The sequence below is a fragment of the Xenopus laevis genome, chromosome 9_10S (genome assembly GCF_017654675.1).
Source record: "Xenopus laevis strain J_2021 chromosome 9_10S, Xenopus_laevis_v10.1, whole genome shotgun sequence".
NCBI lineage: Eukaryota > Metazoa > Chordata > Amphibia > Anura > Pipidae > Xenopus > Xenopus laevis.
The window spans coordinates 86,189,716-86,460,827 of NC_054388.1; the positions used below are offsets into that span (position 1 = coordinate 86,189,716).

The window sequence follows — 271,112 nt, forward strand, 5'->3', positions numbered from 1 at the left end:
AATTCTCAGAGAATTAATTTTGCTACACTTATAATTAGGGATGCACAGAATCCACTATTTGGGATTCGGCTGAATCCCCGAATCCTTCGTGAAAGATTTGGCCGAATACCACACCGAATCCGAACCCTAATTTGCATATGTAAATTAGGGATAGGAAAGGAAAAAGTGGAAAAAATTATTTTGTGACGAAAAGTCATGTGATTTCCCTACCGCCCCTAATTTACATATGCAAATTAGGATTCAGTTCGACCAGGCACAAGGATTCGGCCGAAACCGAATCCTGCTGAAAAAGGCTGAATTCTTGCCGAATCCCGAACTGAATCCTGGATTCGGTGCATCCCTACTTATAATGGAGACCCCAAGTCTATGAATAAGTAAAGCTAGAAAAAGGGAGGGAAAATCTTTGATAACCATAATAATAGAAGTGTATTTATCTAAGTGGTGAACTTTAACTTTCACGCACTGATAAATATGTTTCTAAAAATCCCAGTAAGTATTTCTGTTGTGAGCTCTAATCTCACATTTTAATAAATCTGCCAATGAAGCTTAAAGGACAAGTAAACCCCTTAATAAAAAAAACCCCTATCTCCCTACCCTATATAGACCCCCCTCCCTCCTCCCCCAAGCCTAACTGCTACCCGGGGCAAATGCCCCTAACTTTTTACTTACCCCTCCGTACAGATTCACGGCAGCCATCTTCTTCTCTTCGGTCTTCATCGGGAATAAGTTCTGTATCATCGCAGTTGGAGCAGTCTTCGGGCATTCGCCGAAAGTCACGAAAATTGCCAAAGTGGCAGAGGGGTAAGTAAAAAGTTAGGGGCATTTGCCCGGGGTAGCAGCTAGGCTGGGGGGGAGGAGGGAGGGGGTCTATGTAGGGTAGGAGTGTAGGGTTTTTTTAATAAGGGGTTTACTTCACCTTTAATTATTTTTTCACTAACGAAAAAGGGTGTTGCTAGTAAGATAAATAAAAGCAATACAAACAATTGTACAGTGAGTATATAATGAGACATTTCAGACTCTGCACCACAAGATGGCACCATGGTATACAAGTTTTTTTAACACTAGCACTATGTAAAATGGCTTTACCTGAGTGTTTCAATATATCATATGGATGTGATTAATATGATGAGATGAGATGTGTTCTTTTAACTGGCTTCTATATAATTAATGATATACTCTAAAGCTGGCAACACAAGCATCTATCAACATTTAATGCCATTTTCAGTATGTGTATGGCGGCTTGATGATCAAGGTTGTATTTATACATAGCCTATATATTGTCTTCCTCTGGTGATAGCCTACTTATACTACTTGTATAATATATTATAGGTATTTCTTGGTCTGTTGATGGAGCAAGCTTGAAAATATATGTGTATGTTGCATCAGCAGATGATATGATGAGTACTGTGCAAGGTCATATGTCCCAGTGTAAGGTGACAGTGTCACATGTGACCATAGCTTTATGTGTATATAGTGCATCCCAATGGCTCTAGCTTGTTGGATTTATACCTTCTACATGCATATTTAACCAGAGAAGTGTCCTATACTGCACACAGAGATGGGTTGAAAGAAATTACTCCTAGCTGATAAATCCCTTATTTTAGTAGAGCAGTAAGTATTTCACACACACACATAAATCATTCAGCCTCTTCAAAGCAAAAAGCAAGCTTAGTGTTGGAGTATGACGTTTCTACCTGTGGTGCATTGAAATAAGTAACAGTTGCTTGATGATTTGGTATAATCAATATCCCTTTACTCAGCTCTGTGCAGTTATTTGTGAGGTGAAGAACATTACCATTTGGTTACCATTATGTTAGCAACCAAAAAAGTGTGTCCAAAGATTATGACAACTGCAGTGAAGGCCATAACAACAGGATTTTGACAGAGGACTCAAAGCAGCATTACTTTGAGGGTTACTGGTGTATTTTTATAGACCTTTCTGATAAAGCTTACTTAATTATAGCCTTTCCTTCTCCTTTAAATATATTCATATTTTGGTTTCCATTTTCCTTATTTTACCTGTGTTTGTTTTCAGCCTATGCACATTCAATTGTACTATGTTTGAAATCGGATAGATCCATGGGAGGATTTGATATAACCAGTACTGTGCACTACAATTGCTATACAACAATCATCTACAGAAGGGAATTCCAGTTTCAGTTTCTCTTTACTGCTGTGTGTTGGTTTCTGAGAAAGCTCTAAATCGTACATTTGGCATTAATCCAATTTGCTTTAGTCCATGGTTAGCAACGGCTTATTTAATTAGAAATGGTAACAGTAGGGGATTTTCTAGACTATGAAAAGGATATAACATTTACCAAATTGTAAGCCAATTGGTGAGTTATATAAGGCTCTGCCTAGAGGTGTGGTGCTGAGTGATTAAATGATGTTCCCCAGATGAACAGCTTAGAGTAGCTTCATCAGTACAGTCAAAGAGAAAATAAAATAAAGTGCCGTGACTCAACATATCGGTAAGTGTGCTAAAACTCTGTGCTTGCATGTACTAGTAGCATGGTGGAGTCAATATTTTCCCCATGCGTGTGGCATTATTTCTGTTGCTTATTTGTCCTACCCCCTGCTGGTTAATAATGAAAAAGAGCAAACATTTTATATATGTTTTTTTTTAATATAGGGTAAGTTGTAAGACTGCATTTTTCATATAGGAAGCTATGTTGGCTCAAAAATTGACTATAAGTGTGCATAATTCTGTGTTGTGTATTGTGTACAATCTATAGGACAATAGAGACATAAAGAACTCATTATGTAGGGGGTTATTTACTAAACCTAGAATGCAAAAATCCTGAAAAATGTGTGTTTTTTTAGTATAAAAGGCTGCAAACAACTCCAAATGTATCCCATAGGCTAAAACAATAATTCAGCAGGTTTAAGGGGGGCAGATAGACAAATTCAAGTTCTTAAAAGGACAGTGTATAATAAATCTCAGAAATCAAATTAGAATTTTTTAAAAAAATCTTGAATTGAATTTTAACAATTCCCTAGTCGAATTTCACAGTGTTGGACATAAAAAAAACTCTAAAAATTTGAATTAAAAATTTTGCACTTGGACCCTTGGTAAACCTGCCCATAAATGTCTGTACATCTTCCATCTACTAAGTTATTGTTCACAAACGTCATATTTCTCAGAAATGGGTGAGGCCATGATTTACTTACAGTGAAAAGAATGAAAGTAGATTTTCATTGTTATCCACAGCTGTAGCTGATCAGTATAATCTTCCTTTTCTGCTCTTCCGCATTCATTCCAAAGGCTATTTATCACTCTCAAACACTGTGCAGATGTACAGTATAGGGCAGCTCCATAAAATGCTGCAATGCCATGTTATAGAGATTTATCATCTAATGGAGGTCTACTACTATCCAGTATACCTAAATTGTCTAGAAAACAAATATTTAAGGGAGCCTCTATTTTATTAATAACACCAACTAAACCCAGTTTCAGTTCAGTTGTTTTCAGATTGTTCCCGGGAAATAAAGACTTTTTTCAACTACTTTCCATTATTTATTTTTTAATGTTTTTCCGAAATCTAAGTTTAAAGTTGAATGTTCGCGTCTCTGGTGTTTGAATCTGGCAGTTCAGTAATTCAGGTGCAGACTCTAAACTGTTACAATTTTGCAACATTTAGGGGCATATTTATCAAGGGTCGAATTTCGAAGTGAAAAAACGTTGAAATTCGAATTCAAAAAGACCATCCGAAATTAAGTCCAAGTTTTTTTGGTCAAATAGGTCAGTTTTCGATTGAATAGATCCGTATTCAGACGAATTCGAATCGTGCGAATCAAAGGAATAGCGCATCCGATCGAATTCGATTCTGAACGTCCATTTTTCAGAGTCCACCAATTGACTCCAAATGGGTTCTAGGAGGTCCTCCATAGGCTAAAACAGCAATTTGGCAGGTTTTAGATGGCGAATGGTTGAAGTCAAATTTTTAAAGAGTCATTACGATTTTGATATTCAAATTTTTTAATTTTTTTCAAATTCATATAGAATTTGGACTATTCCCTAGTCGAAGTACACAAAAAATAGCTTGAAATTCAAATTTTTTTTCATTCGAAAATTCACCTCGACCGTTGATAAATCTGCCCCTAAATTGATACATTTTTTAGCAGCATCTCTGGAGTATTAACAACTATTGTATCGATTCTGACAGCTGCCTGTAATGAAATCCAGGGATTCTGCTCAGCAGAGACAAAGATAAGAAATGTATCCATTAAATGTATCAATTTAGAAAAGTTTGGGGGGTCGGCGACCCCCCTGCCAGAGCTGCTTTAGAAGGTGGAAAATGACACTTTGCACTTCAATATAAGAAAAACGGCCAGATCTATCTGAAAACAACTAGCTGCTTGAAGGTGAACAACCCCTTTAACATATTTGTTGATCTGTGTTTGCAGGAAGTAGTCTGTTTAGGAATTTGCCAAACAAATTCAACACATACTGTAATAAAATCCTGCTCTCTGCCAGCCTGACTGTCTTAAAAGACTAAACAAATCTGGAAATCCAAAAAAATGATCAGACAGGAGAAGAAAAATCATAATTTTGTAGAATATCTGCATATACAAAATTATGTGTATGGCTATATATCAGGCAATGTGTTCTTAAAAATATTTAACAAGTGGACACTAAGTATTATCTCTATTTAATAATGATGAATTTCATTGAAGGCTTTATTCAAACATAATCTTGTGAAAAATAGCAGGAAGATTTTTCCTTTATATGCTAATTTTGCTGTGTTCGTGTGCCTTTTGCTTCCTTGAGCCATGGCCCTATAAATCTGATTGCCTGCTTAGCCTTATACATAAGATCTGCTTTGTACATGTACTGTATAAATAAATGTTGCACTGGAAGGAGAAAAGGGTACTGTTGCCCTGCACTTGTAAAACTGATCTGTTTGCTTCAGAAACACTACTATAGTTCATATAAACAAGCTGTTGTTTAGCAATGGCAGAAATTGAAAAAAGGCTATAGGCACAGGTTAAATAGTGGATAACAGATAACACCATTATGTTCTACAGAGCTTATCTGCTCTCTGCAGTGTAACCTGAGCCTTTTCTTCTTTGAATGGCTGCCCCCATTGTTGCACAGCAGCTTATTTAAATAAACAATAGTAATGTTTCTGAAGCAAACACAGCAGTTTTAGCACTGCATTATATTTTTATTACTTAATAACACTTGTATTTTGGATTGGACTTGGATTCTTTTATATCAGACAGACCTGGGTACATATGAAAACATAATACTGATAACCTTTTTGAGATAAACTGCAACTTGTGGATGATCTGTTGCTGTAGCCAGTAGTAGGAGATCTAGAGCAACTCAGAAAATCTTCCAAATGTTAAAGGGACATCTACCATTTACTGTTCTCGGCAGGTCTGAGTTGGAGTACTATTTTCATCTGACTTTTAACATCATTGGACTTTAATAAATTCCGAAAAAAATCCTCCAACAAATGATATTTTCCCCTTTATAAGTCCACCCAGAAAAATTCTGAGCATAATAAATTACCCCCTTAATGTAACCATAATGTAGGTAATCAAAATATCCAACAATTTTTTGTACAGTATGTATTTTTATCTTTTTTCCCCTAATCCTAAAAACATTCATACATAGGTGCCTATAGAGCCGTTTTTTGTTGCTGATGCTGATATTTAGGATTCTTAATCTTTTAAGGACCAAATCAGGATAGATACAAATTTTATGATGGCAGCCTTGAGGTATGCCACTCATCTAGAGCTTAGAAAGAGCATGTGATGATGGCACACACATATGGATGAATCTGATCATTTCTCACCAAACAGTAAGTCCATCACCATCAGTCTTTTTTATAGCCTACTTTGGAGGCAGTTATTTTGTCACTTTTGGGCATGAGTTGGCTTTTTGGCCTAGCTAGGCTTTTTGTGGTTCTTTACCCCTATCAGTGTTTCCTTAGCTTCTTTAACACAAACTACCCCTCATGTGCACCTTTTTTATTTGTGGGCAATATAATTATATTTTATTATAGTTACAACTACAGTAGCATTCAGTCAGTGTGGTCTTTGTAACCTATAGTATACTTGAATACAGCAATACACTTGTGGCATTGTTGTTTTTGTTATTACTTTGTTATTACTAGAGCAATCCATTTAAAACAGACAGGTACTTTCTTTAGACTGGAAAACACATACACATACCTATATACAGTATATGGTGCTATGCTGCCTGCACATGCATACTGTAGATACAGCCATTTGATATGTTTCAGGGTGGTAGACCACATTCTTCCTGGGTACCACATGCAACGACAAGTATGTGATTTCTAAATTTTTACAGGGGAGTTCCCATGTTTACACTTTTCTTATTGACCCTACACATGTATATGCTACAATCTTCCACTGCCCTTGAAAAGGCAACTCACCAGTAGTGCTATAATAATTGTAAAAGCTTATTTTTGCTATTTTAAACACTACATTCTGTAGTCATGATCTGAAGGAGCATTTCCAACAACTGTAATTTCCACCCCCATTTGCCTATGATGTTGCAAATTGCTGCTGTATTGAAGCTACAACGTTTAAACATCAAGTTGAGTTATGTGATCAGACACCAAAGTCACACACACATTGGGCAGAATCCTGGATTCCAAGCAGTTTAATCTGTTTTATATTCCTGACATTGGGGAAAGCTTTAGGAAATTAACACATTCATTGAAGATGATACATGTGTCAGTTTGGCAGAATGTGCTTTACTGCTTTGAGCAGTCATACACCATTCTGCATTTTATAGTAGTAGGAGTGGGCAGGAGCACTATCACTTCTCTGATTCCTTGTATCCTAATAAATATCACGTGCAAAGAACAAACATTCAGTTGTTTGCTCAATTAATGTATTCAGTTCAATCAGACTCCACTTCTGATTCTCTCACTTTTATTGCATTCACATTTTTTTTTATCTACACATGCAAGCAGTGTACATCTTATTAGAATACTTCTTTTGTGTGATTTATTTAAAGGGGAACTCCACAAAAACATAAGTTAAGCTTTTTGAAAAGTAAATATAATTTCAAGCAACTTTGCATTATACATCAGTTAAAAAATATGCAGACCATGATTTTAAATGATTCGGAACATTTCTCTAAAGTTAAACTCCTAGCTAGCCCCTTGCTCTCCTGCTGATCTGTCTGACTTCTTTACAGAGTTGGCTGACTACTGTTACTTTGTATCAACAGCCATATGTCCTCAGCCTGCATCCTCCAAACCCCACAATTCCCTGCACATGTGATTTCAGTAAGGAAAGGATTGTGGGTTATGTAGTTCCTGCATGCTGCATGTAAGCTTTTGTACAATTTGTAACATAAGTGTTTAGTCCTCCTTCCTTGCCAGGATTTCAAATGATGCAGAAAGAGAAGATCTTTTCAACAGCTTGATTTCAGCATAGAAAATGGCATTTATTCATACTTTTTGAAGAAACTGATAACTGAGATCGGTATATTAGGGGTTTCTGTGTTATGTGGCCTCTTTATCAAACTTTGGTTTGGAACCTGGAGTTCCCTTTAATACTCAGACCCAGATTTTAGCCTTAGGCACCCCTTGGCCACAGGGTCCTAGCGCCCCAAGCGTGTACATGCTCCAGAGCAATGGGCATTACATGTACAAGAGGACGTGTCCTCAGTGCTCCTTGGATTGCTGCTGGGTTGCATGCCGTCCTTGGCCCGGGCCTTTTCGGCCTTGCCAAATCTGGGCCTGATAATAAAAGAGGTTCTGTATAATATCCCCATATTTTGACAAAATCACAATGAAATCAGAGCTTTCTGCAAGTACAATGCAATTACAATTAAAAATGAAATAGATATATGAGAAGTCTTAAAATGGCAGTGAACAATAACTGCACGGCGCATGCTCTGGTGAAACAATTTTCTCTCCTTGAAAATCCTTTCTATTAAAAGATGGTTTTTACCCTAAAGTGAGAGTTTGGGTGTATCTGTGTTTACAGTCTGAGGTAATAATCATGTTGTTAGGGGAATACCTGGTCATCATTTTCCTCGAATATGTCAACATTACCTGGAAATCCCCTGCTAAAACCAGCAATAAAAAACTTTCGGTTGAACCATTGTTTCAAAACTTGTGCCTAATGCATCATTACATTGCTATTTATGATAATATTGCTTTGATTAGTGCAATACTTCTGCAACCTTTGTACGTTAGCTACATTATATTGATACAATATTGATACAGGGGAACTGTGACTACTAATGCTATCAGGTGTAGCTCTATATAAATGTAAAACTATAAATAATGAGCAACCACATGTTTATCAAACCAATACAATTTTTTTGCATTATGTATTTGGAAAAACATTTAATACACTTAAAACATAAGCAAAGTGGATTCCACAAGTATAAATCCAACATCAAAATAGTAGAATGGAGGCAGCGCACTCCTGGGTATCAGACAATAATCTCTTTTCTCCAGATCAGTAAAAAAATATATACTTTATTTCAACATAGTATTAATCAAATAAACTTAGCATCTGAGGTCTGACACATTTCGTGATACAACACTTCACGAGAGGTCTCTGACGAAGTGTTGTATCACGAAACAAGTCATTTACCAACCGACATTTACGGTGAGCGAGGTTTGGTCTGTAATTAATTAACAGCTGTTATTGGAACCCGCAAAGTACTTTACTTAAAAAGGAGATTTAAGCCAATTACGGAGCCAGAGTTCTTTCTTTTCTATAAAGTCAACATGCTGCTTCAGTTTACACTTCTTTTGTTGGTTCCCAGGAGAGGACATTTGAGTTTTCTTGTGCCTGGTATTGGCATCCCAATATTTTATTTCCAGATTACTCCCTGACTTTCTCAAAGCTAAAAAATATAAAGGTGTCTATGCCAAGGAACCCCATCTACTCCTTAATATATAGTAAAGGCTCCTAAACTGTAGTGCCAGCCCTGCTTGGAGGACCCAAAACATTTGCTGGGGGGGGGGCTTGAGCAAGAAGGTCAGTTTGAGTGAGACTTGTGAATAACACCAATATTCCTCCAAGATACTACTGGAAAGCATCCTGAAAAGTTATTGAGAGGAAGATTTGAGGAGGAGGATTATTTTATGCCCAAGATATTTTTGGAACTATGTTGCTGTAATCATTCATTAATGCATCCGTGCATGCCCATTTGTCCATCAACACCAACATGCATAGGGTACACAGTCACAACCAGAGACTCCTGTTGATTTTCACCTATTAACCCATCCCCATTTTGCATACTAGCTACTGTCCTGACTAAGCCTGGATGATTTCTGAATAATCGATTCCAGAAGATGTCAAGTTCTCTGTTTTGCCAACACCTCTGCTATTGTGTAACTGAGCTTCCTTCAGGTTTTGGGTTCTTATTGGGAGCAGCAGAAGAGGCTTTTCCTCTGTTGGGCTCAGCTATGGTTCCTGACATTATGGTTGACAACAATGCTTTCATATATAATTGTTATAGCTAAGGGGGTTGGGATCAAATGTTAAACATCAAATGTGGGCTTACTGGCCAGTTGCTATGGTTCACTGCAATCCAGGCCATTATTAGGGGGGGGGGATAGGGGGCATTGTTGTCCTATGCCCTCCAAACTCTTCATCTAAGGGGTCCTGGCACATTGTGAGACTTGTGCAAATTATGTAAGTTATGTATAAAGTCACGGCAAAATTTCTGTAAAAACTGCTCTGACTGGAATAAAAACTTATGTAATTTACATAGGAGCCACCATAACTTATGTATCCAGTTATGACCAAATCAATTATGGATGATAGACAGTTAATTACTGTAACACTAGTCATCGAAGACATTAAACTAATGTTGTATTATAAGCACTGGATGAGGATTGTAAACGGTTGCACTGCTCTCTAGAGACAAATTAAAACACAAGGATCCCAAAACGTTTGTTTATTGGTTATATTTAATAAAAATGCGACAATCTTGTTTACAAAAAGCACTGTAAACTGTAACAGAAATGTCATTTGGATGACTGATTGTACAATAAGAATTGTTAAAAAAAAAAAAGTTATGACCAAAGAATTTTAAAAACTTAGATAAATTCCACTGACCCCTGAACTAAATGTCTTAGTAGCATATTAATTAATGGAATTATTTATATGAGAACAAACCCTAAGGTTTAACAAGCAAAGCACACCAGTAATGTACAAAGCCGGGTTGAAATATGGAGTGCCCTCCAAAAATACTATGAATATACTAAATGCCCAAGTAGGACTAAACCTCCAAATATTTCTACTCGTGGATCCTAAGATACCAAAATTAGTCCACACCAGATCTATATAAAAAGGCAATATTTATTCACAACCATGCCCTCAAGTGTTAATTAAAACAGTTAAAAACAAGGTGCTATGTAAGGGGGGCGGGAATACCTAACCACACCGTCCGATTTAAGCAAATCAGATGGATGGAAGGCAAAGCTAATTATTATTGTTATTATTATTTAGCTGATCCATTGCATAGCACACACAATGGGTGTTGGCGAAAATATTGTTACTGCACAATTATCTTCATGGAGGGGGCTCCAAAGTTTCTAACTACAGTGGTGCAAATTATTACCACTCACAATGACTGGTCTTTATCTATAGTAATAATGATTGCTTAAAAGCCTGGGAAAATAACAGAAGGGTAAAGGATACTTTAATCATGTAATCAAAGAAAGGATGACATGCCGTCATCCAAACGTTCACCCTTTCATTGTGCTAACTTCTTATTTTGCAAGCAACTTCCACAAACTAGTCAATGTTATATTCTCAGGGTTTAGTAGGTTAGGAAAGCGTCCCACAGGCAGAAGTTAAAATCAAAAAACTTTATTTTGAGCTATTTAAAACAACAGACATTAGATTACAGATGTACTTCATACTCTATGACATGTATAGTCACCTGACGCTTTTCATGCCTCCTTCTGGCACTTCATCAGAGGTGAGGTCACAGGATATCTTATATACCAGTATCCATTAAAACTGTCAATCATTCAAAAGAACAGCAAAAGAGAAAAAATTTTTTGTATGTTACACATCATATCAGTTAAATTAGCTCTTATAGTAAAATTGTTGACACATTTGGGATATAGTAAAAATGAGAAGTAAGTATATAAATGTAAATTTATAAAAAAAAACAGGTTACTTCCCAATCATTATTCAGACCACGTGGGTACAGGGTTTTCAAAGTAAATATCCAATATACTTTCCTTTGATCTAACACCTTTTGATATCTCCTTCCCTTTCTCCTAATTTAACACTCTATATTCCTTGGAATTTGATCTGATCAAAGTCACCTCCATGCTTATGCAGCACCATGCTTCAGCGCCCCGGTCACTGAAGTTCCAGGCTTAATGATTAATGACTGTATTCATTTTATTTGGATTTATAGGGCAGAGAGTCGGGGTATGTGATATTGGAGTGGAGCACGGAGTCATTACGGAACGCCAGAGACTAGTGGTCCACATACTGGAGTAGAGAGCAGACACCACTGAAGCGCGGTTAAGGATTACAGTGCATAGCTGCTCAAGTTGAAAGTGAAGGTGCCATTTTATATATCTTTTTCATGCGCCATTTTGGAGCACTTATTGATCAAAGTTGGTTGCCAGTTTGGTACACTTTTAATAGATTTGTTTAGTAAGATACATTTCTAATGATTACCATTATGATGTACCTTAAAGGATGCCAATTATGTACAATCCAGTTAGATTGTAAGTAAGGTAAAGATAGATAGAAAGAAATTCCGTTGAGAATAAAAGCCAAGTTACACCTTGATAGATGAGAGGTTTGTAGGAGCCATGTGAATACTCCTAAATGTAAAAAAGTGAAATACAGCTTAATCATGACAAATACAAAAAACTAGAAAACATATAAATAATAAATGACCTAAAGTCACTATAAAGTTGACCTCAATAAAGTACTATTAAGTAACATAATTAAAATTCTCAATTATTAAACTAGGATATGGACCCACTATCTTGTGTAACACATAAAGGTACAATGCATATAGGTACAATAGTGTGGTCCACATCGTAGAAAGCAAAAGTCAAACAATGAGTAGTAAATCAAAAATAGTATGTCACATCATATTCATTATTTAAACCATTGAAAATCCATTTGGTTCCCAGGTAAAGTAACTTTTTGGTATTATCCCCACCTCTTTGTTCTGGCATAAATCTTTGGATACCTTGTATGGAAAAGTAATGAAGGTCTCCAGAGACACAGTTACTAAACAAATCTATTAAAAGTGTAATAAAATGTCACCCAACTCTGATCAATAGGTCCTCCAAAATGGCACTTGAAAAAGGTAAGAGAACAACATCATGCAAACTAAACAACAGAAATGTAATCATGACAAACTTGATTTTGATAATGATAATGTGTATTCATGGTACAGGGACAGATTAAACAAATCCCCAAAATCAGTTATCAAACAAAGGACATTTGGGTCTGGGAGAAAATAATCCAAATCACGATCTTCATGGACTAACATGACATCTAACATGGTTTCTTTCTCAGACACCATCAACACAAGTGATGAGGACTCAGAGCCTCCCTTAAAGGAGAAGCCAAGGTTTTTTCAGAAAGCCAAAAGGAATAGAATTTTGGATGGGGGCCATAATACAGGAGAAAAAAACTAGAAAAGCCCAAAATAGATGTAGATGTAATAGTAACATTATAAATGTATCTTCTTATACCTTAACTGATGCACAACACAACAATTTAAATAAGGGTTTGAACTTTGTACCTGATAATGATTGTTTCACTTTTTTCCCACTATGTTAGATCTAAATAAGTTCACAAGTAAACTCACATTGAAACATTTTTTCACAAGCACCCTGGGGAACAACCCAGTATTACACAAGAGGACACACTTAAAAAGTAACATATACTGATGAACAATTTGCTACTAAAGGTGCATGCACAAGTTGCTTAATTTTCACGAATGTTGTAACACTATAGATATGAATCTAGAAAGGGCCACATACCTAGATTTCTTCCCTGTCAGCCCTGGACTGGGATTCAAAACAGGCCCTGGAATTTTAAGTTCACAGAGGCTCAAACAGCCCCCCACCAGCCCACTAAATACTGACTTTCTATGGCACCTTATAGCAGCCCCTCTGGCATTTGCCAGAACCCACAGATTGCCAGTCCGGGCTTGTTCCCTGTGATGGCAAAAGTACCAAACCCCTCCTCCTTTTATCCAATTTCACATAGGGGGCAATATATTGAGTTATTTCAGAAAGTGGTGGAACAGGATCTTGATATATTGGCTCAAGGCAAGTCCAAAGCCAATAGGAGAAACAAAAATTGAAATAGAGAACGCATGCCCTTAAACCAATTGAAAGAAAATTTTGATATTACCATTAAAGACTTGGATAAGGGAGGTTCCGTAGTTGTAATGGATAAATTAGATTACTTTAAGGAGTGCTCCAGACAATTAGATAATGGTGAAACATACGAACCTTTACAGCATAATCCTACTGAAGAATATAGATCCCTGTTAGAACACATCTTCCATTATGGAGTGACAGCCAAAATCTTTACTGCAGATCAAATTGATGATATAGTAGTCAGCACTCCTAAGGTACCCATCTTTCATATATTACCCAAGGTTCATAAGGGGTTGGACAACATTAAAGGTATAGATAGATATCATCTCAGGCATAGATAGTCTCAATGAAATTTTTTTTATGTGATTGACAGAGCCGGGCCAACCCAGCCAGGCGCCCTAGGCAACCTTGCCGGGTACGGCGCCGGCTGAGCGCAGTTTCTGGCGCGCATGTGCGAAAGTGCGCTCTGGCGTGCATGCACGAAAGTGCGCTCTGGCGCGCATGCGCGAAAGTGCGCATTAGTGCACATGCGTGTAAGTGCGCATTAGTGCGCATGCGCGAAACTTTGTGCGCAAAAAATATACGCGTGCAAGTCAGGGAGAGACGGGACCGGACAATGGGGTAGGCGTCAGAGCAGGTACGTGCCTGGCGCCCCCCCAGATTTGCGCCCTAGGCACGTGCCTACTCTGCCTACCCCTAGTTCCGGCCCTGGTGATTGATACTTTACTACAGCCCAATGTAAAAGCTTTACCTTCATATATAAGAAACACAGGACACTACTTACAAATAGTACAAGACATTAGATGGAAAGAGAGTTATAGCTGGTTGACACTAGATGTCACCTCACTATACACAAGCATTGAGCATGAAGTTGGATTGCATGAAGATGGATGTTGAAACCCCTTCAGACATATTATAGTATCATATTCTCATTTTATAGATGATTTGATATTTATTTGGGAAGGCACTCTATTGGAAGTTGTATAGTTCTTGGAGTATTGCAATTTGAATGATTGTAATCTACACTTTACTCATGCTGTACATAGCACTAAGATCGATTTCCTAAACATCACTTTCAAAGGGACAATAAATGGTGAGGTGAAATGTGACTTATATCTGAAACCGATATACATCGCTGAGAGCAGATACAGTAGTTGCCATCCTCGCTCATTTCTGGGGGGCATCCCTGTTGGCCAGTTTCTTAGGCTCAGACGCATTTGCACCATGTGGGATGCCTTCCAGAATCAGGCAATGATACTATTGCCAAGTTAGGGACCGCCATATGGGGTTTACCTTGACGTGGTATGGTGGCTTTTCAACTTTATGATCATAACTTTGTAACTAAAAACCCCTGTTTTGTAAACATATGCATTTGCATTTATATGGAATTACTTATGAGACAGGGGCCCAGGGAAGTGCATTGTAAGTAGCACTTCCCTTATACTTAAAAATTTTTTATTAGCCTTAAGAGTGCTTCCACCGTCCCCCCTAGATTTTTGTATGTTCGCCTGAAGCTGTGGCTCAGCTTAGTGTGGTTTTTTAATAGCACCCCATACCCACCCCTTTATACTAATGGTGGTCCTATGCTTTTAAATATGGGCGTTGGTTTAAGCAATCGCTCTCTCTTAAAAGCCCTTGCTGGCGGAGGAGGATTTAGCTTTCAGATTGAAACCAATGCACAACACACATTGTGTACAGGTAATGCTTTTATGCAGAGAAGTATCTTTTTATATTGTGACCTGAGTTAAGTAAGTTAGGGACCGCCATATGGGGTTTACCTTGACGTGGTATGGTGGCTTTTCAACTTTATGATCATAACTTTGTAACTAAAAACCCCTGTTTTGTAAACATATGCATTTGCATTTATATTGAATTACTTATGAGACAGGGGCCCAGGGAAGTGCATTGTAAGTGGCACTTCCATTATACTTAAATTGGCCTTAAGAGTGCTTCCACCGTCCCCCCTAGATTTTAGTAGGGACCTCTAGACAAGAATTATTAAATATGGCTAATCAAAGGGACAAAAAGAAAAGTTAAATCACAAGATACAGGAAATATGCTGTTTATTACAAAATACAGTAATCAATCTAAACAGATAAGAAAAATAATTAATAAACTTCCTTAAAATTGATCCTCTATTGGATCATATAATGTTGGAAAATATAAAATATATTTTCAAACGGGGAAGAACTATTTCCAATGACGTATCTCCTAGCCAATATTGACCTAAAACTCAAAGAGATGCAACAAATTGGTTAGTGAAGAAAGGATCTTATAGATGTGGGAAAAATACGTGCACCTTTAAAAGTAACACAACAGGAGAGATATTTTCCATTGACAACTATATTAATTGTGACTCAAGAGGAATTATATATGTAGCCACCTGTAGCTGTGGTAAACAATATGTGGGTAGAACATACAGGTCCCTCAAAGAATGAGCTAGAGAGCACCTTTTACCCATAAAATAGAGGACAAAAACTCCCATAATAGAATTTCAGACATAGGTAGACATATTATGCATAAGCATGGAGGTGACTTTGATCAGATCAAATCCCAAGGAATAGAGAGTGTTAAATTAGGAGAAAGGGGATGAGATATCAAAAGGATGATAGATCAATTGGATATTTACTTTGAAAACACGGTACCCACATGGTCTGACTAATGATTGGGAAGTAACCAGTTTTTTTTTATAAATCTATATTTATATACCTCATTATACCTCATCTCATGTTTACTATATCCCAAATGTGTCAACAATTTTACTATAAGAGCTGATGTAACTGATATGATGTGTAACATGCAAAATGCTTTTTTCTCTTTTGCTGTTCTTATAAATGATTGACAGTTTTAATGGATACTGGTATATAAGACACAGAATATCCTGTGACCTTACCTCTGATGAAGTGCCAGAAGGAGGCATGAAATGCATCAGGTGACTATACATGTCAAAGAGTAGAAAGTACATCTGTAATTTGATGCCTGTTGTTGTTTTAAGTAGCTCAAAATAAAGTTTTTTAATTTTAACTTCTGCCTGCGGGACACTTTTCTAACCTACTAAACCCTGTAAAGGATACTTTAATCATATCACTTTGTATATTTTTATCCCTGTTTGTATCGTGTAGAGAAATTATTGGGTTGATGTTTTGTGTCTATTGAAAGGAGGATCTATCTGCAAGTATAATGAGTAAATTGATTAAAAAAAGGGATCTGGCTTGCGTCAGTGTGTTAAAAATTATTAATTAACAAGTTGACTTAATACGTACAGAAATAAACCTGTTATTCACTGAACGGGATGTCAGGAAAATGCAATGGGTGAAGCAGAAATTTTTCCATAAGGCCAACAAGGCTGATACCATGCTAGCTCGTAGGTTGTCCAATAAGTTCCTACAATCCCCTTTTACCCAGATTAGAAATAGCAAGGGCCTGCTAACGGCCAACCCGGTCAAAATAGTTGAAGAATTTAGCTCCTTTTACCAATCTCTTTACCAAACGCAACCCTTGCAGGAAGCGACTATAGACTCTTTTTTGGAGAATCTGGCTATCCCCTCTCTCTCTCACACCCAGAAGGAGTCCCTAATATCCCCAATTGATCCACAGGAGATTCTGGAGGCAATTAAAGCGCTGAAATTAAAAAAATCCCCGGGTCCAGATGGTCTCACCGGGAAATATTATAAGACATTTGGCCCCCTTTTGATCCCAAGATTGCTTAAATTATTCAATGATATTCAACTTGGCCTCCACAAATTCCATCCCGAATCTCTGGCCTCGCACATTGCAGTAATTCCTAAACCCGATAAAGACCACTCTGTTTGCAAAAATTTTCGGCCCATCTCCGTTTTGAACCTAGACATTAAATTACTAGCAAAGATTATGGCTACGAGATTGAATGTTTTTCTAGGCCAGCTGATTCACAAAGACCAATCGGGCTTTATTCCGAAACGACAGGTGACTGATAATACCCGCAGATTAATTAATCTTCTACACATAGCTAAATCTACTGCGATCCCCTCCATGCTTCTCTCGTTAGATCTGGAGAAAGCTTTTGATACGGTCTCATGGCTATATTTGCGTAAAACCCTTTCGCAGTATGGCTTTCCCGAGCCCTTTCTCAATGTAATTTTGGCTCTCTATGATACTCCTACGGCACAAGTTCAGCATATGGGCTTCCTCTCCTCTAAATTTTTGATAGGCCGGGGCACACGGCAGGGGTGCCCTTTGTCCCCCCTCCTGTTTGCCCTCGCCATCGAACCCCTTGCAATTTCGATTCGATCCCATCCCCGAATTTCCGGAGTCAGAGTGGGTGATATTGATTATAAATGTGTACTGTATGCTGATGATATCTTGCTTTCCATTTCTAAACCAATGACTTCTCTCCCGTTCCTGTACGATTTGCTGCAGTCATTTGAGGCAGTCTCTGGACTCAAGGTGAATGCCAACAAAACAGAAGCCTTAAATATCAATCTTCCCCCCAGTTTACTAAAGCTACTTGAAATTAACTTCCAACTCCAATGGCAGCCACATAAGCTAAAATATCTTGGAGTGGAATTACACCGGGACTATGATTCGCTCTCACGGGCTAATTATAACGCAATTTTCTATAGGATATTACGCTCACTGCGGTCATGGGGCAATCTCAAGCTTTCCTGGATGGGCAGGATCAATGCCCTCAAAATGTCGGCTTTACCTCACCTACTGTACCTATTTCGGACCCTTCCGGTCTCCCCCCCTACGGGGATGTTGAACTCTCTACAAAAGCATATGAATAAATTTGTGTGGGACGGTAAAAGGGCACGGTTAAAATTTTCAACGGCTGCCAGACACCGCTCCAAAGGGGGGTTGGGTATCCCTGATCTGCGGAAATATTATACTGCTGCCCAAGTTGGTCAGTTGCTCCATTGGCATGACTCCCCAGACAATCCGATCTGGGCCACTATTGAGCAGGATACCCTCCCTGTGGGATCTTTACATAACTTACTGTGGACTACTCCTCCCCCACAGCGAGGCAGCTACAGTCCGGTAGTCTCACACTCCTTGAGAGTTTGGAAGTCTGTTCCCCTTTCACACAAGTTATTTTCCCCCCATAAACCGGTGGCCAGCTTTAGCCTCAACACGGAGTTCTTACCGGGGGCTGGGACGGGGTCTTTTCAGTGGTGGAAACTGAACAACCTCCTCAGCATACATGCTTTGACCAAAACCGGCCAACTACTGTCATGGCAACAGTTGCAGGACTCTTACCAAGCCCCTCAGTCTGAATATTTCCGATACCTACAAATCAGAAGTTATATACTTTCCCTCTGGCCTGACAAAAAATTTCCTACTCCCACCTTGTTTGAGAAAATGTGTTTACAAATACTCCCACGGGAGAAGGCTCTTTCTGCGCTCTATGACCACTTGGTTCATCTGGTTCCTCTTAAGGACCTCCGTTTTATTCAACTGTGGGAAAAGGATTTGCGTATCTGCATGGAGACTGATCAATGGCTTGATATCATTAACGACAACATACATTGTTCCGTGAACATTTCCATTCAGGAAACCTCCCAAAAGGTTCTTCACCAATGGTATTTGGTCCCCTCTACATTGGCCAGGTGGTACCCTGCTTGCTCCCCCCTGTGCTTTCGGAACTGTGGCCGCCATGGTTCGTTTCTCCATGTGTGGTGGGAATGCCCTAAGGCGGTCCGATTCTGGATTCGAATATACACGATGATTACAAATGTGACAGGACTTTCGCTTAAAAAAGACCCGGGGGAAGCATTGATCAATAAGAGAATCCCAAGGACTAACAAGTTCACCAGGAAATTATTAACACATATTTTCTCTGCCTCCAAGCAGGTCATTGCTGCAGCTTGGAAGTCTCCTATCCTGGACTTTCCTGAGGTTAAAAGGAGGCTGGACAACGTCCTAATCCTTGAGAAATTGACTAGCTACACGAACGGTTCACAGAAGTCTTTTCACAAAATTTGGTCCCCCTGGTTATCTTACCGAAATATTTCCTCAACCTAATTGCTTTTGCATGTCCTCCCACTCTGACTCCGGGGAATCCCTAAATTTCTTTGTCCTATGCTGTCCCAGTTAGTGCAGAGATATTGACAGTACTCACAAGTGTTATAGGCAACTGTTTACTCAGTTCTTGGTTTATTTTTGCTTATTTCCTTTCTTTTCCTCCTTTTTCTGTTTCTTTTCCTTTTCTTTTTGTTTAATTTTCTTGTCAGCTACTTGGGCTACTTTGCTATACTACTCAGGAATAACGGTTTTGTGCTTATGTGTCGTGATATTACTGCAGCCTGGGGATTGTCCAGTACCTGCAGTTTCTGAGTTTGACTATGTGCCATTTATTGCTACCTGCTGATATTTGAAAATAAAAATTTTAAATACAAAAAAAAAAAAAAAAATTATTAATTAGAAAAAAAGATACCCCTTCTAGAGAGAGTAGGCTTCTCTAAATAAGTGTTTTTCAAGAGACCTTTTGAAAGCAGAAAGGTTTGGAGAATGTCGGACAGACCATGGGAGAGCTCAAGAGGAGGGGTGCAGACTTGCAATGTCTTGAATGTGAGCATGTTAGGAGGTAATGAGAGAAGAGTTGAGTAGCAGGTCAGAAGAGGAGCGTGGTAAGTGGTTTGGCTATTATTTAGAGATAAGTATATAAATGTAGTGTGGGGCAGAGTTATGATCTGCTTTGAATGTCAGTGTCTTAAGTTTGAATTTTATTCTGTAACAGTAGTGGAATCCAGTATAGGGATTGTCAGAGTGGTACTGCAGAGGAGCGGTTACTGAGGTGTATAAGCCTGGCAGCAGTATTCATTATGGACTGGAGAGGTGAAAGTCCCTGGCAGGGAAGACCAATTAATAGAGAGTTACAATAGTTTAGACATGAGAGAGTACATAAGGATATTGGCAGCATCTTGGGTGATAAATGACCGTATTTTGGATATGTTCCTTACGTGAAAGTGACATGATTTAAAAAGTGACTGGATATGAGGAGTGATGCATAGGGCAGAATCTAGGATAACCCCAATGCACCGAGCCTGGGGAAAGAGGGTGATAATGGAATTGTTAACTATGATAGATACTTCTGGGATTTTACAGGTGTTAGTTGACAGGAAGAGAACCATTTCTAAGAGAGGAGCGATAGATCTGAATATCATCAGCATAGAGGTTGTAGTGGAAACCATATGAGTTGATGTAGTTTACAGAGGGAGGAAGTACAGAGAGAGAATAATTTTAATAAGGGACCCAGAACAGAGCCTCAAGGAACCCCAACAGAAAGAGGCAGGGGAGAAGAAAATACTCCAATGTAAGAAACACTGAATGAACGATTAGTGAGGTAAGAAGAGAACTAGGGCTGTGTTGCAAAGGCCATGTGAATGAAGGGACTGGAGGAGGAGCGGGTGATCCACAGTGTCAAATGAAGTGGAGAGATCAAGCAGTATTAGTAATAAGAAGTGGTTGTTGGCGTTAGCTGTTAAAAGGTCATTGATTAGTCGAGTTAGGGCAGTTTCAATGGAATGATGTTGTCTAAAACCAGATTGCAAATTGAACAGGATCTGGTAAGATCTAGAGAGTTACCACTGGAGTGTGAGGGGGAGAAATACATCTAGAGAGGAGATTAGTGAAATAAGTTTAGCGACAGCAGGGTTGTTAAGATTGTTAACAGGTTTATTTAAGTCACCTGATGGATGGGGCGTCAGAAGAAAGGAGATAAGAAAGCCAAGCAAAAAATTGTGAGTTTGGTCCAGGAGGTTCATAAATCACAGTAACGTGAAGTGAAACACAAGAAAAGAGCCTAATGCAGTCAGCCTCAAATGAGGAAAAGGAAAAAGAAGGAACAGGTGGAAGAACTTTAAAAGTACAGCGGAGAGAGAGAGGTAATCCTGCTCTGTTTCCTAGTGCCATCCCCTATGCTGGTCCTGAATTTATATGTAGCTGATTGGGAGGACCATAGCCTGATTGAATAATTAATCCATTAATTAGTGATCAAAGTAGGCAGGCTGTGTGGGAAAGGACAGGGTTTTACAGACACCATGTATCCCTTCAAGACAAATTTTGCCCTTTTTTGGCCCTAGGGACATAAAATTGTAGTAGAGTAGCAGATTGCTCATGAGACCTACTCCAAACCATTCATACCAGTATAGCAGTGATTCTTAATCACAATGTTAATAGCACTGATTTACCTTATTTAAGACCAGGCATGCAAAGAAACCCACATTTTAAAGGACTTAAAATTAAATAGTATGACAGCTATAGTCTGTGTATAACAAAGGGTAGAAAGAGCAGATGGGAACCATGGAGAGGCTGAAAACGAGGGGTGATATGAATGAAATATAAATATTTATGCAGTGGGCAGATGCACTGGCACCTATCGCGGCTACGTAGGCAATTATAGGGCAGTGCAAATAATTTCTTCGGAAGAAAGTATTAACATTTTGAGTTACAGGAGACTTGCATTGTGAAAAGATTTTAATTCAGAGCAGACTTTGACCCATAGGACAGAATGTTTTTCACTGGTAAAGTTTTTTTTGGTGAAAGCATGCCAATAAATCATTGGTAAAACACCACCCAAAACTGCAGAGCAGTGAGAAGTTTTTATCACCAGAGCATGAGGGTGCAAGATTTAGTTATAGGCAATTCACACAAATTTTAGAGGACAAAAGTTATGGAATTTGCCTCCGTTGTAGGATAGCCCTGGACTTTACACACCTCCAAAGATCATAATATAATGTGAATAATTTTTTTTCTTTTGCATTGTTGGCTCTTTTTTAATCAGAATGGAATTTGGGTTCTTTTTAGTATGAATAGGGAAGTGAGTATTTTTCCTTGTAATGCAAAACTTCTCTATTCTCAACATGTTTATATTTGCTGTGCATGTCAGCAAGGCCATGCAGGACTGAAACATTGTTTTGTCTGAGATCTGAGCCAGGATTCCAATAAAAGCTTTTTATATTACAAAACATGGATGGTGCTGTGACTTCACTATTTTAATATAGTTAGTTGGAAAAAAATTGAATCTCTAAAGGCTGGAGTGAGCGGTTGTATAACAGAACAGAACTCAAATCGCTGAGTTAGTCAGTGACTTTAAGCGGGGGCACATGGGTCATATTTGTTCAGTAAGTTTGCAATTGATCCTCAGCATTTAGCTCAGATTCAAAAGCAAACAATTATGACCCATGTGCCCCCCTCAAGTCACTGATTGGTTACTGCCTGGTAACCAATCAGTGGAAAGCAGGTAGTAGTGTTCTGGCTATTATGTTAGACATCCAGTCATTCCAGCCTTTATACTTTAAATTTTTGGCTAACTAACTATATTATAAACATTTTTTATTTTGCACAGCCTATCTATTTACACTGGTTTTTTTATACATTAAAAGTTACCTATAGGTCATGTTCTACTTTTGTAAGTCATTGTTACTTGAAGTTCTAAACCTGTCAGTTAAGAGTTTCTAATGCTAACAGACTCCTGCTGCACAAACATGGCAGCCCCCTCATAGAGGAACATGGGGTAAGAAAGGTCATGTAAAAGCATAAGACAAATACTTTTACAGTATGTAAAAATTATAAATAGCATTCAAAGATAATGTTATGAAATATGTAAAAAAGGCTATTTTCTCATGTCAGCATCTCTTTAAAGTAAACTAATCCCCCCAACAAGAAAAGCCCATCTACTACCCTAGATAGTCCCCTCTCCCTGCTTCATACTTGCATAGTGCATTATTCTAGAAAGGGTGCCTGGACAGCATGTTCACTTATTTATGCAGAGTAGCGCAGCAGCAATCATGGGCGCCATCTTCCGGGTCTTCAGTCTTTTTTGGATCCTCTTCCTTAGTGATGGGCGAATTTGCGGCGTTTCGCTTCGCCGAAAAATTCGCGAATTTCGACGCCGGTGCCCGGTTTTCCGACGCCGGCGCCCGTTTTTGACGCCGGCGTCCGTTTTTTCGAAAAAAAATTTTGACGCCGGCGAATTTTTGCGGGCGTTTCGCGAATTTATTCGCCTGCCGCGAATCGCGCAAATTCGCCGCGAATTCGCGCCTGGCGAATAAATTCGCCCATCACTACTCTTCCTTCCTTTCATCAATTCACAGAACTTTTTGGCACAGGCGCAGTTTTTACGAATACTGAACTTCTCCAACTGCGCCAAATATGACGTTCCCTTACAGAAGAAGTCTATTCAGTATATAACTGATATATATGTACTCATTTTTAGGGTTTAGTTATCCTTTAAAGTGATTTGTAACTGCAATTGCTATTGCAAGCAATGCAAGTATAAGATCTTTTATGTGGAATCTTTCTATAATTTGGATCTTCATGCCAGATATCAGGTAGGCCTATTGGAGTACCCTTAATTTCCAGCAGATTATGGAACAAGTTTTCCAAAACAGAACAGTTGGCAGAGGAGTATATGAAAGAAGATAGCATGAGAATACTCATTATACAACAACTCACAGAATACTCATCATACAACAAACAAATAAAGCAGTATCAGTTTACACACAGTGAGCTTTCTGCATTCCTGACTATACACGTGATTTGCCTTCCTGACAAACAAACCATGAAATCATAATACAAGGTGTTATATTTGTTACTGTTTCCAGTTACATTAAAGTCACATGAAAATGCAGTATATATATATATATATATATATATATATATATATATATATAGAGCAGGAGATCCGGCACTCACGAAATGGAGGTCAAGCGTGCCTGGTTGCAGTCCAGGAGCCATAGCATCAAATAGGTATAGAAAAGATCGCACCCGCAGGACTTATTCTTAAACAAAGAAAATTTATTGTGAATAGATGCTGACGTTTCGGCTGAGAAAGGCTGTTGTCTCAGCCGAAACGTCAGCATCTATTCACAATAAATTTTCTTTGTTTAAGAATAAGTCCTGCGGGTGCGATCTTTTCTATACCTATATATATATATATATATATATATATATATATATATATATAATCCTTTCCATACCTTGCACAGAAATTAGACGTGTGACATTATTCAGGATTTTTTCAGAACGAGAATCCAGTTCCTGCATTGTAATTTGTAATTTGATCCATAACCTGATAAAGTACAAAGGAGTTTATGTTGATAGTACGCTACATTGATTAGCAACTACACTAGACCAATAACAACTAACTGCTAACTGGTTTCCCTGGGTTTCTGGACCAGGGCATCCGTTCTCTAAATTACTGCTTACTCCATTTATTATGGTTCAGTTCCTACTGAAGTTTCTGTGTGGTTCCGTTTTATGGCTTCACTCTATGGCAACAAAAAAGAGTTGATTGGTATTCATCAATTATTTCAGATGCAGTTTCATAAAGGTACTTGCACCCAAAGGGCCTTTCTTATAGTTGTATTTAGAGCCAGTGCATCTGTCCAAATTCCTGTTCTGAATTGTGCCAAAATACACCTATTGGCACATAGAAACCCTGGAGCACTGCTACCATCAGTCTGGCAGTAATTCTATTGTTCCCAATATGGGATACATCAATATATGTAGTATATACAAAGAGTATGCCTAAAGAATCATGCACAGACATAATTTTGATGGAACTTTTAAAGCTATTCTATCAGATTCAAGTCTAATTGCATTGCTTTAATGCATCAGGCACAATTGCATTAGACAACTCTCCCTCATGGCCACAATTACACTTTTTTTTATTGAACTTTACAGTACCGTTCTTTGGAAAATGAATCTGGCCGGGTGAAGTTTTTATTTGTTTGTTTGTTTGCTCAATTACAAAAATACAGACATTTAATTTTTTTAAATATTTCAGCAGGAGCCTGGTCTATGCAGGCTTGAAATCTGTCTGTATGTTTTATATGATTTTAAGAGACTTTACAGCACGTTGCAAAAACTTTTTTTTAGTGGTTGTTAGAAAATACATAGGAAATAAAAGATCAACTGTAGTCCTGTAACAGGTTTCTGTTTGTTTTGATACAGTTATGCAGAATAGATATAAAACAGTAAAAGATGACTCAGACTACATTATGACTAGAAGCTCAGGCATTGCCTTACTTCGTTTTGGTGCTTTAGGGGCATATTTATTAACACTGGAGGTTAATAAATATTCACCCTATGTGTAATCTTTAGTCGCAGATGGCTGCAAAGTGTTAGTCTATATGATAAATAACATTTCTGTACAGGACAGAACATGTAATTAATTAATTGCCCATTTGGGAGTTATTTTTTAATGATGAATCCCTATTTGATTTGTTGATTGAGCCTTTATCCTATATTTTGTAAGCAGAATGGCATCTATTATCCTAATATTAATTACGTTCTAAAATTAATAATCTTGTCCTAATAAAATAGTGGAGCTAATTTATTATAGATGGCTTAGAGTGCAATCCCGCTGCCATGCTGTGCCCTGCTAAAACTTTACAACCAACTTACCTTGCAATTGTCCAGTGCCTAGTCAATGATGATTCCATATTTATATAACTCTCACACATTCTTCATCGATTTACCAGGATTATACATCACTCTCTGTCCCAGTGGAGGTTACAATCTAAGGTCCCACAGTATGGCTCTATAGTCAGTTTTATCCAGCACCAGAGTGCGAAGAAAATCACTCCAAGCGTGCTACAGAGTGCAAGAAGGGGCCTCTAACTACGAAACTTTTGATGATTACAGTAACAACAACCTCTACATTGGTTTTAGGCAAAAAGCCAGAGGGGCAGACCAGGTACCGCACACAAAATGCATCTGGCGAGTGCCACTTTGTGGCTATGTAATGGAAAGAATGAAGACTAACTAGCTTTGCAGGTAGGCCCTCTATGCCTTGTACCTTGTATTGGTTACTGGCTGCCTTGTATGTATATCTGTATGTTTAATGTACATAATAATATGTACAAGTTAATTCCTCCTTCAGTTTTCAGCCTGTGCTCTCTGGAGAGCTACCGTATAGTTAATGTAGGAACATTTCAGTGCAGCAATGCTAAACTACATTGATGCAGAAAGCTTTGCCAGTGATTATCACTGGAATGGGTTGGTGCCACCCATAGCAGGAAATTTCCATTGTGTCCAAAATAACACATCCAAGTAAAGATAACAAAGAATGGTAATAAAAAATATCCAATACACCATACCCAGGATGCCCACATACTGTAATTAACTCTGAAAAAATTCCAACTTATTAAATGGTATAATGCTAAGATTTCTATATCTTCATTTTTTAACTGACTAGCACGCAGTCATTTTTTGTTAATGAAAATTAGTTAGGTAACCAGAATATAGTCATACAGTGCACTGATCTTACGTTTAATACACACAATACCAAGTTTTTATTTTCTTGTAATAAATCTCAGATATTCACATTCAGAAAAATTAACTTGAAAATAAATTGTAACTTTGTTTTATTTTGCTGCTAAAAATTCAAATTACAGTAAAAATCTGATCTTGAATGTTGATATATCGGCCCCCTAAGTGCGATGTTTGTGTTTTGGAAGGACATTATTCATTTTTGCACAGGCAGGTATGATTCTGATTCAGATGACTGACCCAAAAAAGAAGGAGGCCCTTTAATGCTCTGACATTTGAATGTTATGTTTGATTGGGGAAAAACCTTAGGAGTACTTCCTGTAATTTTATTTACCTTGGATGAATGCCAAACAATGAGTTCAGCCTATATCAAAGGTGTGTTTATTTTACTTCTAGTTTCTATGTAGCCAGACTGATTGTTAATGTTAGGTAACTGCACTAACCAAGGGCATTTCATTATCAAAGTCACCATATCGTGGGATTAATAAACTACTCAAGCACTTGCCTGTTCAGAGTCCACAAAATAACAACAAAACACAAATTCCGCCACATTTCTGCATGCATTCAGTCTGTCCTTGCCACATACACATACAGTGTGCTCCATTCTCATAACATTCTCTGATTAAAGCATTAGGGGCTGATTCACTAAGGGTCGAATATCGAGGGTTAATTAACCATCGATATTCGACTGGGAATTGAAATCCTTCGACTTCGAATATCGAAGTCGAAGGATTTAGCGCTAATAGTGCGATCGTACAATCGAAGGATTATTCCTTCGATCGAACGATTAAATCCTTCGAATCGAACGATTCGAAGGATTTAAATCCAACGATCGAAGGAATATCCTTCGATCAAAAAAAGTTAGCCAAGCCTATGGGGACCTTCCCCATAGGCTAACATTGACTTCGGTAGCTTTTAGATGGCGAACTAGGGGGTCGAAGTTTTTTTTAAAGAGACAGTACTTCGACTATCGAATGGTCGAATAGTCGAACGATTTTTACTTCGAATCATTCGATTCGAAGTCGTAGTCGTAGTCGAAGGTCGAAGTAGCCCATTCGATGGTCGAAGTAGCCTAAAAAATACTTCGAGTTTTTTTACTTCGAATCCTTCACTCGAAGTTAGTGAATCGGCCCCTAAGTCTTTAGGTGGGGTGCAGTTATTTGAAGTTTTCAATAGCCCTCTCACAGCTGTTCAACATTTTCATTTTAATAATATAATCAAATCACTACTGTAAAAACGTATTCTCCTAAAGACATAATCATCAGGACAATGGAGACACTAGAACCTACAACTAGTGAAGAGGCACATTAGGCACTAGGGGGCACATTTACTATCGGTCGAATATCGAGGGTTAATTTACCCTCGATATTCGACCATCGAAGTTAAATCCTTCGACTTCGAATATCGAAGTCGAAGGATTTACCGCATTTCGTTCCATCGAACGATCGAAGGGAAAAACGTTCGATTGAACGATTAAATCCTTCGAATCGAACGATTCAAAGGATTTTAATTCATCGATCGAACGATTTTCCTTCGATCATAAAATGCTTAGAAAGCTTCCCCATAGGCTAACATTGGTGCTCGGTAGGTTTTAGGTGGCGAAGTAGGTAGTCAAAGCTTTTTTTAAAGAGACAGTACTTTGACTATCGAATGGTCGAATAGTCGAACGATTTTAGTTCGAATCGTTCGTTTCAAAGTCGTAGTCAAAGGTCGAAGTAGCCAATTCGATGGTCGAAGTAGCCAAAAAAAAACTTTGAAATTCAAAGTTTTTTTCCTTCTAATCCTTCACTCGAGCTAAGTAAATGTGCCCCATGGCGACTGACATACAGTATACAGTATATTAAACTACTAAATAATGCCCCTTTTTAAAACACTATCTGAAATTACAAAAATAAATATGAATGTATTTTATTTTAAATACACGTCTTTTTAGTTGTTTACACCACCAATATCAACGTTTCGAGGGGTACAACCTCCCTTCATCCCCAATGGTCACTTCAAAGATTCCTGATGAAGGGAAGGTGTACCCCCGCCCCCCGAAACATTGATGCACATGTGGTTAAAATAAAAGGGGCAAGCTCCCCACCAGCAACAAATATGGAGTCTGTGTGACTCTCTCCAAAAATTCTACTTGCACTTCAAAGAAGGTATTGCCAGAAAAGAATATTGACATTCAGGAACTTGTTTTACAAATCAACAAATTCATAAAAGTGTCAGTTTGTTCAATGATTAGTTCCAGTGTGGAAAAGAGGTTATTATCTGGTAACCATTGCTTTCTCTCGGTAATAAATGTTGTTCATTTGCAAATCAGCCTTTAGTGTGGGAAGTATCCAGGCTCCTCCCCTAGTCGAGTGAAGAAATGCAGGTGCTACAGATGCTGTGCTATAGTCTGCATTTAGACAGACAACGCTACGTTTTTCTGAGACAAGGGCCTGACAAGTCACAACTTTCTGAAAATCCCAGTAGAGAATGTGGTATGTGGGACTCTCTCAAGTATAATCTGGAGGAAGAGTTATATTACACACATCTAGGTAGATCATAGGCACCAGCAACAACAGTTAACTGTTCTTTTGCTGGATCACAGACTTTTTGATGTTACTTCAAATACTGTAGTACAAATACAATCACTTTACAGTATTTTTCCGGTTACTTCTCTGGATGGTATTAGTTACATTCAGCAGTAGTACTCTCTTACAGGCAAACAAGTGCTCAGCTTGAAGGGAACTATTTAGTGGATCTCTATATCCCCTGAGCCTGACCAACCCTTTCTGCTGTCCTAATTTGAGCCTCTGGCTGCTCTACTCCTCAGCCTAAAGGTGGCAATACACAAGCAGACCTAAACTGCCACTTAAATTGGCAGTTTATCTGCCCATATTTATGCTCTCCTCATCACCTTATCCAATATATACAGTATATGGAAGCCACTCAGCAAGATATTAATCTGGCAGGTTTAAAATTCCTTTTGACCAGGAACCAGCCCTCTCCAAACCAGCCTGCATAGCTGCCCATTCTGATTCAATAGTTTTTTATTTATTTTGGATTTCTGATAGTATTCCCCTGACACAAACTATATAAACAATTAGTTGCCAATAACTATAAGTCTGTTGACCATCTGATATTAACATAAATCGCTTGCTCATGTTAATGAAGCAAATTATTACAGCACTGTACATTCAGAATCTATATGTTCTTAAGAGACATTAAGATAAGTTCTTATCAATCACTACCTATTATATCAGTAGTACATGAATAGAGTAGTGATTTAATTATCTGTTTCCTGAGAATGCTTTGCAACAACTTTCAGTTCTGCAGCTAGTGTTGGGCTGGCACGCTTTTGGGCTTTTTGTACTATTAATATAAGCACAAACATGGTCAGGATTCTCACTGATGACTTTGCCTGTGTATATCTGCAACAGCAAGAGTCATCAGATGTCCCTTGACAAAGGGCTCCGCCTCCTGTCCTTGCCTAACAAGAGATTTGTTTCTCCTCCTATCAAGATTTCTTTAGATCTATCTGTCTATCTACCTATCTATCATCTATTTATTTAATTTGGTGGGTATTCAACTAAAAAAAGAATAAATACCACAGTTCTCAGGATGTGTACTCAAGGAAATATTTCATGTACCTCCTGATGCCATGGAGCAATCCATATCTAATAATCAAAATTCCTTTGAATTGGAAATTAAGTACTGATGGCAAATGTCATGTTGCCTGTTGTGGTATTTTTTTAGAGTAATGGCACACGGGACGTTTTAACATTGTGACAAATCCTCGCTACTGCGAGTGAAAAAAAATCCCTTGTTTCCTTCCCATTGGTTAAAATTCAAATTGATGGGAAGTTTCCAGAGGTTTCGTTTGCGAGGAAACTTCAGCCATCTTCAGAAAGCTGGTGTGTCTTGTATGTTTCATTACTGGCGATTTCAATGTTAGCTGGTGGGAAGAAGACAAGGGATATTTTATTGCCTAAGGTAGCAAAGATTTATCGCAGGCGGCAAAATATCCCATGTGCCATTAACTTTACAGACTTGATATAGCGCCCAGTGGAGGCCCGAAACGTTGCCGTTTTGTTTATGAGATGAATAAATACTAATCACTTAATCAATTGCAACAGTTGTGCCGCAGGTCTCTTGCTTTGTGATATTAACTTTACAGACAACAGCAGTCAAATCATGCCATGTGCCATAGCCCTAAATGATTAGCTAGCATACAGGGGCAGATTTATTAAGGGTCGAATTGAAAATTCAAATTTTCCAATTTTTTTTATGGTCAAAACTGTCAAATTCGAATTGTGAATTATCCAAACTGAATTCGAATTTTAATTCAATTTTAATTTGACTATTCACCACCTAAAACCTGCCGAATTCATGTATATGTCAATGGGAGAAGTCCAGGGACCAATTTGGACATGTTACTTGCCTTCCTGATATTCGAGTTTTTTTCGATGCAAAAACTCAAATCGAGTTTAGTCGAGTTCTATTTGAGTTGTCGAGTCTGTAAAATTTGTGTGAGTTTTAGTGTGAGTTTTAGATATTCGATTTTTTGAATAAATAAACGCCCCAATCGAATTTCGAGGATCAAAATTCGAGCTTTGATAAATGTGCCTCACAGTATGGGGCCCATTCACTAAGTTCGAGTGAAGGAATAGAGGGAAAAATAGTTCGATTTTCGAATGTTTTTTTTGGCTACTTCGAACATCGAATTGGCTACTTCGACCTTCGACTACTAAAAAACTGTCTCTTTAAGAAAAAACTTCGACCTCCTAGTTCGCCACATAAAAGCTACCGAAATCAATGTTAGCCTATGGGGAAGGTCCCCATAGGCTTTCCAAGTTTTTTCTGATCGAAGGATAATCCTTTGATCTGCCCCTATGTGTCCCTAGCAATTTGCAGCTTCTGAAATTTCGACAGGATGCAAGGTAGTGCTTAGCCAGAAATCCATGGGAACTACATATGTGCAACGTTAATCAATTTAACGTGAACACATTTTGGGAAGCATATAGTTCTCTAAGTGGTTTCGAATCATATAATCAGAAGTTTAATAATTAAAATGCGTTGGTTTCTGCAAAGAAAATGAGGAAACTAGTTTTTCTAGTACAAAAAAAGCTGTACTTCTCATTACTCCTCATTACTCCTCCTCAAGAGACAACAAGCTGGTGCTGGTTAAAATGACACCTTGAATTCACAGTCTTTCCCTTTATATGCAGCCATGAATTTCTTTAAGGAGATCCTGCCTTTTGCAACACGAATTGTCTCCAACTCCACTTCTGATGACATAAGAACATTTCTCAATCAGCTTGTTGAAACCCAGATCATATCCTTGGAATATTATGTTAGTCTGATAAGTGAAAATGATGCAGATGATCTTGCCCGGAAAATTGCTTTGATCGCTGTAGAAAAACCTGAAATTCACAATACATTCCAATCACTTCTCTGTGGACATGGGAGAGAAGAGTTTCCACCAGAGCCTCCTGCAATTAGTAAGTGTACCTAATAGCTTGGACATGCCTGTTGTTATTAGTGATATTCAATGTGAGTAAAAATGAAGCAATATATATTTTGTGTACATTTTTTTTTTACAATACAATAATATAAGAAACAAATAGGTCCAAAATAGAAGTAAAATATTTGGGAAGTTTGGCTTCATATTTCTTCTTGTTGCATACTTTATTGCAGTTCAGAGATACCCATATAAAGACAATATTGTCTGAAGGTATAGCTCACTCAACATGGACACGAGTTGTTTATGCAATATTGCTTGACTTGTTTGATTGTATAGACAAATATGGTCTTCTGCCTATTTCTCTTTGCAGGTATTGGTTCATGGCAGGGGGACCTACCATTACCCCAAAAGACGGTCTCCTCATTCTCCAATGACATAACTGAATTTCCTAATAATTCTGTAGAAACACAGCCCACGCCACTGGAGTATTTTCTTAATACACTCAGTGAAAACAATACGGATGATCTTGCATTGGATATTTCTTTAGAATTTGCAGAAAAACCTGAACTCCTCCAAACATCTTTGCCATTTATGGGTGAACTAGAAGAAGAATATATTTTCACTGCTGTACCTTCCGTTAGTAAGTACAACACCCAGGTGAAACAGATCTTGTGTTATCAGTCATATTTTAAATGTTTACAAAGCATGATTGCAGTGGTCTAAATTAATGCCAATAGATACTAATACAAATTGGGCCACGTCATTACATAATCATACTATTTGCAGCCTTTTGCATTGAAATGTTTCAGACTTCTCTATCAGGGGTGATTCTTGTGTTAAAGCTGCCTCAGGCAGCGTTCGCGATGCCGCACCCCCTTGCCATCCTCACTTACCTAAACATAGCTGTGGGGGTCCAGGGGGGGTGCATCACTAGCGCAGAGAGAGAGCAAATGCTCTTTCTGCACTAGAAAAGCAGAATTTCTGTAATTACCGGAAATTCAATATTCAATATTTTAGCGACATTTTCAGGGCTATTGAAGTATGTGGGGGGGAGCAGGGAGGGTGGACTATCTAGCTTAGTAGGTAGGTGTTTTTCTTAATTGGGGGGGTTGAGTTCTCCTTTAAAGTTACTAGGAGTGGCTTGTTGCAGCCTATTGTAACTTGTGGGTTCTCACCTTGCTCCATGGCAAAAATGCCCCTGTTCTCTATCCTGTTTGCTCTTTACTATACAAGCAATTCATATCCAGCATGATGAAAGGTCTACAACAGTCTAAAGGCCCCCATACATGGGCCGATAAAAACTGCTTATTGGCCTGTGTGTGTGGCCATCTAAAGGGCGCCCCCGATCGATATCTAGCAGAAAGTCAGCCAGATGGCGATTGAGCAGTGTAAAAAATCCCGTCGGTTTGCGGCCACATCTTTTCGTTGATGCGGTCCCGCGATCTGAATGCCCGTATGGCTTCCATTCTGATCCAACCTCAATGTGGGCACATCGGGGAGAGATCCAATCGTTTGCCGATGCCACCTTAAACAATGCTTTACCATGCTTCTTCAGTGGACATCTTTTTATCTTGACTCAGGTCTGCTAAAGTTGTTTCAGTTCACCAATTATTTGAGTAAGAAAAGAAATCTTGGTGGATATCTTTGACAAGAAATAACAGAAACCTTTGTTTAACTCTGTTATAGTAAACATTTAGTAAACTTTGTAGCAATATAATAAACATAAGAAGCACTGAATCCAGGATTTACTTCAGCCTTTGGACTTATTCAAAGACTTTTTGCTGGATTCAAATTCATCCGAATCTCAAGTGTTTAGCCAAATCCAAACCTTTAAAATTTCAACAATTGAACTGGACACCAACATTCAGCTGAATTATAACAATATGGAGTTGGTGTATCCATAGAAAGAAATCACAATTTACACAAATTGTGGCAAAATGTTACATCCCAAAAATTAATACAACAGCTCGTTTTGAGTAGTGCGCCATTGAATGAAATAAAGCTGTTTGGTCTGGTCTATGGCACTAATATTGTAGTTGCTTTTTTCATAGATCTTAATGGTTGCAGTGTTTCTTCTTCACTCAAGCTTATACAGTGTATATTTCTATAGCGTTACTGAAGAGTATACCAGGAAATTTCTACTGTGTACAAAAGATAGCGAAATTTGGCATTGTGAGTATATAGGGAAAATAAATATTGAACACGTCAACATTTTTCTCAGTAAATATATTTCTAATGGGGCTGTCTACACAATCAAAAAACTCAAAACAAATAAGTCCTTAAATTAAGTTATGTGTAATAGTGCAAGTGCAAAGAAACATGGAATGAGTATTGAACACGCTTACTTAGATTTATATTATATTATTATTTATTATACTAGTAGAAAAGTCTTTATTGGTAATTGCAACTTCAAGAGGCCTCCTGTATGGAGAAACTAGTCGCATGTATCACTCAGGTGTGTTTTTGGCCCATTTTTCCACACAAACTGTCTTCAAATTTTGAAGGTTACAGGGGCTTCTTATATGAACTCTGATCTTCAGTTCTTTCCATAGATTTTTAATTGGATTCAAGGCGGGTGATTGACTGGGCCATTCTAGCAGCTTTATTTTCTTTCTTTGAAACCAATTAAGAGTTTCCTTGGCTGTGTGTTTGGGATCATTGTCTTGCTGAAATGTCCACCCTTGTTTCATCTTCAGCGTCCTGGTAGATGGCAGCAGATTCTTATCATGAATGTCCTGGTACATTTCTCCATTTCTCCTTCCTTCAATTATATGAAGTCTGCCAGTACCATATGCTGAAAAACAGCCCCAAACCATGATGTTCCCACCTCCAAACTTCACTGTTGGTATGGTGTTTTTGGTGTAATGTGCAGTGAAATTTCACCTTCAAACATGACAAATAAAAAAAAACAAACAAATACAAAAAGTATTATAGAAGTGATACCTATATTGGCTAACAATAAAAATAAATACATTGCAAGCTTTCAGAGCACCAAGGCCCCTTCGTCAGGCAAAATATAAATGAAAGCTAGAAAGGCACAGCATATATTCTGTTAGATCAGTGAAAGGTATTCATGGGCAATAAGTGAACTATGTGGGATCTGTAACTATGTGGGACTACTGGCTTCAACAACGGTCCATGAAAATCCATAAACTGTAGAATTATATATATTTATATAGAACCTACACTCCAAATTGGGCCATTTTGTTGGTTATATACCTAAATGGTAACTCTAGTTTTGCATGATTCTGCATTTAGTATCACTTTTCCATCAAAATGAACCATGATGTATTTATGGTTTTTACATCCAGGTGCTTCCTAAGGGGCTTACCAACTGCTAGATTCTAGAAGTTTTACTAAGGACCAGGAAGACGCAGCAGACAGATGTGTGGTTAGATAAGGCATGGCCATGGTGGTAATAAAATCTGACCAGGACCTATTTTCAATGCACAGAGAACATGTAAATGTAATTTTTATTATTTTCGGCTTTTTTCAGCAGCTCTCTAGTTTCAGCAATCCAGTTGCTAGGGTCCAGATTACCCTAGCAACCATGCACTGATTTGAATAAAAGGCTGGAATATAAATAGAGGAGGGCCTGAATAGAAAGATGAATAATAAAAGCAATAACAATAACCGTGTAACCTTACAGAGCATTTGTTTTTTTTAAATGGTCAAAAAAAAATTTTTTTTATTTTTAAATGGTCAGTGACCCCCATTTAAAAGCTGGAAAGAGTCAGAAGAAGAAGGCAAATAATAAAAAAAAAATGATATAAAAAATTAAAAATGTCAATTGAAAAACTTAGAATGAGCCATTCTATAAAATACTAAATGTAGAACCACCCCTTAAAATATGCCTTAAATCAGTACTGGAAATGTTTAGCAGTAATACCATACCTCCCAACATTTTAGAAATAGAAAGAGGGATAAAAAGATTTGCAGCGCGTAATTTTTTTTGACCACGTCCATGTGTACTGTATATTGTGCGTTGATCCCTAAGCTCAGTAAGTGACAGCAGCACAGAGCATGTGCAGTGAATCAGCAGAAAAGAAGATGGGGAGCTACTGGGGCATCTTTGGAAACAAAGATCTTCCCTGCTAAAGGGCTGTGGTTGCCTTGGGCTGGTACAGAAGCCCAAAACATAATGTACAACATTTCTAGCTACTTCTTTAGTTTAACTTTCCTTATCCTGTAAAGTTACCAGTTACCTCCCCTGTTAACCAGTGGAACGAGGCACCTGAGCAAATTTCTCAACTTCATTGCTGCTACATATACGTCCATTGTACTTTAACTTGGTGCTGTATGCAAATTAGGCATCGCTAGCGTAACTTTGCTTTGCTTGACGAATTTATGCTAGCGCAACTTCGCTACCTTTCGCCTCCCTGAGCGCAACTTCTGATTTTAGTGAATTAGCAGCGCCCTGGCGAAGTGTGACGAAGCCAACTCGAAGGGAAGTAAATTTGCCCCTTTGTGTCAGCTTCTCCTTCCCATATGCTAGTGTCAATTTTTTGCAAAAAAATGGTAACTTTAGGAGATGAAATTCCGATTTTTAAATCGGAATTTCATCTCTGCTAGTGCAGAGAGCACAATTGCGATCTCCACACTAGTGATGCAGCACCTCTTACACCCGCTCCACAGCTGGAAATGGTATGTGCTGGGTGTGAGGGGGCATCATAAAGCTGCATCAGGGTGTCAAGGAGTCCCCAAACGCTCATACCTAACTCCACTCTCTGTTCCCTATATATTCTAAATTTGACCAGAAGCAATAACCTATAACAACCAATAAGATGTTTACATTGAAAAAAGTGACCAGTAAATTCTGCTTACTGATTGATTGCTATGGGTTACTGCTCCTGGCAAACTTAGTGTCATTTATTACGTAACTCCTATAGTCTCTTCCCTGTCTCTGCGCATGTGCCAGTCTCCACCCCCCATATAATGCCAGTCTTTTAACCCATGTGCCATTCCCCGACCTGGACTGACAATCTATCTATACGGGCAAATGCCCGGTGGGCCTCTCTATTTTTAGGTAAGTGGGCTGGGGAAGCAGGGACCAGAAGTGCAGCCGCGGAATGGGAGCCTGAAGCTTCTGGAAAAAGAGTAAGCCACAGATGAGAATGAAGAAGACAAGAAGGACGAAGGTTGTCTGACAATTTTTAAAGATACATTTTATGGTGGGAGAGCCTTGACTACCATTTTTTTTTAACTTTTATGGGGGTATCCTTGTCACCAGTTTTTTTTAAGGGGGGACTGGCCACCAATGTAATTTTTTAACATCTATGTAGGGTCCCTGACCACGTGTTTTTTTTTAACTTGGGGGCTGGCCACCAGTGTCACATGTTTATACATGGGCTGCTCTTTTCACCCAGTGTCAGTGTTGGGGGGATCACCATTGCCCAGCTCTCAAGCTTCCTCCGTCCCACACAAAACCCATCCAAAAGTAGAAAGATTATCTTGCCTTTAAAGGGGTTGTTCACCTTTGAGTTTACTGTTAGTATGATGTAGAGAATGATATTCGGAGACAATTTGCAATTGGTTTTAATTTTTTATTATTTCTGGTTTTTATTCAGCAGCTCTCCAGATTGCAATGTCAGCAATCTGGTTGCTAGGGCCCATATTAGCCTAGCAACCATTCACTGATGTGAACAAGAGACTGGAATATGAATAGGAGAGGGCCTTACTAGAAAGTTGAGAAATACAAATCAGCAATAACAATACATTTGTAGCCTTACAGAGCATTTGCTTTTTAGATGGGGGTCAGCGTCGCCCATTTGAAAGCTGGAAAGAGTCAGAAGCAAAAAGGCAAATAATCATAAAACTATAAAAAATAAATAATGAAAACCAATGGAAACGTTTCTTAGAATCGGCCATCCTGTAACATACTAAAGGTTTACTTAAAGGTGAATCACTCGTTTAATTGTCCGGAGTCTGTGTTGTACCCGCCGCTAATATCAGACCCTCAGTGTGCACCTGCCCCCCTGTTTATTGACACACGTGCTGGAGCAGTCCGCTTTGAGCATGCGCACTGCATCCTCCTCGCTCTATTGTTGCTCGTTGTCAGATTGGTTCCAATGAGCGCTGCAGCCGGACCGCCGAGCTCCCTTTCCGCTGCTTTCTGACAGGTGAGTCCGTGACTCTGGCGGATTAATATGTTCTTTATTGGCACTGGGAGAAATGTCTGTAAGAGAACTATGTGCAGGGCTGGAGAGGGATATTTCACTGTGTGGGGGTAATGGGACGGAACCCTCATAACTTTCCCGGGCAGCTTTATTGTGCAGCGATGAAGGGGAGATATTGTGACTAGCGCTAACCATCTCGGCAATATGGGGGTGTCTCGATGTTGCACGTGTCTGGGCCACAGTGGAGGGACAGTTGTGTTGGTGCTACTGAACCCTGTGTGCCAGTGATGAGTGTGTAGGAGACAGGTGGGTTACATGATGGAGCCCTAATAATCGTGTTCTGCCGTCCCCTAACTTCTTAGAAAGTGCGTGTATGGGAGTTATAGTTCATATAGTCAGGAGCTGTGTTTGTTGTCACAGGAGGGCACTGCCAGGGCTACACACACCCAATGGCCAAACAGGTTCATGTGTGACGTGCCTAGTCCTGGGGTGTAAGTTGTGCTGGTTGGGTGCTGGGCAGTGGCGTAACTACGTATAATGGCCCCACAGCAAAGTATTTTTCAGGCCCCCAAAATGTCTAGAGGTTGACTTATTTTACCAATATTTATTGAAACTGTATATGAATTAGGGTCTCATGGGGCCCCTATACCTCCTGGGCCCCCCTGCAGCCGCAGGGTCTGCTTCCTCTTTTATTACACTCCCAGCAACTTTACTAGCCCGCCCCCCTCCGTACGCCCGGAATCACCCGAAGCCAGTGGCGCGCGAGCGGCAGGGGGGCCCTGAGGGGGTGCGGGCCCTGGCCCAATCGTACCCCCTGCTCCCCCGTTAGTTACGCAACTGTACACCCCTGGTGCTGGCACATTGTCTCTGCCGTGCAGTGCGGGGAGCTTGCGGAGAAGCTGAGAGATGCTGGTCGGGGTCCAAGTGAAAGCGAAAGCTCTCGTGTGTGTGAGTGTGTGTGAGCGCGCGCTGGCAGCTGTTCAAGAGTCTTTCAAACAGGGACTTTTTCAGGGAGGGAGCGTTCAGCACTGCTGTAATTGCTTTCCCAGAAACGGCACAGCTTCCCAGCACAGGGACAGGGCAGCTTGCTGATGTGCCTAGGGATCGTGTCCCTATTACTGCCATCCTCATAACCATCAACCGACAGCATTCACACACACTCACTGCAAATAAATCTGTCTCTCAGACTCCTTGTTACTCACACGGCTTGACTCATGGGATGCTGTGTTTTCCTTTTATATATGCAGAAATAAGCTTCTGTGTAACTTACTTTTACTTTAGTTTTTTTACTTTTCCATTTAAAGGGGTGCTTCGCCTTTAAGTATAATGCAGAGAGCAGTATTCTGGGATAATTTGAAATTGGTCTTCCTTTTTTAAATTGTTTGTAGTTTTCCTAATTATGCCACTTTTTGTGAACATTGTTTTGAATTTCAGCAGCTATCTGGTTGCTAGGATCCAAATTACCTTAGCAACGTGGGAATGGTTTAAATAAGAGACTGGTACAGGTATGGGACCTGTTATCCAAAATGCTTGGTACCAGGGGTTTTCCTGGATAATGAATCTTTCTGTAATTTGGATCTTCATATATTAAGTCAACTAGAAAATCATGTAAACATTAAATGAACCCAATAGGCTGGCTTGGCTACCAATAAGGATTAATTACAGTAGAACCCCCATTTTATGTTTTCAGTGACCATAAAAATTGTGTAAAATTCAGGAAAATGAAAAATGAGGGAAATGTATTATGCAAAATATATAGGTGGGACCACAAAACAACAATATAAAATGAGGGAAGACTTAAAATCAGGGGATGTAAAAATTGGGGTTCTACTAAATTTGGATCAAGTACCAGTTACTGTTTTATTGTTATAAAGAAAGAGGAAATCATTTTTAAAAATTCGGATTACTTGATTATAATGGAATCTATGTGAGATGGCCTTTCCGTATTTCTGAGCTTTCTGGATAATAGGTTTCTGGATAACGGATCCCCTACCTGTATATGACTAGGAGATGAACTGAGTAAAGAATATGTTATAAAAAGTAACAATAACAATTGTACCCTTACAGAACATTTGTTTTTAGATATCAGGGTCAGTGACCCCTGTTTGAAAGCTGTTAAGAGTCAGAAGAAAGGAAAATAATTTAAAAAAGTTGTTAGAATTTTAGAACATACAAAAATTTTATACAAAGGTGAATTTGGATTATCTGATTACAATGGAGTCCATGGGAGATGGCCTTTCCATAATTCGGAGCATTCTGGTTAATGGGTTTCCGGATAAAGGATCCCCTCTACCTGTATAAGAATAGGAGAAGAACTGATTAAAGCATTATAAAAAGTAACAATAACAATTGTACCCTTACAGAACATTTGTTTTTAGATATCAGGGTCAGTGACCCCTGTTTGAAAGCTGTTAAGAATCAGAAAAAGAAGGAAAATAAATAAAAAAAACTATAAAAAAGAAAGAAAGGCCAATTGGAAAATTGTTAGAATTTTAAAACAAACTAAATTTTTATTTAAAAGTGAACCACCTCTTTTAACCTTTTTAACCACTTAACTCCTGGACTCTACAGTACCCTCAGTAAAGGACCATAGCACCACCTCCATGGATTTTATATTTCTGTTTGGATCTTTGATCTATGCCAATGTTTACCTGGCGACAGCCAGCACAGAAGATGGTTATGTGATGCATAGTTGTTGATGTTATTTAACGTTTTATGTCATGAATTTGGCTGTTCCCATCAGTGAGAAGAACCCCAGGTGGCTTTGGGTGGGTGACTCTCCACCTGAAACACACCAACAGAGTCCCAAGCCTTCAAGCTTCTTTGATTTCCATGGAAAACATAATTCCATGGATGACAGCCCAAAAATGCTCCCTTCTCTTCCTGGGCTGGTCTTTTTATACCTAGATATGCCACTGCCCATAATACAACATGATGCAGTTATCCAGTATAATCATGCTCACTGCCAGTTTTGCATGACACTTTTGCCCTAGATTTGTCAATAAAAATAACTTTTGCACTTGGTTCATAAATCTCACACACGTTGCCATTGCCTTAATGTGGGAAGCGGTAGAAACCAAATGGAAACAATTTGCAGACATCTAGGGTTGTATTTACAAGCAGCCATTTTGTGATAACTGTATATGAAAAAGAAATGAAGGGGGCAGGGCGCTGTGACAGGTACAAGGAGTTGCTTCAAGTAGAGTACTGCACAGAACCAATTTATAAGACCTGGACCGACCCAAACCTGCAACCTGAACCTCAACCCCCCATATTTACCCACTTTGATCCGCTACCCGACCCTGATCTGCAACCCGCTGACTACCAATAAACAGGAAGTGATGTTGCTGCAAACCGGAAGTGACATCATCAAAAGTGTGCGAAGCAGAAAAAAGTTTTGTAAAATACAGACAATTTAACATAATATAAGAACTTTAGGTGAGACCCGTAACCCCACCCACAACCCGCAGACCCGCGACTATATCCGCACCAGTAAATCCTACCATCATCCCGCAGCTTTTTTTGCCGGTAACCCGCAGGTACCCGACCCGCTGCAGGACTCTAGCTTCAACTATATTATTCTTTTATTAGCGGTTTATGGTCGCTTAATACTGTGGTTAGTATATGGCAATAACTATATTTTCTAATAAGTTTCATTAATGAACTTATTACAACAAAAAGTATAAATCAAAACAAATTAATTCTATTGTTTCTAATGTGGTTTATTTTATTTGTGATTTTTTCAACGAATATATTAATAAAATTCATAGTTTGTATACAATGTTTGCTTGAGTGTATGGAATGAATTATAGAACAATAGGTACCCCCTACCCTACATAGACCCCCCTCCCTCCTTCCCTCAGCCTAGCAGCTACCCCGGGCAAATGCTCCAAACTCTTTACTTACCCCTCGGTGCAGATTCTGTCCAGCAGAGTTCACAGCAGCCATCTTCCTGCTCTTTGGTAATCTTCGGAATGAGAACGTTGCTTCTGCAATTTCCGTGGCTTTGGGCGCATGCAGAGTTGTTGCGAAACAGAAAATTGCTCCAACTGCACATGTGCCAATATGGCACTTACTTCCTGAAGATTACCGAAAAGAAGAAAATGGATGCCGTGAACTCCGCTGGACAGAATCTGCACCAAGGGGTAAGTCAAGAGTTAGGGGCATTTGCCTGAGGTAGCAGCTAGGCTGGGGGGAGGAGGGAGGGGGTCTATGTAGAGTAGGGGGGTAGGGTTTTTTTTTTTACTTTAGGGTTGAATTCTACTTTAAATGGCTAAAATGCTGAAATCTTATTAGAAAGCTGTTTTTCTTTCTACCTAACAAGCAACCAGATTTTCTTGCATGGCAAGATAAAATGCTAAACAAAACACAACTTGTTAGTTATGCGGAAAGGAATTTCATAGCATAATACATAGTGCCCTCATCATTATATCATTGTTTTGTTTTTTCTTGATTTCAGAGATGGTGGGTTTTTTAGTTTTTGGTGTATTTATTTTTAACATCTTTAAATGCAAAAAAGGGATTAAAAAAGTATTACCTCATTGGCCCCTTATATCATATTGTATAAGGTAAAGTTGAGCTGCTTACCCAGGTCTAGTAACCCATAGATGTTTTTTACTAACCAATAGATGTGTATGCTAATGGTTGCTATGAGTTACTCGACCAGTGGCAAACTTTGCAACTGTTATTACTTTATTCCTAAAGACACTGTATAGTGCTCCTCATTACTCCGCACCTGTTGCATTAACAAAAGCTCCTCTCCTGGACCATTGTATAATGGAAATCTTTAGAAAGTGTTTTTGGTATCTCCTAATAAATATATGTATCCTGTTCAGACAATGTGGGAGTGGAGCTACTTTTTAGTGAAACAGCCGGACCGTGTTTTTTAGCTCTCTGTTACTGCATGATAAGAGACAAATTAAATATAACGACTTATAATCAGACTGAACATCTGCTCCAAATGCCTCCCTGGAGGTGGTGAAAACAAACAGTTCAACTGATCAGACTTTATTCCTAAACATTAAAAAAATCTCAAGGGACCCTAACATGAAGCTGTGGTTTATGCTGCTTTTTATAAAGACACTTCCTTCAAAAGAGAGAAGTAGCTACTAGTTTTGTAGCTGCAAATACCTGTTTCTTTGCAACAACATCTTAAAGGAATTGTTCAGTATAAAAATATAACTGGGTAAATAGATAGGCTGTGCAAATTAAAAAATGTTTTGGTTGTTTTGGGTAGCCAAGAATGAGTAGAGTATAACAGTGCTTTATTAGCAGAGTCATGCAGGCATTACACAACAGTAAGCTTTCACTTTCACTTTTAAGCTACCAGGAAGAATGCACAGTATAAGTCTGAGCACAATGACATCTACAGGCCATTTGTATAAACACCACATATTCACCCTATAGTAGGAAAGCATTTGGGCAAATGTAATAAACAACAACAATGCATCTTAAAGCAGTAATATATGTTATTCACATCACATAGTCCTGGGTCCATGCAGGTAGTTTTCTGATTCTCTCAGTACGCCTTATAGGTTAACTTTCTTCAGGCCTATTGCAGTTGACATCAGGAGTAGGAAAATGTCCTTCATCAAATGGAGCTTCTCCAAAGTCATATCTAACAGGAGCAAGACGACTTGCATCTCATATGCGTCCATCAGACAGTTCATATGTGTATGGTTCTCGCTGGTGTCTCACTTCAAGTGGTGTAGTAAATTTAGATTGTCCTTGTTTCAGTATTCCTGGTTTCTTAATTCTGACTAAAGATTCAGGCTGAAAGTGTACTTCTCTTGCACCACGTTTTCTGTCAGTATAAGCCTTGTATTTGGCTTGTTGACATTTCACAATGTCAGCAGTAGATGATTTTGTAGGCACCGTATTTTGTGGAAGTTTGATGTCTGCAACATATAACTTAGTGCGCATCTGTCTGCCATGTAATAATTCAGCAGGAGATGATTGGGTTGTTGCATGGCACATTGCTCTGTAGTTATGTAGGAACTCTGTTGTAAATACTTTCCAAGATTTCCCAGTTAGATTTGCTGTCTGTAGTGCTTCTTTCAGCTCGATTTCTCCCATTTGCTTGTGGGTAATACACTGAAGATTTGCTATGCACAATATTCCTCTCTCTCAGAAAGGATTCAAACTCATATGAGACAAACTGTGGTATGTTGTCTGATATTAACTCCTTTGGATTACCTTCTCTGCTGAAGACTATAGACAGAAATGTTATTACCGATTTCAGGCCATTTACTGTAATAGTCTATCAAGGTTATAGCAAATCTATAGGAGCATCTGTAAAAGGACCGACAATATCAATAGCAAGTTTTTCCCATGCTGATCAGGGGATGGTACTGGTTTTACATCTGGTCTCAACTTAACTTTGTTAACACTGGCTGTGTGGCAGGCACTGGTGCTGTAGTAATGAGACCAACAACTAATTGTAGGTTTAATGCAGCAAAGAGATCCCTTCCAAGTATAGCAGTACCCTTATTCACAATGTAAAAGTGACATTTTGCAGTATTTGATGCAAATTGTACAGTCACTGGCAAGCAACTAAGCATAGGGATTGGATCCTTTAAGTAACTTTAAGAAAATATCCTTTGGTAGTATAGAAACACCTGAACCTGTATCAAGCATCAGGCTAATGGAGTGTCCCTTGTCAGCAGAAGCAGTACTGACACTGACAGTTCATATAAACTTGTCTGGAATAAATGTACCAGCTTTATCCACACTGTAACATTTGCAGTAGTGACTTCATGAACGTCTTTATTAGAACTACGGCAGATCTTAGCAAAATGTCCTACTTTTGTGCATTTGCGACACCGTATAGCTTTTGCAGGACATGTAACATGATTTGCAGTGTGTTGTGTTGAACCACAGCGAAAGCAGTATTTTCTATTTGTATTTGCTGCACAGTTTTGCAGTGTAGGTGAATCCATTTCCATAGCCCTGTATTTTGCCTGTGACTGTGCATTATTAGGCCACAGTGCTGAATTCACAATCTGTACATTCCCAGCAGTTCCCTGACTGAGAGTTTTAGCCTCTGCCACTGCTGTTTCAATTTGGCTAGCATCTGTAATAGCCTTTGCAAGGGTTAAATCCTGCTCTAGGAGCAGTCTCTCTCTAATGGGAGGTGAGTTTGTTTTTTCCACTATTTGGTCTCTTAGATTTCCAAACTCACAGATGACAACCAGCTCTCTCAAAGCTGCTACAAATTATTCTGTGGATTCGCCATTACGTTGTCCACGTTGGCGGAATTTATATCTTTCATTTACTCTTGGCACAAAAAAGTTCTTTATAGCAGTAAGAGCAGTTTCATAAGTAATGGTAATGTATAGACTATACGCTGTCCCTCTGCTCCCAGGCAGTGAATAAGAAAAGCATGCTTTCTAGCAGCAGAAATCGCCCCTTGGTCAGCAGCAATAATGTAATTTTCAAACATACGGATCCAAGCAGTAAAAGGTATGGTAAGCTCACCAGGGTTTGGAAGAAAAGGTACAGGCTGCTGCAGAGGTAGAAAAGCCATCCTGTCGCCAATTGTTATGTTTTTGGTAGCCGAGGATGAGTAGAGTATAACAGTGCTTTATTAGCAGAGTCATGCAGGCATTACACAACAGTAAGCTTTCACTTTTAAGCTACCAAGTATGCACAGTATAAGTCTGAGCCCATTGACATCTACAGGCCATTTGTATAAACACCACAGTTTCTAATATAGTTAGCCAAAAATGTAATGTATAAAGGCTGGAGTGACTGGATTCTAATATAATAGCCAGTGAAGCAGAGCTCACGGGAGCCATCTTCAGGCGCTTTGTTAATCTTCGAGTCTTCATCCGGTGCTTCGGTAATTTTCTTCACTTACAGCACAGTTGTAGCGAGCCGGGAAAATGCTCCCACTGCGCATGCGCCGATACGGAACTTCCTTACTGAGATTACTGAAGCAGCTACAGTTGCCTTTGTAAGCCCTTGAGTTCTATAATAGAGGCAATATCCTGTGCATGATATGCGGGGGCAGGCCCGGACTGGCAATCTGTGAGTTCTGGCAAATGCAAGAGGGGCTACTATAAGGTGCCATAGAAAGTCAGTATTTAGTGGGCTGTTTGGGCCTCTGTGTGGGCGGATTGGGCCTCTGTGTACCTGAAATGCCAGGGCCTATTTTAATTCTCAGTCCGGACCTGTGCGGGGGTTGTTCCTTTCGGTGCTTTCAAACTCCAAAAACACACAGGTAGGGTACTTGACTTAAAATTAAGCTAATGTGTTTGGCGACTTAATGTGAATAGGCATTTAGTGGGTAATGTAATAAAAATGCTAAGTTCGCTTTTCCTGCATCAATGGGGTCTCGGATTAGGGCACATCTATAATGCAGACAGCACTCTCTGCACTAGAAGAGACAAATTTCTAGTTTAAATACCGTCATAAAATTGGCATTTTGCTGCCCCATATAACCTGTGTCTTGATGCTGCCTGAGGTGAGTTCCTAAGCTTACCCCAATGGCACAGCACCCCTGTTTAAAAGAGTATAATGCATTGACACGTTCTTGTTTTTCATGCAATATGCCCCCTTTAATCAACCAGACCATTGCTATATACCAGTCTTGAATTTACATGTCTATTATAATGCTGGCCTTGTATAGAAATCATGTTTTTCATACAGGGAAGTTACTACTTAATCCAAACCACAGTATACAGCTGTCATGCAGGTCAGAGCCTGTGCACATGTCTTCCGGCACTAATTCATAATCCTTTCCAGTTAAATGGGTTTGTTCACCTTCAAACACTTTTCAGTTCAGTTGGTTTTAGATACATCACCAGAAATGAAGACTTTTTTCAATTACTTTCGGTTTTCTATTTTTGACTGTTTTTCTAATATTGAAGTGTAACGTTTCATTTTTCACCTTCACGTTTTTCACCTTCTAAGATTCGGGGGAGATTAGTCGCCCAGTGATAAATCTCCTCTTCTTCAGGCGACTAATCTCCCCAAAATGAAATTTGAATTCTTGCCGGAGGGATGGAATACATAGTGCTTAGTTTTCCGAAGTCGCCCAAAGTTGCCTTTACAAGGAAACTTCAGGTGACTTTGGAAATCCAAAGCGATTCGTATGCCATTCGAATTGCGGCAGGAAGGCTGTTCGGGCAGATTAGTCACCCGAAGAAGAGGAGATTTGTCTCTGGGCGATTTATGTCTCATGTCTGTCACCAGCTACATTTAGTTCATAAATTTATCTTTGTCCCTGCTGAGCAGAATCCCTGTCATTAAAAGCAGCTGTTAGAACTTATACAATAGTTGCTAATATTCCACAGATACTGCTGAGAAATATATTAACTAATTATATCAACTAAATGTAGCAAATTGTAATAGTTCAGAATCTGCTCCTGGATCACTGAGCTGCCAGACTGAAACCCCAGAGACACGACCATTAAACTGGGAAAAGGGCAAAAAAAGAAAAAAAAAAAGATGGAAAGCAATTGAAAAAAGTCTTTGTTTGTGGTGAATAATCTGAAAACAACTCAGCTGAAAAAAGTGTTTAGAAGGTGAACAACCCCCTTTAATATAAAACTGCTAAAAGCATTGGCCTGCGATTTTGCACCTGATCAATTGTGAGGCAGATTTATTAACAAAGGTATATTCACCCCAATGGAAGAATCTATAGCAACCAATCAGTAAATACCTTTGAACTGTATGTTGTATAAATATACGATTGGTTTTGAGGCAGATTTATGAACAAAGGCATATTCACCCCAATGGAAGAACCTATAGCAACCAATCAGTAAATACCTTTGAACTGTATGTTGTATAAATATACGATTGGTTTTGAGGCAGATTTATTAACAAAGGCATATTCACCCCAATGGAAGAACCTATAGCAACCAATCAGTAAATACCTTTGAACTGTATGTTGTATAAATATACGATTGGTTTTGAGGCAGATTTATGAACAAAGGCATATTCACCCCAATGGAAGAACCTATAGCAACCAATCAGTAAATACCTTTGAACTGTATGTTGTATAAATATACGATTGGTTTTGAGGCAGATTTATTAAAAAAGGCATATTCACCCCAATGGAAGAACCTATAGCAACCAATCAGTAAATACCTTTGAACTGTATGTTGTATAAATATACGATTGGTTTTGAGGCAGATTTATTAACAAAGGCATATTCACCCCAATGGAAGAACCTATAGCAACCAATCAGTATATACCTTTGAACTGTATGTTGTATAAATATACGATTGGTTTTGAGGCAGATTTATTAACAAAGGCATATTCACCCCAATGGAAGAACCTATAGCAACCAATCAGTAAATACCTTTGAACTGTATGTTGTATAAATATACGATTGGTTTTGAGGCAGATTTATTAACAAAGGCATATTCACCCCAATGGAACCAATCAGTAAATACCTTTGAACTGTCTGTTGTATAAATATATGATTGGTTACTATGGTTTATTGCATAGGTACAAATCTGCCCAGTGTTTGTGTTTAAATTTCAGTAGGAATCTGGCAGTTTAATGTTTATTCTCCATGAAGAACAAAAAGGCAGACAAGAAAAAAATTTAAAAGTGGGAAACTATGAAAAGTTAAAAAAAAAAAAAGCAAAACAAATAATATATAGTAGTATAGTGTTTTATGTGCCTTTAACATTGGTGGGGAAGAAATGTCCAGATCAAATGGACACGCTACACCCTTGTTCATATGAGAAGCTGTCCATAGAATATTTTAACCTGCTGTATCTGGCACCAGGCACAGGCTCTGATGATACTTTGCAGTTAGAGACGTACTTGTTGTTGTAGAAACAGTTTCTATCAATAAATGAATTAAACATTGTCAATATCTCAAAGTTGAATTAAGGGCTCTTACTGACGAGCGCAGGAATAGACGCATTACATTTTTTCCAATGGGGCTGTACTCACACAGGTGCGTGTAGGCGCCAAACTCAGGAAAAATGCAGCATGTTGCGTCTCAACCTGCGTTCGGCACCTACACGCGCCTGTGTGAGTACAGCCCCATTGGAAAAAATGTAATGCGTCTATTCCTGCGCTCCCCTGCGGCTGAACGCAGAAAAACGGAAAGCAGGGGAGCACAGGTAAAAACGCTCGTCAGTAAGAGCCCTTAAAGGAGAAGGAAAGCTACAGAGGCATTTTATTGCCAATAGATTAGCTGCAATAGTGCAAGCTAGAATGCTATATTTATTCTGTAGAATGTTTTACCATACCTGAGTAAAAAGCTCTACAAGCTCTCTGTTTGTTTAGGATAGCAGCTGCAGTATTAATGTGGTGTGACATCACTTCCTGCCTGAGTCTCTCCCTGCTCTGGGCTCAGATTACAGTAGAGAAGGGAGGGGGGGGGGAGAGGAGCAAACTGAGCATGCTCTTGCCCAGGGCAATGAGGTTTAAGCTGAAGGCAGGAAGTCTGATACAGAAGCCCATGAGTACACAATAGAAGGAAAGAAACGCAGTGTTTCTTTTGACAGGGGACTCAGAGCAGCACTACTTTGGGGGTTTACTGGTATATTTACATGGACCTTTCTGATAAGGCTTTCTTAGTTTTTACCTTTCCTTCTCCTTTAATGTAATCAGTCTATATTGAGAGGCTGCTTCCATTATTCCAAAAACACATTTTGACCGGTGATCTCCTTTAAGAATAAATAATAATTCTTGGGGGCAACTAACCTGTTATACAGTGGTTTTGGAACCACTTCAAGGAATATTCCTATTTCCCAATCTGTTTGTAGTCTTGTTTAAGAAACTTTCATTTTGCTCAGAAGAGGAATCGTGAACAGGAAGTATAGTAGAGCAGAAATATCTAATTGTGCTGTTTACTTTAGTTCATGCTTGCAGGCTTGTCAAAACCATAGCTAAACATAGGCGCCATTTGCATAGTATTTTCACTGAATGACTTGCATCACAGGCTAGTAGTTTCCATCTGACTTTTTTTTTTTTAACCTGACATGGAGATAAGGGGCTGAGGAGCAATAGTGTATTCGAGCAGGTAAAGAATTAGAGCATATTGGAGTAGATGGTCTAGGGAGCTGAGATCTGTAACACAATCGATCTTTGCCTTTTGCAGACTGCTTTGTCCTCATAATTCAGAATGATTTGAGATATGATAGGCAGGTTACAAAAGGGGTGTCATTTTAACAAAATAATCATATGGGTAACTGGCTGACATCTTGATGGGGAATGATCTCTAAACAAATTACCCAAGGGCCAAACATAAAGCAACAACTGTTATCCAAAATGCTCGAGGTTTTCCAGATTTGGGATCTTTCCGTAATTTGGATCTTCATACCTTAAGTCTACTAGAAAATCATGTAAACATTAAACAAACCCAATAGGCTGGTTTTGCTTCCAATAAGGATTAATTGTATCTTAGTTTGGATCAAGTACAAGCTACTGTTTTATTATTGCAGAGAAAAAGGAAATCTGTTTCAAAAATTTTGATTATTTGGATATAATGGAGTCTATGGGAGATTTCCATAATTTGGAGCTTTCTGGATAACTGATCCCAGATACAGTTTTCAGACCTGCCCATTTTCTGAACTGACCATTACACTATAGATGTATTCAAAATCATAAGAGACAGTTTCATACAATAATTGATTCCGACTGATGTACATTGTTGTTATGTGTATAGTTAAGACTACTAAGAGGTATAGGTGTGTCTCAGTCCCCTACACTTTCCAAAACGAAACATGGCTTCATGCGACTGTCAGATTCATTGGGATTTGTAGTTTTTATGTATTCTTATAGTATGCCTTATAGTCTTGCACTCCTCCTGTGTTTAATTGTTTCTGACTTACAATCAAATTCCAGCAGCAAGGGTCAATAAATCTATCATCTAAATAGCAGACCAAATGCCAGCTGAAAACGCTGCTGGACAAGTGCCCATGAAGCAGTTATCAATCTGAACTATGAACTATTCACTGCAAGTCACCATTTTTATCATTAATAAAACATTACTTCATTAGTTCAGAAGTCTGTATTCTGTAATGCTGATGAGTCACAGTATAAGAAAAGCAAGACACAGGGCTGAATACGATTCAGCATAATCTAATTGCAGTTCATTTGCAATATTATGCAATGCACCCATAACATATTATAACATTATATAATGCCTATATTTGTTTTATTACACAGTAGCAGAGTGCCATTCAAAAGGAACCCTGTATTTATTAGTTGAATCCATCTCCATCTCTTTTTTGATTTGCAGGGGAAAATATGTCTACGATGGATCTGAGCACTATAGACATGAGTGCGCTGAACTGGAGTTTAGAGTCGGAATTGGACTTAGAAACACTGTTAACTTTGGATTTATCAGGTGAGTTGCCTTCGAACATTTATTACACCTACGTACAGTATTGTCACTTTGGTGTTACTGCTTTACAAAGAGATGAATCCATGCTTTTATAACCGAGTTCTCGCTATGAATGCACTACATCCATAATGTTTGGATTAGACTGAAAAGCAAATTCTCTTTAAAAGTATGAAACCAAACCAAACAAACTCTATTATCGAAGTGCCAGAGAACACAGACTCTAAGATTCTTTTATGCCAGGCAATAGATTTGACCATTCCTTGCACTTAAAAGGTTAAATTAGCGGTAACATGCAAATAATTACTTTGACTTAACATAGTAACATAGCAAGTTAGGTTTAAAAAAGACAAACCTCCATCAAGTTCAACCTTTTAACTTTTTTAACCTGCCTAACTGCTAGTTGATCCAGAGGAAGGCAAAAAACCCCATCTGAAGTCTCTCCAATTTGCCTCAGAGCGGGGAAAAATTCCTTCCTGACTCCAAAATGGCAATCGGATTAGTCCCTGGCTCAACATGTACTATGAGCTATCTTCCATAACCCTGTATTCCTTCACTTACTAAAAAGCCTTCCAACCCCTTCTTAAAGGAACAGTTCAGTGTGAAAATAAAAACTGTGCAAAATAAAAAATGTTTCTAATATTGTTAGTTAGCCAAAAATTTAATATATAAAGGCTGGAGTGAACAGATGTCTAATGAAACAGCCAGAATCCAACTTCCTGCTTTTCAGCTCTCTAACTCTGAGTTAGTCAGCGACTTGAAGGGGGGCCACATGGTACATTTCTGTTCCGTGAGTTTGCAATTGATCCTCAGCATTCAGCTCAGATTCAAAATCAACAGATATGAACCATCTAATGTATCAGCCAGTACAACTGATTCAGGGAGAGAATTCCACATCTTTACAGCTCTCACTGTAAAAAAACCCCTTCTGAATATTTAGGCGGAACCTCTTTTCTTCTAATAGGAATGGGTGACCTTGTGTCAGCTGGAAAGACCTACTGGTAAATAAAGCATTAGAGAGATTATTATATGATCTCCTTATATATTTATACATACAGATGCAGCCACTTTAGTTTGTCTGTTTGACACAGAATAACTAAACACAGATATCCCATTTATCTCATTTAACACAGAAAACTGTGTCACAACATCCCTTCTAATTAAAGCATTCACCATTGTGAACAATGGTGCTTTGGTATGCTAATGAAAAGGTTAAATGCATTAAATGAGTTAAGATGACTTTAGATAGCACAGGTTCTTCAATTAACCCTGAGTCATGACGCATTTAACTCACAAATGCAAGTGGCTTCATCTGTAGTCATCATATCACCCCTTAAGCTCCTCTTCTCCAGCGTAAACATCTCCAATTTGGCCAGTCTTTCCTCATAGCTAAGATTTTCAATACCTTTTACCAGCTTAGTTGCCCTTCTCTGGACCCTCTCTAATACAATAATGTCCTGTTTGTGCACTGGAGACAAAAACTGTACGGCTTATTCTAAATGGGGCCTTACCAGTACTCTATAAAGTGTAAGAATGACCCCCTCCTCCCTTGAATCTATGCCCTTTTAATACAGCTCAAGACCTTATTTGCCCTTGATGCTGCCGACTGGCATTGCTTGCTACAGCCAAGTTTATCATCTACAAGGACTCCAAGTTCCTTTTCCATAATGGATTTGCCTAGTGCAGTCCCATTAAGGGTACAAGTGGCTTGGATATTTTTATATCGCAGGTGCATGACTTTACATTTATCGATATTGAATCTCATTTGCAACTTAGCTGCCCAGATTGCCAGTTTGTCAAGATCATGTTGCAAGGATGCCACATCCTGAATGGAATTAATTGGGTTGGATAGTTTTTTGTCATCTGCAAACACTGATACATTACTTACAATACCCTCCCCTAAGTCATTAAAGAACAAGTTAAATAAAAGTGGACCCAATACCAAGCCCGGTGGGACCAAGCAGAGAATGTACCATTAACAACCACCCTCTGTACACTATCCTGTAGCCAGTTTCCTATCCATGTGCAAACGACTTCATTAAGCCCAACAGACCTTAGTTTAGTCGTTTGTGGGGCACGGTATCAAATGCTTTGGCAAAATCCAAATAGATCACATCTACTGCCCCCCCACTGTCCATCATCTTACTTATCTCATCATAAAAAGCAATCAAATTTGTCTGACAAGACCTATCCTTCATAAAGCCATGCTGATTGTTGCTCATAATGCCATTCACTAGGACAAAATTTTGAATGTGATCCCTTAGCAAGCCTTCAAATAATTTGCCAAATTTATAATTTATATAATTGCCAGGCTTAGAACGGAATCCCTTTTTAAATATTGGAATGACATCAGCTTTTCTCCAATCCATAGGTACCATAACAGATGAAAGCGAATCTGAGAAAATCAGAAATAGGAGCTGGTCTAAAACTGAACTAAGCTCTCTTAGAACCCAGGGGTGTATACCACCAGGCCCTGAAACCTGGTTTACATTAATTTTTATTAAAGCTTTATGAATCATATCCTGAGTCAGCCACTGACTGAGTTGAGCCATCAGTGCGGCTATGAAGTGAGTCTAGGAACTCAGACTCCTCTATTGTATACACTGAAGAAAAGAACTGATTTAACACATTTGCCTTTTCTGTATCTATTACAACCATACTGGTACCATTATTTAAGGGAGCAACATTCTCAACCCGCATCTTTTTACTATTAATATACTTAAAAAACTTTTTGGGGTTAGTCTTAGCCTCTGCCGCAATGCACTTCATTTCCGTTCTTTGCCTTCCAGATTGCTGATTTACAACATTTATTATAGTGTTTATATTCATTAAATGCAGCTTCTGTCCCAACAGACTTTTTAAATGCTTTTCTCTTCTTTCCTATTAACTTCTTTACTTCTATATTAAGCCACATAGGGTAATTCTTATTGCTTTAACATACTGGTTATATCTATTATGTACACATAAACTCATTTATTTTAGGCAGGTGTACCTGTTCTTTCTGCAGTATGTTTGTTATGAGATTTTCTGTCTTTAACTTTTGTCTGAGCAAAGCCCTATCCACTGTGTTGTGTTCACTGGGACATTTACTTGCACTAATACGCATGTTGCTATGTGGGTGTATATTGTCCCTTTAATCTACTCTGGACTAGGGTTGTGGGGGGCATGCATCCCTGCATTGTTAGAGATAGTGACAATTTTCTGTGGATCATAGGAACCTGCCAGTATCACTTTAATGAAATCTGACTTATGATACTGCAGAAATGGCTTTCTAGCTGCTAGCAAGCCAAAAGAAAACGATAAGGCCACATTAAACTACTTACTTTCACTTTCTGAAAAGCAGCTGCAATGCACTCATTAAGATAAGGAAGCCTCTTAATTTATAAAGGAATGTATGTCTGCCATTTCCTATATGGTCAACTTGCTTAATAATGATTTCATTTGTTTTGTTTAGATATTGAACAACATTTGAATGATGACCCTTTGGATTTTGAACTTGAAGATAATAACTGCAACAATATTATTGATTATGATGAAGAATACGACAAGATTGGTGAGATTCTCCATTATTGCCATCTGAAGCTTAAGTTTACTTTTAGAACTGAATTTGAGGGAATTTTCGAAGTAAAACAAATCGAAATTCAAAGTAATTTTTTTGATATTTCGACCATCAAATAGGATAGTATGACTTCGAATTTACTTAGACTTCGATTTGAAGTAAAAATAGTTTGACTATTCGACCATTCGATAATCGATGTACTGTCTCTTTAAAAAAACTTAGACTTCAATACTTCGCCAACTTAAACCTGCCGAAGTGCTATGTTAGCCTATGGGGACCTGCCTGAGCATATTTCTAAGTAACGTAAATACGATCGTTTGATGTATACGACCATTCTATTCGATGGTCGAATTTCGAAGTATTTTCCACTTGAAATCCGACCCTTGATAAATCTGCCCCTTAGTGTTATAGGATGTCCTATTCTTAGCAGCTTTTCTGCTGGTTTTCGTTCTTTATTATTTATAGTTTTGAAATATTTGCCTTCCTCTTCTGCCTCTTTGCAGCTTGCAATATAAATTGCTATGTGGTTGTTGGGGAATTTTATAAGGATGCACCGAATCCACTATTTTGGATTCGCCCAAACCCCCGAATCCTTTGTGAAAGATTCAGCCGAATACCGAACCGAATCCAAAACCTAATTTGCATATTCAAATTAGGGGTGGGAAGGGTTATAAAAATATTACTTCCTTGATTTATGACAAAAAAGTCAGCGATTTCCCTCCCCATCCCTAATTTGTGTATGTAAATTAGGATTCGGATTCGGTTCGGCTAGCCAGAAGGATTCGGCCAAATCCTGCTGAAAAACGCAGAACCCTGGCTGAATTCCGAACCGAATCCTGGATTCGGTGCATCCCTAGAATTTTACCACTGGCTGAAATACACAGACACTGTCCTGTGCAGCCGTCAACTGTTGTTCTGTGAGGCAAGAAATGAATTGTTACAGTTGCTTTTCATCACTTGTCTTTCTATTAAGGCCTCTCCTGTACATCGTTTAGCTTGTCATTCAAACCACTGCCTGAGACCCTAACGACCACATAGTTTAAAAGATTTCAAACAGGAGAGCTGGTGAGCAAAACGCTAATTAATTTAAAATCACAGAAAATTAAAAATAAAGACTAGTTTAAATTGTCTTAAAATATCACTACATCATACTAAAAGTTAAATACCCATTTGAATGGCTGCCATTCCTGAGCAGGAAGTAAAACAATAAAGTTGACCTGCTAGTTATCAGGGGGTTTGCATGGAAATCTTAAAGTAAAAGATATTCAAAATATATGTAACTTCATTTTAAAGAAAAGGGACTGAGATGTTCTTAATTGCAGCTAAAGCTTGAGTGAGGATGTTGCATAGAATTCTAGTCTGACCTCTTTATTGCTTGTGGCTTATTAAAAAAAACTACTTCAAAAAGAATCTTGTCGGCTAGCAGTGGTATAAACATAAAATATCTCTGAATTCCTATTGACTGTTTCTGTTTGGACATAGGTGAGTTATAGCAAAGTCATTGTTATCCCTCCATCCTGACAAGTCTTTTTCTAATGTTTTAGAAAGAACATTAGAATGAATGTAAATTACAAAAGTGCTTAGAATAGCACCCTCATCAATTTTACATTTACTTATTTTAAAGGTTTACTTATTTAATTACAGCTAAAGCTTGAGGGAGGATGCTGCATAGAATTCTAGTCTGACCTCTTTATTGCTTGTGGCTCATTGAAAATCCTGCTTGAACAAAGAATCTTGTTGGCTAGCAGTGGTATAAAATATCTCTGTTTCTGTTTGGACATAGGTGAGTTATAGCAAAGTCATTGTTCCTCCATCCTGACAATTTTTTTTTTAATGTTTTAGAAAGAATATGCAATTATATTTGTGATGAAGATCATTTGATGGAAAGTTTTTTGGGTAAGTGTCCACAAAACACACCTGATTTAGCCTTGGCCTCTCTGCACTCCATCTTTAGTATTCGGACGAGAGTGTGCAATAAAACCTGAGCTTGGAGGTCTGTACAAACCTTGCAGAAGGTGGCTTGTAAGGGACAGGAGATACAGTTTGTTACAAAACATATATTTTAGGTAACTACACAGCTCTCCTTTCCATTTTTGTTCATAAGCATGCCATATAGCCATATGTACATGCACAGTGTACCCACATTAATGTAAACCAGGGTTCCCTAACCTTTTGACCCCGTGAGCAATATTCAGAAGTAAAAGGAGTTGGGGAGCAACACAAGCATGAAAAATGTTCTTGGGGTGCCAAATAAGTGCTATGATTGGCCATTTGGTAGCCCCTATGTGGATTGTCAACCTACACCGAGGCTCTGTTTGGCAGTGCAGCTGGTTTTTATACAACCAAAACTTGCCTACAAGCCTGGAATTCAAAACTAAGCCCCTGCTTTGAGGCCACTGGGAGCAACATCCAAGGGGTTGGAGAGCAATATGTTGCTCACGAGCTACTGGTTGGGGATCACTGATGTACACCATGGGTGACTAGCATATCCTAGTCACTGGCACAGATGAGGAGGCAAGCCAGTGGAGTAAGGAAATGTGGGTTCTTCAGCTATATAGCTGGCGTTTCTCCATCTACGTGTGGCACCCCAATGACGGTAATAGAAAATTAAAATGAAAATTCCTCTTGTGAGGAGCAGGAAATATTTTGACCTCTTAAAATCGGCTGTTTATTTATTCTCTTGGCGTTTTGTGTCTTGAGCTCAAAATCCGTCGTGCTCCTCACAAGTGGAAGTTTGAAGAGGGATTTCCAAAGAGATTTCTGTACAACAGAGAAAACAACCACATTCAGAGACCCAAACATTGGTTCATAGTGACGTCATCCTTGCCTGGGAATTTGAAAATTTTTGGGATTCTAAATATAAACGACATGAAACAACAATATTGCTATAAGGAAAGGTTACTAAACACGTGTGCTTCTGTCTGGACCAACGCCCAGAAAGCATGTTTATTACAAAGTTGATTAAAGTTGGTATTTATCCAAGCGGAAAAGGTGGGGTTATTTATGCCATTTCCTCCTCTCATCGTGATTAGGGAAATAATCAACACGTTTCAATTATTTATGTGTCACATGTTGTATCTGAATCTTAGAGATAGTCTGCCTCCCTACCCAAATGGATTAACCAAAGATTTGCAAAAGCCATTTTATACCGTGGAAGAAATGAAGCACTTGTTTTGTTAAATATTTACAGTTTATTAATGTTTTATGTCCCTTTAAACATGACTGTTGGAGGGGTTCTATTAAAAAATAAACTTTATATTAGTGACAGAATGTATAGTAATGCTAAAGAGAAGTTTTTGGGGCAAAATTTGCTACAGAAATGTTACTTGCACAAAGTAGTATAATCGTTTATTTTGTCTCCAAACATTTAGTGGTACATATTGCATATATTCGACTGTGCAGCTTTAAAAACCCATCAGTATCCGGAAGTTCAAATCTTTTTTTATAGCTGTTAATCTACTCCTGTTCAGCCCAGTGCCCATTATACCCAATATGATGCAAAATTAATAAACTGTAAATCTGGAATAAACAACAGATTTTCATAACTGCATCAGAATTTAAAGATATTATGATATTATGCCCATGATAAAAGATTGTGGCATGAGGTCTTTTATTTTGACTTTTATGGTCATAGCAGGAATTCTTCTGCGACTTAGATCGTTTTTACAGTCTGCAGTAACCATTTATGAGCAGTATTCTTCTGTGTACAGGTATGGGATCCATTATCCGTAAACCCGTTATCCAAATGCTCTGAATTATGGAAAGGCTGTCTCCCATAGACTCCATTTTATCCAAATAATCAATATAATAATAAAACAGCTCATTGTACTTGATCAAAATTAAGATATAATTAATCACTATTGGAAGCAGAACCAGCCTATTGGGTTTACTTAATGTTTACATGATTTTCTAGTAGACTTAAGGTATGAAGATCCAAATTACAGAAAGATCCTTTCCAGGTCCCGAGCATTATGGATACCCGTACTGTTTTTAATCATTAGAGAATTTGCTATCAGTTTGTAGAATTTAAAAAATAACTTACATACTGGCATTTGTTTTACGTATTATGGATTATCTGAGTAATTCATATTTCTTACGTTTGAAGAAGGAGATGTGTCCTCAGGGAATCCTCTCGAAGCTCCAACCAATGGAACTGAACATTCATCAAAGGAATCAAAAAGAAAAAGAAGTGAGTAATTGTCTTTACCTTAAATACTTTTTGGATGAAATCCATGTGGCAAAGGAAGCATTCTGTAATTACCCATAATTCATCTTGTATGACAGACTCCACAAGGTGTTGAAATAATTCAGGTGCAGGCATCTAGGCCTCTTATGACACTAAAACCAAAAAAGTTATCCCAAAACTCTATATTATATTAAAATATGTCTTTATTCGAAAATCATGTTTGATTAAGTACCAGGGGGTATGAAACGCATAAGGCGGAATACCATGTAGTCTGTATGCCTGTCTTTTTAACATGATTTTTGAATAAAGACATATTTTAATATAATATAGTGTTTTGGGATAACTTTTTAGGTTTTGGACTTTTGAACTGGGGGCTTTATCCTAGAAACCATTGGCCCTTTTTGACAAGCCCCTTCAGAGACTAGCATCCTATTATATATTTTTTCTATGAAACTCTTATGACACTAGTCACAAATGTAACTTGATTTATTTGGCTTTAACATGTATCAGTTAATGGGAAAAATGCAGGCTTTCATTTTTGAAGTTTTGAGCAATAATTGCTTACGTGTGCCATAAACCCTGGGATTGGAGCAGTTCATGTCCCATTGTGCTTTTCTTTTCTGGAAAAAAGCCATTTGTGTCATTTAAGCTTACTATAAGTTAACTGTACAACAGTAGTATAGAGTGGAGAACTTTAATTAACGCTTTACATTTACAATTATAGAAGTCAAGCCAGTGACATCAAAGCGAAAAAGGATAAAAAGTAAGTTCTTGAGTACTGATAACAGTGACACGTATCATTTGAGCAAATATGATATGCTTTCTTGTCTTTTGCTGCTTTTTAGAAGACTGCTTCACTCCTTACACCTATTGCTTTGCTGCACACTACGGACACATATTTTGCCAAATATTGAAAGTTACTGCAGCAAACAGTAACTTTCATTAAGAAAACAAAGACGCCAGGCTAGGTGTGAAGTATTTCAGACGCGTAAACCCTTAATTACAGGCACATATTTTGATATATTTGCAAATGTTTAACTTTTCTAGGAGTCATAAACATAGTCTGAAAATGGCTCAACTGACATAGTTAATGATCCACAAAATGAAGGATATAACATTTGGAGGCCCATTTTTAGAGGTTTTTTTTTTAAACCATGTTTAAAGGACCAGTAACATCAAAAAAAATTAAAACTAAATTAAACTTTAAAATCGCAAAGTCTTTATTAAGAAAAAACTTACCGAAACTCCGCTTGCGCTCCTCTTCAGAAAGCGATTGGGCAATCCATCATGCGGTGCTAGATTTCTCCTCCCTGCCCCATCAAGCGCCGCACCATGGATCTCCACCCTGTCGCCTTTTCTGAAGAGGAGTGGAAGTGGAGTTTTGGTAAGCTATTTCTTAATAACGGCTTTGCGATTTTATAGTTTAATTTGTCTTAGGGGCACATTTACATAGCTCGAGTGAAGGATTAGAATAAAAAATACATCGAAATTTGAAGTATTTTTTTGGCTACTTCGACAATCGAATTGGCTACTTCGACATTCGACTACGACTTCGAATCAAACGATTCAAACTAAAAATCGTTCGACTATTCGACCATTCGATAGTCGAAGTACTGTCGAAATACTTCGACCACCTACTTCTCCATCTAAAACCTACCGAGCACCAATGTTAGCCTATGGGGAAGGTCCCCATAGGCTTTCCTAGCTTTTTTTGATCGAAGGAAAATCGTTCGACCGATGGATTAAAATCCTTCGATCGATGGATTAAAATCCTTCGAATCGTTTGATTAGAAGGATTTAATCGTTCGATCGAAAGATTTTTCCTACGATCGTTCGATTGAACGAATTGCGGTAAATCCTTCGACTCCGATATTCGACGGTCGAATATCGAGGGTTAATTAACCCCTAGATATTCGACCCATAGAAAATGTGCCCCTATGTGTTTTTTTTAATGTATACTAACGAATTTTTTGATGTTACTAGTGTTTTAAACTCATTTATTCTAAAACCTCGAATGCCGTGTAATTTATTAAAAGATCCGAATATAAAAAGTACGAACAAAAAAAAAACGCTGAGTGATGCAAGTAGTATGAAAGACTTTAAAACCTCAAAATATTTTAGTTTTTAAGACAAATCCAAAAATCTCCAAAAACCTTAAAGGCTAAAAAGAAGATCCAATAGGATTAGCTCAGCTCCCATTGACTTCTATGGGACCTTTCTTGGGGAAGTCTTGTATCAGAATTTTTCTTGGTTTTTACACTTTAGAAATATCAAATTACTAGAGTTATAGAGAAATAAAAAAAAAAAATGATTTCAGAGAAAACATACGATTCAGGAAATAATACAATTTTGAATGTTAGTAAATTGTTATCTTTCACAGAAACACCAACAGTCCTTCAGTGTATGGATGCAACAGGAGTACAGCACAGCCCAGATGGTCAGCTAGTATCTCAAAGTCTCAGTGCACCCGGAGGATCAATATTATCTTCAGGTATGTACAAATGTACATTCTATATTAGCAGTCAAGGAATTGTATCTTTAAAAGAAGGCAACATTGAGATCTGTTATTGGAGGTTTAAAAGCCAAGTCATAGGATTGCTGTGCCATTTCCAAATGCCAGCAGCCATATTCCATGTAAGAAATAGCCCCTAAACAGCTTTATTTATTTTTTAGGGATCTGCATCTCAAAACCCAGGTTAATGTAAAGAATGGCAGGCCCACTAGATGACTGATGGGACAACCACTTTAATTTTCATGATGTCTGTCATGTCTACCAAAATGCCAGAAATCGATATGTTGAGCATCCTAGTACTAATGGCACACAGGGCATTTTTATGTACACAGTCACCTCAGGGAGAAATTCTGCAATAAACATAGGTTTCTCTTCACACACACCTGCTTTCCAATGGGAAATACATTGATAAGCACTTTTGAAGATAAGCAGGTCCTTTGTTCTCCAAGACAAACTCAAGGGATTTCTACATATGGGGAAGGTCATGTGTGCCACAGCTTGCACATTACCCCTTTAAGTGAATCTGAAGCAGCTGCCAACAATAAAGGGTGTGTGAAACTGTCAGGTTCAAAATGTTATGTTTGTAGTGAGCCTAACCAAGAGATTTGTACAGTACTTCAGCCTTGAGGCTCCAAATATTTATATATATATATATATACACATATCTATCTATCTATCTATCTATCTATCTATCTATCTATCTATCTATCTATCTATCTATCTATCTATCTATCTATCTATCTATCTATCTATCTATCTATCTATCTATAGATATATATATATATAGATAGATATATATATATACCAAATTATGAAGACACAAATATGTTTACTTCATCCAATTGTTATAAAATTGTGACACTTTCCTTTAACTCCCTGTAGTACCTCTAATCAAGGTTGGAAACTGTGTGAACATGGAACCTGGTACAATCCTCGGTAAATTACTACCTGGATTCACACCCCAGCACATCATCAGTTTGCCTCCTGGAACAAATATCATTTTCTACACAGGTTGGTAGAGCCCTCCATTTTGAAAAAACACAATAATATGAAGTAATGGCTCACAACGCTGAGTTCTGTTAACAACATTATAATAGATGTCACAACACTGATATTGCTTTTAATCCAATCTGTGATATCAGATCAAGTTGCATTTAATTGGACAATGTAATCTAAAGAACAGGAGTGATATACCTGATTAGCCAGCACAATCTGGCTACTTCTTTGGATTCATATTGCAACCACATATGAAACTAAATCTTTTTGATGTATGGCAATAAATAATGGTATTTTGCTTTCCAGCACCTACAGCACTGTCCCCACCATTGCAAGCACAACCTGTAACTCCAGTATCAACAGTTACCATTTCAGGTAAGTATTATAAGGACATGTATTGTTGTTGTTCATGCTCATGATTAAGCCCTTCCTTAAAATATGGAAGCACTGCTAATCCATGGTTAACTGTGTTTTGTTATAGAAATCCCAACAGTTCCTACAAGCATCCCATGCTCCCCTGACAAAAACTGTTCCTTTAGTCCATTTACTCCTGCAGCAACTGATTTACCAAATTCGCCTGAAGCAACTGTCATGAGTCAGTACCCTCTGAAAGGTAACTACTCCTTTCTAATAATGTTTTTTTTTTGGGAAAGGGAAAACTTTTACAAAACAAAAGTTATGATCTGCTGTAAGATTTCAGAATTTTAGCACATTGGGTTCTGGTTGAATTCCTAAAGTTAAGGAAATATGACTATAAAAGCAGTAATGTTTCTTCTCCACCTCCATTCATTTTTACTTGGTGAGTTTAAAGGCAGGAGAATAAAAATAGCCTACTGGGAATAGTATTAATAGAACATTGCTGAAAATACCCCACTGTGTGGGATATGTGAGCTTGTCTTTCTTGTCCTCAGCATCTAACTGCGTTCTTCAGAGTAATTACTACAGTATTCTAAAAGATTAAAGTCTTCTTCAGCTCTCTTTGCCTTAGTTTAAATCTTTGCATTTGTAATTGTGATTGCATTTTATTACAAGCTTATTAGAAATGTGCTGGGGATTTGTAAATCAGTTCTTTTTCTGCTTTTCTTTTTCAAGAAAATGAAACCGTTACCCCACAATCACTAGCACCTACGGAGAATTCTTATGCAGACAAAGAAAAAAATAGTAAATTGTAATCTGCTGGTTACTTCCCAAACACTCTTCATAAAAACTACAGTATACCTTGAGGACTGTGTTAATTAAGAGGAAAAGAAATACTGTAATTAATGCAATTTGTATTGATTTTGTATTATTTCTAACCTGAATGTTAAAATATATATTAATACACTTGTATGCATGTATATACTACAATACATGCATGTATTATATGAAAACAGGTATCTTCCTTATGAAAAAACATTTTTCAGATTTTAAGAAAATACTTTTCTTATGAATTATTATTTTTTTTATAATTAGTAAAATTGATAAACAATTAATAGCACCTTCTCCAACATTAACATTTACATGGAATCGGTTTAATATATGAACATTTAGGAAGAATTGGGAGCAAGAGGGCCTCTGCACTCACACATTATGAATATAGAGACATTTTGTGCATTAAGCCCTTTTTATCCTCCATAGGACATGAAGACATTTTGTACCCTCACCTTTAAACAAAACAATACCTACATAGTCTGATCATCTGACCTTCGGTCATATAGGTGGCTGGACATATTGCACAAAAAATCCAAATGTCAGTCAATACTGTATTATGTGTGATCAGGAAAAAAATATCCCTAAAGCTTTTAGCCTGGCAATGGTTAAATGAAGGCCACACATGGTGGTTGTCTAATTCAGTAACATCAAAACTATCTTGATCTAAGCACCTGACAATATCCGGAAATTTCAGTTCTAGTGTTTTGTAATATATTTCTCCTATTTCAGAATATGTGGACATGTTTAGAACTGCTTTGACAGAGAAGTACAAGAACTGCTTGGCCTTGGAAAAAGATTTACTCTACACTGACATTGCACTTGTAAAAACCAAAATTGGCCCCAAAGTTGGGAAAGGTACCTGTAAAACAGTAGAGAAGGAACTTGTGATTTATGATTTCGATGAGCGGGAAAAAGAAACAGTGGACCCTTCCAGTCTTTTTGCCGATAAAGAAAGGAAAGAGATGGAGACAAATATAATTGCACTGATAGGACAATCAGGAATGGGGAAAAGTGTCCTTGTTAAAAAAATTTGCCAAGACTGGTCCAATGGGAAATATTCACAGTTCAGTTTAGTGTTCTTTTTTGAGTGGAGTGTGCTTGCTTCTTGTAAAAAGCAGTGCAGCTTGAAAGACTTGCTTTTTGAATTGTCTTCCTGCCCACAAGCGAGGAATGTTGAAATCTATCAGTATGTTCTGAGAAACCCGGAGAAAGTCCTGCTTATCTTTGATAGTGTTGATGAGTTTCAAGACTCAGAAGGTCTGCTGCAGGCTTCTTTTACTGCATCCCCTACAAAAACCTATAAAATAAAGGAATTATTCACTGGCCTTTTCCAAAAGAAGCTGCTGCGAGGGTGCACCATGCTAATCACTGCAAGACCAAGAGATAAATTTAACCAGTACTTAACAAAGGTGGATCAGATTGTAGAAATGGCTGGATTTTCTCAGCAACAGGTGGAATGGTACATCAAGGAATATTTTAAGAGTCTTCCAGATTTTACTAATATGCTAATATGGATAAAAGAACATGAATATCTATTCAGATATTGTTATATCCCCTTTTTGTGTAGGATAATGTGTCTTTTTGCTGAAGCTAATTTTAAGGTTGAGAAAGTGGAATGTCACTCTTCTTTAGCAGAATTTATGTTGACTATACTGCAGAAAAACCAAGAGACTGCAGGCTCAGGTTCCTCCGGCTTTTCATCTAGTGAGCACTCCAACATAAAAGATGAAATCAATTTGGCTAACAGAGTTAATTGCAAACATGAACTTCAAGTAAAAAAACAACATATAAACAATGGAAACTCACTGGTTCAGCACTTTCAAACAGCCGAGTGTCTCATGGAACATATAACAGATAAGCATTTTGTCAGGTATGCGTCACTGGAGCCCAAAAAGAAACGAAATCACGAAAATTGCAGTGATATGGCACGAAGGTGCTTGGTTGGCCTTTTATTTCGCAAAGATACAAGAACAGATTTGCTGAAAGTCATTCTAAAAAAACAAACGAAAATGACTGACTACTTCAAGACTATACGGCCTGAAACACTTTGTCCACAAAGACTACTTGAACTTTGTCACTGTGTCTATGAGACACGTGACATTAGTCTCAGTCAACACACGGCTGAAAAATTTAGCGATGAACTTTCATTTGCGGGTACCAGACTTACACCCCCAGATGTATATGTGTTAAAATGCATCTTGAAACATGCACACAGAAAAATATCCCTGGATCTGAGGAGAACAGGAATTGATCAACAAGGATTGAAGGAGTTGGTGAAACTGAAAAACATCAAGTCATTCAGGTTAGTTTAATACCAGCAATAATATCTATTACGTAAGGTTAGCTGTTGATTTGCATCTTTGTCTTGTCACATTTAGAGTATAATATTCATTTAAAAACTGCTTCTTGGAGAGAGTTGATATTAAATCCATTAAAAGAGAGAGTAATCGTTGTTGTGGGAGGGGGACGTGCTTCACATTTTACACCAAAACTTTTCCTTTGTCCCCTTGTCTCCCAGTTCCAACACCTATGGTAATATCAAATAAATATATATCCCACTTACCTTGAGATTTTTATTTATATTTATGAACAGGCTTTATAGGACAATGAAAGGGTAATACACTGGGGGGTACAAATATGTTAGGCAGCCCCAGTATTTTTTATCACTAACTTTATTCACCAATATGCTTCTCCTGTTTGGCAAAGACATGCATCAGTATCATTTTATTAAGCTCAATACTACCATCTTCCCAGTGGTGTAACTAGATGGTACTGGGCCCCACGGCACATTGCTAAGTTGACCAATAGTGATGAGTGAAATTTTTAATCAAGACTCGCAGTTAAAATGACGGCAATAGACTAAGGGGGGAGAGGAATTGTTGCGTGTGCCCATAGACTTCAATGCATTTCGGTGAATTTTTGGCAAAGCAACATGGGTCAGATTCGCCCATCATTATTGAAGGATTCTACCGAGATACATTGTAATTGATTGTTAATTATGGCCTTCCTGGGCTTTCTACACTGCAAAAACAGGGTCTCATTCCTCTGTAGTTACACCTCTCCATCTTGACCTTGTGCTTACAAACTCAAGTAAAGTCTTCTGATTTTACAATAGCTTAGCTACCCAAGTGAGCCTTGGGAAATAAGTAAAATATGGTGGTGTGGTGCTTAGTTAGAAAGAAGGCTGCATTTTTTTCTGAACTGTGGTATGGCCCTGGCTCTGAGAAAATAATGTAGCTTATAATCTAACAGATCTATATTTCTGTAACTTTTGAACAAACCATCATGTAGAAAAGGCAGGCCTTTCACCATCAGCAGAAATAGTTCTGCAGTATATCCATGTTAAGGGAAGAAAATAACCTTATATTGCAGGCAAGATGACTCATTTTAATGTATATCACTCTTAAGGCTCTTAAACACGGGTTGTTTTTCCTGCACTCCCCTGCATTCCGATTTCTTCCGTTCAGCTGCAGGGGAGCGCAGGAGTAGACGCACTCAATTATTGTGAAAGGGGCTGTACTCACACAGACGCATGTAAGCGCCAAATGCAGGTGGGACACAGCATGTTGCATTTCACCTGCGTTCTGCACATACATGCGTCTGTGTGAGTACAGCCCCCTTCACAATAATTGAGTGCGTCTACTCCTGCGATCCTCTGCAGCTCAACGGAAGAAAGGGAGCAGGGGAGCACAGGAAAAACCACCCGTGTGTAAGAGCCCTTAGATCTGGCAGGATCTGGTTAGCCAATGACACTAATCGGCAAGTGTGGTAATTATTTGTTTTGAAAATGTTAGAAGTGCAGTCTCAATAATCCATTTTCAGTCAGTTCATTCTGCCTTGTGTGACAGGTTAGAAAATAAAAGTCATATCATCTGCAACTGGTCTAGTAACCCATAACAACCAGTCATGTTTGCTTTCAACTTGGTCACTTGTAATTCCTGATTTTCTTGTTCTATAACCAGAGCAAAGCTTATTTGTGTTTTTACATGCAGTCTCCAGTTATGTACCAATACCCCCTGGTTTTCCCCTTATCCTAATCTTCATTCAAAATCTCTTGCCAAGATCAGGTACAACATTTTATAATAGTATGGTGAACAAGTAGTTTTAAAAAAAACTACAAGTTTTCAATAACATAATCTTACTATATTGCAGTTTTCATATTATTTGTGTTTCTCTGTACAAACTGAAACAGGAAGGAAGCTGCTGTATATATTTTATTTGTCTGCGCTGGAGATTAGAATCTTGCCAGATTACATAAAGAACAAAAAAACAGGAAATACGTAAGAATAAAACACCTTCAAATCTAACCACCCAAAGCAAGCTCCAGAACCAGACCCCTCAACTCTTTAAAATGCAATTTTATGATTTCTAACTAATAGTAATAAATGATGTCAGATGGTAACAGTGCACAACCACGGCACTTATAACAGTTGGGTTGTTAAAGATAATATGCCTACAAAGCAGCAAATCCATCAGGTTATCATAGTCAGCTGGATAAATTAGCCAGTTAATAGAGCAGGTGCATTTAGGTTAAACCCTGGAAATACAATGGTGCTTGAAAGTTTGTGAACCCTTTAAAATTTTCTTTATATAAGAACCTTATTCCATCCAGGGTCAGACTGGGAGACTGCCCCTTCGGCGAAGACGTGTTGAACAGGCCCTCCCCTCCTCCGCAGATGCAACCTCCCTCCGGCCCCCCGCACTTAACTTTTTCCTTTTCGCGGCTGCAACGGGAGGGCGATGGAACAGCACCAATAGCGGGACTGGGCTGGCACACAAGGTCCCGCCAGCCCAGTCCGACCCTGATCCCATCTGTGAAACATGGTGGTGGGAGTGTTCAGGTTTGGGCCTGTTTTACTGCGCATGAGTCTGCCCCGGGAAATTTGAAGAACGAAGAAGCAAAGAAGATGATCGCTTGCTGGCAGAACCCCTGGTCAGTGCAGTTTTCTGCTGATAGAAGCTCTGGCCCCAGGTGTTAACTTTTTAACTTCTGGCACCCCCCCCAAGTTAAAAAGACTTTTCTTCTCCTATGATTAAAGGGATACTGTCATGACTTGGGGCAGCTGGGAAATTGGCAATATGTCTAGCCCCATGTCAGATTTCAAAATTGAATATAAAAAAATCTGTTTGCTCTTTTGAGAAATGGATTTCAGTGCAGAATTCTGCTGGAGCAGCACTATTAACTGATTCATTTTGAAAAAATTTTTTTTTCCCATGACAGTATCCCTTTAAGTCTTTATCACGAAACGCTTAAGGCTGTGGACGCAATAAACTCCTCACTTTGAATTTATTTGCCTGGTGGAAGATTGCCTTCATTGAGTGTCTGCTCCAAAGGTTATATTTTCGGTTTATCTGCTCACCATGCTGAGGGCTCAGGGCAGTGCACCCTCCTGTGGTGTGTCATCAATTTCTACTACAGATTTATTATTTTTCCTTCTCCTTTAACCGGGTTTTCTTCATCTTCTTTTGAGGAAAATCAGATGATGGTTTAGATCACAAAATATAGAAAATTTTGAAGGGTTTCACAAACTTTCACGCACAACTGTAAGAACTTAAGATAACATTTATAACACAATAGTAGATGCAATATTATAACAATTAACTGGTCATAAAAGAACCCTGCCCAGTTAGCATGCAACTACTTGCATTTAACCATTTACCATTTAAGTATATATATATATATATATATATATATATATATATATATATATATATATATATATATATATATATATATATATTATATTAGTTTTCTAATAAGCTTTCTTTTCTTGTTCCAGGGCATCTCTCAGTGACACAGTCAGACTCTGGAAGACCTTACAAACCGAAAATAACCTCAGCCTCTTAAACGTGTCTGTTATGAAGTTCAGAATTGATCCATTCACAGCAGAAAGCATGAAAGATATAGTCGATCTCACTGCCGTTGTCAACATCCAGAATGAAATTTGCAGTTGGTGGGTAACTTAGCAATATTCCTGCTTAAATATGTTACATTTCCAATATCACATGGTCCCATGGTGTATTATTGGTACATGCCACATACTGTTAATTCCTCCTGATTCACCTACTGTTTATTACTATCAGGGGTCTGTTTGTTATATTTGTATATGTAAAGCTGTATGTTTAATGTATACCCCAATGTATTGTACAGTGCTTTTTTATAAATACTTGTTTATAATAATATTTATAATAATAATATATTACCTTTTTAAGGCTAATTTACAGTTTTACTGTTTTAAAGGGTTGCTTGATGCAGTAACATGTAGGATTGAGGTTGACTTTGAACATAGTTTGGTGTTGATATAAAGGCTTTTGATATTCAGCCCCTTATGGTGTCATTTATTTGCAGGACCAGGCACTAATACTGTGAAGGACACCAAAAACTTTAAATTGAACTATCACCTATAGATTCTGTGTTCTGTATGGAAAAGGTTGCATTCAGCATTAGATGTGTTAAAGCAGGGCTGTCCAACTGGAGGCCTCTGGGCCAGATGTGGCCCTCAAAATAATTTTTATGGCCCTGTGTCTGCTCTAGGGCTCCGTAGACTTCATTTCATCACATGATTTTAATATAATCTCTCCCTCAAACACACTGCCGGGGAATGAATCAGCCCACTATATGTTAGAAGTTGGACATCACTGTGTTAGGGCAAGGCCAGACGTGGCGTTTTTACGTTGCGTTTTTACGTTACGTTTTTAAAAAAGAACAGCCAACTATGGAAAACGCACTATGGCAATTCAAACAGGACGCTTGCAAGCTGAAATCCACCACAGGACGCCGGTATTGGCGTTTTTTAGCAGAAACGCCAATACGTCAAGAAACTACCAATACAATAGACTCTATGGGATCTGCACGTTTGAAACCACATACGTAAATACGCAGCGTATTTTAAATATGACGTCCAAATTCAATGAGAACAATGAGAAGTGCATGTTGGGAAAAGAATCCTACGTGCTGAAAAACGCATGTTGACGGTCGCATGTGGTTTCAGCGGTGTATTTATGCCTGGCTGTTCTTTTTTAAAACCGCAACGTAAAAACGCCACGTCTGGCCTTCCCTTGATGTCAATCTGTGTTATCCAACCTTTTAGGCAATAATATATAGTTGCACTTTGTGTTATAGTGCTAAACATATGACCACAAAATACCCTCTAAACATCACCCACAGCAAGGACCACCGTTTTTTTATTCAGGCCCTACATAAATGAATCCCTGCTGTTGCATAAATATATATATACAGTGTTTATACTCTGGGTAGGTACAGCAGCATCAAATATTTATGTAGGGACAGTTAGAATCACAAGCCCCCTAAACTTCTCTTCTGCTGTTTATTATTGTTCTTCCACCTTTCCTATTTATTTTTATTTGTCTCTTGTTTTATTTTCTTTCTCTTGTTTTATTTTCTTTCCCTCCATCCCACCTCTCACCTTCTGCCCTTTGCCTCCCCTTCTTTGACCTCCCTGTTTTCTTCACCCCTTTTATTTTATGATCCCATTTTATGTTCATTACCTTCCCCTGTTTAGCTTCCACTTTCTTACAGCCTGCAAATTTTCCATCACCCTGTACTCTTCTGATATCCCATGTCTCCTGTTTCTAGCACAAATTCAGAGCCCGATTTGTCGAATATAAGACTGGGTACCCCTGAATTATTTCCAGCAGTTTGGTATTTTGTCCCATCGATATAGTGCCCATCAATAAATTATTGCTCCGCATTGCATACTGCATGCAGGGAGAGATTATTCAGACAAAGATTTGGGATTTCCGTTCTGAAAACCTTGATAAAGTAATAGTTACTTTACTTTCACCCATTTCTTTGACTAACAGAAGAAATTTTAAATATTTGTATAATTCTTTTAGGAACATTGTTTATCTTAACAAAACACCATGGCAGTTCATGGGAAAGTTTGTAATTGAATTAGGAGATACATTTCTAAGTGAATTTTACCTGCCCCCTGACAAGTAGAAGTTGTCATTTATCACTTTCACCTTTAGTTGTTTGTAGATCTTCTGTTATTATTTGTAATAGCCCCTAATTATGTATAGGACAACCAACACAATTATTAGTGTGCATGGTAGGGCAGTACTTTTATTGTTTTGCTCTTCTTGCAGCCTTCAAGAATCAGCAGATGGGGTCACTGAAATTCCAGCCATCAAAACACTTAAGAAGATCATATTTAGGTAAGACTAGATTCACCACCCTCGCTTTATTTTTGAAAAATCTGCATAGTGACAACAAAGAAACTCTTCCTCATCTCATACATTAGGCATACATTTTAGAAATATATTTATTCAGGAACCCGTTATCCAGAAAGCCCTGAAATTACAGAAAGGTTATCTCCATCAGTGTCAGTTATAAGCAAACAATTCTAATTTTCAAAAAGCATTTCCTTTTCTCTCTGTAATAATAATATAATTAATAATAACCTTGTACTTGATCGTAACTCAGCTGCACGAATCCATATTGGCAGCACAACATGTATTTAATGTTGAAATGATTTTCAGCAGCCTTAAGGTATGGTGATGATCCAATTTATGGAAACATCTCTTATGGGGAGAACCCCAGGTTCTGTGCATTCTGGATAAAAGATCCCATACCTGTACTGTTAACCTTTTGATAGTTGGGGCACCTTTATTCACTTGTTTCCTGAAACACTAGACTTATGTTCCCTTGCACCATTACCAGTACTTGCTATGGCTCTTGTTTGAGCTATTCTATATGAGCTATATCTATTGAACAAAATGTGGGTGATGGGTCAGTGAGGGGACTTGCAGTGCAGTTGGCTAATTATATTACATAAGCAGAGGGATCTGAAGCCCCCTTCCCCCAGACCCACAGGTTGTGCAGAAAAATATTCTGATCTCTAACATTTGGGTTCTAGACTTGGGAAGAATCAAGGACAAAATGGGTTCATGAAGCTTGTTGACATTCTTCCACAGCTTCCATCTCTCCAACACTTAGAGTAAGTAATGCTCGTAATTTCACAGTATCCAATTTCACAACTAATAAATAATGATTTTCCTATTATCCACCAGGCAATTTTTATAATTAAGGCTCAAGACACTCAGTAAGCCAAGCCTGTACATTGACTGCATTACAATATCTAGTGGTTATGAAGTTTAAAGAAACTGGGTTTGAGTAATCTTGAAATAGTTTCACTACTAATTTGATCACATTTTCAGTTAATCTAACTGATTGGGAATTCCCTGTCACTACATTTGAACTGTAGAAGAGCTTGGATGGGCGGTGAAAAAGAATACTTAGACTTATCATCACTAGAAAATGTAAATTGTGACCTAAACGAATGAAAACCTGTATAGGCATGTCTGCATTGGTGAATTGTCTAGTGCTTTAGGTTTGATTCATGTACCTCTATGTAACAGCAAAGTCTATGTGAGAATACAATTTGCCTATTTATATGACACATTATTTGTCCTTTTTCTGTGAACCCTGCAGTTTGCATTCTCTTATTGAGAATCATATCGGTGATAAAGCGGTTGCAAAGCTGGCTGAGAAATTTCCCGAAATGCTGTCTCTTGAAACACTGGAGTAAGTGTCTAGAAATAAGCCATAATGCTAAACCAATGAGTGCTGTACTGGGTATCACTATTATGGTGCTCTTTGCAAATTCATTTAGATTTGTGAATCAGAAGATGGAATTTGTGAAACTAAGCACCTTTTTTTCATCACTCATTTGAGGTTAACTGTTAGTATACGTTTAACTTCGCCTTCATTAAACAACATATACCTATGGAAAACAGATTACCCTGTGGCTGTTACAAATAAACAAATAGAATGCTTTATGCGCTCTGCAGAAAACAATTTGTAAACTCAAGTTAAATATGTTAATTTTTTTGTTTGCTTTTCCTACAGCTTATCACAAAACAAGATAACTGACGTAGGAGCAGCACAACTAGCCGCAGCTCTCCCTTCCTTGAGCTCTCTACGCACATTTAGGTAAGTCAGTGGGGTACATTTGATAAAGGGCCGGCGCTAGCGAAAATTTGCCAAAACGACACTTCACAGGGACATTGCCAATTTACTAACAGGCATAGAGGACAATTCGCTAGCGAAAGAGTTCTGTGCTAACTAAGTTTCGCTCCCTTAAGCCAGGGGAATTGTCACTTAGCCGAACGATCGTTACTCCAAAGTGCGAATTTTCCACTACGTTTTTCCATCCAACACTTTTTTTCAGTTCAAATAGGTCACCAGAAATAAAGACTTTCTATTTGTGACTACTAAATTTATACATTTAATTGTCATTAAAGGCAAAAGTGACACAATAGTTGCTAATATTAAACAGATTCTGCTAAGATATGTATCAACTAATGTAGCAAATTGTAACAGTTCACATTCTGCACCTGAATTACTGAGCTGCCAGACTGAATCACCAGAGGGAGAAACATTAAAGGGGTTGTTTATCAATATTTTCTGCTACAAACTCCGATCAAATCCGCTCGGGGTTTTTACGCTTATTTATTATTACATTTTCCCAAAAATTTGCTTTGCGGGGAAAAAAAAAAACAGATTTTCACTTTTTTTCCATCTGAAAACTCAGATTTTTGCCCAAAAACTCCCATTGACTTATATGCAACCTCGACAGGTCTGAGATGCCGGATTTTTTGATTTGTACTTTTCCATCCTTGGGGTTCAATAAATTGTGAAAAATTAGTGATCCAAAGTACAATTTTATAAATAAAAAAAAGGAAACATTTTTTGTGATTTTTGCATTTGGAGTTTAGTAAATAACCCCCTAAACGTCAAACTTACATTTATGGAAAAGCAATGAAAAATAAAAATAATTGAAAGCAGTTGATAAAAGTCTTTATTTCTGGTGTACAATATGAAGAAAACGGAACTAAAAAAAAGTGTTTGTAAGATGAATGAACGACCGCATTAAACATGAGGGAAGTACGTATTTCACTGGTAATTTTTATGAATGATATATTTAGTCAAATACATTGTTTAAATGAAACTTCATTTTATTTTTCAGTTTATTCAACAACTTCATCCAGGATGAAGGTGCCAAGAAATTTGCTGAGATACTTCCTGAAATGTCTTCCCTGGAAAAGTTACAGTAAGTATGGCATGGCCTTAATATTATTACTGTTACTCTGAGGCCAATGACACACCAGGAGATTAATCAACAGCGATAATTTTCCTCTTCTACGGGCGACTAATCTCCTGTAAATACTTTCCCACCTGAGATAAAGTGAAGCGCTAGTGGTAGAACCCATGTGTCGCTTTAGTCTTCCAAATTCACTTGAAGTTTCCTCTTCCTGTGTGTGCACGTATATATAGGTTTATGCTTATTCATACGAGTGGTCATATCACATTTGCAAGCGTTTATATCATTTTAAGGATTTTCCAACTGTATTAATGTTACTTTTTGTGATTTCCTAATCTTTCTTATTAGATTCTCTCATGCATAAATCACTTAGAGTTCTAATTCGTATTTTATTTTTTTCATTTCCAGTTTAGCATACAACAAGATTAGTGATGTTGGGGCTCGCAATCTTACAGCGAGCCTTAGGAAATGTCCCAAAATGAAGAGTTTGATGTACGTATGAGTTTTATATATGCGCTCTTATGTAGTAAACACATCTGCATGTAGAAAGTGGATAAATATAAACGATTTGCTGCCGTCAGGAATCAGCTTTGACTGATTGAATATGGATAGAACAATGAAAGAAGTGTCTGCATGATAGAGGTAGGGGGAATGGGATCACAGAACCAACCAATGTCCCGGACGTACAGCTAATGAAATTTCTCATAGCTGTCTCCCTGCCTTTTTCATTAGGTGTGGGATGCAATCACATAAATGTAATGGGACCTGATTTCTCACCACCTCTGTTTCAGCTGGATAGCAAGCCTGAGATTAGATTCCTTACTGTGCTTTTAGTACTCCATCCTCATTGAAAGTGTAACCCTTAAATGCTTTCCGAAAGCATGTGCCTCACAAATTCCATGAGAGCTTTTTCGTGAATGGTACCACAATGGTGACCTCATGGTAATTTTATAGTTCCCTTAGCAGGTTGTGTTCATAGCCACAACTCAAAGGCATCAAGTTGATTGGTAGCTAATGCTGTTAGTAAAGACATGTGCCAGAATGGGTGGCTTTCACATGTAAATCCAGTAAGAAACATGTGACTGCCGTGTGCAGTGGCAAAACTGGATGCCAATATGTCTCCATAAATTGGTGTGTTGCAACACAGTGTGCTAAATTCATGGGGTATTTCCGACTGCAGTTGGTCTCATTTTGATTATAACTTTTGCAAGTTAAACTTTACATAAATAATGCAGATGTTGCCCTCTAGTGTTCAAGCTGCAGGTTAATAATAGCATATAGTCTGTGTTTTGCTGTTTGCTGTATATTTGTGTCACCAAAGGCAACAATACTGATTTGTAAAATGAAAGGGATATAAAAAGTTGCAAAAAGCTGCCTGAAGCAACAATTTCCTGTGAATAAAAACGTTGGTGCTGATCTTAGACAGCAGCCTATGGGTCTGTAAACACCAGCCAAGCCTCTTGTACTTTCACTCCCGCTGTAGCCTCACTCAGGTCATTCTTTTACATACTGTATGATCATTTGGGCATACCTCCCAACATTTTGGAAATAAAAAGAGGGACAAAAAACGTTGCCGCTCATAGCGCGATTAAATTATTTTGACCATACCATTTTGTGGCCACACACAAAATTAGGCAGATTATGAAAGTTTGAACATATTTCTGTGTTTTTTTTTTCCAGTTATTACAGTTTTGCTAATGAAGGTGAGGAGAACTAAACCCCCCATTAATCAAAAATCCCCACCCCCTTCCGTCCATTGGCCCCCTCAATTCTTTCTCCCTCCTTAGTAACTCAGTGGAAAAAAGTGTCCCTGTCATGTACCTTCATATTCATGTAGAGTCGCGCAGCGGAGCTCTCCGGCGCCATCTTCTGTATCTTCTGGGTCCTTGCAGAAGTTTGTGCCGGCTCAAAGCTTTTTTGCGCATGCTCAGTTGGGACCATTCTGGTATTTGTGCCTACTGCGCATGCGCGGAAAGCTCAGAAGATTGTAGAAGGAAAAGAAGAGTATCCGAAGATAAAAAAGATGGCGCTAAAGAGCTCTGCTGCGCTAATCTGTATAATTATCCCAAGGTTCATGACAGGGGTACTTTTTCCACTGAGTTACTAAGGAGGGAGAAAGCATTGACGGAAGGGGATAGGGATTTTTGATTAACGGGGAGTTTAGTTCTCCTTTAAGCTGAGTCTAACTTTTTCCAAGGGACCTCCTTATCTAAATTGTTACAGTTACTTATTTGCTTATCTCAAAATTGTTACATAGTATCTTTGTTGCACCTGGTGGCTGTTCTGGACTCTCTGCCAAAAGCCAATTAAGTTAGAAACTTTGTTTCTTTTTCTGGCTGTTCAGTGCAGAGAAAGTCGGACTTTTCAGTACAAACATGGGACTGCAGGTTGAGCTGTCAAAAGCGGGACTGTCCCGCTGAAACGGGACAGTTGGGAGGTATGATTTGGGTATGTGGGAGAGACCCTTTAGACAGATAATCCTGGTGTCCTGATTTAAAATTTTTGTTGGTCAACCAAACGGAAGTGAAGTGCACTACAGCTTCCTGCTCCGCCAATCAAATGCAGTGGTGTAACTAGAGATGGTTGCCCCCCCAACTCCAGATTTACCCTCCCCCAGTCCCCACATGTACAGGAAAAACCCTCTCCCATTCTGCCTGCAGTATGTTTTATCACAGCTCCGGCTGGCCCCAGAGAGGTGTGGGCCTGGATTCTGAACAACCCCCCAGTAGTTACTACTGATCAGGAGAAGAGAAAAGTGTCTAAACATGTGTATGGCCCCTCATATGGTATCTCTCTGTTCAGCCCACAAGCTGATATGTTGGATTCCCATATCGGTCAGCCCATGTATTACCACTTTCAGACTCATGGCACAAGTTGCCCCTTGCAAATTATTTGAATGGGAAACCCATGACAACAGTGGAATTGGTTCAAGTGAATTGGAGCTGGAATTGGGACCCTTCATTTCAATATAAATATAATAGTGAATTACTAATATCAAATACATTCCAATATTTAATGCTTGCTGTGCTAGTGGAGTTAGAGGCATGTTAAGATCTGTGCTAAACACATTTCAATCTCTCACCTTTTAATCATGTTTTATAAATATTTTGTAGGATATACAGTTCAGCGATTCCTCATAATATTTTGCATCATCTGCAACAGCAGGACCCAAGGATCAGTTGCCAGTCGTTTGGCTGAAGGTAATAATCGTATATTTCAAGCATGTGCAGTTAGCAACATTTGCAAATGGTATTGCTTATATATCCAGAAAATACTATCTATCTATCTATCATATATATATATATATATGTAACACCTATTTGGGCTGCATAACACACAAATAGTTAAACTGTCCAGCTAGCAGTAGAAGCATGGGTTACACGCGACTTCACACAACAGGGTCAGGGCCTTCGCCATGTGGAAGTGTTCCCTCTATGGTGTAGCGCAACTACATCCCCCAGGCTACTGTGCAGACAACAAAAGATGGGCGCCAGGAGGTTCTTGCAGTAAAACAGAAAACGGTTTATTTAACTATGCACGAGGCAAGTGACCACAGGTTTAGTAGTCACACAGGAGCTTGAGGAAAACAGCATATTGAGAGTTCACACAGAACAAGGCAGGCTCACACAGAGAGTACACAGGCAAATGCAGTACAACCTTTCCCTCCTGGAAGTTGTCAGGAAGCAGCTTCTACCCTACAGTCCCTCTTCACTGAGGTCCCTGACTGGAGGCAACACACAGAGCCTCTGGGAAGCTCCTCCCTTTCTGCAAATCCTTGTTGGAGCTTCAGCTGCTCTTTCTCTCTCACCTCTCTGCCTTTCTCTCCTAGAGAGACTATAACAAGTCTGCCCTAGTGTAACTATTCCTCATTCACAGGGTTTCCTGGTCCCCGACTTCTTCTTCCAAAGCACATGGGCCTTTCTGGGCCTAGCTGTGCCCAGGCTCCCCTGAGCACACCCAGCTGGATCACCATCCACAGGCCAAAGAGGAAGTGGCCACTCCCTACACACACTATATAGCAGTGTAGCAGGGGAGTGTCATTCTCTCCTGGCAGATCACTCTAAGAAAAAGGTGGGGGCCTTAAAGCTGCAGGGCAGATTACCCAGTAGGGGTCCCTACATACACCCGGGGGAAAAACCCATTTCGTCCCGACAATGGTTTAAACATCCCCAACATATATCAATTTACAGTACCATCACATCCACTTCTGGTATCCTCTCCTAAGGCATACCTGGTAACAATGGTCACTGTAAAGGAAACAGCATGCACAATACTGTATCAAACATTTTCAATTGCATAATAAACATTGCAGTTGGTCAACTTTATTACACCATCAGCAAAAATACTTCTCCCCCTCCCAAGGGTCCACACAGGCCAGTCCTTGGGTGCAGAAACACTACTCAGCGAGTAGGTGAAAGCAGAAGAAATGGTGGTGGGGATCAATAGTCCTGAATTAGAACCCACTTAGTCCAGCAGTCCTTCCAGCCACAAAAAAACAAGCAAGCAGCACTCTAGGCATCTCACTCTGCAGGAGTCCATAGAAGAGCTGTAGCAAACATCAGAAGAATCCATCCTCCAGGTTCTCCTCTTCCAGATCCATGATCCGGGATCACACATGAGCAGGAAATGGCTCCATCCGGGACATCCATCTTCCTCCCATCCAACTGACATCCGCAGGCCTTCGTGAAATTCGGGGCGAACCTCCAAGCCCGAACCCACGGCCAAATACTTTGAAGGAAATCCATACGATTCGAAGAATTCGTACGTTCCGTTTATCCACTTCGAAAAATTCGTACGATCCATTCGTACACTCCGACAAATTCGTACATCCATTCGTACGATTCGAACAAAACAATGCACAGCCTGGTTTTAGGGAATCGAGCCCCACGTTGGGCAGCCAAATGTAACACCTATTTGGGCTGCATAGCACACAAATAGTTAAACTGTCCAGCTAGCAGTAGAAGCATGGGTTACACGCGACTTCACACAACAGGGTCAGGGCCTTCGCCATGTGGAAGTGTTCCCTCTATGGTGTAGTGCAACTACATCCCCCAGGCTACTGTGCATACAACAAAAGATGGGCGCCAGGAGGTTCTTGCAGTAAAACAGAAAACGGTTTATTTAACTATGCACGAGGCAAGTGACCACAGGTTTAGTAGTCACACAGGAGCTTGAGGAAAACAGCATATTGAGAGTTCACACAGAACAAGGCAGGCTCACACAGAGAGTACACAGGCAAATGCAGTACAACCTTTCCCTCCTGGAAGTTGTCAGGAAGCAGCTTCTACCCTACAGTCCCTCTTCACTGAGGTCCCTGACTGGAGGCAACACACAGCCTCTGGGAAGCTCCTCCCTTTCTGCAAATCCTTGTTGGAGCTTCAGCTGCTCTTTCTCTCTCACCTCTCTGCCTTTCTCTCCTAGAGAGACTATAACAAGTCTGCCCTAGTGTAACTATTCCTCATTCACGGGGTTACCTGGTCCCCGACTTCTTCTTCCAAAGCACATGGGCCTTTCTGGGCCTAGCTGTGCCCAGGCTCCCCTGAGCACACCCAGCTGGATCACCATCCACAGGCCAAAGAGGAAGTGGCCACTCCCTACACACACTATATAGCAGTGTAGCAGGGGAGTGTCATTCTCTCCTGGCAGATCACTCTAAGAAAAAAGGTGGGGGCCTTAAAGCTGCAGGGCAGATTACCCAGTAGGGGTCCCTACATATATATATATATATATATATATATATATATATATATATATATATATATATATATCACAAACAACACAGTAGTGAATAGAAAGATATTAAAAATAAACAACAGACACAGAATCTATATGGCTAGTTAGTAGTTAAAAGGAGAACTAAAGCTTAGGCTTGAAATGCTTTACATTATTTTTTTCTTTTAACTTTGTACCAGCCAAAGGCAACCACAGCCCTTTAGCAGTAAAGATCTGTGCCTCTGAAGATTCCCCAGTAGCTCCCCATCTTCTTTTCTGCTGATTCACTGCACATGTATATATATAAGACCTGAGAGTGCGGATCTTCTTTGGTGGATATATATATATATATATATATATATATATATATATATATATATATATATATATATATATATATATATATATATATATATATAATATAAAAGTCACAATACAAGGCTGATTAGTCATTAATTCAAATTCTCATTATATGGCAGCTCAGACTCCTCAGAATACATTCATGCTACAACAGCAGATTTTGTTCATGTCCTGTAACCTTGAGAAAGGTCTCTGCTGAAACCTAAACTTCTGTTAAATAAATTATCACTTTTTCAATTTGCAAAGACCTGTAAGTGCAGTTTCATATGATGTTATATAGTTTTTTTAATTCTGGCACCCAGGCAATTAGCTTATACAAACAGAGTGCAAGCTTCATGCTGGTATATATAAAAATATACTGTATGTGTGTGTATATATATATTTTATATATATATATATATATATATATATATATATATATATAAACAAGGGAAAGTTGTGCTCACCACTAATTTTTAAAACCATTAGGCGGGGGTGCAATGAGGCTGTGACCACAAAATACATATAGACAAATACAAGAGTCCTCTGCACTCAACCCATTATCAATATATTTAAGACAGAGACATTTTGTGCATACTGCTACTGAAAAATGCCTTACCCTTTAAACAAAACAGGGATTGTTTGTCCATATATTGCAATATATTTAAGCTGGCCAACTACGTCAAAGTCATCCCATATCTGGCCAGTCCTATGCTTAATTTTCAACTGATTCATTAAGAATTCTATTGTTTCATTATACATTTTACAAAGGGACTAAGTTTTACCTGCAACTTACTAGCTGCTTTCAAAGTAAAACTCCCAAACTTGGCTGCCCACTGGTGTCTAATAAAAGGGCAGCCAAGTTTGGGAGTTTTACTTTGAAAGCAGCTGTTTTGTTTAAAGGGTAAGGCATTTTTCAGTAGCAGTATGCACAAAATGTCTCTGTCTTAAATATATTGATAATGGGTTGAGTGCAGAGGACCTCTTGTATTTGTCTATATATATATATATTATAATATTATATATATATATATATATTATATTATAAACAAGAAATTATGTCTCAATTAAGTCAGGATAACGTTTACAGCAGTCTTACCACAGACCCGGTAATGGGTTTTAAAAAGCGGATTGATGACATCATTAGCGAGGCTTTTGAGATGAAGTGGATTACAGGGGGTGAAAAAGCTTTCCTAACACAACAATATCCCAAATGCCCTATATTATATACTCTCCCCAAGGTGCATAAGGGCCTTAATCCCCCTCCTGGGAGGCCCATTGTATCGGCTCGTGATAGCCTGCTACATCCCCTGGGCGTTTATATAGATAGACTGCTGCAACCCGTTGTCCAAAAAACTGACTCTTATCTTAGGGATACTCCTCATTTCCTTGAATGTATTCGCCACTTGAAATTGCCCACTAATAGAGCCATTTGCTTGGCTACAATTGATGTAGCAAGCCTCTATACTAGTATTCCTCATTCAGAAGGAATTGCGTCAGTAGGGTTGTCTATGGAACAGAGTGATTCTTATAAAGGCCCTCCCATACCATTTGTACTATCTTTGTTGGAGGTGTGTTTGAAATTCAATTATTTCCGATTCGAGAAACAATTTTATTTACAGAAGACTGGAACGGCAATGGGTGCTTCAATGGCTCCGTCTTACGCTAATCTTTATATGCACCAGTACGAGACGAGCAATATCATTTCGAGGTTTGGTGAACACCTGTTGTGTTATAAAAGATTTATCGATGATGTCTTTCTGGTGTGGGACGGTGATCAATCCTCATTTTTGGAAATGATTGAATATCTAAACACCTTACCAACCCCGATAAAATTTACAGCCACCTGCAGCGATCAGATTGTACAATTCCTTGATGTTGAGGTATGGAGGGATTTAGATTCACTGCAGTATTCTTTGTACCGGAAGGCCACTGACAGGAATACTTTGCTTCATATGTCCAGCTGTCACTCTACTACCCTTAAAAAATCTCTCCCAGTTTCTCAGTTCTGTCGTGTTCTACGCAACAATTCAAGCAGTGAGCGCAGAGAAGAGCAAGTGAAGGAGATGTGGAAACGATTTCGAGTTAGGGGATATGATGCCAAAACACTCAAGAGAGCTTTAATTATAGCTCGAGAGAGAGCCCACAGGCCCCAAAAGAACTTCAACAGTGATCATATGACTTTTGTTACTAGATACAACACTTCTTCTGAGAAAGTAAGACACATAGTTCAAAGTAATTGGCCAATTATTAGAGCCGATAAAAATTTGGCTAAGTTATGTCCCAATACTCCTATGATGGCTTACACTAGGGGACATAATCTTCGCGACTTGCTGGTACAAACTGACCCGGTTAAATGTTACCAAAAACAACAGCAGATGTGGCTGATGTCAGGTAAACCGGGATGTTTCAGATGCCCCAGTTGTACGTCGTGCAGATATATGTCTCCAGGTGCAACTTTTCATCACCCACATACAGGACAAAGTATCAAAATTAAACACCGGATCACATGTACCACCACACATGTCGTATATATGATTATTTGCCCCTGCGGCTTAGCTTACATAGGGAAGACAGATTTGACTCTGAGGATCCGGATGGACGGACATAGATCGGCCATCAGTACAGCATTTAGAGATAGCCAGACAGTTAAGCCAGTAGCTAAACATTATCTAGAGATGGGCCATCGGTTGCCCACATTTAGATATATTGGCATAGATCATGTCCCTGAGCCTAGGAGAGGGGGCGACAGATCTCAGCTGCTGCTACAGCGCGAAACTTATTGGATTAAGCGGTTGGATACTATGTCTCCTAAGGGACTCAATGAACAATGTTTCTTTAATTGCTTCCTCAACACCAGATAAGCTGAGTAACATATAAGTTTGACTTGATTATAACTCTGAACCTGCATTTATCCATTTACTATATGCATTTCTTTTTATACAAATATTGGATGTAAACAAGCTATATTGTTATTTTGCATTTATGCATGAGTGATTTTATTGAGGGTTAATCTATGTGACACCTGTGGGGGTTGTAGAGAGGTGTGTCTATGATGATGGGTTGGTGACATGGTTGAGGGTAACACCCAGGGTGGGCCTTTAAATTGGGCATGTTTAATTGATTTTATTAATCTTGACAAAGGCTTCAGACAGTAGCCGAAACGTTGATTCATTTTACAAGCATGGAATAAACTTAAAAAATTTTAAAATAAATCCCAGGAGTGCTATATCCTATCTTATGTTTTTGTTTTTATATATATATATATATATATATATATATATATATATATATATATATATATATATATACACTGTATATTAGAGAACACCCGAATCCTTCGGAAAAGATTTGGCCGAATACTGAACCGAATACTAATTTGAATATGCGGGGTGGGAAGGGGAAAACATTTTTCACTTCCTTGTTTTGTGATTAAAAAGTCACAAGATTTCCCTCCCCGCTCCTACTTTGCATATGCAAATTAGGATTCAGTTCGGCCGGGCAGAAGGATTCGGCCGAATCTGAATCCTGCTGAAAAGGGCTGAATCCTGGCAAAATCCCCAACCGAATCGGTGCATCCCTTCTATATATATACTGTATATACATTTTGTTATGGATTATAGATATTGCACTAATGGACTTGGCAGAGTCACTAAAATACTTTGTTTGTTTTTGTTTTCTTAAATAGGCCAAAAGAAGGGAGAACGAGTACAGTATGGAGAAAGCCAGTATGAAAATCACTTATCTGACAGCAGTTTGCATAATAGTAATTGCACTACGAAAAGAATGGCTACGATATTGTGAGAATGATGCACTAGAAGCCATATGCCAATGCCAAGACAACAAGAAGAGTTTTTGTCTTCCAACGGGAAATGAGCTCCACTGAATAGACTAGAATTGCATTTATAATGGCACCTTAGCCACTCTGCATTTTATTGCACTTACACTTATTTTGCCTTGTAACCATAGTCTGATGCCTGCCTCTAATCACTGCCCGAGCACACCAGCGCACAAACTAAATTATGAAGCACAAAAACAAATATTGCATGCAAACTCTCCATATCAGGCAGGAGAGTCCAGTTTCAATTCTGTGTTAAGAATGAGATGCACTGATAAAGCATGTGTATGCACAATTAGGAGTTTATTTAATGTATTTCAATGCACTATGAATATTTTAAATGATAGCTTTTGGTTTTACCCTACTATGCACAGAGGTCCTTCTGCGAAACTTGCTCCAACAGCCTAGGTTACCGGGGGCAGCAAAAAGGCACTCCTACTAACTTAAAGAAGAACTAAACCCTAAAAATGAATGTGGCTAAAAATGCCATATTTTATTTACTGAACTTGTTGCACCAGCCTAAAGTTTCAGCTTGTCAATAGCAGCAATGATCCAGGACTTCCAACTTATCACAGGAGGTCACCATCTTGGAAAGTGTCTGTGACACTCACATGCTCAGTGGGCTCTGAGCAGCTGTTGAGAAGCTAAGTTTAGGGGTTGTTGCAAATTATCAAACAGAAAATGAGGATGGCCTGTAATATAAGTTGATGCTACAGGGCTGATTATTAAATTCTGATGCTAATTGGTTTCTGTGCTGCCATGTAGTAATTATCTGTATTAATTACAAATCAGCAGAAAAGAAGACAGGGAGCTACTGGGGCATCTTTGGATACACAGATCTTTACTGCTAAATGCCTGTGGTTGCCTTGGGCTGGTACAGAAGCCCAAAACAGAATGTACAACATTTCTAGCCTTCTTCTTTAGCTAAGCCTTAGTTCTCCTTTAAAAAGTTGAAATTCAGATTTTTAAATCGTTATTTCGACTCTTCTAATGCAGAGAGTGCTAAAGCTATGCATTGTCTTGTCCTCCACAGGGCGGCACAGGGTCCTAAAACACCCTTAACTATGCCCTATATGGTCTCCTCCTTTAGTCAGACATCAATATAATAATGATTGACCATAACTTATTAATGGGAGCTACGACTACTTTAAGCATTATTAACTTATAAATATTTGTAAATGTGTTTAATATTAATGTAAAGATGTCTCCCGTTGTGAAACTCCCTCCAAAAAATGTAAATATGTCAGAATTGTAATTTTTTTGTTGTTTTGGGCATTGCTAAATGTGATAATGTTTTATGCTGTAAACATGTAAATAAGTGAGTTTATTTTAGTGAGGATGTTAGGTCTGGCTTGAAAGGCCAATTTGTTTCAGTTATAATGTGACTTATAAGATATCTCAATGTTGTATAAAACCAAATTCTCTTGCACTAGAACTTGTGAATTCTTATGATTTCATGTTTTTTTTTTGTAAAATACTGGAGATCCAGATAGAGCAGGAATCTTCTGTCTGCTGCTAAACCCCCAGCATTTTCACACCAACCCTTAGCAGCATAATCACGTATTAATGCAGTGGGAAATAGCTAATGAAACCCAAGTGTAGTCCATTTCCCACCATTTGTCTCATTAGCATTTGTTCATAGTCACAAGTAGCCAACTAATGAGCGAGTAAAACCATGGGTGAAAGAAATATAATCACACAACCTCTTTTTTATTTCGGGGTGCCTTGGGTCTCCCAGCTGCTTCATGCGCTTAGTTACTCCTGTCTAGAAATAGATTTTTCTAAAATGGTGTTTACGGGTTTTTATAAATAATAAAAACAAAAACAAGAAAACAAGCATGTCCTGCTTCATTATTTACAATAAATCATGCAATAAGATACATCACACAAACTGTTAGTACAGGTATAGGATCCCTTATCTGGAAACCCGATATCCAGAAAGCTCCGAATTACAGAATGGCTGTCTCCCATAGACTCCATTTTATACAAATAATCTAAATTTTTAAATATGATTTCCTTTTTCTCTGTAATAATAAAACAGTAGCTTTTACTTGATCCCAAGTAAGATATAAGTAATCCTTGTTGGAAGCAAAACCAGCCTATTAGGTTTATTTAATGTTTAAATGAATTTCTAGTAGACTTAAGGCATGAAGACCCAAATTATGGAAAGATCCGTTATCCGGAAAACCCCAGGTCCCGAGCATTCTGGATAACAGGTCCCATACCTGTAGTTCACGTAAAGTAGTATCAACTTTAGAGTTGTGTGGGGATAGTTAACAAGAAATCCATATACACGTTTCCATTACTTATATCCAGCCTCACTATGCTTTTTCATATTTCTCTAAAAGAAAACTACTGTTATTCCCAACCGGAATGTGGGCTCTATTAGCCTGCACCTTTGGTTGGGGATACAATTTCAACCCAACAGGTGCCCTTTAAATAAGCTAGCATTCAAAAAAGTTCAGTGTGTTTTGTTGCAGTTTTTTTTTTACGCTCAATTTTTTCTCAACCTTAAAAGATAGAAAATAGGCCTCAGTGTTTTTCCATATCTGCTTCTGCTTTTAGTAAAAATAAGGCACTGGCCTCTAACAGAGTTTAAAGTCACCATTGTACTTACCTTTTCTCTATATGCAGTCCAGTAAAATTTGAACGTTTCACATGTGCAAACCACAAGACATGATTCAAATACTAGAAATTAAGCTCAAGAACTTTTTATCTCTCATCAAAATCCTCTCCATTAATTTCTTATATTTATTATGTATAATAAATTAGACTTTTCTAGAAATTCATTGTCTAAAGTCAGGAGCTATTCATTTTGAATTTCCATTTTTTTCAAGGCTAGAAACGAAAGAATCAAACACTGTGTGCGGTTTTGAGAGCTGGTAAATTCAAGATGTTTTTTGTTCCATCTATGAAGAACACGTTTTCTTCAATCCCAGGGACTTTTTCTATTTTTCACAGAACAGGTTCCAAATTTTCCGTAAGCTCCAATATATTTGTATCAAGGACATTTATAAGAGGACATTAATGATCTAATATTGATGAGTTGTATTGGTCTTGAGTGTAGAAATTGCACATATTTGTGATCTTTGGTCGTTGTAATAATTTTATCTGGAATTTGAGTAAATTTGTCATTTTGAAGTATGAAAAAGTCTCAGGTTTTGGGCATCAAATCCGCAAAAGTCACAGTTTTCTGAGACAGATTTGAAAAAAATCGTAAGATTCAGATTTTTTTTTACGATTTTATTGAATCTATTCCAGCACAAGAAAATGTATTGATAAATAGAGGGGGAAAGTATGTGTGGATTTGGTGAGTGGTTTTCACAGAATAGTGAGGAAATTTCAAATTTTTATAAATAACCCCCTAAAAGTCACTGTTGGTTAATTCTTTGGTAGACGTCTGCTGTTGGTAAACTGTTTTTTTTTTTTTCACATATAACAGATTTAAATCCAAGGACATGTCATATAAACCTATGGGCGCTTTGGGTGAATTCCGACAGATTTTCTCTACTTGTACTTCTATCTATTGACTGCTCAAAGTTGCCTACATACTGAGTGACCATACTTTCTATAGACATGGTAGATGTGTGTGACAAATCAATATCATGCTCAGTAAACTTTCAGTTGCTTTTTGTTTTGTTCAACCTTGTTACATTTCAGAATTTTAAATTTCTAAAAATGTCAAAAAATAAACATCAGAAGAAATTAAGTAACACAACACATGACATTCTTGATAATGAACTTATTATGAACTGAATTTACTGTAATTTAATTATATTATTAACTTGTATAAGTAAATCAGTATTAAAACCACCCACTTTCAATGTGTAACGAAGTCTCACCCTGGTGGTCTAGTGGGGGGACTGCAGGGACGCCCGCGGCGCCGCGCCGATCCTCTTCTTGTGCCGGTTCTCTCCCCGTGCGCGCGCATGCGCACTTCCGGATTTAAAGGCGCATGCGCGCTGACGTAATGACGTCAGCGCGCAATGGCGCCAAATTCAAAAGTATTAAAGGGGCATTCCCACAGTTGTCATTGCCCGTGATAGGATTCGTTCCTGGTGCTTCTGAGCTTAAGCTATTTCTGTCTGAACCTGTTTGTGATTCCTGTTGTGACCCTTGCCTGGCTTTTGACTATTCTGACTTCTGGATCCTGACCCTTGCCTGATTACCGACTACCTCTCTTGATTAAACCTTTTTGATTGACAACCCAGTTTGACCCTTGCCTGCCTGACGATTCTTGATATCTGCCTGCCTCGACCCAGCCTGTCTGACGATTCTCTTGCCTGCTCCATTTGTACCGTGACCTTCGGCCCAAAAAACTCTGCTACCTGCCGTGCCCCTCTGCTAACCAGAACATCTTGCCTTGTACCCCTCGTTAAGTCCAGGTGGCACCCAAGTAAGCTGAGGGCTCCTCCCGAAGCCCAACGGTGGTCACACTACTGGTGAAGCCGAGCCAAGACCAGGGTACTTGCCACCTGTTCTGGTATTAGGTGCCGGCCGTGACCAGTGGCGTAACTAGTTGTTACTGGGCCCCATAGCAAATTCATTTTAGGGCCCCAAAATATTTATAAGTTGGCCTATTTTACCAAGATATATTAAAATTGCTAATTAATTAGAGTCTCACTGGGCCCTCTACACTCCTGGGCCCCCCTGCAACCGCAGGGTCTGCTTCCTCTATAGTTACGCCCCTGGCCGTGACACAATGATACTGAGAGGTGGGGTTTGTCTTCTGATACCTTCAAAACCTTGCACTATGTCTCACTTTGGAACCTGACGAAGGGAAGACTGTACCCCCTTAAACATTGTATCATTGACGTGGATGTACCACCAGAAGCAAAACCTATCCAACATATAAGCAGGGTGTGCTCCCATCTTCAGATTGTCAGATATGAAAATTGCAATTCCTTTTCAAGAATGCAGTGTAACACAACTTGCATTTCATATTTTGTTAATCGTTTGTTTGTTTTTTTCCTGAGCCATAACACTATGGGGCAGATTTACTAAAGGGCGAAGTGACTAACGTTGGCGAAGATTCGCCAGCTTTACCGCTTTCAGGGACTTTGCAGATTTACTAAGGGGCGCAGGCGTCACTTCGCTAGTGAAGGAGATAGACGCTAGCGGTGATTCTCACTCTATCGCCAGGTGAATTTTCGCTCTGGCAAATGGACGTTACTTCGCAAATTCAATAAAATGCGAATTTTAATAAACGTTACCTCTTTTGCCAGGCGCCTTCGCCAGCTCAGACCAGGTGAAGTGCAATGGAGTGCATAGATTATCCTCATTCTTCTGTTACATCATATTTTTAGTGGAAAAAGTCCAAATAAATGCTGGCGTCTTTTCCTTTTTACAGAGTGATAGCCTGCAAAAGTACTTCAAATTTCTTTTTGGGTACCCGGCTTCCCCCATACATTTTCTAACATATGGAACATTAAGGGGCAGATTTACATAGGGTCGAATATCGAGGGTTAATTACTTCGAATATCGAAGGATTTAGCGCAAATAGTAGATTGAACGAAAAATGATTTTTCTTCTAAAAAACATTAAAAAGCCTATGGGGACCTTCCCCATAGGCTAACATTGCACTTCGGTAGGTTTAGGTGGCGAAGTAGGTGGTCAAAGTTTTTTTTAAAGAGACAGTACTTCGACTATCGTATGGTCTAATAGTCTAACGATTTTTAGTTCGAATCGTTTGATTCGAAGTCGTAGTCGAAGGTCGAAGTAGCCAATTCGATGGTCGAAGTAGCCAAAAAAATCATTCGAAATTCGAAGTATTTTTTATTCTATTCCTTCTCTCGAGCTAAGTAAATGGGCCCCTAACTATATAGTGGGCTGATGTGTAGGGCAATATAACAACTCAGTTTGTTGCATTCATTGTTCTACTTGCAACTAGATTTAAAAAGCTATTCACTGATTGGTTGCTGTGTTTAACTGCCCATGGGAAAATTTGCCCAGTGTTGATAAATGAGCCTGACTGAGTTTATACAAGAGTGAAATAGAGCACAGTTATAATGTCAATGTTCTCTATCGAGTATGGCATTTTTAGGGTCATACAGTACTCTCGCTTTCATTCACTGATACATATGCCAAGTAAATGAAAAGTTATGGCATTTTTCTCTTGAAAAGGGTGACATGCTCGAATTTAACTTTTGATAAATAAGTCATAGGGTGGCGTTGGATCATTAATACATAAACCATAAAGTTGGGTTAGAGCAGGGATCCCCAACCTTTTTTAACCTGTGAGCCACATTTAAAAATAAAAAGAGTTGGGGAGCAACACAGGCATGCAAAAAGTTACTGGGTTGCCAAATAAGGGCTGTGATTGCTTATTTGGTGGCCCCTATGTGGACTGGCAGCCTACAGGAGGTTCTATTTGGCAGTACACCTGGTTTTTATGCAACCAAAAGTTGATTCCATACCAGGAATTCTAAAATAAGTACCTGCTTTGAGGCCACTGGGAGTTGGAGAGCAATATGTTGCTCGCGAGCTACTGGTTGGGGACCACTGGGTTAGAGCATTATGGAAAATGATAACCACCATCTCTGTTCCATGCCTGCTCTAGAATCAATGGGTATTAAAGTGATGCATGAATTGGGGGGAGAGTAATATGTAGAAGTGGAGGAAGACTGCATTAGGAAGGAACTGAACAGGTACTTTGCATGTCCTATTTGCTCTGCCTCATTTGCTAATCTTTGATATGATTTGGCTGGTCGGCTTAATGAAATGTAAATGGTGCCTGAGAGAAAAGGCATGTGCAATACCGGTTCAGAACTGATGTTCTTTATATGTCATAGTCAGTGGTGTCTGTGATCCCCTGTTTGAGGAGAGAGCAGCCGCAAGTTTTAGCATCGCTGATGCACAGCTTATTTGGTGTGTATTTTCAAAATTATACATTTAAAATAAAGAGACAAAATAAAAGATTAACCTCCATTTGTAGTAAAAAGCACTAGGTTTGTACAGGGGCAGTTACCCATAGGAACCAATTTGTACAGGGGCAGTAACCCATAGGAACCAATAAGATTTTTGCTTTTAAACAGGTGGTAGCTGGACTGGGGGTTGTTGGGAGGGGGGTCTATGTGGGGTGGGGGGGTACAAGTTTTTGTTGAATTCTTTAAAACCTTGTACAATGTTGTACAAAACCTTTTTTTTCCACTCTACTGTGCATGGGCTAACCCAGGGCAACAGAAGAAGAAAGAAGCAGAATAACATGCTTGTGGTGCCTGGATAGAAGTAGCCTGGACCGGTGCAATTTTTAACAAACTGCAGCACCGGCCCAGGGTTTCAGGGAAGCATTTATAACTGCGTGTGGGGGATAATATTTGGCTCCCCCCAATAATTTTGACGTCAATAGTTTTGTCACTGTGACTTTTACGGTCTAAAAAAATACAGTGAAAACTCCACTTTTACAACCCCTTAAAAAATTACTGTTTTCTGGATATGACGTCATTTCTTCAAGGTCCAGGCGCAGTTATGTAGCGTTTTTTTTCCCCCCTGGATTTTATGTTTTCTCGAATTTGATGCTGATTTTTTTGTTTTTTAAGTTCCCAGGAAAAGGTAAGTGGGGTTCAACTGTATATTACATTCTGAATGGAATAGCAAAGTGTGATCTCAGAAATAGCAATAACCTCATTTTCTCCATTTCAAACGTATTTTGTAGTAATCAATTTATTGAAGAGCAGTTTGTAAGTTATTTAAAAATAGTGCAAATGGTTAGGGGCAGATTTATCAAAGGTCGAGGTGAATTGTCAAATTTAAAAAATTTAAATTTAGAGTTATCTTTTGTGTACTTCGACTAGGGAATAATCCAAAGTCGATTCAAATTTGAAAAAAAATTGAATATCAAAATTCTTTAAAAAGTCTCTTTAAAAATTCGACTTCGACCATTTGCCATCTAAAACCTGCCGAATTGCTGTTTTAGCCTATGGGGTACCTCCTAGAACCTATTTGGAGTCAATTGTTGAACTCTGAAAAATCGAAGTTTTTTTGGGAAAAACTTTGGTTAGAATTCGATTGAATGCGCTATTACTTCGATTACAGTGGATCACTGTGTTCACCAAGGTCTGTTTTGGTCATGGATTAGGCCTTCGGCCTTGTGTTTTTATATGGTCATGAAACTCCTCTGTAACTTATAATATCCTTATATTTTACAAAAGGGGGTACTTTATTCACTATATATTTTACAAAAGGGGGTACTTTATTCACTATATAATACCCAAAAGCCATGAATATCCTGTAAATGATATACTTATAAACGGTACTTAGTGATGTCATCGATTATAAACGGGGAGTAGTGATGTAATTTCTGTCACATGACTCACTGGAACTTGTGTATTATAATAAAGTACCCCCTGTTGCAAAATATGAGGATATTAAAAGCCATCTCGGATTTTGAAATCAGACATGGGGCTAAACATATTGTCAGTTTCCCAGCTGCCCCCAGTCATGTGACTTGTGCAAAGATAAACTTTAGTCACTCTTTACTGCTGTACTGCAAGGTGGAGCAATATCACCCCCCCCCCCAGCAGCCTAACAACCAGGGCTGGATTTACATAGTGGGCGCCCCTAGGCCCACTGCCGTTTGTCCGTGGGGACAGGAGCAATGGGGATTGGCGCACGGGAAATTTAAAAAATGATTATATCACCAGTGCATCCCCAGTGTTTCTGAACCAATGTGGGTGTGGTTGGGCAGCATGCCGCCCCCTAAAATCCTGCCGCCCTAGGCCTTTCCACAAATCCGGGCCTGCTAACAACAGAACAATGGGAAGGTAGCCAGATAACAGCTCCCTAACACAAGATACAGTAACAGCTGCCTGACAGATCTAAAAACAGCACTCAGTAGTAAAATCTAGGTCCCAATGAGACACATTCAGTTACATTGAGTAGGAGAAACAACAGCCTGCCAGAAAGCAGTTCCATCCTAAAGTGCTGGCTCTTTCTGAAAGCACATGACCAGGCAAAATGACCTGAGATGACACACCAATATTACAACTTAAACAAATATACACTTGCTGGTTCAGGAATTAAATTTTATATTGTAGAGTGAATTATTTGCAGTGTAAACAATGTAATTTAGAAATAAAAACTTTACCATAAAAATCATGACAGAAATTTAAAATTAACTTTTAGTATGATGTAGAGAGTGATAGTCTGAAACAATTTGCAATTGGTTTCATTTTTTATTATTCAAGGTGTTGAGTTATTTAGCTTTTTATTCAGCAGCTCTCCAGTATGCATTTTCAGCAATCTGGTTGCTAGGGTCCAAATTACCCTAGCAACTATGCAATGGTTTTGAATAAGAGGCTGGAATATGAATAGGAGAGGCTTGGATAGAAAGATGAGTAATACAAAGCAGCAATAATAATACATTTGTAGCCTTACAGAGTATTTGTTATTTACATAGGGTCAGTGACCCCCATTAGAAATCTAGTCAGAAGAAAAAAAGGCAAATATTAAAAAAACGATGGAAACCATCTCAGGACAGAATAAAAAAAAAAGCAAAAAAATGCAAGATTACGTCTTGTTAATTGTTTTGTCACTAAGGGCAGAGACACACGCTGCAATTTGGGGAGATTCGTAGCCAGGCGACGAATCTCCTCTTCTTCGGGGCGACTAATCTCCCCGAACTGCCTCCCCGCCGGCTAGAATGAGAATCGCCAGCGGGATGGCACTCGAAGCGATTCGTTTTCCGAAGTTGCCTCATGAGGAAACTTTAGGCGACTTCAGAAAACGAATTGCTCCGTGTGCCATCCTGCCGGTGATTTACATTCTAGCCGGCGGGGAGGCAGTTCGAGGAGATTAGTCGATCTGAAGAAGAGATTTGTCGCGGACGACTAATCTCCCCGAATCTGAGCGTGTGCCCTGACCCAAAACTGCAAAAACCTAAAACATATCTGGCTCTTGTTATGCAAAACCACTGAGACCCTTACAAACACTAAAAAAGTTACTTCATTGAACCTGGCCCTGGTTTATATGAAACAACTTTGCTTTTTTGGTCACATTGGGAGAAAGTGGTTTGGTTAGAAAACAAGAAACGTGATTTTTTTCATATGTTCTGACGAAGTATTGACAGCAAAGGCTAAGGACAATGGAAGCCGCACCAGAAACAACAACAGCGCTTCCCTGACAGAATAATGATTCTAGTCAGCAAATAAAATAACGAGCTTTTTAGTTTTGGACAAATATTTTATTTATTTAAACGAACGAACGCCCACAGCCTACTCTGCCTACACCACAGTAGTGAGTGAGTTTATGTTTGTGTAACGCTGAAGTACTCGTCCTGTCACTACGTAAAGCGTCACTGCGTTTACGTGCCGGTAGTAGTGACGTCACGGTCTCGCAAGATGAGACTTGTGACGTTGCGCTTATATGTCTGCCAGAAGCCAAGGAGCTGGGCATTAAAGTGGTTGCGGGACTTTTAAGCAAACGACCCTGGACTGTGGCTCTGTTAAGAAAACCGTGACTGTCTGGCGCTATGGAGGCCGGTTTTACAAAGCAGACGACGAGCTGGCAGTCCCAAAGCATGAGCTAACTGGGAAGGAACATTAGAAAAAGCAATGTTCGGGAGGTCGAAAAGCTGGGTGAGCGGTGGCTCTAGTCGCTCGTCTAGTCTCCACTCATTGGAAAGGCTCAAGTAAGTATCTATTTAGGTGGCAACACTGATCTCCTTACACTGGGACACCTGCTGAAGCGATGGACTGATCCATGTCACTCTATCCCATGTATAGCTGTCACACACACACACACACCATGACATCACACCAAGTTTAGTATTGAGGTGCAACTGCCAGTTTATGCGTCTTCCTGGAATCCAGCTGCAACCCTACATACAAAAACTAATTCTATTGGAAATAACAGAAAACACAAGTTCTATCAGAAATTGCCTTAGCTGGCTACGCATATGTGTCAGCAGATATGAGCATGAGTAGGGTGAGAGCGCTCTTTGCACTTGATTGTGTACAAACTTTCTGCTGCTTCTACCTCAGTCGTGTAACAGATATATATAGTGAATAAAGTACCCCCTCTTGTAAAATATAAGGATATTATACGTTACCGATGAGTTTCAGGACCATATATATTTATACAGGTCATGGAACTCCGAGGTAACTTCTAATATCCTCATATTTTACAACTGGGGGTACTTTATTTATTATAATACACAAATTTCAGTGAGTCATGTGACAGAAATGACATCAGATCTTACCGTTTATAAATGATGACATCAGAACTCACCGTTAATGTATTATTTACAAGATATTCATGGCTTTTGTGTATTATAATAAGATATACAGTTCCACACAATGGTGATGTGCTCAACCTCTGTGTATTATCCCTTGGGATCAGGTGCTTCGCAGTGAGTTACCCAACCTGACACGGGTCAGGAAAGTCATATACAAAGTCCACACGACTGCAGCACACTGATGAACTAAATCAGTTCTGCTATGCGATTTTTATTGGCTCAAGTCCGAGTAGACAAAGCACGGCAACGTTTAAATTGGATTTAAATTGTGAAAGTAACGATAAAATGTTGAATTTTAAAGGGAAACTATTGCAAGAATAAAAATATAATAACATTTTTATCATAATTCAATACATATCCTAGATATATTCAGTAAATATTCTGTCCCATTTCTGAAATAACCCTGTTACTCTTCCTTCTCAACTGTCCCCTCTTCATTCGCTTTTCATGCAGGAGTCAGATTTTGATTAACAGATAGGTCTAATTCAGCCTTTGGGAGGGGAGTGCTTCTCTTTCCTTAGATTATGTAGTAAAGCTCAATCCTTTAAAATCACAAGAGATCCTGTCTCCCTTCATGCAAGTTTTCAGGCGTGGATTAGTGGAGAGGCCACCAAGGCCCGGGCCTAGGGCGGCAAGACTTTAGGGGGGGGCATGCTGCCCAACCACACCCACATTGGTTCAGAAACACTGGGGATGCGCAGGAGATAAGATAGTTTTTATTTTCCTGTGCTCCAATCCCCATAGCTCCAGTCCCAATGATGAAAATTTGAGCGAATAAAAGGGAAGCGATGAGGGTGGCGAACAACAGCGGGCCTAAGGACGCCCTCTTTAAATCTGGCCCTGCAAGTTTTTTTCCAACATCAATTATTTTGTTGGATTTTGTCTGTGCTACAGTTTGTTAATTGAGGTAGATCAAATACATCTGCTAGGAAATGGAGGCACCCCTAAAAACAGATATAACTGTCAATCGGAATCTGACTCCCAACTGCTGCATGAAGAGAGAAGGAAGAGAGACAGATGCTGAGAATGGGATAATGAAGCGTTACTTGGTTATTTCAGAAACAGTACCACATTTTAATTAATTATGCAATATTTAAAAAGTTTTCTTATTTCAGTATGATGACATTCATAGTAAATGTTGATTTTCACAAAAGTTCCCCTTTAAGGATTGTCTGCTCCTTTGAGCCTCTCAAGGTGGGGTGCAGCTAAAGCAAGTACTGATCAGTACAGTCATACATAATCAATGCCCCTCTTATTAAGCAGATAAAACTGCTTTATTAATAATTCAGATCTGTACTTTAAACAGTCTGAGATCATGTATAGCAATTGCAGCTTGGAGCTGTCACATTGTATTAAGTTACTTTGTGCATGTAAGGGGAAATTAACCTGTGTTGTCAGGGATGCTGAGCAATATTCACTTTTCCTCTTAGCCAGAGGTCCCCAAACTTTGTTGGGATGGCTGAAAATTCCTGAAGTTGTAGTAGGCTATTTCGTCAGTTTTAACCTGTTGAGCTGAACCCAAGAAGCCTGAAAACAACTTCTCTGTGTTCTTTGCAGTGCTGCCGTGACATGAATGCACATTTATGGAGCAGACAGAACATTTGCTATGCACACACACACACATTTCATCTTTTTGTTTTTAACGTTCATGTGAATGGCTTTTGGAAAACTCCAGCGATCTGTTTAACTGTGCTACAGATGTCATGTGTCAAATATCTATAAATCTGACTCAAGTATTTATCATCACAAAAGAATCTTAAAGGGGTTGTTCACCTTCCAAACACTATTTTCAGTTCAGTTGTTTTCGGATTGTTCCCCAGAAATAAAGACTTTTTTCAGTTACTTTACATTATTTATTTTTTACTGTTTTAACAAAATCCAAGTTTAATGTTCCTGAGAAGACTCTAAAACTGTTACCATTTTTGCAACAATTAGTTGATCCATTTCTCAGCAGCATCTCTGGAGTATTAGCAACTGTATCCATTCTAACAGCTGCCTGTAATTAAATCCAGAGATTCTGCTCTGCAGGGACAAAGATAAGAAATGTATCGACTATATGTATTAATTTTTAACAGTTTCCAGAGTCGATGCCCCCCCCTCCCAGAGCTCATTTAGAGGGTGAAAAATTTGACTTTACACTTCAATATTAGAAAACCGGTGACACATAGAAAATAGAAAGTAATTGGAAAAAGCCAAATATAAAGAAAGAATATTGCAGTCTTTGATTACTAGCAAAACTGTCATATTCTTAACCGTTATACAGAGACGTAACTAGAGGGGGGCGGGACGTGCAGCCGGGCCCGCCCCCTCCGTATGGCCGGAAACGGCCGCAGAACAGAGTGGCGCGCGAGCTGCCGGGGGGCCCTGAGGGGGTGCGGGCCCTGGCCCAATCGCACCCCCTGCTCCCCCGGTAGTTGCGCTACTGCCGTTATAGAAACTTTTGAATGAATTGTGAATTACATATCCATTTATTAGTGATCTGCAGTTTAGACAGGAGGCAAGTAATTTCCATAGCTGCAACAGCACTATATTGGGAAGCTCCCTGTTGCAGGTAAAGCAGATGTTTGACATGAGATCACTTTTTGAAGCCACACACAGAATTCAGCCTTGTTTAAAGGGAGGAGTAAAGTCTTCATCACTGGGGATGGCAAATGTTAGAAAAGTACCCCGTGCAGTTTTCTACTAACCGCACTGGCCCAGGAAAGAACTGATGCCTACGTATCAATAAAATAACATGGATTTTACAAGCCCAGATTGAAGCAATCCTTTGGAATGCCTGCCAACTAATTCTGTAGGGTTTATCAGCTTCTCTTTACTGTAGACTCTGGGCAGGGCACCAGGTCTATTCATTATACTGGTGAGTCTTATGTTAAGTCATAGGTATTTACCGAAATACCCCTTTTCACTGATTGGCTTGATCCAAAAGAATTGTATTTGTGACCTGTCCATAGTACTTCTCATAATTCCCTAGACTGTCTGCGATATTAACGGGATTCTGTTATGGTTTTTTTTGTATACATTTTATTACTAAATTACTCTGTGTACATTGCACAGAATGAATTATACAATTTAAAATTTTATTCTTGAACCAACAAATGTGTTTTTTTTAGTTGTAATATTGGTGTGCAGGCAGTTATCTCAGGTCATTGTGCCTGATCCTGTGCTTTCAGTCATTGTCGGGCTTGGGTGTTTTTACTATCGAGTGCTATTCCCACTAGGTGGGGCAATGCAGGTGTCAGGGAGGTATTGCCTGGTTACCTTCCCATTGCTCTGCTGCTAGTTGGCTGGGGTTGGGTAAAGAGGGGGTGATATCACTCCAACTTGCAGTACATCATTAAATTGGAGTTTATCAGAGCACAAGTCACATGGCTAAGGGCACCAGGGAAACAAACATCTATAACCATGTCAAATTTAAAAATTAAATATAAAAAAGTCTGTTTTGCTCTTTTGAAAAACAGATTTCAGTGCAGAATTCTGCTAGAGCAGCACTATAACCTGATGTGTTTTGAAAAAAACAAAAAACAAAAAACATATACCCATAATAGAATCCCTTTAAATTTCTTAGCTCTTAAATATAGATAATAGAGCAACAGGCCTATTTTTCAATGTGATTGTTAATAAGCATTAATGATAAGGAATCTTGTATAAATCCACCCTTTCTATCATGTTAAGTACATCCACTGATGGAAAAATATCCACTTTATCATCAAATCTAAATGTAAACTAAGTTTGTTCTCTAAATGTGCTCATGATAAGTTATTCAGTTTTTTTGTTTTTTTTAAGATTGTGGAGATGTACATTGGAGGTTTGTCTGGTATCACTTTTTATTGTGCACAGAAAAAAAATTCTTGCTGGTATGAAAATGGCAGTGATTGCTTGTTTTTTTTTTTTTCTAAATATCAAGTGCTCTCTGGATATCCCTTGTTTTTACTGCTGCTTTTCAATAGTGAAGCCTTTGCTTCAAAGAATGGCAAACATTTGGGACACTTGTAGTCGTGCTGGCCTGGGGTCTGAGGCTTCTGCAATTATTGAGGGGTGCCTAACATTTTTTTTTTCTACCTTCTACATATCTACTGCTTAAGAGTGGACTAAAGAGTTACAACTGCAGATGAACTAGCTGATACATATTCCAATAAATTTCAATTGTCCCCGTACATGTTCTAAAAAAGCATAATAATCATCATTGATCTTAATTTTTTCCCCTCTATGTTTTAGGTATATGTATCATGTTCTAACAAAGAATACTACTGTCACTGACCTCAATCGCAATTTGTTAGTGGAGACGATCCGGTCTATCACTGAGATTCTTCTGTGGGGTGATCAGAATGACAGCTCTGTATTTGAGTAAGTACTATATGCTTACTAATAAAGCTACTGCTTTTTTATGTCTCGTGGCGAGCAGATAGATGCAGTCTTAGGGGCAGATTTAGCAAATATGGAATTGGGGAAACCAGCGGAATTCTAGACAGTCTTACTTTCCCCAGTTATCAGGAAATGCTATAAATGGGTTGTTCACCTTCCAAACACTTTTTTCAGTTCATTGGTCTTCAGATTGTTCATCAGAAGTAAATACTAAAAATTGCTTTTGATGTTTTATTTTATGTATTTTTTCAATATTTTTCTTTGTTCATTGTACCCTGCCTCTATACCATCACTTTGTGTTAGCACACCCTTTGAGCTGAGGGGGCTGCAACTATTGGGTGGCAAACAGGGTTGTAGGGTACCTTATAAATTCCGTGATTATAATTAAGAACCTAGCAATGCTTGATACTGTGAAAATACAGTGTTCATTTTCCAGTGGCAATGGTCTGACCCATGGGTGAAGTCATTGCCCTATAAATCAATGGAAGAACGAACTAGAAATACTAGTTTGGACAAATATCCCTGATTCACTGAGCAAATGATAGAGTCTCCATGTTGTAGAGCAAATCAAAAAAGCAGTGAAGATTCGTATGATTTTTTTAATCGAGCATGGATCATTTTGACATTTTTCGTACCATGGCAATCAATGGTTTAGTCGATCAGACAGGTTTAAATATTTATATTGGCTACCAATAAGATCTCTGCATATATTGCCTATCTGAAGATATCAGTGGCTGTCACTCCTATGTGTCAGGCCATGACCTTTGTACAATTGCTGACTGTCAATTAAGGATTCGAGCATTGTCTGATTTGTTATTTTTCCTACTTATATTAATCTGAATAATTAATGATCCATATATATATATATATACATATATACATATATACATATATACATATATACATATATACATATATACATATATACATATATACATATATACATATATACATATATATATATATATATATATATATATATATATATATATATATATATATATATATATATATATATATATAATTAGGGATACACCGAATCCACTATTTCCCCGAATCCTTGGTGAAAGATTCGGCCGAATACCGAACCAAAACCGGTTCCTAATTTGCATATCCAAATTAAGGGCAGGAAAGGAAAAAGTGGAACAAATTCTTCTTTTGTGACAAGTCGTGTGATTTCCCTACCCGCCCCTAATTTACATATGCAAATTAGGATTCGGATTCAGTTTGGCCAGGCACAAAGATTCGCAGAAATCCAAAGCCTGCTGAAAAAGGTTGAATCCCATTCATATAAAAATTACAGATTTAAAACTTTTTTTCTTAGAAATACATTATCTTGAAATGGGCAAAATTTAAATTTTTGTTTACATCCACTTTAGGAGGCACATAAACCCTTAATAACAAGTGTATATGCTTTTGAGCACTTTTGCAATTCATTTTTATAGAATATCATAACTTTGTTTTTATTTTAATGCTGCAGATAGCATATTAAAATGTTTTTACATATCCAAAAAAATGTATAGGGAATAATGGCTACCCTGAACATGATCATATAAGGGTGTAATGCCTTAGGACCATCATTTCCTTTACAGGTCATTGAACATTTCATCTTATACAGTATATCATTATTAAAATCTGTTTCTTGGGGGCAGTTTGTTTACATGTTACAAGATATTCAAGTATATTATATACATATAAAAAAAACAGCTTGTTCAGATTTATGTGTTTTTTTCTTGCCTTTTAATTGTTTTGTATGTATTTGTTGATATCACTGCTTATGATTAATTTTTATGATGACTGTTTTAGCTTCTTTTTGGAAAAGAACATGTTTGTCTTCTTCTTGAATATATTACGGCAGAAGTCAGGTCGATATGTCTGTGGGCAACTTCTTCAGTCGCTGAACATGTTATTCGAGAATATAAATCACGAGACTTCGTTGTGTGAGTACATTAATTTATTGTTTATTTTACAAATGACTAAACCATTAAATGCAGATTAAAAATGTATATATTATTCAGACATAGGCTATACAGTACACATATCTCTGTATGGACTTATTTCATGAAGATATACAACCCATTGCTTAAAGGAGAAGGAAAGCTACCAAGGCAGTTTATTGCCAATAGATTAGCCACAACAGTGTAAACTAGAAAGCCCTTTTTATTCTTTAGGGTGGTGGCGCACATTGCGTTCTAGGATTAGTCACCCAGCTACAAATCTCCTCTTCTTCAGGCAACTAATCTCCCCGTAATGCCTTCCCGCCGGCATTGCAAATGTTTGCTTTCAGAGATACATACCACAGAAGCTATGGATCATCTCTGCAAAAACTCAGTTCTCTTCTCTGTTATGGGTTCGCTGACACTCTCTTTTGTGGAGATGATCCACTTCTAGGGTATGTATCTCTGAAAGCAAACATTTTAAGTTATAAAGATAAATTACAAAAACAGTTTTTATGACATGGGCTGTTAAATTAGCTTTATTGTTCAAAAGGTGAACAACCCTTTTAACATTAAATGGGCTTTAAAGAAACCGTTCAGTGTAAAAATAAAAACTGGGTAAATAAACAATACAAAAATGTTTCCAATATAGTAGGTTAGCCAAAAATGTAATGTATAAAGGCTGGAGTGACTGGATGTCTAACATAATAGCCAGAACACTACTTCCTGCTTTGCAGCTCTCTAACTCTGATTTAATCAGCGACTTGAAGGGGGGCCACATGGGACATAATTGTTCAATGAGTTTGCAATTGATCCACAGCATTCAGCTCATATTCAAAAGCAACAGATATGACCCATGTAATCAATCAGTGGAAAGCAAGAGAGCTGCAAAGCAGGAAGTAATGTTCTGTTCTGTTCTGTTAGACATCCAGTCACTCCAGTCTTTATACATTACATTATTGGCTAACTAACTATACTGGAAACATTTTTTATTTTACACAGCCTAGCTGTTTAACCACTTTTTATTTTTTTACTGAACAATTCCTTTAATTGTGCAAATCCTGTCACTCAAAGGGATGCTAACATATTGCTTTACCTTTGATTTTAAAGGGTATTTCTGACTGTGATTTTTTTCATTTGTTTTTTCCCCAACAGACTATCTACTGTCTAATAACCACGTGAACTCAATCATCGTCCACAAATTTGACTTTTCTGATGAAGAGATTATGGGTTATTATATTTGCTTTCTAAAAACCCTTTCTGTGAAACTTAAAAATCACACAGTCCATTTCTTTTACAATGAGGTATGTAGTTCTCTAATATGCAACTGCTAGAATTTGTGTGTTTTTATGTGAAGCCCAACATTTCTGTGACCTTTATGAAACTACAGGTGACTCGAGCACAATATTTGGGATTATTTTGGACTATCTAGATATGGCAACCCTGTGTTCTCTGCCTAATTAGTCCAGCCACTCATCAGTGGCAAACTTTTAAAAAGCAATGTGCCAATAAATTAATAAATCAATAAAAACTCAATGTTTGATTAAAAGTTTTGGCAATAAAATAACTAGTTAACTGTTCGGGCTGCGCTAGGAACGAAAGGTCATTAGGAGATTCTCAGCAATAGGTCAAGTACTACATTAAAAATTGGTTTTAATGGTAATGTATTAAAAAGACCATATATATTTCAAGTGCATATGATGGAACCTAAAAGACCCTATGCAGGGGCGTAACTACAGAGGAAGCAGACCCTGCGGCCGCAGGGGGGCCCAGGAGGTACAGGGGGCCCCATGAGGCTCTCATTGATGAGCAATTTAAACATATATTGGTAAAACAGGACAAACACTGGATATGTTGGGGGCCCTAAAATTAATTTGCTGTGGGGCCCAGCAACATCTAGTTACGCCACTGACCCTATGTCTTTTGGCAAAGCACTCTGACCACCCATTAAGAGCTAACCAAAATTATTATACCATATAGTTGATGGACCAAGTGGAGGTAGCAATATTAGGTGTACCAACTATAGACTCCCCCAAAAGCAGTCATTGCGGGGCATAACTAATAGATATGGTTCCATTCATGAACAGAAAGAGAACAAGGCATCTGCAAAAGCAAATGTAGAGGAAAGGTAAGATTGTGCCATTGTGTATAATGGCCACAAAGGGGTTCTTTTAGACATTGAATATGTCAATTCCATTAAGCATAAGGATAGGACATTGTCTTACAAACAACAAAATAAATGACCACAAAAACCGTAAAACAAGCAAATATTGATATTCTTTGCACAAGGCCTAAGGTTTACCAACAGTTCTATGATGCTGACAATGATTCATATATAGTTTTTTGAGTAGTCTTCAAAATGTATTGGTGAATGTACAGTGCTGCTGATCTGCATATATTTGTACACATACACATGTACTAGTAGACCTAATTGTGCTACATTTCCCAGCATACAGATTACTTACTGCACAGGACCACAGGCACATCTCTCTTGGGGGAAAATTTACTTAAGGGCGAAGTGGCTAACGCTGGCGAAAATTCGCCAGCGTGACGTCATTTCGGAACTTCACCAATTTACTAATGGTAGCTGGCGTAATTTCGCTGGCGTAATTGCGCCAAGGAGATAGACTCTGGAGCCACTTTGCCCTCTAACGCCAGGCGAATTTTCGGTAGTGTTACTATGCAAATTCCCTTCGTTTTTGATATTACTGAACGTTCCCTCTATCGCCAGACTTAACTTCGCCACTTCAGACCAGGCGAAGTGCAATAGAGTAGATAGGACTTCCTCAAAAAATAGTTGAAAATTTTTCTAAGTCCCAAAAAATGCTGGCGTTCTTTCCTATTTAAAGGGTGATAGGCTGCAAAAGATCGTAATTTTTTTTTTTGGGGTACCCTCCTTCCCCCCTACATTTTCTAACATATGGCACCTAAACTATACTGTGGGCACATGTAGGGCATTATATCAACTTTATATATTTTTATTAAGGTTCCCTGGCCTTGTGTAGTGTAATGTATTTGCTGCAGCATATATGGCCATTGTACTTTAACTGCACGCCGTATGCTAATTAGGCATCACTAGCGTAACTTCGAACTGCTGAGCGTAATTTTGCTGGTGTAATTTCGCCAACGTTCGTTACCTTGTGCGCAACTTCGGATCTTTGTGATTTAGCGTTGTCTGAATTTACGCCTGGCGAAGTGTTGCGATGTGCACGAAGCCAGTGATGGCGAATTATCGCCGGTTAATGAATTTGCCCCTTGGTCACTATTCAGAGACTATCGTGTTTTCTTTTGGTAATGCAAAAAAAGGATAAGTATTTTTTTAAAAAAATCATCTGCATATCTATCTTTTTCAGCACACCAATGATTTTGCTCTGTATACAGAGGCCATTAAATTTTTCAACCATCCAGAGCGTATGGTCAGAATTGCAGTGCGTAACATTACATTAAATATATACAAAGGTATGTATTTATATTAAATTGTGAAATAACTTGTACTTGAATTTTGTTTAAATTGTATTTACTCTATGTTAAAGTGCTGCATAACTAGATGCGGGTGTATAAAGCACTTTATTTGCATATACAGCAGCAAGTCACCCTAAACAGGAAAACAAAGCTTTGTTTTATAATACTCCAATAGCATAGCTGTACAGCAGAGGGCACTGTTGTATCATAGTAACATTTTGCAGAAATCCCTGCATGTTTGTGAACTGGCACTGGATAGGCTTGATGTGTCTAGTCTCTCCGTTGTGCCACAGCAGGAACTACAACATTTTAATGTGCGAGAGTGATCCTGAAGTGCTACCGAAATATCGAATTTTGCATGCATCAACGTAGCAAACACTAAGGGGCAGATTCACTAAGCTCGAGTGAAGGATTCGAATGAAAAATACTTCGAATTTCGAAGTATTTTTTTGGTACTTCGACCATCGAATTGGTTAAATTCGTTCGAATTCGAACGAAATCGAACGAATCGAACGAAAAATCGTTCGACTATTCGACCATTCGATAGTCGAAGTACTTGCCCTTTAAAAAAAACTTCGACCCCCTACTTCGGCAGGTAAAACCTACCGAAGTCAATGTTAGCCTATGGGGAAGGTCCCCATAGGCTTGCTAACCTTTTTTTGATCGAAGGATTTTCGTTCGATCGTTGGATTCAAATCCTTCGAATCGTTCGATTCGAAGGATTTAATCGTTCGATCGAACGAAAAATCGTTCGATCGAAGGATTAGCGCTAAATCCTTCGACTTCGATATTCGAAGTCGAAGGATTTAAATTCGAGGGTCGAATTTCGAAGTATTTTTAACTTCGAAATTCGACCCTTAGTGAATCTGCCCTTAAGTATTAAGAAACTGAACTTATTAAGCATCTCTCTAGTTTTTCCCTGCCTTCCTTTGAAAATAAGAATAGCCATTCTGTTTACGGTTAAAAAAATAAACAATTACCCTAATGCTATAGTGCATGATAGTGCCATCTTTCGCCTCACTAATTTATCTTAGCAGCCAGTAGGATTATTGCTGAGTGAGAAAGAGACAGTACATAGGTTTTTGATAACCAGCGCGGACCCTGACATTATTGTGCTCTACTGCCTCCTTCTCTTTATATTTAAATGTGAGTTTTTACTTTCATAATTAAACAATTGTTTTGGCAAGTATTACAGCTTTTCGTATTTTTCTTTGTTATAAAATGCACTAAACAATTTTGCAATTAGTTTAGTTACAGAATCAATCAAAGATGTGATATATATATATATATATATATATATATAAAATATACACCGATTATTTGTGTGATGTAAATCGTGCTGCAGATGAGTTAAGCTAGGCATTTATACCAAAGTTCATAAAAATGTCCTTTTATACAAGAGTGGCAGAAAAGAATGTTGTGGCCTGCTCACAGTTTACATCAGCGATCCCCAACCACTGGCTCGTGATCAACATCTTGTTTACCACCACCATTGATGTTGCTCACAGTGGCCTCCATAATTAAGTGGCCATTTTTTAATTTCTGGCTTGAAGGCAAATTTTGGAGGCACAAAGACACAGGTTTATGCCAAACAGAGCTTCCTGTAGGCTAACAGTCCACATGGGACTACCAATAATCCCTTATTTGGCATAACCAAGGAACGTTTTCATGTTTGTGTGGCTCCCTAACAGTTTTTACATTTGAGTGTTGATCACAGGTAAAAAAATGTTGGGGACCCCTGGTTTATATTTTCCAGCATTCCTTGCTACTTTCTATGCTTTCATTTGTGATTTGTACTTGCTAAATGGCATCAATCTTCTAGGTCTAGGTCTGATCTTATTTACACTTTTTCCCCCCTCTCTTGCTTTCCTCCATTGCTGATCTTCACGTGCCATAACAGTGTCATGTAAGTGTTACAACTACTTTGCTTTGTTTGTGAATTTGTCTTGCAAATATTGGAACCAGTATTATAACTTTGAAAACGTGTTACTTTTATAATCTCTTGGGCAACCTATGAGGATAAAAAAAAGCTCAGTATGCAGTGGAGGTAGCAGGTGATACAAGTTTTTAGATGTACCGGTATGGGATCCATTATCTGGAAACCCTTTATCCAGAAAGATCCGAATTATGGAAAGGTTGTCTCCCATAGACTCCATTTTATACATATAATCCAAATTCCTTTTTCTCTGTATATGCATGGATCAACCCCTTGCACCTGAGGAAGGGGTTGTCCCCGAAAGCTTTTGCCACATCTCTGCTGCAATAAAATGCTTTAAGGCAGGAGCCAAACTATGGTGTGCTTCTTTTCCCCTTTTTCAAGAGATTTTATAGGAGCGTGTAAGTATCTCTTTAATGGTGCACTGTTTGTAAGCACATCTTGAATGCTATGCTTGAATCCTATGGTGAATGTATGGTTTATATGGGGATGGAAGGGTAAAGATAATGATAATGCAATGAAAGTACTGTATTTCAGCTTTTGTTATATGTCAGGCATATGTTATGTATTGACATATATACAATAGGCCTGACATGTTCAAGGTGTGCTTGAATGCCATGTATTGGAAATGCATAATGAAGTTGCTGCTAAGTACTTGGGTGTATTCAGCTTACTGCAGTTTTCTTTTCATTTTGAGTTTTTGCTCAGTTTACAGCACCTGTATTGTAGAATAGAGGTAGCTTTAGGAGTTAAACAGATGATATTATTTATTGATATTCTGCTTGGTTTCTATATTGGAACACACACAAACCCAAATAACTCTATTTCTACTCATTTAATAAAAACATATAAAACACGGATTCACCAAATCCAGGATTCAGTTTGGGATTCGCCTGTGCTTTAGCCTTTTTTCGGCAGGATTTTGATTCTCTCTAATCCAAGTGCCTGGCCAAACGGCATCCTTAAAATCATGTAACCTTTCATCACATGAATACGGAAATTATAGGGAGTTTACACCACTGGGTGGTTATTTCTAATCCCTCCTTACCCTAATTTGCATATTTAAATTAGTGCTCATATTTCATGTTGTACGCCAAATTCCAAATAAGTGGATTTTGTGCGTTTTCTCTGGAACAATGGTTCCAAGATGGTGGGGCCAGCTATAGATGACCACTGGTTAAATGTAGACCTTACCAAATAGCTTAAAACATAATTGTGAGCTTGTAATTGTGTTCATTTTGTAGACAAGCACATATTTTGAAAATACTTAGGTTTGTGCTACTGCCACATGACAACAAATATCTATGGTACCACTCAACAAATAAGTATTAAATAAAAATACAAAAATATGATAGAAATAATGAAGGAGAATACACTCACAGTTCACCTCAGTCCCAAGGTGCAAAAACCAAAAACACTGTATCCAAAAGGATGTGAGGATCTCCAAAAATAAAGAAACAAATGTAAAAAGTAGAAAAAATTATTAGGACATGAAGGTCTTTATGTCCCAATACATTTTTCTACTTTTTTACATTTGTTTCTTTATTTTTGGAGATCCTCACATCCTTTTGGATACAGTGTTTTTGGTTTAAGCACATATTTTGTCTACATATCCTTGTATTTTGGAGCAAACACTAGATACTGGATAATGTTCCTAGTGATTTTACAGGCTGCTAAGTTGTGGCTGTTACATTTTAATAAGAGGAAGAAAATAAAATGGCAATGTATTGTTAGCCATTTACAGTATGCACTATACACATTAAACATATTACAGTCACACAGTGCAGGACAATAACCCCATTAGGTTAATGGAACTGGTTAAACAAACATTGTATCATTATCTCCCTCAATAATGGGTGATTTTTTAAAATTGACTTTCCGATAATTGAAGTAATTTGCTTGTGATAATTGAAGTAATTTGCCTGTCTTTACTAACACATTTTTCTTTTTATTTTAGTCAACAACCAGCCAATGCTGCACTATATTAGAGATAAAACGGCTGTGCCCTATTTTTCCAATCTGGTCTGGTTCATTGGAATACATGTCATTGAGCTTGACAAGTGTGTGCAAACTGATGAAGAGTAAGTACCTTTAATGACCTTCCTATGTCTGGCATTGATGTAAATGTTCAATATAGTGTCTTATCCTATGAATCGTACTATAACAAGGACAATAGCGGCTAAAGATACTGCCTATTGACACCTTCAGTCATCTGAGAGTTTTGCCTTTAATAATCAACATTGACTTTGTAGCTAGAGAAACAAGGGCGCTTGCAATTGCATCAAAAATATTGCACAGAACTTTCTTAGGAAATAAGCAATAAGACATTCTAAGACATTTTAGAGACACTATAAGACATTTAGAGACATTTTATCACTGTTGTTTCTTGGTGAAACTCAAGGTTGTTAAAGGAACAGTAACGCCAAAAAATATAAGTGTTTTAAAGTAATGAAACTGTACTGTTGCCCTGCGCTGGTAAAGCTGATCTATTTGCTTCAGAAACACTACTATAGTTCATATACAGTAAACTAGCTGGTGTGTAGCAATGTCAGAAATTGAAAAAAGGCTATATAGCACAGGTTAAATAGTGGATAACAGATAACATTATGTTCTACATACCTAATCGGCTATCTGCTGTGTAACTTAAGCCTTAAGCATTTGAGTAGCTGCCCCCATTGCTACACAGTATCATATTTATATAAACAATAGTAGTGTTTCTGAAGCAAACACAGCCGTTTTACCAGTTCAGGGGGCAGGGCAACACTGCATTATATTTTTACTACTTTAAAACAATTAAATTTTTTGATGTTACTGTTCCTTTAAAGGAAACTACAATTTAAAAAAAAAAAACAGTGGCTAGGTATAGGACCTGTTATCCAGAATGCTCGGGACCTGGGGTTTTCCGGATAATTGTTCTTTGCGTAATTTGGATCTTAATACTTTAAGTTTACTAGAAGTGTATTACTAGAAGTTAACACTTTAAAATGGACCTGCCAACCAGACACAAAAAACTGCATATAATGCAGTTTAGTACTACAAAAGATATGTGATAGACTTGACATAGCACTGCTATTGTAATTCATCCTTGAGCTTTAGTTCTCCTTTAAAACATCTGGGAATACTAGTAGTTGGTGCCCATCCTAATCCATTATGAGACACATGAGGGAGAATCAAAGTATCTGATGAGCTATATACTAGTATTTGATGTATCTGATGAGCCTTTTTCTAGACCTGGCACTGACTGCCTTTATGACCTCCAGCTGATCGTTTAAGGGACACAGGTAAAATATATATAAAATGTAGACTACATACTATATAAAAGCAAAGGATAATAATCAGTTTGGGCCTCGGTTGTGGAATCCATTACTAGTTGTGTGTTTTTTGTTGGACAGTTCATTCTTATTGCTAACCATTTCATGGTTGGTTAATGGTAAATCGTGAATAGGAAAAGTACTGAGTTGTTCTGTTATTTGAAATCTCTTGATTTGCAGTGATTTTTCTAGTCATGTTTTGGGTAACCCCCTGTGGAAAGGACCCTAGAGAAGCCAAAAAAAACACTCCCCTTTTCAGCTGATACCATAACCTTTCAGTGACACAGTTGTGGCTGAGATAGGAAGACTTGGGGACCTATTTATCATGCCGTGTAAAATTGCAGAAGCAAACATCACCAGTGATGTTGCCCCTAGAAACCAATCCGATATTTGCTTTTGTTTTCTAACTTGTAGATGACCGTTAAAATCGAATTGCTGATTTATTTCTGTCAAAATTTAAATTTAGAATTTTCAATTTTTTTTTTTATGGTCAAAGCTCTCAAGTCAAATTGTGAATAATCCAAACTTGATTCGAGTTTTAATTTGAATTAAAATGTTGAGATTTTTCATACTCAATGGCCCTTTAAGAAGTCAAATTCTACTATCCGCCTCCTAAAACCGGCCGCGTTCATGTATAAGTCCATGGTAGATGTCCAGGGAACAATTTGGACATGTTAGTAGCCTTCCTGACATTGAAGTTTTTTTCGGAGAAAAAAAACTCTAATCGAGTTTAGTCAAATTCTGAGTTTTAGATATTTGATTTTTTTATTTTTTTATAAATATTTGATGTAAATTTGAATTTAAGAGTTTTTTTTTTTTTTTAAAAAACGGACATAAATTCGACCTTTAATGTGCCTCCCCTAGTTGTAGTAGATTTATCAGCAGTGAAGTATATGAATTTAAGAATCATTCATGAATTTCTAAAAAAATAAATAAAAAAAAAAAGGTTATATGAATCGTGCTGCCTTCATGTTGATTTTTTGCTTTATACTTAATCCTTTAGTACTTAATCCTGATGCCTTTAATCTCCTACATTCTCAATGGCCTCTTAATTGGATTGCATGAATTATTCACAGCTTCTTCAGGGTCAGCAGCCTCTGTAGGAGCCTCCTAATGTACTAATTGAAACTTTGCTTGTTGCGCTTGAGTGATTGGAGTGGCCGTGTAATCCATACTCTGAAACAATCTATTAAAGTGAATGTAATTTGGTTAAATTAATAGGCCACACTGTTGCTTGAGAAAAGCTAGTGGGAAAGGAAGTGGCGACAGCTTCTGGCATTTCTTCTGTAGCCTGCATTAACTGCAGAAATGGCATGGGACTCAGAGGTGTGATCCCATGACATCAATTTTACTTATCTGCCTGCATGTGATTTAATAATCACCAAGTTTAAATCAAGGATTTAAGAGAGAACTAAAACCTAAAATTAAATAGGGTTGCACCGAATCCACTATTTTGAATTCAGCCTAACCCCTGAATCCTTCGCAAAAGATTCAGCCGAATACCGAACCCTAATTTGCAAATGCAAATTAGGGGTGGGAAGGGGAAAACATTTTTTACTTCCTTTTTTTGTGACACTATTTCCCTCCCCACCCCTAATTTGCATATACAAATTCGGATTCGGTTTGGCCGGGCAGAAGGATTCGGCCGAATCCTGCTGAAAAGCCCGAATCCTGGCCGAATCCCGAACCGAGGTACATCCCTAAAAATAAATATGGTTAAAAATGCCATAATTTATATACCGGTACTGAATTTATTGCACCAGCAATTGTCAATATAGCAGCAATGATCCAGGACTTCAAACTTGTCACAGGGGATCACCATCTTGGAAAGTGTCTGCAACACTCACATGCTCAGTGGGCTCTGAGCAACTGTTGAGAAGCTAAGCTTAGGGGTCGTCGCAAATGATCAAGCAGAACATGAGGTTTTTCTGTAGTATAAGCTGATGCTACATGGCTGGTTATTAAATTCTGATGCTAATTGCAATTGTTTCTGAGCTGCCATGTAGTAATTATCTCTATTAAGTACTAATCAGCCTTATCATGACTTTTCTATTCTGTATATACAGTATATTGTGTGACGGTCTCTAAGATCACTAAGTGACAGCAGCACAGAGCATGTGCAGTGAATCAGCAGAAAAGAAGATGGGGAGCTACTGTGGCATCTTTGGAGACACAGATCTTTCCTGCTAAAGGGATGTGGTTGCCTTGGGCTGGTACAAAAGTACAACATATAATGTACAACATTTCTTGGCTACTTATTTAGTTAAGCTTCAGTTTTTCTTTAACTGTAGGTGTCTTGAGATATTATATTAAAATTGTCAGAGAAATGTACAGGGATCACTCATACAAGTAATAAAAAGTTGCTACACCTGATTTTAAACACTTTACAATGCTGCTGACTTGGGAATTCTCCTGCAATTTTTTTCCCAGTAAACGCAGCATAGATTGAAAGGTAATTCTGAAACGGCAGTACTATATTTATGTTTTTCCTATGGAATGGAGTGGTGTCATTTGTGTGAATTTAATCTTAGCAAATGGAAGATTACCTTTACCATGATATGCTTCTGAGCAATACTCTGATACTATGGAATGAAGCAGTCTGATTGGTGAGATGGGCAGGTCTGTGATTTTGAAGTAGAACGACTGCAGCTAGATGTGTTAGCACAATTGAAAACCTGTATGTGTTTTGTTGAATTTAGTTGCACCCTGTTGATTGCTGATTCAATTGATGGGAACCAATATTTTGTGGAAAAAAGGAGTTTGTTGGTCCCTACTTGATGAGATGACTGTTTCCATGAAAAAGACATACTAGACACTAGTGGGGTTATGCATAGGTGCAGCAATCCATAGCAACCAATTTGCTGGGTAGCATTTTCTGGTCGGTTTTTAATTTTTATTTTTTTGCATTTTTTTTTTTGCATTGCACTTAGGTGAGTTAGAGGAGATTATATTATGCTTTTGTTAGCTTTTGTAGAGTAATCTAAAAACTGTATACTTTACCAAACGGCTAGGCCACCTCACTCTTTATTATGCTGTTTTTGGGCCAAGGAGGGCCAGGTTTATACAGTGGCCAACTATAAGGGGCACATTTACTAAGCTCGAATGAAGGATTTGAAGTAAAAAAAAACTTCGAATTTTTAAGTTTTTTTTTTGGGTACTTCGAGCATCGAATAGGCTACTACGACCTCCAACTTCGATTCGACCTCCAACTTCGATTCGAACTAAAAATCATTCGACCATTCGATAGTCGAAGTGCTGTCTCTTTAAAAAAAACTTTGACTACTTACTTTGCCACTTTAAACCTACCGAGCTACAATGTTAGTTCGATCAATTAAGTCCTTCGAATCGAACGATTCGACGGATTTTAATCCATCGATCAAACAATTTTCCTTCGATCAGAAATTGCTAGGAAAGCTTATGGGGAAGGTCCCCATAGGCTAACATTGGTGCTCGGTAGGTTTTAGGTGGCGAAGTAGGTAGTTAAAGTTTTTTTTAAAGAGACAGTACTTCGACTATCGAATGGTCGAATAGTCGAACAATTTTTAGTTCGAATCGTTCGATTCGTAGTCGAAAGTCAAAGTAGCCAATTCGATGGTCAAAGTAGCCAAAAAAAAAAGTAGAAATTCGAAGTTTTTTTCATTCAAATCCTTCACTCGAGCTTAGTAAATGTGCCCCTAACTGTTCTAAATTGATACATTTAGTTGATTTGTTCTCTTTAACCCTGATGAGCGGAGTGCCTGAGTTTCATTAAAGGCAGCTGTTAGAACTGATACAATAGTTGCTAATATGCCACAGATTCTGCTGAAAATGTATCAAATAAATGTATCAACTAAATGTAGCAAATTGTAACAGTTCAGATGCTCCTGGATCACTGAGCTGCCAGACTGAAACATTAACACAGGAAAATAACTTTAAAATGGTAGAAAATAAAAGATGGAAAGCAATTGAATAAAGTTTTTGTTTATGGTGAACTATCTGAGTGTTTGGAAGGTGAACAACCCCTTTAAACAGGCCTAAGAAACATGACTGCAATACTAGCACTGTATTTAATTCTCTACTGCAAATAAAGGAGTAATACATAAGTTAATCTTTACTTCTGCTTTAATACAATTGCAGAAGGACAGTGTAGTGTGCTATTGCAGTTTTGGCCCTGTGAATTTGGTTTAATTAAACACATGAGCCCAAAATCAACCCATGTGTCATTTACTTTAAGGTTCCGATTCCATTTGGCTGGATGCTAATACTTGGCTAATGGTAGATAGCTTCAGTGCATCCTTTTATTTAAGGTATTTTTATATGTAAAGGGCCAGTAACACAATAAAATGATATATTTTACATTTAGGCAGTTGTCTCCTCCTTATCTTAATGTGTAAAACCAAATTCTGGTGTATTGTAGATACGCTTTTTTAATTAAATCCGAATTAAATTATAACTGATAACATTTTAATTAAATCAAAATCCGAAAAGTTCTCACTATTTTCTGAAAACGACTCCACTACTTCTACCAAATTTGCACAGACTCCCCCCCCCCCCCATTTACCAATAGATTTTCATAAAGATTTCTTGTGTGGGAAAACACTTGATAAAATTGTGAAAAAATCCCAATTGTTTTATTCAGACTTTAACACCACGGGGGTTTCATAATTCATGAAAAATTCAAATTTTTTTTTTCTGCAAAAATGTTGTTTTCCCATGTAAAAGTCTGCTTTTCTTAACAGTTCTTTTATATTACAGACACAGAAACAGGGGTAATCTAAACAATCAGGTATCACAGCACTTGGACCATCTGAACTACCTAAATGATATCCTCATAATCAACTGCGAGTTCCTCAATGATGTCCTCACAGACCATCTTCTTAACAGACTACTGCTTCCTCTTTATGTATACTCGCTGGTAACACAGGATGAGGTAGAATAGATTTCAAACCATTGCCTTTTTTAAAATCACCTTTTTCCCAGCATTTGCCTTTGTTTGCACCATCCATCCTCCCTTCTGTTTGTTCCTCCAACCAGAGTGTGGGCTCTTTTAGCATCTGGTGGGGGTACCAAATTTGGGGTAAACAGTTGAGTCCTTTGCATACCGGATAAATAGTAGGGATGCACCGAATCCTGGATTCGGTTTGGGATTCGGCAAGGATTCGGCCTTTTTCAGCCGATTCGGATTCGGCCGAATCCTTCTGCCCGGCCGAACCGAATCCTAATTTGCATAGGCAAATTAGGGGCAGGAGGGAAATCACGTGACTTTTTGTCACAAAACAAGGAAGTAAAAAATGTTTTCCCCTTTCCCCCTAATTTGCATATGCAAATTAGGATTCGGATTCTGTTCGGTATTCGGCCGAATCTTTCGCAAAGGATTTGGGAGTTCGGCCGAATCCAAAATAGTTGATTCGGTGCATCCCTAATAAATAGGTTTGATTGCTACGTTTTGAATTTATTGTAGCAAAAGATATAAGATAAAATGCTACATTAATAGCGAAGTAGATTACTACAGCATATCAATTATTAGTAATGCTCCAGTTTTCCTTAGCAATGACAGACAAAACTGTAGTGCAAAGATTAGTAATAGTGATGGCAGTAGAAAGATCTCAAGAGATAATCTACCCTGGATATATTATTAATAAATGTTTTTAGTAGATTATACTTTTGGTGGTATTATCTAGTTATTATCAACATCATTAATTTTAGAGGGCCTGCAATTTCACTTGCTTTGTAATCATTTAGAGTAAACGGGGTACTTTAATTTAACAGACAAGGGTTAAAGGTTTAATGGCTAAAACATAAAATCCCATCTTTACTTTCTTTTATGAAAAAGAAATCCAATATACTTTGAAATTCCCCTTTCATTTACTTGCTCTGACAGCTGCAGATAGGAGACACGGTCCCTAACTGCTCTGCAGGGAAACTGAGCATACTTTCAAACAACAGGGGAGCCCCCCCCTACCTTACTTCCCTGATCTCAAGCAGCTTTGGTTGTTTCCCTGTAGAGCAGCCGGCGACTGTGTAGAGATTTGTATCCACAGATCCAGTGCAGTCTGCATTACTGTATTAGCTTCTATGGTAGATATTATTTGACTTGTGCTGTTTTAATAATTTATGACGATCACCAAGCTTAACATCCCAACATAAGCCCAGATCACACTGAGCATATGCATGGTCTTGGTCTTGCAAAGATGTTTAACAAAGTTATAAGATGACCGCCCCCACAGTTCATGTTTATGTTTAATATATAAAGTACAGCATTTCTAGCATTATTTAATTTTTTAAAACTAGCAAACCCTTTTGAAAATGGATATAGATTCACAGTAGGAGAGGGTAAGACCCCATCAGTAATATGCTATGCAGTGCTCAAACAGTATTTTATTGATTTAGAGAGAGAGTCCAAAGATGGTAAAGGGTATGGAAAGTTATATAGAAAGACTGGACAAATTAGGGGTGTTTAGGCTGCAGAAGAGGCACTTAAGGAGGAGACATCACTGTGTATAAATATATAAGGGCATATATAATAAACTATCTACTGCTTCATTGAGCAGTAGCTCCATCCATCATATGTCCAGGTTGAACTCCATGGAAATTTGTGTTAGCCTAAGTAAGCTATTGTGTTACCAAGACTTTCATCATGTGTTCAGTATTGCCCATTTAATAAATTCTAGTGGTAAAATTAATGCTTTATTGGGGATTTTTTTCAGCTTGTATTTGAGAGATTGATTAAAAAAATAAATAAATGCCTTAAGACATTATTCCACGATTCCTTGTACAGAAAACCCAGTGTCCCTAACATTCTCAATAATAGATCTCACACCTGCATTATTATTATCATGTGTTATTTATAAAATAAAGGTTTCAAACATTGTGTTCATTTAAGATTTGAACTAAAACTATATATTAACAAAGTATTTTTTCTTTAGCCTGGAGATCGCCCAAGAATAAGTCGGCAAGTGGCTCTATATTTGCTGTCACAGGTAAAATCTTTATATGATTAAAAAAAATAATGTGGTGATTACACCAAGGCACTCTAACCCTTTTAGTGTTAAAGGGATACTGTCATGGGAAAAAAAAAAAATTTCAAAATGAATCAGTTCATAGTGCTGCTCCAGTAGAATTCTGCACTGAAATCCATTTCTCAAAAGAGCGAACAGATTTTTTTATATTCAATTTTGAAATCTGACATGGGGCTAGACATATTGTCAACTTCCCAGCTGCCCCAAGTCATGTGACTTAAACTTCAAAATAAACTTCAATCACTCTTTACTGCTGTACTGCAAGTTGGAGTGATATCCCCCCCCCTTTTCCCTGCAGCAGCCAAACAAAAGAACAATGGGAAGGTAACCAGATAACAGCTCCCTAACACAAGATAACAGCTGCCTGGTAGATCTAAGAACAGCACTCAATAGTAAAAACCCATGTCCCACTGAGACACATTCAGTTACATTGAGAAGGAAAAACAGCAGCCTGTCAGAAACCATTTCTCTCCTAAAGTGCAGGCACAAGTCACATGACTAGGGGCAGCTGGGAAATTGACAAAATGTCTAGCCCCATGTCAGATTTCAAAATTGAAAATAAAAAAATCTGTTTGCTCTTTTGAGAAATGGATTTCAGTGCAGAATTCTGCTGGAGTAGCACTATTAACTGATGCGTTTTGAAAAAAACATGTTTTCCGATGACAGTATCCCATTAAGTAGGTATAGTCTATTGGATATATGTATCAAAGAGTGAAGTTAGAGATCGCCACAGTCCGCTAGAGTGAAATTCCGCCACTCTCCATTCATTTCTATGGGATTTTGAAAGGCGTATTTATCAAAGTATTCACTTTTACCCATTGATAAATTCTCTTTTAAAAATCCCATAGAAATGAATGGAGAGTGGCAGAATATCTCTCTAGAGGACCGTGGCAATCTCCAACTTCGCTCTTTGATACATATACCCCGATGTGTTTTGCAAAAACTGCCAAGCCAACCAGTGACTCTTATTGGCATCCATAGTTCTCTGCTTATGTGCCCTCCACTTGTCTAAATCTATGTTGGTTTTATTAGAAACCAATAAGCATCTTGAAACAAGCAGCACAGCCAGTGATCTCTTCTATGATGTGTCCTAAAATGTATAAAATTAGCTAATGTGTTAGGGAATCGATAATGATGTATGAACCCAGCCCAATTAATTAATAATAATAATTTAAAAAAGAGGGGTGTGTGGGCTTACAACAACATATTAAATGCATACCCAAAACGCCCTGTTCCGACACACATCCACACCCATATCATTGATTGGGTGACGAACCTTATAGAGGATAATGCTGCAAAACCCAAAGGAATATCCACCTTCAGGTTTACTGTTTTCATGCTCCAAGCAGGGGTCTTTTATTATTATTATTATTATTATTATTATTATTATTATTGTGTTGGGTGCACTGTAAGTGCTATACGTTCCTAATCCATTTGATGCAGATTTTTTCAGTTTGATGATGGCAATGAAAGTACTTGAAGAATGGGTCAAGCTGATTTTGTGCCTCAAAGGAGAAGACCGTTCACCATGTGTAGTCAAGCTGACGCATACAAATATAGAGGGCCAGCCACCCTTATTTTTTTATGTTTGCACTTTCAATATAATATTTTTATTTGTTGGTGTTCCCCTGCCTCAGAGAAGGACATCTAGTCTCTCAAATGTAACTTGGAAGTTGTGAAAATGTTAAAAGCTTAGGAGGACAAATCCTTTTTTTTTTTTTTTTTTTTTTTTTTACATTGATGTGACCAGTCAGTAAGGAGCAGTAGAAGACAACACTGATTCAGAAGTTTGGCTATTGCTCCATATTGAGAGTCACCATGGTTGGACAGGAACACAAGATTCTATGTAATTTACCCACTGGAACCATCAGTTCTTGGGATGGCCTTTATTTATTTCTTTAAATTTTTCGTTTTGGTAGCGCTGTTGTTTGATCAATGCAGCGTGGCACTTTCATGAATGAAATCCGCCAGACACTGGGTTTAATCCAGAAACTTGCAGTGCTGCTGTGCCTAATAATGTAAAATAATTGTGTTTGTCTCAAGCCTAGCTTTCTTTACTCCTCCACAGCAGATGGATTTAACCCCCAGTAAGCCTACATCTGTTAATTGTTGTACTGCAAACATACAGTAATGTAGAGTCTTAGAGAACTGTTTCCCAACAAATGCAGGTATATATTTTTAATAATATTCATGCCAATTTATTAACCCTTAACAAAGGGGACGTTATTGATCTTTGGATTACTGGAATGGCTTTCAGCATTTGGAGTTCATCCCATTCAGAGCTTTGCTTTAAAATAAATAAATGTGCATCAACCTTACGCCCTACAGGCATTTAAGTTTATATTCAAATTGACCTAATAAACTTCTGAAGAAGCAATGCTTGCTGGCAAATTAGGGCTTTCTAATAGATCAGCTGAATAATGCACTCAGAGACAAACCAAGCCTCTTTTAAAAAGAAGCCTTGAGAAACTGGGATAAAAAAGAGAAAAACAACTTGACTGCAGTCTCCTTAGTTTGTCCTTGGCTAGAAGGTACTGTACTGTGTGTTGTTTTCCATTATTAATCATTCTAATATCTATTTATTTCACTTCCTTCATTGTAGTTTAAAGGACAAGAAAAGGCAAAAAAATTAAATCTAATTTTTACTTTATTTAATGAAAAAGAAACCTATCTCCAATATACTTTAAAGGAATTGTTCAGTGTAAAAAATAAAAACTGGGTAAATAGATAGGCTGTGAAAATAAAAAATGTTTCTAATATAGTTAGTTAGCCAAAAAATGTAATGTATAAAGGCTGGAGTGATTTGATGTATAACAAGTCAGTCAGAGCACTACTTTTCAGCTCTCTTGGTTTACACTGACTGGTTGCCCTGGTTACCAGGCAGTAACCAATCAGAGACTTGAGGGGGGGCCACATGGGTCATTTCTGTTGCTCTTGAATCTGAGCTGAATGCTGAGGGTCAATTGCAAACTCACTGAACAGAAATGTACCATGTGGCCCCCCTTCAAGTCGCTGACTAACTCAGAGTTATAGAGCTGAAAAGCAGGAAGTTGGATTCTGGCTGTTTTATTAGACATCTGTTCACTCCAGCCTTTATATATTACATTTTTGGCTAACTAACTATATTAGAAACATTTTTTATTTTGCACAGCCTATCTATTTACACAGTTTTTATTTTCACACTGAACTATTCCTTTAATTAAAAAATGTGTACCGTTTTTATAAGAAACCTGACTGTATGCAGTGAAATTCTCCCTTCATTTACTGCTGTGGATTGGAATTGTCAGACGGTCCCTAACTGCTGAGCAGGGAAACAATAATACTTATGAACAGCAGGGGGAGCCCCCGCCTTACTTACCAGCCATGCAGAATCCAAGCAGCTTTGTTTATGACGATCCCTAAGCATCCCAGACCACACTGAGCATGTGCAGGGTCAGGGTCAGGCAAAGTTGTTTAAAATAGTTACAAGATGACAGCCCCCTGTGGCCAACTTTAAAAGTATAAATCATTTGTTTCATTAGGCTTTGTGGTGCAGTAAGTTCATGCTTATGTTTAGTATACAAAATACAGCATTTCTAGCCTTATTCTAATTTAGACTTTCCTTGTCCTTTAAACATCAGTTTGTTCTTTCCATTTTTTCACAAGTAGTGGGGGATTGTTTTTTTCTTTTGTGGTTAAAGGCTTTTGTAGTAAATATGTATCTATGTTGCCAAATACTCTTTGACATAGGAACACCTTTAATTTATGTTTGGCTTTTCTTTGTTTTTGTTGCCATACTTAATAGATGTACAACTGTTAACAATTAACGGATTTAGTATGCACCAGCGTGTAAGAGGTGTTTAATACAAAGCGGATAATGTGGATAGAGAACTTCCGGAATCATTATGTGTGTGTATATGTGTGTGTATGTATATATATATATATATATATATATATATATATATATATATATATATATATATATATATATATATATATATATATATATATATATATATATATATATATATATATATATATATATATATTTACTGGACCAAGTGCTGTTAGAATTTAAAAAATTGACAATAAATATAAATGCACAAAAGAAAAATTATTACTCGGCGTTTAGGGTTTCGGTCTCACCAGACACCTTGATCTGGAGTGAAAAGCAAACAGAGCACCCTCTCTCACATCTATTAAAAAAAAAAAAAAAGTCCTGCTTTAGGACCAAAAAGTGGAATAAAATCAATTTTTTTGCCTAATATACAAACCCTTAGTATATATACATTCATGGATATAGATAAAAAGTGGATTTATTGGAGCTTCACATAATCTCTCACATCAACGTGTTTCGGTTGATCCAGCCGACGGTTTAAGGAGAACCAAAATGTGTTGATGTAGGGGACCATGTGAAGCTCCAATAAATCCATGAGTGCTTCCAGTGTCTTCAATTGTCTGATCTAATTTGGGAAAGCACCTGGGATCTGTTTGTAATATGTTGAGTGCCGGTACTTATAGTGACATCCCCATATCATGATGCTTGTGCCACCATGCTTCACTTTCTTCACAGTGTACTATGGCATGAATTCAGCGTTTGTTGATTAACAAACTATCTGCAGACCCTAGACCCAAAAAGAACAATCTTGCTTTTATCAATCCCCACAAAATGTTGAGATATTTCTCTTTAGGCCAGTCAGTGTGTTCTTTGGCAAATTGTTACCTCTTCAGCACACCTTTATTTCAACAATGGGACTTTGCAGGGACTTCTTGCCGATAGTTTGGCTTCAACTTTTTAATAAAAGTACGCTTTTCTTCTGGACAATGTCTGGAACAACCCGTTTTTCAGAGAGAAATGAACTTTACCCAGTAGCACATTTGCTGCCTTCCCTCCTTAAATAAGGGACGTAAGTGAAACCTGTTTTTTCACATAATGACCTCGCTAATTGAACTCCACACTGCTATTATTTGGAACAAGCTATTATTATTTTGAACAAGCCTCAGTTAATGATTCAGTGACACAGAATCAGCAGCATGTATATCTTAACTGTTGGGTCTATTGGTTTTTTATTACGTTACTACACCTACTAGTAAATTATTTGCCATGTAGAAATATAATTTTGATCAAAAACAGTGATTGATCAGGTTAGTGATGTCGAACTGCTATTATTCTGAACACAACTGTATATAATTAATGACTAAAATGGTAGATGTGTATATAGTTTGACCCAACCCACTAAAGGATCCCTAGAATTATTGGGGGGTACAGGCTGACCGTAATTGTAGGGTTCCCTTGCAGCAGTGTCAGTTTGCAGTTTCAGCAGTCTGGCTGATAGGGTCCAAATTACCATAGCAACCATGCATTGATTTAAACGAGAAACTGGAATATGAATAGGAGAGGACCGGAGTAGAAAGATGTGTAGAAAATAGTACAGTAACGATACATTTGTAGCCTTACAAAGCATTTGTTTTTTAGATGGGGTCAGTGACCCCCATTTGAAAGAGTCAAGGCAAATAATTGAAAAACTATAAAAAAAAATGAAAAAAGGAAGACCAATTAAAATGTTTCCTAAACTATCATCCTATAAAATACTAAAAGTGAGCCATCACTTTTAATGAAAGCTGTATTTTATGTATATGTTATATATATTTAACTCTTGGTTTTCTCTTTATCCCACATTTAGGTCTTTTTAACAATCCACTATGCACCTTTGGTCAACTCTCTAGCTGATGTCATATTAAATGGAGACCTGTCTGTGTTTTCATCTAAAGCAGAACATGATATTCAGCAAAGTTCTGTAAGTCGCTATTTCAGTGTTTCTTTGAATGCATTTTGGTACTTGTCTGACAAACTTTATTAGTACTGACAAATGGCTGATGATAAAAAAAAAAAATGTTTTACATGTTTGATTTCCTGTGGGGATTCACTCAGCTCATAAATGGCCTTCCTAGGAGAAAGTTTTGCCTTCTGACAAATATCTCCTCTAATTTGATACATTATTGCTAAGGCAGTTAAGAATAATGAGGAGGGTCAAGTGCTCAAAAAATAAAGTAAAAGGTAGGGAAAAAACACTACAGAAAAGTCTAGTTTTATGCAACAAGTTTGTTCAGCTTTGTTCTATAATGAAAAAGCCAATGGCAATATCAAAATGTATGTCCTTCCAAATATCATTGGGCCCTTCCTTTTTATTTATAGAAAGGTCTTAAAGGAATTGTTCAGTATAAAAATAAAAACGAGGTAAATAGATAGACTGTGCAAAATATATATAATATAGTTAGTTAGCCAAAAATGTAATGTATAAAGGCTGGAGTGACTGAATGTCTAACATAATAGCCAGAACACTACTTCCTGCAGCTCTCTTGGTTTCCACTGACTGGTTACCAGGCAGTAACCAATCAGTGACGTGAGGGGGCCACATGGGTCATAACTGTTGCTTTTGAATCTGAGCTGAATGCTGAGGATCAATTGTAAACTCACTGAACAGTTATGTCCCATGTGCCCCCCCCCTTCAAGTCGCTGAGCTGCAAAGCTATTATGTTCGACATCCAGTCACTCCAGCCTTTATACATTACATTTTTGGCTAACTAACTATATTAGAAACATATCTACCCAGTTTTTATTTTTACACTGTTCCTTTAATGTATTTTAACCCTAACTTGTACTTATGTTTTGTAGTACTTAATGGCTTAGAACAGAGGTCCCCAACCTTTTATACCCATGAGCCACATTCAAATGTAAAAAATGTTGGGGAGCAAAAACATAAAGAAAGTCCCAGTGGATGCCAAATAAGGGCTGTGATTGGTTATTTTGTAGACCCTATGAGGACTGACAGCCTACAGGAGGCTCTACTTGACAGTACACTTAAGGACAATACTTATTAAGCTGTATCAAAACTGAAATTATTTCAAAAAACAGTGTGAAAAACAGTGTAAAATAAATGGCGAGCTTATTAAAGTGTGTGTAATTTTACGCCATGCAAATGCCAGATTTGACGCCTTTATTTTACACGACTTCTGACGGACAGCAAGCTAAGAAACAAATTTACATAAAATGTACACCATTTTTTATATCGTTTTTTACATGGCAAAGCCTAGTGATGTGGTGTATTATCACACTGTTTTTTCACACAGCATAATAAATATATCCCTTAGTTTTCATGCAACCAAAAAGTGCCTCCAAGCATGAAATTAAAAAATAAGCACCTGCTTTGAGGCCACTGGGAGCAACATAAAAGAGGTTGGTGAGAAACATGTTGCTCATGAGCCACTGGCTTTTTCTTTCTCTTAAAGGAGAAGGAAAGGTTAAAACTAAGTAAGCCTTATCAGAAAGGTCCATCTAAATATACCAGTAAACCCCCAAAGTAATGTTGCTCTGAGTCCCCTGTCAAAAGAAACACTGCATTTCTTTCCTTCTATTGTGTACTCATGGGCTTCTGTATCAGACTTCCTCCCTTGAGCTTAAACCTCATTGCCCTGGGCAAGAGCATGCTCAGTTTGCTCCTCTTCCCCCCCCCTCCCTTCTCTACTGTAATCTGAGCCCAGAGCAGGGAGAGACTCAGGCAGGAAGTGATGTCACACCACATTAATACTGCAGCTCCTATCCTAAACAAACAGAGAGAGTTTCTAGAGCTTTTTACTCGGGTATGTTAAAACATTCCACAGAATAAATATAGCATTCTAGCTTGCACTATTGCAGCTAATCTATTGGTAATAAAATGCCTCCGTAGCTTTCCTTCTCCTTTAAGACACTTGCCATTTGATGCCATATTGCAATTGCAATTTATTTAAAATGCATTCATTGTCACTGACACTGTTTTTGAGTTTAATGTATTGTAAGGAATGTTGAGGGGTTCATACAGAAGTAGTGAAAAAATACATATTATGCATACTAGTTTTTGACAGAAAATCAAGGCTTGATGAATACAAAAGGGATTTGAGGGCTGAAAGGAACAGTAACATCACATAATGAAAGATTTTTAAAGCATTAAATATAATGCTGAATCAATAACTGCTGTTTTGATTCAGAAACACTACTATTGTTTATATAAAAGCTGCTGTGAAGCAGGGGGTCAGCATGGGTGTACAGCCTTTCAAAGGAGGAAAGGCTCAGGTTACGTAGCAGATATTGGATAAGCTCTGTAGAACATAATGGTGTTATCTGTTATCCACTGTTTGACATGTGCAATTTTACCCTTTTTCAGTTTATGCCATTGCTGCACAGCAGCTTATTTAAATGATCTATAATCGTGTTTCTAAAGCAAACAGATCAGGTTTACCAGTGCAGGGCAACCGTACATGATATTTTCATTCCTTGGTGTTACTGTTCCTTTAAAGGGGGTGTTTCACCTTTAAATTAAAGTTTAGTATTTTATAGAATGACTAATTCTAAGTAACTTTCATTTGGCCTTCATTATTTCTTTTTAATAGTTTTTTAAATATTTGCCGCCTTCTTCTAAATCTTTCCAGCTTTAAAATGGAGGTCACTGACCCCCAACTAAAAACAACTTCTATGTAAGGCTACACATTTTTGTTATTGCTACTTTTTGTTACTCCTTTTTCTATTCCCTATCTTACATTTGTAACCTGCTTATGAGCTTGTGCGTAATGAGTTAGTGATGCAAAGCTTGTAGTTAAATCTATGCCTTGAACCTGTAACATTAATAAATCAATATAATCTTCTGTACTTAAAAGAAGGGGGGAAACATTTTTCTGCCAAAAAAACACCACCCTATTCTGAAAAACTGTTTATTAATAAACAATCTTATTATTAAATTACATATAATTATAATTATTTAAGGATCTTCTGTTGATGATAGTGTTGTGAATTTAACCGCACAAGCTTGCAAGAAATGAGGTTGTTAACCCCTCTCCACTATTCTTCCTGTTGGTTTGCCCTCTATAGTTCCTCGTCTGTCTTCTGTGGAAATTCAATGTCTGGCTGTCCCTGTTATTTTGTATGAATCTCTGCCATTGATGACTTCCTGTATATACCTTAATAACATCCTGTCTCTCTTCATTTTCTATCCCACACTCTTCTGGTCTACCCAGGGAAAGTTCTCCTTCTTTGTCTCTCTTCTTTCTTTTTTGCCTTTACAATCTGTTTCTTTGAGTAATTGTAATAATCTTTATATATGTATGAAACATGCATACATTTGTTGTTGTAAATAGAATCTAAAATGTTCAGTTACCTATAATTGTGTGAAATGTTGCTGTAAAACATAATGATCAAAAATCCAGCACTTTTAGGGGCAGATTTATAAATAAAAACTCACCCACTTTCTATTCATTCATTCCTATTGGATGTTAAGAAGGATATTTATCAATGGGTTAAAATTGGAACTCATCATTTGATAAATACGCTTCCACAAATAGGGATGTAGTTGCTATACTATCTTAGTTTTAGCCTAAGGTTATTGTGCAAACTGTGAGGGATGATTTATCTACCATAGGAAAATGTGTACCTTGGCAGTAACATGGCAACCAATCAATTTTTTTTCTTTGATTGACGCAAAACGGTAATTGCTGATTATTCTATGGGTTACTGCCATGGAAAAAATGTGACCTGTTTAGTGTTCATTTAGTGTTACTAAATGAAGCCCCTCTGCGTGCTGGCTGATTCTCCAGTCATTTTATGTAATTAGATTCGTATCTTATCAATTTCACTGATAAGATAAAATTAAAGTGTTACCTTGTGGTAAAGAGTTCTCAGAAATACAAATATTGCACAGCTCACTTCCTCGAAATGTCTCACTTCACTTCTGCAACTTCTTTTTTTTTAAGCAAATGAACAACTTCTACCAGTATATAGGGTTGTAATTAAACATAGGTGTGGAGCCACGTCATGCTTGGTAATCCATTTGATACTTTGCCCTTAAAATTGACCACTATCAGGTTTTTTGAGGGCTAAGGTGCATGAGTAAAAAGCTATGTTTATTTTGCAGCTGTCACCATAGATGTGTCTTCCTTCCTGTTGGGTGAGAAAGGTTTCCATCTGCTTCCTGCACAGTACAGATGTGGTTTGGTTTTACCTGCCCAGAGTTTGTCGATGTTCTTAACCTACTTTCTCTTTCCCGTAACAAAATGCTGAATTACTGGTACTGCGTTGACTTACTAGCAGAGCCAGCACGTGTTCAAACCAAAACTTGTGTAGCAAAAGCAAGGCAAGCGTTTGCATGAGAAACTAAATGCAGGAGAAAATATGCCAAACGAGTGATAAGTAAATGTAAATTATTATTAATTACATTATAATTCATTCTTTAGGAAATAACAAAATCTACCTTGAAATCAGAAATATATTTGTTTAATTTGTATGTAGATATACTTGAGTATAAGCCGAGTTTTTCAGCATCCAAAATGTGCTTAAAAAAGTCTACCTCGGCTTATACTCGGGTCAGTGGTATCCGACCCGAGTAGCTGAGATTGCAGTCACTTTTAATCATTCCTATACCAACAGTTCACTTGGGGAGAGACTGCAATATCCCATAATGCCCTCTGTTGGTTATATGAAAGAATAACAGTGACTGCAATATCACACAGCGCCATCTGTTGGTTATATGAAAGAATAACAGTGACTGCAATATCACACAGCGCCATCTGTTGGTTATATGAAAGAATAACAGTGACTGCAATATTACACAGCGCCATCTGTTGGTTATATGAAAGAATAACAGTGACTGCAATATCACACAGCACCCTCTGTTGGTTATATGAAAGAATAACAGTGCGCCCTCTGTTGGTTATATGAAAGAATAACAGTGACTGCAATATCACACAGTGCCGCCTGTTGGTTATATGAAGGATTAACAGTGATGGCAATATCACACAGCGCCCTCTGTTGGTTATACGAAAGATTAACAGTGATGGCAATATCACACAGCACCCTCTGCACATGGTAGTGGGACAGTGGGACAATGCACACAGTAATCCGTTTGGCAATTCTCCATCAACTTTGCAAAGAAGTCCGGTTGATCGCGGGGGGGGTCGCTTTGGCAGAATGTGCGCTGCTGGGAGACGGCTGTAGTTGTGTCTAGGCTTATACTAGAGTCAATAAGTTTTCCCAGTTTTCTTAGGTAAAATTAGGTACCTCGGCTTATACTCGGGTCGGCTTATACTCGAGTATATACGGTATTGGGGTTGAATAAAGGAGTGTATAGTGTATGCTCTCTAGCCTTTTTAATAGTATCAGGTGTGTTAGGGTCCATCATGTTTTGCCACAATACAGACTTTTAAGTGTGGCTTCCAGTAATAGCTTTTTTTTTAAACTGTGGTGTAGTGATAATATTTGCTAGTGCAAAGATATCACTTTTCAAGAAATAACCATATTTTTCCTCCATATTTCTTTCATGTAGTGACTACTAACAGATGGGTGGAAAAGCTTTTCTTTCTGGTACAGAGAGTGTGTAGAACAGTTTGACAAACTTGAAAGTCATTAGGGAAATGTGTTTCATTCTTGAGTACGGGCATCAACAAATATTCTATTTACTGTCCTACCCATGCACAGAGTTTGGCATGGGCCAAAAATAATGTGCCACAGCATATTAACCTTTGCTTGAGACAATTGCCCTACACAGACAATACAAACAGACATGCAAACTCACCACCACAGTGCTTGTAACTGAGGAACACTACAAAGGTGCCTCCTGCAGGCCCTCAGAGGTAGACTGAAAGAGCATCACAGATTAAACATATACAGAATCTCTATTCTGTGTTTTCCTGTCTATGTTTTGCCTGCTACTGGTCTTTAGATCTGTACATCTCCTATAACTCCCATCATATGACTGGACTTTTCCCAGTCCCATTCTGATTTCTAATCATGCATGGTTGGGAAGGGAAAGAGTTGATGTATGAAAGGGTGAGATATTAATTGACTCTGACCTCTGTGTTTAATGCCAAGAATGGGAGATAGGGCCAAACAAATTCACACTGCTCAGCAAGACTTTTTGCTGTCATTTACATACATTTTCACTACTTTGTTTGACGTGGCAGGATGTTTTTGAGGACGTCCCGTTGCCAGTACACAAGAACCTGTACTGTTCATGTTCTCTCGTGAAAATATTCTGTGTTTGTGAAAGCAATGGGCGGCACTACGTGTTAAACACAGCCACCGACGAGCAGTTCCCACAATTTGCGCCAGCTATTTAGCTAGGTTTAGCTTTCCTGAGTAACAAATGGCATATAATTAATGACATACTATAATTAAGATACCATTATTACCTTTGGCAAATACACAGTAGGAAATAGTTAACTTAATGAACTGATTAAAATGCAAATTTATCAAACTGATGATATCATAGGAATGTACTGCGGTTACGGTGCTTTATAAAGCCTGTTCACCATCACATCAGTCTCTGCTCCACTGGAAATTACTTTTTATGCATCCTACCACACAAAAAACCTTGGATCAGTTTGATCAAGAATCCACAAACCTGTCTATGTACAGTGTGGGGAAAAAAAACACCGGACCATAGAGCTTAAACCAGCATGGACTTGAGGATAGCACCCACACTACACAACAGCAAAGCTAATCACATTACTAGCCAATATCCATCCATGTGGCCAAGGAAAAAATAGAGTAGGGAGTAAAGTACAGCGCACAGGACTGAGGATGGATGAATAAAAAAAAAATGTAAGATATACAAATTAGAGACTCCTAAAAGCATCAAAGGGGTTTCAACAAAGTATTAGAAAATTAACATGTTATTTTCAGTTTTTTTAAATTTGTCCAATTACTTTTGAGCCCCTGAAATGAAGTGATTGTGTTAAAAAAAAGGTTTTAATTCCTTACATTTTTATTCAATCTTTTTGTTCAACCCACTGAATTAAAGCTGAAAGTCTGCAGTTCAACTGTGTCTCAGTTGTTTCGTTTAAAATTCATTGTGGTAATGCACAGAACCAAAATTAGAGAAAAAAGTTTTCTGTCCAAATATTTATGGACCTTACTGTATATTGAATAAAATTATTAGCACTGTGTCCTTGTAAGCCTGTTATCCCAAGTTTGATTTAAGCCAGGGCACTATCTGCAAGGAGCATGTGTATTCTCTTTCTGTGTGTACATGGGTTTCATTAGTGACTTACAGGCAGGTTAATTGGCTCCTGTTAAATGTGTCCATAGTGTGAGTAAGTGCCAAAGTGACCTTAGATTGTAAGCCCCACTGAGACAGGGAATGATGTGAATGATGTATAATATCTAAAGAAACACTGAAAAAAATCATCAGGGCTTTGCAAATAAATAATAATAATGTGGAAGAAATAAGGTGGAAGACAAGGGATCTTACAGGGACACCTTGTACAATAGGCCTGCATCTGCATTTTTTTTTACAAGCACAAATATGTGTGAAAGATAAATCCCTTTTCTAGCTATATACAGTACATGGTTACATTTAGCCCTAAGTAGATACATAAGGAGTTACCCATTTCTCCTTATCAGGACTACTTCACATAAAGGGCAATGAGACATGGTGAAATCTGTTGCCCAAAGTAAAAAAAGAAAAGAAAAATTGCTTCCGCAGGCTGCAAATAAATTACAAGGCATCTTCAGGGAGATCCGTCGCCTGCAATTTTTAACATGGGGACAAATTTCCCCATGTATCATTGCACAAACACTTTCCGTCCAGCACTTTCACTTCCCAGCTCTAGTACAATGGTCAGACAGAAAGTACAGAGAATTTAGGAGACAATCACACCACTTCCATCACCGTTAGCAGTAGCACTGTGTTCAGCTGCAGCATAATTGTCTTTCACTGCCAAGCAGCCTTTATTATTCAGCAGAAAACACCACTTTTCTATATGATTTTCCAAGCACAATTGTCACAAGCCTTTAAATTTTAAAAATTGAGAATGGCAGTACATTTAATATAAGTTCATAAGTAACGGAGTAGCAGAGTGAATAATTTAAAGGATAACTAAACCCCCCCCAATAAGAAAAAACCCTTCCTACTACCCTAGGTAGTCCCCCCCCTCCCTACTCCCCCCCCCACATAGTTACCCTTGAAATTGCCCCTAAGAGTTTGCTCACGTATTGGTGCAGAGTAAGCGCAGCGGAGTCGCCTTCCGGATCTCCGGTCTTTTTCTCTAAGTGAGCAACGTATAAGTGCATGCACATTAGTCATCCATTTTCTAGCAACTGCACATGCGCCAAAAGTGACGGAAATTGCCGAAGGGAAGGAAGAGGACCTGAAGAAGACCGGAGATCCAGAAGGTGGCACCTATGAGCTCTGCAGTGCTTATTCTGCACCAATACATGAGCAAACTCTTAGGGGCACTTTCAGAGGGAAGCCTTGAGGGGTTTTTCTTATTGGGGTTTATAGGAAAGACCCCCCCTAAAGGGCAAAGGATACACAATAAAAAAAAAAATGAACGTGCCTTTCATGCGCTCAATCTAAAGAAATTCTTCGAAATAATTGCAAAAAATTTTTTTCCTGTATAACGACCTTTTTTGGTTTATTTAGTACATCATAAAGTTATATAAAGCTACATTCAAAACAATTGGCCTGAAACTGAAACAGATTAAAGTTGTCTTTCTTGGGGAAAAACAATACTATGCAATAAAACAAGAAACATTTTTTACATGATCTGGATAGAAAGAACTGTTTTACACATACTGGATCTTTATCAGCTTTTCATCTTTTACATTTTCTACTCAGGCGGAGAAAAGTTGATGTGCTCACATCTGCTTCTTCTTAGAAGTGCACTGAATAGAGTGATGTCAGCCTGTGAGAGGCCCCATTGAGCAGATTTTGAGGTAGAAGGGTAAACATAATCTATAGAACGGAGAGTATAGCTCTTAAATGTATTTATTGACACGTGCTATGCCTGCTGAATGAAGAGCAGTAACAAGCGAATCTATGTGCCAATATGCTCGCTTTTGTCCTTTTGTTTATTGGAATGTTCACTCACTGGACAAAATGAAATGTGGGCTGTGCACTTTAGGATTGAGCATTAACTGTAAGGCAAGGTTGTTCCTTTTAAAAAACAAAGCAATGTCCTGTTCCATAGTTTTTTTTTAAATTTTTTAATTTATTTATTTATTTATTTTTACTAATATTGCTCTTTGTATGTGATATACTGCTAGTACCACTCTATATTTTCCTAAGGAAATATATACACCTTACAATGTCTCACATGTTAAGAGACACTTTTGAATGGTTTTTGTTTTTTATGCATGCAAGAAGACGTTAAAAAATAATGGATATCCTTCTTTAAATTTGCAGGGAGAGTCTAGTATCCGATGCTTTATAAAACCACAAGAGACACTGGAAAAATCCCTTGAAATCCACCGTCAGAGGGGGAAAAAATACTTGCAAAAGAGACCCAATTACAAAAATGTTGGGGAGGAGGACGAAGAGGACAAAGGGTCAGAAGAAATATCAGAAGATCCAGACAATGCTAAAGGTACAGAGAGTAGTTCAAAAGGAACCAAGACAAGTGGGGAAACTGAAGGTGAGGGAAAAACATTTGGAAATGTAATACTAGTTAAACTTATTGATGGTTTGGTTGAACTAAAATTCCCCCCGCAATCAATATAATCACTTACTTCTCACCATCCAGAGTGCTATTCTATTCTAGACATCTTTGCTGAAGTTATAATCTTCCGCAGCATGCACATTCAAAGGGAGATCCCGTATTTTACTCTACTTCTCATGTGCACCGTCAGGACAGTGCAGAGGATCTATAGGGTTCCAGGCAGTACACTAGTGCGTGCAATGTCTTGCTTCTAAATATAAAGGATTATGTAGTTGTTCTATCTACATAATCATCCATTTAGTTTCATTTTAAGATTAATAGAATTTCTTTTAGACACCTTTCTGACAGCAAAACATCCACATTATGTATAAACATGCTCTGCCAAGCACAAGCATATTTATAACATTCCCATTCTACACAAATTTTTGTGTGAATGTTTTGGGACACTTTAAAATAAAATATAATTGCAAATACAGTATAATACCATTGCACATATTGATGGCTGCCATTCACTTGCAATCATATTAAAGACCAGTAAGGTATGCTGTATCATAGGAATCTATTTCAGGTCTGATTTTCACTGTTAAATACGTTACAACACACCCTTGGGTTTTTTTTCTTGTATACAAAATGCAATGTTATTAAATATATATGTTCTATAACATTACATATAACATCTGTTTATTAAAATTAATCCGGGCTAGCTTCTGTGAGAACTTTGGCTTAATCGCAGCAAATTGTCCCACAGTTATGCCAGATTGCCACACAGGTTTTACTTGCCACAATTTTTATATTATGCTATGAAAAGTCTTTTTTTGGGAGATTTGTTGTCTGGGTTTTATTAAATTTATTGTTTTATTCGAATAAATCTTGGGCAACAGATCCACCCATGTGCCAGGAAAGGCACAGATGAATATATATTGTAAGTATATAAGTATAGTTGCCATACATTACTACACAAATACTCTTCTCTGTTGTCTCCTAGAAATTGAGATGGTGATCATGGAAAGATCAAAATCAGCAGAGAAATCTGCTATAACAGAAGAAAACACTACAGATGAAGAAAAAAGTGCAGCTGCGTCTGGTGCTGAGGCTGGTCAGAACAGGTAAAGATACAGTAGAATATTGTGTTCAGACACCAATTATAAGTTGCAGAAAATAGCACAAACTTTCAGGAGTTAAGTGGATGCTATTTTATAGAGGAATCTGTACATTGCTTTGGCTTTTGTTACATCTGAGTGTTAAGTAATGGTTCACAGGTGGAACAATGTGCCAAAGTATGCAAATAAGTTTCTGTAGATATTGAGGTTGCTCATGTCTTTGGGATTTCCTTAATGTTGTAATTTATTCCAGAGAAGACACCTTTGTAGTTCTTAGTGCCGCAGTGTTTACAAATACAAGTTTTCCGTTTGTAAGTGCAGTGCCAGTTGCATTGCATAACCGGTATCGGAAAGGGCACGATTTATACTCTATATACAGAAAAATATATATTTTGGTGACTTGTTTGTAGCTGTGCATGTTATTTGCACCGTTGCAACAGTGTTGTCTGAGCCTAAACCCTTTCTAAATAATTGCTAGATAAACAGAATTTGCAGGGTCTTTGATTGGATGCATTACCAGTGATCTGTCCATCAACAGCAAAAAAATCATCAAAGCTGCATTCTATTGACTTTACAGAAAAGTCCCATAAAGCAACTATATTTTCAGTGGTTTAATGTCCCTTTCATATAATACACAGATTCCAAACCTTAGAAAGGGTCAGTGAATGGGTACCCTGTAAAGTGGATGTAGCATTAAGCATTTCTCTGAATGTATGTGTATTTTTTCAACAGGCCATTCCTAGATATGGTTTATAGTAATCTAGAATGCACGGAAGATGATTACTATACACTTTTTGTCTTGTGTCTTCTTTATGCGATGACCCATAACACTGGTAAGTAACTGCAAAACATTTGGACAATCCTGTAAAATGCTATGACATCTTGCCTTGGCATCCAATAAATAATAAATGCAGGCTTGGGAATATTGGCAAATTTACAGTGAAATGCACAATGCTATTCCGATATTTTGCAAATATGAGAAAGTCAAGCAGCAGCTCCATCAGTTAAAGCAAAGGCTTTATTGGTATCCCATTAAAAGCAGGGATTCCTAAACTGTCACATTATGGTGCACCCTCCCTAAATCATACCTACTTTCCTTATTAAAAGAACACAAAGTCTTTTCTTTATCAATCTTTTTTACCAAAAAGGCAGCTCCGTAATCGATTTTCCTATACATAATAGTTACAGCTGCTCCTGAAATATATCAATTTAAGGGTAATTAAATTAGAATTGGTTTGCAGGCCTGGAGAGTTGTTTCCTATTAAAACTACAAATTAGGAGAACATTCTTTCCTAGATGACTATTTTATTTGACTACGGTTTCAGACCCTCTCCTGAGAAACATTAGCTTGCTCTTATGAGTTGTCCTTATTGCTTTCAGTTATTTGTATGCTTTTTGTAATTTGTGCCCTTTTTGTCTTTTTCATTTAGCTAGTGTTTTTGCTTTTAACTGCTCACTCTTTTATGGTCTTGATGTGTAGTTTCTAAGAGTACCAAGTGAACTACTTCTACATGTTTTTAGAAGGTGCCCCACTTTGGTTTCCTGGAATGCTGCTGCACTCTGCCTTTATGCTTTTGATTGTTGGCTCTAATCTTGTGCAATCTTTTAGCACATGTCATTGGATGTCAAAACACTGTGATTCCTGGTAATCACATGGCTAGACTTAATGATTCTATGCTGATGAGGGAGCAAAATTATTTCGAGAGCCTACCAGGTGTCACATTTGCGAAATTTGCTCCAGTTCTAGCGACTTCTATCAGCAAATTAATATTTTTGGTTTTACATTTGAAAGCAAATATCTGCTAATTGAGCCTAAAGCATATTTTGTGCCCATTATTTCTTCACTCCTTTATATCTCAAAACATTAAGAAATTAATAAAAGTCCTGTCTACTGATAAGTGCTACTAGAATTGTAATCTATGGTTATTTAGATAGGAGCCATTGCTAATATATACACATAGGTATGCTTCTTTTCTGACCTAAAGGCCCCCATACACCGGCCGATAAAAACTGCCGACAGTCGGCAGCTTATTGGCTCGTGTGTGGGGCTTCCCCAATAGATATTTGGCTGAAAGTTAGTCAGTTGTCAATTGGGCAGGGTAAAAAAATCTGCATCTGTTCGTTGATGCAGTCCTGCGATCCGATCATCCGTATTGCCTCCATTCTGATCCGATCGTTGGGCCTAGGGAGAGATCCGCTTGTTTGGTCACCTTGTCTTTTGCTTATTCATTCCTGATACTGCAGAAAAAGACTTTCTGTGTAGATGGAAATGTGCCTGAACCTGTTTGCTTTACAACATCTTTCTTTTATTGTTATTATGTTGAAACACATTTCTTTTTGCAATGTCATATTGGTATATTGACTAATTCAGCTTCATGGTGCTGAACTCGGAACATTTTTTTTAGAAACATTTTCAGAATTGGTTTTAAGACCTAGTTACTGGTTCAAGAGATCTTATTTCATACCTATGACATGACACCTTTATATGTTTTGTTCTTTAACATGTATCTCAATTATATTAATGGTGACTTTGGCTCAGTTAATTGTATAACTTATTTAGGGCCAGTGGAGGGTTAATGCTCACTATATTGCAGCTTCCTTTAGATGTAATAAATCATAGCTCAATTACTACTTCTCTTGGTAAACATAACACCCAGTCAGGCCACATCAATATATTCTTTCTCTTCCTTTTTCTTGTCAGGTATAAATCCCAGCATGTTGGAAAAGATCCAGCTGTCTATGCAGCCTGCACAGGAAAACCGCACTTACAACCATGTGCTAGCTGAAAGGCTTATCAGAATAATGAGCCAAGCAGCTCAGGCAGGTATGCACACCTAGGGGGTCATTTACTAATAATCAAATTTTTGATTTTTTTCCCCCCTCAAATCTCTAAAATTTGTGGTTTTTCTATATTTCTATAAAACTCAACAAACTTGAGATTTATTAAGTGAAAAAAACACGAAAACATCTAAGACAAAACTTTGCCAAGTAAAAGCTGTCGCGGTGCTATAGAAGTCAACGGTAGCTTATCCTATTAAACTGCTTTAAATCGGTTTGGAATTTTCCTAGGTTTCGGAGGTATTTGTATTTTTTTGTGCATCGTTTGGTACAGTTTGTAAGTTTAGTCGTGGGTTTCAAAAACCACTAAAATCCAATCTTTAATAAATAAGCCTCTTAATTTGTTAGTGTGTGTATGTATATATATGTATATATGTATATATGTATATATGTATATATATATATGTATATATGTATATATATATATGTATATGTGTATATGTGTATATGTATATGTATATGTATATGTATATATATATATAAAATCCAGTAAATGGACCTGCACTCGTTCTTAATAGTGAAATAAATGTGCTTTTATTCACAGGTTCATTTCCAACGTTTCGGTCCTCTCTGGGACCTTTTTCAAGGATCCTTGAAAAAGGTCCCAGAGAGGACCGAAACGTTGGAAATGAACCTGTGAATAAAAGCACATTTATTTCACTATTAAGAACGAGTTTGGGTCCATTTACTGGATTGTAAAATGAAACTTTGACCAACGCACCACCATCATCAGAATTGAATCCGGGAGGAGTGCGTTCACTGTACTGACATAACATATGTGTGCTAAAATATATATTAGATCATTAGGTTGTCTTTTTGCACATAATCCTGAGAATACAATCATATGAAAAAGTTTATCATTGGCTGAGCTTTCAAAGTAGCAACTTCCTTTTAATATATAACACGCCTTATGGAAACAGTAGTATTTCAGCAGTGACATAAAGTTTATTGGATTAACAGAAAGTATGCAATATGCATCATGACAAAATTAGACAGGTGCATTAATTTGGGCATCCCAACCGAGATATTACATCAATACTTAGTTGAGCCTCTAGACACCTCCTATAGCCTATGATGAGTGTCTGGATTCTGGATGGCGGTATTTTTGACCATAGAAAATCTGTTCAGTTAAATTTGATGGCTGCCGAGCATGGACAGCCTGCTTCAAATCATCCCCTAGATTTTCCACGATATTCAAGTTAGGGGACTGTGACGGCCATTCCAGAATATTGTACTTCTCCCTCTGCATAAATGCCTTTATAGATTTCAAAATCTGGAATATCCAACCCCTGTGTAACTTCAACTTTGTGACTGATGATTGAACATTATCCTGAAGAATTTGTTGATATTGGGTTGAATTCATCCGACCCTCTACTTTAACAAGGGCCCCAGTCCCTGAACTAGCCCCACAGCCCCACAGCATAATGGAACTTCCACCAAATTTGACAGTAGGTAGCAGGTGTTTTTCTTGGAATGCGGTGTTCTTCTTCTGCCATGCAAAGCTTTTTGTTATGACCAAATCAGTCCAAAGCACTTTTGTTCAAAAATGACTGTGGCTTGTCTAAACGAGTTTTTGCATACAACAAGCGACTGTTTGTGGCTTAAGTGCTGAAAGGGCTTTTTTCTCATCACCCTGCCATACAGATTTGTGCAAATTGTACTGAATTGTAGAACGATGTACAGATATACGATCTGCAGCAAGATGTTCTTGCAGGTCTTTAGAGGTGATCTTTGGGTTGTCTGTAACCATTCTCACAATCCTCCACATATGCCGCTCCTGTGTTTTTCTTGGCCTGCCAGACCTGAGTTTTACAGCAACTGTGCCTGTGGCCTTCCATTTCCTGATCACATTCCTTACATTTGAAACTGACAGTTTAAACCTCTGAGATAGCTTTTTGTAGCCTTCCCCTAAACCATGATACTGAACAGTCTTTGATTGAGATCTTTTGAGAGTTGCTTTGAGGCTCCCATGCTATCACTCTTCAGAGGAGAGTCAAACAGAAGCACAACTTACAACTGACCACCTTAAATACCTTTTCTCATGATTGGACACACCTGCCTATGAAGTTCAAGGTTTAACGAGCTAATCCAACCAATGTGGTGTTACCAGTAATCAGTATTGAGCAGTTACATGCATTCAAATTAGCAAAATTACAAGGGTACCCAAATTTTTGCACAGCCAGTTTTTCACATTTGATTTAATTTCATACAACTGAATACTGCTTCACTAAAAATCTTTGTTCAGAAAACATCCCAGTACTCTGATGTTCCTGGGAAATGAAAGACATACCACTGGTTTCTTTTTTATTGAAAGTAGAGTAAATTATTATGCAGGCTGAGAGGGGTTCCCAAGCGTTTTCATATGACTGTACTCTGTCCTGATATAGGTATCTATATAAAGATATACAGGTATGGGATCTGTTATTCGAAATGAATTAACATTGCTGAAGATTGGTAAACCATGATCACTACTAGGATTAAACAAAACAAGATAGGTGCTAAATTGCATCAGTATAGCACCCTCGCATTAGATTTTTGCTTTAATTTTCTATATGGCAGTAGACTATTCAAAATTAATTATAGATTGGTTACTGTGGTCTATGGCAAGAGCTGATTGTCTCAAGTGAAGAAAGCATTTTATTTGTATTCTTATATTTGTCACTTTTCATTAATTTGAGAAAATGAGAAAAACGCAACATTTTAACAATTTGTTCTTTTGATATTTTTGCTTTGTGGGTCACATTCATCAATTCCCTTTTGTGTATTCACTTAACATCTATGTATGTGTTATTCGTTCATTTTTCATCATCTATTAAAAAATGTTTGATTACCCTTTATACTGCCACTAAATAAAAAATATTTTCTTATCTTATAGATGGTAAAGTCCGGCTGGCCACCTTGGAACTTACATGTATTCTGCTAAAGCATCTTGTTTTAAATGACAATGGCTGCATTATAAAAGATGTTCATCTTGCTTGTTTAGAGGTAATTATTCCCATCATGCTATTATTTTGTTATAAACTGAGTAAAATGAGTGAGAGACCCAGTTCACTGGGAAAAAGTAAATGGCTGTAGATATAATAATGTTTTATAGGGAGTACTTTATATAGCTAATATTTAGAAAGCTTATAAGGCAATGATGAAATATTCTTTATCTATAGTGAAGTTAAGTGGCAGATGGAAAAAGAAATGAATAAAACAATTTCACCAAAATCTGCAAGAAAATTATAGCAGGACCTGTTTAGACTTTGTGCTCGGATTTTTCCAGGCCATCACTTAATGGAATGTAGAGTTTAGGAGGGGCTTGTGCCTTCATCTGAATCGTTGAGAAATATAATTAGAGTGATACCTCGTCCTGCAGCCTCATTTTAACATTAATATAGTCCCTATGCCAAATTCCTAAATGACACTTGTAAGGCCGCTTTCAAGCTCATGGGATCTATGGAGTACAGTGGTAGTTCAGATGTGAATTGCATGCTGGCAATAGAATTTAAACTCACTTAAAGCCTTCAATTATGATTTCTTTGGACCCATTTTTCAATTTGATCTGTTTATCATGCACAATTAAAAGTATAACCGGTTTAAATGTAGTATAAAGTTAAATTTCTGAAAATATTTACATGCTTTTATTTTTCCTCTCATTTTTATCTGCAGGGTGCAAGAGAAGAAAGCGTGCACTTACTGCGACATTTTTATAAAGTGAGATTTTCTCTATACTGAATCTTATTCAGAAACGTTCAGACTGCCTTATTGATTCCCTTTTTCTCCAGTGGAAAGGGAAAATATACCCAGGAACATTGCAGGTTATCATATAAAACAGCCAGTGTGCAAAATATGAAAAATATGTTTTAGTAGTACAGGTACGGAACCTTTTATCCAGAATGCTCGGGATCACCATACTTTAACTCTAGCAAAAAATAATTTCAACTTTAAAAGAGAATGGGGGTGCCAAATATTAGCCACCCCAAGTGATTATAGAGACTTACTTGAAACCTGGGCTGGTGCTCCTATCAGCAAAAAACTGCACCGGCCCTGGGGTTATACCAATGAGCACCACGGAGAGATCCTCTTCCGTCTTTCTCTTTCTTTGCGTGGCTGCGCATGCGCAGTAGAATGGAAGCTGAACTTTAATTAAAAAGTCGCCTATTTCATTCAACTGCACATACTTTTTCCCCTGGGAAATTTGAAGAAAGGAAAGAAGAAGCCAGAAGAGGATTGCTCTGTGGTGCTCACTGTATAACCCAGGGCCGCTGCAGTTTTCTGCTGATAGGAGCACCGTCCTGGGGGTTTCAGGTAAGTCAATACAATCACTTGAGGGTGCCTAACATTTGGCACCCCCAAGTGCAGGATGCCTTTCCTTCTCCTTTAATAAACCCAAAATTGATTCATGCAGCTTAGTTATGATCAATTACAAGGTATTACAGATAAAGAGGAAATCATCCTTAAAAATGGAAAATGGGGGTTGTTTGATTAAAGTGGACTCTATGGAAGATGACCTTGTCGTATTTTTAGCATTCTGGATAACCGGATTCCAGATAACAAATCCGATCGCTGTAGTATAATGTATAATTTTAAGTACAGAAATTAACGTTTGCAGACCCTGAATTATTTCCTCCCAGGTGTTCAGTGAAGGAGCACACAGAACATCACAAAATGTGAGCAATGCAAAAGATATAAAAGGGCAATATTTGAGGATGTGTACTGTACATGGGAATTTGCTAAGTAGTGATGGACGAATTTTACCCGTTTTGCTGAATATTTGCCGAAATGTGTTGATGTCTATGGGCCACAGCTTTTAGTCTATTGGTATGATTTTCGCGGTGAAAAATTTTGCTCATCACTAGTGCGAGTCTTTACAAGGTCCTTTGGGACTGATTTTTCATCCATTGATGCTTATGATCGGGCAAAACAAATGCAGAAGAGGTGAGTGACTGAACTCAGAATTTTGATTGCTTCTGTTTTTTCCAACCTGGCCATCTTTTTATTTTTTTTTTTTTGTGCGAAAATACAAACTTGGATAAGGTAACTTTTTTTTAAACTTAAAACAGGTTTAGAAAAGAAAAAAGCGGTAAATTCTAGAAAACCCATTTGCAGTGTTATGTTGCCCATATCTGATCATATGGAACTTCTGTGCTACTGTCTGTAAATGGGCTCCATATGCTGATGCTAATGGCTAAGCACTGCCACTGTTAACACAAACCGTGAAATCATGTTATAAGATGTGAAGAGTGGTAGCATAGATAGCCTTCTAAAGGTGGCCATAGACACGCTGATAATATCATACAAAACAAATTTTAGTATGATATTGAGTGTGTGTATGGGAGGAGATGAGCCAATTGATATTGGCAGATGACTTGGATATTGGTCGACTTGTTGGTCGTCCCAGGCGAAAATTTTTGATTGGGTGCCTTTGAAGGCACCCCGAACATCGGCCATTGTTAGTGCTGAATCGTCAGATACAGGTAGAATTCTATTGTTTCTACCTGGATATCTGACAATTCTGCTCTACACGTGTATTTAAACGAACAAATTTCCTGGAAAGATCTTTTCAAAGAAAGATAGTAATTGTTATGTCTTTGGCCACCTCAAATGAGAATTCAACCCGTAATTAAAAAAAAAACCTTCCCCCCTACCCTGGGTAGACCCCCCCCAGGCAAATGCCCCTAATTTTTTACTCGCCCTTAATTTTTTACTCACCCCTCCGTGCAGATTCTAGCGTCGGAGTTCACAGCAGCCATCTTCTTCTTCTCCGGTAATCTTCGTGTCTTGACGGCATTTTCGGCGCATGCGCAGTTGGAGTAAATCTCCGGCCCTGAACAACTGTGCATGCGCCGAAAGTCACGGAAATTCTTCAGAAATTTTCAAGACTTTCTGCGCATGTTTGGGAATGGAAATATATTCCAACTGCGCATGCGACTAAACTTCCGAAAAAGACCAAAGAAAGAAGATGGCTGTAGTCCAAGGTCAGAATCTGCACGGAGGGGTGAGTAAAAAATTAGTGGCATTTGGCCAGGGGAATGAGGGAGGAGGGTCTACACAGGGTAGGGGGGAGGATTTTTTTTTTATTATTACGGGTTGAATTCTCCTTAAAAACTTGCCAGGGTTGGAAAACAAAATTGTCCTCTCTCTCCAGCGAAGACTCCATTTAGTGGCTCTTTATATCTCAGTTAACTTGTAAATCCTATTTTATTTTGATGACTAATTTGTCGAAAACTTAAATGGAGAAATTGCAAGGACTATGCTAAATTTAAAAGTTCTGCAACAGTAGAACAGTACATTTTGTTTTAGGAAAAATGTTTTCTGGTTAAGCCAATGTCACATTTCTTACAGTGTAAGAACAAAACACAGTGTAAGCGACAAAACACCAGTAATTGGCACAAATCACTTTCAGTTATAAGTAATGGGCATGCTTCTGGCACACATGAGGGGTGATTGTCTGGAACCGCAGTCCCTGAATAATAGAGTACACCATCATGGGTTACTGTAAATGTAAGAAAAGTACTGAAAATAAACATTGCTAAAAATGGGCTATATTTATACAAAATAAATGAAAGGGAAGCACTGCTTATAAATAAAGTATATTTTCCTGGTATCAAGCCAGCGTTATAAATTTTATATTAGTAACCCATTCCTGTAATATGGCGGTGGGATAGATAAACACACACAGGCTGAAAGCATTGTAATGAAAGAATGTTATGCAAATTGGAAGAACAGGAAACCGGCAACAATATTACTTTTTACCTTTAATCAAACAGTATATTGGAACAAGTATATATTTAAAAGTCAAAGGCACTTTGCATAAACAATAGCAATCTGTCTCCTTGTCCTATTACAGACAGGGACAAGCAGTTAGATTTTAATGGTTGTATTTGTATGGCTCATGAGGCTAATGTGTCACAACAATATTGGCTCAGAGTCATGCTGGTTGTCTAAAAAAAAAAAAATTTGTGCTCACCACTAAACAATTTAAAACCATTAGTTTGGGTTTCAGTGTTGTCCCAACTGTGGCAACAAAATTCACACTAGATTAGTAGTGTAGATTAGTAGAGTAGAAATCTTATGTAATCACCTAAAAAATAGATTGTTTTTCTATTTATATGTATTCATACTGGCCAACTATGTGAAAGTCATCCCTGGTTTGTCTAGCTCTAGTCCTACATTCATGGAGCATTCTACCACTTCATCATACGTTTTTCACTGGAAATAAGTTTTATTTAAAATAGAGCTGGCCACTGCTCCTGTAAAAACGATATCAAAACAATATTAAACCAATCGGCAGAGGCGCAATACAAAGGGGCTGGTTTATCAATGTTTGAATTTGTGTTTTTACTATGATTCAAGTTATTTGTGGTAAAACTCACAAACTCCAATCATGACTTCAAGTACTTATTAAACAAACATGAATGTAAAACGTCGGCATCTAAATTGCAAGGTCACGTAGAAGCTAATGGGAGTTGTCCTCGGCATACTTAAAAATACTTATTGAATTCACGGTTTTTGAGTTTTCTTTGAGTTGGTGCTAGTAATTAAAAATTTTGATTCATTTTTTCTTTCTGTGATGATTTTTAAGGTAATTTTTTTATTTATTCCACTGTTTAATTTTGAGTTTGACTGGAATGTGAGTCTATGATACTATTACAACGTATTTCTAATGTTTGCCAGTGTTCCTAGCTTTAGGGTGTTGTTTCATAAGTTTTTTTCTTTTTGTAAGGGGGAGGAAATCTTTCTGGATATGTTTGAAGATGAATACAGAAGTATGACCGTAAGTTTCTCAAATTGTTATCTGTGAAATGAAGTGTATAGGTATTGCCTCTTTGTGAGCATAGAAGGTTGAGGGGAGTTATTGCTCAGTTTTAGGTTAGCTACAGTTTACAGCGATATGCACCTGACATTGAAACAAGTTTGCTGTCTCTGTGAACCACTTTTTTAAAAAGAACTGTATATTGGATAATTTCATGTTTTCTCTTATGCAAGTTAACTGATTCCTCCTCTCTTGTCCCTCGATGGGTCTCCATAATTTACCATATACTGCATGAGTCTTGTTGGAGTTATTTCTTAATTCTTTCTACAGCTATTGCATTAAGAATGTTAGTGTTATCTTGGATTAGTTCCTAAAAATGTAATATCTTTTATTTAAACTGCACCATGGAGTCATATAATTAAGCCAGTTTGAGCTCTTTGGCTTCAGGATTTTCTGGTCTTTTGAATTTGAGAACAATATAATGTTTATCTTACAGTATATTTAAACATAATAATGTTTTCCTCTTTTTATAGAGCAAGCCTCTGAATGTTGAATACTTGATGATGGATGAATCTATCTTGCTACCACCAACTGGAACACCCCTCACGGGCATTGATTTTGTGAAGCGCTTACCTTGTGGCGATGTGGAAAGAACACGCAGAGTAAGTTTTTGTTTTTGAGAGCTAGGAGACCACAGTACATAATGAAAATGTTTTTTTTTTTAAATTTTTTTTCCTGTTAAACATACTTTTATGATAATTTGCTCTTGAAAGGTTTATTAGACATGTGCTGTATTCAGTGTATTCAGCGAGTAGTTTGCCAACTCTAAAAACCCCTACCATGGTTCAAAATAGCCAGGTTCCTTTGACAGAATACTGATATATAGCATGGATTAAATTAAAGGGAAACCAAGCAGAACAATGCTTGTGAAGCCTCTGTTCCAAAAATGATGTTAGAGTCCAGCATTACTATACACCATTCTAATTTTGTATTGTAGAGCTAGATATTTTTCTATTGTAGAGAAGTTTTAACAAAGTCGTAAGTTAAAGAGATGTTGTATTATTATTGGGCCACATTCAATTCAGTGAGTAAAGCTTTATCTCATTATACAATTTCACATTGAAGTTTTCACTCAAGAGAATAGTTGTAGTCCATCTGGAATTGCATCTGCCCCATTTTATGTAATATTTAGGGGGTTATTTACTAAAACTCTACTTCTTCCTGTTTTTTTAATAAAACAAACTCGACCTAACTCACATCCATTAATTAATAATTCAGTTCGAAAAAGTTGCAGTGAACAAAGTCTGCAACAATATTGAGCGTCAAATCTATTTGTGTGACAAAATAGTGCAACTTTTTTTTGAATTGTCATGCGACAAACTCAAATTCGTCGTTTGTCGACAAAAAAAACTTGAATTAATCGAGTTTTTGAGTAAAAACTAGCATGAAACACCCCAAAAGACCTGAAATGGTGAAGGCACAAAACATCTTCAAAAGGTTAAAGGGACCTCTGCCATTGACTTTTACATGAATTTGACAGGCTTTAGCTGGAGTGTTTTTTGGATTCAAGTTTTTTTTTCTTTTTTTTTTTGCTGCTTTGGGGCATAATCAGCACTGTGAAATATGTTGCCGATATATAAATACATGTTAATAATAATAAAAACTCGAAATATTCTAGTTTTATTCTTCTCTAAAAATTCAAGTTTTCACAAAAAAAAACACAACCTTTAATAAATAGACCCCTTAGAATCTGCAGAATTCAGCACCGAACTGCAGTAGTAGTTTTTAAATTGCCTGTAAAAATACCAAAAATATATGTCAAATATTTTAGTTTCTTATGGAGCATATGAGTGTGCTGCCCTTTCAGCCTACACACAGCCTTAAATGTATTCCTTTCTGTTGCAGCCCTTGTGTTGCCATTATCCTGTCCAATCCGTTAGCACACCGGTGATTAAATGTATTACTAATCCTCAAACAGGACAATGTATTATTGTGCTGCCAATCGCTGTTATTCAGAAACTTTATTATAACCCATGTCTATTCATTGGTCTCTACTGTATATTCAGCGTGATTTGTTTCATGCTCAAACTACAATAGGTTATTGCTGGAAAATTCATGACCTTTCTAGGAAACCCCATCTGAATGATTGCATTATGAACATTTATTCTTTCCCTCTTGACAAGAATAGCTGTTCCGTCTCCATGTTATTGAGCAGGCAATTTCCTAGAATCCTATTCTGAAGATTGAGGTCCTGCAATTTAAAAGTAATTTAGGGTTGTGGTTTTTTTTTTTGGTGTGAGGATTGTTACCAAGGAAATGAGCAATAACAGTCTGAACTAGAAAAAAAAAAAGTATTTTACTCTGATGGACAACATATGGCAACAAAAGGAATTTGTCCTCAATTTCTCTTGCTGAGGTCCGCTTCCTTTTCATGGACCTGTTTCTACCTTTTGGACTCATTGCTACTTTAATTACACATATTAAAGTGATATTAACTACTGCCTTGACTACTGCAACTCGTGAAGGCCATTCCCATATACATTTGCAGAGCTCCAGTCTGTTCTAAATGCTGCTGCCAGACTCTATCACATCAATTCGTCTTGATAAAAGTCTCAGGAACAGACTGAAACGTTGACCTGTATTTAATAAAATTAACCTTTTAAACGAAACAAAAGTTCCCAGTGTGCACCTCACTTTTTGTGTATATATATTTTTATATATATATATATATATTTTTATATATATATATATTTTTATATATATATATATATATATATATATATATATTTATATATATATATATTTATATATATATATATATATATATATATATATATATATATATATATATATATATATATATATATTAGTCAAATACAAGAGTCCTCTGCACTCAACCCATTATCAATATATTTAAGACAGCGACATTTTGTGCATACTGCTACTAAAAAATGCCTTACCCTTTAAACAAAACAGGGATTGTTTGTCCATATATTGCAATATATTTAAGCTGGCCAACTACGTCAAAGTCATCCCATATCTGGCCAGTCCTATGCTCAATTTTCATCTGATTCATTAAGAATTCTATTGCTTCATTATACATTTTACAAAGGGACTTGGTTTTACCTGCAACTTAACTTGCTGCTTTCAAAGTAAACCTCCCAAACTTGGCTGCCCTTTTATTAGACACCAGTGGGATCACCTAACTATAGCTGGGAAGGGTGGGAGCTACAACATGGAGCTGTGTGTGTGAATATTGATATCGAAAATGTACTGTTTCCTTATTTCATGTTTACCAAACATCTAACTAGAAGAATGAGTTGTAAATACTGTATGTAAGAGAGATGTTAGGGCCTAGTAAGGGAATATTAAAGATGTGAGAGAGGAGGTTGGCGTTCACCTTTAAGTTAACTTTTTATTATAGGATGTCCTATTGCTGTCAAGTTTGCAGTTGGTCTTCATTATTTTTATTTATAGTTTTAGAATTGCCATCGTGAGCTTCGAATTTTATTATTGTTACTTTATATTCCCTTTCTTTCTATTCAGTCACTCTCCTATTCATATAGAAATATAATTTGGAGGACACACACTCTAATTGATGCTGAGGTGTTAATCCCATGGAGACCGCCCAAATTAGGCCTAAATCCAAAACAAAACATAAGGATTGCACACTCAATTATAAAAAGTCAAAAATGTATTTCATTAAAACACTCACGTTTCAGCAATTGGCCCAGTGATTGGCCCTACGCGGTTCGACCACAAGAGTGGTCTTCATCAAGGGTAAAATCCATAAAGTACAAAAAAAGATAAAAGGGCATATATATATCTTTTTTTACTTTATGGATTTTGCCCCTGATGAAGACCACTCTTGTGGTCGAAACGCGTAGGGCAAACCACTGGGCCAATTGCTATGTGTGTTTTTATAAAATTAATACATTTTTGACTTTTTATAATTGAGTGTGCAATCCTCTCCAATTCACATTCCAGAGGATGAGATGAATTTAGGCAAATAACAACAGATGCAGGCCTTTGATCAGGCACTCCATAGGTATCAGTTGGACCAAGACCCCGCATGCACTATAATATAGGCATCACTGATCAGAAATCCAAAACATTAGTGCCCACATTGCATGTACCATGTCCACCAAAAAGTTACATTAAAAGCCATTGTATGTTTACCTATTTTAATCTATTACGGTTTCATGTTTTTCTTTGTATTTCCCCTAGACTTGCTATGGATTCCTAAATATCTGCAGCAGGTTTATAAAAGTTAGTTTTCAGAAATTTGCCTCTGTATGTGCAGAGCTATTCATTTTGTCAGTTTGCTAGTTAATATTTTTACTTTTTGACCACTCATTTTATGGCCTTTGAATTTTAGTATTGGGCCTTTGGGCAAACTATCTGATTACCCTGGGGTCCAATGAAATACTGTTTACCACTGACGACCACTGACTGCTTATATGTCAGACACACAACCCTCACTCAGATTTTGCTTAAGAAGGCATTTGTTTATCTTAAGAAGGCATTTGTTTAGCCTTTTGTACTCAGAACTGGAATATTATTACCAGGACTGTAGTATTCGGTCTGCTGTTACATAGGAATTTTAGATACATTTTAGCTTAAAGGGGTGCATCACCTTTAAGTTAACTTTTAGCAGATTATAGAATGGCCAATTCTAAGCAACTTTTCAGTTGGTCTTCATTATTTATTTGTTATAGTTTTTTTAATTGTTTGCCATTTTCTTCTGTTTATCACCAGCTTTGAAATGGGGATCACTGACCCCATGTTAAAGGGGTTGTTCAGCCTCCAAACACTTTATTTAGTTCAGTTGTTTTCAGATTATTCCCCAGAAACTTTTTTCAATTACTTTCCATTATTTATTTTTTTATAGTTTTTCCAAAATTGAATGTTCGTGTCTGTGTTGTTTGAGTCTGGCAGCTCAGTAATTCAGGTGCGGACTCTGAACTGTTACAGTTTTGCAACATTTAGTTGATACATTTGTCAGCTGCATCTCTGGAATATTAGCAACTATTGTATCAATTCTAACAGCTTTAATGAAACCTATGGATTCAGCTCAGCAGGGACAAAGATAAGAAATGTATCAACTAAATGTATCAATTTAGAACAGTTTACAGGGTCGGTGACCCCCCCTCCCAGAGCTGCTTAAGAAGGTGAAAATGCCACTTTATACTTCAATATTAGAAAAACAATGACACATAGAAAATAGAAAGCAACTGGAAAAAGTTATCTCTGGCGATCTATCTGAAAACAAATTTGAAGGTGAGCAACCCCATTGAAAACAAATGCACTATTGTTGTTGTTACTTTTTATTACTCCTCTTTCTATTCTGGCCTCTCCTATTCATATTCCAGTCTCTTATTCAAATCAGTGCATGGTTGCTAAGTTAATTTGGACCCTAGCAACTAGACAACTAAAATTGCAAACTGGAGAGCTGCTGAATATAAAGGTAAATAACTCAAAAACCACAAATAATAAAAAATGAAAACCAATTGCAAAGTGTCTCAGAATATCATCCTCTACACCAAACTAACTGTTAACTCAAAGGTGAACAACCCCTTTAATATATCAGAGATCTCTCATAGATAGAAGAGACATACAATGACTATGTAACTGGTGTGGCTCTTATGTGTGTAACTTATTAAAGACGGCCAGGGTCTTTATTGAACTTGTACATTTATGGTCTAACCTGAATTAGAAAGAAACTGATCTACTTGAGAAATGTGAAGTGAAACCAGGTTGTTCTCTGAAACCTGCCACTTAAAATATTCCTGGAATCACCTACCATCTGCTATGTGCAGGAAGGTCATTTACTCAAAAAGAATTGTGACGTGTCTTATTGAGAACAGATGATTTTGTGGTTTTTAAACTTGCAGACTTTCCCTTTCATTGTGTCTGAAATCAAATATAAGTGTGTGTCTATCAGACATACTTCAAACAAAATGTTGCAAATACCTCTGTAATATAGTGCAGGTAATTCTTAGGAGGGAGCTGAAAAACCTATTTCTATTCTTGGAAATCTCCATCACTATTGCACTTTATGCACTTTATACTTTATGCACTTTATACTTTAGGCACTTCTGCTCCTTTATTATGTATTTTGAAATGCTTGTGGATAAGACAGTTTGAGTGCTTAGGTGTTTTATACGAGTGTCAGTACAACTGCTCATTTGGTCCCTCTCTGCTGACCCTGGAGTTAGGGAGGCCCATTTATCAAAGGTAGAATGCCTATGAATAAGTGCCTGTGGGCACGAAGCACGTAAGGCGGAGCATCAATTGGTCCGTATGCCTACTTTTTAATATTTATGCTGAATAAAGAGTGATTTTTTAACTTTGAGAGAATGACTTGGAATATATTTTTTTTGGATTTTGACTTAAGTGCCCTTTTGAGCTGGGGGCTATATCCAGCGTTTTTGGCCTCTTTTGTTGACAAGCCTTTATAGATTGCAGCAGTTGACCAGCAGTTGACCAATAGTTTTGTATCCTCACAATTGGACTGGGAGGTTATTTAAGAAAAAATGTAAATGTCTAATATTCGATCGAATGGTTCCGACCCGAAAATTTGAATCATATTCGATTCGTTATAGAGTTTTTCTTGAATGTCAAGGCTATTAACATCTCCAAATGCCCTAATGGACCTCTGCCATTGACTTGTACATGAACTCGGCAGGTTTTAGGTGGCAAATATTCGAATTAGGACTATTTCCATGGTCGAGGTGTAATAAATCTCACATTCAAATTTACATTCGCATAAGGGGATTCAAATTCGAATGTTACTATTCGAACCTTTATAAATCTGTCCCAAAGTGTTTATAAATGTACAGGATAGTCTGAAGCACATTTACTTAAATAGAAGGATGGTTTCTGTATGTACTGAGGAGTGTAGATATGATTATTCTCAGGCTGGAGCCCCAGAGGATACCAGTCTCCTGATGTTCTAGCAGAGCAACTACAGCTAGGCAAATAAATAATATTGGTTTGGTGCATATTAAACTGCATGGGCATGATTACATGATGTGGTCAGCCAATTTAGCTTACTTTGAGCTTATGCCTTGCCATTGATATATAGTATTTATGGGTCACGAGAAAAATGGTACACCAAAGGAGCCAATTATTCGCCCGTTAAAAAATAGAAATTTATTGAAGAATCATTAAAAATGGTGAAGGCCTGCCCAGAACATATTGTAGGCTGCCCGCTTTACATGTTTCGTGGCTACTGGCCACCTTCTTCAGAAGCTAATATTTATGGGTGCCTTGCTCACTGTCTGGACCAGGGGTCCCCAACCTTTTCTACCTGTGAACCACATTTAAATGTAAAATAAGTTAGAGAGCAACATAATTTTGTTAGAGGTTTCTAGGGGTGTGAAATATGGAATGGTATTGGCAATTGGTAGCCCTATGTGGACTTACAGCCTAAGGGAGCATCTGTTTTGCAGTACACATGGTTTTTGTACAAGTAAAACTTGCCTTCAAGAGAAATTCAAAAATAAGCACCCGCACCCACTGGGAGCAACATCCAAGGGGTCAGAGAGCAACATGTTGCTCACGAGCCACTGGTTGAGGATCACTAGTCTGGACAGACCATTCTGCAGTGCTATTGACCTATTTGAGCTATGAGGCATTGGCAGGTTTAGAGGTTTTATCTCACTCTGACTTTCATTTAGATAAATTCATTTATGCCATAGAATAGCCAAACTAGACAAGTATGTGTGTCTGTGTGTCCTTCTACCTTAGCTGATCGTCCTTTAGTCTTATCAACAGTGTTTGTGCAAACAATTTAGAAGACCGGTGTCCATATAGTGGCATCAGATACTAGGAAAAAAAATATTTGAAAACACATTTCATATTGCACCATGATAGCATAGTACATTTCTTCTTCATTAATTTTATTCAAATACTCAGGTCCAAATTCATCCATTTTCCGTGCACGGATTCCTGTAAAACTGTGTCAGTGTTGGGAAACTGTTTAAATTGCTTACTCGTGATAGACCAGAGATTAAGTCTGTTTCTTCCAGAACATTAAATATATTGTAATTTATGCTGTGCTTTACTGTAAAGTGCCTTTTAATGACACATAGGGTAGAATTGGAAAAGAAGGAAAAACAAATCCTAGTGTTGCGGGAAAGGTTGTAATGGGCGCTGCAACAAATATTTTTAAATATTATTACTGAAAATACTTAGCATCTCGAAACTTTTTTAGGATGTTCAGAAAGTAATTGGCACCAAATTTATGTTGTAAGCTTTATTTTAATCTTTCTTTTAGCACTGTCTGATAATACCATTTTTTATAAGAAATGACAGCACCATATTTACAAGAAGTGATATCAATGAAACAAATTCTCAGACTGGAGCCCCAGAGGATACCAATCTCCCGATGTAGCTTCATGGAGTCCACTTTTTTTGGAGAAGTAGCTTTACATGATTTGCAATCCCATAGAACTTTCCTACTGAATTCTCTATTGGATAATAGGCTGCTCTCAACTTAAAGGGCACAGTTAATAAAAAGAGTATGCTAGTGAAACTCAAGAAACATGCTGCATGGCTGCTATTATTGCTTTAAATAGTGTGCTGGCTTGTTTTCAAGCACTAGTAGGAAGTTATGGACAACCTGTAATGCTTCCTGTTTGAAAACCAATCTAGTATAAGGAGCAGCTGTTTAAAATGCCTTACTGTGTACCATGGCCTTTATATAGCTATGCTACAGATATGAGATCTGGAAAACCCATTATCCTGAAAGCTCAAAATTACATGAAGGCCATCTCCCATAGACTCTATTTTAATCAAATAAGGAAATTTAATATATATATATATATATATATATATATATATATATATATATATATATATCCTTTTTTCACTGTAATAATGAAGCAGTACCTTGTACTTGATCACAAAGATATAATTAAGATATGATTAATTGTTACTGGGGGCAAAACAAGCCTATTGGGTTTAATTAATGTTTAAATGATGTTTTGGTAGATATATATGCTTCGATATATGCATCTGAAACAAAATACTCTGTTTGGAATTCAATTTTGGTGTCTGGAGTTTTATAAATATTCCAGAAACAGTAGACCAAACAGTAGAATGCATGTTCTGTTTTCTGTTCTGTTTTTAACAATAGCCAAAGGCACTCTGCAAAGGTTTAATTTATCTATAAATTAGGGCTGTACCGAATGCAGAATTTTTTTTGGGATTTGGCTAAGATTTGGCCTTTTTCAGCAAGAATCAGATTCGGCAAATCCCAGTGCCTGGTCAAATCGAATCCAAAAAAAATTACATGATTTTTTTGTCTCACAAAAGTCAATAACTTTTTAGAGGTTCTCTTTCCCCATTTGTTTCACTTATTTACATATGCAAATTAGTTTGGATTTGGTTCGGGATCGGGCTGAATCTTTCTCAAAGGATTCAACATTTGACTAAATCCTAAAATAGTTGATTTGGTGCATCCCAACTATAAATTACTAAATAAAATGTATATCTAGCCTGTGTGTTAGAGGGCTAAAAAAAAGACAGAACAGCTGATTCCCTCCTTCCCAGATGGATGCTTTCTTCTATAGACCGCATACATAGCAATAGTGCTTTAGTATATGTATGGTATTTGAGCGCGTACCCTCCATTCATCAGAAGGAAGAGAAATGCTGGTTTGGGGACAGAAGTAGTTGCTGGCTTGTGATCAGGCCATGCAGGTGAAAATAATTTCTGAGAATATGTGAAGAAAGCTCATTCTTAGAAATGGTTTTCCAAGATTAGCATTCTTGGAAGACAATCTATATGTAATACGGTTGCACTTTTTGCTGCTGAGCAACAAACACTTTTTTGATGAAAATCTGCAAAGCAGGAGCAGTGCATGATATATAGTGAATAAAGTACCCCCTCTTGTAAATTATAAGGATATTATAAGTTACCGAGGAGTTTCATGACCATATAAAAACACGAGGCCGAAGGTCATGGAACTCCGAGGTAACTTCTAATATCCTCATAATTTGCAACTGGGGGTACTTTATTTATTATAATACACAAATCTCAGTGAGTCATGTGACAGAAATGACATCAGAACTCACCGTTTATAACTGATGACATCAGAAGGATATAATTTACAAGATATTCATAGCTTTTGTGTATTATATAAACATAATATAGCACCAAGGGCGCTTCCATAACGAGGCCGCTTGAGAATCTTGCCTCAGGCGGCAAAATGTGGGTCAGTCAAGGGGCGGCATTTGGACTGTTGCAGGAAGAAAAGAAACTTGCTTGGCAATTTTGGCAAATGTAAATATGCGCTGCGAGCCAGCACATAATGCGCTTGCACCTTCATCTTCCAGTCAGTTCCCTCCTACTGGCTGCTGCCTGGCTGCCGCCCCTGGCCCTGACTTGCCCGCTGGGATGTGTGGAGTGCGGTGCCAGTCTAGGGCAGCAGGTCTGTGTGAGGCAGAGTTTATTCACAAAAAGAACCAGGTACTGTACTGTACTTGCATAACAAATATTTGGAATAAATAATATAATAGTTGTACTGCCTGTCTGTCTTTTATTTGAATTCTCCACTGCCATTCCACTGTGCGTGTCATCAAAAAGCCAGTATTTATAATTAGTCTGCTCAAGTGCCCTCAATGCCTGTTACTGTGTAAACAAATTACCATACCAAAATAAAATTGTTGACAATTAATAAATAATAGTGGCTTAAGTTACCTCTTGCCGTCACCACCTCAGACCAGGCGAAGTGCAATAGAGTAGATAGAAAATAATTCAACTATTTTTGAAGATCCTCCTAAGTCCCAAAAAACGCTGGCGTCTTTTACATTTGTTGAGGTACCCTCCTCCCCCCTACATTTCCTATATATGGTACCTAAACTATACACTGGGCACATGTGTAGGGCAATATAAGACCTCTATTTTATTTAATGAATGTTTCCCAGGCTTGTGTAGTGTAATGTAGTTTATAAGACATAGTATGTGGGGGCGTGGCATGGGGGGCATTGCCATCCTTTCGCCTCAGGCAGCAGAAAGGCCAGAATCACCCCTGTATAGCACCTTCCAAAAGTGTTCAGATCATTGACCACTTCAATTTAGTAAATAACAAATTGTACACGAACAAATAATTCTCTGGGAGAATCCTTATTTCAAAGAACTGAATCTCAAATGTTACGTCACAATAAAATAAAGCAATCAAACATGCTATTCGTGTAAGTTGTCCTTTAGCTCCCTTAGTATTTTCTAGAGCAAATTTTTGCAGCTGTAGTAATTGCTCCTATTCTCCAAATCAATCATTTAGAGAGAGAAACATGTTGAGATCTTATAAGTATTGTAAATTGCGGCGAGACATTTCATTTAGTTGCATATAACACAAGTGCTTTTTGTATTGTTACAATACAACTTTTATATTTTGCATTTTCACATGTCACATGAATTTGCTCCAGTACACTGATGCGAGTTGCAGCTTGCTTTGCGTTGTCTGTTGTTTATAATATTATTGTAACAATGTTTTGCTACAAACTTTTTGCTTATTGTGTAAGATAACAATTGAACATTTATGATACAGCATATACTATAATATGTATGTTTAATGCTTTCTAAACCACATTTGCAAAACTCATCCCTAAAGAGACTTCCGTGACCGACTATTTTAATTTGGTTTCTCTGTTCTGCAGGCTATACGTGTCTTTTTTATGCTAAGGTCACTGTCATTACAATTACGGAAGGAATTAGAAACCCAGTTACCATTGACAAGGGAAGAGGATCTCATAAAGATAGACGATGTTTTAGACTTAAGTAAGTATTATGCCAATGTCATGTGTAAATGTTTAATGATAATATTAAAATCCATTTGAAGGTGGCGGGTGAGCAGAGCTGGAGAAGAGATCAACCCGCACCCGCTCACCACCTACGTAAATAATCCTGCGTAAACCCAAGGGTATCAGGTCGGCCCGCACATCACTAGTTTCCATTAGTCTTTCTGTATTGCTTTCTGTACAGTGAAAATATATTCTTCCAGCAAGAGAAAAAACTCTCAAACGATAATAAAATATCAAATGCATGTAAAATTTTTATTTTTAATAGATTTCAGAAGCAAATATACATACTGTATGTATCCTAATTCAGTTTTTGAATACCGTTTTTGAACAGTTTCCAAATTATTTATATAGTGCCCCATATTATTGATTGTTGACATAAAGCTGATCTCTTATTAAATTTATTAGAGACATTTATAAAATGAAACAAGCACTAGAATGGTGTTGGGCTTAAAAACTAAACAAAAGGTTCTAAGAATTTGTAATATTGTAGTTGCTAGTCTGGTTGTATATATTGAAAATCACACAGTAGTGAGGGGTTTTATTTATTCTAAATCACGACTATGCTCTTTCTTTTGTTTCCGTTCAGATATTTGAATTTTTTTTTTTTGATATATATATATATATATATATATATATATACATTTTGAGTTGTCAAGATTTTGCAATTTTAATTTGGTTCTTTAGGCAATTTTTGTACACTTTAGAGCAATGCTCAACTGGCAAGTGTTTTGTCTTCTAAATGCTTACATTATTACATGTATATTGATTGATGCCATACATCAAAGCTCTGCAACTCAATGCTCTCAATTAGGTAAATGCAAAGAGTTGTGAATCTGGAAAAAACATGGCAATGCAAGGTACAAAGTACAAAAAAAGGTGCACTTTGAATACAACTTGTTTTCCAAAGAACTTCACATATGTATTGGCTCCCCTTGATTCTGTTTAGTTACAAAAGAGAAGTTTTCTTCAAACTGTGTTTCTTCAAACTGGGTCATAATTAGAAAGCTTAATTGTAGAGACAAATTTTATCATAGCCTTTATTATTAATTTCCATTGCACCTACAAAGGAATTCCTCTGTGCTAAGCACAAATCAGTTGCAGATTATTCACCACTGATTGAAGAAACATATTTTCAGAGGGGAAATTCAGTTTTTGCTTCATCATTTGCTTTTTTTAACATAGGATTTTTCAATTACAGTGAGCCAATGATCATCACTGTGTTAATTCTTATTGTTGGACACTAGTGCATCTGCCTATCATGAGATGCTAAGTTGGTCTTTACTTCACACTAGGCTGAAACTGTATATGTAAATGTACAGGGCCTTTGTTGGCTTCTGCACAAGCTTTAGTGCCTACCATTTCTACAGGGTGTTTATGATTTAAATGATTTATGATTAGGGGGAAATATAATAAGTCTGTAATGGTAAAAACAGTCGCAATGTGTAGATTTATGCCTCTGCATGAATATATTTTTGCGCACCCAGAAACTGTAAAGATTGCGAATTTTAATGTTTGTGAGTGTCCGCAGTGTATGTAATAAAACATCTCACTGAAAAAGTTATGATTTGCGCCAAAAGATTACACCACCTTCAAGCATGTCTTAAATGGGCTCAATCAAAATTTGTGATGCAATAAAAGACTAATGAAAAATAAGACATTGCAAAATTCTAATTTTTGTTGTTATTATAACAAATTTGTATTAAAGGAGAAGGAAAGCTACCGTGGCAGTTTTTTGCCAATAGATTAGACACAATAGTGTAAGATAGAATGCTGTAGAATGCTTTACCATACCTGAGTAAACAGCTCTAGAAGCTCTCTGTTTGTTTAGGATAGCAGTTGCCATATAAGCTTGGTTTGACATCACTTACTGCGTGCTCACTCATAGCTTACAGCAGGGATGGGAGGAGGGAGAGAGGAGCAAACTGAGCATGCTCAAGCCCTGGAGGTTTTAGCTGAGAACAGGAAGTCTGATACAGAAGTCCATGTGTACACAATAGAAGGAAAGAAATGCAGTGTTTCTTTGGACAGAGGCTTCTGAGCAGCATTACTTTGAGGGTTTACTGGGGTATTTATATAGACCTTTCTGATAAAGTTTACTTTTTAACCTTTCCTTCTCCTTTAACATTCAATTTTTATTACATTCCCCACATAGACTATTATAATATAAAGCCACATACCTTAAATGTTACCATTTATAATTATGGACAATTTTTAACAGTTATACAAAATAATGTTTACCCTCTGACATTAGGCATCTACCAGTTGTGTTATGTGTTCTTATCACTTGCTTAATTTGTGTTTGAATCCTAAGTATGTAGTTTTCGTAGTCCACTGAGCTCTGTGGCACTGCAAAAACATACACGTCGCCATGCACTGCCATGGATAAGCTTAGAAGAAACAGGAGTTGGCACTTAACCTTTAATGATGGTTCCACACATAAATAAAGCCCTAGATATTTTAACCACAATGTATCTGAGGGTTTTCAAAACTTTTTTTTCTCATTCAAAATAGCAGAGGTAGTATTCAGGGATTGTGCAGCTTCAGAAAACCATAACTCAAATGTGTTTCAGTTCACATTAGTCAGGGACTGATCAATATAAATTTTTTACTTTGCCTTAACACCTGCAAAACACAGAAAGATTCTTACAACAAACAATGAAAGAAGAGACAATAGTTAATGTTAGAAAACATTTTCTTTCGATAAAATGTAGTTTTTATATCAAGTCCATATTGGGGTTTTTAGTTTTTTTCTAGAATTACTTTCTTTTTAAGGTTATTGAGTAATATGCTGAAATCAGGAAATCTCCATTCCGTTAAAAGTTGCTACTGATCAATTTGAATTGATTACAGATTGCCAGTCAGAATCACTTAACAGACTTTTTTTTCTGACAGCTCCCTTAATATGAATTTACTGGCAGCATGTCTGTTGATAATTTAATACAGTGTGGTATAGCGTTTACTGAAACAGATTAAGTCAAGTAAATTGATTACAAAAATCTAGATTTATTTGAAACATCACACTGTAATTTTACTTTCTGTAAACAGCTTTAGTCTTGCATGTGTTCCCATGTGTATCCATTGTTTATATTAGATTTTCTTGTACCATGCATCTTATACTGTATTCAAAGATTACTTTTTTTGATTACTTTTTTTGAATAGAAAACAGAAAAGTAAGGGGGATGCCTCAAAAATCTCTGAACCTCTCGGTGCCTCTCACTTAAAATGTTAAACAACTGAAACAAGAGCTAATGCTTTGAAAGAAACTTTTTGTACCCTTAGTGGATTAATTAGATCTGTCTCCATGGGGAATGCTCATTCACCCAGTCCTATCTTAAATCCATCCCAAAATTATTTTATTGGCTCACACCTTGTTATATTTAGGCCTAGTCTGATCTTATTTATTAAAGGAGAACTAAACCCTTTATGGTGATAAGTCCCCACTCACCCTGCTCCACTGGCCCCACTCCCTGCCTCCCCCCTGCACAGTCTTACCCCTGAATTCTGTCCCCTCTAGAAATAGTGACTGCACATGCAGAGTGAGTGTAGCGGTAATCGGTAATCTTTGTGTCTTCTTCCTCCCCTTCGGCAATTTCCGTCTCTTTCGGCGCATTTGCAGTTGATGCGAACAGGAACATTGCTCCAATTGCACATGCACCAATATGCCACTCATTTCATGAAGATTACCGTAGATAGAAGATGGCACCCGTGAGTCCCTCTGCGCTCACTCTGCATGTGCGGTTACTATTTCTAGACAGAATTCAGGGGTAAGACTGTGCAGGGGGGAGGCAGGGACGGAGCCAGTGGAGGGGGCCACTGGGGACTTATCACCATGGGGGGTTTAGTTCTCCTTTAAAGGCCTTGAATCTCCAAAATAAAAAATGTGAAAAAACAACTCTAATGCAGTGGAATCACATGATTATATCCTTCATTTCCACCTAAAACCTAGTGAGTTTTTCATTTGAAAAACATAATTGTGCAGAAAAAAAGAACTTATGTTTTCTGCAATCAATTAATAAAACAATAATAAATATTCACTTGATGGGATCTGTTAAACGGCTCTGTCCAGAAATTAAATTATTAAAATTTTTAAAAATGATTTACTTTTTCTCTGTAACAATAAAACAGTACCTTGTACTTGATCCAAACTAAGATATAATTAATTCGTATTGGAAGCAAAACCAGCCTATTGGGTTTATTTAATGTTTATATGATTTTCTAGTAGACTTAAGGTATGAACATCCAAATTATGGAAAAAACCATAATACCTGGAAAACCCCAGGTCCCGAGCATTCTGAATAACATGTCCCATGCCTTGGTTTTCCCCTGTTTTTGGTAATAAAGCCAATTATACCAGGCTTCTTTAAACCTAGGTATGGTATTGTTACAGATTCCTGTGCTATACTTTATTTTAATTATGTGTAAGTTTAAAATCAGAAGTCTTTAAATACAGAGCATGTACCTGAACATGTTAAAACTGTATAAACATACCATGAATTTAAGTACATCTCTTTAATGCTAAAAAGATTCTTTTGATGGAGTTTAATTGCTATAGTTAACAGAACAGTTCTATAAACAGCTTTAATGAAGAGAAGTACTAGAGTAAGGCCTTTTTAATTGTTTAAGGTCAAACATATTAATATGGATTAAATGATTCTGCAAAACTAAACATTTTATGCTTGTATACTGTGTGAATGATTCTTTGGTTATCAGTAGGAACATCTGCAAACCACAATGTGTTAGATATTGTATTTATGTGATTATACCTATATTAAGAAAAAGCAAAAACTTTATTTCTGTCAATGGAGAACTAAAGCTCAAAAAACACTTGTGCGTTTCTAAACTCCCATGTGGTTTTCACAGCTGAATACCTCTGCTTAGTGCCATTCATGTTCTTTCTTTGCCACAGCGAGGTTTTTAAAGCATGGCACTAAAAACCTGCCAAGCTGTTTATTTTTTGTCAGGGAAAATAAAAAATGGTTGCCAACAGGCCAAGGTATTTGGATGCGGAAAGTCACAATTGAGTTCCTAAACTCCCGCATGATACCAGGGTTACTCAGTGTATTACAGCTTTATATTCTAAGATCTCCTCAAGGTAGACTTTACAGGCACACTAAAAAGAAAATAAAGAGCCATATTAAAGTCCACAAACAATTGGGAGAATTAGGAGAGCATACATATTCAGAATTCCTGCTTCAAAGTGCTTTATTGCTGACTAATAAACACACAACATGTTTCGCTAAGCGTAACACAGGAAGGAATGTATTGACCTTTAAAACACACCCTTCTTAAGTCCCAACCCTTACTGCCCAGGTAAAAGGTCAAACCATATTATCCGAAAATCCAGCACATTCAGAGAAAAGAAGTCCTAATTCTAACGTGATTTGTACAATACAATGGACATATTGTGCAAAGAAGTCCAAATTCCAAGTGTCCCCGTGTTATCAGATTGTAACATCACCAAGTCCAATCTGTATAAAAAATAGTGTTTCACAAACTCACTGATAAGGCACCTGGGTACTGCGCACGAGGTGCCTACCTGGCACATTGAAATGAATAATATAATAACAGAAGCAATTTGACATTGTCTAGTAGTAGTGCTACAAGGGCAATTAAGTACTTTACCATTAAGTTTCCTTTAGAATAATTTCTGTATCCACAACTACCTTTAAGATATAATATACATTTCACCAGCAATTAGGTATTCTTACCATTACTTTCAATTCATCTATGTAGCTGCTGTTTTCTATGTTCAAGACCTGAAATAAGGAAAAGGTATAATTAGCATCATAGATATGGTTTTAAGCTCCAGTAATCATTTAGTCCATACGGTATTACATTTTTTGATGCATTTACCTTCAATTTGAATTAGTTTTTTCTGCCTGTCACCACCTCCCCTATCCAGTGTTGCATCTTACAAGACACACCATTTAAGCTGCATGGGGTTGTGTTTGCGTTTTGAAAAGTGTGTGTCTTTTTCTTAAAGGGGAACTATCTTGAAACTTTAATATACGCTTCAGTATACTGAATAAGTTTTCTAAATATAATAAATTAAAAATTCTGTACCGTTTCTGAAATAATCAAGTTCATCTTCACTATTCCTCCCTCAGCATCTGTTTCTCTTCATTCTGTCTTCATTCAGGAGTTTGGTGTCAGATATTCATTGACAGTTAGATCCAATATATCTTGTAGGGGGGCTCCCTTTGCCTAGAAGATATATTAGAGCTCACTCTATCAAAATCACCAGAAATCCTGTCTCTCTACATGCAAGATTTGTGTAAAAGGCAGTTATTTTGTTAGCTTTTGTTTGTACTGAAATCCGTTATTTGACTGAGCTCTAATGTATCTGCTTGGAAAGGAAGCCCCCCCTATAGAATATATTAGATCTATCAATGACTATGACACCCCACTCCTGAATGAAGACCGACAAAGATGCTGAGAGAGGGATAGTGAACATAACTTGATTATTTCAGAAACAATGCAGAATATTTAATTGATTGTATTTGGGAAGCTTCTTATTTCAGTATGATGAAGCTTATATTAAATTTTAATTTTTGCGACAGTTTCCATTTAAAATTTCTTATGTTACCCCTGGATGTTCCTGGATCCTGGTTTTAATCTTCCTTTTAGTTTGTCCAACATAGCCCAGGCAACACAGGCATTTTAATAGATACACTACATGTGTTTAATTATTATTATTATTATATATCATTTTTAAGGTTATTCTCATAACCTTTCGCTGGGTGATTAATGATAGCACCTTTGGTAATAGAGGAGCAACAGTTACACCCTAAACATGGAAAAGTCCATCCGTGCTACCAGGTTGACAAATTAAGACTCTAGGAGGGAAATGTAATAAAATTCACAAAGAGAACAAATTTGCACACAAATAAGAATTAAAATGTTTATGCCGCAATGTAATATTCTGCATTCAAATTGTATTGCATTGCGAATCTTAATTGCGCATTGAACACTTTTACAAAGTGTTTAAGGGTGTTGTAAACGTAATAACGTTTTCATTAAAGGAGAAGGAAAGGTCTTTTAACTTGGGGGCAAAAGTTAGGCATTCCCAAGTGATCGCATGTACTTGCCTGAAACCACGTGTTGGTGCTCCTATCAAGAAAACTGCAAGGGCCCAGGATTCTTCCAGCGAGCCCCACCGAACAATCATGTTGTGTCTTCTTCTTTCTTCAAATTTCCCAGGACAGATGCATGCGCAGTAGAACGAAATAGTCAACTGTTTCGGTACTACTGCGCATGTGCAGCCGCGAGAAAGAAGAAGCCAGAAGATGATCACTCCGTGGTGCCTAACTTTTGGCACCCCCAAGCTAAAAGACCTTTCCTTCTCCTTTAAGAAGTTTTATTGCATACACGATGCACTGTCACAAACTATAAAATTTGCAGTCGCATGAGAGGCAAAGGATTTGCGTAGGCAGAAATGTTCTCAATGATTGCAAATTAATTGCAAATGTTTTTTCAATTAGCGACCTATTTTCCATTCGATTATAGATGTAGTGCACCCTTGCTCTTTGTGTGAGACCTGTTATCCAGCATGCTCGAGGTTTTCTGGTTTTTATAATTTGGATTTACATACTTTGATTCTACTTAAAAAATTATATAAACATTAATTAAACCCAATAGGATTGTTTTGCCTCCAATAAGGATAACTTATATCTTAGTTGGGATCAAGTCTAAGGTACCGTTTTATTACAGAGAAAAAGGAAATCGTTTTTAAAAAATTTAATTATTTTATTAAAATGTAGTCAATGAAAACATGGCCTTCCCATAATTTGGAGCTTTCTGGAAAACGGATCTCATGCCGGTGCTATAAAACATTGCATTGTACTTTTTACGCCTCTACAAACAAATATGAAGTCCTGAGAAAACATTTGAAAAGTAACCATGTTGTAAAACAGTAGACTAATGTTGCGCACGACTGCAGATAGACAAACTTTTATTTTACTCATCACAATCCTCTATCCTTTGACGTATGGGGCTATTTTAGTTTCTTGCTTACTGGAAATGCCATTTTCCTTTTCCTATACACTGTCACATTTCCTTAATTGCTTTATAAGGTAAACAAAACGGCAGTATTCCTTGCACTTTTCAGGACATTATGTAACTGGTTCCTACGTATTGATTTGTTGATTGGTACCTGTCTGCAGTAAGTTTTTATCCTTCAGTAATTCTCACTGATGTCATTTTAATGCACATTCCTGTAAAACTTTGAGGCTGTTGCGTTTCAGTCAGTCTAAAAGTGCCCAAAATTGCCCCTGAAAGTACCAATTCTGAAACCAATACCTGAAGCACCAGTTCTGAAACTTTATAGTCTTTAAATGCTCTAGTGAGCATTTTAAGGCCATCTCTGTTTTTGACTGTTATACCTTGATCAATTAATTCTGTTGCAGCTTATCTTTTTCCCTATATGCAATTCATAAACTTTTTTAAAACATGGGCTGTGGTTATAGAATTGGTCAGAACAAAATGCCTCAACTAACCATTTCATAAATGTCCCATTTCACTGGATGCCTGGCCACTAGTGATGTGCAGGTCAGGGTTTTCCTGACCCGCACCCGACCCTAACCCGCCCTGCTCCGCCCTTTAACTTCATTGGAATAATCACACTTTTAACAAGAACATAGAACATTCAGAGTTGAAGGGAAAATACAGTAAATGTGAAGGTTGTGATTTAAGTGATTTACTGTATATACCTTGGATGCTATAATATTGGTCATGCTGTCTCTGTTTGTTGCACTCCTCCATCCTGCTAAGAATATATTGATTTCAGATGTAGTGGAAGCACAACCTCTAGCTCACATTTACAGCTGAGTTATTGACTGTTGCATGGTGGGTGGATGTAGGTTTTTCTACATCTTATTTTAACTGCCATCTGTCTTGTGACAAATGTTAAGACTGGTTTTGGTGGTAACCAACAAAGCAGAAATATTAAGTGCCTCCTACTTATGATGAGCCCTTGTGAGAACTGGCAGACATCCTACATTATGTACATGTGGTGTAAATGGGTGCACTTTAACGTTAAAGTGCAATGATTGAACTCTTTATGAAGCAAATTTTCTATTTTCTTTTATTAAAGTTCCCTGGGCTTGTGTAGTGTAATGTATTTGCTGCAACATATACGTCCATTCAATTTTAACTTCCCGATGTATGCAAATTAGCCAACACTAGCGCAACTACGCTTTGCTTGCTGAATTAACGCTAGCGAAACATCACCAGCGTTTGTCGCCCTGGACGCAACTTAGCATTTTAGTGAATTAGCGTTGTCCTGGCGAATGTCACCTGGCAAAATGTTGCGATATGAGCGAAACCATCGCTGGTGAATTTTCGCTGGTTAGTGAATTTGCCCCTAGGATCCTTGGCTATTGGTTGGTGTAGCTGGGGACATATCCAGTTAATGTGATTTAATGACAATATATTACCTTGGTTATCATTTTTTGGGCTTTAATCAAATAGGAGACTACCTTGTTCATCCCATCAAGGACTGATTGGATAGTAAGGGACTCTGGGATCAGGAGGCGGGTCTTTTGTGGCTATGTAGGTGTGTGTACACTTCACTCTGCAGCCTGACGAAGGGAGGGTTGTACTCCCTCTGCAACGTTGATACTTTGGTGGTTGAATAAATGGGGTAAGATCCCCAACTGCATAAAAGTATTTGTTTGCGGCTCCATTAAAAAACTTTACTGTAGTCCAAGGACCTAGCTGGGCACCAGTGTAGCTTACATTTGAATGATGGGTGTGATGAATTAACTACATTCTGCTTGTAATAGCACATTATTCTAGTCTCCTCTCAGTCTGGGAGCAATACATTTTTGTATGTTTTAATCCATCAGGGTTGCTACCAGCACAGTGTTGACATTGTCTAGCCACCAGACTCTTGATATTTATCCTAATATCTCCTCTATGTTCCAGTACTCTTGGACCCAGCCTCCTCAATGTTTTTCCCACATACTACTTCCCACGTTTGCACTCAAACACATATACCTGATCCTTTCAGTTGCAGTTTACAAATGACCTTAAGATGTTTTTCTTCAAAACTTTTTAGCTGGTACATACACTGGTATTCCTCAGACCTTTCACATGGGGCCTTACCTTGTAATTGGACACTGGGGCAGATTAATGTTAATGTGAGATTAGGGCTCACCACAGAAAAACTCCCCTACTTTCTATTCATTCCTAGGTGAAATATCCAGTATATTTCAATGTGTCATACAATAAATGGGTGTGTACATTGAACGTAGAGATTTACAGACTAAGCAACCAGTAACTGCTACAAATGGTAAAGAGGGCAATGCCCAAAAGGTTGGGTTAAGAGTTTTTCATCTTGATTGATGATTGTGTCCTTTATATACTTATTCGTTTTCTGTTTTATGCGTATGTTAGAGATGTGTCAAGTACCTTTGTTCCATGCAAATACATGGAATACTAGTAAGAAGTAATGGAAGTTCCATTTACTGTAAAGTGAAGCACCTACATACAGAGTGAAAACGTAGGTCTGCTGCAGTCTGGCTTTTCAAGACCTGTAGGTGTCTCAAGTAGGTGGTTGTTTTCATTTCGAATAGCCAGTTTGTCCTCACATAGCACACTATTTGTTTCTCAAATTTCTTTAGGTTTACTAGAAATATGGTGTAAATTAGTTTCAAGCTTTACAAATGTTCACCTTATTTAGCATTTCAAGGGAAAGTAATGTAGCCCCTCTGCCCATATTTAGCTTCAACAGTTATATAATAACATTTTTCTATCATGCTTAGAAATTCAAAGTACTCTTACATTTTTGTGTGGCAAACTATTTGTTAATTGGACAAGACTCCTAGACCCTCCAGTTCGATGCTGTCTACAGTTAAAGGCCTTTTGGCTTCTAGGTCTGACACTTGACTGTAATTAGAAAGCTGTGAACTCCATCCCAAGTGAGAAAGCTGCTACAATTCATGCAATGACTGCCAATTTCCTAATTTCTTGGAACTTGTTTTCTGTAAAATATTCATTTAGCACATACATATCACAGCAAGTGTAAAGATTACCTGAGGAAAATCATCTGCACCTGGGGCATGCAGTGTAACTCAATGTACCCAACTCAATTTCACCCCTTGTGCGGCACTTTTGATATACTGCATGAAAAAAATAACAGAAGCTAATACCACGCAGGCGTCACGTCGGATGAGACAGAAATAAGGTAAGTAATGCTATAGTCGGATCGTGTCGCATTGTTGATGTGACACGACTGTCGAATACAGACAGATCGTCTGCATCCCATGGTCGCGTCTCATCAACGCTGCGACACGATCCGACAATAGAATTACCTTATTTCCGACGCATCCGACGTGACTCCTGCTTTTTTGTGCAACACGTCGGATCACGCCGGATTCGTCCGTGGAGTCCTGCCTGCCTTACCTCATCTGAGATGAAACCTGGCCTCCTAGATTAAAATTAAACTGTATTAAAGGGAAGATAACTCATATGCATGATGCTTTATCATCTATGAATTTGCATATAAATAGGCATAATGATTTTGGTGCACATATTTAAAGGGCAGAAAAGCCTCCAAACACATTAAATAAACAGAAAGTGCTCTGGTGAGCTCCTAGCCCATTGCTTCAGTTTTTATTGTCAGCTGTTTGTGTTAATAAGCCTAGCTTTAACCGCTCATGCAGGGTTTGTGGATGGTTCACAGTTTGCAATTTAGGGTAAATATCCAATGCAGGCAGCTTCAGTTATCAGGCCTTTCTGCAGGGGCGTAACTACAGAGGAAGCAGACCCTGCGGGTGCAGGGGGGCCCAGGAGGTACAGGGGGCCCCATGAGGCTTTCATTGATGAGCAATTTGAACATATATTGGTAAAACTGGACAATTACTGGATATGTTGGGGGGCCCTAAAATTAATTTGCTGTGGGGCCCAGCAACATCTAGTTACTAAGCCACTGCCTTTCTGCATAGGGTACTATACCAGTTTACCCATAGGTCACAGGGGTTAGAATTGCAGATTCGGTTTGGGTTCAACTGGGGAATTACACTTCTCCACTGCATCTGAAGATTCCCTGTCTTGGAAGCAAAGGTGCAGAAGTAGTGTATGGAGCTGGAAGATGAGGGTCCTACAATGGCAATATTTTGCAGTTTAAGGTTTTGCAGGTTAGGGTTGGGTGTGGGTTGAGATTATTTCTTGCCAGCACATCATTATTAGGTACCCTTTGCTGATAAATCATTGTGCTGTGTACTTTACATAGGATAGCAACATTCCTGAAAAGCACTCTTTATACATAGAATATAAACAGGCCCCAAAACATGCAAAATATATGGGGTGTATGGGAAATCTTTACAGAGTACCTGTACAAGGATGCATTTTCATTTTGGATGGTTTATTGGTTTGAAGAATAAATCTCCTTGCTCCTATTTTCAGTGTCCTTAATGCTTTCATCATGTGGAAGCCAGGAATGATTTCTTCAGGAAGGCCATCATTATTTTCGTCAAGTACAGGTATTGATCTGGGAATGAATGATTCTTGCACATGTTAAGGATCTTCCGAGAAGAACACTCCTGGAAATCTATAAGCAAGCCCATGTGGGACCCTGACAATGGTTTTAGACTGCAGATTTTATCTGGCAGTAGCTTATATCTTGCAGTGGAGTTTTTTTTTTTATATGTCTGTGTAAAATTGATTGGGTAACAATGAAAGCAGCCTCTTTTTTACATTAGGATGCATGTATGCAGTGAACATAATTACTGCATTCTCCCTGAATAATATCACACTCATCTGGCCACAGAGCAAAAGAAATTAGAAACATGCACTTCTGTTTATTACATTATTATCTAAAGCCAATCATTGGTTGATGTTTAGTATCAGTGGAGGATGCAAAGTTTTGTTTTTTTTATCCTAATAACATTGCTAACTTTGTTTTCTCTACTCTTAGTAGGCTAATGAAAAGGAAGTGCCTTGGTAGTTTGACTATTTTGTCACAGTGTGTTATGAAAAGAACAGATCCACCAAGGCCCTTTAGCAGGGAAGAGCTATGCTTCTGAAAATGCCCCCCAGTAGCTCCCCACTTTCCTTTCTGTTGATTCACAATGCATGCTCTGGGCTGCTGTCGGTTACCTGTACTAACTCAAAGGGCGCTGTTTATTAAAGTCCAAATGTTAAACATGTTAATGTTTGACTAGAAAAAAGTAAATCAAAATTTTCAAATTTATTATACCCTGGTGCTGCAAAAAGCCAGAATTCGAAAATCTGCCACCTCAGACCTCAAATTGAAGTTATTGGGGTCTTCAGGGGTTTTCGGCAGAAAACTCAACTTTTTCAGGGTTTCAGGGAAAAATTGGAGCAATCCAAATTTTAGCTCGATTTTATCGAGTTTTTCCGGGATCCGATTAAACTGAGTTTATTTGATTAAAAAATAAACTAAAAACTGGCATCGGAGTTTGGTCGTGTTTTTTTTTTTTTTAGTAAATTGAGATAAATTTGGATTTTAATAAATAACCCCCACAGTGCACAATATATACAAAATCTAAAATTCACAATAGAAAACGAATTAATCTAATAAATAATTTTTTAATAATTGATTTGCATTACCTAGCAGCAGAGAAGCCAGTGCATTGTGCATCAACATTGATGCAGTCTATACTCGTTTGCCTCTACAAGAAATATAACCTCAATTTCTGATGTTGATTTACAATGACACCTAAGTTTAGCCTCTGAACAGCAGCCAAGAGCATACAGAGCATGTGCACTGAAACTGTGGACAGATTTGAATACAGGGACCATTTATATTATAGAGCTATTGTACATGTGGACCCCTGCAGTGAGTTCTGTATGTAGAATTTGCAACTATATTCTTTTCCATAGCAAAACATCAAGATTGCCACAAGTAAAACCTATTAACTCACGGTGATGTGACTTAATTGCTGTAAACTGCCTCCCTTCATGTTTCCCACAATTAAAGGCGACCTGTCATCCAGACATAAAGATAGATAGATATCACTGCACTCCCCACATTCCCCCTCCCTCCTCTCTAATTTGCAGCCAGTTCGTGGTCGTGTGTGAGGTCCCCTATCTGGCACACAGACAAGATTTTGGGATGATGCAAAAGCTTGCCAAAATAGATGTCTGCAAAATGTTTCCTGCCTGCTTTTACTGTGAATTCCATACCTGTAGTTAACAATATTTAAATAATTTATATAGCGCACGTAAAGTTTATTTTGCTTGACAAACCCAATAGAAAGAATTTAGAATTCTTTTTTTAGGGTGACCGATCCCCTTTAAGCCAGATTGCTGTAATAGGTTTTTCTTGTGGTGATTTTAATGTTTTGCTATGGAATGGTTTTATTCAGAGGTTTGTGAGGAATCTCCCTATGTGCCATCATCCTTAGAGTACCAGTTTGGATAAGGTCATCCCTGCTCTGACTTCCAATGTAGACCAAGGACCCAGCACTGGAAGGCTGATGATGGAACACATACTAACAAATAGTACTCTTTGCAGGTTCCAGGTTTCCCCAGAGACAGTCGGGGGCAGATTTATCAAGGGTCGAATTGAAAATTTGAAATTTTGATTTGAAAAATTGAAATTCCATTTTTGAGATTTATCATACTCTGGCCCTTAAAGAACTCGAATTTGAATATTCGCCACCTAAAACCTGCCGAATTGCTGTGCAGCCTTTCAGACATTCGAGTTTTTTTCGGAGTCGATTCCATTCCATTCAGAGAGTTTAATGGAGGTTTTAAAAACTCACATGAATTTGAAATTCGACCTTTAATATATGTTCCTCCCGGTGTTAACTGTGCTCATTTTTAGTCTGACGCTTGCCATTTTTGGCGTGTATGAGTAGGAGTTAGGGGAAAAAGTAGGCAATTCATGTACTCAAACCTGCTGATTTGCAGAAGTATTTGTGCTGCTTCAGAGATCTATAGTAGCTTTCCGTTATATACTTGTTTGTATTTAAATTCCGGAAACCTACAATTTTGTTAAAATTCACCCAGAAAAGTTGTTTATGCGTTGTGGTTGTAAATTGCTGTAATATCGACTCAGTTATAACTGCACCGAGATATTTACTGCAGTTGTCCAGTGAAGATGTTTTCAGTGACTCTGTACCCCCTCTGCAGTAAACACTGTAATGATGTGTATAAACTGCTTAACTATGCTTTTGATAAATACACTACGCAATATGTTGGCGCTATATAAATACATGTTAACAGGGCAGCCATCAGGGGGGGGACGGGGGAGAGTTGTAGGGGGCCCCGAGGTTAAGGGGGGCCCGGCCACGCCACACTTACTTGATTAGCTGTGCCCCCCATCTTTCTGAGAGCTGCTGACTTCAGGAAGGCATGGACGTTTAAGGGGCCCTGGCCACCAATTTTCTTATAATGTGGGGGGGGGCCTGGCCACCAATTTTGGCCACCATTTTTTTCCTCATGTTATTTTTTAATGGGGGGGGGGGCTCTGGCCACAAATGTTTTTTTTATGGGGGGCCCTGGCCACCAATATCTTTTAATTTTTTATTAACATGTGGAAACCCTACCCACCAATATTTTTTCTGTTTTTTTACTGTGTGGTGGGGAGGGCGGACCTGTAGGTGGGGCTTGCAGTGGGCGCAGCCCATGGGCCCCAGGAAATTTTGTCTTATGGGGCCCTGCGATTTCTGATGGCGGTCCTGCATGATGTTAATAATAAATGGAGCAATGGTTAGGAAATTCATTGCAGTGGTGGAGTGGGATTGGGCAAATGGACATCCCTGGATTTTACCCTAGAATATCCTTTTGTATTAATGTTGCCTTACATGTTCCCTTTTATATCGTCATAACATGTCTGTGTGTCTAGAACAAAAGACAAACAGGTGTGGTGTTGTAAGTATTAAATCACAAACCACAACATGCAAAGAGTCTGAAGGCTGTGGTTTTCTTAGGAAAATGGCCTTGAGCCAAAGAAGTGCTATGGCTGTTGTAATTGTTTTGTAATGAGAATTAATTTCCCAGGAACATAAGGAAGTATGTGGTTTCAGCAGAACGCTGAATGGCTTTCCTGTATTTCACTGAAACTTGTTTGTTCTTCTCTGTTACCTTGTAAACTGTAAATCAGCAGGAACTGTCAGTTATTCATGAGCTCTGTTTTCCTCGCAATCAATATCCACTTCGACTCAAACAACTTATATCTGTTAATTCATTCAGCATTTTCCTTGAAGTCTGTAGCATGGCTTCCATGGACACATTCAGACTTTTATAGTAATTGTTGCACATGAGGATTGTATGCATATTAAAGTTTGGATTCGAGTATTTGGCCAAATCTTTTACAAATGTTACTTGTTCATCCCTATTCAGGAAGGAATTTTTTCCCCCTCTGAGGGAATTTGAGGGGCTTCAAATTGGGTTTTTTTTTGCCTTCCTGTGGATCAACTAGCACAGGGGTCGTCGTCCAATTTGGCGCACCGCGTTCATTGTTTGGCGGCCCAGTTCAGGACTGTCCGCAGCCTGGTGTTTGGGGACCCCTGAACTAGCAGTTAGGCAGGTTATATATAGAGTTAAAAGGTTGAGCATGATGGACGCTGTCTTTTTTTCAACCTAACTTACTATGTTACATTGATCTTTTCATTAAAGTGTGTTTTTTTTTTTTTTTCAGATATTCTGCAAATAATCTATATTTTCTCAGTGTGATTTCATATCTATTAGAATGCCATTAGAGGCCCTGTGCAATAAATATAAAAAAAAATTCTCCTCCTGTTTTAGTTGTATGCCACTTGCTCTTGATAAACTGCCTCAGAATGTAAACAGTTGTTAGATACACCTAGGGTTGCCACCGGATTTCACCCAGACAGCCTGGTTTTTGGAAGGGCTGCCAGGTGGAAAGTTCCTGCCTGGATTTTCAAATTAGGAAATCCAGACAGGACATTGAACTGAATGACATGGTGATCAGCCAATCACTGATTGCCATGTCGTCAGTCCCGCCCCTGACATCATCCGCCTGCCTCCCCACTTTATCTGCGCCCCCAACGTCACCGGCCCGCCCACTGCCCATTTTCACCCAAAAAAAATGGTGGCAACCCTAAATGCATCCGTCTTCTTCATCGTGCCTTATACGTTGCAAGGCAAATGCTTTTACTCACTGGCCACTTACAGCTTTGACTGAAGAACTTATTTGGGGGAATTGTAGTGCTGCATCACTCACACGCCATGAGTGCATTTTACAAGTGCCTGTGTGTGTGTGTTTATAGCCTTTTCATCCAGGTTTTTAGATAAAAAAGTGATAAATGATTAGAAACAATATACACTTTTTTATGGTATCCATTTAAGATGTGTATTTTAAAGGAAAACAATACCTCCTGAACAATGTATGTCTCTATAAGAAAAATATTGCATAAAACAGCTCATGTGTAAAACCCTGCTTCATGCAAATAAACAGTTTTCATAATAATATACTTTTTTAAAGGAGAAGGAAACCCAGTCGGAGCAAAAACCCTCGCCCCCTCCCCTGTGTTGCTTCCCCTCCCTCCTCCCCCCTGGCCTACCTGTCTCGCTGGGCAAATGCCCCTAACTTGTTACTTACCCTTCTGCGCAGGTCCAGTCTACGGAGTTCACCGACGCCATCTTCTTCCAAGCGATCTTCTTCCTGCTTTGACCGGCACATGCGCAGTAGGAGCATTTCGCCGGTACAGATCTACTGCGCATGCGCCAAAAGTCATAAAGTCATAAAGTTTTCCGATTTCACTTTGTGCGCAGTAGATCCGTACCGGCGAAATGCTCTTACTGGGCATGCGCCAAAATGCCGGTCAAAGCAGGAAGAAGATGGCGTCGGTGAACTCCGTAGACTGCACCTGCGCATAAGGGTAAGTAACAAGTTACGGGCATTTGCCCAGCGAGACAGGTAGGCCAGGGGGGGAGGGAGGGGAAGCAACACGGGAGGGGGGGAGGGTTTTTGCGCTGACTGGGTTTCCTTCTCCTTTAAGTAGTATGTGCCATTGGGTAGTCCTAAATAGAAAATTGCCATTTTAAAAAATAAGGGCCACCCCCTGGGATTCACGCTGCACACAAACAAACCTAATAAACTATACGTTAGGTCACAGGAGCCAATTAACAGACAACTTTCTGTCATTTGCTTCTACATTTCTTCCTGTTACAGTTACAGTTTGAGTATTTTTGGTCAGGTGATCTCTGAGGCAGCACAGAGGCCATCACAAAATGTTGGTTCAAGGCAAGAGATGTAAACGGGCAATATTTACTTAATTATATTTACCAGTTTAGTAATCTTTAATATGCCACTTCATTTCATATAAACTATATGTTGCTTATTATTAATTTTGGGAGTATAGTTTTCCTTTAAGGAGAACATGTATAACAAGGGGAGTGATATAATGCACAATTCTGTAAAATCAATGCTTTTAAAATGCTCATCCTTCGTATAATTTTTTGGGTAAACTTGAAGGGCATGTGACTCTGCAGCTAAAGTGGGGCCTATTGCAGTGCAACCCCTGGCAATCAAAAAGATGCACACGCTCATAAATGAAATGCTTTATTTGTTCCAGTGGAATTGATATCCTGTAGCACTTAGGCATGTCCTGCTCAGCAAATTGCTTGATCTAATTGGTGGTTTGCTCCGAACCTTTTAATTATAATGATTGATCTATAAAACCCACTCAAGCAATTAGCCAGGCTCTGAATTTCACATTTAGTACACAAGAGGCACAACTTATTATTTACAAAGTCAGTTAGTTTTCATATTGCTAGTGTTCTTTGCAATTAACTAATATATCAATGTAACTTGTGTTTGTCGTATAGAATTGTTTTCTATTACCTATGTCTGAAAGTGGCCTTTTTTTTTTAAGGATTAGAAAATATGCCTTTAATTAGTATATATTTTTTTACCTTTTCTGTTTTTATTAAAGTTTAGTGATGAAGACAGGTCAATGATTTTTAAAGCACCCTGAACAGTTCGCTTAAGATGCATAATATTTACATCAAAGCTGGTGCAGGGGTCATATTTTGCCAAATGCAGTGAGCTAAATCCCACCAAAATCACCCACCCTTGCTGGAAAGTATTTGCTCCAGAGTATGCCAGACATTTTGCAATTAAAAGACCGTTTCCAAGCAAGAAGCATCCGATGAACTACAGGTGTTTTGGCTCCACTACTTAAAAACAAATCGGACAACACACCCAAAATCAAGCCTGTACACCATTGCTCTTAAGACTTTTGAAAACCTCCATTTACATGCTGCTTTCCTCCCTTGTCTAATCTTTAAGCATTTTAAGTCAGAACTTTAAGGTAATGTATTTGTTATGGAAACTGTCCCTTCTGCACCCTGCGTGCCATGAGCTTCAGGTGCTATGGCTGTTTAAAGGGTGCCCTGCAGTTAGATAGGTAGATGCATACTGAACCATCATTCCGCCAGTGGATGTGCTACAGTATTATGAACACTTTGAAGGTTATTTATTAAAGTCTGATTTTTTTTCTGGTCGTACTTCTAAAGGGAAAACCAGCATTTTTTCGTAGAAAAAATAACCTAGACTTTTTCGTAATTTGTTAAACTCTGATGGTGTTAAAAGTCCAAATAAAAAAGTATTCCCAACTCAGATCTGCTGAGTTCATGTTGAAGTCAATGGCAGATGTCCTGTTGACATCCTGATCTGCCCTGGGGTTTTTTCAATTAGGGCTGCTCTAAATCCAGGATTTGGTTTGGGATTCGGCCTTTTTCCAGCAGGATTCGGATTCGCCCGAATCCTTCTGCCCGACCGAATTTGCATATGCAAATTAGGGTCAGGGAGGGAAAGCACATGACTTTTTGTCACAAAACAAGGAAATGAAAAATGGTTTCCCCTTTCCACCTCTAATTTGCATTTGCAAATTAGGATTCGGTTCGGTATTCCGCAGAATCTTCCGCAGATTTAGGGGTTCGGCCGAATCCAAAATAGAGGATTCGGTGCATGCCTATTTTCAATAATCCAAAGATTTCGTAGATTTTGGCATCAAACTGAAAAAGTCACAGTTTTCGATGACAAATCCAGAATATTCTGAGGTTTCGGAATTTGTCACGATTTTATCAAGTTTTTTCCCCGCACAAGAAGTTTTCGGAAAAAAAAATTGATAAATAGGTAAGGGGCCGTCTGTGCGGCTTTGGTCGGAGTAGTTTTCAGTAAAAAGTAAGAACTTTTTGAATTTTGATAAATAACCCAAAGTCAATTTAGTCATTATAAATAAATGGGAGGGTGGATGGCACACAGGTCCTTGAACTTCACTGACATCACTGCTCATCTCTGCTCTTTTTCTTATCTCTTTAATATCTAACACTGCCTATAAACCAGTAGTTTACATAGACACCTCATCATGACCTCAGAGACTTGTGGCATTCAGGAAATTCAGTCAACATTCATTACAGTATGTCAGTTTATACTTGTTCAACTGGCTTTGGCTAGAATTATGCAATTAGTCACTGTATTTCATTGTGTGTGCACTCAACTCCAGCACAAAAAAGCATGAGAGAGAAAATATGGCGTGTGGCCCTCTGATACAGAAATCCGGTGGCACAATGTGTGTCTTCAAGCAAAATGCATTAGTCAAACTTCATGTCAGGTTACAAACATAATTAGAAATGGAGGAAGACAAACCGTTAAAGGGGATATAAACCTGAAATTAAAATGGTTTGTAATGAAAGAAAATATAATTCTAATATATATTAATATACAGGATTCCTACTGTTATTTGTAACTTTAACTGCAAGTTAAAGCAGTATTTGTTCCTGTCTGAACATCTGGTTCTGTCTCTTGCAACAATGTAGCAGAAGCCAGCTCACAGAATGTGATATTTTACACATAAATAAGTATATATTGTATATTTTCTACTACTTTTCATATATTTCAAATCATCATAAAACCTGGCTGATTTAGGTTAAATGCTCAGCCCTAAGACTATAGTAATTAATCTGTGAAGTTGTATTATTTGGAAATTTGTGTACATTGGTTGTTATAATATAATGAAGTAAACTGCATATTAAATAGATAGATGAGTTGTGTCCTTCTTTGTGGAGACTTGGAAATGGCCACACTACTCATTATAACCAAAATGGCAGTTCTAGTCTACTCCAAAGTCTACTCCAAATGATTCCTTTAAATGCTGCTAAAGTCAGAACATTTACAATTATGAAATGTTGCAAATTATTTGTCACATTCCCTAGAAATAGATGGTTGATTCCACCATTAACCACCTCACTGATGCTTTCCAGAGATTACTGCTTACAACCAACATCCCTCCAATATCAAAGCAATAAACACAGAAAATACAGATAAAACACTGCCCCAGCCACATGATTTCTCAAACCAATGCATAATTCATGACTACACAATTCTTATTTTGTGTCTGGTTTAAAGAGGAACTCTTAAACGCACACAAAGTAACGGATATTTAAAGGAGTGGTCCACCTTTCAATTAACTTAGAATGGCTAATTCTAAGCTACTTTTCACTTCGGCTTTTTTTTTTTTTCTCTTTTTATATCGTTTTTGAATGATTTGCCTTCTTCTCCTGACTTTTTGCAGCTTTTAAATGGGGCTCACTGACCCCATCTAAAAACAAATGTTCTGTATGGTTATTGTTATTGCTAATTTTTATTGCTCATCTTTCGATTTAGGCCCTCTGCTATTCACGTGCCATTCTCTTATTGAAATCTTATTGAAATCAATGCATGGTTGCTAGGGTAATTTGGACCATTACAACCTGATTGCTGAAATTGCAAACTGGAGAGCTGCTGAATAAAAACTTAATGACTCCAAAATCACAATAATTAAAATTGAAAACCAATAACAAACTGCCTCCAAATATCACTTTCTAGATTATACTAAAGGTTCATTTAAAGGTGATCAACCCCTGTTGTTCACCTTTCAATGCCGTATCAGCATATGTGATACAAAAGTACAAGATTCCTGCAGGCGCGTAAGATGATTGTACAGGCATGTAAGAGGATTTAGGTCAAGGACATCTGAAACAATGTTGAGCAAAATGCAATAGAAGTTCCCACTCATCTATAAACCACAATTTATTCATACCTTCAGTATAAGGAGCCTACAATAAGGATTATTTACCCACCTGCCACTGTAGTTTCCTATTCTAAATACGACCCCAAGATGGGTTTTTAATATGTTCTAAAAGCCAAATTCTCCAGTCTTAACAGTTTACAGGATACAAAATCCCCCCTGTACATAAATCTTTTAAAAGTATTTATAAAAATGTTGAAAGTTTATTCAATCAAAGCACCATGGATCATGGTACCACAGGGCTGGCAGTTCTGAAGTGTTTTTTTGCTCAGCCAAGATCTACTTTACATCTTTGAAAATAACTGCTAGTGTGTCCGCAACATCTAATATATGTAAGAGCACTTGTGCTACTGTGTGACTTATAATACACAATAGGCACAATTGTCTCATAATTTTGGTAATGATTTTCATATCTGTAATCCGTGTTTTTAATTTGTTTCCCCAGATAACAGCGATTTAATTGCTTGCTCAGTGGTTACAAAGGATGGAGGACAGGTGCAAAGGTTTCTAGCTGTGGATATCTATCAGATGAGTTTGGTACAACCGGACAGTAAAAGACTTGGCTGGGGAGTGGTGAAGTTTGCTGGACTGTTACAGGTAAATCATGAATAACTATGAAGAAGCAGGGCTAAAAATCTGTTTGGCACTACCATCAAAGTGTGGCAAGCTTTCACGCTCATGCCCCATAAATTCTTCATCAGAAAGGATTTTTATATTAGAAGAACTTACATTAAACACTACTGTCACATTATAATAGGATCTCACCCAGGACTTCTTGGAAGTTCATTTTCAAATAACAGCACAGTTTATCTTGGTTGAATGTCTACTGGTTTATTTTGTTCTTTCTAGTTTTAAAATATTTATCATTTCTCAGAATAAAACTACCTTGGTTAGAGTACACTGTTGCAGAAAGATTTTATTCTTAGAATGAGTTAATGTCTGTAGATAAAAGTATAACAAATGGTTCCTTGTTAATGTCTTTTTGAGTAAGCAGTACGGCTGACTACATTTCAAATGATATTGAGGTAAAAAGATGCGTTTAATGATAACTATTCCGCATTAGAGCCCAGATTTGTTTAGTTTCCTACAGTAGCCATGTACCAGTGATATAAGGGGTGTTCAACCCATTTCAGCCCCTCTTTGGCATTCATTAGTCCAGATAAGATGGACAGTGAGTGTGGTTAACTCAACACAACTGTGCTGTTGATTTTACAGTAAGAAATATCTATATATCTATATGGGACAGTGGCTAAAATTAAAATGTTTTTATAAGAAGGCATTTAAAATCTGTTGCACCTAGGGTTGCCACCTTTACTGAAAAAGATTACCGGCCAGTGGGGGGGCAGGCATACAAAGGGGGTGGTTCGTGATGCAAAAGGGGGCAGAGGCATGCATCGTGATGCAAAAGGGGGCGGAGCAACATCGCTCAATGTCCAGAACACTGGAAAAAAGTTAAGTTCTGCGCGAATTGGGGGCAGGCCAAGGGCCTTTTTTAAACGGTATTACAAATTGCCATTAAGTGCATTGCCGGTAAATTTGTAATACCGGCCTTGGCCTTGGCAGGTGTTTTACCAGCTAGGTCGGTAAAATACCGGCCGGGTGGCAACCCTAGTTACACCTCCCTAATAATCTTGGACCACTGCCATAGCTACTTATTCATTCATACCAGTCATAAGCATATACTGAGTATTTTAATTCTAGTAGGGTAGATGAGGTGCAGAGGAATGATTTGTTAACAGCATTTTCGGAAATGTTGTTGAAATTCTTAAAACTACACCTATATAATATGGTTTTAATGTCTTTCAGGTAGTACAGTTGTAATGTAAGAGATCTAACTGTGGTGCCTTTTGTTCTCAGGATATGCAAGTAACTGGAGTTGAGGATGACAGCAGAGCCTTAAATATCACCATACACAAACCAGCTTCTACTCCACATTCCAAGCCATTCCCCATCCTCCAGGCAACATTCATCTTTTCTGATCACATTCGCTGTATCATAGCAAAGCAGCGGCTGGCAAAGGGTCGAATACAGGCTCGCCGTATGAAAATGCAAAGAATATCTGGTAAGTAACAGGGTAGGACATTTTTTAGAGAAATAATAATGCATGTTTGATAAGCTTTACACATTTTCATTGCTGTTTGAAACCTAATCACATGTAAACAGCACAAAGATTGTGGCTTAATATATTACTGGCCAGTATCCTATCGAAAGCATAGTTTTTTTTAACAAATATTAATCTTTGCTGATAATAACATGGTACTTTAGATAATATACCCTGATCTGATGCATGCAGAGATATTATCAGCAGCCGAAAGAAATTTTATAACCTGGCCGATTGTCTGAACGACCGATCGCCATGGCACGAAAAATGTCGGAACACTCCACACACGGTCCGTAAATCGTACAAATCGAGGATTCACATGATTATCTGTACGTCTATGGCCAGCTTAAGTGGTAATGACATTCAGCACTTATAAGCCTGTAGTCATTTAGTCATCCTCAATTCCAGTAACCTGTGAGCTACATGTTGTTCACCAGCCCCTTGGCTGTTGCTCCCAGTGGCCTCAATGCAGGTGCTAATTTTTGAATTCTTGGTTTTGGTTGCATAAAACCAGATATACTGCCAAACAGAGCCTCCTGTAGTCTGCCTGTGCACATAGGGACTAACAATAGCCTATCACAGCCTTTATTTGGCACCCCTGTGGACTTTTTGCATGCTAGTATTGCTCCCCAACTCTTTTCACATTTTGACTCACAGGTAAAAAAAAAAAAAAAAAAGGTTGGGGACCCCTGCCCTAGTTGTCAGTTGTCATTAGTCCCCAGAGAAGAGGATATAGAGCTATATAATATTTAGGTTAGTTTGAATAGTGATTAGTTAGGAGATTAGATGTATGGCTTATTTATTTATACTTTTTTAATTTTTAAGCTTATTTTATTGCTATATACCATTTTATGCATTTACATATATGCCATGGGAAAATCCCTGTTTGCAGTGATCATTTAAGGGAGCGCTGTTCTATTGTATTGGGGATTCCTTTAGCTAAGACATACAGTACATGGAAATTATCATTCATTTATAAAATATTAAATGAATATTTTATGCACCTTTTGCAATTGTTCAAATAGATGTTTTAGATTCATAAATACTTCAGTTACAATTGACAAGAAAAGATCTTGATGGGGAGAAATATCAACAATCTATTTTTTCTTTGTCAAGCTCTTTTAGACCTACCTGTCCAACCGTCAACAGAAGTCATGGGGTTTGGACACAGCTCATCAGCAGCTGCTCAGCATATGCCGTTTCGGTTCTATGAACCGTCACGACGTGCATTGAGTGATCTTGCCATGCCGCGAACTGGCTTTGGCTCTGTCGACAAGGTGCCAGGTAAGGCATTTTCTCTTCATTTTGCACTTTTAATGACAAGTTAAATAACCGTATAATTTTAAATAGTTAACCTATGTAGGACCATCACAGAATTTACATTTCAAACTAGTTTTGCCCACTTGTATGGACATATTACCTTGCTGATTTTACATATCAATCATCGTTGACATCATAAGTCTCATTACACTGTGCATGCCCCACATTCAGTGCTGTGGTGCATGTGAAAAATGGTGGTGTTGGCCCATATTAGTAAAAAAAATATTTATTACAGAGAGAAAGGATATGATTTTTAAAAATAATTGAATATTTTAATAAAATGGAGTCTATAGGAGATAGACTTCCCATAATTCAGAGCTTTCTTGATAACAGGTTTCAGGATAATGGATCCCATACCTGTACCAAGAAATGCAAAATCTGAATATAAGTAACAGCTGAAACTGAAATCTAATATGGAATTTAATATCCAAAAACACAAGAGAAAACTTTATAGATATTCAATCAGCCTCACTAGTAAATATCTCTACAGACTATCATACTTAGTAGTAAATAGCAGATTATTTGACTTGCTGCTGCTAAATTCTTTCTTGCTACAGGTGGAAGTTTTATCAAAATGTGAGATTAGAGCGCAAGGATTTCTATTCGAGAGAAAGTACTTATTGCTTTAAAGGAACTAAACTTTTGTTTTCTAATAATAGTAAGCTATTGCTTAAAGCAAATGAAAAACAAAAGTTCGGACTTGAAATGTTGTGATGAAAAGCAAAAACAGTTTCCTTTCTTGAGTTCATTTAAAGGCATTAAGTCAATGTACCAAAATAATTTTGTCAAGTAAACAAAAATGCAGTTTTGTAACAAAACCGCATGGCTTTGAAAAAAGATCCTCTGCTGATCTCACACGAATCAAGACTTAAAGGGATACTGTCATGGGAAAAAAAAAGTTTTTTTCAAAATGAATCAGTTAATAGTGCTACTCCAGCAGAATTCTGCACTGAAATCCATTTCTCAAAATAGAAACATGTGACTTGTGCTCTGATAAACTTCAATCACTCTTTACTGCTGTACTGCAAGTTGGAGTGATATCACCCCCCTCCCTTTCCACCCCCCCCAGCAGCCAAACAAAAGAACAATGGGAAGGTAACCAGATAACAGCTCCCTAACACAAGATAACAGCTGCCTGGTAGATCTAAGAACAACACTCAATAGTAAAAACCCATGTCTCACTGAGACACATTCAGTTAGATTGAGATGGAAAAACAGCAGCCTGCCAGAAAGCATTTCTCTCCTAAAGTGCAGGCACAAGTCACATGACCAGGGGCAGCTGGGAAATTGACAAAATGTCTAGCCCCATGTCAGATTTCAAAATCGAATATAAAAAAATCTGTTTGCTCTTTTGAGAAATGGATTTCAGTGCAGAATTCTGCTGGAGCAGCACTATTAACTGATTCATTTTGAAAAAAATGTTTTTTCCCATAACAGTATCCCTTTAAATGTGCCTTAAAACTACAATGCATGTTTCATAAAACGGTTTCACAAACAGTTGTTTATATATAAAATGTCATGATACAGGCCTGTAATAGTCAATAAAACGGGCCATGGAAACATGAAAAAATATTTCTGCCAGTACATAAATCAGACGCATAGCAGGCCTCTCTTCACTAAGGTCTGGAGCCAGCCATTTGTAACAGGGTCATAACCTATAATATCCTCACAGAACCCATACCTGTTGTACCAATAGCATAAAAAAAACTGGTGATGGGTTCAAGGTAATTTCAGCTTTCAGATGAGTCCAAACATGACAAGGGTTGGAACTCTGTTTATCAGACGTGAATATGTGGGCAGGGGCAGGTCACACACTATTATGTTTAGTATCTATGGAATCCATGAGAGAATTAATAGCCAATGAATATAATATCATCTCTCTCCTATGTTCCAATAAGGTCATGGTCATTATATTCTTGGTCCAGTTCCTACTCACAGGAGGTCATAAAAACTCAATCTGTGTCCTCTAGGCCATGCCCCCTTGCATTCCTGAGGGAGGGGGGAGTGTGCAGTTACCTGATGCCCTGAAATCACTAATAAATAGTCAGTTCTTCTGACTAAAGGTGGCCATAGACACACAGATCCCGATTCGTACAATTTTCGGATCGTGTGTGGCGTGTGCCGACATCTTTCGTCCGGCGGAGATCGGTCAGGTTTGATTTTGACCCGTCCGATCCCGCTCGAGCCCACGGCACATCGTAATCAGATTACCCGCGATATAGCCATGCTCGTTAATGGCATATCGGGGAAAGATCCGCTCGTTTGGCAATGTTGCCAAACAAACGGATCTTTGCGTCTATGGCCACCTTTAGAATGGGATTTACTGAGGAGGACCAATTGCGATTGGAAGTTATCCCATTTGTTTCCCCTTCCCTCGAGGACCAGGAATACCTTTGGCGTTAAGTATAGGGTTTCCATGTTTTCCCTTTTATTTTATAAGCTGTTTGTATTTGTATTATTGAATGTCTGTCTCTTTTTGTAAACTCTTTTTGTTAATTGCTCTGTTATACCTTGTCTAATATCAAAGAGATTACTTTATAAGTTTGTCTTTGGTGCTCTAAATGAACCTAGCCTGAAAGTGTTTACCTGTGAGCCATAACCCTCTGCATGCTGAATAGAAACGCTAGTCTGTCTGTATGCTGATTAACCCTTAGAGTGCTAGAGTTTTTGTTGAATCAGAAGGAACTAACTGACTATAGTGAGAGAGTGTTTAATGCATTGGCGTATTGTGAGTTATTACCTATTAGAGAGAACAGGGGAATAGCCACATTAGTTTTCTATCGCCTGTTAATGATAGTTGGTAGAATGAGTTTTGTTAGTGTTTGGGGTGCTGTTATGCTAGTGACCCCTGATAGCCACACCTAAAGTATCTGTTTTCTCTTGCTATAACTTCTTATTTTAGCAATTTGCACTGCTTTACTGACAGACAGTGTGGAGTTGTTTGTTTAATGTTAGTTTCTTCTCTGCCTGAACTTGTCCCACTGACTTAAATTTGAGGTGGAGTAAAATAAGGTGTACATTTCCACAGTAAAATTAAAATACACACCCTAATAAATTACACACCTTGACGTTCCCAGAGACTTGATGATAAACTGCCATATAAAGATTGAGTTATAAAAATGAACACAATGGGGCACATTTACTTAGCTCGAGTGAAGGATTCGAATGCAAAAAACTTTGAATTTCGAAGTGTTTTTTTGGCTACTTCGACCATCGAATTGGCTACTTTGACTACGACTTCGAATTGAACGATTCGAACAAAAAATCGTTAGACTATTTGATAGTCGAAGTACTGTCTCTTTAATATAAACTTTGACCCCCTACTTCGCCACCTAAAATCTACCGAACCTCAATGTTAGCCTATGGGGAAGGTCCCCATAGGCTTTCGAAGCTTTTTTTGGTTGAAGAAAAATCGTTTGATCGATGAATTAAAATCCTTCGAATCGTTCGATTTTTCGCTCAATCAAACGTTTGTTCGATCGAAAGAATTGTGGTAAATCCTTCGACTTCGATATTCGAAGTCGAAGGATTTAACTTCGACAGTCGAATATCGAGGGTTAATTAACCCTCGATATTCCACCCTAAGTAAATCTGCCCCAATGTGCAAAGTAGTAGTAGCACTATACAAATCCTCACATACATACACCAGGCACATGTGTTATGTGCATTCACAGAAGTTGGAAACGATATGATCAGATTTGGTAGGAATAAGATATTCAGATACATTTCAGTTTCTTGCAAAATTTTTGACTTCTGCCTAAAGAACGTACTATTTTAAAACATCAACTAGTTGACTTCATTTAATATTAATCATTTTTTATATTTAGAACAAAACATTCTTGGTAGACTCTGACTTTAAAGGACTTGTTCAGTGTAAAAATAAAAACTGGGTAAATAATCTGTGCAAAATAAAAAATGTTTCTAATATAGTTAGTTAGTAGGCAAAGATGTAATGTATATGTAATGTATAAAGGCTGGAGTGACTGGATGTCTAATATAACAGAACACTACTTCCTGCTTTTCAGCTCTCTTGGTTACACTGGTTACCATGGTTACCAGGCAGTAACCAATCAGAGACTTGAGGGTGGGCCACATGGGTCATATCTGTTGCTTTTGAATCTGACCTCAATGCTGAGGATCAATTACAAATTCACTGAACAGTTATGTCCCATGTGGCTCCCCTTCAAGTGGCTGACTAACTCAGAGTTAGAGAGCTGAAAAGTAGTGTTCAGGCTAGTATATTACACATCCAGTCACTCCAGCCTTTATACATAACATTTTTGGCTAACTAACTATATTACAAACATGTTTTATTTTATAAGCTGTTTGTATTTGTATTATTGAATGTCTGTCTCTTTTTGTAAACTCTTTTTGTTAATTGCTCTGTTATACCTTGCTTGCTCTGTTATTTACCCAGTTTTTATTTTCACACTGAACTGTTCCTTGTTCACCTTTGAGTTAACTTTTAGTATGTATGTAGAGAGAGATATTCTGTGTCAGTTTGCAGTTGGTTTTATGTTTCAATTTGTGGTTTTTGAGCTATTTAGCTTTTAATTCAGCAGCTGTCCAGGTTGCCCAAATTACCCTAGCAACTATACGCTGAAAGAGACTGGAATGTGACCCTTGTCTGAAAGTGTTAGAAGAAAAAGGCAAATGATTAAATATGATAAAAATAGATAATAAAGACCAATTGAAGTTTCTTAGATTTGGCCATTTTATAACATACGAAAAGTTAACTTAAAGGTGAACCACCCCTATAAAAACTGCTATGTATAAACACAAAATGCTCAAAATAATTCATAAGAGATCGTTCCAGCAGGTGCTTAGTGATGCCTTTTATCATAATTGTTGTTAATGGGAAGGATGTTTTTAAGATGGTTCTTGAGTTTCTTTCCTATTTCTATGAGAGATAGATATATACAAATCAAGTTTCTAAATAAGGCATATGTGAACCCATATCGCTTGGTAAAAATATATGACAAGTGTATCTGGCCGATGTCATAAATGTAGGGATAAAATAGGTTCTCTGTTCCATGCCTTTTCTGGTAACTCAGCAGTTTTGGGGTACAGTCTTGTGAAAAGAAAACCCGACTCTCCTATATATTCACTCCTTGGAACTCTCCCTGCTGGTACTATCAGCTGCTTTAAAATGTGGGCCATACTCAAGGTTGTGCTACTTATAGTTACTGCAATATGCTAAAAAAAATTAGCCATCGTAACGCACTGGAAATCCTTTGAACCGTCTGCCCTGCTGTTTTTGGTAAACTTTGGCAAGAGGCTGTCCATAGAATTTCAATGAATTTCAATTTCAAAATGTCTGACTTGTGTTTACTTTGTAATGTGACCAACTATGATCTAAACCTTACTCCCTTTTTCATTGTACAGGTATGGGATCCATTATCCGGAAACCCGTTATCCAGAATGCTCCGATTTACGGAAAGGCTGTCTCCCGTAGACTCCATTATAACAAAATAATCCAAATTTTAAAAAGATTATTTCCTTTTTTTCTATGTAGTAATAAAACAGTATATTGTATTTGATCCCAACTAAGATATAATTAATCCTTATTGGAATCAAAACCAGCCTACTGAGTTTATTTAACCTTTACGTGATTTTCTAGTAAAGTTAAGGTATGAAGATCCAAATTACTGAAAGATCGATTATCCAAAAAATCCCAGGTCCCGAGCATTCTGGATAACAGGTCCCATACCTGTATTTTTTATTGCTGAAAATAAAATCTTATAAATAAAAATAACTGGTGTTAATGGATGTAACATAGCACATAAAAGCTTGTGTGTTTTATAGGTAATATACCCTTTATTTTAAAATGTTAGACTATTGGATTACCACCTTGGGGTTTCATGATCAGCGTATCAACCTACACCCACATTCCTCAATGGGTAAGGTCCAAATATTTTTGGAAACATGATTACATCATAGATTTACTCTGCATGCTGTCACAGAACTAGGCAATCTGGCAGTTTGTGGAATCTCCATCAAAAAATACAAAGTCCAATTCATAGATCCAAGCCAGTGTGTTGTGATTCAAAGTCTCTTGGTTCCATGTGTTTTATTGGCTAAAATATAGTGAATAAATAAATACAATAATTACACTTCAGCCCTGCACTGCCCATGATGGGCCTGAAAAAGCTACAATTAGCCAAAACACTTTGTGTCAAATTTTCTCTCAAGAGCAAAAAATGCTACATAACATTTGTTGCAACATATTTCGTAATACTTTTGACATCGTTTCCTAGCTGCCAGCCTTATATGTAACAATAAATGTATCTTACCCACAGTAGGTTTCCATTTTTCAAAAGGCAGCACGATCTGTCAAAGAAAGAGGAAATAACATTTAAGTCATAAAAGACTCGCAACACTCCATTGATCATTAAGGCCTTGCGGTTTCATAGCACACAATTTTTTAATCCACAGGGCCTCTTTTTGTAACAGGATTCTCTTTTTATCACCCCCTCTCTGTGGTGCCTGTACAACTTCTAGTACCTGCCATTTCAGTTGTGACATATTATGTCTAAATTCTTTGAAGTGGCAAGAAACTGTGGTGTCTGTGTAAGTACTTAATTTAAAATTTTTGATGTCACCTCTATGTTCCTTTATTTTAGCCTTTACTTCCCTCGCACATAAACTTTTCCACACGGACATTTTAGCATATAGACCACCCCTAGTGTGTTGCATGTGGCATAGTGTTTTAGAGGAATGCTATTACCTTTAGTGGGATGTTGTACAACTGCACCCTTTATGATTGATGAACAACAAACACAGCTAAGGCAAGGGAAAGTACCTAGATTTGGTTTGCCTTTAAAGATTTTTTCGATTCTTTTTGGTGCATGTGGTTCGGTGGGGCACAGAAGATCTCTTAACATATTGCCTTTTCTGTAGCTAAACATTGGAGTATGAGTGAATATCATAGCAACAATGCAATACAGGGCATTGCATTCAGTAGAGAAATAAAAACCTTCGGCTCTATCACTAAACAGTGTCAGAGTCTGGAGTTCAAATATATTTCTATATTTATTAACAAGATTTGTGCGCTCCTGCAGTACATACACGTGTTGTTGCAACGTGAAACAAAAAAAGGGGCAGAGAAGCTGTAAACTAACCTACAAAACCTGGTACTCATCTGCATCCTTGTTTCACCCCTGTTTGACTAAGTTTAGTTGTCACTTGAGTTTATGTAGTCGACTTAGAAGACATCCAGGAGCCAGAACTTGTCTAATAAAGCTTGCAGTACAGTAGTTTTTTTTAAAAAAAATTTTATTACAGCTGCCAAGTTCAGGGGGATGGAAGCTGGTGTGGATCTGTCCTATGAATAATTTTCTGGATTCTGGTGCCTGAAATATGCTATAAAGAAATAGATTTCATCATTAAATGACTAATGCAGTGATATTTAATATGAAATAGACACAGGATGTCTCGTGAGAAATTCAGCTGGAAAATGGCTCATGCAGTTCTGCTACATATGACCTTCCATAAGTCCTCGAAATGAATCATATTGAATAATCATAATAGTTTATTTAACCAAAGGTCAGTGACTGTTTGACTCTGCTCCCTTACCCACTCTACTAAAGGAATACACGAGTTTGTGTGGACCCCACCGGCCTAAAAATATACTCCAATATTAATCCCTTCTTCACAAGAAAGCAGGCAAGCTAAATTTTATACACTATTATAATTTTCTTCTTAAAGGGGAGGTTCACTTTTTGGACAGTAGTGCTAATTTAACAGCCCACGTCATAAACATTTTTTTGTATTTATCTTTATTACTTTAAGGTACATATTTATTGAAGGGTTGAATTGAAAATTCGAATTTTCGATTTTTTTTTTATGATCAAAACTGTCAAATTCGACAAGGGAATTATCCGAAATCGATTCAAGGTTTTTTTTAAAGAAAGATTTATCATACTCTGGCCCATTAAGGATTGGAATTCGACTATTCGCCACCTAAAACCTGCCGAATTACTGTATGTCAATTTGGAGCTGTTTGGAGCCTTCCTGACATTCAAGTTTTTTTTCAAATGCTACCTATTGAATGGAGCTGTCATTTACACTGGGCTGGGCAGATCTCTAATTTAGGAGTGTAGTAAAAAAAATGCCCCCAAAGTGACTGACAGATCTGACGTTCATCACTAATTTCAGGGTGTTGGAACTGGTCTGTGAGTTATTCAAACACCCAGCCCTTTTAATCGCTTTATTACTTTAAAATAGGAGGGAAATTATTCTTTGATACTCAGAAAAAATAAAGATATTTTTTACAAGCTATGTACATTATGATAGACACTTTTCCAATAGGTTTTCATTTTTTAAATCCATTTGATTTTGAAAATACATCCAGTTACCTTGCTTACCCATTATCTGGAAACCCCCTATCCAGAAAGCTCAGCATTTCAGGAAGGCCATCTCCCATAGACTCCATTTTAATCAAATAATTCACATTTTTCAAAATGATTTCCTTTTTCTCTGTAATGATAAAACAGAACCTTGTGCTTGATCCAAACTAGGAAATAATGAATCCTTAATGGAGGCAAAACTGTTATAGTGGGTTTATTTAAGGCTTTTATTTATCAAAGTACAAATTTATCTCAATATTTTTTGCTACAAACTCCAATCAAATCAGCTCAGTTTTTTTTACACTTTATTATTAAATTGTCCTGAAAATTTGCTTTGCGGGAAAAAAACAATCGGATTTTCACGTTTTTTTTCGGATTTTTCATCCGAGTTTCACTATTTTTTCGGATTTTTCACCAAACACTCTGATTCTTGCCAGAAAATTTCCATTGTCTGACACTTCACTTTCTGTTTTTCAACAGTCTGGAGTGTTTTCTAGCCTTTAAAATAGGAATAGTTTAAAGTTTGTTGGTAGCCTCTTTCTAGTATAGTGGTTAAAAAATAGAGTTTATTCAATGTGCTCAATTGTCTGCCAACAATGTCTTGTGGTGTTTCTTGTTGCTAAAGTTTTCATGGACAGGTGATTTTACAGTGAACAAATCACTGCTACTACAACTACTATACAGTTACATTATTTTTGTATTACAGGTAGGGGATCTGTTATCCGGAAAACCCATTATCCAGAAAGCTCCAAATTATTATCTCCTATAGACTCCATTATAATCAATCCAAATTTTTGAAAATTATTTCCTTTTTCTCTGTTATAATAAAACAGTAGCTTGTTTTTATTACAGAAAGATCCATTATCCGGAAAATCCCTGGTCCCAAGCATTCTGGATAACATCCCATACCTGTACCTACTTTCTTGACCTTAAAAACAGACTGGTTTAGCTGATAAAACATCGAAACTTGTTTGTTTTGTACTGATATTTTTCAAGGTGCCTTCTGGAAGAAATTAATTAACATTGGCAGCAGGCCTAAATGACACAAACTATAGTGAGCACACTTCTCTTTAAATGGGAACTTTCCCGAAAATGAAAATTTAATATAAGCTTCCTCATACTGAAGTAAGAAACTCTCTAAATACAATCAATTTAAAATTCGGAATTGTTTCTGAAGTAATTAAGTTTATCTTCACTCCCTCAGCATCTGTTTCTCTTCATTCTGTCTTTATTCAGCAGTTGGGTTTCAGATGAATGAGCCGGTATATCGTATAAGGGGGCTCCCTTTCCTATTAGATGTATTAAAGCTCACTCAAATAACTGATTCCAGCACAAACTAAATCTTACAAAATAACTGCCTTTTGTACAAATTCTGCATGTAGAGGATTTCTGCTGATTTTAGTAGAGTGAGCTCTAATACATCTTCTAGGCAAAAGGAGCCCCTCTATAAGATATATTCAACTCCTGTATGAAGGCAGAAGAGAAACGGATGTCGAGAGAGGAATAGTGAAGATAAACTTGATAATTTAAGAAATGGTACAGAATTTTTAATTGATTGTATTTAGAAAGTTTCTTATTTCAGTATGCTAGCTAATATTACATTTTAATTTTCGAGATACTTCCCCTTTAATACAAAGGCAGCTGTCCTTAAAATCTATCACGCAGCGTCTATAGCAAATTACATAAAGCTAATGCTGCTACACAAATCATATTAACTCTTTATACCCCTTTGTTGTTTTGTTTGCTCGCTCAGTAAATTAGACCGGGCTATGGGCAAAAGGAATTTTAACTTTCCCCAAAGCTGTCACATTCACCTGGAGCATTTATTATTTCTGAAGAAGGAACCAGGGGCTGCTAAAATGCAAATGCAAATAACCTGTAGCACTTCAGGGGATGCTTCTACATCTTAGCTAAGAATAAATACAGATTATTAAATAATGTACTATGGAATTCAGAGGTGCTTTGGAGATAACATTGTCATAGCACATATCCTGATATTGATCCAGGAGAATCCAGGCAACAATAGCCATTGACTCTTTTTCTTACTGAACTTTATTCCTAACCACTCCACCATAAGGCTAATACCACATGGGGCTGATTCTTGGTCTACGGAAAAACGTAGACCAACAATCAGCCCAGACACCGGCATCACCCTTTTTCCTTGCCTGCCCCCGGAACCACTGTGTTGGCCTTGGTACAGTCACACACACTGAATTTCATCACCAGAACATGTAAGTATGCATTTTGGCACCAACAGCAGTCACATGTGCTTGCACCCAGGCTGCTGTAGTGGTTCCAGGTACAGGCAAGAAAAAAGGCTAATGCCAGCATTGGGGCTGATTCTTGGCCTACGTTTTTCCATGGAACAGAATGCTAACAATGCTTTTATGGATGTAGATCCTAATGGGACAACATCACTAAAAGTAGACCTTGCATTAGCAACATCACTAAAAGTAGACCTCGTGTAGCATTAGCCTTAGTTAAGGAAGGGTCTATAGTTAGTTCTTATAAAAATGAATTAGTAGAAACAACGGATTAGTAGGAATTTGCAGAAATTGTGCAATAAATATGTCCTTCAGTACACAGATGCTTAAAAATGATTTTCAGCTGCAAAAAAAATTTCTGATAATTGTCGGAAAAATTGTCCTACCAAATCCACACAGATTTTTTTCCCCTTGTTTATCTATACATTGTACCAAAATTTTCCTTTGCAGGAAAAAAACTCTATGAAATCGTGAAAAATATTAGAATTTTTCGGATTTGATGCCCGAAAAGTCTGATTTTTTTTCTGATCATTGCCCTTATACCACGAAATCTTAAGATTTTTGCATGAAATTTAGCGCAGATCAGGATATCTTCGGGGCTGCTCTTATTGACTTCTACATGAACTCAGCAGGCATGTGGATGGGCCTGACTATGTCCATAGCACAATCCAGCCGCCAAATCAGCATGTCCAAATCTTGGGCATTTGGCCTATCATCTTTTATATACATAGCTTTATCTGCTCTGCCCGGCAGAGTTAACAGTATGAAGGTTGGTCACGCATGTATAAGCAATGCCTGCGCAGCTAGTTAGATTAGGGGTGGACATGTTTTGCATGTGGGGAGCATGAAAAACACTAAAATCTTTATAAATCTGTGAAAAAATCTGAAACGTACAGCAGATAACCGATAACCCCTACCGTATACAATGGGATTCTTCAGAATTTATTTGTTATCTACTGTGTATCCTGTGCTTGAATGGCTGCCGCCATGGCTACACAGCAGCTTATGTATATAAACTGCAGTTGTAATTCTATAACAAACACACCTGTTTTACCTGTTCAGGACAACAGTATATTATATTGTTATTCATTTAAAACAATTTATTTTTAGGTGTTACTGTTCCTTTAAATCCAAAAGACTGTGTTAAATGATACCCAGTTGTAAATACCTACAAACCAATAGCTTCCCCTACAAAAAGAATCTATTCAAGCCGTCCCCTGTATTTCAGTCTACTGTTCAGTACACTGCCTGGTTTCTAGGACCCTAACAACCAGATAACAGCAGCAAAAAAGGGTGAACTATTTTCAGAAATGCAAAGAATAAAAATAACAACCAATAAATGGCAAACTGCAGTGGAATATCAATGTTTCCATCATACTAAAAGTGTATTAAATCACAAAGAAAACCTTACAAGGCCTTCTGCAAAATAAAAAAAAACAGAAATAAAGGATGTCTGTAGATGCATTTAATGGTTGCCCTCAATGTTTAGGCCAGGAGAAAAAAAAAACGCTTATAGGAAACCATTATAGAGCATTAGTAATAAGCAGAGCTTTCTGCTTCCCTTTACATGATCAAAGGTCAACCATCTTTGTTTGCTTGTAACCCATGTCCCCGCTTAGCTGGCTTTTATGTTCCCAGTAATTAGTATCTAATTAAATCTCTCCCTGGCAGAAAAAGCCTTTATTATCTGCATTATCTGGTTGCTGTACAAGTCCATACAAACAATTAGTAGTAATTAATCAGATATCTATCAAGTAGAATTCATATGATATAAAGGTGTGCACCTCAAGCCTGTACTGTACTGCTCCGCTGGGCATATTTATACGAAGCAGTTCTGTTTAATAAGTTAGGTATTTAAGGAACAGTTTAGTGTAAAAATAAAAACTGGGTAAATAGATGAAAAATGTTTCTAATATAGTTATTTAGCCAAAAATGTAATGTATAAAGGCTGGAGTGACTGTGTCTAAGAACAGAACACTACTTCCTGCTTTTCAACTCTCTAACTCTTGAGTTAGTCAGTGACTTAAAGGGGGGCCACATGGGACATAATTGTTCAGTGAGTTTACAATTGATCCTTAGCATGCCGCTCAGATTCAAAAGCAACAGATATGACCCCTCTCAAGTCACTGATTGGTTACTGCCTGGTAACCAGTCAGTGGAAACCAAGAGAGCTGCAAAGCAAAAAGTAGTGTTCTGGCTAATATGTTACATATCCAGTAGGGATGTAGCGAACGTCGGAAAAAAAGTTCGCGAACATATTCGCGAACTTGCGCAAAAATGCGATCGGTTCGCGAACGGTTCGCGAACCCCATAGACTTCAATGGGAAGGCGAACTTTAACATCTAGAAAAGACATTTCTGGCCAGAAAAATGATTTTAAAGTTGTTTAAAGGGTGCAACGACCTGGACAGTGGCATGCCAGAGGGGGATCAAGGGCAAAAATGTATCTGAAAAATCTGCCTGTGTGTGCTTGGAAGAGATAGTGTAGGGGGAGAGCTGTTAGTGATTTCAGGGACAGATGATAGTAAGTTTGCTGGCTAGTAATCTGCTTGATACTGCTCTGTATTGGAGGGACAGAAGTCTGCAGGGATTTGAGGGACATTTTAGCTTAGGTAGCTTTGCTGGCTAGTAATCTACTGTTCTCTTTAAACAACTGCCATACGTTGACCTTGTAGGCATTGTTTGCCCAGTTTTTTTGGACGCAGCCACTGAAGCACAGTTGCCAGAAAAAATATGCCATATAAATGCTGAAAATAGTCATTTTTCGCCATACGTTGACCTTGTAGACATTGTTTGCCCAGTTTTTTTGGTTGCAGCCACTGAAGCACAGTTGCCAGAAAAAATATGCCATATAAATGCTGAAAATAGTCATTTTTTGCCATACGTTGACCTTGTAGGCATTGTTTGCCCAGTTTTTTGGTCGCAGCCACTGAAGCACAGTTGCCAGAAAAAATATGCCATATAAATGCTGAAAATAGTCATTTTTTGCCATATACGTTGAGTCAACGTATGGCAAAAAATGACTATTTTCAGCATTTATATGGCATATTTTTTCTGGCCTCTGTGCTTCAGTGGCTGCGGCCAAAAAAACTGTGCAAATAATGCCTACAAGGCCAACGTATACACTACTACAGCGGTGGATACGGATTACGTAAAATATATGAATGCTGCTTGAAAAAAGTGACTCCGGTGTTTTTTCTGGAGACGGTAATATTATGGATATTTAGACAGAATGGGAACAAGGTCACACAGCTCGATGGCGGGTTGAAGAAAACAGTGTGCAAATAATGCCTACAAGGCCAACGTATACACTACTACAGCGGTGGATACGGATTACGTAAAATATATGAATGCTGCTTGAAAAAAGTGACTCCGGTGTTTTTTCTGGAGACGGTAATATTATGGATATTTAGACAGAATGGGAACAAGGTCACACAGCTCGATGGCGGGTTGAAGAAAACAGTGTGCAAATAATGCCTACAAGGCCAACGTATACACTACTACAGCGGTGGATACGGATTACGTAAAATATATGAATGCTGCTTGAAAAAAGTGACTCCGGTGTTTTTTCTGGAGACGGTAATATTATGGATATTTAGACAGAATGGGAACAAGGTCACACAGCTCGATGGCGGGTTGAAGAAAACAGTGTGCAAATAATGCCTACAAGGCCAACGTATACACTACTACAGCGGTGGATACGGATTACGTAAAATATATGAATGCTGCTTGAAAAAAGTGACTCCGGTGTTTTTTCTGGAGACGGTAATATTATGGATATTTAGACAGAATGGGAACAAGGTCACACAGCTCGATGGCGGGTTGAAGAAAACAGTGTGCAAATAATGCCTACAGGGCAAATAATGCCTAAAAGGTCAACTTATACACTACTACAGCGGTAGTAAAATAAAAAAAGTAAAATAAAAAAAAAATGAATATTAAAAAAAAAAAATTAAAGTTGGTGCTGCTGAACTACTAGGAGCAGCAGATTAGCACACCAGTCCCACTCCCCAACACTGCTAGACTAATAGCACTGGGCTCTTATAGTAGTAGTAGTAGTAGTAGTAGTAAAACAACAAAAAATAAATAAAAGCAGTCCTTACAAGGACTACTGTTATTGCAGCAGTCAGCAGATGAGATCAGAAGCAGGACAGCTGCCCACTGCAGCTACATACAGAGCACTGCAGTAGAAGGTAGATTACTAGCCAGCAAAGCTACCTAAGCTAAAATGTCCCTCAAACCCCTGCAGACTTCTGTCCCTCCAATAACAGAGCAGTATCAAAACGATTACTAGCCAGCAAACTTTCAACTGTCCCTGAAATCACTAACAGGCAGCAGCTCTCTCCCTACACTATCTCTTCAGCACACACAGGCAGAGTGAAAAAACGCTGCAGGGCTTCGGTTTTTATAGGGAAGGGGAGTGGTCCAGGGGAGAGCTTCCTGATTGGCTGCCATGTACCTGCTGGTCTGGGGTGAGAGGGCAAAAAAAAGCGCCAACAATGGCGAACCCAAAATGGCGAACGTCGCGCGACGTTCGCGAACTTCCGGCGAGCGCGAACACCCGATGTTCGCGCGAACAAGTTCGCCGGCGAACAGTTCGCGACATCTCTAATATCCAGTCACTCCAGGCTTTATACATTACATTTTTGCCTAACTAACTATATTAGAAACATTTTTATTATACCCAGTTTTTATTTTTATACTGAACAATTCCTTTAAGAAATCGTATCTGTTCTACTGTATGTACTGCCTTCTGCAATACATATCAACTGCCATATTGCTTAGTTTATATGCACAAAACACCCTTAGGATAACAAAATGGGATGGGGAGGGGATATGCACAATACATACTCTTCTTGGGTTCTTTGTACACAAGGGGGCTCATCAGACGATACCCATCAGGGATAGAACTGGTGCTTTTCAGCCACACATTGATCCCTGGAGCATTTTTAGGCTGTTCGGTATTTCCCATTCAGCTGGAGCCATTGGCCGTGGCAACTAAAAAATACAGCCTTGTGCTCTTGTTGCATTCTTGACTATGAATCAGCGTATTTAAGTGTGTTGTCCTAAATGAATTAGCCAAATTTGAAGAGAAGGGTATTAAAAAATGCTGGGGCTGCCAATTTATTAGACACCCCCGAAAGAATAAAATTGGCACTGACACACTTCTTCTTTAAAATAAGGGGTATAGTTTTGTAAAGAAGACTCTGCTGGCCAGGGCATTAGCACAAATAGCAGTATCCGTCACCTTAGCATGTAACAATGACACTCCCTATCCATGTGAGTTGGAATCTCAGCATAGTTGGAAATATCTGGATCAAAGTAGACAGAAACGTCAGATGATGTTGCTAGTACTGACATTTAATTTATTAATATTTACTGTAGCCACTCCCCAGGTCATATTGCCTGACAAACCTGTCCTGCCCCAGTGATATTACCCCTTTATGTGTCATTAATGTGTTGCTGCGGTGCAGTGATGCAGCTGTTAATCCTTTATTGTTACTGTTGAGGTCACATACAGTCAATCTATTTCAAGTGAGTAATAAATTGGCTGATGAAAACAAGACACACGTTTGGCTAATTATGGAGATAGATTATCTCTCCTCTGGGGTTTCTCACTCTTGAGTTCTTTCAACGCATGGAGTAAACAGCAGTAAATAAATGCAGTATAGTGACTGATTTGTTTTTTTTATACTGGTCCTTCAGAGCTTCATGTGTAAAACAGCATTGGTTTAACAAAAGGTTGGATTCACCCAAAAAAAGGATATATTAAATATTTTCTTACAAGTAACACTTATTTATATCATCATCATCATTTATTATATTATTTATGTCTCCTAATAGCAATTACTTTTGTCACATTCTGCACCTATATTGCCGCAGATAGATGTGTTCTCTGCCATTACACAAAGGTAATGTTTTTTCAACAATGGCTGATAGTCACTAGTGTGTTACCCCTGTTATAGTAATTTCTCTATTGGCAACCAGCTCCTTCATTATGCCCAGAGAAAACATTGGCACACACTGCTTGCAGAGAATTATAAAAGAAAGGCTATGGCTTTTTTGTGTATTTATGGGGAATTGCCATAGCATGTGCTATTAAAATTTGCTTTCAAGTAGTTTACAAGCTTTCAACAACCTCTCCCATGGCAGTTAATCAAGGAAAATAGCTGACCTTCTGTTCAACTCACTTTTATGTTACTGTAAATTATTTTTCTAAAAGTTCTTCTGAAGGATCCATTTTATGGGCAGAGCCATTATTTAAGTATGGGCCACTCCGGTGGGCATGCGGTATTGACCCAATGTCCATCCAGTCCCTGGGTAGGCCCTGCCAAATCATAAAAATGGGGGCCTAACTTTAAAGAACTGGATGGCTTAATAAGCCATGCTCCATTATGAACAACTCTTGCTACATTATGCACAAACCCTGCTGATTTTTCAAAAACACCATTTGAAGGCCCTTAATTCTGGACTATCGGGAGGAAAGTTTGTCCAACTAACCCCCAACCACACCTGTCATGGCAGCCCTGATTATAGGTGCCCTGAATAATTCCAGGCAATCAAAATATTCAAGAGAATTATTTCAGTATATAATTGTCTATAAGTTAGCCCACAAATAAGTCCATGGTCACCTCTTCTTCTACCTTTCTATTCATACATACATACCCTTCAACAAGTGAACAATTTTTCAAATTTGACATATAAAGAAAATGTGTAAAATGTTACTGTACAAAGCATCTTATTCTTAGAGCTCATAACCATATCAGTGTAAAGAGAAAAGAAAATTACAACATTATTTATAAGCACATCATAAATGGTACAATTGAATTGTACATGGTGACGAGCTACTATAACTTTATTTTTTTCGTTTCGTCTGTAAATTTTATCATATTTTCCCTTCAACACTTGACAGAGAGGCATATCACCAAGACCTCATAGATAAAATAATAAAAGTACAGGAACTTCTTCACATTGAATTGCCTTGTTGCGCCAGTTCTTCAGTTGCTTTTTGAGGGGTGATTACTGGCTAGGTCTGTGTGTTCTTGTGCATGCATATTTTCTTTTATTCAATTTTCCCACTCAATTCTTTGAAGGTTTTGCCGGCAAATCTGAGAATGTTAACCTTCTCTCAAGTTACCATGACCCATGGCTATCACATAGCCCTCCGATTAAGTTATATATTAAAAAAAAAAAGCTATATGGGACAATGCCTAGTAGTGTACACAACCGTAACTCAATCTGGTTCAGTAAGGGTTGTTAGTTTTCATTCTGTAATCTTGCTTGAAGTGTCAGGTACATATATGACTACATTATCTTTGCTTATACAGTTTTATATTTGTGTAGGTGCTACTACTAATGATTCATATGTATGTTTTATGTTTGTCACCTTACACTCTGGTTGTACTGCAATAATATTGTACAATAGGTTCAAGTAAAGATGCAATTCTATTTTAGTGCAGTAAGTCACAATAAATTTGTGAAGGTAAGGAATGTGACAAATGAACATTCCCCCCAAGGCAATGGAATAAGTTACCTTTGCTTAGCAATTATCATAAGACACCAGCAGTTATGTGAAAATAGCCCTTTATACTTGCGACAAGATTGCATATTTTGATGTAATGCATCAAAAATATCAGTTCCACAGATATGTCCCATCAGTATAAACATTAGTTACCCAATGACATGAATAATCTTGTAAACAAAAGAGAAACTAGAGCTACAGATATCGTGCCTTGTAAAATGTGATTGCCAGACCCAATGTTTGCTACTCAGAATGTCTTATATGCTAGGGCAAAATCAGCCTGCTGAAATCCACAGGCCGTTGTCAGTACACGACCGCTAGCAGTATCTTCCTTCTTCTTTTGCGTCTTGAACTCTTATGTAGGCTCTGGCACAAACACAATCGGCCGAATTCGGTACTAAATGCAAAGTCTCACTTTTCTTCACCTAAATCCGCCGAGTGTGTTTTCGTTGAAGTTGACACCATGGTTCTGGGCCAGGAAGAAATAGGAGGATATTGATTACGATAGGGATGCTGGGTTTTCATTTGGAGGGGTTGAACTTGATAGATAGACTTTGTCTTTTTTCAACCCAGTTTAACTATGTAACTATGTAAAATGATAACAAGATTACATAGTAGTAGAATTCATGCCTATAGATAAAGACCAATCTTATCAACCTAGTTAGTCTCTAAAGTTCATTTAAGTTTTTTTTGTTGTGTTTTCTCAGCATATGCATTTTTCCAAGTATATTTAAGTTCTTTGAGGCTGTGTAGCCACAAGCATTTACCTTCGTTTGGTTGCATGTGTTTTTGCTGCAAAATATATTCCTAGTGTCTGCCTGCCGGCATACAGACACCAACCAAAGCTTAATGCAAAGCTTCAAAGCAAAGTGTTTGCCCATCTGCCTGCCTAGACAAATACAAGAGATCTATTTAAGACAGAGACATTTTGTGCATACTGCTACTGAAAAATGCCTTACCCTTTAAACAAAACAGGGATTGTTTGTCCATATATTGCAAAATATTTAAGATGGCCAACTACGTCAAAGTCATCCCCAGTATGGCCAGTCCTACACTCAACTTTCATCATTAAGAATTCAGATTTTTATTCCCAAACGATCCTCCAAATGACTTGATAGTCAGACTCTTCAACAGGTTGATGGAGTAGCCATCTCCACAGCAGTAACAGGAAGCATGAAGGAAACTGGAGAGTCTTCAAAATGTGAATAATGTAGTTTTTATTGACGCACTACATGTTTCGGACCCCTAAATTCCTTCCTCTGGTGCAAGTTGACCAGTTATGCTGAGTTTGACCCAAATCTCCAAAAGTTCCAGATAATATACTTGCTTGGCTACAGCCACTTATGGCCGATACAGGTCATTCTTCAGTAGTTCATCAGGCCTTGAAATAATTGAATGACCCTAATAATTTACTAAACTGAGATTATTCCAATCTGCACAAAGTTTGGTCATTAGGACCCAGACACACTGACAGTAGTTGTTTACCCTTTCTCACAATGTATTTTTTTTCTTACGGCTCGGGGGCCAGAGGAACCATGGGGTTAAGCTCCTCCTTCCAGGAGGCAGGGCACTGAAGCAAAGCTGAACTCTTCCTTCTCTCTCCTATATATACCTCCTGCTTTACTCCCATATTAATTTTTTTCAGTGTCCTGTATCCAAGGTTCTTCCCTCCCTGAATTAAGGGATAAAGGTACTGCTTTTGTAAGTCCCCATGGTTCCTCTGTCCCCCGAGCCGTAAGAGAAAAGGAGATTTTTAGTATAACTTACCGTTAAATCTCTTTCTATCTAGGCACTCGGGGGGCACAGGAACGCCCCCCTGAAACAGGCCTTCATTGGCCATAAATGGGAAAGCGTTTTTCCCATAATTTTTGACTTTTGGTTTTGTGTATATAGTTCCTTGTTTTCTGCTTGTTATCAAACTGAATATGGGAGTTGAGCAGGAGGGATATATAGGAGGGAGAAGGAGGAGTTCAACTTTGCTTCAGTGTCCTGCCTCCTGGAAGGAGGAGCTTAACCCCATGGTTCCTGTGTCCCCCGAGTGCCTAGAGAGAAAGAGATTTAATGGTAAGTTAAACTAAAAATCTCCTTATTGTAATGCCACTCAGATCCCAAAAAATGTAAAAAAAAAAAAAAAAAAAAAAAAAAGTGTTCATGGTGGTTCAATGTAGCGTAGAGAACATATTTTTTAGGTTGTAACTTAAACTGAGAAAACTGAATTGCCGCTAATCTGCCAGAAACCACCTGGTTGACAAAAACAAATACTTTCTGGGAAATGAAATTATTAGAAATCCAATTACGCCAATAAAATTCTTTTCTATGAAACACTGCCACAACTCTCTGTGTAGAATTAGAACTGGAAAGAAATCTGGTACAGATCATGTAATTTCATAGCCTTGCCAGTACTTTTATGTATTAAATCACATGCTTTCATCGCTAGGAACTCTGCAACTATATGCAAAGACTGCCCTAAAAACAATATACTTCACCAGCAACTGGATATTCTTTATGCAGAATTGTAATGATCCATTTTTTGGGGGTTGGAAACAATCATTCTATGAAACCTTTATAAAAATTGTTATTGATGCTTTTATTTCTATTACACAATGTAAAAAATCCTTATGTATGAGTTTATTGATATACATTTTGGTGGCATAAGTAGGTTTATTAGCTGGCATATACCTGAGAAGTAAACAAAACGAACACTTGGATACATTTCTGCCTATGGATCTTATCATTTTGCTACATACTGTCTCATGCTGTTTTTTTTTACATTGTTCAAATGGGTGAATAATGGAAAATCACTATAGTATTGTGCTTATTACTGATATGTTTCTCTTTTGTGTGTTATGCCGATTACTATATGCCATGCTATATAGAAAAGAAGGAATCAATATAAGACTTGGTTACATAGCAGCTAAGCATGGGAAAAGATAAGGCAGTCAAGCTCAACATTGTACTTAAATAATTACTTCCCATCTGGTTCTGTACCAGGCAAGTTTAATTATGTGTGTTATAACAAAGACAGATATCTTTTATATAGAATGTACTGAGACATATTAAGGGAGTTATTTATCAAAGGTCGAATTTAAAGGGCTACTGTCATGGGAAAACATTTTTTTCCAAAATGAATCAGTTTATAGTGCTGCTCCAGCAGAATTCTGCACTGAAATCCATTTCTCAAAAGAGCAAACAGATTTTTTTATATTCAATTTTGAAATCTGACATGGGGCTAGACATATTGTCAATTTCCCAGCTGCCCCTGGTCATGTGACTTGTGCTCTGATAAACTTCAATCACTCTTTACTGCTGTACTGCAAGTTGGAGTGATATAACCCCTCCCTTTTCAGCCCCAGCAGCCAAACAAAAGAACAATGGGAAGGTAACCAGATAACAGCTCCCTAACAAAAGATAACAGCTGCCTGTTAGATCTAAGAAAAACACTCAATAGTTAAAACCCATGTCTTACTCAGACACATTCAGTTACATTGAGAAGGAAAAACAGCAGCCTGCCAGAAAGCATTTCTCTCCTAAAGTGCAGGCACAAGTCACATGACCAGGGGGCAGCTGGAAAACTGACAAAATGTCTAGCCCCATGTCAGATTTCAAAATTGATTATAAAAAAAATCTGTTTGCTCTTTTGAGAAATGGATTTCACTGCAGAATTCTGCTGGAGCAGCACTATTAACTGATTCATTTTGAAAAAAAAATGTTCTCCCATGACAGTATCCATTTAAGTGAATTTTTTTTAACTCTAATAAATTCAAATGTACTTACAACTCAAATGGGAGGTTATTTATGAAAAAACTCGAACGTCTAATATTTGATCAAATAGTCTTGAATGCAGGAAGGCAATTAACATATTCAAATAGTTCAACAGACCTCTGTCATTGACTTGTAAATGAGCTTGGCAGGTTTTAGGGTCAGGGCACACAGGCAGATTCGGGGGTGATTTAGTCACCCGGCGACAAATCTCCTCTTCTTCGGGGCGATTAATCTCCCCGAACTGCTTTCCCCTGCCTTCTATAATGAAAATCGCCAGCAGGAAGGAATTCAGAGCAATTCATTTTCCGAAGTCGCCGAAGTTGCCTCATGAGGAAACTTCGGGCAACTTCGAAAAACTAATCGCTCCGAGTGCCTTCCTGCAGGCGATTTTCATTATAGAAGGCAGTTTGGGGAGATTAATCGCCCCCGAAGAAGAGGAGATTTGTTGTCGGACGACTAATCTCCACTAGTCTGCCTGTGTACCCTGACCCTTAGGTGGCGAATATTCGAACTGTTTCCATGATCGAGATTCAAATTCACACTTGAGTTGGTGCTTTTAAATTTTAATTTACAAGTTTTCACACAAAACAAATTTGAAAATTAAACATAAATGCACTTACCTGCTCACATATCTGAGCATGAAGAAGAGAACATGTATGAGATGAACTGCAGAATAATAATCATAGTAAACACCTGGTTTACCATTACTAATACTTTAATATTTTTTCATTCATTTTCTCCCCACATATGATTTGCATTGGGGAGCAATGATTTGAATGGTTATTGTGCTCAGAGCTGCTGCTTTTTGTTCTATTTGTTTCTACCAGGGTTCATTTTTTTTTGCTTGTGGGGATTTCACGTTTCAATTCTTCGTTTTATTAAGCGATCACTGTTAATTAAGGATGAATAAAAGACAACCTTTGTCTAAGCCTAAGAAGAAGAAATTAAATCATGTCTCTCCTAACTATATACCCACTTTCTGGTTAACACAGTCACTGACCATAGAGGCTGGATAGAATGTGTAACTATGAAGAGGTTTAGAACTGAAAGCCAAATACAGTTATGGGATCTGCTATCCAGAAAGCTATGACTTACAGAAAGGCAATCTCCCATAGACTCCATTTTGTCCAAATAGTCCACATTTTTAAAAAGGATTTCCTTTTACTGTTTAATAGTAAAACAGTGCCTTGTACTTGATCCAAACTAAGATACATTAATTGTTATTGGAGTCAAAACCATCCTATTTAGTTTATTTAATGTTTATATGATTTGCTAGCAGTCTTAAGGTATGAAAATCCAAATTATAGAAATATCTGTTATCTGTAAAACTCCAGGTCCTAAGCATTCTGGATAACAGGTCCCATACTTGTAATTCAAAACCAAAAAATTATGGTATTAGCAGTTTACCAGGTCGATATTAATAATAATATATAATAATAATAACAATTTGCCCTTTAATCATTGTTGTTTTGAAAGTGTCTGATGCAACACATTACTTTGATACAAGTAATAAATGTTTGCTATTTCATCATTGGGTATTTTTCTTGGGGAATTTACTATTGCTTATGGATCTTCAGGAGCATTACCCTAGGATAATATAAGGAGTGTCAGGATCTATTTGGCTTCATGTCTTGCAAAAAACTTGTTTCATAATGAGAATGAGTGAAGGAATTCTGGGAATTTTTTAGTGCCGTAGTGATGTCAGACAATTCTTTTCAAATAATCCTGGTGTTATAATGTTCAGTTCAAAGTGAAATACAGAAATGAATGCTCCCCCTGCTGTTCATAAGTATGATTGTTTCCCTGCTCAGCAGTTAGGGACCATCTGACAATTCCTAACCACCGCAGTAAATGAAGGGAGAATTTCACTGCAGACAGTCAGGCTTCTTATAAAAACAGTACACATTTTTCAATTAAAGTATATAGGAGATAGGTTTCTTTTTCATTAAAGAAAGTAAAAATGGGATTTATTTTTTTGCCTTTACATGCCCTTTAACTGCCTTTCAGGATAATTGGTTTTCGGATAACGGGTCCCTTACCTGTATCAGGTCCATATGATTTTTTTTTTTTAACATTAAATCACTGTAGTCATGAAAACCCTGGAGGCAAGAAGATCTTTCACTGAATGTACTTGAAATTCTCTGAACTAAGGGATTGGCATAACCTCAGGGAAACCCTTTTCCTGTTCACTGTACTTTCATTACCATACATATTTCTGTGGTGAAGTTCTTTGAACACCACTGGTAAATACAGCTGACTATTTAGAATAAAAGCTGTGGTATGAAGTCCTATCACTGCAGGTTATTTTTAAAGAAATAATGATTTTTTTTTTCTTTCTAACTGGAAACATATGGGTTATGCGGCAGTACCAGAATCAATCAATGATGTTTCCCATAGTTTTGTTATTGCCAAACTTTCTGTAGTAAAATGTTTTGCCTTAAAAATAAATAAGTATAGATGCTGTCCTAGTTCCTACAGGTTAACACCCTTTACATGCTCAGGAGGATTTTATGCAGAATATCTTCTTTTTCATGCTCCCTCTCCAGGACTTTTCCCAAGCTGGCATCTGTTGTGTGATTATGCTCTTTAACCTATTAAATAGTAATGGATAAAAACACTGGCACATTAACACCCTTAAAAATGATGTATGGGCTGCTAGAGGGTATGACACCCAGTAGATAATGAGATAATAAAATGTGTGCTGTATCTTTATCATGGTAGATTGCCAGCCTCTACAAAGTGGCGTAACAAACTCCCCGGTGCTCTTGATAAATTGCCTATGGGATAAGTGGTATAATTATGACTGGTACAAAGTGTCAAATGCCAGTGCACATTTAGGGGCTATTTACTAAAACTAGATTTTTTTTTTTCTCACCATAATTAAAAAAACATTTCAACCCAACCCAAATCCCCTTAATTTACCAATAAATCTGTTCAAAAAAGTTGGTGTGGGGAAAAAGTCACTACAAAAGTGTACATCAATTTGAATCGTGCAACTCAACAAACCGATCCATTCATCGGATTATCGAACAAAAGTCAGCGTCAAACAGCCCGAAACTAATGAGAATCCTAATGGCACAAAACATTGTTAAAGGGGCCATCTGCCATTGACTTCTACATGATTTTGACAGGTTTTAGCTGGAGTATTTTTGGATTTGGATTTTTAGCAGCTTCAGAGCATAATAAATCTCAGAAAATTCAAGGTTTCCCCCTTTAAAAATTTGCGGCTTCATAAATAGGCCCCTTAATTTCAAACGTTGTTCTCTCATTTAAATTACCGATGTTGTGGCATCACAGGAAAGGCTGCATTTGTCTACCGTGATTTTTGTCATGTATATGGTAATGCTACTGCATATATTGTGACATTGTAAGACTGTCATTAAAGGAAAAGTTTACCCCCAAAAGAAATATTTAAGCAACAGATCGTTTATATCAAAGAATCTTACCAACCAGGTATATATATTTGAGTAAATATTACCCTTTTACATCTCTTGCCTTGAGCCCCCATTTTGTGATGGTCTGTGTGCTGCCTCAGAGATCACCTGACCAGAAATACTGCAGCTGTAACTGTAACAGGAAGAAGTGTGGATCAAAAGACAGAACTCTGTGTTAATTGGCTCATGTGACCTAACATGTATGGTTTGTTTGGTTTGTTTGTGTGCAACGTGAATCGTACAATCCCAGGGGTGACCCTTGTTTTAAAAATTTCTATTTATGATTACCCAAATGCACATACTACTAAAAAACTATATTATTATGAAAATGATTTATTTACATGACGCAGGGTTCACCTTTAGGTTAACTTTTAGTATGTTATAGAATGCCAAATTCTATGCAACTTTAATTGTTCTTTAAGTTTTAAATTATTTGCCTTCTTCTTCTGACTCTTCAGCTTTCAAATAGGAGTCACTGACCCCATCTAAAAACAAATGCTCTGTAAGGCTGCAAAATTATTGTTATTGCTACTTTTTATTACTCGCCTTTTTATTCAGGCCCTCTCCTTTTCATATTCAAATCTGTTGTTCAAATAGGTTGCTAGGGTAATTTGGACCTTAGCTATTATAGATCGCTGAAATTGAAAATTGCAAAGCTGCTAAATAATTAAAAAAAACAAATAATAAAAATTGCAGCTTGTCTCAGAATATCTCTTCCTACATAAAGTTATTGCAAAGGTGAACAACCCATTTAATTTAATTTGTGAATGGATACTAATGAATGGTGTTCCTTTGCAGGCTTTGCAGTTGCACAATGTGTAAACCAGCACAGCTCTTCTCCAGCATCCTCACCATCCCCTCCTTCCAGTGGCAGCTCCAGTGGAAGCACCGGTGTTTGTGATTCTGTAACCACCAGCTTAACGTCCACTCCCTCCACACTGCACAGTCCATCAGGTAAGGTGATGCCCTTATGGAGTGTCATTATATCAGAGGTGTGTGAGAGAAATTGGGGCTCCTAAATTTGCAATAAATATTAGCAACAGTTTTAGATGTTACATTTTGTCCATGACTATACAGATAGAATAAATGCAAGCATGCAGCAATTTTACCAGGGAACTGGTACTTTATAGCTCCTAGTCAAAGATTTCAACAGTGCGCGCAATGCACAAGGATCCCGGAGGCTCCAGCCTGGGGCCCATGGAAACATTGTGCATTCCACGCACTGTTTGCACTCAATGGCTTTCAATTAATTACATTTTGACTTTTGTACAGTGGATTGGGCTGTGAGAGGCTAATAAGTAACAACAGAGTTACAAGTTAGTGAGTGCGGATAAGTTTCCATAAAAGGAGAAGGAAAGTCGTTAACCACTTGGGGGTGCCAAATGTTAGAGCGCTTTTTTCTGGCTTCTTCTGTCTTGCAGCTGAGCATGTGCATTAGAGTGAAAAGCCGAATCTTAAAGGGATACTGTCATGGGAACAGCTACTGTCAGTGTGTCTGGGTCCTAATAACCCAACTCTGTGCAGATTGGAATAATGTCAGTTTAGTAAATTATTAGGTTCATTCGATTATTTCAAGGCCTGATGAACTACTGAAGAATGACCTGTATCGGCCATAAGTGGCTGTAGCCAAGCAAGTATATTATCTGGAACTTTTGGAGATGTGGGTCAAACTCAGGATAACTGGTCAAAGAATAAAGAGACAAGGGGGATGTAGAAAAAATTAAATTGATGGGGAACACGAGTGCCTTAAAGGGATACTGTCATGGGGAAAAAAGTTTCAAAATGAATCAGTTAATAGTGCTGCTCCAGCAGAATTCTGCACTGAAATCTTTCTCAAAAGAGCAAACAGATTTTTTTATATTCAATTTTGAAATCTGACATGGGGCTAGACATATTGTCAATTTCCCAGCTGCCCCAAGTCATGTGACTTGTGCTCTGATAAACTTCAAGCATTTCTCTCCTAAAGTGCAGGCACAAGTCACATGACCAGGGGCAGCTGGGAAATTGACAAAATGTCTAGCCCCATGTCAGATTTCAAAATTGAATATAAAAAAATCTGTTTGCTCTTTTGAGAAATGGATTTCGGTGCAGAATTCTGCTGGAGTAGCTCTATTAACTAATGCGTTTTGAAAAAAAACATGTTTTCCGATAACAGGATCCCTTTAACAAAGAATTTGGCTTTTCATTCTACTGCACATGCGTCTGCCTCTGGAAATTTGAAGACAGAAGAAGCCGGAAGAGGATCGATCTGTGGTGCTCACTGGAATAACCCCGGGTCGGTGCAGTTTTCTGCTGATAGATACACCTGCCCGGGTTTTCAGGTAAGAAATACATTCACTTGGGGGTGCCTAACATTTGACACCCCCAAGTGGTTAACAACTTTCCTTCTCCTTTAAAGGAGAAGGAAAGCTGCTGAAGCAGTTTATTGCCAATAGATTAGCCGCAATAGTGCAAGCTATAACATTATATTTATTCTGTAGAATGCTTTACCATACATGAGTAAACGGCTCTAGAAGCTCTCTGTTTGTTTATTATAGCAGCTGCCATTTTAGATTGGTGTGATATCACTTCCTGCCCAAGTCTCTCACTGCTCACTTATAGCTCTGGGCTCAGATTAAAGCAGGGAGGGGAGAGAGGAGCAAACGGAGCATGCTCAAGCCCAATCCCTGGAGGTTTAAGATGAAAACAGGACGTTTGATACAGAAGCCCATGTGTACACAATAGAAGGAAAGAAATGCTGTGTTTCTTTTGATAGAGGACTCAGAGCAGCATTACTTTAAGGATTTACTGGTGTATTTATATAGACCTTTCTGGTAAAGCTTACTTAGTTTTAACCTTTACTTCTCCTTTAAAAGTAAAGATTGCCTTAGCATGTGCCATTTAGTTTCTGACTAAAGCTTCTAGTATGGGAGACCTTCTATAGCCGCTCTTGTAGGTCTGAATCTCTTGACTTTGCTTACCTTTGCCATATGTTAGAGGTTGTCGACCAAGGCAAGAACTTCCTTCCAGCTGAGCTTGCGTTTCCCTAGTTTTTTATAGTGTGCAACAATGTGCGCATCCCTGCACAACATGGTACAGTAAATGAGTCCTGGTGTTATTTACACTAAGATAATTGGTTTAATTAAAGTTGCCCCTGTAAAAAATTAATTGGTTGTCCAAAGAATTAATTCTTGTTTCTTCTGTGTCGACTGGGCTCGAAATTTTGATTTTACAGATGCAGTGTTCTGTTAGATACAGGTTTGAGTTTGACTGAGCCAGATGAGGATATTGCTTTTGCCTAAAAGCATCTTACCTGCAATTTACCAAATGAGAACTAAATTCTAATCAGTATTAATAATATCACTTGCAAATGTTGTCACGTCAAGCACATTGAATCACATGAGGGCAGATTTATTAAGATTTGAATGGTGAATTCTCAAATTTTTTTTTTGGTGTCAAAATTCACACGTTCGCATTTTAATCCCCCAATTTGAATGTAAATTTGAATTTGAGATTTGTCACAGCTCGACCATGGAAACAGTTCTATTTAGAATATTCATCACCTAATACCTGACAAGTTCCCTTACAAGTCAATGGCAGAGGTCCGTTGAACCATTTGAATATGTTAATTGCCTTTCTGACTTTCGAGTTTGTAGGAGAGAAAACACCATTCAAATTTGATTCAGATTTTCAGGTCGTTCCTATTCGATCAAATGTTAGACGTTCAAGTTTTTTTTGTTTTTTTATAAATAAACTCCCATTGTATTTGTGAGTATATTCAAATTTATTAGAGTAAAATTCCACCTTTGATAAATCTGCCCAATGATGTCAGTGGCATTTGCATGGTATTCACTTGATGCAAGTCAGTCAGAGTATAAAGTCACAACACGCTAAGGGAATATCTACCTCTTAAAGGAGAACTAAATCCTAAAAATGAATAGGGCTAAAAATGCCATGTTTTACATACTGATCTTATTATACCAGCCTAAAGTTTCAGCTTGTCAATAGCAGCAATGATCCAGGACTTCAAACTTGTCGCAGGGGGTCACCATCTTGGAAAGGTCTGCAAAACTCACATGCTCAGTGGGCTCTGAGCAGCTGTTGATAAGCTAAGCTTAGGGGTTGTCACAAAATATCAAGCAGAAAGCAGGCTGGCCTGTAATATAAGCTGATGCTACAGGGCTGATTATTAAATTCTGATGCTAATTGCACTGGTTTCTGTGCTGCCATGTAGTAATTATCCATATTAATTACTAATCAGCCTTATATTGTGACATTTCTATTCTATGTGTACTGTATATTTTGGGTCACTCCCTAAGCTCAGTAAGTGACAGCACCATGGAGCATGTGCAGTGAATCAGCAGAAAAGAAGATGGGGAGCTACTTGGGCATCTTTGGAGACACAGATCTTTACTGCTAAAGGGCTGTGGTTGCCTGGGGCTGGTACAGAAGCTCAAAACATAATGTGCAACATTTCTAGCTACTTCTTTAGTTTAACTGTCCTTGTCCTTTAATGCTATTTGCAACCACGATACTTGTACTTTGCACCTTGCATGAAGTTGGACATCAGGGGAGGTTGAACTGGCGTATTGGCATTCACTTCAAGCTGTAAGACGTGTATATATGGTTGCAAGTGCTATGATAGGCTTTAAACTAATACTAAATACAATGTCAAATTGTGGGAAAAGGAAGATAATCAAATACTCCTTGTAAACTTCCATGATTGATAATCAGTAGGCATGCATTGAACACGGATTTCAGGGTTTGGCAATGTTGAACGCGCACACACAAATTAACATCAGGTATACAAAAGCATTCAACAAGTTTTTACATTTTTTCTGACAACCCACTCTTTTTAGAGTTTAAACAACTTTACATGGAGGAACTTTTATTTGGTTTTCTATTTTAACTGAAATATCCGAGAGGTTCAGCTGGCAGAGAGACTTTGTTTTCACTCCCACAATGGCCTTTTTATTGTACATGGCCCATCAATTTCAGGAGGTAATTAGTGCTGGCATGAAGATCCATATAGGGATCTTCGATTAACTAAAATTGCTAAGTGAATGGGAATGCACTTTTAACAGACTTTTAATAGTGCATTAAAAGAAGCATTAAATGGCTCTGATTTAAAGATAGCTAGAGCAAATGCAGTCATCAATGTATAGGATGTAAATATGCCTGAAGTGAGGGTTTTTCTACTGAGCCCTTATTCATAATGCAGAGAAGGTCTCTTTAGTATAGCTCGGGAGTTATGTGCTTGGGCTGAGATTACCCTTCCAAAGCAATAGGGTGGGGGGAATAGATAGACTGTGATCCTCTTGAGAGATACCATCATTTCTTGCCCCTCAGAAAATCCCAATCTTCATCCAATTGTGAGAAGGCTGTTATTACTCATTAAAATGGGTCACGATATGTGGTTTAGACCACCTTTAAAGTAATAGCCTCCCAATTTACACCAAAGGGTACATTACTTTTACACACACTCTGGGGCAGATTTATTCAGGGTCGAATTGAATATTCAAATTTTCAAAAATGTTTTATGGTCAAAACTCTCAAATTCGAAAAAGTGTAGTTCACAAGAATAAGGCAATGCTGCCGGATTAACTGATCAAACTTCAGTGTTTTATTGTCAACACAACATGTTTCGAGCCCCGTGAGGATCTTTGTCAAGTGTTAAATTCCAATTGTGAATTATCCAAACTTCAATTCGAATTTCATTCTCTGGCCCTTTAAGAACTCGAATTCGACTATTCGCCAACTAAAACCTGCCGAGTTCATGTATAAGTCAATGGGAGACATCCAGGCACCAATTTGGACATGTTACTAGCCTTCCTGCCACTCAAGTTTTTTTTTCGGAGAAAAAACTCGAATCGAGTTTAGTCGAATTCAAGTTTTAAGGTCTGTAAAATTAGTCTGAGTTTTAGATATTCCATTTTTTTTTTGTAAATAACCCCCCAGTCGAATTTCGAGTATATTCAAACCTAATAGAGTTTTACAAAACTCACATGAATTTGAAATTTGACCTTTAATAAATGTGCCTCCCTGGACCCTGGATGCCAAGTGACAAATATAAATAAAAATCGAATGAATAAAATCTTTTTTTTGCATAATATACAAACCCTAAGGGGGGTTATTTACTAAACTCCGAATGCAAAAAAAATGTCTTGATGTGCGTTGGGTTTCGGGCAATACCCTGAAGTTTTCGGGTGAAAATTACAAAAAATTCGCGAAAATCCCATGAAAAAATCTGAAGAATTCGTGAAAATCGGATTTTTTCCTGCAAAGCAAATTTTAGGGAAAATGTAATAATAAATAAGTGTAAAAAACCAAGAAGATTTGATCGGAGTTTGTATCAGAAAATATTGAGATGATTTGGGACTTTGATAAATAACCCCCCAAGTGTGCTAATTTATTTATTTATATATTGCTGAATCCATTTGTTTATCTTTGAAAGTAGAAACATCTGCTAATGGCTGAGGGACAGGGCTGCGCTACATTGGGCTTTCTTTGTTCCTTGAATTATTCTAGTAAGCAGAAGTCTGTTCTATTTTAGCAAGAACACTTACCGTACATCTGGCAAAGCCGTAAATTAATCATGTTTATTTTGTCTTTTTCCCTTGAAATTCCTTTAACTGGTCTGAACCTGCCAGCTCTGCAGAAATGCTTTAGAAAGAATGCATTTCCACAGAAAAGAAAGAACAGCATTGTAGTAAATATGGAGGGGTTAAAGGACATCTCTATCTTTGAAGGGGAATCAATTCATTATTTATTTTTTTACAGTTGTGAACACTTTTCTGCCAGGAAAATTTCCCCAATCTGTTCTATGAGGTGTTAAAGCTCAGCAGTAAGTTCTAACACCCCTACGAATCCTAAGAATGAATGCAATGCAAGTTAGGTTTATATAGTTGGAAGGACTTGGAACTGTTCCAGTATAAAACATAACTTGTTAAATCTGGAAGGATTCATTGTTTTGTTTTTTTTTACAACCCATTTCTGTCATTAGTGCTGTGTGTAAATGTCAGGCCATCATAAATTAGTCCCATAAAATAGTGAGTTGCCTTAGACAGTCAATAAGAGAGTGTGCATTGTGTGTACTGAATATTCTTTTTTGAATAGCAGGTTGGTGCTTCCCTTCCCTACATTTATATACTAACAAGAACATGTCATGGAGGGGTTCCTTTACTTTTCAAAACCTTTATATTGAGTTCCATATATGTATTCATACATTGAAGATTGTGTCTTACCTATTCCTTATAGCTGTATTACCTTGATGTTCTGATACTAGTACTTGTTCTATTAAATGCATTAAAAACTCACAAGACCTCTCTCTCTAGAGCAGAATATTACTCTTCAAGATCAATAATTATGTTGCTAATTACCTATAAAGCAACTGAACCAGCTGTACACTTTATTCAATAAAATTAGTCAGTTGCTCCTCCAAGGCATTTTCTTTTTTTTTAAAGGGTGAATACTGACATTTAATTACAGCAGTGACATTACATTTACAAGAGTAAAATACAGTGCAATAGAAACAGCTCTGTCTGATAGCTGCTGGCTAGAAATGAGCTCAGGTATGGTGCCTGTTCACACCATTACACAATATATTGTTTGTGTATATGTATATATATATATATATATATATATATATATATATATATATATATATATATATATTTTTTTTTTATATTATAAGTGACATAGTACCACACTCAACGGGAATACTTGTGAAAAAAATCAAGATTTATTAAAAAAAATCGGATGTTTCAAACACCAACTGTGCTCTTTCTCTAACTATGTTATCCTTGAGAGAGAGCACAGTTGGGGGCACATTTACTAAAGGTCGAATATCAAGGGTTAATTAACCCTCGATATTCAACCCTCGAAGTAAAATCCTTCGACATCGAAGTCGAAGGATTTACCGCAAATGCTTCGATCGAACGAAAAATCCATCGATCCATTGATAAAAAAAAGCTTAGAAACCTTATGGGGAAGGTCCCCATAGGCTAACATTGATGCTCGATAGGTTTAAAGTATGTAGTTAAAGTTTTTTTTTAAAGAGACAGTACTTCGACTATCGAATGGTCAAATAGTCGAGCGATTTTTAGTTCGAATCGTTCGATTCGTAGTCGGAAGGTCGAAGTAGCCTATTCGATGGTCGAAGTACCCAAAAAAAAATCCTCGAAATTTGAAGGTTTTTTCATTCTAATCCTTCACTCGAGCTTAGTAAATGTGCCCCTTGTTGTTCGAAGCGTCGCATTTTCTTCAATAAATCTTGATTTTTTTTCACAAGTTTTCCCGTTGAGTATGGTACTATGTCACCGGTCAAGTTGCTAAACAAGTTTAGGGTGTGCTCCTCCATGTTTCATCTTCAGAGGGGCCCAGCGCACTTCGATCCCCATCCTCCCGTCGACTTCCGTCTGGACTCCGCCCACTATCCGCTCAGTGCGGACTTGCTCTGCTTCCCCGCCGCTGGTAAATTATAAGGATATTATAAGTTACCGAGGAGTTTCATGACCATATATAAACATGAGGTCAAAGACAGAGTGTTTTTATACAGGTCATGGAACTCCAAGGTAACTTCTAATATCCTCATATTTTGCAACTGGGGGTACTTTATTTATTATAATACACACGTTTTAATGAGTCATGTGACAGAAATAACATCAGAACTCACCGTTTATAATTGATGACATCAGAACTCAGTTTATAAGGATATTTTGTTCTTTTTGTATATGAATCTGTTTCCGTGCACAGGGGCAGCTTTTTGGAGAGAGGTGCTGTCCATCCAGGAATTGAGATATATATATTATATATCTATAGTGTGTGTGTAAAAATGGAATAAATATAACAAACAAGGGAAAGTTGTGCTCACCACTATTTTTTAAAAACATTAGGCGGGGGTGCAATGAGGCTGTGACCACAAAATACATATAGACACATACATACATACTCTTGTATGTGTCTATAAAAATGGAATAAAGCATGAAATCTATGTTTCAGTGCATGTGTGGGTGAGCTATAAGTGTGCATGCTTTACTGTATGTAGAAGGTGACATTCCTTCTAGAATACCAGATTGCATTTGTTTTGTTGTCTTTGTCTAACCTGCTATTTTAATGTGTAACCTCTGTGCTCCTTTGCTTTTTGTATTCTCCTTTATTTGTTCCACTGCTACAGCCTCTTTGATGTGTCCCTATGTTTCCCTCTAGTAAGGTCTGGCAGGAAAGGAAGACGGCGAGTGTTTAGTCTGTCGGAGGCAGACAGTCACGGAGGACACTGGGTTTAGGTCATCCAACGGCAGCTGCCTCAGTGAGTCTTGCACAAATATGTGGCTTCCACACTTCACTTATTAGCGATCAACCACAGATCCAGCATCCATACGTGGGCATCACCCATGCCTCATCCTAAATCACATAACAATGAAAATGTCAGGTTGATACCGCCATCATAAATTGAATTGTAAATTCAACACGAACTAGAAAACACAATCGAAACTATATCTGTAACATTGTTATGTTGAATATTTGTATTTATCTTGATATCTGGAATGCTACGGTTTGAAAAAAAATATAAATAAAAAAATGTCAGATTAAAAAGTGGATGATAAAGCAAACAAATATAATAGCTAATGTTTGCTATGTTCTTCATGGAACCATCTGTGATTGATGTACATTCTCGCAGCCTTCTCCGTCTTCAGTTTGCTCTTCCTTTCTCTGGGGTGAATCTAAACATTTCTCTTTATATACAGATACATATGTGCATGCTTTGTCTCTGTATGTGACTTGTCCTTGTGTCTACCTCTGTCTATAAAAGCTTCATTCTTTCCTGTCTGGCAAGATCAATCAGCAGGATCACTTCTGCATGTTGGAACAGCTCTGTGTCCTATTATTCTTTGATTCTCTCTGATGTTTTCTTTTATGAAGGCCATTCAATAACATTTTGGTTTCAAAGATCTGTCATACCGAAAAAATTGGAAACGGTGCAGTGTAAAAATCAAATAAAAAATGTGAGGTTTATGATCATGCTCTCTGGTTTCCACCCACTCACCAAAACAAGCGGCTTAATCTGCTCTTGATCAAAGTGGCCTCAGTGTATCAGAGCCTGTATCAGCAGGGCCTGATGTAAATGAGAAACAGTCTCTATAAAGCGTTGTACTGACCATATACTGTAGGTTGCCCCTGCCTAATAGACCAGGTAGTCCTCAATTTACCCCCACCATGCTCCATCACCCATGTAAAGGATTCCGTCTAGTATACAATAGAGAGTGGAATGCAAGAAAATGAAGAATTAGACTGCAAAGTGCAGTTAATTACACTACACTTCGCATAGCCCTGAACATGTAGTGCAGGTATGAGATCTGTTATCCAGAATGCTCAGATAATGGATCTTCATACATTAAGCCTGCTAGAAAATCACTTCAACATTAAATAAATCATATAGGATTGATTTGCATCTAATAAGGATTCATTATATCTTAGTTTGGATGAAGTACAAGGAACTATTGTATTATTACAGTGGAATAGCAAATATTTTTTTTAAAATTTGGATTATTTAAATAGAATTGAGTCTATGGGTGACACCTTTCCTTAATTCAGAGCTTTCTCGATAACAGATTCCATGCCTGGATCATAAATTGCACTTTGCAGCCTAGGGCGGAGACACACGCTCAGATTTGGGGCGATTTAGTCGCCCTCTTGTTTGGGGCAACTAAACTCCCCGAACTGCCTCCCACCGGCTTAAATCGAAATCACCGGATGTGAGGCAACTTCGGAAAAACGAAGCGCACCAATTGCCATCCTGCCAGCAACTTACATTCTAGCCGACGGGAGGCAGTTTGGGGAGATTAGTTGCCCGGAAGAAGAAGTGATCTGTCACTGAGCAACTAATCTCCCCGAATCTGAGCGTGTCTCTGCCCTAACTTTGTATTGCCCAGCCTCCCAATCTCTATCTTGTACTATCTGTAAATGCTTTGTTAACTTGGTAACTGTAGTAAAATCTAAGCAACTGTTAGAATTTTCTCACCCAGATCTCCATACCTTTCACTACAGTTAAAGTTATACTGATACTAAAAAAACAAAAAAAACAACTCGTCTTCGAAATATTCATGTTAAAGGTCATGTTGCTGTCCATACATGTATTAATCTCACAAAACTATATTTTGTTGGATATGTGGCAGCCCACCAATGCTGAACAATTTTCATGTGTGTTGGGAAATCTTATCTGCCGATGCACCATATCTACACATTTTTTTCCACTTCATGAAATTTTCAGAACCGTTGCCTTTTCATTTTCCATTTTTTTCCATTCCATTATATTGTTATTGTGTTTGCAGCGCTGCTTTATGGGTTTGCTTTATTGTTTATTTAAGTTGTGCTGTTTTTTCCATGTAAAGTTCTTAAACGGGGACTGTTCTAAAACATGCTCTAAACTGCAGGGGAAGCTCAAAGGAGAAACAAACTTATACTAGAAAAAACCCCTACCCTGTGCAGACCAACCTCCCCCACAGCATAACTGCCCCCCCCCCAGGCAAATGCCCCTAATTTTTTTACTTACCCCTCCGTGCAGATCTGGCCTCGGGAGTTCACGGGCGCCATCTTCTTTTTTCAGTCTTCTTCGTAATCTTAGGAAATTTACTCCAACTGCGCGTGCGACAAATTCTGCTATTATGAACGACTGAGCGTTCACTGAAAGTCACCAAAATTTCTGAAAACTGAAAACTCCGCTCAGATTCCGAAGAAGACCGAAAAAAGAAGATGGCGTCCGTGAACTCCCGAGGTCAGATCTGTAAGTAAGTAAAAAATTAGGGGCATTTGCCCGGGTGGGGGTGCAGTTAGGCTGTGCGAGAGGAGGGAGCTTGGTCTACGCAGGGTAGGGTTTTTTATAATACGGGTTTGTTTCTCCTTCAATATTTCTTTATCAAAATAGGTTTCTGTTATTTTCCTGCATGTTATAAGACGCAAATGATTAATTAGTGTGCTTCTTCAACCTAATATCTTTTTCCTAAAACTTGCTGTCCCTAGTCTCCTGCTGACTCCTGCTGGAAGGAGCCAACCAGAACAAATGACACTTGTCGGTGACTGATATCAGTGTGTGTTGGTTGCAGCCATGTGAAAAACAAGTTGGGTTGAGGAACACAAATCAATTATTAAACTTATAAACAAGTCTAAAAAAAAATAATGATTAAAGCAATTTGCAAAACTGATATTCAACTTATTCAACATCCATTGCGGTGGGTCTGGGACACATTTAAACATAGGCATTGGATCCAGAAGGCCTCAAACTATGGGAAGACCATCTTCCATAGAGTCCATTTTCAGCAGATAATTCCAATTTTTTTAAGATATTATTCCCTTTCACACTGTGGTAATAAAACAGTGCCTTGTACTTGATCCCAACTAAGATATAATTAGTCCTTACTGGAGTCAAATAAGGCACAAAAGGTAAACGTGCCCTTTAATTGTGTTCTGCTTGTACTGTAATGCATTTTACAATCATGGTGCCTCGTCATTTCTGTGGCCAATATCAAACTGTATATTTTACCAGACGGTATTGGTAATAATAAATGAAATGAGAATGATATTTGAAGACATGACCTTTAGTAAAACTGCCAGCTCTAGAGTTTAGAACCACCCAGTGGGTAGTGCCATGTTAGTGATAGCTTTTCATACAAGTCATACAGACAAAATATCCTGTTTTGTCAGTTATCATTTCTGTGGTTATTTCCTGTGTACTGTATAGTCATACTTTTGAGCATGTTTATGAGCTGTAGTTCATCAGAAAAGCCAGATGATAAAGCTAAGGAGTAATGAAACAAGTGACTGTAGAACTTGATAAAAAATTAGCAGAACAAGAGGTGATATTATTCTAATGAAATGTTCCCCTTAGCGTTTATTCTGGCTTCTACAGAATTCAACTTTCAGATTGAAGCACTACATGCAAACATCTCAATTTTCTCATTGTTTTGGGCTTTAATGGTGAATGGTGAAAAGCAGATCTATAAGGTGTTGTATTAGATCATACACTGTATATATAATTTTATAAAACTATCAGGAATCATTTACCAAAGACGCGGGAGGGAAAAGTGCAAGAATGCACCTACTAATTCTCATTTCAGCGCGCACTTCTTTCTCTGTAGTTGCTACAACAGGGGACACAGGCCAGTCCTATAATTATAGCTTGGTATTTCATGGGCTGCAGGGAGGACAGCTACACACTTCACTACTCCAGCCATTCACGAATACAATGCTGCCAAAACACAAGAAATCAATGTGCAAAAAAAGGCTCCATGGCAATTTGCAGCATAGAAAGGCAAAGTGATTGCAGTCTTGCAGAACTGTTTCAACCAAGGCCTTAACCACACAAGTTCTTCACATGTTTATGTTGGTTTCTCCTGATTGATCATACTTAATAATGCTCTACCTGTTAATGCAAAATAATGAATACAAAAATAAACAACTGCTTCAATGGGGAGAAGCAAGCAGACAAACTTTAATGCATTCATAATTCTTACAGTTGTGTTCAGAATAATAATAGTGGTTAAAAAAAAGTGAATAAAGCTCAAAATCCTATAATAGCTTATATTTCCATACACACAAATGCATCGAAAACACTGCACATTCTCTTGCAAATCAAAACATGAAGAAAAATGTATCAAATGTGTGTTAATCCTTTACAGAAAGTAAAGAAAAGGGAATATTAGGCTGTTCCAAAAAAAAATCGCAGTCTCTGCATTCTTCTTTACAGACTCAAACATTCACTGTATAAACCGAAAAATGTTTCAAGATTTTGCTTTCCTTTGAATCACTGCTGCACATTAGTGGTGGATGAATTCGTCCCGTTTCATGAAAAATTCACAAAACTCCAAAATGGGCGTCAAAAATATTTACGTGCGCAACAGTTTTTCCATGTGTGACTTTTTTGGTCAAATGCAGTAAAGTCATTGGGCGGCAAAATCATTTTTACGCGCTACTGTTTTGTCGCAGCAAAATTTTGTTCGAAATGCTACCTGCGATGCCTGGTATGCGATATATAGGCCCAACACCATAGTATGAGAAAAATCCCAATATCATGATGCTTGTGCCACCATGTTTTCACTCTGTACTGTGGCTTGAATTCAGTGTTTGGGGGTCTTCTGACAAACTGTCTGCTGCCCCTAGACCCAAAAAGAACAATCTTGCTTTCATCAGTCCACAAAATGTTGCGCCATTTCTATTTAGGCCAGTCAATGTGGCCTAAATAGGGCAAATTGTAACCTCTTCAGTACTTTCTTTTTTTCAATAATGGGTGAAGTTTGGCTTCAAAGCAATAGCAGATAGACAGGAGCCGACAACCACGGGTAGTATTAAGATAAAAAAAATCTTTATTTCCAAGCATCTTTAAAAACACAAACAGGCATCCTCCTGGAGCTCTTTAGCTAAACCATGTCGTGTCTAGTCACCTGACGCATTTCGTGCCTCTCTTTGGCACTTCATCAGAAGTTTGGCTTCACATAGGTGTCTACTAATTGTAACAGTATCACATATAACTTTACACCTTCTTTGATCTTCCTGGAGCTGATCATTGGCTGAGTCTTTGCCATTTTGGCTATTCTTCTATTCACTCAATGGTAGTTTTCTGTTTTCTTCCATGTCTTTTAGGTTTTGGTCGCCATTTTAAAGCATTTGAGATCATTTTACCCGAGCAGCCTATCATTTTCTGCACTTTATAGGTTTTCCACTCTCCAATTAACTTTTTAATCAAAGTACACTAAACAATGTATGGAATGACCCATTTTACTCCGAGAGAAATTAACTTTAAGCAGCATGCACAACTACCTCCTTCCTTGAATAAGGGCTGTAATTGACACCCGTTTTTTCACAGAATGAATGACCTCACTAATTGAACTCCACCCTACTATTATTTGGAACAAGCTATTATTTTGAATTGTTGGGTCGGTTGGTTTTCTATTACTCTACTACACCTACTAGTAAATGATCTGTCATGTAGAAATACTGGCTAAACCTCTCACTCCTCCCCTTCTTTGGTGGAAATGGTGGGAGCTCAGTGTAGAATCTTCCAGGAACCTTCTAACCATAGAATTCATATTGTCTGTATAATAAAGTGTCCGTGTAGCTGTAAAATAAAGGCACAGTCCCAGGCATTCCCTTACAGTACATTTATAATTTTAGGAGTTAGGGTTGCTTGTTGTGGCACCCAAAGAATATTTTTAGCCTCAGTAAAGATTTCTTTAGAATCTGCGACGTTGACTTCTGAAATTAATTTTTGGATTTCTATGTAACTTCAATTCGGGAAACAACATTGTTTGCTTGTCCTAGTTCCTCTTCAGCAGAATAGGAGGCTCGTACTGTATAACTCATCAAGAAATTATTGAGAAGGAATATAATTAGCAGACATAAATAAGGCTTAGTCCGTTAAAAACAAGAAGGGGTTTAAAGGAGAGTTGTCACTACAATGAAATAGAGAGAGGGGGGTATTTATTACTCATTCTGAGACTGAGACGAAGCTCCAGCTGCCTACAAGACTATTCAAGTTGCTTCCAGCAGAACAAATGATGTTGGGTTGAGGTTACACTATTGAAATGCTTTATTTATATCTCAGAATATCACTCTCTAAATCATACTAAAAGTTAATGTAAAGGTGAGGCTGCATGGGATACACCCGTCACTTCATATGGAATACATTTCTGGCAGAAAATAAACATTTGAGCCATTGGCTCAGTTGAAAGCTGAGGGATATTAAAGGGGTGGTTCACCTTAACAATAACTTTTAGTATGTCATAGAATGGTCCGTTCTCTGCAACTTTTCAATTGGTCTTCATTATTTACTTTTTATAGTTTTACGGTTATTTGCATTTTACTCTCTTTGCAGCTTTCAAACAGCCCCTTCTAAAAAAAACAAATGATCTGTAGGGCTACAAATGTATTGCTATTGCTCATTTTTATGACGCATCTTTCTATTCAGGCCTCTCCTATTAATATTCCAGGCTCTCATTGATATCAGTGCATGGTTGCTAGGGTAATTTGGACCCTAGCTACCAGATCACTTAAAATGTAAACTGAATAAAAAGCTAAACAACTAAAAAACCTTAAGTAATAAAAAGTGAAAACCAATTTCTCAGAATATCGCCCTCTACATCATACTAAAAGTTATCCCAAAGGTGAAGAACCCCTTTAATTGTTCCACTAGCTGAATGCATTCTCCTATTAAGCAATGTCATGGTTGTATTTGTCCATATCTTAAAATGAGAGCCAATCAGAAACATAACTGGGAAGCAGCATTTATTTTATTTGTCATAACTGATTTTTTTTTTATATAAAGAATCTATGTTGCCTCTCTGGGACCTATCTTTGTATATGTTACGTAATACTAGTACATTTTCACATATTTCCGTGTATTTTCTTTACTAGATGATGCGTCCGTTTGTGACCAGCCTCAGCTGACTTCATGCAGCCAAGAAGAAGGTGCTGATGAGGCTCAGGCAGCAGTCTCTAAACCCCGGAAAACTTCTTTAAACACTGAAAAAACTAACTTGGCTCCCAGTCTGACTCCAGCACCCCAACCAACTATTTCTTTAATATCTGACGAAAATGCTGATGCGTTGAGCGCGGACTCCCTGACTCTGGTTCCTCCTGTTGACCCGCAAAGTATTCATTGGATCAGTTGTATGTTACAGGCTCACACCGAGTCAGAGACGGCCAATGAGATGGATGATGGCCCTATTGTGCTTCCAGACACTGAGCAAGCAGGAATAATGGAGACAAAATAATATATATTTTATTAAGTTATTGAAAGCCATTCTAGTGACTTGAGCTAAACATTCAACTACCATTTGCAGCTCTTTTTCTTTTGGACCGAGGAACTGGTTCTTTTTAGCACTGTCCCATTGTTGTAAAGTAAGGTTTTCTATAGACATTCAGAAGAAATAGCCATGTACAGACGTTACCAGCCAGTTGATGTCCCCGGAAGAACTGTCATTTGCTGCTTTTCACCCTTCTGCTTTCTAACCAGATGTGGGAAATATCATACTGAATTTAAAGCCACTGGAATGATTGTGATGATTACAACTTTTTGTGTTGATTTTTTGTTAGATTTGTGGTATTTGTCCCTTTTATTTGTCCAGTTTTTAAGTGCTGGACAAACACATAATCCTTGCACACCAAGAGAGTCTTTGCACTGACTGTCACCTGACCATGTTGTTAGCATTTTCATTGTGTTCAATTTCAATGTTTTCATCTGATCTTAGCTGGAGGCTTTTAATGGCTTTTCCATTTGTTTTATAAATGGTGTTACTGTTGGTGAATGTATCAGTATAGACCAGTGTTTCTCAAACTTGTTCAATCCCAACTTGAAGATCCAACATTTGTGCAGGAGACCTGCTTAAAGGAGAACTAAACCCTAAAACGAATAGGGCTAAAAATGCCATGTTTTATATACTGATATTGCACCAGCTTAAAGATTCAACATCTCAATAGCAGCAATGATCCAGGACTACAAACTTGTCACAGGGGGTCACCATCTTGGAAAGTGTCTGTGACACTCACATGCTCAGTGGGCTCTGAGCAGCTGTTGAGAAGCTAAGCTTAGGGCTCGTCACTAATTATCCAACAGAAAATGAGGTTGGCCTGTAATATAAGCTGATGCTACAGGGCTGATTATTAAATTCTGATGCTAATTGCACTGGTTTCTGTGCTGCCATGTAGTAATTATCCATATTAATTACTAATCAGCCTTGTACTGTGACATTTCTATTCTATATGTACTGTATATTGTGAGTGGGTCCCTAAGCTCAGTAAGTGACAGCAGCACAGAGCATGTGCAGTGAATCAGCAGAAAAGAAGATGGGGAGCTACTGGGGCATCTTTGGAGACACAGAACTTTTCTGCTAAAAGGTTGTGGTTGCCAAAACATCATGTAGAACATGTCTAGCTACTTCTTTAGTAAAACTTAAACAAGACCAGGGTCCTCCTTCAAGGTCTTTGGTCAGGGCTCTATGAGTACAAATATAGGAAAATATCAGTGTGTGTCAGTCAGCCCCAGTTTCAAGAATATCTAGTACACCAACTACATATTCTCCCTCCTAACAGTCCTTTGAGAGAGTCCCCCAGCACTGCTCGAAGCCCCACAGATTGGGAACCACTGGTATCGACTGTTACTGACCATGTTGGAGCCATAGTTTAAAGCCTCTTAAACAGAAACCAATGGAAAAACATTCAGCTGAGGTTGCTGAGACAATTGTGCCGATCATTCATTGCCCATTTTTGAAAGTCTGTGCAGCCTTCTGCTTTTATTTAAAAACAATGAATAAAAGTCAACAAGAACATGGTTATTCTAGTCTGCTGAAAACCAATCCATGCTTTATCAGCATACATCCTACTATAGCAACATCTGTACTGTGGTGATCTATATCTGTGTATAGTACGTTACAATATGGTGTTTTACTATTGGGGGCATCATGGTCTTACTAACCATTGACTAAAAAATAAAGAAAATATATTTTAATTTTTGAATTTCTTTTTCTGTATTGAACATTGTAATAATGAACAGCTCCAGTCCAACCAAAAGCCTACGGCTCCTATTGATTCTCTTACAGGTCGTATTTATTGTAAGTTCATTTTAAATGTATTGAAATATTTTTGAATACTTTTTTTTTTCTCCTTTAAAAATTAACGTATGCTTATTATTATTATTACAATAACTTCCCTGCATTATGTTTTCATAAGTGTTTTTTTCGGTGCTCTGCTGAATTTAAATTTACTTTAACCGCATAGGGCCCTTTATTAGAGAAGTTACGTCCATTGAGAGATGTAGAGACTACACAGTACGGGGGTGATTTATCAACGTTCTAAGTACATTTTTGCCACAAATTCTTTTGCACCAAAACTCACAAATTTAAATTGTATTTTCAAAAACTCTAATGTTTAGTATTAATTAAACACAGAAAACGCGAATGTAAAACTTCGGCATCTAAAAGCTAGCGAATTCATGTAGAAGTCAATGGGAGTTGTCCTGGTAAAATTTAAGATATTTATTTAATTTGGGATTTTCGAGGTTTTGTTTGAGCTTATAAACTCACACATTTGAAATTTGAGGTTTTCTTTCATGATTGTATTCGATTGAGGTTTTTATATTCAGATTGTTTTAATAAATAGAGATTTGAGCTTTTTTTTTTTTGTTTTTTAAATTGTGAATTTATTTGAAGTAAAGAAAAAGTAAAACTTCGCAAATTTGATTTTTGATAAATAAGCCCATATACTGTGGGGCAGATTTACGTAGGGTCGAATATCGAGGTTTAATTAACCATCGATATTCGACTGTCGAAGTTAAATCCTTCGACTTAGAATATCGAAGTTGAAGGATTTAGCGCAATTCGTTTGATCGAACGAAAAATCGTTTGATCGAACAATTAAATCCTTCGAAACGTTCGATTCGAAGGATTTTAATCCATCGATCGAACGATTTTTCTTCGACCTAAAAATTGTTAGGAAGCCTATGGGGACCTTGGTAGGTTTTAAGTGGCGAACTAGGGGGTCGACGTTTTTTTTTAAAGAGACAGTACTTCGACTATCGAATGGTCGAATAGTCAAACGATTTTTAGTTCGAATCATTGGATTCGAAGGTCGAAGTAGCCAAAAAAAACCATTCGAAATTCAAAGTATTTTTTATTCTATTCCTTCACTCGAGCTAAGTAAATGTGCCCCTGTGTGTTGCTTAAAGGAGAATTCGAATCTCCCTGAAAGGTCAATAAAATGCTTTATGTAGTACGTAGAACTGTTCTGTGTCCCAAGTACAGTGAGCCTGTGCTATCCAACTGAATGTTAACTTATTTCCTCCACTCTCTACTACATACTGGGTTAATTCAGTATTCCAATCATACTGCATACCATTTGATAAAGCTTTTCACATTTGCTGCACCTCTTCTAATTCATTTTCCAGACTTCTGGTTATAAAAGTTGAAATTATTGCAAAGTACTATAAATTAAGTTGTCTCTGTATTATTTAGTACAAATGGTAATTCCAGTTTTTACATAAGTTGTTATTTATTAATGACCATAAAACATATGGCGTTGCTGGTATTTGTGTAAAAAGCTTTGGGAGTACCCTGCGTCTGATTGACTTGATGATCTTGTCCACTCCATACTCTTTCATCTAGTAATACACTAGTAGTTTTATAATATGAGATGTTAGTCTAAGGGACTATGACTAAAGTATATCCGTCACACCCAACTTTTTGTCCATCTGTAGCCTACTGCACTCCTAGTTGGAAAAGGCAAATAAAATATCAGACTTCTTAGGCTTCCCAACAAAGGGTTATTCATTTATAGTAACAAATTATTTCTTGATAACGTTTTGTTCCTTATCGGAGCCATTTCGTTATAGGTGAGCCTCCAAGATCTCCTGTTTATCAGTAAAATTTCATACAACCATAGCTAAGAGTAGTAACGATAGGATACAGTTACTAACAATAGTAACAATAAGATAGTTACTAACAGTAACGATAAGATAGTTACTAACAGTAGTAACGATAAGATACAGTTACTAACATTAGTAATGATAAGGTACAGTTACTAACAGTAGTAACGATAAGATACAGTTAACAGTAGTAACGATAAGATAGTTACTAACAGTAGTAACGATAAGATACAGTTACTAACATTAGTAACGATAAGATACAGTTACTAACAGTAGTAACGATAAGATACAGTTAACAGTAGTAACGATAAGATACAGTTACTAACAGTAGTAACGATAAGATACAGTTACTAACATTAGTAAAGGTAAGATACAGTTACTAACAGTAGTAACGATAAGATACAGTTACTAACAGTAGTAACGATAAGATACAGTTACTAACATTAGTAACGATAAGATACAGTTACTAACAGTAGTAACGATAAGATACAGTTACTAACAGTAGTAACGATAAGATACAGTTAACAGTAGTAACGATAAGATACAGTTACTAACATTAGTAACGATAAGATACAGTTACTAACAGTAGTAACGATAAGATACAGTTACTAACAGTAGTAACGATAAGATACAGTTACTAACAGTAGTAACGATAAGATACAGTTACTAACATTAGTAACGATAAGATACAGTTACTAACATTAGTAACGATAAGATACAGTTACTAACAGTAGTAACGATAAGATACAGTTAACAGTAGTAACTATAAGATACAGTTACTAACAGTAGTAACGATAAGATACAGTTAATAACATTAGTAACGATAAGATACAGTTACTAACAGTAGTAACGATAAGATACATTTACTAACAGTAGTAACGATAAGGTACAGTTAACAGTAGTAACTATAAGATACAGTTACTAACAGTAGTAACGATAAGATACAGTTACTAACATTAGTAACGATAAGATAGTTACTAACAGTAGTAACGATAAGAAACAACTAATTCTATAGTGAAACTTGGGTCATGAAGCTTTTTTGTTGCCAGAGTTAATCTGGTGCACATCTGAAAAAGCTAAAAGCCCTGCACTGGGGTCTTGATGAGTATTTTAAATACAGAATCAAAAAAATGTTTCTACCACAAGGACACAATTCTGGGAAGTGCAGTGCTTCTGTCCCTGTATCTTTAGAATGTTCATTTCCAGACTCCTTACCTGGACAACTAACAGTGGACTAGTATAAATGCAGCAAACACAGGGGTGCAGCCTAGCAGAATAGCAAAACAAATGTTACCCCACTTCACCTATTAAAAAATCACAAATTTTTCAGAATGTATTAAACTCCGAGGATGGAAAAGTCAGAATCAGAAAATCCGGCATCTCAGACCTGTTGAGATTGCATATGAGTCAATGGGAGAAGTCCCAATGATTTTTTGATGTGCGCTGGGTTTCAGGCAAAAATCTTGAGTTTTCAGTTGAAAAATTCCGAAAAAAAACGTGAAAATCTGATTTTTTTTTTTCCTGCAAAGCAAATTGTCGGGAAAATGTAATAATAAATAAGCGCAAAGAAACCCGAGCAGATTTGATCGGAGTTTGTAGCAGAAGATATTGAGATACTGTAAATTCAGACTTTGATAAATAACCCCCTAAGAGTTGATAATGTATAACTGAATGCATTTTAGTTTTGGGTTTTTGAACAGTGCCGAGCTGGTTCGAATACAACTGGGGGAATGTAATATGTGTCAGCGCAAAAAACATTTGCAGGCACCTTTGTGAACGTTGGCGACCATGTTTGTGGTTATCGATAACCGACCTGAATGACTTCCTCGCAAAGTTTGCAAGCAAATGTCTGTTGCTCACACTCGCAGTGTATGTAATAAAATGATGCAATTTGCAAAGTGTTTTTAGCAACAGAATATTTAAGGGAACTCCGGAGCAGGTGTTAACTCTAGCCTTTGCTTAGTGATAACGAGCGATGTAATATTCACCAGCATCTGTTTTTTCATTGCAATCGGCGCTAAATATTCGTAAAAACACCATTTTAAATAATCGCTTGCGATTTTAATTGTGTTTCAAATTTTTTATTATCGGCATTTAAAAAGTTTCAGCTGGCTGTAAATAATAAAGCTAAGCTAATTATAAATACATTACTTGTGAAGTGCTTACTAATGAGTGTGCAAATATTGTACTTTTGAGTTAATCCTTTAAGTGCTCGAAGGCTCTTGTGCATTTAACATTAATGGTCATTTCTTGCAGTCCAATGACATTAAACCTATCCTGGTGATTTCTGTGAGGTCATAAGCATTACTTAATATTTCCATACTGGCCCGGTACAAATGTATCTGTATTGCAGCTTTGGCTGTTCCATAATAATCACTCACACTCAGATTTGCCTTTTTGTATTAAAGGGGACCTGTCACCCTAAGAAATAATTCCAAACTATGTTAGTTGAGCACAGGGGCGTTTCTGCCATGAGGCAAGGTGAGTACCTTGCCTCAGGCGGCATCTCCCCAGCAGTTACAAGGGGCGGCAAAAAGCCGCTCCTTGTAACTTTAAGATCCGAATTTCCGGTTTCTAAACCGGAAATTCGGCTTTTCTAGCGCAGAGAGCGCAATTTCGCTCTCTGCGCTGGCAATGCGGCCCCCCCTGGACCCTCGTTGGCGATTTTAAGGTAAGTACGACGGGCAGGGGGGGCGGCATTTTAAACGCTGCCTCAGGCGGCAAAACAACCTGGAGCGCGCCTGGTTGAGCAAAATAAAACTTACTACATTTATTATTTCAATTTTGCTTCCTTCAGTCTTGGAGTTACACAACCACAGCAAGCAGGCAGGAGCCATTTTGTGGACACTGTTATTAAGACAAGTTGTGTATCACCCCAAAATCTTGTGTATGCGCCCGAATGGGGGACCTAATGCCCGGACACATTGCCCTACACAATTAGTGTGAGGAGAGAGGGGGAGAGCAGTGACCTCTAGGAAGTGCTTAATGGAAAGTGAAAGTAATTGACTGCCCCGCCTCTATGCCTCAGGCATAGAGGCAGGGCAGGTAATATTTGATTGACAGCTCAGATATTTAAACGCCATTATAACATGTATAGATGCTTTAATGAAAAAAACGATTTGTGTTCCATGTTTAATTTGCAAACGACTTTTGTTATACAGCTTTTTATGTGTAGGGGACAGGTCCACTTTAAAGTAGTTTGAGTTTCTTCCTTCAAAGCCATCTGACTTTATGGGGCACATTTACTAAGGGTCAAATATCGAGGGTTAATTAACCCTCGATATTCGTCCCTCGAAGTAAAATCCTTCGACTTCGCATATCGAAGTCGAAGGATTTACCACATTTAGTTTGATCGAACCATCGAAGGAAACGATTTGAAGGATTTTAATCCATCGATGGAACGATTTTCCTTCGATCAGAAATTGCTAGGAAAGCCTATTGATGCTCGGTAGGTTTTAGGTGGCAAAGTTTTTTTAAAGAGACAGTACTTCGACTATCGAATGGTCGAATAGTCAAACGATTTTTATTTCGAGTCGTAGTCGAAGTAGCCAAAAAAAAAAGTTTACGTTTTTTTCATTCGAATCCTTCACTCGAGCTTAGTAAATGTGCCCCTTAGCATTACTTGATATTTACGATTTATTCACACCTGTTTTGTAAAAATTGTTTGTTCCACATAAGATTGATGTTGACCGTTAACAAAGAGAAAAAGTCTCTGCTCCAGACTCGAACATTGAATACTTTCCTTTAGTAAGTAAACCTGCATAACGACTGCTTTGTTGAATCCTTTGACATATAATAATGTGGTGTGAATGTAACTATCAATGGGAAGGGCTTGTGTCCATGCCTAGGGCCTTCAGGGCAGGGCTGGCCCACAGGATCCATGGGGGCCCCTGATCTTGTTTGGACCTTTAACCTGCCCACAAACCAGTCATCTACAGAAATTTAACAACATGAAAGATGCCCATGCATTTCAATCTTGCCAATATGGACACGACTGGTCTGTAGAAGCGATACTGGGCTTCCTTTCCATAATTCCTTCTTCTGGCCATTTGCAAAATCATCTGTAAACTTGAAATTAGACTGCTCCAGCCTTGCTGCAAAGTCTCACGTCCCCTCTATAACGTGTCAGTGCTTTTGTATAGGAGTGCAGGTCTCCATAAAGTTGCAAGATTCAAGATCAAAAGGATATGGACCGCACCTCTGATAGAAAAAAAATTCTCCTTTATTGTTTTGCTATTAGAAAAGATTACATAAAAGTATATAGACACATCATTGACTGACGCGTTTCCGACTCAACTAGTTCTTAATCATAGGCTTAATCATAGTAGCCTATGATTAAGTGTTTAACACAAAAACGCGTAAAGCTGCGGACACAATAAAACTTTTTCACTTTGAAAACTATGCCTGGTGGAAGTTAGCCTTTTTTGAGTGCCTGCTTCAAACAATTTCTGGTTGTCCGCTCCCTGTGCTGAGGAGCTTATGATTAAGTGTTTGCTAACACGAAACGCGTAAGGCTGTGGACATAATAAAACGTTTTCACTTTGAAAACTATGCCTGGTGGAAGTTTGCCTTTTTGGAGTGCCTGCTTCAAAGAATTTATGATTAAGGACTAGTTGAGCCCGAAACGCGTCAGGCAATGATGAGTCTACATGCTTTTATGGAATCTTTTCTAATGGCAATACTATAAAGCAGAAACATTTTTTCTTTTTAGCAGTCATGTTCAAGTCTTGTTTTTAATCATTGATCTGGTTTGAAGATAACAGTAGTTCTAATCTATTTATGTGGATCTGGTTTGTCATGTGGTGCTAGAAATGTAATATACCAGCACTTGGTGAAACATAAAAAATACATACAGTGATGTGTTCTACATGGAGGATGGTTCCAGGAAACTAGAAACCATGTAATGGTGGAAAAGGTGAATTGAAGCACACGGTAGCGTTTTCCAAGCCACGGAGATGTTTTTGTTGGTACAGTGCTGTTATGCTCTATGGGAACTTGCTACTAAGGGCTCTTGCACACGGGCATTTCTTGTGTTGGTTTGGGTGCAGTGAAACATCAGCTAATTGATTTTTTTTAGACACCACATGCTGCATGCTCTTGCACTGATTATGCTCCCAGACATGTAGGCTCCTCTGCTCTTTGCTGATAATAAAGATCTTCAATCACCTTAAAGGGGAACTACCGAAAAATAAAAATGTAATATAAATTTCTTCAAACAATGCACCAGTCCTGGGCAGAATATTTTTTTAAAAAAACATTGCCGCCACAGCCCCACTTACAAGTTAAAAAAAATTGGGGCCCCAAAGAATATTTTTTTAAAAAAAACATTGGTGACAGGGGCCTATAGATTATTAAAATAATACATTGGTGGCCAGGGGATTAAAAAAAAGAAAAAAAGAAAACACATTGGTGTTTAGAGGAATTGAACTTGTGGCTTCAGGACTTCAACTTCGCCTCCTTTCGTGACTTTGGGTATTTTCACCGCTTCGGGACTTCGGCTTTGGCTGTTTTCGTGACTTTAGGTCTTTTCGGAACTTCGGCTTTTCGGCACTTACGCATTTCGGCTGTTTGGGACTTTGGAAGGAGGCAGCACGGCTTTGGCGCTGTCCAGGCCCAGTACACTTGTACCCCCTGTGCCCCCCTGATGGCCACCCTGGTCCTGGGTACTGTATGAAGAGTATTTCCTGCCCATGTGCAGAACAAAAACAATGACATTTTGTACTATAGAGTAAAGGATGCCTGGGGCACTGGAACAAGATGGTGGTAGCAGCCTGGGGAAGCAGATAACCAATTAGAATAACCGGGGTGCTTAAAACCTGGAAACCATTATTTATTTTTACCTTTCTTTCTCCTTTAGATACTGACACCAGAAATTAAACCATTTTTACATCCATCATAATATTGACTTTGGAAGCTACTTATAATTTTGCCATAAAGTATTTGCTCAAAGCTTTTACATTACCTGTCTGACTCCCTGTGTTGATCTATGCGGGGGCTGCCATATTTGTGCAGCAGGAGTCCGTTAGCATTAGAAACTTTAATTGACAGGCTGAGATGGGACAGTCAGGTTGGCAAAACAGTCAGGATTAGAACTTACAATAACTTACAAAAACAGACCTCTCAGCAATAAATTATCAACATGACCTAGGTAACTTTTAATGTACATTATTTTTTTTTTTTGTTCAGGTAAGTTTGAGTTTGCCAGGGTTTTACATCAATGTGACTTTCATCAGGTTATACATATACATATTGTCCACTTGTGTACAGAACAGGTATCAAATACAAATACAGATCAATAACACATACGGAGAAAAGAAACATTTGTGACTCCCTGCGAGATGCCTCTGATTGTCTTTATTGTACCACTAGGAAACATAACCAACAGTGTCAGACCACCAATATTGTTTTGGGGGAAATTTCATTAGCCAGGGGTCCCAGGTCCTATGGAACTTGTCCTGGCGGCCCTTCCGCTTAGCCAAAAGATATTCAGTATTGGCTAGGTTAGCCATAGCCGCCACCCATTGGTCCACTACAGGGGGTGATGGTTTTTTCCAATTCAGGGTGACCAGTCTCCGTACTTGGAATAGAGCTTTGTTTAAGAATTCAGTCATGTGTGGATCTACTCCCAACCCTGTCTGAATATTTAATAGGCACACTTTTGGGTCATTTAGACTTTCACACTTCGTCAGCTCACCTAGAATCTCAAGGGCCTTGTCCCAGTAGTCACGCAGAGCCGGGCAGCTCCAGAGGGTATGCATTAAGTCCCCTATTGCTTGGTCACATCTGAGGCAATGAGCTTATGTATTTGGGTACATTCTGTTTAGCCTGCTTCTCGTGTAGTAGGCCCTATGTAGCAAGTATAACTGCAGCAAATGGTGTCTAGGGACAAATGAGACTCTCCTGGGGGCTCTAAGGGCTGCCTCCCACTGAGTATCAGTGAGAGCACCAAGGTCACCCTCCCAGAGTTCCCTGCATTTCAACTGTGTGCCCTCAGATCTGTAAGCCACCATGAGTTTGTACACCTTGGAAATAGTTCCCTGGGGTTTAAGTTTACCGAGCAATGAAATGAGCGGATGTGCAGTTAGCTCGGTTGGCCTGCCTTTATGCCACTCCAGCAACCTGCCCGAGTCTCATATAAAATAGCCAATGTGAAGATGGTATGTTCCACCTGGTTCTTAGTTCCAGAAAGGTGAGAGGGCCACTGAGACCCCAAACATCTGCTAAGGTACATACCCCTTTCTCTATCCAGTTTCGTGGGGGTATTTGGTCAGCCACACCTCCCAGTTTAGAGTTGTGCCACAGTGGGGTGGATGGGTCAATTTGAGTGAATCCTGTAGTCTGGTTAATCCTGGCAAAAATCCATTTGACATTCCCCAGGAGTGGGTTGAGTTTTGCCCTGTTCGGACCTGTGGGAGCCACTAATAGGGCTTGCACTGGAGAGACATCTGGGGGGAGTAAGGTATGCCATACTTTAAATAAGGCGGAGCAAGGGCCATCTGGCTTGAGTACTGTCAGGTGTGAGATCTGCAAAGCAAAATAGAGGGCCTGAAAATCAGGCAGTGCCATCCCTCCTGCTTTCACCGGTCTCTTTAGAGTCTGCATACTTAGCCGGCTCCTACTGTTCCCCCAAATGAATTTTCTCAGTTTCATGTCCAATGTATTTAAGATCTTTATGGGGAGAGGCAGTGGGGCATGCCACAGCGCATACATCAGCTTAGGTTGTATAAACATTTTGGTCAGTTGAATTTTGCCTACTGGGCCTATAGGGAGGGCCTCCCATGCGGTCAGCTTCGAGTCCACCCAGGCTAGAAGAGGGATGACATTGAGGTCACAGTAACTAGAGATCAGTAGTGCAATTTCCACACCTAGGTATGTGAATTTACTTGCCACTTGTAGGGGGCAGTTAGTCAGATCCTCATTAGCATTTGGGGGGTCAACCAAAAATAGCGTGGATTTTGAGGGATTTACTCTTAACCCTGAGACCTTCCCAAACCTCTCCGTCAGGTTAATAAGTTCTGTTAAGGACTGTCCTCTGTCCCCAAGGTATACCAGGGTGTCATCTGCGTATAACTGGATTTTGTCTTCCCCAACACTCGACACCCAACCGGTCATGCGTGTGTTTTGCCTGACCGCCGCAGTAAAGGGTTCGATGGCTAACGCAAACAGGAGTGGGGACAGCGGACAGCCCTGCCTGGTGCCTCTGGTCAGAGCAAAAGGAGTAGTCAATGTTGCACCCACCCGCAATGCAGTTATAGGCTTGGCATAGAGCAGCTGTATAAGGGTTATAAAGTGATTTCCAAATCCCACAAGTCTTAACACTCTCCACAAATACCCCCACTCCACAGTGTGAAATGCCTTGGCGACATCTACTGCCGCCACAGCTCGCCCTCCTATGTTAGAGTGTTCCAGTGTGAGGTTAACCATTAATCTGCAGATATTCATGGCCGTGGTCTTGCCCGGCATAAACCCCAGTTGATCATCTGGAATTAGGAGGTGAATTACTTTCTTTAACCTATTTGCTATAATTTTGGCTAGTATTTTAGCGTCCGCTGTTAGGAGGGAAATTGGTCTGTATGATTCTGGTACGGTTGGATCTTTACCTTGTTTTGCTAAGAGTATTACCGCAGCTTCATACATAGAGGGCGAGAGTTCTTTCGCCTGTAGGGCTGTTTCATACACCTTAAGTAGAAATGGTGCTAGTGTTTTTGAGTGGCATTTATAAAGTTCAATGGGGAGGCCGTCGGCCCCAGCTGCTTTCCCGTTGGGGAAGGAGTCGATTGCCTCTTGTACCTCGGTTAAAGTTAATTTAGAATCTAGGTATTCACTGTATTTAGGGTCTAGTTGGGGCAGCCTTAGGGAGCTAAGGAAAGATTCCACTTCTGGGAAGTCGGCTGGGGTCAAAGTGGAGGTATATAGCTTAGAGTAAAAGCCCTTTAGGATATTCTGTATTTCTAGCGGATCTGAGGTTGGTTTACCGGTGGCGTCTTTTAGGAGCGTGATAGCGGGGGGGGGGGTTGAGTGTTGCCAAGACAGGTGTGCTAATAGTTTTCCGGCCCTCTCCCCATGCTCCAGGATGTTAATTTTTGAGAATAGGTGTTGGTGTTTGGCCTTTTCAGTCAAGTATTTAGCAAGTTCATCTTGTGCCAATTGCAAGTCCCTGAACCCTTGAGTATCTGGAGCCATGGTTACTAGAAGTTCCAATCTAGTTACCTCCCCCTCAAGCTGCTGCTGTTTAAATGCGAATTGGGCCTTATAGGCATTTATTTCTGTATTATAAAATTTCCTGAGGTGGTCTTTCATTACTTCCCAGGATACAAGATGGTCATTGGCGTCCTTCATCGCCTCTAATAGATCAGTAATGAACTCCTCTACTCTATCGTGATTCCGGAGGATATTTAACCAGATCGGGTTTAGTGACCATCTGGGAGTATTCTGGTGGGGCACCACTCTGATCTCTAGTTCTAAGGGGGCATGATCTGAGATGCCTCTCGGGAGATATTTAATGCTTTTCACCAGGGGGAGAGCCCTATGGTTTAAGAAGGCATGATCAATCCGCGACAGGACTAGGTGTGAGGTGGAGAAACAGGAGTAGTTTCTTACACCTGGTTGGTAATGCCTCCAAGCCTCCTCTAAGCCCGCTCCACCTGTAATGGCTAATAAATTGTTATAGGGTGATGGTCCAGGTTTCCCATCCCTTCGTAACCTGTCGAGTTTGGGGTCTAAAATAGCATTGTAGTCTCCCATAGCCACTACTTCAGCGTGTGGGAATTGAGCAATAAATTGTATTAATTGTACCACACAGTCATCAGAATAAGGGGGAGGGATATATATAGAAGCAAGAACCATTTCTTGAGCTTGAAGGAAGCCATGTATAAACAGAAATCTGCCAGATTTGTCAGTTTTTATGGTTTCAAATCTAAAGGGCACAGACTTGTGGATTAGGATCGCCACCCCCGAGGAATGTGTAGAGTATGGGGCATGGTACATCCAGCCAACCCAGGGGCGCTTAAGGGCCTGCGCCTTTACCCTATCAGGTGAGTTTCTTGCAGGAAAATAACCTTAGCGCCTGATTTTCTAAGGAAATCTAGAGTCAGCCTGCGCTTGATGCTGTCATTCAGGCCCCTCACATTCCAGCTAATGCACTTCAAAGACATCTGTATGAGCTGACATAATATATACTTGAGAGTACACAATTCTGGCAACCAAGACAACATACCTGAACCTTGTGCAGCATACATAGACAGATCTGCAAAACATTTAACATATCATGTTCCCAAACCACCCTCCCCTCCCCTTCTGCCCTTTCCCCTAACTTATGGCAGAACTTTTCCCAAACTTGCATAACTGCTGAGGAGCGTGAACTCACGCTGGGCCAGTAAAGGCCGTGAACTGGCAAACACACTTCACCCGGAAAATGGGTGAAAGTCAACTGCATACTAAAGTTGGTGCAACGCAGTCTCGGAAGCTAAATGTGAACAGCACTTGTGCTGCGAAATGGGCCTCGGAGGCACCATCTAGGGCAACTGGATCTTACCGTCCCCTTCAGTGTCCAAACATGTGGTATAAGGTAAAAGGAGAAGTAAACAGTAAGGGTTACTGCGGGCCTGTTGGTACACCCCGTACTCGGGGTGGTGTGGCGCAGCCAAAACAATCGCTGAAAAAATTGTGGGGCAGTTAGGAGTGGGAGAAAGGGCAAAACAGAACTTAGTGGACGGGAGATCACCCCCACCCACCCCAAAACAGTACTCACGGTGCGCCCTCCAAATGCCAGACTACGCCAGATGGATGAAGAGTGGTCCCACGCCTTCCGGGGCCTGGGTGTTTCATGCCCGGTTCTGCTGGGTGTCCAGCCAGGCACTCAGCTCAGTGGGCGAGGTGAAGAATCTGGTCTGGCCTTCCGCGATGACCCGGAGTCTGGCGGGGTATAACATCTCATACTGCAGATTGAGGTCACGTAGCCTCCGCTTCCCATCTAGGAACTTCGCTCTTTGGCGCTGTACCTCTGCAGAGAAGTCTCCAAACACCGAAATCCGTGCAGCTTGATAGTTGAGGGCATCCCGCTTCCTTGCCATCGTCAGGACGCCGTCGCGGTCCCTGGCATTCAGGAGGCGCGCAATCAAAGGGCGCGGTGGGGCCCCCGGTATCGGAGCTCTGGTGGGTATTCTATGGGCCCTCTCGATGGCCCAAATTGATCAATAAGCCAGGCTTCGAGGAAGTTCTCAGGGGAGTTACCTTCTGCCTTTTCCGGGAAGCCATTAAATCGAAGGTTGTTGCGTCGCAACCTGTTTTCCAAGTCGTCCGTCTTGGAAGTGCATGCGCCCACAGCTTGTTGCAAATGCTGTATACGTTCGGGCAATGGATGGCATAGGTCTTCCACAGAGCTTACCCTTTGTTCCAGGGCCGCCGCCCTTTCCCGCACCTTTTGCAAATCAAGCTTAATGATAGAAAGGTCTACTTTGATTTCTTCCGTCTTGGAGCATATAAGGCTGTTGCTAGATTCCTTTGAGGCTCTGATTTCAGCCAGTAGGTCTGCTAGGGTCGGTTCCTGGGAATTACCATCTTTGGCCTTCCCTCGCATCGGGCCCGGGAGACTGCTCTCTATCGCCATTTTGTTCAGAGAGATTCTCTCGCGCATATTTTTCGAGCTTCGATGCCGCCTCCGAGGCTCTCTTGACTGCCCGATTTTGCCCCATCAGCGTTCTCTGGGGTAGTCCCTCTGCTGGGGTTGCCTCTGTAGCCGTGATATTGCTGTTCGTTCAGGATATAATCAGGGATTTTGTGACCGAGCTCCGGAGCCGCACCAACTCACGTCTGTTCACATGCCGCTCCAAGCCACGCCCGTACATTAATATTTTAAATAGTAGTTTTTTAGCGTCCGTATCACTTTAAGCTGGCCATACATGAAATGATATAGTTACATAGTTATATTGGGTTGAAAAAAGACAAAGTCCATCAAGTTCAACCCCTCCAAATGAAAACCCAGCATCCATACACACACCCCTCCCTCCTTTCACATAAATTCTATATACCCATACCTATACTAACTATAGAGTTTAGTATCACAATAGCCTTTGATATTATGTCTGTCCAAAAAATCATCCAAGCCTCCCCCACCCCCAAATTTGTCACATCCATGGCTAATAAACTGGCTGTGGGTCATTTTGCAATTTAAGGGGCAGATTTATCAAGGGTTGAATTACGAAGTAATGGGAGTTTTTTTGAACTGCCATAACTTCAAAATTCGAATAAAAAAAGATCAACCAAAATGTATTAAAAAATCCTACGTTTTTTTCTGCGGTGAATAGGCCATATTCATTCGAATTGAAGTAACATCGTATTCAATCGAAATCGTCTCAAAGTTTAAAAAAAAAAAAAAAAAAAAAAAAAAAAGGTTGAAATTTCAAAGTCCACCAATTGACTCTGAATAGGGTTTAGAAGGTCCCCCATAAGCTAAAACAGCAATTCGGCAGGTTAAGATGGCAAATGGGCGAAGTTTTAAAGAGACAGTTCATGATAAATTTCAATATTCAATTAAGGACTATTCCCTAGTCGAAGTATACAAAAAATATATATATTTTCACTTTGACCCTTGATAAATCTACCCCTAAGTGTGTGCCCCCTTCTAACTTTCTGCCTTTAGTCTTCGTATACTGTATATGCCATGGTAACTATTGTAACACTGCAATATGGGGGGGGGGGTTGTGTTTTTATTTTTTCTTTCGTTTGTTGTTTTGTGTTTAGTTTTAAATAAAAGTGGCACACGTGCATTTCAATATTATGTGTGATTTTTTTAACTATATCTACACAATTCTAGTATTAACAATTCGGTTTATACAGGTCCTGCTCCATCAGACAGGTCAATCGTGTGGTTGTAAACATGTTTGTAAAGAGGCGTTGAATTTGGATTGTCACAATTTTTTGGTATCCCTTCTGCCGTTTCTAAAAGACAGAGGTTTGCACAACTGAATAAAGATATAGCATAGAATTGGATGAATCCAATGCTTGCAGAACAATAGCATGTAAATATATTACATTAGATTCATTTAACTGAGAATAATATACAGTTCTGTTGTATCATCTTCTAATAATTCTACTTTGGCATTTACTCCACCCAGTTCAGTTGCTTTCCTTATGTAACTATTACAGTAACTAATTCTGCCCAAACACGTGTCACGTTAATGGCTCAGGTTTATTAAGGTTCAAAAGGTAAATTTGAATTTTCACAATTTTTATTTGGTCAAAACTTTATTAATAAAATCGAATGTTTTCAAGTCTGAATTGAAACGACCCAAAAACTCGAAGCAAATTTGATCAAACTCGATTTGAGTTTTTTCTGCGAAAAAACTTAGAATGTCAGGAAGGCTGAAAACATCTCCAAATTGATCCCTGGACCTCTCCCATTGACTTACACAATTCGGCAGTTTTTAGGTGGCGAATAGTCAAATTCTCAAAGAGTATAAAATCTCGAAAATCGAATTAGAATTTTTTTTTTTAAAAAAAAATCCTCGAATCGAATTTGAATAACTTACCTAGTCGAATTTGAGAGTTTTGATCATAAAAAAAAAGTGAAAATTCGAATTTTCAATTCGACCCTTGATAAATCTGCCCCTTAGTGTAAGGGTCGAATTTCGAATTGAAAAAACTTCAAAATTCAAAAAGACCAACCGAAATAAAGTCAAACTTTTTTTTGGTCAAATAGGTCTGAATTCGAATGGTTACGAATCGAAGGAATAGTGTATTGAAATTAAGTCAAAGTTTTGTTTTTTGAATAGGTCAGTTTTCGATCTAATAGGTCCGAATTCAGCCGAATTCGAATCATACCAATCAAAGGAATAGTGCATTCGATCGAATTCGAATTCCAAAAAAAAAACTTTGATGTTTCAAAGTCCACCACTTGACTCCAAATGGGTTCTAGGAGGTCCCCCATAGGCTAAAACAGCAATTCGGTATTAGATGGTGAATTTTCTTATTTTTAAAGACACAGTACATGTTAATTTAGATATTCGAATCCAATTTGGACTATTCCCTCGTCGAAGTACACAAAAAGTAGCTTGAAATTTGATTTTTTTTTTCATTCAAAATTCACCTCGACCTTTGATAACTCTGCCCCTTAATGTGAACATATCACAGAAGATTACAAGATGATTAGGCATCTTTGTATATAGAAAAGCTAGTGCAGTACTGATATAATGCTTATTGATATAACTCCTCAAATGGGCAAGGTATTTGCATTTTCTTTCTTTTTAAAGCCCAAAAATGAATTCCACCCTGTGACGGAAAAGGTATTTATTAGAGAACGATCATATTTTGCATGCGTGTAGAAAAGTAACAAACTTCTCTGGTGGCTTCTCTGTTGGCTGCAGGAGGTTAACAAGTGTTTGGAATTTGGTTTTCTCTAAGCAGACTAGATGGGCTCTATTTCTGATTTAATAGGAGAAAAGTAATTTACATATATAAGAAATGATGTATTTATAATACTCAAAAGCCATGAATATCCTGTAAATTATATCCTTATAAATGGTGAGTTCTGATGTCATCAGTTATAAACAGTGAGTTTTGATGTCATTTCTGTCACATGACTCACTGAAATTTGTGTATTATAATAAATAAAGTACCTCCAGCTGCAAAATATGAGGATATTATAAGTTACCGAGGAGTTCCATGACTTTTTTTTTATATGGTCATGGAACTCCTCGGTAACTGATAATATCCTTATAATTTACAAGAGGGGGTACTTTATTTACTATATAAACTCAGAAACCGAATATGCCATTTTCATGCAGTTTAATTTTCTAAAGCATAGACAAATCTCTTGTGGGGGTTTTTTTGTTTTTTTTTTGCAGTGCTAAACAATTTTGCATCTACTTTTTTTGTACAGAGATCCCGTTCCCTTCACACTGGTTGATAATGGACATGTCCATGTAGTGGAGGCAGAAGGTGACAAGCTCAAGTCTCTCCCCCTATCAATATTAAAGGAGACATATGATAAGTAACCCCATCCCAATCTTGTAAGCAAATACATGGTGCTTGTTTTACTTTGGGCTAAAAATAACATGTTCTCTTTAAAAATAGTCTCTGTATTGAAGGCTCACTATAGATCTACTATGGTCCCTATTTGTGTTTCAGATGAGGGGCAGTTACAGCGATGAGAGCCAATCACAGCCCTGCAGTCAGGTAGGCAAAGACCACTTCAATTCCCTATCAGGTCAGCCTCGCTGCTGATTGGTTCCTATCATACAGTACAGTGTGCTGCCAGCTCCCCTGCTTAGCCTGGGAAAGGAGGCATCAAGAATTGAAATGGATGGGTAGTAGGGATTTTGCAAAATGTTTCTGTAAATCAGCCTTAAACACTACCTTGTAGTAGTGTAGAACTTTCCTTCTATACTTGTGTATAATTAATTAGCAAAGTCTTGTTTTTCACACAATGTATCTCCTTTAACAGAAGGCAATGCGTTTTAAAACAGTGTACAGACTGTATCATAGTGCAATGGTCAGTTGAGGGAGTTCCAGCTAATGCAACTAGGAAACAGTGACTCAGATTAATTAATTAAGATCTGGACTTACTGGGAAAGCCAGAATCACTTATGTCTGAATGGGAATTGTGACTGTTTCAGATTAATAGATTATGTTTATTTATTTTCCAGCTAATGTCAGATAAAAACAATCCGTCCCAACCAGCCTGGCAGTTTAGTCTATTTATACTCCTCATTTTATTATTATGATAGACCAGTGTTTATTCTGGGTAATTTCCCAATAATATAGCCTCTAAGGAAGTTGCTCTATTGGGCCCTTTAAATAAGAAAATGTTTTGTTTTATAAAGCAATGCTTGGTGCCAAATCAGCTGCTTAATGTGTTTATAAGTAGGTTTTTGAAAAGTGACAGCTGGCCAGATTTAAAGGACCAGGAAATCCCCACCTAACTTAACTTTAAGGGGGTTGGTTATCAATGTTTATATATGTTTTATGGGCACAAAACGACAATTATCAGCAATGTTTCCTATAAAAAAAGAACTGCATCTTGATATGTTTTTTTTTTTTTTTTTAAATTTCCCAGTTCATTCGGTTTAAAGAGGAACTATCATGACAATGGAATCTTGGTATGTGGAAATCTTGTGAATCCCATATTTGCAATATACTGTGATTCCAAAAATTGATAAGAGTATGGTGACCGAGTTCTGTTAATTACAGTACTAAGCCACACGTTTGCACAGAATGGATAAAGGCACAGTCCTCTAAAGCAAGCAGGGAAGAACAGGACTGGGCTGCGCCAACTGATTCTCCTCTCTAAAGGAGACGTATAGGATAAATGAAACCTCCCTAATTGTGTAGGCAATCATGTATAATGTATGGTGTTGTGTATATATGGTGTTCATTTTACTTTTGGCTGCAAATTAATTTTGTCTTCAAAAATTGCCCATTTATTTGAACTCCCCATAGATGTTCTCTAGTCTCTGTCCATGCTAAAAATGAGGGGTGGGCGTGTCCTAACGGTCCCTGGCTGAAGCACAGTAGGAGGGGAACAGCCAATCACAGCCCTGCAGTCACACAAGCAAAGACAGGCTTCAGTTCCCTTTTAGGTCAGCCTAGCAGCTGATTGGTTCATATCCTACAGTGCTGAGTGCCACCAGCTCCCCTGCACAGCCAGAGAATTTAGGGAGCAGAAAGTGGAACAGAAGGGAGGGATTATTAGGGTTTATGCATTTGTCATAAATGACCCTTTAAGACTCTAAAAGATGAGTAACATTAAATAGTGAAACATTTTAATTATATTAAGGGGTTATTTATCAAAGTCTGAGGGGTTTTTTTCGTGGGAAAAAAAAAACTAGAATTTTTCGGGATTTATTAAACCCAAAGGGTCTTAAAAGTCCATATAAAAAAAGTACTCCAACCCAGACCTGCCGAGTTCATGTAGAAGTCAAAGGGAGAAGTCCCAAGCATATCCTGAACTGCGCTGGGTTGCGTGCAATAATTTGAAGATTCAGTCGTTTTGTATTTGTATTCTGATTTTTTTCATGATTTTATTGAGGTTTTTTTCACTGAACAAGACATTTTTGGGAAAATATATTAAGAAATAAGGGGGGAAATCCATGCAGATTTGGTCAGAGAAATTTTCAGAAAATTCTGAGATATTTTTGGATTTTGATAAATAACCCCCTTAAAGTTTTTATATGTAGATCCAGTGCCTACAAATAGTATGCATGTACGTCTCTGTATCACCTGACGAAGGGGGAATGCCCTGCGAAACTTTGTGTGACGCAATAAACACACCAGGGGTATGACCCTGGTTTAACTCGCTTTGTGTGCCTGCTTGAATTATTGGACTCTTATTAGCTTGCACCTCTGGTGGGGTAAACAAAAAGGGCTGACCAGTGACCTTTAATGGATAATTAGGGGTGAAATTTAGGATGAAGATTATTTGCTGTCCTCCATATTCTTGAACTCTGATGGATTGGCTACATGTTTTCATGTATTTTTATACTTGGTATAAGGGCTTGAACCCCTCAGGGCATGCGTTCTTATATACTCTTTATTTATTTGCTTGCCCCAAGTGTTTCTTTTTCATTTTATTGTTCTGCAACTTGCATAGTTCACTATATTTGGTATAGCAATGAATATTAAAGGAGAAGGAAAGTCATTTAGCAAGTGATAGTATTGACTTACCTGAAACCCCAGGCCGGTGCTCCTATCATCAGAAAACTGCACCTGCGCGGGGTTATACCAGCGAGCGATCCTCTTCCGGCTTCTTCTTTCTTCACGTGGCTGCGCATGCACATTAGAGTGAGAAGCCAAACTTTAACTAAAAAGTCGGCTTTTACATTCTGCTGCGCATGCGTCTGCCCCGGGAAATTTGAAGAAAGAAGTAGCCGGCTCTGCGGTTCTCGCTGGAATAACCCGGGGCCGGTGCAGTTTTCTGCTGATAGGAGCACCGGCCTGGGGTTTCAGGTAAGTCAATACAATCACTTGGAGTACATAACATTTGGCACCCCCAAGTGCTTAACGACTTTCCTTCTCCTTTAACGTGCATGGCTATAGCCGTTTCATATAGGCTCATTTAGTTTCCAGGTACTGACTGTAGCATTGCAAGGATTCATTTCTTTTAAGCAGGAACCCTACTTTACAGAAGTGAAAATGAATTCATGAAGCTGGAAGCTGTTAATCTGATTTTCATCCACAGCAGTTCTGTGGAAATTTGATACATGACATTTGCACGAAGGAGGGACACTGAACATTTCCCAATAAACACTTTCCACAGTCAGAGGCAGATGAACAGCAAAGTATTTTTGGGTAATTCCATGGGTCAAATCACTTATGGTAAAGCTCTTATAAGCAATTCTCAAAGTTAAGTGGTCTGTCAGTATTGAACATATGAGGGACTTTACATGTTGGAATTTTAGTGAGGCATCCAAAAAATTTTCAGCACTGGTAATTTTGAACAAGATGAAGTAGTGTATTTTTTTTCACCTTTAAACCTAAATAGAAAGTGGATGCAAAACCATGGGCACACCAGAGAGTGTAAAATGAGAGACTTAAGGAGAAGTGCTGCTGGTAATGTTTCCTCTGTGTTACTTGCTAAGGGCTGGGAAACTAATTATATCCTTGTCTGTATCATAAGCTGAAAATAACGGTGGTGGATCATCAATTTGAGCCTCACAATGGGGCATATTTATCAAAGAGTGAAGTCTGAGATCACCACAGTCCATATTTTGCCACTCTCCATTCATTTCGATGGGATTTTTAAAAGAGTATTTATCAATGGGTGAAAGTGAAAATTCGCCCTTTGATAAATACGCCTTTAAAAATGCCGTAAAAATGGATGGAAAGAGGCGGGATTTCACTCGATCTCTAACTTCACTCTTTGATAAATATACCCCTTTGATTTGATGGTCTCATCTACCGACATTCCGCCTACATATTTGTAGCCAGCCCTTAACTTGTGATGTGGATTTGTGGAAATGAATAAGCTGGTCCAGATGCATTTATTGCACGTATAACATTCGCTCATCAATTCATCCATCAATACTTCCCAACGCGTTTCATCCTCACAGTGACTTCATCAGGAAGAGTATATTACTTACAAACACCAGAAGTACTGTCTCTTTAAAAAATACTTCGACCTCCTAGTTCGCCACCTAAAACCTACCGAGGCCAATGTTAGCCTATGGGGAAGGCCCCCATAGGCTTCCTAACAATTTTCGGATTCGAAGGATAATCCTTCTGCCAAATTGAAATCCTTCGACTTCGAATATCGAAGTCGAAGGATTTAGCGCAACTCGTTCGATCGAACGATTGAAGGAATAATCCTTCGATCGATGGATTAAAATCCTTCGAATCGTTCGATTTGAAGGATTTAATCGTTCCATCAACCGATTTTTCCTTTGATCGTTCGATCAAACGAATTGCGCTAAATCCTTCGACTTTGATCTTCGAAGTCGAAGGATTTCAATTCGGCAGTCAAATATCGAGGGTTAATTAACCCTCGATATTCGACCCTAGGTAAATTTGCCCCTTAGTATGTTATAGCAAAGCCAATTGTAAGCAACTTTGCCATTGGTCTTCGTTATTTATTTTCTATCGATTTTGAATGATTTGCCACCTTCTTCTGACTCTTTCCAGCTTTCAAAGTGGGGTCACTGACCCCATGTAAAAAACAATGCTACTTTTTATTCCTTTACTTTCTATCCAGGTCTCTCTTATTCCAATTCCAGTCTCTTATACAAATCAGTGCATGGTTGCTAGGGTAACTTGGACTATAGCTGAAATTGTAGACTGGAGAGCTGCTGAACAAAAAGCTAAATAACAAAAACCACAAATAATAAAAAAATGTAAACCAATTGCAAATTGTCTCAGAATGTCACTATAAATGTTATGTTCAAATTTACACATTACAATGGTCACAGCTTATTAGTCCTTACAAATACAACATTAAAATCCTAAATGGAAAGAGACAACCAAAAACATTTCTACAACATATAGTTAGATCACTAGAAGATCAGACATTTCAGCTGGGCCTTGCAGAGAGCGTGTCTGTAAACTTAACGGCCAAACATATTCTTTTCTATGTAATTCTTTAACTAAATTATGTTCAGTTTGGCAGGAATATGATCTATTCTGGAAGCCTGTAATCCCCTTAAATCCTCTTTGTGGAAATCTCAAGTGTTTCAAAAGTCTATATGTTCTATCAATTTAATAATAAAAAAAAGAATAGAGATTAATATTTAAAAGAACAGTCTTGTTTATAGGGGGGGTTTTGAAATATGACCCCACAAAAAAACTATTTAGAGTCCTTTAAAACGCTTAGGGGCAGATTTGCTAAAGGGCGAAGTGGCAAACGCTGGAAACAATTCGCCAGTGTTACCGCCCACAGGGACATTGCCAACTTACTAACGGGCGCAGGCGTGGATTCGCTAGCGAAAGATATAGACGATATCCCTCATTCGCACTCTATCACCAGGCGGCAATTCGCTCTGGCAAATGGACATTACTCTGCAAATTCGCTAAAATGCGGATTTACTGAACGTCACCTCTTTCGTCAGACTTGCCTTCGCCAGCTCAGACTGCAGTGCATAGATCTTCCTCAATCTTCTGTCAATTACATCGTATTCTGTGAGTGGAAAAAGCATCAAAGTTTAAAAAACGCTGGCGTATTTTCCTTTTTCAGAGTGATAGGCTGCAAAATTCCTTAAAATTTTTTTTTGGGGTAACCGGTTTCCCCCATACGTTTTCTAACATATGAAACATTAACTATACAGTGGGCTCATGTGTAGGGCAATATAACAACTCTATTGTCTTTATTAAGTTTCCCTGGACTTGTGTAATGTAATGTATTTGCTGCAACATATAACATAAAGACGTTCATTCAACTTTAAATTTCCCGCCGTATGCAAATTAACCTGAGTGCAAGACCTCTGGCGAATTTGCGTTAGGCAGAAATAAACGCTAGCGCATCTTCACTTTGCTCGCATTGGTGAAGTAACGCTAGTGAAAAGTCGCCAGTGTTTGTTGCCCATAACTTAACTCCGCATTTTAGTGAATTAGCGTTGTCGGAGAATTTTTGCAGGTTAGTGAATCTACCCCATAGGGACAAATGTCATTAAAATCATAAGAGTTCTTTAAAATTGCTTTTTTGTGATTGTTTAGTGCTTTTTGCAATGAAAAAATATTTGCTGGCGAATATTAACATGCATATTTCCGCTAAATAAAGGTTATTGTTAACACCTGCTCTGAAATTTCATTTAATATTTTGCCACAAAAAAGGGTTTTGCCATTGCAAAATGTTATTACATACACTGCTAATATTTGTTCTTAAATAACCTCCCAGTCGAGGTTCGCGTATATTCGGGAAAAAAAAAAAAAGAGTTAAAAGAAACTTACATGAATTTGAGAATTCAACCTTTGATAAATGTGCCTCTAAGTGTCCCATATGTTTATTTAAAACAGGATCAGAACTAAGGGTAGGCAGATAAGGCATGTTCCCTGGGGCGCCACAATAGGGCACTTCTCCCCCCCTTCCTTTCTGGCAATGGGCACACAAATTATTTTTATAATCCACCGATGGAGACGTCAGACAAAATGTTAGGCGTCCTCAAGCGATTATAATCATTTACCTGATAGCTGAGCTAGTGCTCCTGTTCACTAAAAACGGGACCTGCCCATGGTATTTCTGCAGAAGCTCATTCGCTGGGATCATCTTCCACGTCTGTCTTCTTTTCTTTGGGCAGCAAAACAATTTACCTAATTTCCCCTGGGTCTCTCCTGATAATAGTTGCCCAGTGCTGGCTGGAGGGGTCAGCGCCTCTCCCAACAATATCTGCAACAAAGATTTGCCAAACACCACAGGCTAGTGTAGCAGGGATCTCCCCTGCACGTTTATTTGGTCAAGTGATGTAACGTTTCGGGGGCGTGCCCCTTCATCATGTCTGATGAAGGGGCACGCCCCTGAAACGTTACATCACTTGACAAAATAAACGTGCAGGGGAGATCCCTGCTACACTAGCCTGTGGTGTTTGGCAAATCTTTGTTGCAGATTCTTTTCTTTGGGCCCAGGAGTAGAAAGAAACAAATACCCAGGGCCGGTGTAGTTTTTAGCAAACACCAGTACTGGCCTGGGGTATAAGGTAAGTGATTGGCAGGTGCCTAAAATGTTGGCACCCCAGTCAAAGAAATTAGATTTTCCTTACTTGCCCCAGTAAAATCAAATATCATTGCTACACTGCTTTTAATTACTGGCTACATGTTCCACTGAGTTCATGCTTCTGTGTGCATGTTAAATTAGTTATTTCAGAGCAAACTAGAGACAGCCTCAATACAAACCACTGGAACCTTCCAAAATAACAATATATTCCCATATGTGACCAGCACACCCAAGCATACAAATCTGAATGCACATTTATTTGGGGTGCTGCTAATCTGACCACATTTAAAGAAATTAGAACGTAGACTATGGGCACACTGCTGCATAAATGCCTGCACTTGACACAAACAAGATTCCTATCTATATTAAATGGCCACTTTATTTCAATCTTCCAGCCCTGTCGAGGGACGTCACACTGGTAATTCTACAGACTGGTCCAACGTCCACATTCTAAGCTGAACTTTTCTGTAGAACGAAGAAGCAGAGGTATGAAATATGGATCAATTCTATTTCATCTGATATTCATATATATTTTACACCGAAAGAAAATCTATATGCAATAGTGACAACATATAAAGTAGTTTTAGTGGTTGGGCTATCCTCATTTATTATAGATGATAATGCAAGGATGTGCATATAGCTGGATAATTTAATAGTGGTTCATAGTGGTGATATAACATATAAAGGTGAAAGCATGTGATAAATATCGATTGGCTGCTTCAACTGCTTTCAATAGTAACTGACCTACCTTAGCATTAACCCCAATGCCCATTTTCTGGTGCTTATGAACACATATTAATGCTGCAAGGGTCATGCAAGTGGCTTGTATCATTAAAAGGAAACTTAATGACAAATATATGGCTATATATTTCTTACACCATATATAATATACACCAAATATGTATGCCCGTATATATATACCAAACAATGACCATGGGTCCAACCTATATATCCTACAAAATGTGATTTCTTTATTCACACATTAAACAGAATAAAGGTGCAAGTGCTAAGACACAAGTACATTACTACCTATGTGAAAAGCATTTAATAGTGCACAATTTATGTTTTGCACTTGCATACTGTATATAAATCAGCCCACCAGGGATTTTCCATTACTGTACTAAAGTAATGGGACCTTCCCCATAGGCTAACATTGGTGCTCGGTAGGTTTTAGGTGGCGAAGTAGGTGGTTGAAGTTTTTTTTAAAGAGACAGTACTTCGACTATCGAATGGCCGAACGATTTTTAGTTTGAAACGTTCGATTCGAAGTCGATGGCCGAAGTAGCCAAAAAAATACTTTGAAATTCGATTTTTTTTTTCTTCTAATCCTACACTCAAGCTAAGTAAATGTTTGTATGATACAATCTACTCCATCTGGCTATGCCATTGTCTGACAGTGTCCATACCAGATACCACATCTAGTTATTTTATTTTTCTTCCCTATCCCTACTTCTGTTAGCTTTCTCTTTAATCCATCTGTCTATATCTGGTTATTACCCCCCCCCCCTTATGCCACTTCTCCCCATTAACCAGTTAATATGCCTTCTCCCCTCCCTGACCAATTTACTGTGTACAATCTCCTTCCCGCTGTGCACATGTCCCTGCATTAAACATTCCTTTTCCAGTTCCATAAGGAAAAACACCAGCATGCCCATCTCCATGTAATACTCCACCCAACCCTTGTCTAGTTGGTAGATAATATGGCATCTTTCCTGTCTCATACAGTGTATGTGCACAGTCCTGCCTTAAATCCTGTTAACATATAACCTCTCTCATCTTGTCACTGTAGGTACCATCTGGTATTGTCTTTCATCTTTCTAATGATACATCTTACAAGCAATAATATACAGTCTCTCCCTCACCTCAGATACTGCCTTTCATATTCCTCCATTCATAATAGCATCTCATCCCTCTCTCACAGATATACATTCTGCTTCTGCCACTTCTCACTTAATATACCTTCTCTCATCTATTAACATTTCTCAATTTTTCCCATTTTAATATGCCATGTCTCTCTCTTTGTAATATTCCTTCTTCTACGCATCCCATTCAACACGCCATCTTACCCTCTCTCCCAGTAATATACATTCTCCATTCTCCACCTTCTTAGCCACCTAAGCCACCACCTCCGGCCTTTCTCCATTCAATATACTATCTCAGTCCTCTCTCCTAGTTGATATACATTCTTTATGCTTCACTCCCATTGAATAAGCTACTTTACATATCCAATACTCACCCCAATTAATATTCCAACAATTCCCGGGTTCATTTGCCTTATATATTTGCCTTCATTTTCCTCTATATATCAACTTTAATTAACTCCCCATTAATATTCCACATCTTCCCTCTCCTCCAGTTTATATCCAATCCATTCCTCCACCCCAGAACATCCCCCAAAACTAAAAAATAGTTTATGTGTGCCTAATCCTCAAAAGGAACACATGGTTCACTAATAAGCAAATCTCCCAACATTCCCACAGCTACTGGTGCACCAAAGGATAGGGTATAAAGCATCACTAAAAGATAAAGCAAATACTTGATAAGTTGCAAAAAATAGGCAATCATGTGTCTGCAATAGGAATAAATAATATACCCAGCAGCACTTGAGGTTTATACCTTTTTGGTTTGCTTAGGAGAATATGCCATTTCACAATAATGGAAAGAGCATCAATTCATTATTGACATAATTTCTTAAACTATATAAAAGTGCAATTTAATTAATATATTCTACTGCTTTCCGCCTGGTCATTAAATCAGAGCTGTGGAGTTGGAATCGGAGACGGGTGCTGGAGTATAAAAGCAATGAAAATAATCAAATCAGATTTAAGAGCTTCCATGATGGCACATCTGGCAGAAGCAATTCTGTTTCTAAGAACAATACTTTTGTTATTTTTAGATTGTATTTAAAAGCTATTCTCCAGCTATATGTCAGGTTCAATTCATATATTTTTCCAATTATTTTTGGTTTATGTAGTTTAACTTTGACTTTGTTTTAGAATTACCAAAGGATGTGGTTTATATTTTTGAACTGGTAAAGTTGTTTCAGGATTTTATATATGCTAATGCTATAACCTTATACTTTAAGGTTAAATTAAAACAATAAATCTAATAAAATAAATACAAAGCAATAAAAATAACCGTATTGGTTTCATTTTTGTCTTTTGTTTAATCTTTGGGTTTAATGAATGTTTGTAGTTTCTAGAAGAAAAAGCCACAATGGCATAAACTTAGTTATGGATTTAGATTCCTAGCCAGTAGTTCTTTGGTTTGTTCCCAAAAGCAGACATCATCTTCATATAGCTTTAAAATTGCTGAAATTTGGCAGTAATGAAAACCCTTGTATGTTGTGTTCTTAGCTTTCAATCAACATAGAAAATCCATTGGCTGATGCATGTAGGTGCAGCTATGCTTTCACAGTATCTCATATAAACAGAAGTCTGACTAATACTTGGGATAATCCAATGCTACATACTAGAGAATTATATTTTTCACGAAAACCCTTTTTTTTTTTTAAATATAAAACGTGTTGTACATATACATATATTTTTTATTGAGGCTTGCAATGTGCAGGGGTAATGTTTCCCATAACATGCAGTGTCGCATATCTGCCCAGTGCCCCTGTTATACCATTGTAAACCCAAGAGTACAATGCTATCCCTCCTGCTAAAAGATTATTCTGATAGCCCCACTCTTAAGTACTGGAACACTACAGAAGGCTGCTCCAGAACAAGCAGTATTCGGATGCCAGTGGATGATGCTTTGCTTTAGACTTTCTTTTTAGAACTTTATGGGGCAGATTTACTAAGGGTTAAAGTGAATTTGAGGGAATTTTCGAAGTAAAAAAATTCAAAGTAATTTTTTGGATACTACGACCATCGAATAGGATACTACGACTTCGAATTTACTTTGACTTTGATTCGAAGTAAAAATCGTTCGAATATTCGACCATTCGATAATCGAAGTACTGTCTCTTTAAAAAAACTTTGACTTCAATACTTCGCCAAATTAAACCTGCCTAAATGCTATGTTAGCCTATGGGGACCTTCTACAACATTTTTCTAAGTCTTTACACATCGAATAAAATTCCTTTGATCGATCGATAAAATCGTTCGAATCGAACAATGTAATCGTTCGATTTTTATTCTACCGCAGGATTGCCAAATTTGTTGAAAAAACTTTGAATTCGAATTCGATGTTTTTTAATTCAATTGGCGAATTTCAAAGTTTTTTGTACTTTGAAATTCGACCCTTGATAAATCTGCCCCTATGAGTTATAAATGGCTTATGAAAATATCAGTCCATTATAATAAACTAATGCCATGTGATATAAAAATCGTCAGAAACAGTTATACAGGTATGGGACCCTTTATCCAGAATGCTCGGGACCTGGGGTATTCCCGGATAATGGATCTTTCCGTAATTTGGATCTTCATACCTTAAGTCTACTAGAAAATCATGTAAACATTAAATAAACCCAATAGACTGGTTTTGCTTCCAATAAGGAGTAAGTATATCTTAGTTTGGATCAGCCTTTCCGTAATTTGGAACTTTCTAGATAACAGGTTTCCGGATAACGGATCCCATACCTGGACATAGTACATATAACATTTCCTAAGAAGAATCTGGTTTGGAATATAAATACTCTATCCCTGGTGTTAATATAGATCCCCAGTAGTGATGTGCGGGCAGACCCAATAACCTTGTTCCTCGCCACCTTCAAATGCCGGCATCCGACTTCCGGTTTTATAGCGTCGCGTCTGCTTGCCCCGCCCCTTTTGTGAAGTCATTGTGATATAATCTTACCTAAATGAATCAGATGCAGTTTAACATTCACAGGGGCTCATTTATCAACACTGGGCAAATTTGCCCATGGGCAGTTACCTATAGCAACCAATCAGTGATTAGCTTTTTAAAGCAAGCTGCAAGTAGAACAATGAATGCAGCAATTTCAATGGTTGCCATGGGTTACTGCCCATAGGCAAATTTGCCCAGTGTTGATAACTGACCCCCACTGTGTTAACAGAGAAATGAAATGATACACTTTCTTATTAGGTAAACTTCACGGCTGTCACATACGTCGTTAAAGTCCTTTTGCAGCCCTATTAGAATAAATACAACCTGCAATTTGCTGCCTTTCAAACCCATAGCGCTTTCACAGCTCACTTCCTTCAGTTACCACTTCCTACTTCCTTCTTTCTTGGGAGGAGCTCCGCCTACACAGCCCAGAATAGAAGCAGCACACTGATGACCTCACTGTGCCAGTCAGTAAGCAGCAGCCATCTTAGAGAAATAACATGAACTCTTGTAGGTAAAACAGTCCAAAATGTTATTATCTGTAAACTTACAGTATTTTATACAAATGAAGTTGTAAAAAAATATGTTTCATCTTAAAAAAAAAACTTGCCTTTTAATGGGTTGATCACAAGACAAGAAAAGCCACAGTAAACTATCACCCACTCTGGCAATAAACTGTGGGTTTAAAAAATCCTCCTAAAACAAGTTCCTGCAATGAAAAGAGCGTATCTATATTTAACTTTTAATAACTGTCACCACTGGCAGAGGAATAGAACCACAGCCACTGATTAAAGTGCAGCAGTTGATGTGTTATATCTTGACATGGTAAATTCCCCTGCTTCGCTGTATCCCAGCCAACTCTTTTCCTTTCAAAACGGCTTAGTCTGAATTATTATGATGAGTTTAGAGGACACAATTAAAGCTGCTTGAACAGCCATATCAGGGCATCTTATGTCATAGCAAATCTGAATAGAAGCAGGAAACAACTAGTATGGACAGGTATAGGATCCATTTTCCGAAAACCGTTAACCAGAAAGCTCTGAATTACAGGATTTTGTAATCAAATAATTACAATTTTGAAAAAATATTTTTTTTCTGTAATAACAAAACAGGTAAGAATAATAATATTTCATCAGGTAATAACAATGTCTTGGTCAAAAAGTTTTCATTGGTTACTAAAATCATTATGCACGTAACAGCTAACTATGAGTAGACTTAGAACCTTAACCTTGAATCTACAGTAAGGGGCAAATTTACTAAAGGGCGAAGTGACTAATGCTGGCGAAAATTCGCCAGCGTGAAGTCATTTCGCAACTTCGCAAATTTACTATCAGTCACCCTGGCGAAAATTTGACAGCAATGCTGATAGCCTAGCACAACTTCGCACCCTAATGCTGGCGAAGTTGCACTCTGGCGAAGGGGGTGAAAATACGCAAATTTACTAACATTGGTCTTTTTCTGAACGTGACCTCCTTCGCCAGAGTTTACTTCGCCAGGTTAGAGCTGGCGAAGGGCAATAGAATAGTGCTGCTGCATACACGTCCATTGAAATTCAAGTTTGGCGCCGTATGCAAATTAGCCTTCGCTAGTGCAACTTCGGACCAATCATCGTAACTTCGCTAGCGCAACTTCGGAAACGATCGGTAACTTGTGTGGAACTTCGGATCTTCGTGAATTTGCGATGTCCTGACGAATCTACACCTGGCGAATTTCAGCGAAGTGCGGCGAAGACAACGCTGGAGGATCTACGGAGGTAAGTAAACTTGCCCCTTAGTGAGGGAAAATTAATGATGGAACAGTGTGCTTTACAAAAGACAGGAAGTCATAAGGAACAGTAACACAAAAAAATGAAAGTGCTTTAGAAGTCATAAAAAGAAAATGTACTCTGTGTTTGCTTCAAAACCACTACTATAGTTTATATAAAAAGCTGCTGTGTAGCTGTGGGGGCAGCTAATCAAAGGGGAATAAACTAAGATTACAGATAAACTTTGTAGAATATAATGGTATTCTACAGAGATTGTCTGTTATCTAGTATTTAACCTGTCAGTTCGTCCATTGCTATATGTCAGCTATATATATATATGTATAGTTTGTATACACAAAATAATAGTGTTTGTAAAGCAAACAGATTAGATCTGCAAGTGAACAGCAACAGTACATCATATTTTAATTATTTTAAAACACAATTTTTTTGGCATTGCTGTTCCTTTAAGCTTTCTCATCTTTCCTTTTCCATATATCAGTTACAGATTCTTCACATTTCTCAGCCCAGGTTATTACAGTATCTGTACTCTTCCCCACAAGGCCAACATGCAAAGAAAGAACTATTGCATCTAAAATACAAGGGTTGGCTAACACAAAATGGTGAAACTGTAAGACTTTATTGCTCTTACATGAATCTAAAATGGTGGGCGTATCCTATAGCTCTTTCACCTACAGCAATTCAACAGGCAGCATGTCAAGAATGGTGTCTAATACTTCTCTCATTTAATTGTTTAACACCTATAACAAACTTTCAGGCCGAGCCTTTTGTTCATCTTACCAAGGCCTATATAACTAAAGGATTCTACTGGTGGCAGGGAGGACTACAGGTAATATCATAGCCATGTGTAGGGTTGCCACCCGTATTCGGCGCAGATCCAGGACATCACAAGGACAACAGCGTTAAATGCAAAAAGTGGTGTAAAATAAATCCACTTTTGGATACACGGCCTTAACTGAGACCATTGTGTAGTTAAGGTGTGGGTGTGTTTTAATTGCATTCTGCATTGGGTCTTGACACTCCCACATTAAATATACTATGTACTTATAAACTAATAAAGTGATAAAGACTATCAAGATAGATTTTGCAATAGTTTTATGTACTAGATGCCTCTATGGAAATATACATTTCCCATTTAGCCCACTTAAGTGTAAAACCCCCAGTTTAACCTATATTGCAAGATGGGTTTAGATAGAAGCTAGCGTGGTTTGTGGTGCAGGTGAGTTTAGCTGGTGGCAAGCAAGCCCTCTGTAATGGAATAAATAACGGAAAACTACTTCCTAAATCTGAAATTAAATTTGTTTGGATGTTGGGCCAAAGAAGTTTGTAGGAGGAGATTAAGTAGGTTCAATTTGACAACAAGAGCTATCACTTCATGCAAAAGAGATCCCACATGTTCGCAGGGGTTTTCTCTTGTAATTTATTAGACAGAGGTGGATGTCATGAAACTGCTGCAGACTTCAAAAACGACAATTTCAGACTGCACAGAGTCTTGAGGATGGATAAACCCATCTGGCCATTTCACTGCAATAAGGGTTATAAGTTTCATTTTATCTGAATCTCTAAATTTCCCATTGTTATATCTGTACACTGTTCCTTAAATACCAGATTCGCTTTGAGTCATTAGGAAGCTAAGTAAAACCAGAACACACCAAGTGGATTTTCTGTACGTCATTATAAGGCAAAGTTACACATAAACAACAACATCTTTAATTGAAACCAGAAAAATATTTTTAATTTCAACTGTATAATGGGGAAGTGATTTCATCAGCATAAGAGTAAGCTTAAAAGACAGACTATTTATATGATTTTGTGCACAAATAATGCAGACAAATACAACTTTTTTGACATTTGGAGTTTATACATTTAACTTTCATCAACTCCTACTTGCAATGAAATGTTAAAACATGCAACCAAAACACCAAGATAACAAATCAACAACAATTCACTGCAGTGCAGAATGCCTATACAGCTCAAACTGTCATTTTGAGGTGTGGTTGATCTCCACCGATAACCAAGTTCATGTAAAAGATTTCTAAAAATGGATTTTGCACTATTCTTCTAAATAGGTTTTATGTCTAAAACACAGTGAAAGAGTGTGGTTGTTTTTTATGTAGTGACATATTGCACCATTATTAGACTGTTTAATGTTTATGAAAAAACCCATAAAAATCCAAAACCCCCCGAAGTGATGTGAATCTTGCTTAAAGTCAGTGTAGGCTCCCTAGGTAACTGCCAAACAAACAAACAAAAGCAACATTGATTTGCCCATAACTTCTTTTACATGAATGAATGCATCCTCTTCATTGTTGGGGTAATTGTGTGGATGTGAAAGGTGTTGGGGAAAACATCACATTGGTTTAAAGGAGAAGGAAAGGCATGTTTACTTGGGGCACCAAAAGTTAGGCACCGCCAAGTGATTATATATACTTACCTGACACCCTGGGTCGGTGCTCCTATCAGGAGAAAACTGCACTGGTCCAGGGGTTCTTCCAGCGAGCACCACAGATCGAGCGGCTTCCTTCTTCTTCTTTCTTCAAATTTCCCCGGGTAGACGCATGCGCAGTAGAACGAAATAGTTGACTTCTTTATTCCGCTTTTCACGCTACTGCACATGCGCAGTCGTACGAAGACACGAGAAGAAGGAAGCCGATTGCTCCATGGTGCTCGCTAGAAGAACCCCCAGACCGGTGCAGTTTTCTGCTGATAGGGGCACCAGTGTCAGGTAAGTAAATACAATCATTTGGGGATGCCTAATGTTTGACACCCACAAGTAAATACCAACTTTCCTTCTCCTTTAAAGCACTTCCCCAGAGCCTGGAAATTTAAGGGTTAAAGGGATGCCACTCCCCATAATCAGGGCAGGGGAATACGGTTGGATGATTTGATTGACATAATCCCTTATATAGAGCAAATGTTTAGTTGTTTACCCGTTTTTATTCCTGTTTCCAGTTGCACCTAGTAATGGAGAGGAATCCTGGAGCTACTGCCACACCCAGTACCACCAGGTCACTCCAGGGTTCCCTTAGAACCAGGGGTCAATAAGTGCAGTGCGCTTGTGTCTATAGAATCAGTCGTACATGTCACTCTAACACTGAATACTGGAAATGATGCCAGACAGACTTCCAAACTCGTAGCGCAATTGTGTCCAATTTAAGGTAAAAAACATGCAGTTGCATTACTTTTGACACATTGGTTGCAATCAGGCACAACTCCCCACTGGGCCTTGATAGTGGCGTAACTAATGGGACTGGCGGGTGCACCAAGGCCCGCACCCTCTTGGAGCCTGCAGGAGCCATGATAAAACATGTTGGAGGCAGAATGGAGGTTTTTTTTGGTGTGTGTCTGGAAGCTGGTAGAAAGAGCAAGTCTGGGAGGACCTGGCCATCTCTAGTTACGCCACTGCACCTTTAATTAGTAGATTTTTGCTTAGTCACAGGCCACAACTAAGAACATACATGGATTTTAAATAGTATATACATGGATTCAGATTCTAGTGGTTACATGTTTCTGGGTTATTTCCATCTACCACAATTATACCTTTTACGCGGATTGAGGAGAAGTGCACAAAACAAAATGTTGGTTAGTCTGAGTGCTGTCTACTATCTCCCATAGTTGGATTCATTTCATTTCAGGGAAAGGATCACAGTTTTTAGTCTTATAGATTTTTTCCCCCTCTTATTATGCTTTTATCAAAGGTCTCTCTTGTTTCTAAGGCTAATCCAATTATATATATTATGTTTGTATCCTTAATATTTTTGCTACGGATGTGTGCCGCATGCACTGGATAGTGGATACGCAATGTTAATAAAGTGCACTGTATTCCACAGCACAGTACAGAGATTATAAATCTGTTCTATCATTATCACATCAGCATTACATCCACAATAACAACTGAACATTTTGTAAATAACAATATCAGGAACAATAACATTAATAAAGAATACTTTACACATCTAGGATGGATCAGAGTTATCAAATAAAAAACGTTATTCGGTCAACAGTATGATATTATAATATACTATTACTGTATGTGGCTTGTCTGACCAATCAACAGCTGTCTACTTTACAAATAGGGGAACAGAACAGAGTAGGGCTGTTACAAAACCAATGGGCAGGTCCTCTAGAACATGCCACACTTTAATCAGCTTGTATTGTGAGTGAGCACTGTTTTGTGTGCAATTATGGTTAAAGGAGTGTCCCATACAGCATTTGGGAAAATATACTTCTGATACCATTCTGGGACTTTTTGAATTTTCCAACTAAGAGCTGTAGTTTCTTATTGATTCAGTTCAGGGTGTTCAGGGTCCGTAGTACCACCAGCGATTGTTTTTTTTATAATATAATCTCAGAATGCCACCATATATTGAAGTACAGATAAACATCCCCGGATTGTAACGTTTAAATTATTTTGTCTGTAGTTTCTGTATGAACATTATGGAGATCAACCAAGGTATTTGAAATATGGTGTTTAAGAACCCACGCACTGTTTAGAGCGGTTATGTTGGAGGTTCATGTCTTGGGTTGATTCATATATTCATTTTATGAGGCTGATAAAGCTGGGGCCAAAGTTTTGGCAATTTACCTGATCAAATGCTTTCTTGGCACTTGCCGCTTCTGCGAGGTGTGGAAAGTCCCTAGTTTCTTGCAGCTATTGCATTGCGGATGCTTTGGTTACTTGTTTGTGAAGGATACCTGTCTGTTGTGGAGATACTGTAGTTATAGGCAGGATATTTTTAAGCAACTCTGTGTAAAGTTTGCTTGGGTGTTGTTTTGTTCTTCATATGAAGGAGTGCTCAGCTTATAGGAAGAAATGTCTGTGTGGTCTCTGCCAGGTTTGGAAAGGAGAGTAATATCTATAACATAAAATTCATGAAGTTTTTTTCCCCTCCTGGTGGGTTGTGTGTCCTTTCATGGAGTCTAGTCTGATATAATTGTCATGTTAGCCAAAGGATTTTAGTAGATTGTATATTGCCTAAGAGTTTTTGTGCATTTAGGGTGTGCGTTGTATTAAGTAGAAAGACATTGCAGTTGTAATGAAGGGTGGTGTGTGTTGCTTGTAGGGGCCGAATTCATGCTGCAGTATTCTAGCTAGCCAATGGGGCACATTATGGTCTATGGCATGCAGCTTTATTTTGATAAAGAACTTATTGACCGTGCATTGCAGTTGCTGTGCGGACATTCTCAGTAATTGTATATTTCTTTCACCAGCTTTGGGATATTAATTCTTAATCTTTGTCAGCAGGCTTTAAAGGAGAGGGAAAGTAATTTATATACTTAGGGGGGCCAAAAGTTAGACACACCCATGTGATTGTATTTATTTACCTGACACTCTGGGCCAGTGCTCCTATCAGCAGAAAACTGCACTGGGTTATTCCTACGAGCACCATGGAGCGATCTTCTTCCTGCTTCTTCTTTCAGCTCATGGCTGCACATGCCCAGTAGAGGGAAAAGCTGAGTTTTAACAAAAAAGACGGCTATTTCGTTCTGCTGCGCATGTGTCTGCCCCAGGAAATTTGAAGAGCAAAGAAGCATGAAGATCGCTCCATGGTGCTCACTGGAAGAACCCCAGGCCAGAGTGTCAAGTAGGTAAATACAATCATTTGGGGGTGCCTAACTTTTAGCACCTCCAAATATAACTTTCTTAAACCTTTAATATAGTGGGGGTGTGATTAATGCAGTGATCACAGTGTCCTAGTAGAATGTCCCCAGAAATGTTCAGGTAAGATTTAATAGAATAGGGTTACTGTATGTAAGGTGGGGTCCAAACCAAGTTTCCCCAGTAACATAAAATTAGTGGCCCACTCTAGTTGGTCCCCATCTATCCCAAGTGAGTTATTATTTGACCGTCTCTAGGCACCAGGGGCCTATTTTTAGCCTTGCCTCGGATCACTGCTCCACTGCATAAAATATTTCATATCCCATTGGATTAACTAAAAAATTCCACTGTGTTCAAAGGAAAGGCCATATTGCATTCTTTATAGTGATGCCCAATCCTCTCCTAAACTATAATCCTGTATCCCTTAAACGGGGCATATTGGTTCTAGAGAGATGCCATCAAGAATAACTGAATGTTTTAAAATGCTAATAACCTCATATTCTCAGCATAGACGAGAAGACTATCCTCCAGGAGTGGATAAAACAACAACCTTCCCCAACCTCTATAAAGAGGAAAAAATATGTTTTCATCCCTAGAGTTAATTCCTTTCTCATGCCGTACTTTATTTGCTATAGTAACCGCTTAGTGATACTGCCTAGCGTTATACAGCTTGTTATCCACATAGATCCCCAAATTCTTCACAATTAAGGATGCCTCAAAAGTATATGATAACAGTATTTATTGATTACGAAACAACTGTTACCCTTTCTCTAACTTGTGAGCCGCCTGTGACATATTCTGCCTTTGTAAATAAATTTTACCATTTTCTTACAACAATTTCAGCATTTCTTTTATAGATAACACATCATTTCATGTTGAATGAGAATTCAACACCTACCATGGAAATCACCTTATCCACATAAGCTCAGAACTATTTGGCAAAGGAAAGTTTCTATTGGTTTTTAATTATATATAATATACGACTGCCACATCACAGTGATACTGGTGTAATTAGGTACTTTCCAACAAAACCTGTGAAAACTAAATGTAATAGTTGTAATGTTTGTATAGGGTGTGTGCAATGGCCACTACATGATAATGAACTGAACAGACGGTCAAACATTATAGTCATGAAACACCACTAACTCGCTACAGAGATTTCAATTAAGAGAGCTCTTTAAATCTTGGAAATGCAAAAAGCTGAACAAAAAAAAAATTTAAGATAATATATTTTTAAAAACAATATACTACAGTATTATATCAATATTTTAAGTGTATTTTACGTCAGAAGCATGATATATATATATATATATATATAGATATATATATATATATATATATATATATATATATATATATATAGATATATATATATATATATATATAGATATATATATATATATACCAGACAAATGGATAGCACCTGGGTGAATTGATGAAAAAGTGCTTGATCCAGTACTTTTTCTATATATATATATATATATATATATATATATATTCAGCAAGGAAGATCCGCACTCTCAGGTCTTAAGTAAAAATGTAAAAAAATTTATTGTTACATACGAGACTGACGTTTCGGCCTCCTCCGAGGCCTTTCTCAAAGTGTCCAATCAATTACAAGAAAGCCTTATATACAAGTGTTGGCGGGAGAATAGACAAATTGAGGCTGACGTATTAACATCATCACACAAAGTGCGACTCTGATTTACATATCACTTAAATTACATAGAACTCATTAAGAACATAAAAATGCATAACTTGCATAAATTACAACTATTCATAATCTCTACATGAAAACATTATATGCATTCATCTTCTAAAACCACGATACTATGCAACTATGTTTTGTAACATTAATTAAGATGTCATTTCCTGCTCCGTGTCATAACAAACTATGTTGCAAAAATGTATCAAAAGTAAGAGATAAGATAACAGGCCTGCTCTGAAGCTCCTTCCCTGGCTTATGTTAATTGACTAGTTCGGTATCCAAAATGATCGCTCCGTGTACAGCTAAAATAGACTCTACATCTAATCTTTTCACTAAAACTCTGCTTGTGTGCCCCACTCCTACATAATATATGACTCCTGTCTTAAACCCTGTCGTTATATGTCATAAATGACTATAAATCCAGACGGATATAAGCCCCTCTATTGTGGATCTACGATCTACCAAGTATAACAGCGTGTGTATTAAGGACAAATCTACTTGTATATGCGCACTAGGACCCTAACCCTTCACATAATTCTATATATCAAACAAATAATGCTTGGTATATCCATCACTGATGGATATACCAAGCATTATTTGTTTGATATATAGAATTATGTGAAGGGTTAGGGTCCTAGTGCGCATATACAAGTAGATTTGTCCTTAATACACACGCTGTTATACTTGGTAGATCGTAGATCCACAATAGAGGGGCTTATATCCGTCTGGATTTATAGTCATTTATGACATATAACGACAGGGTTTAAGACAGGAGTCATATATTATGTAGGAGTGGGGCACACAAGCAGAGTTTTAGTGAAAAGATTAGATGTAGAGTCTATTTTAGCTGTACACGGAGCGATCATTTTGGATACCGAACTAGTCAATTAACATAAGCCAGGGAAGGAGCTTCAGAGCAGGCCTGTTATCTTATCTCTTACTTTTGATACATTTTTGCAACATAGTTTGTTATGACACGGAGCAGGAAATGACATCTTAATTAATGTTACAAAACATAGTTGCATAGTATCGTGGTTTTAGAAGATGAATGCATATAATGTTTTCATGTAGAGATTATGAATAGTTGTAATTTATGCAAGTTATGCATTTTTATGTTCTTAATGAGTTCTATGTAATTTAAGTGATATGTAAATCAGAGTCGCACTTTGTGTGATGATGTTAATACGTCAGCCTCAATTTGTCTATTCTCCCGCCAACACTTGTATATAAGGCTTTCTTGTAATTGATTGGACACTTTGAGAAAGGCCTCGGAGGAGGCCGAAACGTCAGTCTCGTATGTAACAATAAATTTTTTTACATTTTTACTTAAGACCTGAGAGTGCGGATCTTCCTTGCTGAATATGTATTGATATTATTGATACTGCACCCAGGCACCTTGGACTATTTTTCGAGAGTGCTGGCTACCTCGTGGACTTTTATATATATATATATATATATATATATATATATATACATACACACATATATACATGTATATATATATATATATATTTTATATATATATATATATATATATATATATATATATATATATATATATATATATATATATATATATATATATATATATATATATATATATATATGTGTGTGTGTGTGTGTATGATTTCTTGCACTATGGCTATAGTACATAACATGAACATGCATTGTTAAAGGCACAATAAACTGACACAATAAACTGACCAATAAACTCACCAGACCTGATAGCAAATACAAATCAATTTCAGCAAGGTCATGCCACAGGGAAATTGTGTTATGGAAAAGGAAACGCATACCTCCCAACTGTCCTGTTTACTGCGGGACAGTCCCGATTAGGACAGCTCAGCCTGCAGTCCCGGATTTCTTACTGAAATGTCCCAACTTTCTATTTGAATTCCTACAGCAATGCCAGAAGAAGATACAAACTTTCTTAAACGTAATTAAAATAAGAGGCTTTTTGGCAGAGAGCCCAGAATACTAAACACCTACTCTTAGATAAATTTGTAACAATTTAAGATAAGCAAAGCTACAATTGTAACTATTCAAGATAAAAAAGTCTCTTGGGGAAACTGACTCACAGGTTAAAGAGCATGTTCAGCTTCATTACCAAAACTGTTACATAAAACATTGCACTGAAATTCCCAGAAATGTGTTCAAACTTGCATAACCTGCCAAATCTTGTAAAATGGACATGGTAATTAGGGTGCAGCCATAAAGTGGGCCCAAGCAAGAAGAATGGAGGTACACTGCAGAAATGAAGGGGAGAGCAATAGAGAGAAAAGGGCTGAAAAGATACAAAATGGAATGTGTGGATATAGTTGGAAAAAGTAGAATAGAGAGAAGACCAGCAGGAAATAGAAAAGAGAAGGATAGAGAAAAGTAGAGAACACTTGAACTGATTAAAGCAAAAAGAAATTTTGGGAAATGGAAAGATAAAAATAGCAATATTTCTGATGTAGAGGACTGCAGAGTAGGGAAACATGGAAAAAGGTAAGAAAAAATAGGAGATCAATAATCAAAAGAAAGGCAGTATAAAGGGGGACAGTATACACAAAGGCAAGGGGCAAATTTTGTGATATGTTTAGGTTTATTGAGGTATGGATGTGCACCATTTTGGTGGAATATATAGGTGGTGATGGTTTACAGGGAGAGCTATAACAAGTACTGAAAAGCAGAGAAGAAATTGCACCTTAAGTGGTAAAAGATTGGAAGCCATATTTATGACCTCAAGTGTGCCATGCAAATTTGTGCTTTAATTGACCCCAATAAGTGTCGGTGCCCAAACATATCCTTGTACTCTGCCCAGTGCGACTGCCCAGATACCTCTGATTAGTATGCAATGAGACTATTGACGCCAGAGAAACCTAGAATTAGTCAACCTGGATTTTTCAGCATGAATTGGAATATCCCACCATATCTAATGATTCAGCCCAAAAGGTCAGATACCTGCCAGACACAAGCAACAAGCTGCACTAACATCTTAAGGGACCTTCTCACAGTCCACCTACAGTTTGGCTGCAGTCACCACAATGCTTTAGCTTTACCTTGCTCTTCCCCAGTCACTAGTCTTTATAGTATTTGCGGTTTAGACATAATAAATTATTCAGATGTTTCAGATAAAACTGGATTGTCACAGTGAAACTGCAACTATTTGTCTATTCTCAGTCGAATTCCCCTTAATAAAAATTAAGGCCAATCCCAATCTAGGGTGGTTTATGGCCTTCGCGACACCTCTGTTTTTTTCTTGGGTTGTTTCTTTCTTGTTACTAAACACTTTCAATTTCATGTCAGATTTTGTACAATGTTATATTACCCTGATCAACCACAGAAATAAATTGTGTTAAAGAAAGTGAAACATAAAATACATATGAACAGTCAAGTTTTTTTAGTCTGTGGTTTCCAAATTCCAAGCATAGGTTCTTGTCTAGTTTCAATATAAATATGTGACTGTCAAAGTCTTCACTGTAGCCACTCAAAACCGGGGTTTTGGAAACACTGTCCCTAGGTCAATTTTATACCCATTTTTCTTAAAAGTTTACTATACCTGCTATATGGCGAATTAAAGACTAACTTGCTCCACTGAGCTACTTTTCCAGTTGAGAATGCACAGATGACTCCTATGCTTATTAAGTGTCCCTCAATAAAATTGACATGCTAAACTCTTTGAAATTATTCTTTACTTTATTAAATGAATTAAAAATCTGTATTTTTTGTAGAATTTACTATGTTGCCTATTTCTAAATGTTAGATACAAAACAGTCTTTAAAAATGGTTTGTCGTGTTTCCAAGTCTCCTATTTTTATTTTTAAAAACATGACCTAAAACACCACCACAATTTAACAGCTAAGGTACTTTTTATCTCTTTTTTTTTTTTTGGATTTATGATCAACGTCAGCATGTAGAGTAAGCACATTTTAAATTTTGCTGCATGAAGATTTCATGTTATTGCGGAGACCTGAACCATACTATGGTCTTATTTAATATGTACTGAAAAAAAACCAAACATAATGTAAAAAGTACATTTCATTACATTAATAGAATTAATTCAGTGAATAGATGGTGATGATAGTTTTTCAGATAAAAACAAAATGCTTGTCCTTGAACTTGATATTAAACTATTATTGTTCTCAATTTCTTTCCTAAGGAAAGAAAGTGAAAGCATTAAAGGGGTGGTTCACCTTTCAGTTAACTTTATAGAATGACTAATTCTAAGCAACTTTTCAATTGGTCTTCATGATTTAGTTTATGAATTATTTGCCCATTTCTTCTGACTGTTTCCAGCTTTCAAATGAAGGTCACTGACCCCATTTAAAAAAAACAATGCTCTGTAAGGCTACAAATGTTTTGTTATTGCTACTTTTTATTACTCATCTTTCTATTTAGGCCCTCTTCTATTCTTGTTCCAGTTTCTTATTTGAATCAATGAATGGTTGCCAGGGTAATTTAGACCCTAGCGACCAGATTACTGAAACTGCAAACTGGAGAGCTGCTGAATAAAAAGCTAAATAACTCAAAACCCACAAATAATAAAAAATGAAAACCAATTGCAAACTGTCTCAGAATATCTCTACATCAGTGATCCCCAACCAGTAGCTCGTGAGCAACATGTTGCTCTCCAACCCCTTGGATGTTGCTCCCAGTGGTCTCAAAGCAGGGGCTTATTTTTGAATTCTAGGCTTGGAGGCAAGTTTTGGTTGCATAAAAACCAGGTACACTGCCAAACAGAGTCTCAATGTAGGTTGACAATCCACATGGGGCTACCAAATGGCCAATCACAGCACTTATTTGGCACCCCAAGAACATTTTTCATGCTAGTGTTGCTCCCCAACTCCAACTTTTACTTCTGAATGTTGCTCACGGGTTCAAAAGGTTGGGGATCCCTGCTCTACATCATACTAACAGTTAACTCAAAGCTGAACAACCCCTTTAAGGGCCAACTGTGTGGCTTAAGTCTTTAATGTAAGGAAAGAAATGTAATATTTTAAGATGAAAATATACAAGTCAAAGGGGACAGATAGACCTACTGTATAAATATTACAAGTGTTGCAAACAACAATCAAGAGGGGAAAACTAGAAAACAAGAATTGATTGCCTGACTTGCAAAAGTCCAGTCATCCAGTCTACATTAGCAGACAAAGATGCAAGTTAGTAGTGTGAGCAAATAAGAATTAAACAGGTGACCAACAAGGCCAGAATTAGGGGTAGGCAGAAGAGGCATCTGCCTAGGGCGCCAAAAGGGGGGGGGCGATGGGCAGGTAACCCTAGTCCAGATTCACTTGCTCCCTCTGCTCCACTCTCCCCTCTTCTCATTGTTCACACCAGGCTGAGCAAGCTACCTAGGGTGACCAATAAATGCTTCTTGCTGATTGGCTGCTATGGGTGATTAGACCAATGCAAACTTTGTTTTTATTATGTTTACCCATTAATGTGTTTTTGACTGCTGCTGCGTGAGATAATCAAAAGGCTGAACTTCATTGATTGGTGTCTCTTTTAATTTCAACTAATAGATGAACTTCATTATTTTTATCTTTTGACTTAGGTGGCCCAAGTAGTGGTAATTATCTAGGTCTTACAAGGCTGATGTCCAAGCTTTGAGATGAAACAGCTGGAGCTGGTGCAGAACCTTAGTAACCCGAGTTATTTTCAAAAGCAGCATCTACTAGCCAAGTAAACTAAAGCTGGCCATCGTAGACGCAAAGATGCAATCGTATGAATCATTGTACGATCGGACCCCATCTCCCGACCTGCCATTAAACATTCCGATCAAATAAAGTACAAAAGAACAGATCAGCTGATGTTCTGCCCCTGACTAGGGATGTCGCGGACTGTTCGCCCGCGAACTAATTCGCGCGAACATCGACCGTTCGCGTCCGCCGAATGTTCGCGAACATTGCACAACGTTCGCCAATTTGGGTTCGCCTTAGCTGGCGCTTTTTTTTGCCATTTCTCCCCCAGACCAGCAGATACATGGCAGCCAATCAGGAAGCTCTCCCTCCTGGACCACCCCCTGGACCACTCCCCTTCCATATATAAACTGAAGCCCTGCAGCGTTTTTTCATTCTGCCTGTGTGTGCTTGGAAGAGCTAGTGTAGGGAGAGAGCTGTTAGTGATTTGAGGGACAGTTGATAGTAACTTTGCTGGCTAGTAATCTACTTGATACTGCTCTGTATTGGAGGGACAGAACTCTGCAGGGATTTGAGGGACATTTTAGGTTAGGTAGCTTTGCTGGCTAGTAATGCCACCTAGCTGTGTGAGCTTGTTCACATTCTGTCTAAATAATAACAATAATAATTCCGTGTCCGTAAACACCACCTGAGTGACGTTTTTCAAGCAGCAATAATATATTCCGTATCCACTACTGTATACGTTGACCTTGCAGGCATTGTTTGCCCAGTCTTTAACCAAGTGCCACCTAGCTGTGTGAGCTTTTTCACATTCCGTGTCCAGAAACACCACCTGAGTGACGTAGTGTGATTTCTGCCCTTTACAGCACAAAACGCAGCGCTGTGTCAACAATGTATTTTTCAGAAACATTTTTGCCCTTGATCCCCCTCTGGCATGCCACTGTCCAGGTCGTTGCACCCTTTAAACAACTTTAAAATCATTTTTCTGGCCAGAAATGTCTTTTCTAGCTTTTAAAATTCGCCTTCCCATTGAAGTCTATGGGGTTCGCAACGTTCGCGAACCGTTCGCATTTTTGTCCGGACGTTCGCGAACATGTTCGCGAACATTTTTTCCGACGTTCGCTACATCCCTACCCCTGACAGCAATCGTATGAAAGTTATGTCCGACCAAAGCTGGTGACAGTCGCCCTCTGAAAATCGTATGATCGGCAATACATGCAGAGATATTACCCGTAGCCGACAGAAATCTTTTAACCTGTCCAATTGACCAAACGACCGATCTCCTCCGTATGAAAAATGACGGGACTCTCCATACACGGTCCGAAAATC

The 271,112-nt window shown here is 38.0% G+C and overlaps 2 protein-coding genes across 10 annotated transcripts; both read left to right on the forward strand.

Moving 5' to 3' along the window:
* The first annotated feature begins 31,737 nt into the window (after positions 1-31,737).
* Positions 31,738-85,295, forward strand: ciita.S (class II, major histocompatibility complex, transactivator S homeolog). Of its 3 annotated transcripts, XM_041578475.1 has the most exons (21): positions 31,738-32,062; positions 32,396-32,665; positions 51,352-51,459; positions 54,908-55,006; positions 56,855-56,908; positions 59,118-59,201; positions 59,923-59,961; positions 61,579-61,689; positions 62,593-62,721; positions 63,013-63,081; positions 63,188-63,319; positions 64,627-66,199; positions 69,678-69,851; positions 72,007-72,075; positions 72,777-72,857; positions 73,352-73,444; positions 73,769-73,852; positions 74,889-74,972; positions 75,372-75,455; positions 78,077-78,163; positions 84,703-85,295. In XM_041578475.1, the coding sequence occupies exons 1-20, from the start codon at positions 31,792-31,794 to the stop codon at positions 78,159-78,161; spliced, it is 3,693 nt and encodes a 1,230-aa protein (XP_041434409.1). In that variant the 5' UTR covers positions 31,738-31,791; the 3' UTR covers positions 78,162-78,163; positions 84,703-85,295. The 3 variants fall into 3 exon arrangements, with proteins under 3 accessions (XP_041434409.1, XP_018094567.1, XP_041434408.1); XM_018239078.2 differs by lacking the exons at positions 31,738-32,062; positions 32,396-32,665 and adding an exon at positions 37,910-38,144; XM_041578474.1 differs by lacking the exons at positions 31,738-32,062; positions 32,396-32,665 and adding an exon at positions 38,177-38,447.
* Positions 85,296-95,175: 9,880 nt separating this feature from the next.
* Positions 95,176-225,236, forward strand: clec16a.S (C-type lectin domain family 16 member A S homeolog). 7 transcript variants are annotated; one of them, XM_041579129.1, is made up of 25 exons: positions 95,176-95,479; positions 100,301-100,429; positions 102,254-102,387; positions 103,540-103,688; positions 105,738-105,843; positions 107,747-107,752; positions 109,740-109,863; positions 115,828-116,002; positions 117,999-118,052; positions 123,755-123,868; positions 133,280-133,460; positions 134,518-134,638; positions 135,365-135,465; positions 137,334-137,456; positions 140,346-140,455; positions 141,125-141,169; positions 145,182-145,232; positions 145,745-145,873; positions 156,878-156,998; positions 179,474-179,625; positions 180,886-181,090; positions 182,246-182,413; positions 208,577-208,732; positions 216,969-217,064; positions 224,162-225,236. In XM_041579129.1, the coding sequence occupies exons 1-25, from the start codon at positions 95,403-95,405 to the stop codon at positions 224,518-224,520; spliced, it is 3,186 nt and encodes a 1,061-aa protein (XP_041435063.1). In that variant the 5' UTR covers positions 95,176-95,402; the 3' UTR covers positions 224,521-225,236. The 7 variants fall into 7 exon arrangements, with proteins under 7 accessions (XP_041435063.1, XP_041435064.1, XP_041435065.1 ...); XM_018239086.2 differs by having other exon boundaries at positions 95,177-95,479; positions 133,280-133,508; XM_018239083.2 differs by having other exon boundaries at positions 95,178-95,479; positions 133,280-133,508; positions 216,965-217,064; positions 224,162-224,302.
* Positions 225,237-271,112: the final 45,876 nt, after the last annotated feature.

What these genes read in the sequence shown, in the direction of transcription:
- ciita.S (XM_041578475.1), top strand. Translation starts at nt 31,792, where the DNA reads ATGAATTTCTTTAAGGAGATCCTGCCTTTTGCAACACGAATTGTCTCC. An exon ending in AGGATCAATATTATCTTCAG is followed by an intron (nt 61,690 to 62,592) that starts GTATGTACAAAT and finishes AACTCCCTGTAG; the next exon opens with TACCTCTAATCAAGGTTGGA. An exon ending in AGCTCTCTACGCACATTTAG is followed by an intron (nt 73,853 to 74,888) that starts GTAAGTCAGTGG and finishes TTTATTTTTCAG; the next exon opens with TTTATTCAACAACTTCATCC.
- clec16a.S (XM_018239086.2), top strand. Translation starts at nt 95,403, where the DNA reads ATGTTCGGGAGGTCGAAAAGCTGGGTGAGCGGTGGCTCTAGTCGCTCG. An exon ending in GACAAGTGGGGAAACTGAAG is followed by an intron (nt 133,509 to 134,517) that starts GTGAGGGAAAAA and finishes GTTGTCTCCTAG; the next exon opens with AAATTGAGATGGTGATCATG. An exon ending in TTCATCTTGCTTGTTTAGAG is followed by an intron (nt 140,456 to 141,124) that starts GTAATTATTCCC and finishes TTTTATCTGCAG; the next exon opens with GGTGCAAGAGAAGAAAGCGT.